The 258,159-nt window shown below is 44.9% G+C and overlaps 5 protein-coding genes across 9 annotated transcripts in view; 2 read left to right on the forward strand and 3 right to left on the reverse strand.

Moving 5' to 3' along the window:
- Nucleotides 1–21,380, forward strand: part of SNRNP200 (small nuclear ribonucleoprotein U5 subunit 200) — a 71,949-nt gene extending 50,569 nt beyond the window's left edge. The window contains exons 19-45 of the mRNA XM_068128914.2: nt 1–40; nt 153–341; nt 1,114–1,311; nt 1,429–1,581; nt 1,676–1,756; nt 2,045–2,128; nt 2,230–2,336; nt 7,834–7,952; nt 11,205–11,359; nt 11,496–11,685; nt 11,967–12,140; nt 12,307–12,467; nt 12,578–12,805; nt 13,499–13,690; nt 13,822–14,000; nt 14,147–14,298; nt 14,417–14,525; nt 14,653–14,761; nt 14,883–15,072; nt 15,897–16,061; nt 16,220–16,341; nt 16,485–16,628; nt 16,745–16,921; nt 17,091–17,251; nt 19,623–19,704; nt 20,456–20,548; nt 20,691–21,380. The exon at nt 1–40 is cut by the window's left edge and continues 92 nt beyond it. Of these exons, the coding sequence (XP_067985015.2) occupies nt 1–40; nt 153–341; nt 1,114–1,311; nt 1,429–1,581; nt 1,676–1,756; nt 2,045–2,128; nt 2,230–2,336; nt 7,834–7,952; nt 11,205–11,359; nt 11,496–11,685; nt 11,967–12,140; nt 12,307–12,467; nt 12,578–12,805; nt 13,499–13,690; nt 13,822–14,000; nt 14,147–14,298; nt 14,417–14,525; nt 14,653–14,761; nt 14,883–15,072; nt 15,897–16,061; nt 16,220–16,341; nt 16,485–16,628; nt 16,745–16,921; nt 17,091–17,251; nt 19,623–19,704; nt 20,456–20,548; nt 20,691–20,846 (3,910 nt within the window). The 3' untranslated portion in view covers nt 20,847–21,380. The remainder of the gene's footprint in view (nt 41–152; nt 342–1,113; nt 1,312–1,428; nt 1,582–1,675; nt 1,757–2,044; nt 2,129–2,229; nt 2,337–7,833; nt 7,953–11,204; nt 11,360–11,495; nt 11,686–11,966; nt 12,141–12,306; nt 12,468–12,577; nt 12,806–13,498; nt 13,691–13,821; nt 14,001–14,146; nt 14,299–14,416; nt 14,526–14,652; nt 14,762–14,882; nt 15,073–15,896; nt 16,062–16,219; nt 16,342–16,484; nt 16,629–16,744; nt 16,922–17,090; nt 17,252–19,622; nt 19,705–20,455; nt 20,549–20,690) is intronic.
- Nucleotides 21,381–25,663: 4,283 nt separating this feature from the next.
- Nucleotides 25,664–51,101, reverse strand: SERPINH1 (serpin family H member 1). 3 transcript variants are annotated; one of them, XM_078784489.1, is made up of 7 exons: nt 50,961–51,101; nt 36,745–36,908; nt 35,915–36,112; nt 34,754–34,988; nt 33,360–33,458; nt 28,781–29,013; nt 25,664–28,449 (listed from the first exon to the last, which is right to left on the reverse strand). In XM_078784489.1, the coding sequence occupies exons 1-7, from the start codon at nt 50,977–50,979 to the stop codon at nt 28,147–28,149; spliced, it is 1,251 nt and encodes a 416-aa protein (XP_078640615.1). In that variant the 5' UTR covers nt 50,980–51,101; the 3' UTR covers nt 25,664–28,146. The 3 variants fall into 3 exon arrangements, with proteins under 3 accessions (XP_078640615.1, XP_067985014.2, XP_067985013.2); XM_068128913.2 differs by lacking the exon at nt 50,961–51,101 and adding an exon at nt 46,313–46,428; XM_068128912.2 differs by lacking the exon at nt 50,961–51,101 and adding an exon at nt 41,725–41,785.
- A 15,480-nt stretch (nt 51,102–66,581) lies between these two features.
- ADCK5 (aarF domain containing kinase 5) lies at nt 66,582–146,705 on the reverse strand. Of its 3 annotated transcripts, none has more exons than XM_068128909.2 (15): nt 146,478–146,705; nt 130,296–130,393; nt 113,742–113,894; nt 113,393–113,468; nt 112,952–113,152; nt 100,054–100,194; nt 99,648–99,761; nt 99,093–99,224; nt 96,410–96,493; nt 89,222–89,303; nt 89,039–89,117; nt 78,983–79,074; nt 72,750–73,008; nt 70,428–70,544; nt 66,582–67,705 (listed from the first exon to the last, which is right to left on the reverse strand). In XM_068128909.2, exons 1-15 carry the CDS (start codon nt 146,487–146,489, stop codon nt 67,600–67,602), a joined length of 1,746 nt encoding a protein of 581 aa, XP_067985010.2. In that variant the 5' UTR covers nt 146,490–146,705; the 3' UTR covers nt 66,582–67,599. The 3 variants fall into 3 exon arrangements, with proteins under 3 accessions (XP_067985010.2, XP_067985011.2, XP_067985012.1); XM_068128910.2 differs by lacking the exon at nt 146,478–146,705 and adding an exon at nt 146,222–146,335; XM_068128911.2 differs by lacking the exon at nt 130,296–130,393 and having other exon boundaries at nt 146,478–146,638.
- A 467-nt stretch (nt 146,706–147,172) lies between these two features.
- Nucleotides 147,173–221,930, forward strand: WDR59 (WD repeat domain 59). Its single transcript, XM_068128906.2, is given in 28 exon segments — nt 147,173–147,241; nt 147,811–147,874; nt 151,127–151,176; nt 160,502–160,637; nt 161,188–161,273; nt 161,367–161,447; nt 164,614–164,651; nt 166,345–166,433; nt 167,111–167,227; nt 167,346–167,423; nt 167,549–167,708; nt 169,684–169,763; nt 181,483–181,663; nt 181,830–181,957; nt 182,082–182,246; nt 182,747–182,842; nt 183,312–183,477; nt 183,595–183,664; nt 187,629–187,779; nt 196,612–196,659; nt 196,661–196,746; nt 197,007–197,088; nt 208,478–208,590; nt 210,558–210,684; nt 214,182–214,236; nt 214,330–214,444; nt 220,061–220,203; nt 221,558–221,930. Coding segments are annotated over 27 exon segments (2,931 nt in total). The 5' UTR covers nt 147,173–147,241; nt 147,811–147,820; the 3' UTR covers nt 221,794–221,930.
- Nucleotides 221,931–225,917: 3,987 nt separating this feature from the next.
- On the reverse strand, nt 225,918–228,343 carry C9H8orf82 (chromosome 9 C8orf82 homolog). Its single transcript, XM_068128903.2, has 3 exons — nt 228,176–228,343; nt 226,509–226,557; nt 225,918–226,414 (listed from the first exon to the last, which is right to left on the reverse strand). Exons 1-3 carry the CDS (start codon nt 228,293–228,295, stop codon nt 225,945–225,947), a joined length of 639 nt encoding a protein of 212 aa, XP_067985004.2. The 5' UTR covers nt 228,296–228,343; the 3' UTR covers nt 225,918–225,944.
- Between the last annotated feature and the right edge of the window lie 29,816 nt (nt 228,344–258,159).

Raw genomic sequence — 258,159 nt, forward strand, 5'->3', positions numbered from 1 at the left:
GGGACGTTGGACGGAGCTGGGTGCACTTGACGTTCTGCAGGTACATTTCGGGAATATCGCAGTGACCTCTAAATGCTTGGATATTAGGGATAACAATAAAAAAACCGAAATAGGTGCAGCATTGGAGAGAGAGATAACTGCACTGTCTGCAGATGTTGGGCAGAGCTGGACGCCCGCAGTATGACACCAAGGGCGAGGGCGTGCTCATTACTTCCCATGGAGAGCTCCAGTACTACTTGTCTCTACTCAACCAGCAACTGCCCATCGAGAGCCAGTTGGTCAGCCGCCTGCCAGATGTCCTCAACGCAGAAATAGTTTTGGGAAATGTTACAAACACTAAGGTAACTCTTGTATCTGTGGCAGTATTTACTGTTAGCAATCAGCTGGAGTTGACGTTTTCTTGTTCTACGTGCGACGCCTTTGCTAATCAGTCTCGCAATTGACAAAGTTGACACAAAAGCAAAGCCACACTTATTGTCACACTCTGTTTTTCTTTGTCTGTCTATACATTCCTGTGTATCTTGGGAGTTGAGGGATGGCAATTGAGGGGAGGTGGAATGGGAGTAGGTAAGGGGAATCTTTGTCGCAGTTTGAGTGAGTGGTCACAACCATCTCCAGCATCCATAAAGGGAAACAATGTGGAGTAAGTAGTGTGGAGGAGGGGTTCTCCATATTGGGGTCCAGCTATTCACATCAGTGTTACCACACATGGCTTTGTGTGGATTCTTGATTTGTGGTGGATGTGGCCCATAAGGGATTTAAGGTGAAACAAATCAGCTATTAGCTTTGTAGATTTTTTTTTAATTTAGGGGGGATTTTGAATATGGAGGAGAGGAGATTTCTATAATGACTTGATTTATTGCCACCAAACTTGGGAGGGATAGTGTAGGCCCAATGGGGGAGGGGGTTAGGGTGGGTAGGGAGTTAGTTGTGATTGTAGTCTTGAGACTGTGTGGGCGTAGCACGTGTACCCATCTAGGGCTTTGCACTCACTTGGTCTAAATGTTTTTTCATTTCAAATTGTTTGCTTGTTTTTTCTTTATTTTTGGTATTTATTTATTTGATTAATTAATTTGTTTGTGTTTTTATTGCTTTGCTTATTTTTGCCTGCAGGAGGCCGTGAGCTGGTTAGGGTACACGTACCTCTACGTACGGATGCTCCGAGCACCCACTTTGTACGGTGTCTTGTCCGATGACCTGCGCACAGATCCCTTACTAGAGCGCCGACGCTTGGACCTGATTCACTCGGCTGCGTTGGTTTTGGAGCGGAGTAGTTTGATCAAGTACAACCGCAAAACAGGTTCTTTTCAGGTACTGCATCACCAGTTGTTAAAATGACCAAAACAGTCTCTGTCGACCTCATGTGAGAATATAGTTAGTTTCAATATTCAGGTCTCTCAACAAGTCTCTCTGGTACCCTCTCCTCAGGTAACTGAGCTCGGACGCATAGCTTCCCAGTATTATTGTACACACCAAACAATGGCCACATACAATCAACTACTGAAGCCAACACTCAGTGAGATTGAGCTCTTCCGCGTCTTCTCGCTATCCTCTGAGTTCAGGAACATCATGGTCCGTGAGGTAAAAGTGTGGTTCCCTCGCTGTTTGCCTGACCTCGTTTAAGATTATGGCCTGTTGTGCAATGGAGACTTGATTTTCTTAATTTATTTATTAGGAGGAGAAGCTGGAGCTGCAGAAGCTGTTGGAGCGGGTCCCCATCCCCATTAAAGAGAGCATTGAGGAGCCAAGTGCAAAGGTGAAATGTTTGACCACAGGGATAACAGAATTAAATGAATAAACTTGTGCAAGTTATCTCTCATGCAATTAGAGTGAATGAGCAGGAAAAGAGGAGAGGGGGGAGGGAACAGTATAATAACCAGCAAACCTGCATGGCATTTAGTACTGGTGCAGCAGAGATGTGCTTGATTTTATTTATTTGTTGCAAAAAATTTTTTTATTGCTCAACATTCTACTTTCTTCTCATTGATATGGGAAACCAAAGCACTATTTAAGGCGGTAACTTATGTTATGCACTCTTGTTCAGGTAAACGTGCTGCTCCAATCGTATATCTCCCAGCTGAAGCTCGAGGGATTTGCCCTTATGGCGGATATGGTCTACATCACGCAGGTATCCTGAGTGTCTTCTTACCCTACCCACCTGCCTACTTACTCTCATTTCATTACTGAGCAAGGCAGCCTTCCTGACATTTCCTTCCTTTGTCTGTGTAGTCTGCAGGACGACTCATGCACTGCATCTTTGAGATCGTATTGAACCGTGGCTGGGCACAACTTACTGACCGTGCGCTCACTCTTTGCAAAATGATTGACAAGAGAATGTATGTACCGTGTTCTATGGGGGTACATACAGACTTGGCATTTAATATGGAATATTTTTTTTGTGGGGGTGAACTTACTTTTCAAGATGTCTTAGAACCAAAAGTTCATTGGAATTATGTTGAAATTGTTCCAGATTTTGTTAATGTGACCTTTAAAAGAAACAAAAACCACATTTGACATTTCGAAACAAATAAATTGATCCTTGAAAGTGATGTAAACTGATATCGATCTCAATTCACAGACAGTACTGTGTTAAACTTCTGTACGTTTTCCAGAAGTATCTCTTTATTTTGCACATTAGCCAAAATTTTTTTTTACAAAAACAAAAGTTAAATTACGACTGGGATTACGGACAGTAAAATTACAGTTCAGTACTTCGTGTAACCCTCACGAGCATTCAGCAGAGCACGTACATGTCGAGGCATGCTGTTCACGAGATTTGCCAAGGTTTGGACAGGAATCGCTTGCCATGCAGTGACAATAGCCTGCTGCAATTCACGCACAGAGGTCGGCTGCTGGTCCAAGTGGTCGATTTGACGCGTTAATTCTGCCCACAAGTTGTCTATCGGATTCATATCCGGGGACATGGCAGGCCACTCCATATGCTCTACACCACGGTCAGCAAGAAAGTGTTGGATCATGCGAGCACGATGAGGCCGTGCATTGTCATCTTGGAAGACAAAGTTTTCTCGAAAGGCTGCACGAGCAAATGGAAGCAATGTTTCTTCCAGAATGGCCCTGTACTTGAACTGGTTCAGGTTTCCATTCAGAACAACCAGGTCAGTTTTGCCCCCTGCATGAAAAGCAGCCCAAACGGTCACCCCACCACCTCCAGCTTGGACTCTTGGCACTATACAATCTTTGTTGTAGGCTTCATGCACTTGTCTGCGCACTCGGACGCGGCCATCTTGACGATAGACCAGAAATCTAGACTCGTCACTGAAGATCACGTGATTCCAGTGTCCTGGCTGCCATTGGCGGTGCTCTCTGGCCCACTGCAATCAGTGCTGGCGGTGTTGTCTGGTCAGGCGTGGCTTTCTCAGGGGACGCCTGGCACGATAGCCTGCTTGAACCAGTCGTTGGTTGACTAGCCTTCTGGATACAGGCCCATTTGTCAGTTGCTGGCACTCAGCCCTAAGCCGATTAGCTGACTTGGTACGACCATTGCGGACTTACCGGTGCAGCTGGCGATCATCCCTCCTTGTGGTTCTGCGGGGACGTCCTGGCCTCGGTATTGGAGTAGGGACACCCCTCTGAGCATTTCGTTTCAGGATGTTTGACACCTGACCTTGAGTGATGCCATACTGCCGAGCAATAGCACGCTGTTTCATGCAGTAATTTCGTAAAGCCACCACTCCATGACAAACAGCATTGTCGAGTTGACGGACCATCTCCAGAGGAAGCGGCAATAACTTTTGGAGACGTGCAGCAGTTGTTTTCCACTAATAGAGAACGCAGCAACCCTTGTATACCCGACTGTGAAGCCAATCATCAAATGCACCTGTCCGTACATTTTGCCACGCCACCTGTGATATAATCCTGTTGTTGACTTCTTGCTGCGACAGACAATCAGTGACATGGTTCTTTAAACAAATAAATCACCAAAGTGTAAAAGAAACTCACCAGATTGATATACTGAGTTAAGAAAGTAAACCCAAGTCAAGAAAAAAAAAATATTCCATATTAAATGCCAAGTCTGTAGTTAGTTATTCATCTTTCAGCAATGTCTGCAGTCACCTTCCGCTCCCTACTTTCTCCACCCATCCACCCTCGCTCTCCTCCACCACTTTTGTTAGTGCCAAATATTTATTTTCAGGGAGTCAAATGAGCAGCAGTGTCATCGACCATGCCTATAGACCTGCCTGTTGCTTTTTATCTCTGCCATCTGGTTATGTTTTCACCCATAGCTGTTTGGCTGGGAGCAGGATATCTCAGAAGGTTGTGGACAGATTTGGCCAAAACTTGGTGGACAGGTTGGGTGTTTGAAAAGGACAAATTTATTTGGTTCTTGGCGAAAATCTGGATCTGGATACGAGACATTTTAAAAGTGATTCTTCACCATTGACAGATGTGGTCAAAACGATATACAACACGATATGTCAAAAAGTTGTGGACGAGTTTTGAAAAAACTTGTTGGATTAGTTGGGTAGGTGGCAAGAACAAGCCGATTAGATTTTGGTTCAGGTTCGGATCCAGATCCGGCCTATGAGAGGGATACAAAACGTAAACTGGGACATGACAAAAAGCGACTAACATAGCAAACGAAGTGACTAACATGACAAAAATAAACCTGATAAAGCGACTCACTGGGACTGACATAATCTGTCAATTTCCCGACCCGGATCTCAGTCAATGGAGTATCCTCTCTTCTAGACTTGGTTATGACAAACTTCCCTGCAAATGTCTGCTGCTCTTCTTCTGCTCCAATCGGCTCATCTGATCATGTGCTTGTTAAAGTGGACATCTCTCTGGCCATTCTCAGAGAGCCTCCTCAGCATCGACGAGTCTGGCATTTCACTCAGGCTGACTGGCACGGGCTGCAAGCAGCCATCAATCACCTGGACTGGTCTCCCATCTCTACTGCCTCTGACATCAACTCTTCCTGGGAATTCTTCCAAAGTAAATTTCTCTCCCTCATGCACCGATTTATTCCATCTCATCTTCAGTTGTCATACCCTTTCTCCCATCCATGGTACACTGAAGCTTGTGTTGAGGCAGTTGCCATGAAGCAACTTGCCTTCACCTCATGGAAGGCTAATCCAACTGAAGAAAATCTCGGTTACTTTCACAAAGCTCGAAAAAAGTGTGTGTCTACCCTCAGGAGAGACAGGAAGCAATATCTCTCTACTCTCAAGACTGAACTCTCAAACCTGTCTCCCTCCTCCAAATCCTGGTGGCGTCTGGTCAAATCTGTTTCTGGTTTTTGTTCCCCCTTTATCCCCTCCCTTAACTCAAATGGCTACACAGCTGACTCCGCACGTGACAAAGCCGAATGCCTCAACTCAGTTTGCCTCAAATTCTTGTGTCCCGAACCCATCTCTCTCTGTACCCACCTTACCCAGTCGAACCCAGCTGCTCATGGACTCTGTGTCCTCCTCTCCTGACAATTAGCCTCGATTCAGTATACAAAAAAAAAAAAAAAGGTAGAGAGGTTTTTGTCAAACCTCGACTCAGATTCTGCAACTGGACCAGACGGCATCAGCCCACGGGTCCTAAAATCCTGCTCTGCCGCTCTATCTCACCCTCTCTCTGTTCTCTTCACCCTCTCTTTTGATCAAGGTCATCTGCCATCTGCTTGGAAATCGGCCAACATTACCGCTTTACACGAAAAAGGTGCAAAAACAGATCCTTGCAACTACAGACCAATCAGCCTGCTCCCAATAATCAGCAAGGTCATGGAAACCATCATCGCTTCTGACATCAAATCCTTCCTCTTCTCTAATGGCTTGATCTTGGATCATCAATTTGGATTCAGACCAGGCCATTCTACTCTGGACATGCTGCTTCTGCCGTCTCAACAATGGATGGAGGTCCTCAATGCCAAACAGGAAATCAGAGCTGTCTCCCTTGACATATCACGTGCCTTCGATACGGTCTGGCACCCAGCTCTGCTCACCAAACTCTCCTCCTCTGGTATCCATGGAAATCTCCATGCATGGCTTGCGGACTTCCTCTCTGGTCATAGTCAACGTGTGGCCCTGAATGGGTTTCTTTCATCTCCTCTTCCTGTTCAGGCTGGAGTTCCCCAAGGCAGTGTTCTGGGCCCTGTGCTTTTTCTGGTCTTCATCAATGATCTCTCCGACTCTCTGGAAAATCCTCTCTATCTCTTTGCTGATGACTCGACTCTCTGCCGCTCCATTCCTCATCCCTCAGATTGGCAGTCTGCAGCCTCCTCACTCTGCAGACCTGGACAAAATCACACCCTGGTCAAACAAGTGGAACATGTCTTTCAATCCTGACAAATCTCACACTCTTACGATGTCTCTCTGAAAAGACCGACTGGACAACCCTCCCATCTACTTGCTGAACAATCCTCTCCAAGAAGTTCTGTCACTCAAGCCTTTGTGTCTCGCTATCTGCCATGATCTTTCCTGCGAAAACCACACATCCAAGCTGGCCTCCAAAGCCAGTCGCCGACTGGGCATCCTCCGTCGTGTGAAGTCCTTCCTTGGCACACCGGAGCTCCTCACTGTTGTAAAAAATACGCTGTAGCAATACCATCTAATTATGCACAACATTACACACAATAAATGTCACAGGAATGATCGTAGCGCTGTCTGTCTGAGTTCTTATAACCTCCGCGCAGTGGACAGAAGCCGCATGACACCTGGGTTCAAACTTAGGCACAATTTCACTACACTCACCACGTACAAGGCTTTCATCCGCAGCTCAATGGAATACTGTTCTCTCCTCTGGGCTGGTGCACCTGCCTCACACCTGGCTTGGCTTCACGCTGTTGAAACCAAAGCTTTCAGAATCATTGGAATCTCCCGTGATTAAGCTAACTCCGAGGGCCTTTCACTCAGTCACCACAGGGACCACAGGGTGGACTTTCTGTCTTTTACCGAATCCTCTCCGGCCTAGCTCCCCCAGCTCTGTCTGTGCTCTGTCCCCAAAATATTCCTCCAGGTCGCACAGGATTTGCCTGCAACCCTCTTATGGTTAAACTGCCAAAATCAAGACTCTCTATTCACCTTCACTCTTTCATTCCTCTTTTCTCCCGCCTCTGGAACAAACTCGCTCACTCTCTTCAATCCCACTCCTCCCTCCAGGTCTTTAAAACAGCTGTTCACCACCATTTCTTCTCTTACCCCATCGAAAACCTTGATCTTTTTTACTCCTGTTAATTCACCCCAGATCCACCTTTTTGAAATACCGACTTCTTTACTGGAAGTCCTAGCAGTGTCCATGTGTTTTATACCTCTCGCATCCCTCCCCACCCCCTTCCCATGCCCTCGTCCCCAAGCCCTCTCCCTCCCACAGATCTTTTTTTTTTTGTATACTGAATCGAGGCTTATGAAAGAGCTGACAACCGCGAGGGAAAGACAGCACAGGGGGACCACGAGGGGAAGACAGTACAGGGGGGCCACGAGGGAAAGACAGCACAGGGGGACCACGAGGGAAAGACAGCACAGGGGGACCACGAGGGAAAGACAGCACAGGGAAAGACACGAGGGAAAGACAGTACAGGGGGACCGCGAGGGAAAGACAGTACAGATCTCCCGATGTCCCTGCTCTCAAATGTTGTACTTGTGTGCTTCCCTCTCTCTCCCCATCTTGTCTCCCACTCCCTTCATCATGTGTTTTATGTGTCATTTTGTCTTTTTGTGATTTATGTTGGCTCTTACACGAGCCTCAATTTTGTATATCAAAAAAAAAACTGTTAAGCCTCGCGGAGGTATGTGCTCGACTGAGTTCCATGCTATTCTATATTTGGTTATTTGTGAAAATATTGTTTGGAGCTCCATTATTCACAAGTATGTTGGGCATGGACAGGTGGCAATCGATGACTCCATTACGGCAGTTTAAGAAAATCCCTGATGAAGTGATAAAGAAGATTGAGAAGAAGAACTTCCCATGGGAGCGTTTCTACGATCTCAATCACAATGAAATCAGTAAGTTGGGGAGTTAGTGTGTGGGTGTATGCCTTTGGTTGTTATCTCCATATGTGGGTTGAGACCAAAATCACTGGGTCCTGACATGTTAATTATAAATGCCTTCTTTTCCTTTTTGTATTTGAGTACTTTGTCTGCTTGCAGTGCTTTGTTTTCTATGTCCACACTCTGGGATCGTCAGGTCATATGTGAGCGTTAATTCATTGTTTTCAAAGATCGATTTTGGTTTGTGTTTCCATGAGATTGCTCAGAATGGGATATTGAAATTTTTGCAAATGTACCAGTGGATTGCTCTATATCATGCTTTGTTGTGCCTTTGGGTGTGCAGCTGTTCTGTCATGAGTGTTTTTACATCCTGATAGGAGGTGGCTCGTACTTTCTGTTTCTACCTTGCAGAATCTCCATGTCCGATTGACTCGGTCCGGCATTTTCTTAAAGCTATTGGTGTCGTGTCCTTAGTTTTGGCCATTTATTATGATTCGTTCTCCGTCGCAGTTGAGCTGACCTCTTATTAGTAATTCCAATAAGCCTTCTTTGTCTATGCCCAATCTGTCCAACTCTTTTTTTTTTTTTTTTTTTTTTCTTTTTCTTCTTCACTTTTTCTACCTTCCTGTTCTTTTATCATTTTTCCCTGTTGTTGGTGTGCTTCTGTTGATATTTTGCTTTATATTTTTATTTTACCTCTGCCACCCAGATGGAGGATGCTGTATTCACCCTTGTTTGTTTGTGAGCAGAATGTGTCAAAAATTAATTAACTGATTTGGACTAAACTTGGTGGATAGGTTGAGTGTATGACCAGGACCAATTGAGATTTTGGTGAAGATCTGGATCCCGATCCGCATATGAGAATTGTTTCAGCGATTCTTCACCATGAAGAGATGGGGCCAAAAATGATATATATGGCACAATGTCTCAAATAGATATGGTCGGACTTGGTGGATTAGTTGAATAAGTGACAAGAACAAGCTGATTGGATTTTGTTTGAGGTCCGGATCCAGATACAGCCCATCAGTGGGATACAAAACATGAACTCTTCAGCCTAGCGGAGGTATGCGCTCTACCGAGTGCCATTGTAGTTTCTTTTTTGCTATAGCTGGGACTGTACTCGTTGCTGTTTCAGTTTCACCCGTGACATTTATCCCCACCAGTCTGGAAATTTTTTGCAAGGTGGGTTGGGGATACCTATTCCTTCTTGCTGTCTTCGTGTTTACATATAAATTGGATTCGGTAGTCTGTTGAACTTTTCACATCCTCAGCCAATACTACTATTGTCGCTCTGTGCATTTGTTTGAGCTCCATCAGGCCGCTACCTCCTTCTCGTTTTGGCAGGTACATTCTCAAGATTCTTTTTTTTTTTTTTGTAGAACATTTTGTGGATAGTGCGGATTGTCCTCGTTTTGATATTGAGCTTATTCATTTCCGATTATGGCCAGTTTACTATTCTGCAGCTGTGTTGGCACATTGGTACACAAGTTGGTTAATGGCCTTGATTTTATTCTTGGAGAGAGAGATGTGTTTTCAATATCGGCCTCGTTCTATGCAAGTTTTCTTTGGTAATTGGTTTGCGCATTTTTCTGACATATTTGGTGTCCCTTTGCTACTTAGAGGTATTTGTATGATGCTTCGTTTTCTAGTTCCTGTATTGTTGTATTTGCGTCGATTTTTATGTTGTCCATTTTTGTTGGTACACCTTGTACGAATGTGCACTTGGCCCACTTATCGAGGCCAAATTACATTTGAATGTCATCGGAGTACCACTTCACTAATTTCAGTTGTCCCAATTTTTCATTGTTTGGTGCAAAGAGCTCAATCATCCTTGTACAGTAGATGTCACTTTTCCTGTTTCTTTGGACATTCTCTTATTCGTTATCTTATTTGGTTGTTAGGGTGTACATATCCGTGTCCTTGCTCATTAATGAGGTTGCCCAGTTGGTCCAGAGACGGGCAGCCAGGAGAGGTGAAAGGCTATCACCCTGGAAGATATCTTCACCCCTTGTATTTCAAAATTTCCTTCTGGGTGCTGTAATGTCAATGTGGTGTTCCAGTGTTGTATTGCTTTCTCAATAAGTTTGATTATTTGGGGTTGGGTTTGTACAATTGCATACAGTTTATCATCCATGAATGTGGGACACTATCAAAAGCTTTTTTGTCGTCTATCTCGGCTTTGGATGAATTGGTTATTGTCGTTTTACAGTTTTTGAGTATGACCTTGTTTAGTAGTTGGTGGTCTATCGTTCTGAAGCATCCTATTGCATCCATCCCTTCTGTTCTGCCTCTAGACCTCCTTGTTGTGTTAAATGGTGGTACATCTTTTCTGTGTTGATTCCTGTTAGAAGTTTGTATGTTGTTGGTAGACATGTTATGGTTCATATTTGTGAGGTAGTTGGGTTTCTTCAGATTATGGGATGAGGAAGTTACTTTCTGTGAGTCACTCACTCATCCATTACCTTTTATTACCTCCACCACCGAAGGTGGATGGAGATTGTGTTTTCACCCCTGTCTGTCTGTCTTTGTTTATCGATCTGTCTGTGAGCAGGATATCTCAAAAGGTCGTGGACGGTTTCGGACAAAATTTGGCAAAGAGGTAGAGTGTGTGACAAGGACGAAATGATTAGATTTTGGTGAAGATCCGGATTCGGATCCGGCTACTAGAATTTTTTGAGTGATTCTTCACCATTGGGAGATGGGGCCAAAAACGATACATAGCAGGATATCTCAAAACGTTATGGACGGATTTGGACGAAACCTGGTGGACAGGTTGGGTGTGTGACAAGGACGAATTGATTCGATTTTGGTGAAGACCTGAATATGGATTCGGATACGAGAATTATTTAATTCTCAAGTGATTCTTCACCATTGAGAGTTCGGGCGAAAAGCGATATATAACATATTTTTAAAACGTTATGGACGAGTTATGACTAAACTAGGTGGATGAGTTGGTTCGATGACGAGAACAAGCTGATGAGATTATGGTTCAGGTCCGAATCCAGTTCCGGCCTACGAGTGGGATACAAAACAAATTGTTCAGCTTGGCAGGGGTATGCACCCTACGGAGTGCTGTTCTCGGTGTGTGTGTGTGTGTGTGTGTGTGTGTGTGTGTGTGTGTGTGTGTGTGTGTGTGTGTGTGTGTGTGTGTGTGTGTGTGTGTGTGAGATTGTGTGTGTGTGTGATTGTGTGTGTGTATGATTGTGTTTGTCTTTTTGTGCGCGTAATTGTTTGTGTGTACATGATTGTGTTTGTGTGTATGTACAGGTGAGCTGATACGTATGCCGAAAATGGGCAAGACGATCCACAAGTTTGTTCACCAGTTTCCTAAGCTGGAGCTTTCCACTCACATCCAGCCAATCACACGCTCCACGCTGAGGGTGGAACTCACCATCACACCAGACTTCCAGTGGGATGACAAGGTGCAAATGACAAGTAGTTTATGACCATGATTTCAATATTTACTGTTACAATCTTCTATTTTTTGCCATTGCTTATGACAAATCCGGCTCTGGAATATAGGATAATGAAACGTGAGATCTGTTTGCTCGATGACAGGTACACAGCCAGTCAGAAGGCTTCTGGGTCCTGGTGGAGGATGTTGATGGAGAGGTGGTTCTTCACCATGAGTTCTTCCTATTGAAAGCAAAGTTTGGACAGGAGGATCACCTACTCTCTTTTTTTGTTCCTGTGTTTGAGCCACTGCCACCACAGTACTTTATCCGCATATTATCCAGCCATTGGCTTGGTGAGAGATCTTTGTCCTGCTATGCTTAAGGGTTAAGGAAATGAATTTATTTAAGCAGGGCAGGATGGGGCCCACGGTGGTGGGTCAGCTGCGCTTGTTTGATTGTCAAATTTCTCGAACCAGACTCTCTCCCTGCCTCCTCCCCTCTATTTTCCCCAAAGCTGTTCAGAGCAAAAAAAAACTTTTTTGGCCATCTATAATATTGTAAATGTAACTATCGTCTTGTGTATTTTAATCGTTTTCTACGGCTATTGACTGCTGCTTGCTTTGCGGTGCCACAGGAGCAGAAACTCAGCTGCCTGTATCTTTCCGGCACCTGATACTTCCTGAAAAATACCCACCACCTACAGAACTACTGGATTTGCAGCCCCTACCAGTAACTGCTCTCCGCCATGCACCTTTCGAAGCTCTCTATCAGCCGTTATTCCCATATTTCAACCCCATCCAGACTCAGGGTACATGCTGCATTAAAGCTACTTATTTGCTTTTATGTTTTTGGATGTTTGTTTTTCATGCATTCACTGAACAGCTCAGGTTTAAGTCATCTGTTTTCTCATGTTTTATGGATATAATAGTAAATTATTCTCCCTCAAATATAGCAACTCCGACCTTACCCTGCAGTGTTCAATACTGTGTACAACAGTGATGACAGTGTCTTTGTGGGCGCACCTGCGGGCAGCGGGAAGACTATATGTGCAGAATTTGCTATCCTTCGTCTGCTGATGCAAAACCCAGATGGTCGCTGTGTCTACGTCACACCGCTGGAGGCTCTTGCAGAGCTGGTTCGTTTGGGTCCTGGGCCACCGGCAGTGCATGTGTCGTATTCTAGCGTAGCTGCAACCAGTGTGATGTTCTTTCTGGATTCGTTTAAAATCAAGTCTTAATGTATCAGGTGTACGCAGACTGGCAGCAGAAGTTTGGCCAGGCACTAGGACGGCGGGTAGTGCTGCTGACGGGCGAAACTAGTGCTGACCTCAAGCTGCTGTCACGGGGCCATGTGGTTGTGAGCACGCCAGAGAGGTGGGATGTGCTTTCACGGCGGTGGAGGCAGCGGAAGAATGTGCACAACATCCAGCTCTTCATTGTGGATGAAGCACATCTTGTCGGTGGTGATAAGGGGGTGAGTGTACACATGGTAAGGGGGAAATGGTTGATTGGCATTTGAGGTTTTATTGCATTTACGACTGGTCTATCGCTCCCTCTCCTGCCCTCCCCCTCCCTCTCCATCCTTCCACTCTTTCCCTCTCACTCCTTCTTTTTCCCTCTCACCCCTTCTTTCCTCCTCTCTCCCTCCTTCTTTCCTTCCTCCTCTCTCTCTCTCTCCTTTCCCCCTATCTCTCTCCTTCTTTCCCCCTCTGTCCCTCCTTCTTTCCCCCTCTGCCCCTCCTTCTTTCCCCCTCTGTCCCTCCTTCTTTCCTTCCCCCTCTCTCTCCTTCTTTCCCCCTATCTCTCTCCTTCTTTCCCCCTCTCTCCCTCCTTCTTTCCCCCTCTCTCCCTCCTTCTTTCCCCCTCTCTCCCTTTCCCCTTCCTCCTTGTCTTTCCCTTTCCCCCTCCCCCCATCTCTCCCTTTCCCTTCCCTCTCTTTCCCTCCCCATCCCTCCCTCTGTTTCCTTTTCTGCCTCCCTCCCTATTTCCCTTTCTGTCTGCCTCTCTGTCTTTCCCCTTCCCCCCTCTCTTCCTCTTGTTCCCCTTCCCTCCTCCCTTCCTCTTGTTCCCCTTCGCCTCTCCCTTCCTCTTGTTCCCCTTTCCCCCTCCCTTCCTCTATTTCCCCTTCCCTCCCTCTTTTGCCTCCCACTCCTTTCTCTCTCTGCAGCCTGTTCTTGAGGTCGTCTGCTCCCGTATGCGGTACATCGCCTCGCAGGTGGAGCAGTCAATACGTATCGTGGCATTGGGCGCAAGCCTCTCAAATGCACGTGATGTGGCACAGTGGTTAGGTGCACCGCCAACTGCCACCTTCAATTTCCACCCCAATGTGAGGCCGTTGCCTCTTGAGCTGCACATTCAGGTGGAGTAAATTCATTACGTGATTAAAATGTTACTTTTTTGTATTCACTCTTCTCACCACCCCTCACCCAACTTTCATGCTGATTGGGTGTTTTTTATTTGTTTTTGTTTCATTTTTGTGGACTTCCTCAGGGCTTCAACATTAGCCATGCACAGACGCGGCTGCTGGCAATGGGTCGCCCCGTGTACCACGCCATTGTTCGGCATTCTCCACGAAAGCCGGCCATAGTGTTTGTCCCATCTCGCAAGCAGGCCCGCCTCACTGCCATCGACATCCTTACTTGCTGTGCTGCAGAAGTGCAGCCGCACAGGTGTTTTGGATTGGCATAACATCATGCGCTCACATTGGAAATGTGTACAATGATCGTCATTAGCTCTTTTCTTGCATAGCATTTGTTGTATGACTTGTGCCTTTTTCTCACCTTTAAATCACTTCCCTGCCTTCCTAACCCTTGAGGTTCTTGCACTGCCCTGAAGAAGAACTGGCCCCTCTGCTTGCCTCTTTGGGCGATGGAACCCTAAGAGAGACTTTGGGCTCAGGTGTTGGCTACTTGCACGAAGGTCTGGGTGATGGAGAGCTGCAGCTCACACAGGAGCTCTTTGCTTCAGGTAGGAGGAATGAGCGAACTCGCAGGGTTGCTGGAGCATTTAGCTTTTAGGGATGGTGGTTATTGTTGTGGTTTGCTTAATAATGTGTTTAAAAGTGGTTGTTGTTTTGTTGCTCTAGGGGCTGTGCAGGTTCTGGTAGTTTCACGCACTCTCTGCTGGGGACTGAGCGTTTCTGCACATCTCGTTGTTGTCATGGACACGCAATTCTACAATGGTCGCATCCATGCGTAAGTGTTTGGCTGCCAACAACACCACCATTTTAATAGTCTTCCCGATGCTTCTTCCCTTTTCATCTGATTTGACGGCCTCCTCGGTTCTTTCTCACTGTGCACACCCATTCATTCATCCTTTCAGTTATGTGGACTACCCCATATATGACGTCCTGCAGATGGTTGGTCGTGCAAACCGACCAAGCTACGATGCAGAGGGTCGTTGTGTCATCCTGTGCCAGGCTTCCAAGAAGGTGACGTTTCACGTGACATATGTGAACACAGTGCCGCACGTCCTTCACTTTCACATTTTTATTTTGTCAATTAACTTTCATTCCTCTCCCTCCATTTTTATACCCGCGTGCCATCTCTCAGGACCTTTATAAGAAGTTCCTTTATGAGCCTCTACCAATAGAATCCCACTTGGACCACGCACTGCACGACCACTTCAACGCAGAGGTCGTTACCAAGACCATAGAGAACAAGCAGGATGCAGTGGATTACCTCACGTGGACGTTTCTGTATCGGCGCATGACTCAGAACCCCAACTACTACAACCTGCAAGGTTATACTATGATATTGTGACCTCGTGATAGCTGATTGTACATCTTCGTTTCATGGACCTCTTCCTTTTTGCGTGAATAACCTCAACATTTTGCTTTTAGGATGAGACAAATTGTAAAGCACCTTGCTTGTTACCAAGGTGGATGGAGGTCATGTTTTCACCCCTGTCTGTCTGTCTGTTTGTCTGTCTGTCTGTGAACAGGATATCTCAAAAGGTTGTGGACGGATTCGGACGAAATTTGGCGGAGAGGTTGTGTGTGTGACGAGGAGGAAATTATTAGATTTTGGTGAAGATCCGGATTCGGATCCGGCTACTAGAATTTTTTAGCGATTCTTCGTCATTGGGAGATCGGGCCAAGAACGATATATAGCAGGATATCTCAAAAATGTTGTTGACGGATTTGGACGAAACTTGATGGACTGGTTGGGTGTCTGACAAGGAAGAATCGATTCGATTTTGGTTGAGATCTGAATATGGATTCGGACACGATAATTATTTAATTTTTAAGTGATTCTTCACCATTGAGAGATCGGGCCAAAAACGATACATGGCAGGATATCTCAAAAAGTTATGGATGAGTTATGACTAAACTTGGTGGGTGAGTTGCTTAGGTGACGAGAACAAGCCGATTCGATTTTGGTTCAGATCTGAATCTAGATCCGGCCTATCATTGGGATACAAAACATAAACTGTTCAGCCTGGCGGAGGTTTGCTCTCTACCGAGTGCCGTTCTAGTTTTTGTTTTACTTGCATGGCTCGTAGCAATTTCTGTAACATCGAGTGAAGCAGCCGTTTTAGTCTGGTACACTTTTGACCCAACACAGGCGTCTCTCACCGGCACCTGTCTGACCACCTCTCTGAGCTGGTGGAGAGTACATTGAGTGACCTGGAGGCTTCTCGCTGCATCAATATAGAGGATGAGACTGATGTAACACCACTCAACCTGGGCATGATTGCAGCTTACTACTACATCAACTACACCACCATTGGTACTGGGATATGCTCTCACGACATTTCTAGTGTTTCTGTGATGGTCGTTCTTATGCATCATGTGTTAAATAATTTGACAGCTGCCAAACGTTTATGGTGATCCATTTCAGTTTGTTGTTGGCGACAGACTTTGTCAATTGACTTGTTGTTTTGGCAGAGCTTTTCAGCATGTCGCTGAACGCAAAGACCAAGGTGCGAGGCCTATTGGAGATAGTGTCAAATGCGGCAGAATATGCGAGCGTGCCGATTCGGCACCACGAAGATGCATTGTTGCGCCAGGTATGGAGCAGGTTGTGAGATTTGAAGGTTTCAAACCTGTTGTTGATGCATGAAAAGAAGTGTAAAGTGAAGGTTAACTATTGGTCTATCTTCAAGTCGTAGGGCCCATTACTAACATGCACAGTGACTTGTGGATATTGCAGCTCTTGGCAAAGGTGCCAAACAAACCTACCAATCCCAAGTTCAATGATCCTCATTTGAAAGCAAACCTACTGCTGCAAGCGCACCTCTCACGGACGCAGCTCACTGCAGAATTGCAATCGGACACGGAAGAGATACTGACAAAGGTACAGCCGCTAATTACTACTATCAGGCCGAATGGTTGGACAGGGCCGGTGTGCCTCGGTTTGCACGGTTTGGTATACATATGTCTCCTAAAGGCTCTGTGCCTTCCTGTTTTCAGGCAGTGCGGTTGGTCCAGGCCTGTGTGGACGTGCTCTCGTCAAATGGCTGGCTTGGCCCTGCACTTGCTGCAATGGAGCTGGCTCAAATGATCACTCAGGCCATGTGGTCACGTGATTCATACCTGAAGCAGCTACCTCATTTCACACCGGAGCTCATCAAGCGCTGTGCGGATAAGGTGTGTGATCAAATGTATGTGCAGATAAGATGCAGATGGTGGTGTTTAAAAAAAAACTTGTATCAGATGGTTTCAACCAGGTGTGGGATCTTTGATGATAAGTCAGGAACTGTTTTATATCTTTCTCTGTGTATCTTGACCTTCCTTCTTCCACTCTTCTGGCTCATAGGGGGTGGAGAGCATCTTTGATATCCTGGAGATGGAGGATGGAGAGCGCTCTGCTCTCCTCCAGCTTGGGGATGAGCATATGGCCGACGTAGCACGTTTTTGCAATCATTACCCCAACATCGAGCTGTCGTATGAAGTGCAGGACAAAGAAAATACGAGGAGGTAAAACGTTTTACCTGATCTGCAACCATCAAGGCCCAAAACCCAAAGTTAGCTGCACAAAATTCCACTCTAAAGAGAGTTTGAAAGCTGATACATGTTCTAAAGTCTCTTTTGATTGATTTTGGTTTAAATTTAGTTATTTGGGGTTCGTTTTGGTGTGGTGTGTACAATAACAACAACAACAACAGGCATTTTAAGGCCATTTTCCCTGCTAGAGCGGGGGTTAGCCTTGCGGGCCCCATGACAATCTTCTCCATCTTGCCCTATTTTCTGCATCTCCCCTTGTTAACCCGCTTGCCCACATTTCTTCTTCCACCACCTTTAGCCAAGTCTTTCTTGGTCTTCCCCGTCCTCTACTTTCTTCTACATTCATTTCCATCACTCTTCTCAACCAGTCACTTTCATCCTTCCTCAACACATGACCAAACCATCTCAACCTGTTCCTCCTCACAGCATCAATCACAGGCTCTATTCCCATCATCTTTCGCAATTCATCATTTGTCTTCCTCTCCCTCTCTCAAGGATACTCCGCACATCCACCCGAATCATTCGCATTTCCACCCTTTCCAGCCTTCGTTGCTGCTCTACATTCATGACGCATGTCTTGCTCCCATAAATCATAACACTTCTCACACATGCAGCATACACCTTTCCCTTCCGCTTCAAAGACACTCCCCTCCTTGTCAGCACGCCACTCAGTTCCCGAAACTTCTTCCATGCACATCTCACTCGAGCAACTGTTGCCGAGTCTGATCCACCTTCTCCATTCAGCATGTCTCCTAGGTAGCAAAATGTTTTCACACCTTCCAGCTTCACGCCGTCTCCAAGATCCAACGCAACATTTCCTCCATCTGCAGCTCCCTCTGTGCACACCTTACATTTGAATGTAGCTGCCACACTGGTTAATGACCCTCTCAGACCACTACATTTTTGATGAACCCACTCAGTGCACATTGTACATTGAATGGAGTTCACTCCGACACCCTTCCTACACACAGCACAGGGCCACTTCCCAGTTCTTTCCACCTCACCACATGTTTGACCACTTGCCATCACCTTCGTTTTTCCGATATTCACCTTCAGACCTTTTGTCTCTGTACATTCCTTCCACTTGTTCATCTTCTCCTTCAGTCCATCCATGTTCTCCCCAATCAACACCAGATCATCTGCATTCAACAACTCCCATGGTAAACCCTCCTTTACGTTCCGAGCCAGCACCTCCATCACAGCTACAAATAGTAGTGGACTTAGTACCGACCCCTGATGCACTCCCACTTTCAACTCAAACTCACCACTGTTCCCATCCTTCGTCCTTACAGCTGTGCGCGCTCTTTCGTACATTGCCATCACTACTCTGATCAACCATTCTTCCACTCCTAGCTTCCTCAATGCCCATGTCACTACTTCGCGTGGAACCCTATCGAATGCTTTCTCCAGATCGCGTGGAACCCTATCGAATGCTTTCTCTAGATCAACAAACCCAAGAAACAACTTCTTCCTCTTCTACATGTACTTCTCCTGCAACTGCCTCACAATAAAAAGCGCGTCTGTCGTTCCTCTTCCTGGCATAAATCCAAACTGCATTTCGTCAATCTTCACTTTCTTCCTTATCCTCCTCTCCAACACCCTTTCCAATACCTTCATTCCATGCTCCAATAACTTTATCGCTCGGTATGAGCCACAGTCCAGAGGGTCACCTTTCCCCTTGTATAGAGGGACGAGGGTACTCAGTTCCCAATCCACTGGAATATGGCCTTCTTTTACCACCAGATTACAGATCTCTGTCATTCTCTTCACACCCCAACTTCCTGCTGCCTTCAACATATCTCCCACAACTCCCGTCGGCCCTCCCGCTTTTCTACTCTTCTTTGCTTTTGTCGTTTCCTCAACTTCCTTCTCAGTTATCTTCTCTGCCGGTCCTAAAAACTGGGTTACTCTCGATGTTTCCGTCCCATTCATTCTCTGTATTCGACAGCATTTCCATATATCTCTTCCATCTTCCTTTAATTCCATCTGGGTCCACAACAATTTGTCCCACTTCATCCTTCAAGCAACTCACCCCCATCACATCCCACCTCTCTTTCGCTATCTGCTTTGCAATCCTGAATACCGCTCTCTGAACCTCTTCCGAATCCAAGCGTTCTCCGAACATTTTCCTCTGTAATGTATGTAATTTGTAATTGATTGATGTGTAATGTATGTAATTGATTTATTTGTGTAATGAGTGGTATGTAATGTATGTAATTCGTTCTTTGTGTAATGAGTGGTATGTAATGTATGTAATTCATTCTTTGTATAATGAGTGGTATGTAATGTATGTAATTCATTGTGTAATGAGTGGTATGTAATGTATGTAATTCATTCTTTGCAGCGGTTCAGCAGTGGTCGTGATGGTGCAGTTGGAACGGGAGGATGAAGTTACCGGGCCTGTCATTGCACCGTTTTTCCCACAGGTATCCCACACGTGGTTCACACGTGGTTGTACATTATGAGCGTTTTAGTTTTACGGTTGCACGGGATGACCAGGCGGCATATTTCATAACTATGCGAGGTATCATTTCCTTACAACTGTGGAAACTTTTGATTTAGGCCAACTGAGATGTGTAAGCCATATAATGAAGAATTAGTCATGTTCATGAAGACTCGGGTTGATCTGCGTTGGCGGACAGGTAGAACAATGGATGAAAATAAACAGGACGTTGAGGTTTGCTAACTGCCACGGGAAACAGAGAAGCCGACGTTTTCAGCATTAACCCTTCATTGGAGCAAAAGAGGGGCAATGCCAAGAGGGTTAATAGGGTACCAAACCGTGCCCGTTAGAGCAAAACAAGGGTCAACACTATTTTGCTCCAACAAAGGGTTAATTCCCGAAATCCGAAACGTTACCTTATTGCTTCTCATGGCGGTTAGCATGCGTCAGTCAACGTTTTTTCAATTCTCATCATAAATCCCTAATCCTATCCCTGTTGATTTCAACCATTGTCTAATTCATAGTGTAATGTAGCCAGCCTAGTTTCTTCCATCGTTTATCTTGTGTGCTGTTCACTGGCTTTTAAAAAGAGTAAATTCGTTTTGCAGACACTAAAGTAACGGCATCTCAAGGAGTTGTCGCCGGTAAACTAATCTGGAAAAATCATATTGGGCCATGTGGTCCACTGCCACTGCTCGGAAAAGGAACCTCTCTTCCTTGCTCATGTTTTGCAGAAACGAGAGGAAGGTTGGTGGGTGGTGATTGGTGACCCGAAAACGAACAGTCTTATCTCCATCAAGAGGCTCAGCTTGCAGCAAAAGGCAAAGGTGAGGCTGGCTTGCTACAGAGGCCGGATATTCACCCATGACCACGTGTGCACGCTGCCCAGACGTAAAACTTGCACATCAACATCTCCCGTCTCTCATCAACTTCCTATCCCTCCCGTACGTCTTTATCTGCTCCATGTAGGTGAAGCTGGATTTTATAGCTCCAGCGCCCGGAATGCACTCGTACACGCTGTACTTCATGAGCGACGCCTATATGGGCTGCGATCAGGAGTACGGGTTCACCCTGCACGTGTATGAAGGCGCTGGAAGTGACATCGGTGGCAGCGACTCCGAATGAATCTTTGCTGGCGGGTTTGTAGTCTGATGCCATCTATAGGTGTTACTTCACACCTTCAAACACGAGAAAACTTTTGCGCGTATGTAGTCGACAGTTATGCAGGTGTTAATAACCTGTATCGATAACTTTTGTACTGTTTTTGCTCTTTTTTCATTATTTTGTTCCATTCTATTTTGTCATGGCTCTTATGATGTAGTTGTGATTTGTGTCATTTTGAAAAGAATGGATAATTTTATCATTGAAATTTCCAGGTTGCTTCTGGAATGTGAGTTGTGTGGATTCGATTTCATGTACGAGAAATGTGGGTGTAGTTCCGGAATAAAAGTCTGGAGATTTATTTTCCAGACTGACTTTTAATTGTTGTATATTTTTGTGCAAGCTTGCTGAACAGACCGTGGACGTTACCTTTTAGTCATATTTGATTCGGGAACCTCCAACGATGTTATTCATTTTGTTTTCCCTACCTTTTCTGCTGCTGTTTCCCTTACCTTTTCCTTTCCTTGTTTGAATTAAAATGGATACTTGATAGACAAACATCCATCCATCCTATTTAATTGGTGCAAGCAAATGTTTAAATAATCAATTGGATCGATCCAGACTGTTCACTACTCCCAATTGATTTCAGAGACACTTTAATGTTCTGTTTCCGGGAAACATTTTTGGGTTTAAAAGGCTTACCTTTTCCTGTGTCGTCTCGGTTCAATGCTTGCGTTTTAAGCTTCGCTTCCCTTCCCGTTCTCCAAATGTTTATAACGGAACGGTTCGATGGATTGCCTTGCCAACGTGCATGAATCTCTGCATGGAAATTCCCTCCAAAGATAATAGTATATTAGTTGATTCTGCACATATGTGAACTGAACTGGTTCCAAAAATCATAATTGTGATTTTGTGACAATTGGAACCAGTGTGTGTTTGAAAACTGCTTCCAATGTCCAGTTCTGTTGGGAAGGGAAAATTGATTTGTCTTGTGCTCATTTGGAGGAGGGGTCGGAGGGGATGAGGTAATCTGTCTTTCCTGAAGTTGAATGTCTCACAAGTCCATAGTTCTGAATTGCTGAATTGTCTCTAGAATGGGACGTTAAACTGGGCATCTCATCTGTTATGTATTGCATGGGATTAAACCGGAAGGTGGATATAAAAGAGGCGGGGCATACGGCTTGGCAGAGGAAGCTGGGCCTACACTGGGGGCTTGTGGTTTTCCCGGCTGCGCAATAAATGACCGATGGTGCACTCAAACTGTCTTCCCAGCCTGATGCATTACATGGCGACGAGGATCGGATTCTGGTGAGCGCATGCAAAGCAAGCTGAGCTATTGCAGTTAGCTGTTGGCCTACCAACTCGTTATTTCACAGCATACGCTACTTGAGCACCATGTCCTACGGCTGGATTGACGAGTTCAACCCGCGCGAAGGAAGCTGGGAGGCGTACATTGAGCCTCTACAGTATTACTACCAAGCTAACGGCATCGAGGATGATGCCAGGAAGAAAGCAATCCTGATGTCGGTATGCAGCAGCGAGACGTTTACTATTCTGAAGAATCTCGCCATGCCCAGGACCACGATGGATTTAACACACGCCGAGCTTGTGGCAGCAATGAAGGAGCACTGCGAACCTACACCCTCAGTCATTGTGAGTCGATTCAATTTTTAAATGTCGCCAAACCTCAACGCAGTCCATTTCGGCATTCATAGCTCACCTGAAACACCTTGCCCAGCATTGCCAGTTTGGTGCTACATTCGACGACATGCTAAGGGACTTGCTCGTAGTGAGAGTGGAGCAAGATCGGATTCACCGGCGCCTACTTGCTGAACGGACTCTGACATTTTGCAGTGCAAAGGACATTGCTATTGCAATGGAGTGTGCAGACAAAAATGCTGCAGATATTGCAGGCTCCATCACTTACCAGCCTAGAGCTGACATGTCATCTGTCAACCGGGTGGGACAACATCCGACCAGAAAATCCAACGCCAAAACACCTGGAAACTGCTTGGCAGCTGGTGCTGAGAAATGTTTCCGCTGCAACGGGGAGCATTCTGCCACTACGTGCCGTTTCAAGAATGCTGCTTGCAACTACTGCCACAAGGTGGGTCATATCGCCTCTGCGTGCTTGTCTCGAAAACGGAGGGCAAGGAGAGAGGAATGCAAAACCCACCTCCTTGACTCAGAGCCTAACCAAGAAGATGTGACTGATGGAGACAGCCCTAGCCACAGAGTTCAGTCGTATGACCTTCTCCACACAAAGTCTGGCAGACAGTCTACTCCAATACTGGTCATAGTAGATATAGACGGACGGAACGTGGAAATGGAGATAGACACGGGGGCTGCCGTCTCACTCATGAGCGAAGCAGCTTTCCGTAACCTGTGGGGGAATTGTGAACATCCCAGCCTCCATTGGTCCCCAATCCAACTCACCACATATACTGGTGAGTCAATACAAGCCCACCGGTCGTGTGATGTCACAGTAACCTATGGAAACGACACTCACCAATTACAACTCTTGGTCGTACCTGGGGATGGACCCACACTTCTCGGGCGAAACTGGCTCGATGTTGTCAAACTCAATTGGGAACACATCCACCAACTACAGGCTTCCAAGCCAGCAACTGTACTGCAGCACCTCCTCGTGAGATACCCGGACATCTTCAAGGATGAACTCGGGACATTGAAGGGCTTCACTGCCAAGCTCAACGTTGAGAAAGATGTGAAGCCAATTTTCTGCAAAGCACGCCCAGTCCCTCTCGCATTGCAAGAAAAGGTTGACGCAGAATTAGCCAGACTAGAAAAGTTAGGTATCATTGAGTCAGTTCAGTACTCAAATTGGGCTGCTCCAGTTGTTCCTGTTGTGAAGGCAGACAGATCGATACGCCTTTGCGGGGATTACAAAATGTCGATCAACAAATGTTCCACCTTGGACAAATATCTCATACCAAGGATCGATGACTTATACGCAAAACTGAGCGGAGGACAGTCCTTCACCAAGCTCGACATGAGATCGGCCTACCGACGAGTCGTTCTGGATGAGGATTCCAAAGAATATCTCGCCATCAACACGCATCGGGGGCTCTACAGATACAACCGCTTGAGTTTTGGTGTCAAATCGGCGCCAGGAATCTACCAACGTTGTATGGATAGCCTGTTTGCTGCTGAACCACACGTTGTTGTTTACCAAGACGACATCCTAGTCACTGGCCGCTCAGAGCTTCATCATCTGGACAACCTCAAACGTGTGCTACGTATTATTTCCGACTCTTGACTACGCATGCGGAGAGACAAGTGCGAGTTCATGGTTCCGTCGGTGACCTATTTGGGCCATCGTATCGACGCCGAAGGCTTACATCCCACAGAAGAGAAGATCAGAGCAATCAAAGACGCCCCTGCTCCGACCAACATCACTGAACTCAAGGCTTACATTGGCATGCTGCAGTACTACAGCAGGTATATCCCAAACATTGCTGCCATGCTTGGCCCACTGTATTGCCTGTTAAAAAAAGGCATCTGCTGGAAATGGGACATTCCGGAGTCAGCAGCCTTCCAGAAGTCAAAAGACATGCTGCGGTCTTCAAATGTGCTAGTTCACTACAACCCAGATAAAGACATGGTCCTGTCGTGTGATGCGAGTCAGTACAGGGTTGGTGCTGTTCTGTCACACATCATGCCAGATCGCACAGAGACCAATAGCATTCGCATCTCATACACTGTCTCCTGCTGAGAAGAACTACAGTCAGCTGGATAAAGAAGAACTCGGCATTGTATTCGGAGTTAAGAAATTTCACCAGTACGTTTTCGGTTCTGCATTTCACGATTTACACGGACCACAAGCCACTGATTAGTTTGTTTGGTCCATCAAAGGCTACCTCAGAGGTCTTACCGCCTTGGATCATACGCTGGTCACTTTCACTCTCGGCTTATGATTACGATATTACGTACAGACCTGGCTCCACAATTTCAAATGCAGACGCCATGAGTCGCCTACCACTTCCGGACACAGTGTTTGACCCCCCTGTACCTGGCAGCGTGATATCTCTGATGGACTTTTTGAATGACAACCCAATTGATGCCAACCAGATACGGACCTGGATTTTATAGGCTTTTATAGGATTTTATAGGATACAAGATGTCTCATAACTCATCATCTGTCGGCATTAGTTGGTGGAAGTTGAAGATCCCACGGTGTATTTTGCGAAGTGTTGGCGAGTTATCGCCGTCCCCCAGAACAAATTATTAATTCCTGCCACCTTGTCAAATGTCAGGGCTGGTCACTAGTTGGTGAAACACTTGGGACTAAAAACATTCTCTGATCGATGTATGAAGTGGGAATAATTATTATATTACCACTGAAGTAGCCTGGTGTTGGCTTAGCGGTTAGGGTGCCAGCTTGGGATCCTAGGATCCTGGGTTCGAATCCCGGGCGATCGCTGAATTAATGCCAGGCGGGGGTTGACTCAACCTGTCATCCTTCCGAGGTCGGCAAATTGAGTACCAGCTCACTGGTAATACCCTGTGTGTCGCAAGAGGTGACTAACAGGGCTGGTGGCAGGAAGGCCATCCCGCCATAAAACATTGCTTCAAAAAAAGGGGACCATTGTGCCCGAAAAAGGCCAACCCCCGCTCTGCAGGGAAAAATGGCCTCCAAAGGTGTTGTTTTTTTTTTACCACTGAAGTAGTCATAGCAGATGCACCCAACAGGCCTAAGTTTGGAGACTTTCATTTTTGTCTATCAGTAAAAAATATCAAAAACAGTGGAAATAAAGTACAACTAAAAGTAAAGTATACAAAACTTGTTCCCACTGTTTTGAGTTTCAAACAACTACTTGTACTATTAATTATAAATTTTTATTTTTTTCCATGACTTCAACAGAATGATGCCAAAGAGTGAAGTTCGTAGGGAAGGGCTTAGATGAAACATTGCTGGTATAAGACAGAAATGTTGATTCAGGATGTTTGGTCAGTAACACTACAAAAATATCATATACAGACTTGGCATTTAATATGGAATATTTTTTTTTCTTGACTTGGGTTTACTTTCTTTCCTCAGTATATCAATCTGGTGAGTTTCTTTTACACTTTGGTGATTTATTTGTTAAAAGAACCATGTCACTGATTGTCTGCCACAGCAAGAAGTCAACAACAGGATTATATCACAGGTGGCGTGGCAAAATGTACGGACAGGTACATTTGACGATTGACTTCACAATTGGGTATATAAGGGTTGTTGCGTTCTGTATTAGTGGAAAACAACTGCTGCACGTCTACAAAAGTTATTGCCGCTTCCTCTGGAGATGGTCCGTCAACTCGACAATGCTGTTTGTCATGGAGTGGTGGCTTTACGAAATTACGGCATGAAACAGCGTGCTATTGCTCGGCAGTATGGCATCACTCAAGGTCAGGTGTCAAAGATCCTGAAACGAAATGCTCAGAGGGGTGTCCCTACTCCAATACCGAGGCCAGGACGTCCCCGCAGAACCACAAGGAGGGATGATCGCCAGCTGCACCGGTTAGTCCGCAATGGCCATACTAAGACAACTAATCGGCTTAGGGCTGAGTGGCAGCAACTGACAAATGTGCCTGTATCCAGAAGGCTAGTCAAGCAACGACTGGTTCAAGCAGGCTATCGTGCCAGGTATCCCCTGAGAAAGCCATGCCTGACCAGACAACACTGCCAGCGCCGATTGCAGTGGGCCAGAGAGCACCGTCAATGGCAGCCAGGACACTGGAATCACGTGATCTTCAGTGACGAGTCTAGATTTCTGGTCTAGCGTCAAGATGGCCGCATCCGAGTGCGCAGCCAAGTGCATGAAGCCTACAACAAAGATTGTATAGTGCCAAGAGTCCAAACTGGAGGTGGTGGGGTGACCGTTTGGGCTGCTTTTCATGCAGGGGGCAAAACTGACCTGGTTGTTCTGAATGGAAACCTGAACCAGTTCAAGTACAGGGCCATTCTGGAAGAAACATTGCTACCATTTTCTTGTACAGCCTTTCGAGGAAACTTTGTCTTCCAAGATGACAATGCACGGCCTCATCGTGCTCGCATGATCCAACACTTTCTTGCTGACCGTGGTGCAGAGTATATGGAGTGGCCTGCCATGTCCCCGGATATTAATCCGATAGAAAACTTGTGGCAAGAATTAACGCGTCAAATCGACAACTTGGACCAGCAGCCGCCCTCTGTGCATGAATTGCAGCAGGCTATTGTCACTGCATGGCAAGCGATTCCTGTCCAAACCTTGGAAAATCTCGTGAACAGCATGCCTCAACATGTACATGCTCTCCTGAATGCTGGTGGAGGTTACACGAAGTACTGAACTGTAATTTTACTGTCCGTAATCCCAGTCGTAATTTAACTTTTGTTTTTGTTCAAAAAAATTTTGGCTAATGTGCAAAATAAAGACATACTTCTGGAAAACGTACAGAAGTTTAACACAGTACTGTCCACGAATTGAGTTTGATATCAGTTTACATCACTTTCAAGGATCAATTTATTTGTTTTGAAATGTCAAATGTGGTTTTTGTTTCTTTTAAAGGTCACATTAACAAAATCTAGAATAATTTCAACATAATTCCAATGAACTTTTGGTTCTAAGACATCTTGAAAAGTAAGTTCACACCCACAAAAAAAATGTTCCATATTAAATGCCAAGTCTGTATATATATATAATGCAGGTTTCAATAATGACACAAAGAAATACGTCATGTTGATTTCCACACGTGTTTTCAAGCATTCCACATTTTGGTTGAACCTGTTGTGATTTCAAGCTATAGAAACACCAAGTACAAGGGTGGCCCATAATATTAACAAATATTCACAATTGGAAAGTTTGGAGCAATAGTGGATATTCTTTGGAGGTTTATCGTGAAGATGTTGAATGTCAAGAAGTCTCTCAACAAGGGGAGTTGTATCATTCTACAGAAACCGATGTGCCCACATCTCAGCTGTGCATCCGCAAACGTTAAGAAATCGTTTTAAAACATGGAAAAATCCTGGGCAAAATGACCTGTCTCTGTTTATATGTGGGCTTTAGGTGTTGTGTCTGTGTAGTTGTTTTTTCATCGGGTTCTCTTGATACAAGATGTTATGTACAGCGTGAATAATCACCACTTGTCAGGTTTACTTGTAGAACGTTATCATTTTGGACCACCCTGTGTTCACAATATCAGATGACTTCCTGGTACCAATGTGGAGAAGTATTCCTTAAGAGCTTTTCATTTGGCCTTTACCCAACAGCACTAACCACTCTGACATCTCGGCAGCCACATTTGGAATGATAAACCCTCAAGTAGGCCCCCTTTGGAGGATACGATCTCATAACTCATCATGCCGGCCCGAGCCTTTGGGCTTCGCAAATCTGCCAATTAAGAGTGGAAACGCAGATTCAGAATCGATAATGACAAAGGCAAATGGCTGGTCGGCATAAAACAAGGTAGCTGAGCGCATCTCTTTTCTTGAGTAGAGATCTGAAGGGTGAGGGTCCCCTTCTGGCCCAAACTCGAATGCTGCTCCATGAGAGACTCTGCTCACATGGAGACCTTTCGCCGAGGCAATGCCAGAGAGGTCGGATCTGGCCTTGTCTGTCGCACGTGACAAGCCGAGTTTTGTAATGGTGTCCTGAAATGGAAAAAAACGAGCAATGCAAAATTAGAGGACAAAAACAGTTGTTTATTGCAACTCATATTTGATCTACAGCAAGTCCTGCAATTACATATTTAACTTGGTAACAAAAATAAAACAACAGCCGAGCCAGTGGAAATGAGAGCGAGGGTGGGAGAGGTCAAATAATTTTAGACGTGCTCCCATACAATTTAAAGTTGATTATTTGTATTAAAACCAACCATATACACTCATGTCACTGAGAAAATATATAATACGGTTTATATTGAGCAATTTTGAGACAAGTGGAGATCTGTTAATTGGCAGAAATCTCACGTCGGTAACATACCTGAAGGTCCAAAAGGTCCTCTATAGAGACCCGAGGGAGTGATACTGCGACTGCCTTCAACGCCATTGCAGAACGCCACGTCTGAAGTTGCTCTACCGTAAGGATCTCCTCGATCTTGTGGAGACCTTCTATTTGTCGTGGTAGCAGTATCACAACGCTTGCCAACTCTTTGGCCAATGGCATCTCAACCACTTGCAGCTTCTTTTCCTCGTCATCATAGAGCTTGTAGAAGCCTGGAAGAGGGAGGTTAGATCAGAGGTTGAAATAGATGAACACCATATTTGAGACACTTTTGAATGTATAAGGTCATTCAACCCCTTTTTAATTTTTCCTTCACGTTTGAAACTTTTATGTGAACTTACACATGTATTAAATAGAGCAATTGGAGATTGCACACCCTCGCCAGGACTTGTTTTGTGTAGCAAATAAATGGAAGCATGTACGAAATGTAAGGTTGTTGGTCAAATGGTCTGAAGGGTGTTATAGGTCTTACGGATGTTTGGGTTCTGGAGGATCTTCGGGAGTCATAAGGGTGTTGAGGTTCTGAAGGGCCTTCGGGTTTTAATGTAATTCATCCACATACTCACGTTCTGTACACAAATAAATGGACCCAAGTGCAATAGCCTCTCCTCTGGCGAGGGTAAATATATCGAAGAATAAAAGTAAAAATGGATGTCGTGTGTGGGATTTGACTCTTGGGGCAGCCTGCTTGACATATCATTTGAACACACATCTCACGGTGAATTAGAGTTTGTAATCACATGCAGTGTTAATTTGTCCATTGTGTACATCCTCCAATCTTTGATGCGAGAGCCCGACCTGGCCGCACTGTACTTCCGGACAGTCAAATCGTGCTCTCGTCCACGCGTTCTACCTTTACATTATCACGTTCACTTTCTTTCAGTCATCGCTAGACATAACGAGGATTATCCTCAGCTTAGAACAACGTATGCAAGTGTTGAAGAAGCTTGACTGACCAAGTATGTGAAAAAGAGGAAGACTCTGTACGAAGATCTGAACCTTGTCAATCAAATATATGCCTCTAAGGCAGTTATTGAGGTGAAAAGTTGAAACTGGTCTTCAGGATTCTGCCCTAAGGGCAAAGATGCATTGAAAAACTAAAAGCCCCTTTTTAAAATAGAGCCACTTGTTTTTATATTCATTTACAAATACTTTCATGCACAACATGTTTATACATCAAGCGAATTTTATACTCATTTATGAAGGCTTTGGGTGTATACATAAAATTACTGCCATGTGGGGACACTTGCTTTGGATACGGGGATGTTTTTAAATACGGTCGACTGGAATACATCTGCAGGCTCTTCCATAATTTTTCATTAAATAAACCTTTGCCATCCCTTTCCCTATCCTACACTCTTCCCTGAAGCTCTGGGAAAGATGACTTGGTTGCAGCCTTAACCCCATACATCCAGCACACACAAGGGATACCTCTGCCTTTTCTTCCCTCAACCATACCCAGCATGGTTGATGTCTCCAGATGGTTTCATTTTCTGCACCCACGGTGTGTCCAAAGATTGACGGTTTCTGTTTTAGCATCAGCACTTCTAATGTACATGGTGGTCTAATTTCTTCAAGCACTGATTTGTTTGTTCTTCTTGCAATCCATGGAATTTTTTAATATTCATCTCCAACTCCACCATTTCAAAACTGTCAATCTTCTTCCTTTCTTCACTGTCCATGGCTCACATCCATACATTGCCACTGGGAATACCAGAGCATTCACCAGCCTCCTTCCTCTTGGTTCGTTTTGTTACATCTTGGTCTTTCCAGACATTGCTGCTCTTTGTACCAAAAATTAACCGTCTAATAATTTCTTAACTCACTTCAATTTTAGAACACAGGTCTAATATCTCTTTGTCTTTCCTAACTTGTCGTTGGAAGTCGGCATTTAGCCTTTTAATGTCCGCTCTTGATGTGCCTTTGGTTTTCATGTCTCTTTTTCTATCTGCAATATTTGTTGCCTCTCCTGGCAACCATTTAGTTTTTCTTTTCTGTTTGATTTTGGGATGTTGTTTTTTGGCATCTTTACCTCCACCACTGAAGGTGAACACAGGTTATGTTTTCCCCCTTGTCTGTGAGCAGGATATGTCAAAAAGTTATGGACGGATTTAAAGAAACTTGGTGGACGGTTGGGTGTGTGACGATGGCAAATTGATTAGATGTTGGTGAATTTCCAGATCTGGATCCGGATACTGTTTGTGATCTGTTCCACACAATTGAGAGATCGGGCCAAAAACGAGATACATATCACGATATCTCAAAAAGTTGTGGATGAGTTGGGTAGGTCACAAGAACAAGCCAATTAGATTTTGGTCCAGGTCCGGATGCAGATGCAGCCTTTCAGTGGGGGCACAAAACATACTGTTCAGCCTGGTGGAGGTATGCGCTCTACTGAGTTTATGCTCTACTCTACTTTTATAAATTTTTGCCACAATTAGTCTGCCATTCTTTCACCAAAGTCCAGCTCTGCAAAACGCTTTTTTATTTCATATTGTTTGGATATGTTTTCAAGGTCAGATCCGGTTGGAGCTTTTGATTTTTTTTTTTCACAGTTCTAAGTTTGACTCGTAGTTTTGGCACAAAAAGTTCATGATCTGTCCCACAGTCTGTGCCTGGCAGAGTGTTGGCAGATTGCTCAGCACTTCTCCATCTTCTATTAGAATGTAGGCTATCTGATTTCTATGTTGCCCATCAGGTGGTGTCCATGTGTACAGTCTATGCTTGGGTTGTTTGAACCATGTGTTTGCAATTATGAGCTCATTCTCCACACCCAACTCCAGCATTCGCTCCCCTCACTCATTTTGGATACCAAGTCCATGCTTTCCTGCAATCACTGGTACTCCTGCTTCTCCAATGTTCACATTCAGTCTCATAATAATTAAAACATCTCCTTTAGGTACCTGTTCTACCAGTTCCTGCAACTTTGTATAAAACTCCTCCACATTTTCTTAATCTGTTATGGAAGTTGAAGCACATATCAGAATCAGGGTGGTGTTTATTGGATGTCCTTTCAACCTCACTGATATTAACCAATTATTGACTGGTTTGTAGCCCAGGACTGACTTTGCCGTCTTATTGGAAAATCACTACTACTCCATTTCTTTTGCAGGTTTCGTGATCAGAAAAAGAACACTTTGTAATGGTCAGATTGAAACTGCCCTAAATCAGTCCATCCAAGTTCACATATCTCCAAATTTCAGTTCTTGCCCTCTCTATATCTCTCTTTGCAACATCTAACTTTCCCTCATTCATTGACCTTGCATTCCCTGTCCCAATTTTGTGAATGTTTGATAAGCGCAGAATTCGACTTTCAGGTTTGGCGACCTCAGTGACTGGATTTCGGATTTGATCCAGTGCCGTCATAACGGGCAGTCCTCTTCATCAAAACGCTTCCCTCTTCCCTAGTAGCCAGTGGGTGCTTTCAAACCTGAGGGCTCATCCTCTGGCACCAAAGCTTTGTCTCTTGAATTTCTGATCACTATTGTGTTCTTGGCAATGTACGGAAGTGATATACCATTTCGTTTTTCCGGGCAGTGTTTGTATTAGACGGGTGATTCTAGCCATTGTTCTCCTTAAGAGAATCCTCTGCTGAGCATCAACACCATGCAGCCATTACTGGCAATGTACGCAAGATTCCTACATCGCCATCCACCACCTGCTCCCATGAATTCACACAACCCTGATCGGGAGGTTAAAATAGGGTAGTACACCTTGTCCAAGGGTGGCCCACGGCTTAACAAATGCGAAGGCCACCTCCTTTGCTGCCTTTACCCTGTTAAACTCTGAGCCTTTGGTGGCCAAACCTGAACCGCAAGGCAGCGGCGGATTTGGATTCAGAGTTTCCTTCTCAGACTATCAGGAAAATAATAGCTCTCATATAAATAAATAAAATATTAAGGTGGGGATAATGTGGGGGACTTTGCCGTAGGGTGCTGCCTTGACTTTTTTTCTGTGATCAGTTGTTTCAGAATTCTATAATGCATTATCTTGACATCGTGACACAGTGCCAATGACGGTGCAGGTAATTGTAATTTTTGTTGAGCTCATTTATTCAAATAAAGTGGCACGGAACATAAACTATTAAATGTGCTCTGTGGGAAAATATTTTAAACCTTGGGAGAGATGATGAAAAGCTCACTGTACCTCAAAGAACCTTAGCGGCAGGAAGGGATCTCCAACTGCTCAGGTGTTTAAGTGTTTGCGTGTCACGAGAAATGGACAGCCGAGGCAGCATGCTCAGGGCTCAGACAATTAATCTCCCATATTACCCGAGCCCAAGACTCAAAAATAGTCATGATGGGAAAAAAAAATCCAACAAACATTTCGCAGGAAAAAAAAACATCCCCACTCTTCCACGAGCCTCCATCTTGTATAGAAAAAAAGAGAAAAGTTGAAATTGCAATGTTTCATTATAAATGCTTCATGTTTCCTTAATATGATGGATGACTTTCAAATTATCATGTTACGTCACAAAATTCCTATTGTGCATGTTGAACAGTGAGATTTTCCCACTTGAAATGCGCATGTGTAATTTGCTGGGGCAGGGCTATATTACCTGTGCGGTGCATAAAATGAACGGGACGGGTGAGTGTGCGTGCCACCAGGAAGCCCCGTGGGTCCGACATGTTGGGATGAAAGCCTTCATGCCAGTGCCCTGCAGGACAAACACGTCCACACCGAGCACATACAATCCGGTATTAGGAATGCTACGTCGACACCGCAATGTGGTGCCAAGCCAAGAGGTGTAGCCTCTTGAACGGTGCCAAACAGCCAGACTCTCTTTTTGCACCCAGCATAGGTGGTCTTGTATGTGTCTATGTAGCCCGTTTGCATGTACAAGTCATTCTTTGATGCCCAGGAAAAGGCATTTGATTTGCCTGCTCTTTTGGTTTTGACCTTGGAGCTAATAATGGTGTGGGGGGAACACTTTAATGCAGCAATGAGGAGAGGGAGAGGAGAAATGCTGGAAGATGTTGAAATTTTTGTGTTTGCCTTTTCATTCTTGGGTTCTTCAGAAAAGTTACACCTGCGAGCTTTCCTCTGTCCAAAACGCTGGCAACTAATCTATCTCAAGATTACTCCAAACATGTTAGGAAAATGGCCTCGGGGAAAGGTAATTTCATCAGACATGTTAGCTATCTCGCAGTGACCTAGTGTGTGTGTGTGTTTAGATTAGCTGCCCCATCAATTCCCCCAATTTGAAATGCTTCCAGAGAGAACCAGAGATCGCACAACCTTATCCTTCAATCCCTCTGTGTTCCACTAATGAATGTGCGATCTTTTCTTCGAAATACCCCCCCCCCCACCCCCTCCCCCTCCTTTTTAAACTTCGGTTTTTAATTGTGTTTCAACAGTCATTGCACTTGATGCTCTGTGCTGGATGCCACATGTCTGGTGGTGCATTTTGGCCAATTGCATTTGAACTTCGAGGTGTCCAATCCAAATTGTCCAAAGAATTGGTTTCAAATTTGTGAAATTTGTGAAAATCCAAATTGGTGGAATTTGTCCAAAGAGGCAAATCCAATGACCACTGATTCTGTGGTGCAGTCATTAATTACTCAACCACCTGTACGAGTCACTCGGCCAATGGTGCCCTTGCTTGATGCCCAGCATTTCAAAAGGACAGAGCATGGACAAGCAGCAATAGGTTGGCAACCAGTGTGTGTGTGTGTGTGTGTGTGTGTGTGTGTGTGTGTGTGTTTGTGTGATGGGGGGGGAGGGGGTCAGGGGAAATATTACACAAGCAGTCATGAACCAGAGATGGCAGTCCACTACTCACTTCCCCTTAACTAGAAACATTCTACGTATTTTCTGATTCATGGTACGAGTTGTATTTTCTCATGTGTTACTACATAAGGATGAGGGTGAAATCACTAATGATCAGATTTGGTATATTTGAGTTTTTGAAAGTCGTGTAAAGTTCACTTTCGGAATTGTTCAACACTGTACCTTTGAAGTAGCATGCGCTGGCCAGTAGTAGCCCTTCCTTTAGGTCTGCTGCCTTGCCAACTATATTGACCCGTCCCTCTGTGTGATCGCTAACCCATTTTGAAAGACCTTCTTCAACGTTCTTCCACTTCCCTGCTCCGCTTGTTTCAGCGTTTGTCCCGTACATCTCTCTACTCCGGTGGACAAAGTCCTCGCGCAACGTCGTTCCACTCGGGCCCAGGATGAGAGTGCCCATCTGAGAGAGATGAAGGCAAGGCATGGCGCATTCAAATAATGCAACGTTAAGAAATTAATAAGATAAGATTCAGATAAAGAATTTTATTGACAATAGCAAAAAAAAAAAGCCAGAACATGTGAGTTCATAGAACACAATACCCCACGCAGCGTTACTTCAATTTTGATAAGATACTTTTTACGATCGCTAAAAAAATCCTAATGTTTAGTGCTTTTGAAGTAGGCAAGGGTAGAAGTAGGGTGGTCCCTAATACCCCCCCCCCCCCCCCATTGAACATTTATTTAAATGAAAGTACTGCAAAACTGGAGGTTCTTGGAAGTATTATGAAGGCAATTTGTGTTCTACAATCTTCAGGTATATAATTAAATTTAAACAAAAATAAAGATTGTAAAAGTCGTATAAATAAATTACTTCTGGGTTTTACCACCATTTTACCCAGTGCCTATTACATCACCCAATCTAACGCATTATATTAGTTATTCATGCCTGTTGTTTGTGTCCTTTATGACGTCCTTGAAAACAAACTTTCCTGTTTGGAATGATTTACAATTTTGTTTGACTGCCAGGTCGGTGGACAAAGTACAAAATATTATCTCGCTCCTCTCTGTATGCGATCGGGATGAATTTCGAGCCAATGTCCGGTAAAATGGCAAACTTGTCTTCCGATTCATATTCCGATTCGTGTTCAGAATATAACATTTGATGTAAAAAAAAAAACAACTGGTTTTCAATCAAACTGACGATCACAAACTGATGAGACGGAAAGGTGGGCGGAAGGATATGAACCAATTGCTTAACCCCGCTTTTCGCTTCGCGTGTGCAGGGTAATAACTAAGAAAACGATGGGAAAAAAAGGCAAAATGACTGAGTTTTTAAACTAGTATTAATATCTGGAGTTGATAGAGCTAAAAAGTATCTAAGATGACCTTAAGTGTGTGATTTCTTTTTGTGACATTCTTGAAATCTTTGAGAGCAGTGGACAAAGCCGAGTGTAGTGCATCTTCAGACAACTTTTGTGCATGGAGCAAAGTCCGTAACTCCTCAGAAGTTCCAGATTCGGCGCCGAGAACTGCAGAGGCCACCGACACTGCAATGGCAAGTGGGGACAGGAGAATGTTTTCTCCCTGGGGGGTGAGGAAGGTGGAATGTAAGTTTTGAATACACAAAAGAGGTATTATAGATAGATAATACCCCCCCCCCCTCCCCTTCCCACGCCTCCTGCCCCCAAGCCCTCTCCCTCCCACACTTCTCCCTGCTCTCAAATGTTGTGGTTGTGTGCTTCCCCTTCTCTCCCCATCTTGTCTTCCGCTCCCTCTTTTTGTATATTTTGTTTGTCTGGTTGATTTGTTTGTGAAATAAATGTTAGCTCTTTCACGAGCCTCGATTAAGTATACAAAAAAAAAAAAAAAAAAAAAAATAAGCAGAGGATGAAAGGACATGAACAGCAAAAAAAACTGAAATGTAGAAGAGGTAAGATCAATGATGAGATCCGGTCATATAATATTGTAATATTGCAAAGAGCAAAGTAAACAGTAGGAAACCCAAGCTGCATTTTAAGGAATAAATTGTTGCGGAAACATATCAAAATGTACTTTACCATAAGCAATTAGTCTTTGGCATTGGTTGTACTACAATTAGTTTGGTAAAAAATAACGTGTGCAATAAACTGTACCCACTTTGTGTCGAATGGGAGGTCGAGTGGAAGACGAAAACCCAAATAAGCATTGAGCTGATGTTTGTCCTTTCAGATGCTCACCTGCTGTGCCGATGCCACAGCTCGATACACGTCGAGGCCAAACGAGAGGCCAAATTTTGCCAGTGGCACCGAGTCAGAGCCCTGGCCGAGGTCGCCTGCCGGGCCTCTTGCTGCCATAGCGCAGTGAGCAACAGCGAGCCAGAGCAACAAGGAAGGTGCCATGGCTGGGAATGAAGGAAATCAGGGAAAATCTCATCACCAGAGAGAAGGCAATGTCCATCGTAGCAGAAGGTGCGGAGAAATTAAATTGAGCAGTGGAAAGAGCGAAAGAAGAAGATGAAACACAAGACAGAGTACGAGGGAACTACTTTTACTGTGCCATACCACCAAGTGTGGTGCTCCTCGCTCATGATTGTAACAACTTTCTACCAACAAGTTCTCCCATTACCCCCCCCCCCCCCTCCCCCCCAAGATAAACAGATAATCAACAGGTGGATGACTGTTTTACATGGTTTGAGGCCCTCTGACAATTATATTATTGTGCTTTCCAATTGAGCTTTCACATACATCATGTTTTTATTTCGAAGGCAGCCTGTGGCTCCTTGGCTGCATCATTTTCTGGGTGTGGCTGAGCCGCTGATGCAGTGCCCCCTGTTTCCAGCTAGCTTTGACTTATTTTTTTCCGACGGCAGAAGGATGAGAGGCTGAGTCAACCCACCTGGTGTTATTTATAGGCATGACAGGGGCTCAAACTCACGACCCGAAGACCTTAAGCCAGCTACCTTACCCGTTAAGGCCAATACCATGCTTAAAGTGCCTTCAGAAAGTATTCACACCTCTTGACTTTTTCACATTTTGTTGTGTTAAAGCCTGAATTTAAAATGGTATGAATTGAGATTTTTTTGGTCATCGATGTACACATAATAAAAGGGTTGGCGTCAGGAAGGGCATCCGGCCATAAAAACATTGCCTCAAAAAGAGAACCATGACAATTAGAACTACATATGGGCAGGGTACAGCCTCAAGTGGAGATCAGTTTCTGAGGTTTGGGACATGGAATGTAGGGACAATGACAGGGAGATCAGGAGAAGTGGTGGAAGTATTGGTCAGAAGAAGAGTGGACATATGTTGTGTGCAAGAGACGAGATGGAAGGGAAGTGGTGTGAGAATGGTGAAGGGTAGGCAGGGACAGAAATACAAGTTTGTGTGGCAAGGGTGCCTGGAGGGCGTGAATGGTGTTGGTGTCCTGTTTTCTGAGGAGTTTGTAGACAGTGTGGTGAGTGTGACTAGAGTGAGTGATAGGTTGATGATGGTGAAAATAATGATTGGAAAGCTCTTGGTGAACGTCATCTCGGGATATGCTCCGCAGGTTGGTCGGAGCGATGAAGACGACAAGTTTTGGTGTGCGATAGAGAAGCTGATGGAAAACGTGAAAGATGAGGAAGTTGTTGTGGTAGGAGGAGACCTAAATGGACATGTGGGAAGGAGTATGGATGGTTTTGAGGGAGTTCATGGGGGTTATGGATATGGTGTGAGAAATGGAGAAGGAGAAAGGATTTTGGAGTTTGCTGATGGAGCTGATTTGTTGATTTGTAATACTCAGTTCCAGAAAGAAGATAATAAGCTTGTTACATACACGTCAGGTGGGTCGACGACAACCGTTGACTACCTGCTGGTGCGTAGGCGAGATCGGGGGCACCTCCCGGACACAAAGGTGATCCCGGGGGAGGAGGCTGTTTCACAACACCACTTGGTTGTCTGCGACATAAGGGTGAAAGGTGCGAGGAGAGCTAGGCGCGTGAAGTACCAACCGAGAATGAAGGTGTGGAGGTTGACAGAGGTGACGGTGAGGGAGGCATTAAAAGAGAGGCTGAGTATGGTGGGATGATGAAGTTGGAAAGAAGATTGACGAGAAGAGGTAGAAGCTCAAGGAGTGGCAGAATGCGAAGGGTACGGGGGCAGAAAAAGCAGAGCATGAAAGTTATAAGGCAGCCAGGAAGGCTGCAAAGAAAGAGGTAGCAAAGGTGCAGGAGGCATGTAGGAAAATGTTCGGAGAATGCTTGGATTTGGAAGAGGGTCAGAGAGCGGTATTCAGGATTGCAAAGCAGATAGCGAAAGAGAGGTGTGATGTGATGGGGGTGAGTTGCTTGAAGGATGAAGTGGGACAAATCGTTGTGGACCGAGATGGAATTAAAAGAAGATGGAAGAGATATATGGAAATACTGTTGAATGCAGAGAATGAATGGGATGGCAACATAGAGAGTAACCCAGTTTTAGGACCGGCAGAGAAGATAACCGAGAAGGAAGTTGAGGAAGCGATAAAAGCAATAAATAAAAAAAACATATAACCACCTTTAGAGGCCATTTTTCCCCGCAAAGCGGGGGTTGGACTTTTTCGGGAACCGTGGTTGTTGTTGTTTTTCGGTCCCCTATTTGAAGCAATGTTTTACGGCCGGATGCCCTTCCTGACGCCAACCCTTTTTGCCGCCTTTAACGACAAACAGGGAATTACCAGTGAACTGGTACTCAATTAGCCGACCTCGGAAGGATGACATGCTGAGTCAACCCCTCTGGCGTTAATTCAGCGATCGACCGGGATTCGAACCCAGGATCCTTGGATCCTAAGCCGGCACCCTAGCCGCTAGCCCAACACCAGGGATAAAAGCAATGAAGAGTAGAAAAGTGGGAGGGCCGACGGGAGTTGTGGGAGATATGTTGAAGGCAGCGGGAAATTGGGGTGTGAAGAGAATGACAGAGATCTGTAATCTGGTGGTGAAAGAAGGCCGCATTCCAGTGGATTGGGAACTGAGTACCCTCGTCCCTCTATAAAAGGGGAAAGGTGACCCTCTGGACTGTGGCTCGTATCGAGCGACAAAGTTATTGGAGCATGGAATGAAGGTATTGGAAAGGGTGTTGGAGAGGAGGATAAGGAAGAAAGTGAAGATCGACGAAATGCAGTTTGGATTTATGCCAGGAAGAGGAACGACAGACGCGCTTTTCATTGTGAGGCAGTTGCAGGAGAAGTACATGGAGAAGAGGAAGAAGTTGTTTCTTGGGTTTGTTGATCTGGAGAAAGCATTCGATAGGGTTCCACGTGAAGTAGTGACATGGGCATTGAGGAAGTTAGGAGTGGAGGAATGGTTGATCAGAGTAGTGATGGCAATGTACGAAAGAGCGCGCACAGCTGTAAGGACGAAGGACGGGAACAGTGGTGAGTTTGAGGTGAAGGTGGGAGTGCATCAGGGGTCGGTACTAAGTCCACTACTATTTGTAGCTGTGATGGAGGTACTGGCTCAGAACGTAACGGAGGGTTTACCGTGGGAGTTGTTGAATGCAGATGATCTGGTGTTGATTGCAGAAAGTTTGGATGGACTGAAGGAGAATATGAACAAGTGGAAGGAATGTATGGAGACAAAAGGTCTGAAGGTGAATATCGGAAAAACGAAGGTGATGGCAAGTGGTAAAGCATGTGGTGAGGTGGAAAGAACTGGGAAGTGGCCGTGTGCTGTGTGCTGTGTGCTGTGTGCAGGAAGGGTGTCGGAGTGAACTCCATTCAATGTACAATGTGTGTTGAGTGGGTTCATCAAAAATGTAGTGGTTTGAGAGGGTCATTAACCAGAGTGGCAGCTACATTCAAATGTAAGGTGTGCACAGAGGGAGCTGCAGATGGAGGAAATGTTGAGTTGGATCTTGGAGACGGCATGAAGCTGGAAGGTGTGAAAACATTTTGTTACCTAGGAGACATGCTGAATGGAGAAGGTGGATCAGACTCGGCAACGGTTGCTCGAGTGAGATGTGCATGGAAGAAGTTTCGGGAACTGAGTGGCGTGCTGACGAGGAGGGGAGTGTCGTTGAAGCTGAAGTGAAAGGTGTATGCTGCATGTTTGAGAAGTGTTATGATTTATGGGAGCGAGACATGGGTAATGAACGTAGAGCAGCAACGAAGGCTGGAAAGGGTGGAAATGCGAATGGTTCGGTGGATGTGTGGAGTATCGTTGAGAGAGAGGAAGACAAATGATGAATTGCGAAAGATGATGGGAATAGAGCCTGTGATTGATGCTGTGAAGAGGAACAGGTTGAGATTGTTTGGTCATGTGTTGAGGAAGGATGAAAGTGACTGGTTGAGAAGAGTGATGGAAATGAATGTAGAAGGAAGTGGAGGACGGGGAAGATCGAGAAAGACTTGGCTAAAGATGGTTGAAGAAGAAATGCGAGCAAGGGGGTTAACAAGGGGAGTTGCAGAAAATAGGGCAAAATGGAGAAGATTGTCATGGGGACCACAAGGCTAACCCCCGCTCTTTCAGGGAAAATGGCCTTAAAATGCCTGTTGTTGTTTGTTGATGTGCACATAATAACCCATAATGTCGAAGTCGATTTTTTTTTTTTTAGTCTTAAAAAATAATTAAAAATGAAAATCTGAAATGTCTTGAGTCAATAAGTATTCAACCCCTTTCCTTTGACACTCCAAATTGAGTTCATGTGTATCCAATTTCCATTGATCATCCTTGAGATGTCTCTACAAGGTGAATCACTTAAAAAATTATCGTAGCTGAATCCGGATCTTCACAAAATCTAATCATTTCGTCTTTGTCACATACGCTACATCTCAGCCAAATTTCGTCCGAATCCATCCACAACTTTTTGAGATATTTTGTTCACAGACAAACGGACAGACAAGCAGACAGGGGTGAAAACATAACCTCCATCCACCTTTGGTATTCACACCTCTTGACAGGTGGCGGAGGTGTGCACTCTGCCGAGTGTATTTGCAATATGTCATGCTAACATGGCAAAAGATACTTCTGTATTTCATTTTCTAAAGTTGTAAAAAAATTCAAAAGCATGTTTTCACTTTGTCATTATGGAGTATTTTGTGTCAATCGGTGACAAAAAAAATGTCAATTTAATCTATTTTCAATTCAGCCTGTAACACAAGAAAATGTGAAAAAAGCCAAAGGGTGTGAATACTTTCTTAAGGCACTATATGTATATACATCACATGTGAAAGAAAAGGTCGTACGCATTGCAGGAATTACTTACTTGAAAGACAATAGTAGACAATGAACGAATCAATGGACCAATGGTATACCATGTATGGAAATTGCAGCTGCAGTCCACTCTTTCTTTGAAAGGCAGTGATATATATATATATATATATATATATATATATATATATATATATATATATATATATATATATATATATATATATGCCTGGATTCATAAAACAATCAAGCTTGGCCATGTGTTGATAAGTGGAACCATATGATGTTGGCAAAGAAAAAGACAAAACCAACGGGTGATGCAACATGGTGTTGGTCTTGCAGCACTCTGTTAAGATGAAATCTAAGTTTATGCTTCCCTGAGAATTGTTCCAAAGTGAATCAAACAGGAGTCTCTCGCTACCTGGAGCTCATGGAAGAGCTTGTGCACTCATTACATGTTCGCAGGACAAGAGAAATCAGTCTATTTTACATTAATTAATTACAATGACGAGCATGGATAATCAACAACCACAAATGCTTTATGGGATTTGATACTGGGTTTTCCGCATGATAAGCCAGAGATTCAGTTGGAATGTTTGCTTGTGTAAGTTAACTTAACAAAAGAATCCTGAACATTTCTGTTTGATTTCATTTTTACCTCCGTCACAGTCTCTTTGTTTGTCTGTTTGTGAACATGATATCTCAAAAAGACAAATTTGACAATTTGGTGGACAGGTTGGGTGTGTCAAGGAAGAGTTGATTCAATTTTGGTGAAGATTCGAATGCGGATCAGAGAATTTTTTTTGTGATTCTTCACCATTGAGAGATCGCGCTAAAACCGACAAATAGCATGATATCTCAAACGGTTAGGGACGGATTTGGACAAAACTTGGTGTGGACATGTTGGGTGTGTGACTGTGTGACAAGGACAAATTGATTAGATTTTGGTAAAGATTCGAATACGGATCCAGATACGACAATTTTTATTTTTTATTTTTGGTATTCTTCACCATTGAGTGAACTAAAACTGATGTGTCTATATATATATATATATATATATATATATATATATATATATATATATATATATACATACAGTCACGTGAAAAAGTAAGCACACCCCATGTAAAGTTTTGACTTTTTCAACATATTTCAACATACAGCTATTTGATCTTCATTTCAACAATATTGATAGATAAAGGTGATATAACATAACAAATATCATGAAACATTTACATTTTGTAGTCCATTGTATAATTTAAATAAACATAAATGCAAATTTTGCATGTGGAAAAAGTAAGTACACCCATGGCTCTAATAGGTGGTATTGCCCCCATTGGCAGAAACACCCTCAAGTAGGCGTTTCTTATAACCGTCTACCAATCTCTGACATCGACTGGGAGAAATTTTTGCCCACTCCTCCATGCAGAATTCTTTCAGTTTTGCGATGTTTGAGGGGTTTCTTGCATGCACAGCTCGTTTCAAATCCCCCCACAATATCTCGATTGGATTTATATCCAGGCTTTGACTTGGCCATTCAAGAACCCTCCATTTCTTTCTTTTCAGCCATTCCTTGGTGGATTTACTGGTACTAGGGCATGCCCGTACTATATATAAGCTAGGACGTGCCCGTACGTGGGTGCCCGTTCCTTGCCAAAAAAAAAAAAAAAAAAAAATTTGTGTAGGGGTGTGTGTGTGTAAACATCCTAGGGCGTGCCCGTACGTGGGTGCAAAAAAACATGCGTGCAAACAACAACAACAAAAAAAAACTTTGAAACCACGTGGCAGTAACGACCACAGAACCCCCCCCCCCTCTATTTACATGAATGGTTTGGTCCATTCGCAACGACCACAGAACCCCCCCCCCTCTATTTACATGCAATGGTTTGGTCCATTCGCAACGCCAAAGCGAACGGCGAACGGCTAAATCGCCATAGTACTTGTAAGTACTTGTCCGATTAATATGAAACCTTGAAAAGGCACATCCTCGGGTCCCCAGCAATATACCTGGCAAGTTTAAAGTATATCGGACCCGTGGTTGTCGAGAAACAGCGGTCACAGACAAACAAACAAACGTACAAACGTACAAACAAACACACAGAGATTACTGGAATTATAGATAGATGTTTAGGGTCAATGTCATGTTGCAAGGTCTACGTTCGGTTAAGCTTCAACTTTCCGACAGATGGCCTCACATTATCCTCAAGCACCCTCTGGTACAATGAAGAATTCATAGTGGATTCTATGATGGTGAGCTGCCCAGGCCCTGATGCAGCAAAGCTGCCCCAAACCATAATATTTCCACCACCATGGTTTATAGTTGGTATCAGGTTCTTGTGGTCAAATGCTGTCTTTGATTTTCGCCAAACATGTCTTCTGGTACTGTGGCCAAATAGCTCTACCTTTGACTCATCTGTCCAGAGCACATTCCAGAAATGCTGGTTTTTGCCTTGGTGTTCATTGGCAAACTTTAGTCTTGCCCTGATGTTCTTTCTGGACAGCAAAGGTTTCCTCCTGGCACACCTCCCATGTAGACCAAATTTGTGCAGCCTCTTTCTAATGGTAGACTCGTGCACTTTGACATCAACAGTGAAAATAGCTACCTGTAGGTCCTGTAATGACATTCTGGGGTTCTTAGAGACTTCTTTCAGCATCTTGCGGTCTGCTCTTGTGTTGAACTTGCTGGGGTGGCCTGGCCTGAACAAGTTGGCAGTTGTTTGGAATCTTCTCCACTTGTAGATGATCTTCCGGACAGTCGAATGATTGATTTCAAATTGTTTGGAGATCTTTTTAAATCCCTTCCCAGACTCGTAGGCATCTATAACCTTCTTTCTGAAGGCCTCAGAGAGCTCTTTTGATCTCGGCATGGTGACGCCGCACACTTTAACAACAAAGAGCAAACCAAACTAAATGTCTGAGGTTTAAATAAGACAGGTTCCTCCAAGATCCTCTCCAACGATGTTCTAATCGTTTGCACCTGAGCTGGTGCACCTGATTCTAATTTTATGTATTTGAAGTCATGATAAATGTAGGGGTGTACTTACTTTTTCCACATGTGAAATTTGCATTTATGTTTATTTAAATTATACAATGGACTACAAAATGTAAATGTTTCATGATATTTGTTATATTATATCACCTTATATTATATCATGTTATATTATATCACCTTTTTCTATCAATATTGTTGAAATGAAGATCAATAGCTGTATGTTGAAATATGTTGAAGAAGTCAAAACTTTACATGGGGTGTACTTACTTTTTCACTTGACTGTATATATCTCGATATCTCAAGAAGTTATGGACGGATTTGGATGAAATTTGGTGTGGACTTGTTGGGTGTGTGACAAAGACAAATTGATTCGATTTTGGTGAAGATACGAATATGTATCTGCATACGACAATTTTAAAAAAACAATTTGTGATTCTTCACCATTGAGTGATAGGGCCAAAAACATTATATAGCATATTTTAAAAAGTTCTGGACGAGTTATGAGAAAACTTGGTGGATGAGTTGGTTAGATGACAAGAACAAACCGATTAGCATTTCTGCACGCAGGACCTGGGGGAGGTGCTGCATTTCGGAACATGGCATCCTCCGAAAGGCAGGAATTAAGCCGGACATCCAATCTGTATTGAGCTTGGGGACTTTATACATGCCAGGACATTTCGAAAAGAGAAGGCCGATGTGTGCCTGTGCCCTTGCCAAAAATTACCAACCGACAAATTATAACGGGTCGTGAAAGTTAATTACATCGAGATGGAGGTTTTAACTATAAATGGTAATAATTGGCATTCCAGAGTTTACAGTGACGTCACATCGATGCCACCGATGCTGCACTCAACCTACACACATGGGGTATATATGGGATGCGCATCAGAATAACAAAGGAAAATAAAGAAACGTTTAAAATCGATCCATTCAGATTGCCTTTCGTGATTTTCTTTTGAAAAGTACGATTTTAACATCCTCATCATCCTCCCTACTTCCACCAAACTCAATCCCCATTTTTGTCCCCCGTCGCACCGCGGAGCGAAAGAGGGACCATGGTTTTCTCCTCCGTCCGTGCGTGCATGCGTGCGTGTGTACATGCACTGCAATATCTTTATAAAAGTAAGCGGAGGACCGAATTCTAATTTGGTGTGTGGGTGCAACTAGGCATATGGAAGAACTCTATTGAAAATTAGGTCGCCACGTCAAAATCCAAGATGGCTGTCACCATATCTAAACCTTGTGAGCGCGATATCTTGAAAAGTAAATGTCTGAACCTTGTGAGCGGAATATCTTGAAAAATAAATGAACAACTAACTTCTAATCCGGTGTGTGGGTGTATCTAGGCATAAGGAAGAACGCTATTGAAAATTGGGTCGCCACGTCAAAATCCAAGATGGCCGCCACCATATATGTCTGAACCTTGTGAGCGGAATATCTTGAAAAATAAACCAACTACTAACTTCTAATCTGGTGTGTGGGTGTCTCCAACCCACTCGCAAATATTATCGACTCTTCCATGTTTTCTGCGTCTTCCACTTTGTCAACTCGCATCACTTCACCGACGGGGGACCTAGGCGTAATTTTTCTGGATTCTTCCCCTAACATCAACCAGTATCACATACACGAACCCCACACACACATTTCTTACCAGCACGATCAAGAAGCATCTATCAGCACACACAACTCCCACTCGAGCCTTATAAAGGAAGGTTCTCAGAAGTTTCCAGAATCAGCTCCAAGTTGCCCCTTCCAGCCAGGCTTGCGCAGACTCCGTCTGTTTCAAATTGCCAAGGAATGCTCCTCACCCCTACTCCGCACTAATGCCAGGCCCACACTGGCTGACCCTTCTCCTCTTCTTCTCTTCCCAGTCGCATTATTCATTCGCCCCGCCACCAAAGGTGGGTGTAGCTTAAGTATTCACTATTGTCTGTCTCAAAGGAATCTCAAAAAGTTATGGACGGATTTTTTTTTTTTGTATACAAGATTGAGGCTCGTGTAAGAGCTAACATTAATCACAAAAAAAAACGGACACACAAAACATACAACAAGAAGACGTCATGCGGAGCACGATACTTGCAAAATCCAAACCCCCCTCCCAAGAAAAAAAATTCCATTAATACAGCAAATTGTCCATTTCATCAAGATTAAAATTGACAATCTTGATCAAAGCTCGGGTCAATAGGAAGAAAAGTGACGATTTTTCAGATGAAAAATGATGATTTTGGAAGGGTGACCTTGAGTTTACCTTTGACCTTTTGACCACAAAAATAGTTGGTTTCCCTATTTAGTGACAATGTGCAAATGCTGTTCAATTTTCAAGTCAATCGGTTGAGAATTGACGGCTTTTTCTATGAAAATTGATGATTTTAAAAATTTGGACGGACCTTTTGACCTCAAAAATAGTATATTTCCCAATTTAGTGACTCGATATGCAAACGCTGTTCAATTTTCAAGTCAATCGGTTGAGAATTGACGGCTTTTTAGATGAAAATTGATGATTTAAAAATTTGACCTTGAGTTGACCTTTGACATTTTGACCTCAAAAATAGTAAGTTTCCCAATTTAGTGACTCGATATGCAAATGCTGTTCAATTTTCAAGTCAATCGGTTGAGAATTGACGGCTTTTTAGATGAAAATTGATGATTTTTAAAATTTGACCTTGAGTTGACCTTTGACCTTTTGACCTCAAAACTAGTATGTTTCCCAATTTAGTGACTCGATATGCAAATGCTGTTCAATTTTCAAGTCAATTGGATGAAAATTGAGGATTTTAAAAACTCGGCCTATGTTGACCTCAAAAATAGTTGGTGGTTGAATTCAGTGACCATATATGCCAGTCTTCAAATTTCAAATCAATCGGATGAAAATTGAGGATTTTAGAAATTTGGCCTATGTTGACCTTTTGGCCTGTTTACCTAAAATATAATACGTGGTTGAATTCAGTGACCAGATATGCCAGTCCTCTTCAAATTTCAAATCAATCGGATGAAAATTGAGGATTTTATAAATTTGGCCTATGTTGACCTCAAAAATACTTGGTGGTTGAATTCAGTGACCAGATATGCAAGTCTTCTTCAAATTTCAATTCAATCGGATGAAAATTGAGGATTTTAGAAATTTGGCCTATGTTGACATTTTGGCCTATGTTGACCTCAAAAATACTTGGTGGTTGAATTCAGTGACCAGATATGCAAGTCTTCTTCAAATTTCAATTCAAGCGGATGAAAATTGAGGATTTTAGAAATTTAGCAAAGTTTGTGACCTTTGGCCTATGTTGACCTCAAAAATACTTGGTGGTTGAATTCAGTGACCAGATATGCAAGTCTTCTTCAAATTTCAATTCAATCGGATGAAAATTGAGGATTTTAGAAATTTAGCAAAGTTTGTGACCTTTTGCCTATGTTGCCCTTTTGACCTATTGACCCCAACAACAATAGGCTTCTTGCTTTTAACCAACTCTACCATTTGGTGAAGTTTCCTGAAGATCGTTGAAAATTGTGACCTGTAGGCCGGTGACAAACAGACAGACAGACAAACAAGAAGACGTCATGCGGAGCAAGAGACTTGCAAAATACGCCCCCCCCCCCCCTCCTCCCCAAGGAAAAAAATTCTATTGATACAGCAAATTGTCCATTTCATCAAGATTAAAATTGGCAATCTTGATCAAAGCTCGGGTCAGTAGGAAGAAAAGTGACGATTTTTCAGATTAAAATGATGATTTTGGAAGGTTGACCTTGAGTTGATTTTGGAAGGTTGACCTTTGACCTTTTGACCTCAAACAATAGTTGGTTTCCATATTTTGTGACTCAATGTGCAAATGCTGTTCAATTTTCAAGTTAATCGGATGAAAATTGACGGTTTTTTTCAGATAAAAGTGATGATTTTGGGAGTTTGACCTTGAGTTGACCTTTGACGTTTTGGCCTAAAAATAGTACGTTTCCCAATTTAGTGACAATATGCAAATGCTGTTCAATTTTCAAGTCAATCGGTTGAGAATTGACTACTTTTTGGATGAAAATTGATTTTAAAAATTTGACCTTGAATTGACCTTTGACCTTTTCACCTCAAAAATAGTATGTTTCCCAATTTAGTGACTCAATATGCAAATGCTGTTCAATTTTCAAGTCAATCGGTTGAGAATTGACAGCTTTTTAGATGAAAATTGATTTTTAAAATTTGACCTTAAGTTGACCTTTGACCTTTTGACCTCAAAAATAGTATGTTTCTCAATTTAGTGACTCAATATACAAATGCTGTTCAATTTTCAAGTCAATCGGATTTAAAATGGCGATTTTAGGAATTTGACCACCAGATGACCTTTGCCCTTTGACCTCAAAATCAATAGGCTTCTCAATTGGGTCGACTTATACAGCTTGGTGAAGTTTCGTGACGATCGGTTTAGAATTGTGACCTGTAGGCCGGTGACAAACAGACAGACAGACAGACAACCACAAACGGAACCGACCAATATACTTGAAAAATCTTCGATTTTGCAAGTAATAAAGGGAGCGGGAGACAAGATGGGGAGAGAGAGGGAATCTCACAAGTACAACAGCAGATAACAGGGACATCGGGAGATCTGTGGGAGGGAGAGGGCTTGGGGAGAGGAGGCATGGGAAGGTGGGGTGGGGTGCGGGGGGGAAGATGGAGAGGTATAAAACACATGGACACTGCTTGGACTTCCAGGAAAGAAAGAAGTCGGGATTTCAAAAAAGTGGTTCTGGGGGTTCAGACTAAACTTGGTGGATGAGTCGGTTCGATGAAAAGAAGAAGCCGATTAGATTTTGGTTGAGGTCCGAATCCAGATCCGGCCTATCGGTGGGATACAAAACGTAAACTGTTCACCTGGCGGAGGTGTGCTCCCTACCGAGTGTAGTTGCAATATGTCATGCCAACGTGGCAAAAGGGGCGGATATGCAGCTCGTATGGATGCCATTAAATCCTCTCCTCCTTGTGGTCACAAGTAAGATTTTCATTCTACTTTATAGAAAGTAAAATAAAGAATTAAAAAAACACAAAACTGCTTTTGCAAAAAGCTGCTGCAGGGTTTATATTGACTTTGTTGTTGTTGTTACTGAAATAGTTACTTTCCAGTGCTGGCAGGGATGGCCCAGAGGTTCGCACACTCCCTTCTAAGCTGTCTAACCTGGGTTCGAATCCCGACCCAGCTATAAACTGTCATCCTGGTGTTACACAGGCAAGGTGTGTGCCATATCCCTCCAATGGATGTTAAACTGGGCATCCAGTCTGCCGGCATTAGTCGGTGCACGTTAAAGAACCCAGGTGTCCTAAGCAAATAGCAGGCGAGCTATCTCCGACACCCTGGAACAAATTACAAACGCCTACGCTGAATGGCTGCTGGGAAGGCAATGTCAACCCACCTGGGAAGGATGAACAGGTCGAGTCAACCCACCTGGGGCTCGAACTCAAGACCCTGAGATCTCAAATGAGCCACCTTAACCGTTAAGCCAACAACAGCCTTACTCACGTCATGATTTGGCCACACCTCTCAATGCACGACCTCACAGGTTTGGCAGGTGCACCTCTCAATGCACGACCTCACAGGTTTGGCAGGTGCACATTGACCAAGTCTTCATCTGGGATCTTGAGTCGGAGACCTTCATGGGCGTTTTCGGCTTCGGGCGGCAGGTTAGCCCTGTCGTTGGCACACTTACCTGTGCCGTCTCGTTTGAGTTACCTCCACCCAGAATTTGCTCCCTGTATGACGTGGAATAAAATGTCACACAAAGGTGCATTTCTGCGCGCAACACCTGCGGGAGGTGTTGCATTTCGGAACATGGCAGCCTCCCAAAGGCAGGAATTAAGCCGGCCATCCAGTCTGTATTTAGCTTGGGGACTTTATACATGCCAGGGCATTTCGAAAAGAGAAGGCCGATGTGTGCCTGTGGCCTTGCCAAAAATTACCAACCGACGAATTATAACGGGTCGTGCAAGTTAATTACATCGAGATGGAGGTTTTAGCTATTAATGGTAATAATTGGCATTCCAGAGTTTACAGTGACGTCACACCGATGCCACCGATGCTGCACTCAACCTACACACGTGGGGTATATATAGGATGCGCATCGGCATGACAAAGAAAATAAAGAAACGTTTAAAATCGATCCATTCAGATTGCGTTTCGTGATTTTCTTTTGAAAAGTTCGATTTGAACATCCTCATCATCCTCCCTACTCCCACCAAACTCAATCCCCATTTCTTTCTGGATTCTTCCCCAAACATCAACCAGTATCACATACGCACCGCACGAACCCCACACGCACACATTTCTTACCAGCACGATCAAGAAGCATCTATCAGCACACACAACTCCCAGTCGAGCCTTATAAAGGAAGGTTCTCAGAAGTTTCCAGAATGAGCTGCAAGTCGCCCCTCCCAGCCAGGCTTGCGCACTTGCGGAGACTCCGTCTGTTTCAAATTGCCAAGGAATGCTCCTCACCCCTACTCCGCCCTAACGCCGGGCCCACACTCGCTGACCCTTCTCCTCTTCCCAGTCGCATTATTCATTCGCCCCGCCACCAAGGTGGGCGGAGCTTAAGTATTCACTATTGTCTGTCAGTCTGGTTGTGAGGAGGATATCTCAAAAAGTTATGGACGGATTTTTTTTTTGTATACAAGATCGAGGCTCGTGTAAGAGCTAACATCAATGACAAAAAAAAACGGACACATAAAACATATAATAAAGGGAGTGAGAGATAATATGGGGGGGAGAGGGAAGCACACAAGTACAACAGCAGAGAACAGGGACATCGGGAGATCTGTGGGAGGGAGAGGGCTTGGGGGGAGGAGGTGTTGTGGGGGAGGGGGTGGGTGGGGGATTCAGACTAAACATGGTGGCTGAATTGGGTCGGTGACGAGAACAGACACATTGGATTTTGTTTCTGGTCCGAATCCAGATCCAGCCTATCCGTGGGGTACAAAACGTAAACTGTTAAGCTTGGCGGAGGTGTGCGCTCTACCGAGTGCCCTTGTGACACTTGCGTTGACTGCCTTGCATTGTGACTTGCCTTGTGACACTTGCGTTGACTGCCTTGCATTGTGACTTGCCTTGTGACACTTGCGTTGACTGCCTTGCATTGTGACTTGCCTTGTGACACTTGCGTTGACTGCCTTGCATTGTGACTTGCCTTGTGACACTTGCGTTGACTGCCTTGCATTGTGACTTGCCTTGTGACACTTGCGTTGACTGCCTTGCCTTGTGACACTTGCGTTGACTGCCTTGCCTTGTGACTTGCCTTGTGACACTTGCGTTGACTGCCTTGCATTGTGACTTGCCTTGTGACACTTGCGTTGACTGCCTTGCCTTGTGACTTGCCTTGTGACACTTGCGTTGACTGCCTTGCATTGTGACTTGCCTTGTGACACTTGCGTTGACTGCCTTGCCTTGTGACTTGCCTTGTGACACTTGCGTTGACTGCCTTGCCTTGTGACTTGCCTTGTGACACTTGCGTTGACTGCCTTGCCTTGTGACTTGCCTTGTGACACTTGCGTTGACTGCTTTGCCTTGTGACACTTGCGTTGACTGCCTTGCCTTGTGACTTGCCTTGTGACACTTGCGTTGACTGCTTTGCCTTGTGACACTTGCGTTGACTGCTTTGCCTTGTGACACTTGCGTTGACTGCCTTGCCTTGTGACACTTGCGTTGACTGCCTTGCCTTGTGACTTGCCTTGTGACACTTGCGTTGACTGCCTTGCCTTGTGACACTTGCGTTGACTGCCTTGCATTGTGACTTGCCTTGTGACACTTGCGTTGACTGCCTTGCCTTGTGACTTGCCTTGTGACACTTGCGTTGACTGCCTTGCATTGTGACTTGCCTTGTGACACTTGCGTTGACTGCCTTGCCTTGTGACACTTGCGTTGACTGCCTTGCCTTGTGACTTGCCTTGTGACACTTGCGTTGACTGCCTTGCATTGTGACTTGCCTTGTGACACTTGCGTTGACTGCCTTGCCTTGTGACACTTGCGTTGACTGCCTTGCCTTGTGACACTTGCGTTGACTGCCTTGCCTTGTGACTTGCCTTGTGACACTTGCGTTGACTGCCTTGCCTTGTGACACTTGCGTTGACTGCCTTGCCTTGTGACTTGCCTTGTGACACTTGCGTTGACTGCCTTGTGACTGACACTTGCGCGAAAATCGAAGATTTCAAAAGTATATTGCTTGGTCTTGTGCGTTATTCTGTCTGTTTCTTTGTCTGCTTGTCTGTCAATCGCCTACGAAACAATTTTAAACTGGTCTTCATGAGACCACCAAATGGTAGAGTTAGTTATAAGGAAGAAGCCGATTGATTTTGAGATGAAAAGGTCAAACATAGGCCAAAGGTGAACAACTGTCAATTATTTTTTTTTAATCCTCAATTTTCATCCAATTGACTTGGAATTTGAAGAGTATTTGCATATTACGCACTGAATTAAACTACCAATTGTGAGGTCAACATAGGCCAAAGGTCAACAACTCAGGTGCAATTTCTAAAATCCTCAATTTTCATCCGATTGACTTGAAATGTGATGAGAATTTGCATATCCGGTCACTTAATTCAACCACTAATTATTTTTGAGGTCAACATTGCCAAAGGTCAAAAACGTATTTTAGGGATTTCACAAGTACGTATGCTATGCATGACGTATTTCTTGTTACTTGCAAAATCGAAGATTTTTCAAGTATATTGGTGGGTTGTGTTTGTGGTTCTGTCTGTCTGTTTGTTTGTTTGTCTGTTTGTCACCGGCCTACAGGTCACAATTTTCAACCGATCTTCACGAAACTTCACCAAATGGAAGAGTTGGTCAAAAGCAATAAGTTATTGTTTTTGGGGTGAATAGGTCAAAAGGTCAATATAGGCCAAAGGTCACCAACTTTGCTAAATTTCTAAAATCCTCAATTTTCATCCGATTGACTTGAAATTTGAAGACCACCTGCATATCTGGTCAGTGAATTCAACCACCAAGAATATTTGAGGTCAACATAGGCCAAAATGTCAACATAGGCCAAATTTCTAAAATCCTCAATTTTCATCCGATTGACTTGAAATTTGAAGAGGACTTGCATATCTGGTCAGTGAATTCAACCACCAAGAATATTTGAGGTCAACATAGGCCAAAAGCTCAACATAGGCCAAATTACTAAAATCCTCAATTTTCATCCAATTGACTTGAAATTTGAAGAGGACTTGCATATCTGGTCACTGAATTCAACCACCAAGTATTTTTGAGGTCAACATAGGCCAAAAGGTCAACATAGGCCAAATTTCTAAAATCCTCAATTTTCATCCAATTGACTTGAAAATTGAACAGCATTTGCACATTGAGTCACTAAATAGGAAAACTAACTATTTTTGAGGTCAAAGGTCAACTCAAGGTCAACCTTCCAAAATCATTTTTCATCTGAAAAATCATCACTTTTCTTCCTATTGACCCGAGCTTTGATCAAGATCGAACAGATCTTTTCGAAGCTGTTCCATGCGCTCACGCTTACGAAGCTGTGATATTTCTCAATTGTGTTTTTGTCGAGACTGTATCTATCTTTCGGTGTATGTACCTATAGCGTATCTTTTTGGAAAATTTTCGGTGCTAATTTTTCGTACATGTATACACAATCGTCGGTTAATGCGTATCGAGTATTCTGCGGCCTAGTACTCGTAGGCTTGGCTACCGTACCGTCTCCGACCTTGTGGTTTTGTTTTTCTCTCAGCGATTCGTCGAATGCGCTGAAATTATTTTCGTTCTCTGTTTCATCCCAGTCGTTCACCCCATACCTCCTTGTTTAATATCTCTACTCACAAAAAAAAAAAAAACCCCAAAAAATATTTCCTTCCCAGGTCTTATTCGTTTATTTGTTGTTCTTTTTGTTCGTTCGTTCTTCGTTCGCGATCACGCGATCACGTGGTTAGAAATGTATAATCTCTCCCCTGAACAACTATTTTCTCTCATATATTATAACACCTTTTTCTTCTTTTCCTACAAAAGGATGCTTTCGTCTTGCTCACCAAATCTATTCATTCCAAAAACTATATATAATACCATCTCTTACAGTTCTTCCTTTCTACATTCCAGAACTATCCAGAACTCCACCCCTCCTCCAGTGTCCTCAAACGTATTTTTGACTCGAAGGTCTCAAACTCATTTTGCAAAAAATGTTCGTTTCCCATGAATCGTACACTTTTCAAAATCCAATCTCACCCCTCCCCTCCAAATCCTCCCCATCACCCATCCCTTTCAAATCTCCCCCCTTGCCCCTTCCCTCCCCTCCCTCCTAAACTCCCCCCACACCCCTCCCCTCCGAGACTCTCCCTCGCTCCTCCCCTCCTAGACTCCCCTCTCACCCCTCCTCCTCAAAGCATCCTCCCTGCTTCTTCCCCCTTCCAACTTTCACCTTCATCTCCCCCAACCTTCTGCCTCGCTCTTCCCCCTCCTCAAATAACACCTCACTGTGCCTCACCCAATCTCCATCAAACCTTTTGTCCGCCCCATTCTTCCCTTTCTCCAAGCTATTCTGAAATCTCTGACACACCTTCAACAGCTCTCCCTACCTCTTCCTCCTCTTCCACATCTTACCCTACCCCTCCCCGCCTGTTCTGGACCCGATGCTCCCCCTTCCTCTTCATTAACGGTATGGACCTCAAACATCCGGGGCCTTCGCTCAAACTTGACTGACCTCTCCATACAGGTTGCTTCTGACAAACCAGATGTGATCTGCTTAACAGAAACTTTCCTCCTTCATGATGTCTCTGATGCCTTGGTATCTCTCCCAGGTTACTCCCTCCTCCGGTATGATAGACCTGAGCCTCGTCCTGGAGGTGGGGTTGCTATCTTTATAAAAAACTCTCTTCCTCACTCGCCCTCCACTGCCCTCTCTCCACCTCACCCCCAGGAATACCTTTGGCTACGGCTTCCCCTTCGCTCCCACCTTTTGTTCATATGTGTGTTGTACCGTCCACCAAACAGCGATGACTCCATCTACATCTCACTGTGTGATAATATGGACCAACTTCTATCTACCCATCCCAACTCTCTCTTCCTCATATGTGGTGATTTCAATTGTCACCATGCCAGTTGGCTGGGTGTGGGTACCTCTCTCACCAGCCATGGCTCTTCAGCAAAGGACTTCTGCGACTCACTGGGACTGACACAATCTGTCAATTTCCCGACCCGGATCTCAGTCAACGGAGCATCTTCTCTTCTGGATTTGGTTATGACAAACTTCCCTGAAAATGTCTGCTGCTCTTCTTCTGCTCCAATCGGCTCATCTGATCATGTGCTTGTCAAAGTGGACATCTCTCTGACCATTCTCAGAGAGCCTCCTCAGCGTCGGCGAGTCTGGCATTTCACTCAGGCCAACTGGCACGGTCTTCAAGCAGCCATCAATCATCTGGACTGGTCTCCCATCTCTACCGCCTCTGACATCAACTCATCCTGGGAATTCTTTCAAAGTAAATTGCTCTCTCTCATGCACAGATTTATCCCATCTCGTCTTCAGTTGTCATACCCTTCCTCCCGTCCATGGTACACGGAATCTTGTGGTGAGGCTGTTGCCCTGAAACAACTTGCTTTCGTCTCCTGGAAAGCAAATCCAACGGAAGGAAATCTCATTTCCTTTCACAAAGCCCGAAACAAGTGTGTGTCCACCCTCAGGAGAGCCAGGAAACAATATCTCACCGTTCTCAAGACCGAACTCTCTTATCTGTCTCCCTCTTCCAAATCCTGGTGGCGTCTGGTCAAATCTGTTTCTGGTGTTTGTTCCCCCTCCATCCCCTCCCTCACCTCAAACGGCTTAACGGCTGACTCCGCACGTGAAAAAGCTGAATGTCTCAACTCTGTGTTTGCCTCTAAATCTTGTGTCCCAAACCCATCCCTCTCTGTACCCACCGTACCCAGTCGTACCCAGCTGCTCCTGGACTCTGTGTCCTTTCCTCCTGACAAGGTGGAAAAGTTTCTGTCAACCCTCGACTCTGATTCTGCAACTGGTCCTGACGGCATCAGCCCACGGGTCCTAAAATCATGTTCTTCTGCTCTTTCACTCCCTCTTTCTGTTCTCTTCACCCTCTCTTTTGCTCAAGGTCATCTGCCATCTGCTTGGAAATCAGCCAACATCACCGCTTTGCACAAAAAAGGTGCACAAACAGATCCCAGCAACTACAGACCAATCAGCCTTCTCCCAATTATCAGCAAAGTCATGGAATCCATCATTGCTTCAGATATGAAATCTTTCCTCTTCTCCAATGGCTTGATCTCTGATCATCAATTTGGTTTCAGACCTGGTCACTCTACTCTGGACATGCTGCTTCTGCTTTCTCAACAATGGATGGAGGTCCTCAACACCAAACAGGAAATTATAGCTGTCTCCCTTGACATTTCACGTGCCTTCGATACGGTCTGGCACCCTGCTCTGCTCACCAAACTCTCCTCCTTTGGTATCCATGGAAATCTCCACGCATGGCTGGCGGACTTCCTCTCTGGTCGTAGTCAACGTGTGGCCCTGAATGAGTTTCTCTCATCTCCTCTTCCTCTTCAGGCTGGAGTTCCCCAAGGTAGTGTTCTGGGCCCTGTGCTTTTTCTGGTCTTCATCAATGATCTCTCTGACTCTCTTGAAAATCCTCTCTATCTCTTTGCTGACGACTCTACTCTCTGTCGCTCCATTCCTCATCCCTCAGATCGGCAGTCTGCAGCCTCCTCACTCTCTGCAGACCTGGACAAAATCACAGACTGGGCAAACAAATGGAACATGTCTTTCAATCCTGATAAATCACACACTCTTACGATGTCTCTCCGAAAAGACCGACTGGAAAACCCTCCCATCCACTTTCTGAATAATCCTCTCCAAGAAGTTCTGTCACTCAAGCTTTTGGGTCTCACTATTTGCCATGATCTTTCCTGGGAAAACCACATATCAAATCTGGCCTCCAAAGCCAGTCGCCGACTGGGCATCCTCCGTCGTGCGAAGTCCTTCCTTGGCACACCTGAGCTCCTCACCACATACAAGGCTTTCATCCGCAGCTCTATGGAATACTGCTCTCCCCTCTGGTCTGGTGCTCCTGCCTCACACCTAGCCCGTCTTCACGCTGTTGAAACCAAAGCGTTCAGAATCATTGGAATCTCCCGCGATGAAGCTAACTCCAAGGGCCTTTCATTCACTCACCGCAGGCAGGTTGGTGGTCTTTCCGTCTTCTACCGACTCCTCTCTGGCCTTGCCCCCCCAGCCCTCTCTGGGCTCTGTCCCCCAAATATTCCTACAGGTCGCACAAGATCTGCCTGCAACCCTCTTATGGTTAAACTGCCAAAATCAAGACTTTCTGCTCACCTTCACTCCTTCATTCCTCTTTTCTCCCGCCTCTGGAACAAACTCCCTCACTCTCTTCAATCCCACTGCACCCTCCAGGTCTTTAAAACAGCTCTTCACCACCATCTCTTATCCTCCCCCATCCAAAACCTTGATCTTTTCTACCCCCGCTAATTTCGGTCCCCTTGTGTTTTATACCTCTCGCCCCCGCCCTCCGCCTCCCACACCTCCTGCCCCCAAGCCCTCTCTCACACTTCTCCCTGCTCTGAAATGTTGTGGTTGTGTGCTTCCCCTTCTCTCCCCATCTTGTCTTCCGCTCCCTCTTTTTGTGTGTTTTGTTTGTCTGGTTGATTTGTTTGTGAAATAAATGTTAGCTCTTTCACGAGCCTCGATTCAGTATACAACAAAAAAAAAAAGAAAAAAAAAAAAGATTGTCAATTTTAATCTTGATGGTAGGGCAGCTTAGCACCGAATTTCAAAGGGATGGGGACATGCCGGATACAACAACAACAACAACAACATGAATTTTAAGGCCATGTTCCCTGCTAGAGCGGGGGATAGCCTTGCGGTCCCCATGACAATCTTCTCCATTTTGCCCTATTTTCTGCATCTCTCCTTGTTAACCCCCTTGCCCGCATTTCTTCTTCCACCATCTTTAGCCAAGTCTTTCTCGGTCTTCCCCGTCCTCTACTTCCTTCTACATTAACTTCCATCACTCTTCTCAACCAGTCACTTTCATCCTTCCTCAATACATGACCAAACCATCTCAACCTGTTCCTCTTCACAGCATCAATCACAGGCAATATTCCCATCATCTTTCGCAATTCATCATTTGTCTTCCTCTCTCTCAACGATACTCCGCACATCCATCGAACCATTCGCATTTCCACCCTTTCCAGCCTTTGTTGCTGCTCTACGTTCATTACCCATGTCTCGCTCCCATAAATCATAACACTTCTCACACATGCAGCATACACCTTTCCCTTCAGCTTCAGCGACACTCTCCTCCTCATCAGCACGCCACTCAGTTCCCGAAACTTCTTCCATGCACATCTCACTCGAGCAACCGTTGCCGAGTCTGATCCACCTTCTCCATTCAGCATGTCTCCGAGGTAGCAAAATGTTTTCACACCTTCCAGCTTCACGCCGTCTCCAAGATCCAACTCAACATTTCCTCCATCTGCAGCTCCCTCTGTGCACACCTTACATTTGAATGTAGCTGCCACACTGGTTAATGACCCTCTCAGACCACTAGATTTTTGATGAACCCACTCAGCACACATTGTACATTGAATGGAGTTAGCTCCGACACCCTTCCTGCACACAGCACACGGCCACTTCCCAGTTCTTTCCACCTCACCACATGCTTTACCACTTGCCATCACCTTTGTCTTTCCGATATTCACCTTCAGACCTTTTGTCTCCATACATTCCTTCCACTTGTTCATCTTTTCCTTCAGTCCATCCATACTTTCCCCAATCAACACCAGATCATCTGCATACAACAACTCCCACGGTAAACCCTCCTTTACGGTCTGAGCCAGCACCTCCATCACAGCTACAAATAGTAGTGGACTTAGTACCGACCCCTGATGCACTCCCACCTTCACCTCAAACTCACCACTGTTCCCGTCCTTCGTCCTTACAGCTGTGCGTGCTCTTTTGTACATTGCCATCACTACTCTGATCAACCATTCCTCCACTCCTAACTTCCTCAATGCCCATGTCAATACTTTGCGTGGAACCCTATCGAATCCTTTCTCCAGATCAACAAACCCAAAAAACAACTTCTTCCTCTTATCCATGTACTTCTCCTACAACTGCCTCACAATGAAAAGCGCATCTGTCGTTCCTCTTCCTGGCATAAATCCAAACTGCATTTCGTCGATCTTCACTTTCTTCCTTATCCTCCTCTCCAACACCCTTTCCAATACCTTCATTCCATGCTCCAATAACTTTATCGCTCGGTACGAGCCACACTCCAGAGGGTCACCTTTCCCCTTGTATAGAGGGACGAGGGTACTCAGTTCCCAAACCACTGGAATGCGGCCTTCTTTCACCACCAGATTACAGATCTCTGTCATTCTCTTCACACCCCAACTTCCTGCTGCCTTCAACATATCTCCCACAACTCCCGTCGACCCTCCCGCTTTTCCACTCTTCATTGCTTTTATCGCTTCCTCAACTTCCTTCTCAGTTATCTTCTCTGCCGGTCCTAAAACTGGGTTACTCTCTATGTTGCCATCCCATTCATTCTCTGTATTCAACAGCATTTCCATATATCTTTTCCATCTTCCTTTAATTCCATCTGGGTCGACAACGATTTGTCCCACTTCATCCTTCAAGCAACTCACCCCCATCACATCACACCTCTCTTTCGCTATGTGCTTTGCAATCCTGAATACTGCTCTCTGACCCTCTTCCGAATCCAAGCGTTCTCCGAACATTTTCCTACATGCCTCCTGCGCCTTTGCTACCTCTTTCTTTGCAGCCTTCCTGGCTGCCTTATAACTTTCATGCTCTGCTGTTTCTGCTCCCGTACCCTTCGCCTTCTGCCACTCTTTGAACTTCTTCCTCTTCTCGTCAATCCTCTTTCCAACCTCAACATCCCACCACCATGTTTCCGAGTGCCTCGGTGGTCCTTTTGTCCATCCACATACCTCACCAACGGCTCCCAACAGACTAGCTTTCATTGACATCCAACCACTTTCAAGCTCAACCACATCATCCTCTACCCTACTCAGCCTCTCTTTTAATGCCTCCCTTACTGTCACCTCTTTCAACCTCCACACCTTCATTCTCATTCACCTAAGCCGGAAAGGGGCAACGGAACGTGCGGAACTTGCACAGGTCTTCATGGTCCTCTATGTCGGTGACCAGAAGCTTCATTTCACAGCCTGAGGAAGCATAACTGCACAGATAGCGCAGAGATCCCACCAATCTTTCTGTGGCCAAGGACACCTGGCCATTGTGCTCCCCTTCAGGCAGGTTGTCCAGCTCTTTGTCGATAAGAGCCGCCAAGATGATTTTAAGGCCAATCTGTGTTTGAGCCGACATAAACGCACCGTCGGACCATACCTGGCCATTCTGCACACCTGCACAGAGGTATAGGTGTTAGCTCGATAAACCGGATATACCGGATAAAAGCACCAAAATTTTATGAGGCAATCTTCAGGGTCCCAGCTATGATTCTATAACCGGCGCCAAACGATACGACCACTCTTATTTTAAATTTTTTTTTATTTGTGAAATTTTCTTTTGAAAATTTTGGAAAAAATTTTGTTTTTGGTTTTTGGAAAAGAAATGTTTTTATTGCAGAAATGAGAATCTTTTCCGAACATTTTGGTGTAATTGTTTTTAAAATCGAACATCTAGAAGTATTTTAAAACAATATTTGAAAATTAGGTGTCTCGGGTGCATTTCCTCAATTTGGAAAATTTCTTGGAAAATTCTTGGAAATTTCTTGGAATTTTTTTGGGGGGGTATTTGGAAAAGAAATGTTTTTATTGCAGAAATGAATCTTTTCCGAACATTTTGGTGTAATTGTTTTTAAAATCGAACATCTAGAAGTATTTTAAAACAATATTTGAAAATTAGGTGTCTCAGGTGCATTTCCTCAGCGTCTAAGCTTCAATTCTAGAACCGGCACCAAACGATCCGAACAGCAAGATGCATGCACAATAGACATTTATATATTTTTTATTTAATTACATGCATATTATATTAAATCTGCTATATGTTGAAATTATATCTGCTATATGTTGCTATATGTTGCATGGCAAAAGAAGAGGTGGTCAAGGGAGATTGTATAGCCTGGTCTGCCTACCATGCCTCGTTTCAAAACAGTCCTGCTCAAGAGGTAGAAGCTGCCATCACTCAACTTCTGCCTCTCTTCAATGAGAAGGCAGCCACACCTGTAATGATCAAGCATGGAATGGATGTCATCCGTGAATCTACACAGTTCCTGAACCCTGGACAGATTCCAATAATAGCAATGGATGCTCCGCTGTATGCGCTTGCCAAGTTCATTCAGTGGCACTGGCCTACCACACACGGTGAAGACCAGTATGTTGTCATGTTCGGCGGACTCCACCTGGAGATGGCGGTGTGGAAGACACTTGGAGACTACCTAGACGGATCTGGATGGGCGACAGCAATAAACCAAGCAGGCACAGCCTCTGCTGGCACAGCTGAATCCTTCCTGAAGGCATCACACCTGACGAGAACCAGGCATGCCCACCAAGTCAGTGCTCTGGCACTCTCCAAGCTGCAAAATGATGCCTACCTGAAGGGAGCTGCTGGTGCAGCAACTGAAGATAGGACAGAAGAGGACTGGAAACAAAGCATGATCACGAAGAGTCCAACCTTTCAGTACTGGGACACCATCCTGAGGATTGAGCTCCTGGGACTCACCTTCGTTCGCGCTCACAGAGAAAGAGACTTTCCCCTGTATGTCGAGTCTCTGAAAGCCCTGGCACCATGGTTCTTCGCACTTGACCACCATAATTATGCCAGATGGGTCCCGATCCACATCCGCGACATGAAGAGCCTCCCTCCAACAATCGAAGAGGAGTTTATTATCAGAGGCAACTGGGTTGTTCAGAAGACAGCCAGAAGGTTCTCCAGCATTCCGATCGACCAAGCCCATGAACAAAATGATGAGCTTGTGAAGGGCCCTGGAGGAGCAGTCGGCCTGACTGAAAACCCACCAGCCTTCAAGAAGTGGATGATCGCCGGACCTGAGCAGGCACGCATTCTCACTGAGTTTGAGCGGGAGTACACTGCCATCTCAGAAGATGAACGCCAGCACCACGAAGAAGGTCTGTCTGCGCAGAAGACATTTCACGAGCAAACACTGGGCCTTATTCAAGTTATCAACGAGATGAGCAACCCGTTCCTAGATGAAGGAAGCGAGCTGATTGCACTCGACACGCATGTGATTGACACGCACGCATGTGATTGAAGAATCTGTGGCCAACACTGTGCATACCATAGAAGAAGTGGGAAAGGCTCAGTACGACAGCTACAACAAGGCTATCATCACTGAACGAAGGCAGTCCATCCATGAGCCTGTGAAGAGGAACTCATTGCCTCTCTTCAGGTCACCATCCAAGGGGAAGAGGAAGCAGTCAGAGGATGTTTCCCTGTTGAAAGATGATGTGTCCCTCTTCTCTCGTCTGTACATAGTTGCTCAGAACAGGGATACAGATATGGGAACCTTCTTCCAGCATGAAAATCATCCGCACCCCCCTTCTCTATCTGAAAGAGGAAAACTGCGCCAAGGAAAGAAGTCAGACCTCATTGGTATCCTTGTGCAAGAACCACAAAACTCTGCAAGAACCATTTCCAAATTGAGGAAATGCACCCGAGACACCTAATTTTCAAATATTGTTTTAAAATACTTCTAGATGTTCCATTTTAAAAACAATTACACCAAAATGTTCGGAAAAGATTCTCATTTCTGCAATAAAAACATTTCTTTTCTAAAAACCCCCCAAAAAAAAATTCCCAAGAATTTTCCAAGAAATTTTCCAAATTGAGGAAATGCACCCGAGACGCCTAATTTTCAAATATTGTTTTAAAATACTTCTAGACGTTCGATTTTAAAAACAATTACACCAAAATGTTCGGAAAAGATTCTCATTTCTGCAATAAAAACATTTCCTTTCCAAAAACCCCCAAAAAAAATTTCCCCCAAAATTTTCAAAAGAAAATTTCACAAATAATTAAAAAATTCAAATAAGAGTGGTCGTATCGCTTGGCGCCGGTTATAGAATCATAGCTGGGACCCTGAAGATTGCCTCATAAAATTTTGGTGCTTTTATCCGGCATGTCCCCATCCACTACCTAAGCTGCCCCACTATGATGAAATGAACCATTTGCTGTATCAATGGAATTTTTTTTCTTGGGGAGGGGTTGGGGGGTGGATTTTGCAAGTATCGTGCTCCGCATGACGTCTTCTTGCTTATTTGTCTGTGAGCAGGATATTTCAAAAGGTTATGGACAGATTCGGACAAAACGTGTTGGACAGAATGGATGTGTGACAAGGACGAATTGATTAGATTTTGGTGAAGATCGGGATCCAATAATTTTTTAATTTTCTTCAGTGATTCTTCACTATTAAGAGATGGGGCCAAAGCAATATATAGAGCATGTTATCTCAAAAGGTTTTGGACGACTTGTGACAAAACTAGGCAAATCAAACGGTATCATTTGAACACGAATCGGAACATGAATAAGAAGACAATTTTGCCGTTTTATTGCACTTTGTTTTTGAATTTTACCTGATTGTGCATGTGCAGAGAGGAGTGAGATATCATTTTTTAAACTCAGTCTCTCTGTCTGGCAGACAAACAAAATTGAAAATCATTCCAGACATCACACTTACCGTTTTTAAGGATGTTATAAAGGACACAAACAACAGAAACGAAAAACGAATGTAATGTGTTAGATAGAGTGATGTAATAGACACCGGGTAAAACGGTCGTAAAACCTGGAATGAATTTATTTATCCACGTTTAAACCTCTTTAAACCTATATTTAAATTGAATTTATGAAAGTAAAATTGAACACTGTGGGGAAATGTGTTCTATGAACTCTATTGTTTGGTTTGTTCAATCCCTCGCTTGTTGCATTTATCTGTGGTCCAGTGTTGTCTTTTTGCCATCTGTCACCTCACTCTTCCATGGGGCTCGCTTTTATGTGTGAAAAAATATTTGAAAAAGCATGAACAGATTCGTTTGAGTGTTTTTATTCTTTAAGTGATAAAAAAAATAAATTCGTTGCTTATTGTTGCCAAAATCATTTAAACTTCAAGTCCGCGTGACAATGCCCTATTGCAATCAAGATAACTACCTCCTGTCCTTATGGGCCATGGCGGATCACGGCAAAGCCCTGACACCATCCGTAGACCAGGAGCCCAGTCCATTTATTCTTGTGAAAGACGGCAAAAGGTTTGGCCTCATGGACGCATGGGGAGAACCCCCGAAGTATATTATATGCATTGCTGCCGGGTCGGAAGTGCGGCTTTAACCCCCAAATGGACCATATAAGGGGTCAGAAAAATGACATTTATTTATGTGAAATACGGCAAGCGTAAAATCACATAAATCTTCCATTAGGGTCTCCCAAATAAAGAATGACCAATGACAGGAATTTTGGGAGTGACCTTGACCCTCTCCTGCACCTTGACAGCAATCCCCAAAGGTGACATCATCCACCCTCAATGTACAAAAGTTCCACTTTGACAGTCGTTTTATTCAGAAACTAAGCCATGTAGAGCATAATAATTTATTATCAACCAATATTAAACGGTACCTAAAGTTTACAGAGAAACTATTTTCAAGATCGTCAGTGACCATGTGTTAACGTAATGGCCGAAAGTGACCCATTATTCACCTCGATAGTACAAAAGCATGACATTAATGGTCGATCTACATAGAAACTAAGCCAGTTAGAGCATGCTATTGTATTACCGACTAATATGAAACGGTACCTAAACTTTACAGAGAAACTATTTTCAAGGTGGTCCGTGCCAATGTGGACTGATCCCCATCTCAGACATTGAGCTTTGCAGATCTTTCAAAGTCATTGTTGGATTTACAGTGACATCCCAAAGCAGTTTCATGCTTACTCAGGTGCTGCGTTTGGCTGGGTGACCTGATCTGGGTGGAGTCTGTGTGGTATGATACGTCTTCCACTTCTTAATGATGGATTTCACCGCACTCAAAGGGATAATGAGTGACTTTGAAATCTTCTTATAACCCTCTCCTGAATGGTGTTTCTCCACCACTTTATGTCTGACTTCTTTGGAAAGCTCCTTGGTCTTCATGTTTACCTTATTGGTTGACCAAGCATCTTAAAACTCCCAAGATAAGAAGCGGAGCTCAATTTTTAAGTTAAACCACTGATTACATGCAGGTGAAACCTATTACACGTATTTTGTAACCTTTCAAACAAATAATTTGCTCCTGAAGTGATTTGGGGTTAATTAGGCAAATGGTTTGAATACTTATACAACTTAGAATCATTTGATTTTCTCTGTTAATCTCACTTATTCACATTTTATCGGAAATTTGTTGCTTTATCACTTTGGAGTAGTTTGTGAAGAATCCATATATAAAGTTTGATTTGAAAGCATCATGAAATAAGCTCAGGTGGCATCAAAATGTGAAAACTTTGGAGGGGGGAGGGAAGGAGTGAATACTTTTGCAGGCCACAGCACATCATGTCACCCCCATATCTACTGCCTAAAATGACCCCATACCCAAGCACTCCTTTTTCCAAGTTATGGTGATTTCCCCTAACATCTGATAAGATGGCCTCACCTCTTTTTATTGGTTAGTTGTCAGTTTTTTTTTTTTCCTTTTCCGTTTTATCCCTACCTCCACCTTCCTCTTCTTGCTGTGTTTCATTCAGCTTGTTCACCCCCTTCCCCCCCCCCCCCATGTGTCATTCTCCCCCCTCCCCTTTATCTCCCTCCCACTTCTACTCTGCTGTTGGTGTTTCCTCCTTTCCATTTTGTTCCCTCCCATTCTGCTCTAGCTCTTCCACAAGCCTCGATCAGGTACACCAAAAATAGGAACTGCCATAATGCTGTGGATAACATGTCAGATTGGGCAATCTTGTACATCAGTCATTTTTATTTCTTCAACTAAGACACGACAAGATGCGAAAATAAAGCCATTTCCAGATAAAAGTCATATCGACCTCAAAAAGAAAAATTCCAACAAAACGTACATAACGTAGATACTGTACCAACAAAATGTTAATACTAAACTCTATGAGAGTTTGTGAGATAAAAAAAAAAAAAAAGCAGGTTTAAATAGTTCCAATACTTTTCCTGATCCTGACATCACCTCAACCATCGTCATTACAAAATGTGCAAAAGCAATGGTTGACAATTCAACTAATGAAGATTCTGCATGTACGACAAATAGATAATCATAATTTAATTACACCACAAACTCAGGTGAAAATGGTATCTAGAAAAGAAAAATGTGCTCCTCAATTTTATTTGTTTTTGAATACAAAATACACAATTGATGGAGAATATGAAACAAAAACAACTGTTGAAAATACTGAATCATCTACATATGTACATGTTACATATGTGAATAAATGAGTGAGAATTGGGAGGGGGGGGGGGGCGAGGGGTAGATGGTGCTGGGAGGGGGAGATTAAGGCAAAAAAAATGAGAAAAGGAGGAAAATAAGGAATAAAATAGAAGATACAAGAGTTTGGGAAATCCTACTCTTGGAATTATTTTTTTTATAAAATACAAAATCTTGTATAGAAGAATAAAAAAGAGGAAGAAGAAAAGAAAAGAAATTTGGTAGGCGATTGCATTGGGATGAGCGAAGGTTAAAAATATTATCTTCAAGTATGTAGTAGATAGATGGTTTCTGATCACCTTAGTGTTTTACAGGCAATGTCTTTATAATTACAAGTCTAAAACTTTCATTATGATGTAATGAGAAGGCATCTGTAACTTTCAAGTCGATGTGCTATTCCATATCAAACATTGTGACGTTTAAACCAGCTTTTGTTCATTAGGTTCCAAGTGCGGATGGGTTTGTCCTTCTACCCCAGAGGCATCAAAGAACACGTCCCACTTCCACTTACATGGACTCTTCAATGAGATCACAACTCCAGATACTCACCGAATGAGGTCCCTTCTGGTATAAAGCCAAGGCCAAGAAGTACAAGCATAATTTTGCTTGTCAACCACATAGTCCAGCTTTGAGACCTGCCAGTGAAATACGGCAAGTGTAAAATAAAAATACACTGGACAAATTACATTATCTCTTTGTTACAGTCCCCACCCCACCCCATATTTTGATTGTATTAAATATTTTGCAATTATTTTTTCAACAAAGGCAATTATTTACTAACCATGCAAGGAATGGGTAGAGGGATCTTGGAACACACTCCATCCAGGGAATGGTGGTTAAGAGAGGGGGGAGGGGGGGGGGGGGTCAAAATTCTAACCAGGTAACAGGAAACAACCTGATGGCTCCTGAGCAACTTTCAGTGGTGCTGCCTAATTACTCTGTTTCCATGAAAACAAGAAGGGCCAAATTTACGAAAATCGTTTAACGAGCCCCTTGTTAACACACGCCTAACTCTTAAACGCTGCCAAAAACATCATTGTATGCGCACAGCAAAACACACGTCTAAACAGCAATTTACGAAGGGGGATAAACAGCTGTTTAGTTGTGGCATCTAAACAGCCGATTAGCCTGTGAAACACTGCACGTATCTCCAACATCCAATTGAAATGATACACTTGCATAGAATCAAAGGACCACTGACAATTGTTGGAAAGGATTCAGCAGATTGCTCCTCATCATAGGTTGATCCACATCATCTTACACTAGATTCGGCAGCCAACAAAATTATTCCTTTGAGAGATCCATCCCTCTTTCGAGATTATGCATCCCTACTTCCATTCATCCATCCCTCCTCCTGCTCATCCATCCCTCCTCCTCCTCTTCCATCCATCCATCCCTCCAATCATTGATTACGGAAAGACAATCTGTGAATGTGTACAATCTCTGTGTCCAAGCTATCGTTCCCACATGTATGCCACTCTGAGTAATCTGGATTGAAGTGATCAATGATGGTTATTGAAACATCGATGAGGTTTTATGTTTGGAAGACCCAAAAACATAATGCCTTTATCAGCGAAGCATAAAAAAAATAATCACAGAAAAATGTTGCGTCTTAAACCTCGAGGCCTCACCGTCAGCCATGACATCTCCGGGGCTACCATTATAGCAAAGCTGACATTCAAAGACAGCCACAGACTACGTATTTTCTGTTGATCCAAGTCCTTCTTTGAAAAAAAAAATCTGAACCACAGTCTTTAAGGCTTTTGTCCATAGTTTAATGGAGTATTGCTCTCATCGATGAACTGGCACCCCAGAATCACATTTCTCACTCCTGGAATCTGTGGAATCAAAACTTCTCACCATTATCGGAGTTTCCCATGATGACGCTGAAGCACATGGTCTGCTGCTTTAACGTTGCAGGCAGGTCAGTGGCCTCTCCTTCATTTCAACCGCCTCTACTCTAGTTTAGCTTTGCTCTCTCTCAGACATCTGACCTGCTTAAACTTCTCACACCTGCTCACACCTGCTTAAACTTCTTTTAAAAATCCAGGTTGATTGCATGCACGCCTCCACTCTTTTATTCTTCGCTTCGCCCATATGTGGAACCGCCTTCCAGGTCATGCTATCCCACTCTTCCCTCAAAGACCGCAAGCAGGTGGTCCACCATCATCTCATGTCACCCCCATCTTTGCCCACAATCTTTATTAACCCCCTTAAGCTTCCTCTTGCTTGCAAGTTGCAGTGTTTCCTTCCCAGCCCTCTCTCTTTTCCTGTTCATACACTCCCAATTACTTATTGTGTCCAATAGCTGCCCCGCTGCTCTACTGTCATTTCAGATCCTCCACTGTCACCTTGCTCTTCCATGAGCATCTTAAACCTTGAAGGAAAAAATAAAAAATCAAGAAAACAGCAGAAAGGAATGAGATGAGTGAGAATTTTAGGGGAGAAAAAACCAAGCCGATTCATGCAAGTACATGCAAGTAGCTAGTTAACAATAGAGTGATTTATAGAAATCATGTCACTTCAGCTAGTGAGCAAAAAAGTGACAATTGCATCGAAAGTTGGTCGAAAAAGCGAGAAAAATAAAACTGATCATAGCTTCGTTACTCATGCTATTGCCTGCATTCAATTTAATGGTTTCATAACACAGGTTGTTTCAAAATTAGCAGTGCACTGAACGAAAAATGTATGTCTCATGTGTTTGTTAATCTTAAAATTTCGAACGGTACATAAATTATATTCTCCAGCAGTTTTTCAATGAACTAACTGAAGGGAAGAAATGAGATCGATGGTTCCAGCAGGACGGTGCGACTGCACACACAGCACATGCAAACATGCATGCAGTCGGTACAGCTTTTGAAGATCGCATGATGTCTCGTGGTTTAACTCAACCTCTCCAAACTTTTATCTGTGGGAAAAGCTCAAAAACACGGTCTCTGCCAACAATCCCCATAAGATGGAAAAGCTGAAGGTGAAGATTTCAGTGGCTATCCATCGCATCCAGGCCGAAGAGCTGTCACGAGTGTTTCAAAACATGGGTAGACACATCAAACTTTGCCATCAAATGAATGGGTCACATTTTCCAGCAATTGCTATAAATTTGCTGCAAATGTTCAATAATTTTCAAAATCAAATCTTCTGTTGCCCCTGATTTGTCTTTGTTGTATTTGACAATAAATATGTACTTTTCTCTGAAAGATGTCTTTTTGCACTAGTGGGGTAAAATTTCTACTGCACTGCTTCTTTTGAAACACCCTGTACATACACTTATCGATTTGCATAAACAGAAGAAAAGTGTACTAACTGCCCTTTAAATTAATCAAATATTGAAAATAACTACCGAGGAACAAAACCTACCTGAGTAGAAGCTCAAACTTGAGTTTTTTCCATGCATTGACAATGTAGGAAGTGAGATGCTCCCGTAATGTCAACGGCTTGTTGCAGGATTTCAAACATGCATGGCCGTTCAGAGCGCTGTAAAGTTAAATAAAAACAAATAGATTGCCCATCTTCATGAACAGCCAAACATCAATTATTCCCAAAAATATTTACTGTTTCTAGTTGCACAAGTTGAACTGCCCAAACGAAAGAATCAAAATAATAAACAAAACATTTCGTTTTGAATCATGTGACATGATGAAATGCACAGTTGCAATCGACTTTATATATATATATATATCTATATATATATACAGTCATACCCCGTTTTACGCCATTTCGACCTACGTCAAATCCGACTTTACGCCACTCTTCTAGAGTAAATTTCAGTTCAGCGAACATCATTATGTGCGACTTTACGTCACTCCTACATCATCATCTCCTTTATCTCGAAGGAGGAGAAGACCATGCCAGGCTACAAAGTCGCGAAGGAGCGGCTAACGCTAATGCTTGGGGGGTAATTGCACCGGCGACTTCAAGCTGAAGCCGCTCTTGGTGTATCTTGGTGTATCATGTGTGTGAGTATGAGGATGAGCTTTAGGTGCAAATGAGGAATTGAATGAAATTGTTTGTGGATGAATTTGCGCAAATGAGGCATTGGTCGAGAATGGTTGTGTGTGTGAGAATCTGGTTATCGTTGAACTTGGTGAAATGAGGCAATGGTCTGGGATGACCGGAGAAAGTGTATGAGTGGTGTATTGAGGACATGTGTAATGGTATTGAGTGATTGACTTGCATGGGGTGCAAGTGGATAAATGGAGAGAATACTTGGTGTGTGGGAATGAATGGTGTGTGGAGTGAGTAGTGTGGATTGAGTGGTGTGGAGTGCATGGTGTGAAGGAGTGGATGGGGGAGGATGGACCCCTTCACAAATACCTGGGGAGGGTAGTTTAAAGTTAGGTAGAGGGAGTAGGTAAATTGTTTGGAAATTGACATCTGTGGTGCAGGGAGTAGCAAGTTGTTGTTGATGCATATCCTTGTAAAGAACCGATCGACGTGTGCATGTGCACATGTGCATGGATTTGCAAATGCCTGCCTGTACGTCGTCGTTTCTGCTTATATCGCATCGTCCAAAAATAAAGAAGCAAGCAACTTCAGCCGCTCGAGGAAAGACGGGGCACGCCTACAACTCGGAGGCGAGCGTCGATCCCCGGAGCGGCCGGGTTCACGGAACCCTGAGCTCGTTCGTTCGTCACAGACGACACGACCACTGGTGAAACTGCTTGGACACGTTGGGTAAAGCGCGTCGTGGTGAAGCGGGCCGCGGAGCCACTCGGCACACAAGCCAGCTCACGGTCGACACGTCCGTGCCGGTCACCCCGTTCGAAGAGAAGACCCGACCGATAGAAAACAACGGAGGGACTCCCGACGGGGAGCGGCAAAGATTCAGGGCGAAGCCGCAGCCTCCTCCAGTTATTTACTCTAGTTTTCCGAATTACGGTGTTTGTCTTCATTTAAAGGCATTTTTAAGACATTTCGCCCGGTTTACGTCAAAAACCGAGTTACGTCACGGCTTATGGAACCAATTAATGACGTAGGCCGGGGTATTACTGTATTTAGAGTTGGTACCATTGGAACTCACCCCTTGTAAAAGGGACGGAGAAGAAGGTCTAAGGCTTGTAGCGGGGCTGATGCGTGCGCCTGCGCGCACGCGCGCACACACACACACACACACACACACACACACACACACACACACACACACACACACACACACACACACACACACACACACACACACACACACACACACACACACACACACAAAGAGACAAACATAACCGCTGAGCTTTTGGGGAAACGCCGTCACTTCCTGGAGCACTCTGGGTATCAGCGCAACCACAACAATGGCACCAACTTTCTCACCACATTCAGGAATTTCCTCCTCCCCATGAATGCCAACCTAAGGTTATTTTGCCATGCTCTTTTTAATCCATTTAATTGCTGAACGTCAAGCAAGGAAGCAGCATGTAACATTTAAAAAGTCTTTGGTATGACCTGGCGGCGGTTTGAATCGCTGACCTCCCAGACTCGGAGCGGAAGCTGGAACCATTACGCCACAATCTCGTTAGACGACCATTCATCAGGTACATTGTTAAATTGTTGTTGTTTAAAAAAATCATTAGAACAGAAAGAGAAAAAGTAAGCCGGTATTATTTTTCGATGCAAATTATTGATTTTTCTTTTTTTAAGGTGCAAGACTAAAATGCAAAAGCAAATGAAATGCATGATCAGGGTTACCAGTAAGCCATGAGGGTATAGCGGTCCACAGGGGATCCCAGGGCAATGTTGATGCCACGGACGGTGTTGATGTTTCGGAAGACAAGCAGCATGGGCCGGGGAAGCTCTTTCAGAACTTTCATTATCCTGTCAAAATGGTTAGTCGCCATTTCTTGCATGTAGGCCCTCTCTTTCCACGTGAGTGCTCGTGCCAGTTGCAGCGCACTCAGCCCCATGGTCAGTGGTCGTTGCATCAGGATCTCACTGAACAAAAAGTAATCTACAAAGGGCACAGAGCAATGCGGATTGACAGAGCATCCATAAAGATACCAAAAATAAGATGAGTTTGAATGCTTTATGTAAAATAAATTTTAAAAGCACATACACAAGAACCTGCCAAAGTATTTGATTGTCATGCAAACCAAGTGTCAGATAACAAGTCATGTGATTACATGGCATTCAATGCAGCATAATGTTGAATTACATATTCCTGCATTTTGCGATTTCTTTTTGGGAATTATATTCCCAAACTGCAATGCACTTCCATACATTGGCGAGAACAATGGATTGGCACCGTCATGGTTATTCATCTAATCCACTGAAACATTACTAGTTTTTTCAAAGTTTTGTGATGGAAACTTAGTGTTTGGAAATAAGACAAAGGGAAAAAATGGTTTGTCACAAATTAATCATATTTCGAGATTAACAGCTATATTATCTGAAGCCCAAATCCAATTACAAGGTAACAAAGAAGGAAAGGCCATTTGGACCATCACATCTGTATGAAATCCACATCCAAATATTTCCACCTCATGCAGGTCATGCTGATTTTACAACTAACACGATGCAGGAAACGTGGCCAGAGTATCAGTACACAATCAAACGACCATTACCTAAATTGTTGACAAACAAGTTGTGGACGGATTCAGACAAAATTTCGTGGAGAGGTTGGATATGTGACAAGGACAAAAGCATTATATTTTGGTGACGATCCAGATCTGGCTACTAGAATTTTTAGTGACTCTTCATCATTAGGAGATCGGCCCAAAAACGATATATAGCATGATGTCTCAAAAGGTTGCAGACAGATTCAGATGAAACTTGGTGGACACGTTGGGTGTGTGACAAGGACAAAATGATTAGATTTTGGTGAAGATACAGATACTGTTGGACCCGCTATTTGCGGTTGATAAAATGCGACCTGTTTCTCTATTTGCAGTAAAGTGTCCCACAAATGTGTTTTTTTTTTCTAATTGCGGCCGCGTTCCGCCAAATTGCGGGTTTTTTCCCCTATTCGCAGCTGCGTTCCGCGAATTCGCGGTTTTTCAGGGGCATTGAAACAATGCCACGGCATACATTCACGGGATTTTCATCGACCTTCGCCGATTATCAACATTCATGGGATTTGCCTCACCATTTCCAGGACTTTCATTGACCTTTGCGGATTATCGTCGACATTCTCTGGATTTTCCACACCATTCGCGGATTTTGCCTCGTCATTCGCAGTTTGGTCATTTCGATTCGTGGATTTTCGCGACTCAAGGACCCTTGATGAATAATGGGGTCCGAGGGTACTATATTTTTTAAGTGATTCTTCACTATTGAGAGATAGGACCAAACATAGGGGCAATACCCCTGGCCATCACCTGGTATAATAAACAGTATACTGCACTTACTAAAGCTATTTCAAACCAATTTCAATGTTTTCTAGAAGACAGGGCAGCATGTAGAATCATACTCCTCGTAGTCCTCCTCTGGGGTAGATTTTTTTTAATGCCGTGAACAAACTCTGGTACATCACAGGTGGGGAAGGTTGGGGTGAAGTTTCATCGAAATCGTGTGTGTAGTTTTAGAGAAGAAAGCAAATTCCTATTTTGGGGGGGTCAAACCTGGATCCACTATGACCCCCGGTAGACCCCCTTAGACTCCGATTTTTATATTTATCCCGTGAACAAACTTTAGTCACAACACAACAAATAGAATTTGTGCCAAATTTGGTCGCAAACCCATCAGCGGTTTTGGAGAAGAAGTTTCAAGTGTTTACGGACTGACGGACGGACGACGCGCCATCGCATAAGCTCCCCTGAACTTCGTTCCAGGTGAGCTGAAAACGATTTATAGCAATATAGCATGGTATTTCTAAAAGTTGGGGAAGAGTTATGACAAAACTAGGTGGATGAGTTAAATAGGTGACAAGAACAAGCCGATTCGATTTTGTTTCAGGTCTGGATCCAGATGCGGCCTATCAGTGGAATACAAAATGTAAACAGTTCAGCCTGGCGGAGGTATGCGCTCTACCGAGTGGTGCCTGCTCTTCTTATCTAAATGACAAACATTAGATATGCTCGAGCCACTTTCAGTTGCAGATATTTCTCCAGACATTTGGAATGATTCAGGTAATCCAGATTGTTTACAATTTGCATGACCTCCAAAATGGCGGACCAACAGGTGGTGACATCACCAGCTTACATTTTTTTTTTTTTTTTTTTTTGTATACAAGATCGAGGCTCGTGAAAGAGCTAACATTAATCACACAAAAAGACAAACCGACACACAAAACACAAAAAACAAGGGGAGCGGTAGACAAGATGGGGAGAGAGGGGGAAGGACACAAAAGAGAGGGGGAAGGACACAAACACAACATTTGAGAGCAGGGACATCGGGAGGACTTGGGGGGAGGTGGGAGAGGATTAAAACATATGAACACTGCAAGGACTCTGGGGTGAAATCCCGGGGGTAGAAAAGATCAAGGTTTTCGATGGGGGAAGATAAGAGATGGTGGTGAACAGCTGTTTTAAAGACCTGGAGGGAGGAGTGGGATTGAAGGGAGTGGGGGAGTTTGTTCCAGAGGCGGGAGAAAAGGGGAATGAAAGAGTGAAGGTGAGCAGAGAGCCTAGACTTTGGCAGTTTAACCAGAAGAGGGTTGCAGGCAGATCTTGTGCGACCTGAAGGAATATTGGGGGGACAGAGCACAGAGAGAGCTGGGGGAGCTAGGCCGGAGAGGAGTCGGTAGAAGACAGAAAGACCACCAACCTGCCTGCGGTGAGTGAGTGAAAGGCCCTCGGCGTTGACTACATCGCAGGAGATTCCAATGATTCTGAAAGCTTTGGCCTCAACAGTGTGAAGCCGAGCAAGGTGTGAGGCAGGAGCACCAGCCCAGAGGGGGGAACAGTATTCCATTGAGCTGCGGATGAAAGCCTTGTATGTGGTGAGGAGCTCAGGCGTGCCAAGGAAGGGCTTCGCACGACGGAGGATGCCCAGTCGGCGACTGGCTTTGGAGGCCAGCTTGGAAATGTGGTTTTCCCAAGAAAGATCATGGCAGATAGTGAGACCCAAAAGCTTGAGCGACAGAACTTCTTGGAGAGGATTGTTGAGAAAGTAGATGGGAGGGTTGTCCAGTCGGTCCTTTCGGAGAGACATTGTAAGAGTGTGAGATTTGTCAGGATTGAAAGACATGTTCCACTTGTTTGACCAGTCTGTGATTTTGTCCAGGTCTGCAGAGAGTGAGGAGGCTGCAGACTGCCGATCTGAGGGATGAGGAATGGAGCGACAGAGAGTAGAGTCGTCAGCAAAGAGATAGAGAGGATTTTCAAGAGAGTCAGAGAGATCATTGATGAAGACCAGAAAAAGCACAGGGCCCAGAACACTACCTTGGGGAACTCCAGGCTGAACAGGAAGAGGAGATGAGAGAAACCCATTCAGGGCCACACGTTGACTACGACCAGAGAGGAAGTCCGCCAGCCAAGCGTGGAGATTTCCATGGATACCAAAGGAGGAGAGTTTGGAGAGCAGAGCAGGGTGCCAGACCGTATCGAAGGCACGTGAAATGTCAAGGGAGACAGCTCTAATTTCCTGTTTAGCGTTGAGGACCTCCATCCATTGTTGAGAAAGCAGAAGCAGCATGTCCAGAGTAGAGTGACCAGGTCTGAAACCAAATTGATGATCAGAGATCAAGCCATTGGAGAAGAGCAAAGATTTAATATCTGAAGCAATGATGGATTCCATGACTTTGCTGATAATTGGGAGAAGGCTGATTGGTCTGTAGTTGCTGGGATCTGTTTTTGCACCTTTTTTGTGCAAAGCGGTGATGTTGTCTGATTTCCAAGCAGATGGCAGTATTCCATTGAGCTGCGGATGAAAGGGGAATGAGTGAGACATCTACATCAGTGAGAAACCTCTATGAAGGATGAAAAATGAATGAATGAATGATCGTTTTAAGGCCATTTTCCCCGCTAGAGCAGGGGGTTAGCCTTGCGGGCCCCATGACAATCATGGTTCCCTGTTTGAGGCAATGTTTTTATGGCCGGATGCCCTTCCTGATGCCAACCCTTGGTCGCCTCTTACGATGCGCAGGGATACGGTGTACCTATTCTAAACCGGGGTACACACCGGGATCATTCATCCCAGCAAGCTGGTACTCAATTTGCCGACCACGGAAGAATGACAGGCGGAGTCAACTCCCCTGGTGTTAATTTAGCGATCGACCGGTATTCAAACCCAGTATCCTAGGATCCCAAGCCCTCCACCCTAACCGCTAAGCCAACACCAGGCTCTCTTATATAATATAGATTAGGATATTTGTCGACCATGTTTGTGCACATTTATACGAAACTAGCAGAAGTACCTGGCGTTTCCGGGCGGGGGAGGGAGGGTAAGGGGGGGCTTAAGGGGGGGGGAGGAAAGGGAAGGAGGAAGAGGGAGGGGGGAAGGGGAGGGGAGGGGGAGGAGGGAGGGGGAATGAGGGGTGAGGGGAGGGGGTAGGGGAGGAGGAGGTTGAGGGAGGGGAGGAGGAATTCTCTCATGTAGAGATTGTCGTTTGAACTTTGGCAAAGGTCATTATTTACTTTTAATGATGTTTACATACGAATCAAGAAGATAATCGGTTTTGGGTCGTTCTTTCCACATATCTCGTGGGATTGTGAGTTGGAGAGACGACCGTGATGGCAGGGTTGGCATTCTCTCAAACAAGGATTCAACCCATGTCCTTATCAAAGGTCTTTGTCCGAGGTCACCGAGTCCGATCGGTGCAGCCGTGCAGCGATCGGTGCAGCCAAGCAGCGATTGGTGCAGCCGATCGGTGCAGCCATTTGTGCGGCACCCGGGAAAATAACGTGCGGGAGTCCAAACCTGTCGAGGTCGATCAGAACACCAAGCCATGGCATGCTCAAAAATAAATAAATGGTGGCATCTGCTCGAGATGCACCAGTCATACAGTTTTTGATCACGTCTGACTCCATCGATTAGTGAGCATGCCAATAATTGAGCTCAATGAAGAATTCAATGTTATAAAGTAGTACAGGTTATCAATCTGTGCATATCATTTTTGTCCAATTAAAGCAATTAATCGTACTATATAAGTTTAAGATTAGGGCAGCAAATAATCCAGTTTTTGAGTAGTACTGGATCATGAGAAAATATTTATGTTAACATGAACAATATTTTTGCACTTAGCAATAAAAATATCAATTTGGAAAAATAAAGAAAGAACTGATATCCAGCAGAAAGTTCATACTGTAGCGACCCATGGGTCCCCCAAGCAAGACCAGCATCAGAATCTCCTTGCTCCAGCCGGTGACGTCACCGGCGGGGATCACGTCGGGGTCACCAGCGAAGGAGTCCGGGCTCCAGCATGATACGGACAAAAGGATGGCAAGGCACAAACTCGTCCGAGAAGATATTTATTCGTAAAACCAACTCGGGAACACTCCAAAAGCCCGTTTATCGGGCTGCCTTATAAAGCACAACCAGAAACCGAAACCGATACCGAACCGAAACCGAAAGCACCGATTGTGCTTTATAATGCAGCCCGATAAACGAGTGTGACAGTGTTCCCGAGTTGATTTTACGAATAAATATCTTCTCGGACGAGTTTGTGCCTTGCCATCCTTTTGTCCGTATCATGCTGGAGCCCGGACTCCTTCAATACAAGGATAAGCATATTTGGGAAAAGGCCATTCTGCCCATCTAATCCGCACAGATTGGAATTGTATGTCCACCCCAACATATTCAGCAACACAATGACAACTCTTTCTAACCCTATTAAGAGATGATCAAGCACATGCATATGCAGTCTGCGAACATTGATGTTGTTTTAAAATTACTATTACTTATCGCTTTCATATATAATTATAGGGATGGGGGATTGGTAGAGGAGTGACGCACAAAAAAGTTAGGAGCACGTGAATTTAAAGAGGCAAAACATAGAGAAGGAGCACAGAGATCAGCACACGATGTACACGTGGTCCCCACATCACCATTAACGCCAAGGTTCAGAGAGTGCTTCCTCATTTCGGAGTAGTTACGAAGCACAATCGCATGCCACAGCTGGCACAGTGAGAGCCGATCCCTGCAGGTTAGAACACACAGCAACAAGTACACACTGTGGGGAAATTCCACACAATCAGACTTCAAATTCATGAAGTCACAAAAAAATTGAAAAATCCCACCTTGTAACCCGACTTCAAACAAACGTATCGACGTGACTGCACTCGCAGCTTATATTAGTCCATTTTCCATTTGATAACAACTACGATATATTCTAATTAGCAATGGCACTTGGTAGTTCCACAAGTACTTCCATAAGACTGTTACACAACAATTGGCAGTTCCACAAGTACTTCCATAAGACTGTTACACAACAATTGGCAGTTCCACAAGAACGTTTCAAGTGATAATACAATACGAATTCTGTATTAAAGTTAGAGTTAGAATAAAGAATATAAATATCATCAATATACTTCAAATAATCATGTTCTGGTATCACAAAATTAATTTTGTAGATTGAAAAAGGAAAATGTGGGAGATCTTACAACACCTTTCAAAGTTTGTCAGTACTTATACCCATCCATGGCATGAACAAGTAAAGCAAAGAGAGGATAACGGACAAGAATGAAGAACGTGGACAATTACAGATGCTGATATAGTCTACAGACAAGGGGTATTATTACCCTCGCCACTGAAGGTGGACGAAGGTTATGTTAGTCTGGGATCCGAGACCTCAAAATTTGATTTTGAAGTGACACCCCTGCTATAAAATGTTTGACCCCTAGATCATGTCTGTGGGGGTGTTAGCCACCAGAAAAGTGACTTTAGCAAGGGAGTTTGGATTGCGCGAATTCTGTAGGGACATTTTTTAACTTGGTGCGTGAACTGTAAAAAAGCAAGAAATTTAGGGGTAGGGGAAATTCAATTGACCATATATCCCATAATACAGGGGTGAGTGCAACAAATTACCACTCATTCTTTTTGTTATAAAGTTGGCTTTTATATGAAACATGATTCAACGTGATTGGACCATCCATGAGGTCAGCAGAGCTCAAAAGGTCACGGAAAGTGGGTTAAGCTAAAAGTTTAGCTCCTTTAGTAAATAAAATCACATTTTTCCTACTTCAAGCTCAATATAGCCAAACTTTTACACCCAAAATATGTTGTTTGTACCCCTCTGATGTTTTTGGGAAAGAAATGCCCCGACTGAACTTAACTTACTGGCATGTATGTCACTTTAGATTTGCATAACTTTAAAAAAATCACCAAAATCGGGCATTCACACTATCTATTTGCACGGTACTCTTCAACATGTTTTAAAACGACAAGTCATACCACATACTGTCTGGAAAAGTGTCATTACCTCTATTTACTCATCATCATCACCGTCATCAGTCAGAAGCCGTCCACATTTTTCTCTGTCGCCATTGCAGGCACATGCAATGATGCATGGTACTCCAGCTTTCGCACAAGGGCAATTCTTCAAGCAGTTCGGTTTCTTCTCATATTTGCAGTACTTCAACTTCGCAGCAGGCTTTGATGGCTTGCTCTTCATGACAGGAATTAACCTGTCACCATCCACACTCCTGCCATACTCTTCAGGTGGAAGAAGCACTGGATTGCTGAGTGAAGCTTGCTTGTATAAGCTGATCTGACAAAGGCTCCTGAGAACGTGGAAGTGAAAAGCATCTTCTGTTGGAGGAAGGGAGCGCAGATCTAGTTTGCTAGATGCAAACAAGTGGGCGCGGAGCTTATCCAGGGATGAATACCCTGGCTTGCCGTAGAGATCACAAAAGAAGCTTTGTGCTTCAGTTATCACCTGATCATGTGCAGAAGGTCCGGATTCATGTCGGATGAAATTGGACAACGCTGGCTGTTTGTGAACATGCTGGAGTGCGACTTTCACTGCTCTCTTCTTACCCCGTTTGAAAGGATAGCTCACCGAATCACAACCTGACAGAATGTAGGAGATGAGCAGTGTGTCTGTGAGTGCCAATACGTCCTTTCCAACTGCTTTGGCCAACTCATTCACCAAGTCATGGATGGGGAGGAACAGATCATCCTTTTCCACCCATAACTCAACAACGTTTGTCAACCGAGGGAAATGATACATTGACAAGACGATGATATCTGTATCTGTAGCCTGAATGACAACTACGCTGTTGTCACAGCTAGCAATGTGAGCAAAGATTCTGGTGTCCGCCTCCTCGTGGTTAGGGCAGTACAGCTCATCAACATTGGTATGTTCCGTCTGCGTCACACGAGTTGCCTGGGCGTTGACCCCAAGGACCAGGCAGAAGCCATCAGGCCAGGATGACTCCTGGGACCAACGTGAAGCAAGATACGACAGCAGATTGGTCTTGTTACAAGGGTTTGACAGGAATGTGTTCCAATCAGGGATTTTCATGATGTCCGCTGGAACAAACTCTGGCAAGTTGGTATTTGACTCCCGTCTCTGGCGTTCATCCCCTTTTAGACTCTTCAACCCAAAATCATATTGATCGCCCACGAAATGCACTTCAGTGCAATGTCTGGGTTTCATGTTCAAGAGTTTGTTCCTGTACCTTTCCTGAAGTTGGTCAAATGTACTCGAACCAAGTGTGTTGAACCGCTGGATGAATGCCATTGCATTGACTACATAAACTGCATCAGATGCAGAAGGAGGCAACTCTTTTAACGGTTCCCATGACTCGGCAACCTCTGCCTGTAGAGTGGATAGATAGTTGGATTTGCAACCTTTGCGCATGGAAAATCCATTCTTCTCTGGCTCAAACAACGAGGGAGGGTACTCAAGCCATTCGTAACTAAATGCCTCAGTCCGTGCCTCATCACTCAGGTCCTGTGCGAAACAAAGTGCCCTCGTCACTGCACTCTCCTCTCTGATGACTTCTTTCACAGTGTCCATCTTTTTCTTACTTTTCTTCAGATGCGTGGCGAATGTTTCTATCTTCGGTTGGACAATCTTGTCTGCATTCGTTGTCGTGGCAGCATCCATTGCCTCCAAGCCTAGACGGTTGGCATCTACCAGGGTAGTTGCTGCAAGAATCTGACCTGTGGATATGTTCATTAGTTTATCTGTTGCAAGTGAAGGATCGAATGGGTTTTGCATCTTCTCTTCCACGGTCCGTTTGATCTGCAACACGGCTTCCATGTCGTCTTTCCTCAGCTTCTCGTGGTGGTCAGATTGCGGCGAGGCCATGTGTGCCATCTGTTTTACACTTTCAGAGACAGAGGTCATGAACGGTAGAGCCTTGATGTACTTTTCTCGTGCTGATTCAGACTGTGTTATACCCTTAAAGAGGCTTGTTTTGCCTTCCCTATTGTAGGTCTGTTCAAGGGCAAGGTCTGTCCACACACCATTAAAGTCTCCTGCAGTCTGGTGAACTGTGAATTTGCCAGCTGCAAACTCCTCGTGCACTTCTGGTGCTGTTTCTGGAAGCTTTTGCATCTCACTGAGATAGATCGGAAGGCAGGACATGTACTTACTATGGCCGGAAGCAAAGGTATAGGGTAGCATATTCTGTACCTCTTGTAAGTGCTGTTGCCACAGCCCAGCTCTCTCAGCATGGATGTAACGCCTTAGGATAAGCAGCATGTCTATGTACATGCTCCAAAGATGGGCTGTCACTCCTAATCCCTTCTCAAAATCTCCCCAGAGTGACTCCAGTGACTCTAGGCATTTCATGACTTCCTTCATGAGTGCAGCAAATTCGTCCTTCTCTTTCCTGTCAAAGGCATTTCTAAGACTTTCAAGCAGAGACGAAAGCAAAGAAAGTGTCTCCTCAGTCTTCTCGAACAACAGCCATTTCTCAAATGCCTCCCACTTCAGCATGAACAATGCCTCACTCAACCATGAATGATAACGGACCATCTTATAATAATCTTTTCCTGCCATGACTTTATTGGCTGTACCTCGACCACAGATTTCACTAGAAACCAGAATGTCCTCTATGCCACTCTCCATTATGAAAAATCCAATAGATCCCAAGAAGTTCTGGGCAATATGGAATCCTCCAAGTCGAACAATAACATCTTTGTACTTTTCCGATTCCTTCCTAAACAACCCCTTTACTATGTCATATATCGCCTGGTCACAAGTCACCACCGTCTTAGCCTGACCCATCTTAAGACTCAAGGAGACAAAGTAGTCCAATGAGGTCTGGACTACATCTGCGTTGGTTGGGTTTTGTGGAAGCAATGGTCCATAACCAATCTTTGTTTTCTCTGTATGTATGTTTGTATGTTTGTTACGTAAATAATAATTGACAAGAAGGAAGCTTGCTCCAGCTAGGGAGGCTGAAGATCGATAGTAATCATAAAGATCAGCAAGAGTGAAGCAAGTTGCTGAAACAAATGTAGCATAATAATCACTAGCACCACTCAAAAGATGAAAAGCATCAACCACCACAGTAAACCATCACTATTACGATCAATATAGGCCAGAAACAGTAGAGGGATGCAAAGAACATATTGTGACATATACATATGTGAATTATTTGATAAAGGAGCTAAATTTTCAGCTTAACCCACTTTCCGTGACCTTTTGACCTCTGCTGACCTCATGGATGGTCCAATCACGTTGAATCATATTTCATATAAAAGCCAACTTTATAACAAAAAGAATGAGTGGTAATTTGTTGCACTCACCCCTGTATTATGGGATATATGGTCAATTGAACTTCCCCTACCCCTAAATTTCTTACTTTTTTACAGTTGACGCCCCAAGTTAAAAAATGTCCCTACAGAATTCGCGCAATCCAAACTCCCTTGCTAAAGTCACTTTTCTGGTGGCTAACACCCCCACAGACATGATCTAGGGGTCAAACATTTTATAGCAGGGGTGTCACTTCAAAATCACTTTTTTACACATTTCCAGGCCTCGGATCCCAGACTATGTTTTCACCTCTGTCTGTCTGTCTGTCTGTTTGTTTGTGAGCCTATTTGTGTGTTTGTGTGTGAACATGATATCTCATTACCCTCCGCTCGCAAAGCGAAAAGTGGGATTAAGCGATCGGATGCGTACATACATATTTCGTACGTGTTTGCATTTGAAAAATTCACTTTCTCAGCAACCGTTGGTTCGATAAACTCGAAACTTTCACCATAGTATGCGTCTACTCATGTATAATTTTTAGTGATAATTATGACATCATACGTCACGTAATATGGGCACCATCTTGTTTAAATTCATTTTCTCGGCAGCCGTTGGGGCGATTGACACGGGATTTTCACCATAGTATACATCTACTCCTGTAGAAGTTTTATTGATAATTATGACGTCATTCATCACATGGTACGGGCACCATCTTGGAAAAAAACAAAAAACTTTGGAGCTCTATATCTCCAAAACCGCTCCGTGGAAAAAAAAATGGAACGTGGCTCATTGTAAAAAAAACTCCACATGGAGAATAAGTGCTGTTAACGATGACATCATTGATGCCTTTATTATGACGTCATAACTTGGCAAGTACAGCGCTTAGTTCAATCAATCAGTTTGAAATTTATTGAGCGTGATCTACGCAATTACATTGCAGAATGGAAATTTATGATGTCATCGGTGGCGTGGTCTGATGAATGAATTGCGAAAGATGATGGGAATAGAGCCTGTGATGGATGCTGTGAAGAGAAACAGTGTGAGATGGTTTGGTCATGTGTTGAGGAAGGATGAAAGTGACTGGTTGAGAAGAGTGATGGAAATGAATGTGGACGGAAGTAGAGGAGGGGGAAGACCGAGAAAGACTTGGCTAAAGATGGTCGAAGAAGAAATGCGGGCAAGAGGGTTAACAAGGAGAGATGCAGAAAATAGGGCAAAATGGAGAAGATTGTCATGGGGACCGCAAGGCTAACCCCCGCTCTTGCAGGGAAAATGGCCTTTTAAAATGCCTGTTGTTGTTGTTGTTGTTTGTATCGGTGGCGTGGTCTGGCAGCCATATTGGATCAAAGGAAAAAAAACCCTTAAAAACAGAAGAGTTGGCTCGCACCAAGTCGACTGCACGGGGTAAGTATTCTATGAATACCATCTAGTCACTTCTGTTGTTGATAGATACTGCAGTTGAGATTTTAAAGGAGATAAGAAAGAGATTGGTTGGGAGTGATTATAGCAAGAGAAGAATAAATCAAGGTAAGTGATGGACATTACATTTTCAGTAAAAGTGAAGAATAAAAACTACAACAGCTAGTTAAGTTGAGGAAGTACACCCAGAGGAAACAATGACAAATAGAGTATTATGGAAATATAAAGAAAGAAGCAAAAGGAATAAGTTTACTACCAGGGGGTAAAACATGACTACACCTGCTTTGGTTAAAAAGTATGACTAAAAGTGGGAATATGAACCAAGAAGAGAGGAAGTACAGCTGATGGTCGGTATAACTTTGACCACTATAGAGTTCATAGAACACATTACCCAATAGTGTTTATGTATATAATTCAATTGAAATAAAATAATGATTTTAAATGTCGTATAAAAAAAATCTGGAAGTTTAGCACCATTGATGCAGTCTTATACACCACTTTATTTAACATGTCCAAGTACTGCTAAACTGGAGCTTTCTGAAGCAGTAATAAGGCGATTTGTGTTTTACAGCGTTCAATTATACCATTAAGTTTTTTTAAAAAGCATTGCAAAGGTCGTATATAAAAAATGTAATTCAGGAGGTTTCCCGCCGTTGACGCAGTGTCTTTTACACCACCTTATTTAACATGTTACATTAATTAGTTTGTCATTTCTGTTATTTGTGTCCTTTATGATGTCCCAAAAAACAGTAATTTCCTGTTTGGAATGATTTCCAATTTTGTTTGACTGCCAGGCAGCTCGATATATCAAAAATATTATCTCATTCATCTCTGTGCATTTGCGATCAAGACAAATCCAGAGCCAAAGCACTGTTAAACTACAGGTTCATGTTCCGATTTGTGTTCAAAATATAATATTCAATTGAAATCAAGTTGTTCCTCGATCATGAACTAATGTTTGTGGATGGACGGATGGACGAACGGAGGGACAGACAGAAGTGAGACAATTGCTTAACCCTGCTTTTCGCTTCACGTGCCCGGGGTAAAAATCAAGAGTAACTATGACCTATGGAGGGAATAAGCATGGTTAACAGCAACAGTATGATGTGAGAGTAACTCTGAATAACAAGGGAGTCGTTAGGAGATGCTGCCGAAACAACTACATCCATCTGCAGGATTATATATGATCAACAGTGACGTGACTATTATCAACAGGAGTAACAATAACTACATAAAATAAGTAAGCTTGACTCTAGTGACATCACATGATTGCCTAAAACTTTTAAATGACCAGGATGATGTGGGGAGTATGAGTTTTTGGAGGCAGTGCAAGATTAACTAAGACTCTTGAATGCAGGATTGACTGTGACTCCTTGCCTTAGATGCTTGAATACAATCCCTCCCACATTATATTATTTTGCTTCTTATTACTTGCAAAATTGAAGATTTTTCAAGTGTATTGGTTGGTCTTGTGCGTTTTTCTGTCTGTTTGTCCATCTGTCAATCACCTACAGGTCACAATTTTAAAGAGATGATAGAGTTGGTCACAAGGGAAAACCCATTGATTTTGAGGTTAAAGGTCATCTTGAGGTCGAATTTCTAAAAGTCAGTTTTCATCCGATTGACTTGAAAATTGAACAGCATTTGCATATTGAGTCACTAAATTGGGAAACCAACTATTTTTAAGGTCAAAAGGTCAAGGGTAAACTCAAGGTCAAACGTCTAAATCATCAATTTTCTTATGAAAAATTATCACTTGACTTGAAAATCATATTATTCATGTCATGTGACTTGAAATATGAAAATCCTAGAATCCTATCCTATTAACTTGAAATTTAAACAGCAATTACATAGTGCATCACTCAAATGGGAACCCAACTATTTAAATGTCAAAAGGTCAAAGGTCAACTGAAGGTGAAACTTCTAATATCATTTGGTCAAAGGGTTAGGAATGACCGGGATGGTGGTGGAGAACTGAGCAACTCCTCATCCATAAAATATCCCATATGGTCTGCATCTCAGATAGCCTCTCCTAATCAAACTCCTACGGCATGGCTTCTCGTGCCGACCCATTTTTTTAAACTAAATGCGGAGGTGTGAAAGTCTGGTGTCTGGCGCCTTAAAACCAGGCTTGCTCCGGGTAGGTGGAACTCGTTAGCCTTGGACGGCAGTCTGCCTGGGAGAAGGACAACTCTGATTTAAACCCGGGTGGGTTGGGCTCGTTAGTCTTGGTCGGCAGTCTACCAAAAATGTGGGTAGAGACACTGTTGTCTCGAAGCAGACGAGTTCACCCCTCCCAACCCTTTTTGTTCTGTGAAGAGACAGCTTTTTACATTTGTCTTGTTTAAATCCATGGGGCTGGTTATTATGCTTTTGTTTTCTTTGTGTAGCCCCCACCTCGAGTGGCCTTCTGGCTTTGTGGCGGGCAATATCCCATAAAAAATAATAAAAAATCATTTTTCATCTGAAAAATCATCAATTTTAATCCGATTGACGCAGGCTTTGATCAAGATCTTCAATTTTAATCTTAATGAAATGGACAATTCGATGTATGCATGGCAACTTTTTGGGGGTGGGGGGGAGTGGATTTTGCAAGTATCGTGCTCTGCATGACGTCTTCTTATTAAAATATTGGATCTTTTGTTCAGGATGAAAGCATAAAAGAAATGCCGGTAATTTAACAGGCTTGGTAATACATGCTAAAGTCGTTCTGTGAGCAGAGAATGTCCAATGAGCAGAGAATGACAACTTAAATACGTGCAGGTTATTTTTAGAAATCGAGACCAGACTACCTTACATTAGACTTTAGAGTATAAGCCTCGCTATGTTACCACATTAGCAACACATCTCAAGGGCATACTGATAAGGTGCTCAAGGGAAGATGATGAAGTCGTTTTATCCCTCTTTTGTATTCCTCATGCAATATAAAGTCTATGATAGTGTTTGTAAGAGTGGCCTTTGTGCTACGACTGATAAATGTTCAGATGTCAGACAAGTAAAGCAATGGGTTGACTACCGTAAAATGGGGTGAATAGGGACAGCAAGGTGAATAGGGACACAAACTGAAAAAAAGTTCGGAAACTTTTTTCGCTGAAAATTGATAACCATACTGATTTGTTGATATTTGGGTTGAAAGAGTTCTCTTGTTTTTTTAAAAAGCAACTTATAGTCCCTATTAACCCCATATATGGGTTAAATAGGAATAAATAGGATTTTTATGGCTGTCCCAATTCACCCCGTTTTACGGGTGAATAGGGACAGTCATTAATACAAAAAAAAATAATCAATAAACAATCCTGAGTTTCCAACTTATTGCTAAATTGATAGCTCAGATGGATGCACATAATATGCACCCATAATATAAACCACGGTGCCAATGAAAAAAAATATGGGATAAAAAGTTTCTCCAAATTGTCCCTATTTCTTGATTATTTTTTTTTGGTATTAGTGACTGTCCCTATTCACCCGTAAAACGGGGTGAATACGGACAGCCATAAAAATCCTATTTATTCCTATTTAACCCATATATGGGGTTAATAGGGACTGAATGAATCAATGAATGATCGTTTTAAGGCCATTTTCCCCGCTAGAGCGGGGGTTAGCCTTGTGGGCCCCATGACAATCATGGTTCCCTGTTTGAGGCAATGTTTTTATGGCCGGATGCCCTTCCTGGCGCCAACCCTTAGTCGCCCCTGACGATGTGCAGGGATACAGTGTACCTATTCTAAACCGGGGTACACACCGGGATCATTCATCCCAGCAAGCTGGTACTCAATATATAATAGGTTAATAGGTTAATGGGGTTAATAGGGACTATAAGTTGCTTTAAAAAAACAAGAGAACACTTTCAACCCAAATATCAACAAATCAGTATGGTTATCAATTTTCAGCGAAAAAAGTTTCCGAACTTTTTTTCAGTTTGTGTCCCTATTCACCTTGCTGTCCCTATTCACCCCCATTTCACGGTATCAAGTTCATGTCATACTGACAGAAGGAAGCGAATGAATTACAGTATTACATACTATTAGCATACCTTTCTGAAAGGCATTCATACAATCCATGATCAAGAAGAATCAGTTCAGCTTTTCCATCGCTCCCCTTTCTCACCAGCACTGCAGTGGCACAGGAAGATTGTTTCACAGCACTGAAACACGGCATAAAACAGACATACAAGACAGACAAAGAAGAGACAGGAAATATCCTTCCAAAAGTTTACCATTTCCAGGGTGAGGATCTGCATGAATAAATCCTGTCGTGAAGATTTGTTCGGCAAATGCCCGAATTAGCTTGTCTGCCACCTGTAAAGTACAGAGAGTTAGCAAGCTATGTGGCAATCCTTCAAAGTTTATGGCTAATCATCCAGTGTTCAATTGCTGTAATCATCAGCTCAAACACAAGAAGAAACTAGAACGGCATTCGGTAGAATTCATACCTCCATCAGCCTGAATATTTACTCCCCCCCCCCCCCCCCCAGGGAGTAATGCATTCGATCGTGTCCGTCCGTGTGTGTGTTCGTGTGTTTGTGAACGAGATATCTGGAAAAGTTCTGAACGGATTTGGATGAAAGTTGGTGGGATGATTGCCCTTGGGATAAGGAAGAATTGATTAGTTTTTGGTGAAGCTCAGGATATTATTCCCGATCCAGGAATTTTTTGAAGGATTTTTTACCATTGGAAGATAGGGCTCAGCAGCGGCCACCCACGGCGGGAGTATGCGCTCTACTGAGTGGCGTTCTAGTTTATGTTTTATGTCCCAAGGATAGGCCAGATCTGCATCTAGACTTTAACCAAAATCTAATCAGCTTGTTCTTGTCACCTACCCAGCTCGTCCACCAAGTTTTGTCATAATCCGTCCAGAAGTTTTTGAAACATCATGCTATATATAATTTATGGCCACATCACTCAATGGTGAAGAATCACTTTAAAAATTATCACGTCCGGATTTTCACCAAAATCGAATCAATTCATCCTCGTCACACACTCAACCTGTTCACGACGTATTGTCCGAATCCGTCCTTAACTTTTGAGATATGCTACTCACAGATAGACAGACAAACAGGGGTGAAAATACAACCTTCGTCCACCTTTGGTAGCAGGAGTAACAATGTTATTATACACAGGTGGAAACAATGTTATTACAATAAAGGCAGGAAAAGAACGATAATGGCAGATTAACATCCTCAGGTTCATTGTAAGTCCAACGTGCTCTTTAGATATTACAAATGCAAAAGTGGTGGCCATCTAACAACAACAACAACAACAACATGCATTTTAAGGCCATTTTCCCTGCTAGAGCGGGGGTTAGCCTTGCGGTCCCCATGACAATCTTTTCCATTTTGCCCTATTTTCTGCATCTCTCCTTGTTAACCCCCTTGCCCGCATTTCTTCTTCCACAATCTTTAGCCAAGTCTTTCTCGGTCTTCCCCGTCCTCTACTTCCTTCTACATTAACTTCCATCACTCTGCTCAACCAGTCACTTTCATCCTTCCTCAACACATGACCAAACCATCTCAACCTGTTCCTCTTCACAGCATCAATCACAGGCTCTAGTCCCATCATCCTTCGCAATTCATCATTTGTCTTCCTCTCTCTCAACGATACTCCGCACATCCACCGAACCATTCGCATTTCCACCCTTCATTGCTGCTCTACATTCATGACCCATGTCTCGCTCCCATAAATCATAACACTTCTCACACATGCAGCATACACCTTTCCCTTCAGCGTCAACGACACTCCCCTCCTCATCAGCACGCCACTCAGTTCCCGAAACTTCTTCCATGCACATCTCACTCGAGCAACCATTGCCGAGTCTGATCCACCTTCTCCATTCAGCATGTCTCCGAGGTAGCAAAATGTTTTCACACCGTCCAGCTTCACTCCGTCTCCAAGATCCAACTCAACATTTCCTCCATCTGCAGCTCCCTCTGTGCACACCTTACATTTGAATGTAGTTGCCACACTGGTAAATGACCCTCTCAGACCACTACATTTTTGATGAACCCACTCAGCACACATTGTACATTGAATGGAGTTCACTCCGACACCCTTCCTGCACACAGCACACGGCCACTTCCCAGTTCTTTCCACCTCAGCACATGCTTTACCACTTGCCATCACCTTTGTCTTTCCGATATTCACCTTCAGACCTTTTGTCTCCATACATTCCTTCCACTTGTTCATCTTTTCCTTCAGTCCATCCATACTTTCCGCAATCAACACCAGATCATCTGCATACAACAACTTCCACGGTAAACCCTCCTTTACGTTCTGAGCCAGCACCTCCATCACAGCTACAAATGGTAGTGGACTTAGTACCGACCCCTGATGCACTCCCACCTTCACCTCAAACTCACCACTGTTCCCGTCCTTCGTCCTTACAGCTGTGCACGCTCTTTTGTACATTGCCATCACTACTCTGATCAACCATTCCTCCACTCCTAACTTCCTCAATGCCCATGTCAATACTTTGCGTGGAACCCTATCGAATGCTTTCTCCAGATCAACAAACCCAAAAAACAACTTCTTCCTCTTATCCATGTACTTCTCCTGCAACTGCATCACAATGAAAAGCGCATCTGTCGTTCCTCTTCCTGGCATAAATCCAAACTGCATTTCGTCGATCTTCACTTTCTTCCTTATCCTCCTCTCCAACACCCTTTCCAATACCTTCATTCCATGCTCCAATAACTTTATCGCTCGGTACGAGCCACACTCCAGAGGGTCACCTTTCCCCTTGTATAGAGGGACGAGGGTACTCAGTTCCCAATCCACTGGAATGCGGCCTTCTTTCACCACCAGATTACAGATCTCTGTCATTCTCTTCACACCCCAACTTCCTGCTGCCTTCAACATATCTCCCACAACTCCCGTCGGCCCTCCCGCTTTTCCACTCTTCATTGCTTTTATCGCTTCCTCAACTTCCTTCTCAGTTATCTTCTCTGCCGGTCCTAAAACTGGGTTACTCTCTATGTTGCCATCCCATTCATTCTCTGTATTCAACAGCATTTCCATATATCTTTTTCATCTTCCTTTAATTCCATCTGGGTCGACAACGATTTGTCCCACTTCATCCTTCAAGCAACTCACCCCCATCACATCACACCTCTCTTTCGCTATGTGCTTTGCAATCCTGAATACTGCTTTCTGACCCTCTTCTGAATCCAAGCGTTCTCCGAACATTTTCCTACATGCCTCCTGCGCCTTTGCTACCTCTTTCTTTGCAGCCTTCCTGGCTGCCTTATAACTTTCATGCTCTGCTGTTTCTGCTCCCGTACCCTTCGCCTTCTGCCACTCTTTGAACTTCTTCCTCTTCTCGTCAATCCTCTTTCCAACTTCAACATCCCACCACCATGTTTCCGAGTGCCTCGGTGGTCCTTTTGTCCATCCACACATACCTCACCAACGGCTCCCAACAGACTAGCTTTCATTGACATCCAACCACTTTCAAGCTCAACCACATCATCCTCTACCCTACTCAGCCTCTCTTTTAATGCCTCCCTTACTGTCACCTCTTTCAACCTCCACACCTTCATTCTCGGTTGGTACTTCACCCGCCGAGCTCTCCTCGCACTTTTCACCCTTATGTCGCAGACAACCAAGTGGTGCTGTGAAACAGCCTCCTCCCCCGGGATCACCTTTGTGTCCCGGAGGTGCCCCCTATCTCGCCTACGCACCATAGGGTAGTCAACGGTTGTCGTCGACCCACCTGACGTGTATGTAACAAGCTTATTGTCCTCTTTCTGGAACTGAGTATTACAAATCAACAAATCAGCTCCATCAGCAAACTCCAAAATCCTTTCACCTTCTCCATTTCTCACACCATATCCGTAACCCCCATGAACTCCCTCAAAACCATCCATACTCCTTCCCACATGTCCATTCAGGTCTCCTCCCACCACAACAACTTCCTCATCTTTCACGTTTTCCATCAGCTTCTCTATCGCACACCAGAACTTGTCCTTCTCTTCATCGCTTCGACCAACCTGCGGAACATATCCCGAGATGACGTTCACCAAGAGCTTTCCAATCATCATTTTCACCATCATCAACCTATCACTCACTCTCGTCACACTCACCACACTGTCTACAAACTCCTCAGAAAACAGGACACCAACACCATTCACGCCCTCCGGGCACCCTTGCCACACAAACTTGTATTTCTGTCCCTGCCTACCCTTCACCATTCTCACACCACTTCCCTTCCATCTCGTCTCTTGCACACAACATATGTCCACTCTTCTTCTGATCAATACTTCCACCACTTCTCCTGATCTCCCTGTCATTGTCCCTACATTCCATGTCCCAAACCTCAGAAACCGATCTCCACTTCGGGCTGCACCCTGCCCATATGTAGTTGTAATTGTCATGGTTCTCTTTTTGAGGCAATGTTTTTATGGCCGGATGCCCTTCCTGACGCCAACCCTCTTAGTCGTCTCTTACGACACGCAGGGATACGGTGTACCTATTCTGACCAGGGTACACACTGGGAAACGTTTAAAACATGGAAATTCGGGGGGGGGGGGGGGGGGGGAGGGAGGGGGCGTCAGCATCACGGCTGCGGATTAAACATATTCCAACAATATCCAAACAGAACCATGAAAACCATGAAAAACAATCCGGGAAAAGTCTCCAAGCGAGAACGTGGATTTGAGAAAGAAGGAGCAGAGGCGTCAGAAAACGAGATACAGGGGGCGGGGCACAAGCCGAGACGAGGAGGAGAGCGAACAAGCACGTGTCCGGGAGGAGAGAAAGAATCAATATTGAATTCTTTGTCTCGGGAGGTGAGGTGAGGGGGAGAAAACAAAATAAAAGAAACAAGCAATACAGCGAAGGAAATAACCCAAACCGACAAAACACCGACGGGGGGAGGGAAGCCCCAAGTCACCAGGCCGCGCACGAGGTACGACCCAGAAAACGATTAACTACACACAAGTTTGTACGAACCACAAACCAACACCAACTAGAAACACACAATAACACGTACACAGCAAAATAACCAGTGGAAATTTGACAAAGACAAGAATGGGAAAACACTCAAACTTCGATGCCGTGGAGAGCTCAAAGCACGCCTGTGATATTCAGAGTGGTGGCCATCTAAGTGGTGGATAAATGGAGACCTAACCAACAGACTCACACCTGTAATTGCTGTAAAAGGTGCGTCCAAGTATTAACTCAGTGGGGTGGACACTTATTCAACCAAGATAATCTAGTTTTTTATTTTTAATTAATTTTCTGAAATTTGTTGAAATTGTTTTTCACTTAGAAGTTGTGCGTTATGATGTGTAAATAAAGGTGGAAAAAGTCATATTTAATGCAATTTAATTCCAGGCAATAAAAGATGAAAAATATTGAAAGGGTGTGTAGACTTTCTATATGCACAAAATATGGACAGACAAACGCTGTCCCAGACAGCATTGCTCTACGCCATAAAAAAAACCGTAAATGGGCTATTACCTCCGCCACCAAAGGTGGATGGAGGTTATGTTTTCACCTCTGTCTGTCTGTCTGTCCGTTTGTGAACAAAATATCTCAAAAAGTTGTGACGGATCGGCCGAAATTTGGCAGAGATATAGTGTGTGTGACACCGACGAAATGGTTAGATTTTGGCGAAGATCCGGATTCATATCCGGCTACTAGAATTTTTTAAGCGATTCTTCACCATTGGGAGATAGGGCCAAAAACGATACTTATCAGTATATCTCAAAAAGTTATGGACGGATTTGGACGAAACTTGGTGGACCGGTTGGGTGTCTGACAAGGAAGAATCGATTCTGGTGAAGATATGAATATGGATTCGGATATGAGAATTATTTGTGACTGACTCTGACAAAAGCAGACACTTGGGGGCAAAAATCAAAATTGAGATTTTGATATCATCTCTTCCCCATGCTTTTCGCTTTCATTTGATATATACATTATGTTAATTGGATGAAAATTAACGAAGTTATGGTATTTTAATGACAATTATATTTTCGTTTAAACAATGGAGTTAATTAGGTTCAAAGTTCACAATACAGTTCACACGCACAAAGAATGTGCACACGTAGAGCTTTTCATTCATACCAAACATGTATGTCAGGGATCTCCTTCGAATTACGATGTATGGCTCGTAGTAAAACATCGAAATTTCGCGATTTCGTGACTTTCTGAGCACATTTTGAGAATGACATTTTAGATTCTTCGTCGAATTTCACAACTTTTCTGTTGTTTCTTGGAAAAATGTTTTGGTGCATAATAATCTAGAGAAGTTACTCTTTACATCCATATAAATATCTCAATTTTGTCCCTGTGATCATATTTTGACTCCTTTGGCTTTTTCTCGCAAAGAGAAATGCCCCCAAGTGTCTGCTTTTGCCAGAGCCAGTCACATTTATTTTTTAAGTGATTCTTCATCATTGGGAGATAGAAGAAACAGAAACATCAGGAACGTGAACCAAACATTTCTTGAAAGTTTATGAAACGGTATTTTCTATCACTGATTGCTATTGCAGTAAGTCACTGCTAGAGTTAGTGAGAGCCCAAGGTCTGAAATTGGCATTTACGCAAAATCCTTGTAATTGATGTTCTCGATGTGTGCCCCTCCATGGTTCAGACAGGCATTGATTCTGACTCCAAAGTTATGTCCAACTTTCCTGTAGGTCTCCGGTGGTTCTGCCCCCCAGAAAATGTTGTTGTGGTTGTTGATGGCAACGTTCAAGTGGAAATGGGCTTCATCACTGAACCACATCAGGTTGATCCCGTTTGGGTACTGCTCCATCCTGTCACTGAGCCAAATGCACATATCAAGTCTCCTTCTCATGTCATGCTGACTCAGTTTATGCCAAAATAGAGATGATGTATGGGAAAAGCTTAAGTTCCTTAGTAAGGATACGCCAGACTGATGTTGATTTGATGTCCAGATCCTGGGAGCGCCGGCGGTGGGACTTCTTGGGACTGTCCACTGCAGAATCCCGTACGGCGTCGATGTTGGCTTGGCTCTTGGTTACTGATGCTGGCCTGCCACTGTTGCCCTTGCTCTGGTTGTGCACTGTACACTGTACCCTTGTGCTCAAAATGTTTCACAATATGTTGAATGGCATAATTTGTGGGTCCATCACATGTTCTGAGGTCGTATTCCCGGCAGAAACTCCGGCGGGTGTCTAGATATGATTTAGTCTTATACCACAGAGCCACCACTTTTGTCTTCTGCTCCACTGGCAATGGCATAGTAGAGCTTCGGAGCTAGAAATCCCAGGGAACAAATACCACGATAACACCACCAAACCCTGAAAAGGAAACCGGTATAGGTCAAAAAACAAAGAAATGGCAGGAAGTGAAAGTTGTATCAATCTTTTTGAAACACCCTGTATGTATATCCTCTGATCAGTACATTAATTGTCTGCATACAAACTTTGTTCACTTACATCTTGTAGACTGAGTCCTTGCTTGGAAATATCAGCAATATTTGTGACTTTGCATCCATCACAATAATCTGCTGTCAGTACGCGCTGCATTCCAGGCACAGACAATACACAGCACTCTCAATATGATTCGGATATTTTTAGACAAATATGTCATTTTCTTAATTTCTTGCAAGCCTTATGGATTCCTAGAATGAGGGGAATTTCACCTCTTCACTAGCCGAAGGGAAATTGGTTCCTTCATACCTCTTTCACACTGAAAATAAGTTATGAGCCAAGGGGCTCTTCCCCTCGCCCCCCCCTCCCCTTCGCAACCCCATTCCCTCAACCAGCCCCCCATTCAACCACCTCACAGGACACATGCCCAGTGTGTTTGCACCTAGCTCGTACTGTGGAGGGGAAGGGGACTCCATGTGAGATGGAGAGGTTTAATGAATAATGTCCGTTGCAGTTACGTCACTTTCCTGAGGAGTCCAAATGGATAAATGACGTGTTCATTCTTTTATGAAGCTGCCAAGCTCAATATTTCTTTTTCCTAAATGCTTCGATAGTTTCCAAACACTGCCTTCCGTTTCCATTAACCCTTTCTCCCAAGTTTGTCTGCAATTACATCAAAAAAATTTTACCTACAAAAATTACCTGCATAAAACCATCGACCTCACCTTTTCACTTCATTGATTTCTTCTAATACCAAGTTAAAGCTCAACATGATGCAAGCATGCAAAACAGCACATAACTAGATGGTATTCATAGAATTCTTACCCTGCACAGTCAACTTGTTGCGAGCCAACTCTTCTGTTTTTGAACATTTTTTTTTCTTTGATCCAATATGGCTACCAGACCACGTGAGCGATGACATCATAAATTTATATTCTCTAATATAATTGTTGCATAGATCACACTCGATACATTTCAAACTGATCAGACCAAGCGTTGTCCCTGTCGAATTATGACGTCATAACTATGGCACCAATGACGTCATGGTTAAGAACACCTATTCCCCATAAGGAGTTCTTTACAATGAGGCATGTTTCAATTTTTTTCCATGCAGTGGTTTTGGAGATGTAGAGGTGCAACATTTTTCGGTTTTTCCAAGGTAGTGTCTGTACCACATGACCTATGACATCATGATTATCATTAAAATATTCTAAAGCAGGAGGTGCTCCTATGGTGAAAATTTCGTGTCCATCAGACCAACAGTTGCTGAAATTTTTAAAATAATGATTGGATGGATAAGTGTTGTATTTGTCGAATTATGACATCATAACGAAGACACCGATGATATCATCATTAACATATCTTATTCCCTATGGGGAGCAGTTGACAATGAGCCAGGTCTCAATTTTTTCCATGGAGTGGTTTCAGAGATATAGAAGTGCGAAGTTTTTCCAAGATGGCGCCTGTACCACGTGACCTATGACATCATAATGAGCATTAACATATTCTAGAGGAGGAGGCCCTCCTATGGTGAAAATTTCATGTCAATCGGACCAATGGTTGCCAAGAAAATGAATTTTTAAAATGCAAACACGGCACACGGCACATGTACGCACCTGAATGCTTAACCCCGCTTTTCGCTTCGCGAGCGCAGGGGAACAAGATCAATCAGAGAGTTGATTTGCATGGTGTTTGTGTGCTGATGTGCTTGTGCGATGTGTAGACGATGCATTGACGATGTAAAGTTATGTTCATACAGCGGACAAACAGACGTTTTCAGTTTTATCGTAGAGATTCAAGTTGCAATTGTATGCATTTTATAGACATACTCACGTTAGGTAGTTTATAGACACTAGTGAGGTACCCGTGCTAAGCACGGGTGGGAGGCCAGAAGCAAACAGACAATGCAGAAACGGCGAAGGCTGTAGCATGAAACCAATAAATTCCACATTCCTGAAGCACCTTCAGTCGCACGTCAGACATGGACAGCAAGTTCGTAAAGGACTTCCATGAAAAACGTACCCGTTCGCAAACAAACGGGTACAGTTGTTCTATACCCAGTCAATGGCGAATCTGCATATGGCGATCTGCGAATTCACCTTTAGAAAGTAGAAACCGTCACGGCATTTCGTCATTCACTTGAACTCGATATCTCTTTTTTCATTCCAAACAGCACAACTCCAATCACAAATTAAATAGCATTAATATAAAAAATAAACTTTTAACAACATTCATGACATAAACAAATATTTAAATCCTGATGTGAAGTTCCGTACGGTTGGGTGAATACAATTGCGAATTCAAAATCGTAATTGTATTCACTCAATTCCAATCATCAATTGATACTTTTTTTGCGGTACCTTCGAACGGACGGACGGACGGACAGACGGACATTTGGTGAATTACAGTAAGATATGCATGTTCTAATAGTACGTACTTAATAGATGCACTCATGTTCTTGATACACGTACTCCCATTCATAATAGTACATACTTTATGGACATACCGACATTCTAATTGTAATACTTGGAGGTACTCGGTTGAAAAAAAGATAACATGTAATACTGGCTACCACCAGGTGGCGTTGGTGGCCCACGTCAGCACATTATGTGCTGACAGACAAACAGACAAAGGAACTAACAAACGGACCCAAATGCACCACCCTCTGATGGGGGTAAAAACCTAAATAAATGTTTGACATTCACTGAAAAACCTATCTTTACCTTAAATTGCAAAGTTGTATTGTTACCTTGGTTGTCTTTTTCCAGTGCACCTTTGGCACCACGACAAACTTGAGATGTTTTAATTCTACACAACAGCGCTCTGCATTCCTGCCTTCATGCTCAAAATCCAATTCCTGTGCCAACGTTTCCTTTAAATCCTGTGAGGTTACATTGCAGGAGATATTAAGGTAGGTCGATCAAGAACATTTCTTTTTTGACAAATATTTATTGGGGAAAAAAGGTTTTAATTAGCCAAGCAATACTTTTTATTCAGGATTTGAATCCAAATAATAACGGCATATGTGCTTCCTACATTAAATGATCCAGTTAATTGTGGTCCTCCACACATCATCCACCCTCATCACTTTCGTCACATGTGATGCATTCCCATTCACTGGTATTTCTCAACAAGACGGGTACTTATGTGGGATTCGGCTTATCAAAATTAGTCTATTGGAGAACTAATTATACTTCAGGGGGGTAGGGCTAAAACATGTTACCAAGGGGGTAAGGGGTAAGGCCAAGTTCATGATTAGATCTTAAGAAGCAGCAAAGGCATGAACTGGTGAGTTTGATCTTACTCTGAGTACCCAGCGAAACCCAAAGCTGGGGTGCATGAACGCAATGAGATCCAGTAGGACTTCCAATGTCCTTAAGTCACCATCAAAGCGATCTCTCAAATCAATGTACTGCACCTGCAAGTCCACACACCTGAGCACCTTCAGTGAACACGACAGAGTTTCTGTAAAATTGCTGAAACATTCATCGAACTTGCCTCAGTTGTAAATGCAATACATGTCTAATGGAAGAACAAACATCAATAGCTGCATCAGCAGAACTATTGGATAGAAGAACATTGGATTTTAAGGCTTTGGTTTGGCATTTTCAGCCAAAATTAAAGGAACACGATCAAACCTGGAATGCGATGAAAACATTGCTGCAGGTTTCAAAGAAAGTAAATCCACACGTTCCATGTTTTTAATTTACCTTTACAGCAACTGGGGTTCCATCCTCAAGTTTGGCCTTGTGAACCTGAGCAAGGCTGGCAGCAGCAAAAGGTTTGTACTGAAACTCTTGGAAGAGTTCTTGAGGGCTCATCTGGAAATCCTCGAGGAACAAGGCTTCAACCTGGAGTCAAACATGGGCACTGTAAGTGACGGGATAAACTAGAACGGCACTCGGTAGAGAACATACCTCCACCAGGCCGAACGGTTTATGTTTTGTATCCCACTGATAGGCCGGATCTGGATTCGGGTCTGAACCAAAATCGATTCTGCTTGTTCTTGTCATCTAACCAACTGGCTTTCCAAACTTGGACTTAAATCTGTGAGCTGCAAGATGTCATATGCAAGACGATTGGTTAATTTTCTTTTTAGTTTTGCTAAGTTTTCCAATTGTGATGGTTAATCTGATGGAGCTTATTTTTGGATTCTCCATCTTCTGTGGTGTTTTGCTCCTAGATATTTGAAAGTATTTATGCTTCCCGACTCCTCTCCACCTATTTTGATATCAGGTATAGGAGCGTCTTCCTTTCCCCTGTAATCATTACATTGCTCTGTGTGGCAATTATCCCACACCACATGTTGCAGGTGCGTAGCCGCTACTCTTGATGTTAGAGCTTTCCATTTTTCCCTTAGGCTGGCAGGATAGAATAATGTGTAGCCGAGTTTGAATCTTGGCCCAGCCTACTCTGCAAATCTTTGAATCTTGGATTCCAATCTATAAATTCCAATCCTTGTGTTCTACCATGCACAGCGAGGCATCAGTGTGTGTGCCGTCCCTCCAAGAGACATCGATCTGGATGTCCCAAATGCTGGCTTTAATTGTTGGATGTTAAATATCCCAGTCATCACTATTATATCCCAAAGGAGAGTTAGCATTGGAACCCAGAACAAATAACACATTCCTGCCCAAATGTATAGGGGACTGCATTGGGGGAATAGCCACAATTTAGTAATGATGCAACCAGTGAGATTAATTCAGGATCAAATTCCAGTTCAATGTATTGTTGCGAATATGGAATTTGGCCTCCATATCCGCTTGTAAATATTCCCCTATTTTCTCCAATACTCCCCAACTTTCCCCGATCCCCCATTCCCTAGTCCCATTGCATGTAAATAACAATCAGTAGAGCCGACCTTCCCCTTATTCCCCCATTAAATGTCGTGCCCAGGTCCACCGCACCACACGTAGACAACTTTCGGACATCTTCCTAGTTATTCTTATTCTATGTCAGTTAAGGCCTCGTCTCCATTAATTATGACTCTTCGTTGCACCAGAATGTGATTATATGGCATCAGTAGTGAGTTTAGGACCTTTCCCATACCTCCTTCCATCTTATTCCCCAACAATTACAACAACAACAGAGGAGATGGCGGCGGAGCGGGGGAGGATGCGTCCTCACACCGGCTCGATTAGCGCCATAGACCATGCGCTCCACGGGGTTACCACGAAGGGGCTCCTTGTCAGCTCCTCGTCAAGGGCGGAGCCTGGTAAACCCCCCGCACGCACCCAATGAGAAGCAACGTGCCGATTCCACGAGGCGGAGCTAACGAGCCGAGGGCGTGTCACTCCCCGCCGGATATACGCGGCCCCGCGCCGGATGTGACGTCAGATGCGCCTCAGCTTGGAGAGAGAAGCCACCGCCACCCCCAGCGCGACGATACCTCCCCGCATCTTTGGACCGGACCGGACCGTACTGGACCCTGCTTTGAGCCAAGAGTGCACCTTGAGCCATCGATACCCGCTGTCCTTTTCATCAACCCCCGTGTGAGTCAGCCTTGTCCCGTTTGTCTGTCGTCTGTCCGGGGTTAATATAAGAGTGTGTCTAAGTGCCTGTCTTTCTGTGATTATAACTCTAGCCCCTGTAATCTGACCTTTCCGTACGAATATAATCTCCTCCGGAGGTCTTGAGAACTGAACCCTTGGTGTCGTATTGTGTTATTGTAATCCAGCCGGGTGTCTTCTTTTTCTTATTGAGCCAGCATCGCGCGACTAAACGTTCGGGCACAATCGGGTAACTTGTGCAGACGTGGTCATACCATAAAACCGCTCGGTAAATAACATCCAAGCCACGTCTGTAACAATTGGTGTCGAGGAGTGGAATTCGAACCCGGGACTAAATTTATTAGGCCCAAATTGGTAACAAGTAGAATCGATTCGGAGCGCGTTTCCCGCGCGAAATTATAACGGCGAAATTTGAATTTGTTTTACGAAAATAAAATAAAAAACCGAATTTTGAAAGTCGCGCTATGGCGGGTCAAGACAGCTGGGGTCCGGTAAAGGAGAGTGAGGTAGGGTCGATCCAGGACCAAATTGAGGGACAAGAGGAGAGCGAAGCAGTGAGGGCGGCAGGTTCGCAAAATAGCGCCGTCACGCACGAAGTAGCGGGCGCGCAAAAAGGCGCCTCGCACGAGCGTGCGGTAGCCGAGCCGGCTGTATCAGCGGGCTTTAACATGCAGCCGATTGACATGCAGGCCCTCATTGCGCAGTTACAGGCAGCTGTACAGATGAGTATGGGGAGCCAAATTGAGCGATTGGGTGAGCGGTTGGGGAACCGGATGGATGCTCAGAGTGAGCAAATGGGGGTAATGAGGGACGAAGCGAGGGGTACCAGTGAGGGGTTAGACAATAATTTTGAGGAGTTAGACAAGAAATTTGGGAAGTTAGACAATAATTTTGAGGGGTTAGACAACGGGATAAAAGAAGTGAAAAATGGGTTAATGGGGGTAGAAAATAGAATGGCTGCCCAGGAGAATCAGATAGAGGGAGTGAAAAATGGGTTAGAGGGGTTAGAAAACAGTATGGAAGGCAAATTGAGGGACATGAGGGACCAAGCGGAAAGGGAAGTTAAACAAATGGAGCAGCAGATAGAGGGGGTCAGAATGGGGGTAGAAACCAAACTGGATGCTCACAGGGAGGAAATGGAGCAGATGAGGGTGGCATCTGGGCAGGAGATGCAAGTGATGGGAGAGGAGATCAGAGGAGGAGTGAGTGAGGAGGTCGGAGGAGTGCGCGAGGAGGTGAGGCACTGTAAGGAGCACATGGAAAAGGAGGTGAGAAAGGGGACTGTAAAGTTACAAGGGGGCATAGAGGTCCTGACGCAGGAGGTGGAACAGCTGACGGAGGGACAAAAAGAAGTAAAGGAGCAGGTTCAAAGGAACACTGCGGTATTAGGAGGATTAAAAGCGACACAAAACGACATAAAAAACGACTTGATAGCGACAAAGAGGGAATGTCAGATGGTACGTGAGGGACTGACAACGAGGTTGGACGAGGTGATAGAGGTAATGGAGACGAAGGACCGGCAGGTGAGGACGCACCTGGAAACGGTCAAGGTAGCCTTAGAGGATGAGCTTGAGGAGACGTACCGGGGAATAAAAGAGGTGAAGCACAAATTAGAAGAAGTGGAAGAAGGGGTGAGCGAAATTAAGAAGCGACGGAGAGGGGATAAGAAAGAGATAAAAGAGGAGATAAAAGAATTGGTCCAAAGTCTGTGTTTGGATCGTGATGATGTGCTCATTAACCGGATGAGGGATTCGCAGGTGATGGAGGAGAAGCGAAGAGGAAGAGGACCCGGTGTAAGTGGTGACCAATATGGTCGTGCGTATGATGCGCCAGGGGATTTAAGGAGCTTGGGGGTCGAGATGGACCCGGGTGTTCGTGAGAGGCCGTTGGTGAAGTGTGCGACAGGTCTGGTGTGCGAAAGAGGAGGTGTGCGAGAAAGTCCGACTCTGGGGTGTGTGAGGAAAAAGTGCGTGCCAAGGAGTGAGTGTGCTGGCAAGAGTGAGTCGGTCGTAGCGCATGTGCGAGGGGGCACATGGAAGCGCGGTGTGGTGAGTGTTACAGAGGGTGTAACGGGAGAGTGTGCGCGAGAAAGGTGTGTAACGGACAGGTGCATGGGGAAAGAGTGCGCTGTCAAGAGTAAGGGTGAGTGCGCTGTCAGGAATGGAGGTGAAAGTAGTGAGAGTGACATGGAGCGTGAGTTAGTTGTGACAGGTGAGAGAGGATGTACACCTGGGATGGAAGGATGCACACCTGGAATGGTAGAGCGTGAGTGGGAATGCACGCTGGAGTTGGTGGTGAGGCACGTGGTTGGGTGTGTGAATGAGGGCACACCTGTGATTGTCACAGAGGAGGTGACCGCGGAGGGGGCGCGAAGCGGTGTATTGGTGAGGTGTGCGAGCAACGAATGTGTGCCAAAGTGTTCGGTGGTCAGGTGTGTGACCAAGGCTGTGAATGGAATGGGTGTACCTGGGTGTGTAAGGAAAGGTACGAGGAGCATGGGCACGGCTGGATGTGTGAGCAAGGAACGGGCTGCGGGGTGTAAGCATGCAGGTGAAGCATCGACATTAAACGGGTTAGAGGTTAGGTCGACTTTTAGCCGAATCGGGCCCTCGGTGCGTGCTGGGCCTCGCTTTGAACGGCCGCGTCCTTGCTCCACTAGGCGGAGCGGGCGGCCCGATAGAAAGGGTCGTCATGGCGACCACTTTTTGGTGAGACGTGCCGGCAGGTCTAGATCGGGGCATTGGATGGCTCCACGCCGAGGTGGTGTGTGGGATCTCGGCACGGGTAAGCCCCCGTCCCTGCACCGAGTGCCGGACGTATCCAGCCGCTGGCACAAAACAACCAGCATCCATTGCTTGGCTTTACGAAGCCGGGCTTTGGACAGGGATTGGCGCACCGAGAGGTATTAGTGAGTAGACTGGGAGATGAGGTTAGTGTTTTGGACCCAAAATTAGAGAAAAACAAAATTTGATGATTGGCAAGGGATTGGCAGTAGTGATTGGCAGATGATGGGCAGTGATTGGCAAATTTTTAATTTGTTGAAATTTGATGTGCAAAATTGGTAGTGAGAGACCCCCGATGTGGTGGGATGGCATCCCTGCCACCCTTCCCATGTGGGGGGCAAAGGAGCACTAGATTATGGGGTGTATGGCAGTGAAAACTAGCCCGGGTGGGTTAGGATATTGTGTGTAGGGATCTAGAGAAGATGACCTTAGGTAACGTTAAGGTTAAGGTTAGTTAGTGACTGATACCTGTAGTGGGGACGCAGGTAGATTAGTGTGGATTATAATGACGAGGGAGCGCAATAGTTAAAGGGACGACTGGGAAGCGCAAGTTTCAGAAGGGAGTAGTTAGCTGAGATGATGCTGTGTGTGTGAGGATTGAACAAGTGTGATTGCACAGGTGTGCAACTGGACAGGTGTGTGGAGCAGTGTATGAGTAGTGAGTGTTGTGGATCAGCGCGAATGCGCTTGGGGAGAGAAGGGTGCAGGTGGCACCAGGTGTGAGAGCACAGGTGTGCAGGTACAGTTGTGTGGAGAGAGTGGAGTAAGTGGTACGGAGTGGTGTGCATGGTGCGAAGGTGTGGATGGGGGAAGAGTGGACCCCTTTCACGAGTACCCGGGGCGGGTAGTGTAAGTGTTAGGTAGAGGCTACAGGTAAATTGTGGTTGGATATTGGCATCTGTGGTGCGGTTGCAGAATGGTGTTGTGAATGGGTGCATTAGTGTTGTGGAAATGGCTGGGCGTGTAGCCTGTTAGTGTGTGTAGTTGGTTGAGCACTCCACCACTGTGAGGATGTCGGCCAGGTGAGGCCGCAGGTGGGCTCTGGGAGCCGGTAGAGTTGTGGATGGGGCCCGAGGATCCGGAGGATGGACCCGGGTAGCCCAGTGCCAGAGAGGGCACCGAGTGGGGAGAGTGCCAGAGGGCCTTCCCCAGGTAGTTAGGTTAGGGTAAGGAGCAGGTAAGCTCGGAGGCAACTGCAGTGGTGGAGGTGTGCAGGTGGGTAGACCCACTGGGAGAGGTACACGCCGCAGCCCAGAAATTGTGCGAGGGCACCGGGAGATGAATCGGGGGAGTGAGACCCCAAATTGAAGCGCACCACAGTTTGGCCAATGGGAATTGGTTTTTAGAACCCATAGTGTAAGAGGGCCAATGGTTTGGCCGGAGAAAGACCCCGGGTAGTGTAAAGTTGTTAAAGTCATTTAGGAAATAGTTAGGATTGATGAACCTGTCGCACCATACGCAGCCACTTACCTGTGGTGATGATGATGACTCCACACCTGTGTTTTCTTTGTTTTGTTGCAGGAAATGAGATTGCTGTGGATTTGTGAGACGCATCACGACGTGGATGAGACATTGGGGTGATTCCATCTCTCCCTCCCTAGGAGGGACTGATGATGAATTGGTAATGGCAAATTTTGATGTGCAGTTGAAAATGGCAAATTTTGATGAGAGTTGAAAATGGCAAATTTGATTGGTTAGGAGGGAGAGAAGACGAATTTGGTATATGGGAGGAACGGGGAAGACAGTAGGGATGTTTGTTGATTTGTAAAGTAGATGTTTATGGGTAGTGTTGTGTTGTGTGGATACAGTAAGGGGTAAGGGAGGGGCCATGTAGGTTACCTGGTGGGGGGGGGGGGCATACGGTAGGAACGTACCTGTCTCACCTGGTTCCCATGTGCCCCCAGTGTGCATCACCTTACATTGCGTGCACTTTTGCGCCCTTACCACCTTACTCACTTGTTTCTTCTTTTGTCTCCCACCTCCGAGGATCTGGCTTTGGGGTAGAGAGAGAGGAGAGAGAGGTGCTGGCTGCGCAGTTGTGGGCCTGCACTTTCGCTGTTTGCTGCCGGGATCGATACACCATATGGACCGCAATGTTTGTGGCCACCCACAATGGACCGCAGTTCGTTTGCGGCCAAGCACCACCCGGGGATGGACCTATGGATCAACGTGGCACCTATGCCATACAGGTGAACCACTAATAGTTAACACCACCAAGTGCACCACAAGAAGAGCAAGAGACACCTGCAGGGTTAGGGGTTGTCGAATTTATTTTTATTCCAATGAACAATGGTGACTGCACCGATTGGTGGTGGGGTGGTGCTGTTGATGCTCGGGAAGGGTGCTCTGCACGTTATTAAAGGCCGTCGGCCACAGAGCACTCGTGGGTTGGTGTATCGATGTTGGCAAGCGCGCTCTCTCTATGCATAACATCTGCATGTGTTCCTCCAAAAACAGGTCCTGGATCGTAGTGTAGATATCAGCGTAATCTTGTAAATAATGCTCCCTACCGGCTGTATGTTTAGTTTGAGAATTCTTTCCGGATTCGGTTATCCTGTGGGTGTGTTTCTGTGAGGAGAAGGGTGCAACGTCGCAGGGGGACATATTTACTCATTTGTGAATATCTGTAAAACTGTCGCACTCAGGGTAGAGTTAATAGTAGAGGGAACTACATTGCGTGCCACACTAAAGTAGGTAAAAATTTATCGGGTCGGGACGCCCCGAGGGTAGAGAAGGGTGCAATGTTGCGAATATGGAATTTGGCCTCCATATCCGCTTGTAAATATTCCCCTATTTTCTCCAATACTCCCCAACTTTCCCCGATCCCCCATTCCCTAGTCCCATTGCATGTAAATAACAATCAGTAGAGCCGACCTTCCCCTTATTCCCCCATTAAATGTCGTGCCCAGGTCCACCGCACCACACGTAGACAACTTTCGGACATCTTCCTAGTTATTCTTATTCTATGTCAGTTAAGGCCTCGTCTCCATTAATTATGACTCTTCGTTGCACCAGAATGTGATTATATGGCATCAGTAGTGAGTTTAGGACCTTTCCCATACCTCCTTCCATCTTATTCCCCAACAATTACAACAACAACAGAGGAGATGGCGGCGGAGCGGGGGAGGATGCGTCCTCACACCGGCTCGATTAGCGCCATAGACCATGCGCTCCACGGGGTTACCACGAAGGGGCTCCTTGTCAGCTCCTCGTCAAGGGCGGAGCCTGGTAAACCCCCCGCACGCACCCAATGAGAAGCAACGTGCCGATTCCACGAGGCGGAGCTAACGAGCCGAGGGCGTGTCACTCCCCGCCGGATATACGCGGCCCCGCGCCGGATGTGACGTCAGATGCGCCTCAGCTTGGAGAGAGAAGCCACCGCCACCCCCAGCGCGACGATACCTCCCCGCATCTTTGGACCGGACCGGACCGTACTGGACCCTGCTTTGAGCCAAGAGTGCACCTTGAGCCATCGATACCCGCTGTCCTTTTCATCAACCCCCGTGTGAGTCAGCCTTGTCCCGTTTGTCTGTCGTCTGTCCGGGGTTAATATAAGAGTGTGTCTAAGTGCCTGTCTTTCTGTGATTATAACTCTAGCCCCTGTAATCTGACCTTTCCGTACGAATATAATCTCCTCCGGAGGTCTTGAGAACTGAACCCTTGGTGTCGTATTGTGTTATTGTAATCCAGCCGGGTGTCTTCTTTTTCTTATTGAGCCAGCATCGCGCGACTAAACGTTCGGGCACAATCGGGTAACTTGTGCAGACGTGGTCATACCATAAAACCGCTCGGTAAATAACATCCAAGCCACGTCTGTAACAGTATATTCCCCAACAACATTCCCCTCTTTATTGTCAAAGGTGGCATAAAGGTCTCCTTATTATCAAAGGTATTACAGACTCTCCTCGAGTTACGACGGGGTTACGTTCCAACAAGCAGGTCGTAAGTCAAATCACCCCTCATGGACTTATTATATATTACTTATTAAATATTTCCAAGTCCGTATTCCACCATAGCATCATTTGTTAAAAGTCATACAGCCTAAATCCCATAATCCAATCCAATCCATACACTGTACAATAAGTAAAATAAATAAAAGGGTTGAAATAAAAGACTTTATGACATTACAATGCGTTTTACTGCACAAAAAAAGCTTACCAAAATCCAGGTACATAACGAGGTACACAAATAATGTGGAACTGCAATAAGAAGTGATAAAGTACCCCATAACATAAACACATATAAACACACAAATCATTCCTTCGAACAAGATGGCTGGTCATCCATCAGTGGTGAGGCAGAGGACAGAGAAGGTGCATACCAGAATCGCCTTCCTCTTCACTCGTCAATAAGCCGAGATATTGTATAAACCGCGAGCATACAGGTTAGGTTTAAGAACAATTATGGGGGAAAAAGCACCTTCTTTATGAGTTTCACGATGGAGATGCTTGCTCAACAACAACAACATGCATTTTAAGGCCATTTTCCCTGCTAGAGCGGGGGTTAGCCTTGCGGTCCCCATGACAATCTTCTCCATTTTGCCCTATTTTCTGCATCTCTCCTTGTTAACCCCCTTGCCCGCATTTCTTCTTCCACAATCTTTAGCCAAGTCTTTCTCGGTCTTCCCCGTCCTCTACTTCCTTCTACATTCATTTCCATCACTCTGCTCAACCAGTCACTTTCATCCTTCCTCAACACATGACCAAACCATCTCAACCTGTTCCTCTTCACAGCATCAATCACAGGCTCTAGTCCCATCATCCTTCGCAATTCATCATTTGTCTTCCTCTCTCTCAACAATACTCCGCACATCCACCGAACCATTCGCATTTCCACCCTTCATTGCTGCTCTACATTCATGACCCATGTCTCGCTCCCATAAATCATAACACTTCTCACACATGCAGCATACACCTTTCCCTTCAGCGTCAACGACACTCCCCTCCTCATCAGCACGCCACTCAGTTCCCGAAACTTCTTCCATGCACATCTCACTCGAGCAACCATTGCCGAGTCTGATCCACCTTCTCCATTCAGCATGTCTCCGAGGTAGCAAAATGTTTTCACACCGTCCAGCTTCACGCCGTCTCCAAGATCCAACTCAACATTTCCTCCATTTGCAGCTCCCTCTGTGCACACCTTACATTTGAATGTAGCTGCCACACTGGTTAATGACCCTCTCAGACCACTACATTTTTGATGAACCCACTCAGCGCACATTGTACATTGAATGGAGTTCACTCCGACACCCTTCCTGCACACAGCATACGGCCACTTCCCAGTTCTTTCCACCTCACCACATGCTTTACCACTTGCTATCACCTTCGTCCTTCCTATGTTCACCTTCAGACCTTTTGTCTCCATACATTCCTTCCACTTGTTCATCTTTTCCTTCAGTCCATCCATACCTTCCGCAATCAACACCAGATCATCTGCATACAACAACTCCCACGGTAAACCCTCCTTTACGTTCTGAGCCAGCACCTCCATCACAGCTACAAATAGTAGTGGACTTAGTACCGACCCCTGATGCACTCCCACCTTCACCTCAAACTCACCATTGTTCCCGTCCTTCGTCCTTACAGCTGTGCACGCTCTTTTGTACATTGCCATCACTACTCTGATCAACCATTCCTCCACTTCTAACTTCCTCAATGCCCATGTCAATACTTCATGTGGAACCCTATCGAATGCTTTCTCCAGATCAACAAACCAAAGAAACAACTTCTTCCGCTTCTCCATGTACTTCTCCTGCAACTGCCTCACAATAAAGAGCGCGTCTGTCGTTCCTCTTCCTGGCATAAATCCAAACTGCATTTCGTCAATCTTCACCTTCTTCCTTATCCTCCTCTCCAACACCCTTCCCAATACCTTCATTCCATGCTCCAATAACTTTATCGCTCGGTACGAGCCACACTCCAGAGGGTCACCTTCCGCTTGTATAGAAGGACGAGGGTACTCAGTTCACAATCCACTGGAATGCGGCCTTCTTTCACCTCCAGATTACAGATCTCTGTCACTCTCTTCACACCCCAACTTCCTGCTGCCTTCAACATATCTCCCACAACTCCAGTCGGCCCTCCCGCTTTTCTACTCTTCATTGCTTTTATCACTTCCTCAACTTCCTTCTCAGTTATCTTCTCTGCTGGTCCTAAAACTGGGTTACTCTCTATGTTGCTATCCCATTCATTCTCTGTATTCAACAGCATTTCCATATATCTTTTCCATCTTCCTTTAATTCCATCTGGGTCCACAACGATTTGTCTCACTTCATCCTTCAAGCAACTCACCCCCATCACATCACACCTCTCTTTCGCTATCTGCTTTGCAATCCTGAATACCGCTCTCTGACCCTCTTCCGAATCCAAGCATTCTCCGAACATTTTCCTCCATGCCTCCTGCGCCTTTGCTACCTCTTTCTTTGCAGCCTTCATGGCTGCCTTATAACTTTCATGCTCTGCTTTTTCTGCTCCCGTACCCTTCGCCTTCTGCCACTCCTTGAATTTCTTCCTCTTCTCGTCAATCCTCTTTCCAACTTCATCATCCCACCACCATGTTTCCGAGTGCCTCGGTGTTCCTTTTGTCCATCCACATACCTCACCAACGGCTCCCAACAGACTATCTTTCATTGACATCCAACCATGTTCAAGCTCAACCACATCATCCTCTACCATACTCAGCCTCTGTTTTAATGCCTCCCTTACTGTCACCTCTTTCAACCTCCACACCTTCATTCTCGGTTGGTACATCACCCGCCGAGCTCTCCTCGCACCTTTCACCCTTATGTCGCAGACAACCAAGTGATGCTGTGAAACAGCCTCCTCCCCTGGATCACCTTTGTGTCCCGGAGGTTCCCCCTATCTCGCCTACGCACCATCAGGTTGTCAACGGTTGTCGTCGACCCACCTGACGTGTATGTAACAAGCTTAGTATCCCCTTTCTGGAACTGAGTTTTACAAATCAACAAATCAGCTCCATCAGCAAACTCCAAAATCCTTTCACCTTCTCCATTTCTCACACCATATCCGTAACCCCCATGAACTCCCTCAAAACCGTCCATACTCCTTCCCACATGTCCATTTAGGTCTCCTCCTACCGCAACAACTTCCTCATCTTTCACGTTTTCCCATGATGGAGATGGAGATGCTTGCTCGACGGAGGTTAAACCATTGGTTGATGTTGGAGAAACGTTACCCTCAATGTCGTTCACCAAAGTTCTATCAGTAATCCAGTTATCCCTACCTTCACTATTTGAGCATGATAGAGATGTATGCTTACAGTAAAATACGATGTGAGTCACATTTGAAAATAAATCACAGGCCTACTTGCGTGACATGAAAATTCTTCGCATAATCTACACTTTCGACCCGAGTGCTCTGGCCCTGGCGTAGAAAAGCATACGCTGATGGTTCTCTGTGCAACTGCCTAAGTCACGTGAGATGGCGGCCACACTTTTACCGTTCTCGTGCTGCATGATTATTTTCATCTTTAACTCCAGGTCGATCGCCTTCCTCTTCTTTTTCTCCGATCCATCAGTGGATGCACTCCTCCTCTTGCTAGACATGATGATGGCAGTACGGTACACACACACTTATAGGTGATGGAGCTTAAGGGATGTTGTCAGTGCGAGGTACAAGGAGCAACTGAGATTTTTGCGACGGTCGTAAGTGCGAGTCATCGTAAGTCGCCTACATCGTAACTCGAGGATGGTCTGTATTATTGTTGGTTTTTTTTGGTGTGGGGTTGTGGTTTATTGAAAAAAAAAATTGGGAAGTGGCGGTTCGATCCAAGTGAAACTGCTACGTACTACTTCTTCTTCTTCTTCTTCTTCAACTATTCCAATTATTCCCACCTTCTTTTGGGGTTGGCTAGGGTGGGCGGGAGGTGGTACCAATTCTTTAATGAACCAGTTTCCCAGGTCTGATGGTCGACTGAAGGTGCAGCAATTCGTAATTTGTTCAGGGTACTGGCGATAACTCGCCTAATCTTCGTGAAAAACACAGGGATGTTTAATGTCCACAAACTAATGCTGGCACAGATGGGTTCCCAGCTCCACCTGCACCTGAGGGACGGCACACTTTGAGATGCAATGTCGTGCCTGAGAAGTACCAGTCCGAGTTTATGGTTGGGCCGAGAATCAAATCCAGACCATAAAGTTCAAATGTAAGTACGCTACCTCTGCACCATCGGTCGGTAAATTCAGTACTTCTATTTTAGACTTTATATACTTCATTTTTGCTACATTGCAGGTAATCCCACATGCACACACAATTCCATTCATACAGTACACCTTGAGCACAAGTACACCATCGTACCTCATTATTCCTGCATTGCATGGCTCGGTCTTCAAGCACCCTCAACGTATCGATGAACTCGACAGGCAGTAAGTGGTTAAATGCACACAGGCCCTGCCCAAGTTTTATATAAACACCGCCATTCCTTATCGCTCCATCCACGATGCCCTGGGCTGCTCGTCTGTGACAAGCTGACATTTTCTGGATGCTCTCTGCACTGTCCTGAAACAAGAAATCTTATGTTAAACCTCCTATGTGGACAAATGGAAAAAGTATTTTGGTCAAGGAAATGTGACTTATAGTAGAGAGCAACAATATTTATGGTGCCCCCACAAACTTTATGTTAAACACACACACACACACACACACACACACACACACACACACACACACACACACACACACACACACACACACACACACACACACACACACCTCGTTGCGATTAAGAAATCTGCATACCTCTGCTTCATCACGAAGTATGACATTAATTGTCCACCAGTAGTCAAATGAGATCTTCAATCCAACATTCACAGACCTGCAACAACAAAAAATTCCAATACCACAAAGTCTTTAATAAATTAATAAACTTGTTGCAGTGCAGTGATGCAAAAAAACTTGTGGTCTTAGATTGTTTTCCCAAGTGCTTTAAAAACTCTATCCGCTATCTCCTGATCCACAACATTCATAGCCATAGAACTTAAATAGTTTTGACAACTCTTGTGCTCCACACATGGTTCCATCCATACTAGGTGTTGATTGCATGACTGTGCTTACAAATTTATAAATAATAATAATTTGAAGAACACACCGGCAGAAACGGCCTGCACCCTCAAACAACAGCCTCATTCTTCGTCTTTCTCGTGGCTCCGATGCTACATAAACTGCCGTGGCAGAAAGTGGTAAGACGATGGATGTGCCAAACAAAATGTTCCTCAGATATCTTCGGCCATGTGCCCATTGTCTAAGGGGGGGGGGGGGGGGGGGAAGAAAGAAAGATAGAGATAGAGATAGAGATAGAGATAGAGATAGAGATAGAGATAGAGAGAGAGAGAGAGAGAGAGAGAGAGAGAGAGAGAGAGAGAGAGAGAGAGAGAGAAAGAAAGAGACTTTTGTATCTTTTTATTATAAAAATAGAAAAAGAAAACCCCCAAATAGGGGTCACATTGTCATTTCAAGCAGAGAAACAAACAAAAAATATTAATACAGTAAAATACAGTAAAAATTATGCACAAAACATTTCACAAAACAATAAACGTTTCTCCAGGATTTTACAAATGACTTCTTTCACGCACCATTTGGTCTCAAACTGTGGCAGCCTTCCTGTTATGGAGAAAAAGGCAAAGTCTAACTTTACACGGCTCGTCACAAGATTTTTAAACAAGAATAAGGCATTTTCCTCATTAGCTCCGAGATCATCAACTTTTCTTTTTCTTGATTTATACACTGCCATTTTTGCCTGTGCAAGCAGGAAATTACCTAACACATCATTCATATTCTTGTGTGAGATGTCTAAGCCATAAATGAAAACACAAGTGTTGAAAACCAAGCCAATCCTGCCAAAACAATTCTTAAGAAAGATAAATAAAGGAGCCAACCGTTGACATTCAACATAAATATGAAAGAGGTTTTCAGGTCTTTTACAAAAGGGACATTCATCTGCTAGGAGACTTGAGAAGCGGTGCAGCAAGTGGTTAGAGGGGAGGATCCAGTGTGCAAGTCTCCATTGGAGGTCACCATGTCGTGGCGGCACAGGAGGATGATAGAATCCTTTCCAATTAGGAAAATATGGGGGGGAACAAGGTAAGAGGTCTCTCCATCGAACCCTCCGCTGTGTCATTTGCCCTTGCAAAAGGAAACTTACGCAACCCAAATAGAGGTCTTTTTGTTTAGGAAACCCATTGAATCCTATGCTAAAGGGGGTACACGGAGGAGAGTTGGCAAGAGAAAACTTGCAAATAAGTTCAGGAAAGGTAGCAGGAGAGGCACCTTGTTCGTTGTCTGCTTGGACTTGCTCCCAGTTAGGTGCAAGCTGTACATAGGTATGAAGCACACAGCGTAGCATACGTGCCACAACTCTGGAGGATCGCACGCCAACCAGGCTTGCCAATGCATCAGCTCCAATCCAACTGCCACTTGGGCTTAAAAGATCGGCGACCGATTTTATGTTCTTCGCGACAAAGCGTTGAACGAGGCACCTATCAGCAGGCATATCATGGAAAATTGAATTGTAAAACAAAGGTTCCATCAAGAACATTTGCTTTGTGTACGAATGCGTAGCTCTTGTTGTCGTTAGAGTTCGCCATGCGTTTAGTACACTTTGATAAAACCTGGAGAGGGGAGACATATCAAGATGCGAGAGATCCATCAAGAATATAGCGTGGTCATAGCCTAGTCTCCCCGCCTGCTGCAAAAGGCGACGAGCGACGCCGACCCAAGGTGGAGAGGGGTGCATGTACAGCATGCGTAGAGCAACCGAAAGTCGAAAGGCCATTAACCGGCTCTTTATGTCAACCAGGCCTTGGCCTCCATCGGTCAGTGGCAAGCTGAGGACCTCGGGTCGCAACCAGTGCTTTCCATCCCAGAAGAAAGACACAAAGCACTTCTGGAGCTGTTGAAGCAACACTACCGGAGGGTGCAGCACAAAGAACCTGTGCCATAGGGTAGAGGCCACCAAACTGTTGATCACCAAGACCCTTCCACGATAAGACAGTTGTGTTATCAGATTTCTCCATTTTTGCAGTTTCCCTTCAACAAGATCCAACAGACCAGCCCAATTCTTTGCTACTATGGCGTCATTACCCAAGAACACTCCAAGGTATTTCACGCCATCAGTGGCCCATGCAAGAGGAGCAGGAAGTTTGGGTGCCGAGTGACATGACGGACCAAGCCAAATGGCGCTCGTTTTCTCCCAATTCACTTTGGCTGAAGAAGCCTTTTCAAACACGGATAGACAATAACGGACAACGTTAATGTCATTGAGGTTCCGCACAAAAACACACACATCATCAGCATATGCCAGCACCTTAATGGGCCGTTCAAGATGAGAAAACCCAACCCCGGTTAGTCTAGCACGCAAATAACCCAGTAAGGGTTCGATGGAGAGAGCATAGAGCAAGCCAGAGAGGGGGCAACCTTGTCGAATTCCCCTGTTGACAGGCAAGGGTGTAACAAGTCCATTGTTTATCTTAAGCACACTAGAGATATTGTTATACAGTATCTTAATGTAAGAAATGAAGGTCGGACCAAGTCCAAACCGTTCAAGCACTTTGAAGAGGTACCGATGATCGACGCGGTCAAAGGCCTTCTCCTGATCAAGGAGAAGGAGTCCCAAATCTGTGGGGTTTTCTTTGCACAGTTCAATCATGTCTCTTACGAGGGAGATGTTGTCATAGATGGAGCGCTTGGGTACACAATAACATTGGTCTTCTTTCAACAATGAGGAGAGATGAGGAGTAAGTCGCAATGCCAGGGCTTTTGAGAATACTTTATAGTCTGTGCATAGCAAAGAGATTGGGCGCCAGTTTTTAATATAGAGCAGGTCTCCTTTCTTTGGAATGAGGGTGAGAATAGCCCGTCGGCAACTCTGAGGGAGCTCTCCAAGCTGGCAGCTTGCGTTCAAGGTGTTGAGGAGTTCGGGACCCAGTAGATGCCAGAATTTATTATAAAATTCAGTTGTGAGTCCGTCCAATCCGGGCGCTTTCCCAACAGCAAGGCTGTGCAGAGCGGCGCCAAGTTCGTCCAAGGTAATGGGCCCCTCCAGGTAGGAACGTCCACCCTCACACAACACTGGCAGCCCTACGGAGATAGAGGCGACACTGACGGGATTTATTTGCTCCATCGAGTATATTTTCGAGAAATATTCCTTTGTGACAAGTTTAATAACTGATTGGTTGAAAGTGATGGATGAGTCTGCCAAACGCAGTTGAGAGAGCTGTTTGTTCGGGAGGCGTTTCTCTAAGGAAAAAAAATACTTTGTTGGTATGTCTGTCTCGTTAAGGTGCTGCACCCTCATCCGAACTAGGGCACCACGTGCATTCCTCTCAGTTATTTCTTTCAATAAAGACTGTTTTTCGGTTAAGGCTCTTTGCACATTATTATTTTGTCCTGTGACCCTCTGAAGATGTAAAATCTCTAATTGCAATAATTTCCTTGCTTCATAATCAGCCCTTTTTGAGAAGCTCTGGTATTGTTGGCAGAAGCCTTTGATTTGGGTTTTTACTAGATCCCACCACACCAGTGGGTTAACAGAACAGCTTAGCTTCCGTTCCAAGAGATCTGTCCAGAAAGATTCAAAAGCCTGAATAAAGTTGAAGTCTTCTATTAAGCTATTGTTGAACTTCCAGTGAGAACTCCCTGGACACGGTTTCGAGAGTTGAACGAATGCTCGAGCTAGGAAGTGATCGGAGAAACCGGAAGGCACGATGTCAGATTTGCAAACTCCATGTAACAGGTGAGAATTTACATAAATGCGATCAAGCCTCGCAAGTGAGATGTGGTTGTTGGAACAACGACACCATGTGTAGGATTGTTCGGAAGGGTGTTGCAAGCGCCAGACATCATGGAGATTATATTTTGCGATGATATTTGCAAAGAGTTTTGCGGTACATGGTTGAGGTTCCGGCCCGTTTCGGTCGCATGAGGCATTAACAGTACAGTTAAAATCGCCACCAATAATTAGACAAGTCTGCAGATCCAGTGTTTGGAGGAACTTTCTCAGTTCAGCAAAGAAGGAGATCCGCTCACCATTTTTGCTTGGAGCATACACATTAAGGATTGTAAACTTGGCCTGATTGAGGTAGAAGGTCACAGAGGCAAGATGGCCATCAATGATATTCGCAAATTGAAGCGAGGATGGTTGGAAATGTTTCCCTAAGACAAACATGATTCCTGCCTTAGACGAGGAGCTGTTACTAAAGAAACACTCCTTATCCATAATGAGCCGCCACTGGGCCTGAACAGATCTGACAGCGTGGGTCTCCTGCAACAACGCTATGTCGAGACCGTTTGCGTTTATCAGCTGCTTGATCTGGATCTGGCGGAGTGAACTTCCACCACCATTGACATTTACTGTTCCAATCTTGAAACTCACCATGAATTAACTTAGAGTCTTTTTCGTCTTGGCGATCAATTTTCTTAAACGGTGACAATGTGTCTGAGGAAAGTTGAATAAGTCAGGCCTGCGTATAATAGCCTGAGCACACTCAAGGAAGGACGGTAAATCGGGAAAGTATTCTGTTAGGTTTATACTGCGTTTCCTGTACGTATTTTGCAAGAAAAGTCGTATTTGTTCAGGGGAAGTAGGACCTAGACTGGTAGGTTTCTCCATTGCTTCCACCTGGCTGTTTGCTTCCTCCAGGTCAGATTCGTCGGAGTCAGTTTTAATTTCCGAATCACACAAGCTTGTATAATCCTGCATGTCGCTGCTGTCATCAATATTGGCACACGGACCTGCACTAGTTGTAACATCTGTGTGCTCTCCCACCGTGGGAACATTGCTTTGAGGAATAACAGCAATAATCTGTGGATTTTGTGAAACAGAAACAGCATCAGCAGATGCAGCGATGTTGCTTCCCCCGACTGCAACAACCTCCGATGGTGTGGCGGTATCTAGCAGAATAGGAGTCTCTTGCAAGATATTGATTCCTGCGATTCCAGCTTCACCCGGTGATGAAGTGAGAGCAGTAACTGAGACAGTTTCGCTATTTTCTGCTGGCGGGAATTCAGCATCATCATGCTCAGGATTAACATTTTCCAAAGTGACAGCAAGTTCATCACCAGTGGCCTCGGCAGGTTCATCACCAATGGTCTCAGCAGGTTCATCACCAGTGGTCTCGGCAGGTTCATCACCAGTGGTCTCGGCAGGTTCATCACCAATGGTCTCAGCAGGTTCATCATCCATGGTCTCGACAGGTTCATCACCAGTGGTCTCAGCAGGTTCATCACCAGTGGTCTCAGCAAAATCATCAGAGGACTTTCCAATAGCCGAGTCCGTAACAGGTGAGACGATTCCATTTGATTTGTTAACAGGTAAACCAGTCCCTGCATGTGGAACGTCTATGTCCTCACATGAAAGGGGGCCGAACTTGTTGGCTGTAGGTACAGGGTTTGTCCCAGGTAAGCCTTGTAGAGTGGCATCGGTCACGACTGGGGGGGTGTTACCGACAGGTTGCTTATTGTTAAATGCTGCCTTTTTCTGAGTTAAATGACCGTCGGGAAGGGTCTTTCTCTTTCTTGACGGAACAATGGTGAAACCATCCCCGACGTTCGTTGTGCTGTTTGGATCATCGGGATGGGAAGGCTGAGCGTTATTGCCGGACATGGAAGATGTTCCCTTCACAGCCGAAGCAAAAGATGAAGAAGAAGAATCCTTGTTGTTTACGTGGTTTGTCCCATCGTTCGACGAAGCCGTTTTTGGGCAAGAGCGTTTCAGGTGTCCGAATTTACCACATTCAAAACATTTCAAGGTGTCAGTGGTTACGTATAATTGGTAATCATGATTATCAATTTTGAATTTCAAAACAATGTTCAGCGTTCTTTCGACGTTAGAAGGAGGAAGTACAAGATAAGCTTGTCTCCTGAAAGACATCACATGTTTAGCCCGGTCGTCCTGGCAACGTAAAGGTAACATCGTGACATGCGAAACCACAGTACCATAACGAGATAGTTCGGAGACCAGTCTCTCGTTCTTCAGGAATGGAGGACAGTTCGAGATGATGACCTTAACGGCTGGAGTGTCGAGAGGGGACACGAGTACGAAATGTCCGTCATCTGTCGATAATCCTGCACATACAATCTCGTGAACCAGTTCAGCCTCGGATACGAAAATAACGACACGTTTGTTCATTCGTGAGGCCGCGCGAACTTTATCAATACCGATTATGTTGCCCACAGCAATAACGAGGTCTTCGACGCTGACCTCGTTCGGTGGGACGCAAACAACGCCATGTCTACGAGTTAACGCTTCATATGCCGCGTAACGCGAAAACGAAGTCATGATTTACAAGGGACGAGGGGGGGGGGGGGGGGACAAGGGACGAGGGGGGGGGGACAAGGGACGAGGGGGGGGACAAGGGACGAGGGGGGGGGGACAAGGGACGAGGGGGGGGACAAGGGACGAGGGTGGGGGTGGGACGGGGGATGAGGGACGGGGGACGAGGGAGGAGGGAGGAGGAACGGGGGACGGGGGACGGGGGAGGAGGGACGGGGGACGGGGGACGAGGGAGGAGGGAGGAGGGACGGGGGACAAGGGACGGGGGACGAGGGACGGGGGACGAGGGACGGGGGACGAGGGACGAGGGACGAGGGACGGGGGGGAGTGGACGAGGACCGGGGGGGGGGGGGACGAGGACCGGGGGGGGGGGGGGGGGACGAGGACGGGAGAGTGAATATCGCTCTCGAACAGTGATTAATTAATTACGAGCCGAGACAGATTTTCAAAGGCGAAAACAAACACAGCTGGTGGAGAAAAAAGCGATCAGCCGCAGGACGGGATGGGCCGCCGATTAATGCAAAAGTTATCCACAAACAGCTGCGGGCTCTCTTTCTCTCTCTCAGAAAAAGGAAAAGGAAACAAAGGACACGGAGTGAATATAAATACAAACGAGATAAGAAAAAGGGAATCGAGGAGGGAAAAGGGAGGCAGAGGGGGATGGGGGAGGCCGAAGCCCCGAAGTGTTGGGTCTGATCAAAGGGGAGGGGTTGGGGCACAAATGCAGAGTAAGGATGTAAAGATAAACGAACAGGGGGAAGGAAAAGGTGAGATACGACGTGGAAAGGGGCAAAAGAGTAGAACAGCAGAGCAGCTCGTACCTCACCACACATGCACAGCCACCATCTTGCCGCGCCCAAACACACCGACAGCCAGCAGAGGGCGCGCGAGAGAGAGAGAGAAAGAAAGTAAGAAAGTTGAGGGAGTATTTAGAATTATTTTCTCTTGTGATACACTCATCTCATACCAAAACAGACTTCTACCCTCGTAGCACACTCAAAATACATCTATCTTATATACTTGCAAAACACTTTAACAAACACGTCTCGTCAGCCTGGGTCATCAATCGAGGTCCTTTAGAGGAAAAGAGACCGAGACGTAAGAAATGGAGAATCTAAATTCCTTCAATCTATGCTACACTTTGACACTTTCAGAAATAAATTCACACAACCACTCATACAACCAGGACCATCCAAACAGGAATCACCCTCTTTTTTTCTACACTGAGTCGAGGATCGTAGAAGAACTAACATGTAGAAACATATAATACAGGGAGCAGGAGACAAGAGGAGGAGAGAAAGGAAGCACAACAACAGTAGGGAACAGAGACATCAGGAGATCTTCGCACGACGGAGGATGCCCAGTCCGCAACTGGCTTTGGAAGGCCAGCGTGGAAATGTGGTTTTCCCAGGAAAGATCATGGCAGATAGTGAGACCCAAAAGCTTGAGTGACTGAACTTCTTGGAGAGGATTGTTGAAAAAGTATATGGGAGGGTTTTCTAGACAGTCTTTTCCGAGAGACATCGTGAAAGTGTGAGATTTATCAGGATTGAAAGACATGCTCCACTTGTTTGATCAGCTTGTAATTTTATCCAGGTCTGCAGAGTGACAATACCCTTTCTTTAGATGTGCATACAGTACATTTCTACCAATATTTAGCAAATACAATGAAAACTAGAAAGAGCAATCAGAGATTGCAGACCCTTGCCAGGATGTTTTCGGTGGTTTACTTTCCTTTTCTTTTTCGGTGGTTTACTTTTCTGTTAAAACAAATATGGCGACCGAACCCCGTGACCGATGGTGTCATCATTATTTTTTTTCTCCCCACCAATTTATCCCTAGATGATTCTCAAGAAATTTCATCTCGATCGGATGAAGTTTTGTACTTGTCCAATTACGACGTCATAATGGAGGCACCTATGACATCATCATTAACATATGTTATTCCACATGGAGTGTTCTTTACATGAGCCATATCTCAATTTTTTCTAAACAGTGCTTTCGGAGATATAGAGGTGCAAAGTTTTTCGGTTTTTCCAAGATGGCGTCCATACGACGTGACATATGACGTCATAATTACCATTTAAAAATTCTACAGGTCGAGTTGCACCTGTTGTGAAAATTTCCTGTCAATCGGATCAACGGTTGCAGAGAAAATCATATTTATTCTGTGCAGACAAACAAACAGCCAGACAAACAAACAAACAAACAAACACGAATGCAATACCCTCTCCTCAGGTGAGGGTAACTAGAAGAGCACTTGCTAGAGCTCATACCCCTGCCAGGCCGAACAGTTTACGTTTTGTATCTCTTTCATAGGCCGGATCTGGATCAGGACCTGAACCAAAATCTAATCGGCTTGTTCTCGTCATCTACCCAACTCATCCATCTAGTTTTGTCATAACTCGTCCATAACATTTTGAGATATGTTGCTATATAATCGTTTTTGCCTCATGGTGAAGAATCAGTTAAAAATTCTAGCATCCGCATCCGGATCTTCACCAAAATCTAATCCATTCGTCCTTGTCACACACCCAACCTGTCCACCAATATTCGTCCAAATCCATCGATATATTTTTCAGGCATCCTGCTCACAGACAAACAAAAAGACAGACAGACAAACAGATCAGGGTGAAAACATAAAATCCGTCCACCTTCGGAGGTTGAAGTAACAATCGATTTGTCCACTAACTGATTCAGTGGCCCTTATGATCATGAGCTCGGCATTGTTAATCATCGAGGTTTCGACTTTTTAATCGCAGAACCACTCTTTGAGTGGCGGATGGATGATCTGCCACATTGTTTCTTGCGTGTTAGAAGACTCGTGCAGAGGCTTGTCCGAGGGAAGTTGGAAAAACTTATTGGAACGAGATATTCACAATAGTCCAAGAAACAACAATGTTGCGTTACTTTTCAATATACAGTACAAGTAAAAATAAGTTAGGATATGTTTTTCTTACTGACTGCAGATACTTATACAATTTAAAAACTAGAGCAATATGACTGTCGCAAATATGCCTCCGCATATTCCCACAATGGGTAGATGCCCTCGTTCACTGTGCTAAAAATTAACAAGTTTGATTTAAATTCCTTCAGCTGTTTTCAAGTATCACATTTTCACCAGCCATGACAGGTTTCACATCGATCGGTGGAGTGGTTTCAGAGAAGGAATTTTTAAAATTATCGGCATTCAAGCTAATATGGCTACCACGCCACATGACATATGACCTTAACAATGTACACTCTGCATATGTATAGGTAGGGGATCACGTTTGTGAAGTTTTGTGTTGATCGGTTAAGGTTCATTTTTCTATCCAAGATGGCTGCCAAATACATGTGACAAATGACGTTTTCGTGGTCACCCTTTAAATCACCATGCCTAGTCAATGACACACGTAAAGTTTCGAGTCAATCGATTTGGTGGTTTGGGGAGAAGATTTTAAAAAGTTTTTAGGTTAAATCCAATATGGCTGCCAAACTATGTGACCGATGGTCATAAATTTAATATTTCAATACAAATGGGTCATAGATCATGTGCATGCAATTTCAGATTTTTAGGATAAGGAATTTGATTAAAACATTTTTGGCGAGTATACCACTTCAGCTATGATGTCATCATTATCATGCTGTTGTTCCCCATTGGGAGTACGTGACAATGTGCCAAGTTTCAAATTTTTCCATTCAGCTGTTTCCGAGACCTTGCTGTTGTTGTTGTAGCGGTTTCCGAGAAATGTTTTTTGAATTATGTGTTTAATCCAAAATGAATGCCATACCATGTGACCTATGACATCACAATTATCATAAAAACATTCTGCGTGGGTGTCACTCCTACCCTGAAAGTTTCGTCTCAATCTGACATGTGGTTGCTGAGAAAAACGAGGTTTAGCCCGTATGGACGGACGGACGGTCGGACAACCCGAAAACATAATGCCTGCGGCCACCTTTGGGGGCGGAGGCATAAAAAATAAATTTTAGGATTTCTCCTCCCATTGTATCTCGGGCCAATACATTTTTGAGCACCCCCTCGTACATGAGTCATAAATATAGCAAGACATTATGAGACATCAATATACAGTCACGTGAAAAAGTAAGTACACCCCATGTAAAGTTTTGACTTTTTCAACATATTTCAGCATACAGCTATTTGATCTTCATTTCAACAATATTGATAGATTAAGGTGATATAATATAACAAATATCATGAAACATTTACATTTTGTAGTCCATTGTATAATTTAAATAAACATGAATGCAAATTTCGTATGTGGAAAAAGTAAGTACACCCCTACATTTATCACGACTTCAAATACATAAAATTAGAATCAGGTGCACCAGCTCAGGTGCAAATGATTAGAACATCGTTAGAGAGGATCTTTGAGGAAACTGTCTTATTTAAACCTCAGACATTTAGTTTGGTTTGCTCTTTGTTGTTGAAGTGTGTGACGTCACCATGCCTCGATCAAAAGAGCTCTCTGAGGCCTTCAGAAAGAAGGTTATAGATGCCTACGAGTCTGGGAAGGGATTTAAAAAGATCTCCAAACAATTTGAAATCAATAATTCGACTGTCTGGAAGATCATCTACAAGTGGAGAAGATTCCAAACAACTGCCAACTTGTTCAGGCCAGGCTGCCCCAGCAAGTTCAGCCCGAGAGCAGACCGCAAGATGCTGAAAGAAGTCTCCAAGAACCCCAGAATGTCATCACGGGACCTACAGGTAGCTCTTGCCACTGTTGATGTCAAAGTGCACAAGTCTACCATTAGAAAGAGGCTGCACAAATTTGATCTACATGGGAGGTGTGCCAGGAGGAAACCTTTGCTGTCCAGAAAGAACATCAGGGCAAGACTAAAGTTTGCCAATGAACACCTCAGCAAAGACCAGCACTGTGGAACAATGTGCTCTGGACAGATGAGTCAAAGGTAGAGCTATTTGGCAACAGTACCAGAAGACATGTTTGGCGAAAACCAAAGATAGCATTTGACCACAAGAACCTGATACCAACTGTAAAGCATGGTGGTGGAAATATACTCAAAGGCAAAAGTTATTGTGACACACAAACAACAAACAGAATCAGTGTTAAACTTTTACTGCCGCGAATGAAATGTTATTACATGGAAAGACAAATGTTTCAAGGTATGGTAACGATCAACAATCCATAAGAACAGCACACCTGGCATATGCAAATGAGCCACAACACAAGAGGGGGTTCACAAGCAAGTTCACACGGTCAGTAGCGAGTGTGTCCACCTTGTGCATTGATGCAGGCCTGGCACCTCCACCTCATTGAGGCCACTAAACGTCGATGAAAGTCCTGGGGAAGATCATTCCATATCCGAGGAAGGATTTGGCGGAGTTCCTGCAGCGTTGTTGGAGGATACGGATGACGTCGTAAACGTCGCTCCATTTCATCCCAGACATGTTCAATGGGTGACAAATCAGGGGATCTTGCGGGCCAGGGTAACACATTAACATTGTTCTGATTAAGATACAGCTGTACAACTCGAGCAACGTGTGGTCTGCTCCACTGGAGACGTCAACGTCGATGTTCTGGCGTTAGAATTGGCCGTCGGGCTGGGTGCCTTGCACGGATGCCGTAGACGCGTGGACGTCGTCGAACTGTTCTCGCAGATACACCTCTGTTGCCAGGTATGGTACGGGCTGTAAGGGTTGCTGGCTGGAACCTGTGTCGGAGGTGCGTGGTTCGAATGCATCGGTCTTGACATGGGGTCGTTACTGGTGGGCGGCCACTACGGGGACGGTCTATAACTTGATTGTTTTGCTGAAAACGTCGCCATAAGTGCCAAATGGTGTTTCTATGGACGTTGAATCGACGAGCAACGTCACGCTGCGAGGTACCAGACTGAAGCATACCTATAGCTCTCCATCAGTCATTTTCCCCGAGGCGTGGCATGTCGAACTTGTTCCAGAATGATGAATAGAGGTGTTTTTCTGACTTCTGCACTTCTTAAGACTGCATTGAGTGGAAATGATAAGCGTCTGGTTGTCTGGCCTTTTGAAGTGAACATTGCTGGCCATTTTTCTCGAATATGTCATGCTTCTTGCAGATTTCGTGCAATTCGAACAACAATTGCTTGGTTGCGTTTCTTCGACCATTTTAACAAACTCTTTCTCTGGTTCAAATCCAAAAATTCATTCACAAGATTACCAATGAAAAAATTCCATGTCACAATAACTTTTGCCTCTGAGTATATTATGGTTTGGGGCAGCTTTGCTGCATCAGGGCCTGGGCAGCTCACCATCATAGAATCCACTATGAATTCTTCATTGTACTAGAGAGTTCTTGAGGATAATGTGAGGCCATCTGTCGGAAAGTTGAAGCTCAACTGAAGGTGGACCTTGCAACATGACAATGACCCTAAACATACCAGTAAATCCACCAAGGAATGGCTGAAAAGAAAGAAATGGAGGGTTCTGGAATGGCCAAGCCAAAGCCTGGATCTAAATTCCATCGAGATGTTGTTGGGGGATTTGAAACGAGCTGTGCATGCAAGAAACCCCTCAAACATCGCACAGCTGAAAGAATTCTGCATGGAGGAGTGGGCAAAAATTTCTCCCAGTCGATGTCAGAGACTGGTAGACAATTATAAGAAACGCCTACTTGAGGTTGTTTTGCCAAAGGGGGCAATACCACCTATTGGAGCCAAGGGTGTACTTACTTTTTCCACATGCGAAATTTGCATTTATCTTTATTTAAATTATACAATGGACTACAAAATGTAAATACAACAACAACAACATGCATTTTAAAAGGCCATTTTCCCTGCTAGAGCGGGGGTTAGCCTTGCGGTCCCCATGACAATCTTCTCCATTTTGCCCTATTTTCTGCATCTCTCCTTGTTAACCCCCTTGCCCACATTTCTTCTTCCACCATCTTTAGCCAAGTCTTTCTCGGTCTTCCCCGTCTTCTACTTCCTTCTACATTCATTTCCATCACTCTTCTCAACCAGTCACTTTCATCCTTCCTCAACACATGACCAAACCATCTCAACCTGTTCCTCTTCACAGCATCAATCACAGGCTCTATTCCCATCATCTTTCGCAATTCATCATTTGTCTTCCTCTCTCTCAACGATACTCCGCACATCCGTCGAACCATTCGCATTTCCACCCTTTCCAACCTTCGTTGCTGCTCTACGTTCATTACCCATGTCTCGCTCCCATAAATCATAACACTTCACACATGCAGCATACACCTTTCCCTTCAGCTTCAGCGACACTCCCCTCATCATCAGCACGCCACTCAATTCCCGAAACTTCTTCCATGCACATCTCACTCGAGCAACCGTTGCCGAGTCTGATCCACCTTCTCCATTCAGCATGTCTCCGAGGAAGCAAAATGTTTTCACACCTTCCAGCTTCACGCCGTCTCCAAGATCCAACTCAACATTTCCTCCATCTGCAGCTCCCTCTGTGCACACCTTACATTTGAATGTAGCTGCCACACTGGTTAATGACCCTCTCAGACCACTACATTTTTGATGAACCCACTCATCACACATTGTACACTGAATGGAGTTCACTCCGACACCCTTCCTACACACAGCACAGGGCCAATTCCCAGTTCTTTCCACCGAACCACATGCTTTACCACTTGCCATCACCTTCGTCTTTACGATATTCACCTTCAGACCTTTTATCTCCATACATTCTTTCCACGTGTTCATCTTTTCTTTCAGTCCATCCATACTTTCCGCAATCAACACCAGATCTGCATACAACAACTCCCACGGTAAACCCTCCTTTACATCTGAGCCAGCACCTCCATCACAGCTACAAATTGTAGTGGACTTAGTACCGACCCCTGATGCACTCCCACCTTCACCTCAAACTCACCACTGTTCCCGTCCTTCGTCCTTACAGCTGTGCGCGCTCTTTTGTACATTGCCATCACTACTCTGATCAACCATTCCTCCACTCCTAACTTCCTCAATGCCCATGTCAATACTTTGCGTGGAACCCGATTGAATGCTTTCTCCAGATCAACAAACCCAAGAAACAACTTCTTCCTCTTCTCCATGTACTTCTCCTGCAACTGCCTCACAATGAAAAGCGCGTCTGTCGTTCCTCTTCCTGGCATTAATCCAAACTGCATTTCGTCGATCTTCACTTTTTTTCCTTATCCTCCTCTCCAACACGCTTTCCAATACCTTCATTCCATGCTCCAATAACTTTATCGCTCAGTACGAGCCACACTCCAGAGGGTCACCTTTCCCCTTGAATAGAGGGACGAGGGTACTCAGTTCCCAATCCACTGGAATGCGGCCTTCTTTCACCACCAGATTACAGATCTCTGTCATTCTCTTCACACCCCAACTTCCTGCTGCCTTCAACATATCTCCCACAACTCCCGTCGGCCCTCCTGCTTTTCTACCCTTCATTGCTTTTATCGCTTCCTCAACTTCCTTCTCAGTTATCTTCTCTGCCGGTCCTAAAACTGGGTTACTCTCTATGTTGCCATCCCATTCATTCTCTGTATTCAACAGCATTTCCATATATCTTTTCCATCTTCCTTTAATTCCATCTGGGTCGACAACGATTTGTCCCACTTCATCCTTCAAGCAACTCACCCCCATCACATCACACCTCTCTTTCGCTATCTGCTTTGCAATCCTGAATACTGCTTTCTGACCCTCTTCCGAATCCAAGCGTTCTCCGAACATTTTCCTACATGCCTCCTGCGCCTTTGCTACCTCTTTCTTTGCAGCCTTCCTGGCTGCCTTATAACTTTCATGCTCTGCTGTTTCTGCTCCCGTACCCTTCGCCTTCTGCCACTCCTTGAACTTCTTCCTCTTCTCGTCAATCCTCTTTCCAACTTCATCATCCCACCACCATGTTTCCGAGTGCTTCGGTGGTCCTTTTGTCCATCCACATACCTCACCAACGGCTCCCAACAGACTAGCTTTCATTGACATCCAACCACTTTCAAGCTCAACCACATCATCCTCGACCCTACTCAGCCTCTCTTTTAATGCCTCCCTTACTGTCACCTCTTTCAACCTCCACACCTTCATTCTCGGTTGGTACTTCACCCGCTGAGCTCTCCTCGCACCTTCCACCCTTACGTCGCAGAGAACCAAGTGGTGCTGTGAAACAGCCTCCTCCCCCGGGATCACCTTTGTGTCCCGGAGGTGCCCCCTATCTCGCCTACGCACCATCAGGTAGTCAACGGTTGTCGTCGACCCACCTGACGTGTATGTAACAAGCTTATTATCCTCTTTCTGGAACTGAGTATTACAAATCAACAAATCAGCTCCATCAGCAAACTCCAAAATCCTTTCACCTTCTCCATTTCTCACACCATATCCGTAACACCCATGAACTCCGTCAAAACCATCCATACTCCTTCCCACATGTCCATTTAGGTCTCCTCCTACCACAACAACTTCCTCATCTTTCACGTTTTCCATCAGCTTCTCTATCGCACACCAGAACTTGTCCTTCTCTTCATCGCTTCGACCAACCTGCGGAGCATATCCCGAGATGACGTTCACCAAGAGCTTTCCAATCATCATTTTCACCACCATCAACCTATCACTCACTCTAGTCACACTCACCACACTGTCTACAAACTCCTCAGAAAACAGGACACCAACACCATTCACGCCCTCCAGGCACCCTTGCCACACAAACTTGTATTTCTGTCCCTGCCTACCCTTCACCATTCTCACACCACTTCCCTTCCATCTCGTCTCTTGCACACAACATATGTCCACTCTTCTTCTGACCAATACTTCCACCACTTCTCCTGATCTCCCTGTCATTGTCCCTACATTCCATGTCCCAAACCTCAGAAACCGATCTCCACTTCGGGCTGTACCCTGCCCACATGTAGTTGTAATTGTCATGGTTCTCTTTTTGAGGCAATGTTTTTATGCCGGATGCCCTTCCTGACGCCAACCCTCTTAGTCGCCTCTTACGACACGCAGGGATACGGCGTACCTATTCTTATCCAGGGTACACACTGGACTACAAAATGTAAATGTTTCATGATATTTGTTATATTATATCACCTTTATCTATCAATATTGTTGAAATGAAGATCAAATAGCTGTATGTTGAAATATGTTGAAAAAGTCAAAACTTTACATGGGGTGTACTTCCTTTTTCACGTGACTGTATACTTCAACAGGAATGGCACGTTCCTTCAACAGGAACACTAGCAGACTTTGGACAAATCAACACAGTATATGGGATTTTAACCTGGTATTGCAGCATCATGCATGAACTTCTCAAAAAAAACAGGCCAGCACACTGTTGAACATGCAGCATGCTTCCCAAAACATTGTGCATGCACAGAGTACAAAATAATCTTCTGAAGGATTGTAAGAGGTTAAAAGGTACAAGACAAGATGTACCGTGTGGGCACTTGCTTGACGTCACTGTTTAAATGGAAAATCCTTGGCAACTGCTGCTTGACAGAGAACATTGTGAGTTGATATCGACACGAGGACATCTGCCATGAGACATGGAGGTGAGAACTTGCTGTGATGAAAAATATAAAGTATGAGAACAATGTATTACAGTTCACATGGATCTCAATGTCACAACATGTGCCAGCTAAACCACTGGAGTCTTCTCTTATCTACAATAACAAATTCTGGGTTAGTACAGAGCCTTCCCTCCACTCCATTTATCCTGGCTCAACAAAACAATCTCATCTTATGTTCTGTTTGTGTGGCCATGAAATGCTGTAATTTTAATGGTTCATGTAAAATGGTGAACAAGAGTGTAAGGCGGGAAAATATTGGAAAAAGGAATAATCACACCAGTGTCCGAAGGAAGCAGTTCAGTTTGGCATTTTTAATATGAAATAGGCAAAGCCGAGAAACGAACGAAACACTTCACAATCCATTATAATTATGCTTTAGAATTATTAAACAAGGTGGGTTATAAAGGTGGTTCTTTTTAAGTTTTGATGGACAGAAAAACATAGCCAAATATTGAAGAGGCTTCACCGCTGAAAAACGACAAAAGGAAGAGGATTAAGCACAAGGGCGAGCATGGAGAGGATGAGGAAAAGGGAACGGTTGGGAGTAGATAAAAGAAAGGGAGTGGATGGGGCATTGTTAAACTTTCTGCATATGTAATATGTACAGGGCGCCTTGGGTGTGTGTGCGTTTATGTGTGTGTGTGTATATATACGGAAGCCAAATAGTTCAATCTTGGTTTCATCAGACCACAGAATCTTGTTTCTCACAGTCTGAGAGTCCTTTCGGTGCTTTTTTGCAAACTCCAAGTGGGCTTTCACGTGTCTTTCACTGAGGAGAGGCTTCCGTCTGGCCACTCTGCCATAAAGCCCAGATCGGTGGAGTGTTGCAGTGATGGTTCTCCTTCTGGAAGTTTCTCCCATCTCCACACAGGATCTCTGGAGCTCAGCCATAGGTCACCATCGGGTTCTTGGTCACCTCTGTTACCAAGGCCCTTCTCCCCCGATTGCTCAGTTTGGCCGGACGGCCAGCTCCAGGAAGAGTCCTGGTTGTTCCAAACTTCTTCCATTTAAGAATTACTAGGGCGTGCCCGTACGTGGGTGCAAAAAAACATGCGTGCAAACAACAACAACAAAAAAAAACTTTGAAACCACGTGGCAGTAACGACCACAGAACCCCCCCCCTCTATTTACATGAAATGGTTTGGTCCATTCGCAAAGCCAAAGCGAACGGCTTGCGAGTACGGTAGAACCCCCCCCCCCCTCTATTTACATGAAATGGTTTGGTCCATTCGCAAAGCCAAAGCGAACGGTTGGTAAATAAATCGCCATAGCTCGGTAACTACTTCTCCGATTAATATGAAACCTTGAAAAGGCACATCCTCAGGTCCCCAGCAATATACCTGGCAAGTTTCAAGTATATCGGACCCGTGGTTGTCGAGAAACAGCGGTCACAGACAAACAAACACACAGACACACACACAGAGATTACTGGAATTATAGATAGATGGAGGCCACTGTGCTCTTGGGAACCTTCAATGCAGCAGAATTTTTTTTTGTAGGCTTCCCCAGATCTGTTCCTCGACACAATCCTGTCTCTGAGCTCTGCAGGCAGTTCCTTCGACCTCATGGCTTGGTTTTTACTCTGATATGCATTGCCAGCTGTGAGACCTTATATAGACAGGTGTGTGCCTTTCCAAATCATGTCCAATCAATTGAATTTACCACAGGTCGACTCCAATCAAGGTGCAGAAACATCTCAAAGATGATCAAGAGAAATGGGTGGCACCTGAGCTAAATTTCAAGTGTCGTAGCAAAGGGTATGAATACTTATGTAAATGTGATATTTAATTTTTTTCTTTTTAATAAATTTGCAAAACTTTCGAAAATCCTGTTTTCTCTTTGTCATTATGGGGTATTGAGTGTAGATTGATGAGGGAAAAAATGAATTTAAACAATTTCAGCATAAGGCTACAACATAACAAAATGTAAAAAAAGTGAAGGGGTCTGAATACTTCCTGAATGCACTCCATATATATATATATATATATATGTATGTATGTATGTGTATGCAATACCAGGTATATATATATTGTTGCGGATCTCAACGTCGGCCCTTTTTCCCTTACCAAGGGGGGATTAATCCCCTTGTCTATGACTGACCGACGTGAGTCCTGAAGCTGCCCAGCTCCCTCCGGAGAGGCAGGTGAGCAACCTCGTTCGAGACCGTGGACAAGATGTTATTTGCCGAGCGGATGGCAGCCCGCGGCTCGAACCGTTAACAAAACTAGACCCGATTCTTAGTCGTTGGCCAAATCGTGCCACAGGTATTCAATGAGGGAAAAGACAAGGACGAATGGATGTGAAGGAAAGATGGCAAGGTAGGAAGAACAAATATAATTTATTACTAATATTTACAGGACCAAAGAAACCAAGGAAGAGGGAAAAATACGAAAAGAATTTACAGAAGAAGAAGACAGTGCAATACTAGCTTACCTACACAAGCTTACTTATACCCCCAGGACAAGACACACAAAACAGACGACAATCAGACTTACACAAATGGGGAATGAAGGCAGGAACGAATGGCTGGAAGGGGAGGAAGGTTCAGCTGGAGCTTGCTCCCGCACGGGACGTCGGGCTCGACCTCGATGGCCACCGATGCCACAGCAATCTGGTTTCCGCGTAGCAGCGGGTCAAAGCTGCGTGTCACAGGGGGGCTGGACTACGGTGGTCTCAAAGCTGTGGTTGGTTCAGCTGCGGTGGACTCAAAGCTGCGGTTGGTTCAGCTGCGGTGGACGGCTCACTCATCTCTTCCTCTCCTGGGTGGGGGCGTCGCGTGACGGGTTATATAGCGCCACACCCTGGAACGCTCGCGAAACTGCCCGATCGTTCTCTCTCCGCCCTCTCAAGCCAAACCCCTCATCCTTGGTTGGTTGATCGGGGCTGGTTCACTCCTCCCTCTGATGACGAGGTGGAGACACGCCTTTCTTCCCCGAGTTGACCGCGTGTTCAATGGAGGGCGAATGCAGTTGGCAATGCGAATTGCAATGGTGATGCCAATAACCCCATCCAAAGTTACTGGCATTTTGAAGATGCCATGGGGGCGTCGGAGGGATCCTATCTTATTTGATTCGGTGCAATGCAGGGTCAACTAGTGGGAAACACAGCCTTAAACTAATACACATAATAAGGAAATAACTATTTAGAAGGGTATATGATTTTCTACGTGGTTGTACATGGACTAGCTACGGTGCACTCATTTCAATTAACAGCCAATTAAAGGGGAAATGTACACTGTACATAGGAAATTTTAATACTAAATTTACAAAGTGAAGGTTCTAAGAACCGTAACACAGCACCCTCATTCCTCACGGCACGTCTCGGGCCGACAAAACTTTAACTTAGTGTGGCACGTAGGTGTAGTTCCCTCTACAATTAACCTGACCCTGAGTGTGACAGTTTTAAAACACAAATAAGTATGTCCCTCTGCTGCATTGCACCCTACCTATCAGATTCACGCCCACAGGATAACCGAATTGCGGAATGGTTCTCAAACTAAACATGAACGGTGGGGAGCATTATTTACAAGTGACGCTGATTGTATTTACAAAACGCAACCCAGGACCTGTGATTGTTCTTTTGGGGGGGGGGGGGGGGGGGAAGACAGCCTGCTCTGCATCGACGCACCAGCACCAATAAAGAGCACCATAAAGCACCAAAACGCACCGGAGTGCACAATCACCACAATTCAAATAAAAACCAAAACCCTGGTGCTGGTCTTCCTCTTCGGCTCCCTCTGCTGGCTGTTGTCGTTCTTGATGTTGTCATTCTCATCTTCTTGGCTGCGGCCTATTTGGTGGAAATAAAAGTGCACAACCGTGTCCATTTTTTATTTATGGCCCACAGGGGCCGACTATGGGTGGTTCACCTGTGGGCTTGGTGCCACCTCACCGGGTCCGCAAGCAAGATCTTGGGCCATCGTGGCCGGTTCCAGCAGAGGGGCCATGCGCCAACCCGTGGGGTCCATGAGTGGTGCTCAGCCACAGACATGTGGTCCATAAGTGGTGCATCAATGCAGGCAGCTGGTTGCGGGGGTTCGGGCACACAATGGCGGACTCCCGCACGTTCCCCTCAGTGCCCCAAAGAGCACGATCCATGGGTTGGGGAAGGAAGACAGAGAGGGCAGGTTAGCGAGGGGTAAGGGCGCAAGGGTACACATCAATAAAGGCAATGCAAGGTGAGGTGCGCCTGGAGACCGAGCGGAGAAAAGCTCGTCCCTACCGTACGTCACCCCCCCTGTTACCTACTCTACCCTTGCCCTTACCCTAGATGTACAAAAATCTACACATTTACAAATCCGTCACTACGTCTCGTCCTCCCCATATTTCCCCTATACCAAATTCGTCACAATCCCACGAATCCAAAATTTGCCATCCTCAATTCATCATCAACCCTCATAAGGAGGGAGAGATGGAACATCAACACAATGTCACACCCACGTCATGATGCGTCTCACAATCCAAACATTTGCACCAAAATAATAAAAACAACAAACCATGGCACGGTGTGGAGTTTTGTCACCTCAGGTGAGTGGATGTAGATGGTGTGAGGAGATTCTTAATCCTAACTATCCTCTCTTTAATACACTCTAAATGACTTTAATACACTTTACACTACCCGGGGTCTTTCCCTGCCAATCCATTGGCAATCTTACTCCATGCGGTTTTAAGAACCAATTCCCATTGACCAAACTGTGGTGCTTCATCAATTTTGGGTTTCACTCCCCCGATTCAACTCCCTGTGCCTTTGCACAATTTCAGGACTGGGTCGTGTGGCTCTCCCAGCAGGTCTACCCACTTGCACACCTCCACCACTGCAGTTGCCTCCGAGCTTACCTGCTCCTTACCCTAACCTATCTACCTGGGAAAGGCCCTCTGGCGCTCTCCCCTCTCGGTGCCCTCTCTGGCACTGGGCTACCCGGGTCTGTCCTCCGGATCCTCGGGCCCCATCCACAACTCTACCGGCTCCCAGAGCCCACCTGCGGCCTCACCTGGCCGACATCCTAACAGTGGCGGAGTGCCCATTTAACTACACACACTAACAGGCCACACGCCCAGCCATTTCCACGACACTAATGCACCCATCCAAACACCATTCTTCCACCACGCACCACAGATGCCAATATCCAACCACAATTTACCTACTCCCTCTACCTAACTCTTAAACTACCCTCCCCGGGTATTCGTGATAGGGGTCCACTTTTCCCCCATTCACACCTTCGCACCATCCACTCCACTCCACAGTTTCCACCATACTCGCTCCACACCATCCATTCCGTACTCCATATATTCCATACTCCATGTATTCCACACAACCATTCTCCATACACCTGTATTTGCACACCTGTGCCATCACACCTGGTGCTTCCTGCACCCTCCTTCCTCCCAGGCTTCTTCATTCAATACAATACACTCACCCCCACTTTTCACAATACGCTACTGAATACACTTTTACACACACACAGCATCATCTGATTTAACTACTCCCCTCTGAAACTTGCGCTTCCCAGTCGCCCCTTATACTATTGCGCTCCCTCGTTATTATCATCCATTCTAATCTACCTACGTCCCCACTACAGGTGGAATGTCGCTACTTACCTCTACCGTTACCTATGGTCATCTTCTCTAGATCCCTATCATTTTATCCTAACCCTCCCTCGGCGAGCTTACGTTGCCATAAACCCCATAAAACTATAGCTCATGTGCCCCGTATGATGTGAGGGATGGCAGAGTTGCCATCCCATGACATCGGGCATCTTCCACTATCACCCCCCCCCCCCCCAGTCCTCTGACACTACGAGCCCCCGTCGCAAGAGGTACTGGGTCCTGCCTCGGCATCTAGAGCCGAGGCGATCCACGAGGGCGCCTGCTCGCCGGCATAAGGTCTTATCCGGTCGGCATGGACGATCCGAGGGAGGGCCCGTGGCCCCATTTTGATCTTAACGACCACGTCACAGACTTGCGACAGGACGACTCCCGGGCCTTGCCAAGGGGAGGTGAGCTTTGGGCACCTACCCTTCCGCCTCCGGGGATTAAAGAACCATATCTTCATCCCCGGAGCATACTGACTCCCCTGGCTCCGGTGGTCATACCTGCGCTTCATCTTGACCCCCGCCAGATGGAGCTGGCGGCGGACGAAGGCATGGACCCGCTCCATGCCTTCCTCCAGGTGACGTGCATAACCCTTCCTCGGCGGTGTATCTGTGGTGTCTGGCACGGGACCGCATAGCAAGTCGGCGGGAGCCCGCAACTCCCGCCCATACATGAGCAACGCTGGACTGCATGCGGTGGCCCCGTGCTGGCTGGTTCGGTAGGCCATTAACAAGTACGGGAGATGTTCGTCCCAGTCATCCTGACGGGTGGTGGTGAACAATGCCAGTTGTTGGATCAATGTTCGATTGAATCTTTCCACCATCCCGTCAGATTGTGGCCGCAAGGGCGTGGTCCGTGTTTTCCGAATTGACAGGAGTCTGCACACATCTTTTAGCAATTGACTTTCAAAATTTCGACCCTGGCCGGTGTGCAGCTCCTGTGGAATTCCGTGCCGACATACAAATCCTTCCACGAAGGCCTGCGCTACAACCCCGGCTTCCTGGTTGGGGAGGGCGTAGGCCTCCGGCCACTTGGTGAAATAGTCCATTACAACAAGGATGTACTTATTACCTTGGTGGGTGCGGGGCAGTGGTCCTAGAATATCCATAGCCACCCGCTCAAGGGGGGCCCCCGCCTGGTGTAATTGAAGGGGGGCCCTCATCCTCCATGCTGGTCCCTTTTTGACAGAACAGGCGTCGCATCTCCGACACCAGTCCTGTATGTTGCGCCCCATATTAACCCAATAGAACCTCCGGCGGACCCGAGATGTAGTCTTTGTCCTGCCCAAATGGCCGCCGGAGCGGGTACCATGCACCTGTTGTAATATGACGTTCTTAAATTTGTCAGGGACTATCACCAGCCAGGACGTTCTCTCAGAGGGAACCTCCACCCTCTAGCGACACAAGATGTTGTCTTTCAATTCCAGGGTCTGCCACTGAGCCCAATACGCCTTGGTTTGCGCCCCGAGGGGGGTGACCTCTTCCCCCTTTGGTCTTTGCCACAATTTGACCCATTTGAACACCGGTCCCAGGACGGAATCCTCCTGCTGGGCCGTGCTCCACGCCAAAGTTCCGAATTCTTCGTCTGCGGTTCGTGGCAAAATTGGCCCTCTCACCCGGGTTGCCCGGACGACGAGAATCGGGGCAGAATCGCCCAATTGCTCCCTCTCCTCGTGTCTCGCACAAAATTTGCAGTTTTCTCCCAGACAAGGACGCCGAGAGAGTGCGTCAGCATTACCATGGGCCTTCCCGGCCCTATGGGTCACATTAAAATCGTACTGCTGCAACTTTTCCAACCACCTTGCAATTTGGCCCTCCGGTTCCTTGAACCGAAGGAGCCATTGCAAGGAGGAATGGTCAGTTCGAACCGAAAATTTCCGCCCGTACAGGTACGGGTGGAAATGGTTCATGGCAGCCAGCATAGCCAATAATTCCTTGCGGGTTACGCAATAATTTCGTTCGGGCCTACTTAAGGCCCGACTATAATAACCAATCACTCTCTCCACGCCCTCCTGTGTCTGAGACAAAACTGCGCCCAATCCTTCCTGGCTCGCATCCGTGTCCAGGGTAAATGTCCCGTCGCTAGTGGGGTAAGCTAGAAGGGGTGCAGATGTCAAACACCCCTTCAATTTTAGGAAGGCCTCTTGGCACTCCCTTGTCCAATTAAATCGCGTCCCCTTCTCCGTAAGCCGGTGGAGGGGACGGGCCAACTCCGCAAATTTCACCACAAAGCGCCGGTAGTAGGAGCAGAGTCCCAAAAATCCCCGTACCTCTTTGATGGGACGTGATGCGGGCCACTCCTCTACCGCTGCAATTTTGCCTGGGTCCGTTTTTACCCCCTCACGGCCGATCACATGACCTAGATAGGCCACCTCTCTTGCAAACAAGGTGCACTTACTCGGGCTCAGCTTCAACCCTGCCTGTCTGAGGCACCCGAACACCTGGTCCAAATTAGCTATAGCCTGGGGGAATGTTTTGGCATGTACTAGGACGTCATCCAGGTATGCCAGGCATGATTGCCATGGCATGCCGCCAAGTACATGTTCCATTAATCGCTCAAAGGTGGCGGGGACGTTACACAAACCAAACGGCATCACAGTGAACTGATACAGCCCCTTACCTGTGGAAAATGCCGTTTTCTCCTTCCCTGTCCTATCCATCTCCACCTGCCAATACCCACTCTTGAGGTCCAAAGTTGAGAACCAATTTGAGCCCACAACGGCATCGAGGGTGTCATCAATTCTTGGCAGGGGATATGAGTCCTTGAGTGTCACGTTGTTTAGCTGGCGATAGTCCACGCAGAAACGCGTGGTTCCATCTTTCTTTTTAACCAGCACAACAGGTGACATCCAGGGAGTTCCCAAGGGCTCGATGACGCCTGCATCGAGCATCTTTTCAACCTGCTTGCCAGCTTCCGCCCTCTTGCTCCAAGGGAGCCGTCGGGCGGGCTGACGAATAGGCCGGGCCTCACCGGTGTGGATCTGATGTTTCACCAGGCCCGTACGTCCAATATCCTCGGTGGACAAGGAGAAGAGATCCAAATGGGATCCAACCAGTTTGTGTAAGGCCTCCCTCTGGGTACCTCCCAACTCTACACTACTACGATTTACCATCTCACAAATGGGATCGGGCCAATTCCTACTATCTATTGAAGGCTCCCCCTGGGGCCGGCTCGGCTGGACGTTCTCGCCCCTCACTGACGCGACTTCTCTAACTGGGGTGCAGCCAGCTACCTTCGTGCCCCTCACTATAGTGCGTGGTTCTGTACTAATATTAATTACCCGGACGGCCACCACCGGCCCGTCTGTTTTTACAAGGGTGCGGCCCACGATTAAACCAGGTATGGATCGCGCTGCCACCGGTTCGACCAGGCCGCAGGACTCCTGCCATGTCGGGCGAGCTGACCATCGGGCCGGCACTATGGCCTCGGCCCCCGGAGGGATGGTCACGGCCTCAGGAGCCTCCAGCTCCACCCTCTCGGCCGTGCTCACCCCCTCCAATGGTAGCTCTTCCACTCCCACTTGCAGGATCCCCCGGCTCAAGTCGATTTTACAACCGCTGGCAGTCAACAAATCCAACCCTATTAAGCATGGGTCGCACACCTCCGCCACCCAAACCTCTATCTCCTTCTTTACCGATCCCAACTTGAGGGTCACAAAACCACGCCCTATGATCGGAGCCGTTGCCCCGGTAGCCAACTGCAAACTATGATTTTCCAGATGCTGGATTTTACCCCAGCCGTCTGCACTCGAATTAAGGATCACGGGGCTGATGATCGTGGCGCTGGCTCCCGTATCCACAACGGCGTCTACCCCCACGCCGGCAATTTTGCATCGAATTGTTAAACTACCTGTTCCGATTTGGCCACAATGAATGACCTGTCACGTCAATGAGGGCTCCTCTCCATCCCCTACTGCCGAACACCGCCCTGCATGCCCGGCACGTTCTAGTTTCCCGGGCCCTGGCGGGGGGGTGTCTGAGGTCGGCTAGGCCGATCGATACGGGGCGGAGTTGAGGGCATCGGCTGGCGGGGACCGTCCCGGCGTGGAGCTCGACACTCCCACGCACGGTGACCCAGCCGAGCACAATTATAGCACCTCACCTGGTGTTCCGGTATTCCAAATTCCCCCCCCCCCCCCCCTGAATGTCCGAATTGGTGTACTTTGCCGTGGACTACCGGGTGCCACCGCCGGGGCCGCCTGCCATGGTCCAGGTACCGCCAGGCACCGATCCACCAGCCTCCGGACCATGCTCTCCAGGTCAGGGCCCCCTAGGGGTGCCGCCACCCATCACGGGCCCTACCTGACGCACCGCCACTGCGTGGCGCTCGCCTCCTCAGGCCAGTGGCCTCGCTGCTTCCCAACGGGTTGCAGCGTCGGCCGCCTGACTCATGGTCTGCGGGCGCCACATGGCGAGCTGTTGTCGGAGCTCCAGATCCGGAAGGGCCTGGATAAAGTGATCCAGCGCCAGGCTTTCCTGGGAACTCGCTGCCATGTCTGCATGTGCGATTCCGACTGCGCGGCGAATGTCATGGGCAAGTTCCCCGATGGTCTCCTGGGGCTTGCGTTTTCACTGAGCAAGCTGAGCTTTAACAAGCTCGCTTTGCTGTTCAATGCCGAAACGATTAATTAAGGCCGCGCGGGGAGCTGGCAGGGTGAGAGCACCCGGTGGTAAAGCTGTCAGCACCTCCGCCGCCGCACCGCGCAGTGCTCCCACAAGGTGTACTCCACCTTCGTCCGGATTCCAACCGTTGCCTCTACACACGTATTCAAACTGCGCCAGGTACGCCCTCAGATCACTCTTGCCGTCATACGGCGCGAGTGGGACCTTGTGGGCGCCCGAAGGCCGGACGCCAAACTGTTCGGGCCCCCACAGTACACTATTCCTGGGGGGCTCCCGTGCATCCCCCGTCCCTCCAAACACTACCCCTCTTGGTGTCGATGCCTGGGTCGCCCTTCCGCAACCCGCTACCCACTCCATACCCGCACACCCTTGCTCACCAATACCCCTCTCACTCCCCATAGTCGGACCTCCTTGCACACCTCCTCTTTCCATACACTCTGGACCAGTCATACACCTCACCATTGGTCCCTCACGAACACCCGGGTCTAAACCAACACCCAAGCTGACTGAATCTCCCCTCACACCATATACATTTCCAAGTATATCGCCACTCACCTCGGCACCTCGTCTTCGCTCCTCCTCCGCCACCTGCAAACTCTTTATTTGGTTAGTAAGCACATCATCACGATTTGAGCACAGACCTTGCACATATTCCATCACTTCCTCCTTTGTCTCTCTCTTAGTTTCCCTCCGTCTCTTCTCAATTTCACTCACCCCCTCTTCCACATCCTCTAATTTTTGCTTCACCTCTTTCATTTCCCGGTGCGCCCCCTCAATTTCTTCCTCTAAGGCCACCTTGATCGTTTCTTTGTGCGTCCTCACCTCCCGTTCTTTCGTCTCCATTGCCTCTGTCACCTCGTCCAACCTCTTTGTCAACCCCTCATGTACCATCTGACATTCCCTCTTCGTCGCTACGAGTTCCTTTTTTATCTCTTTCTGTGTCGCCTTCAACCCCACGATTACCGCATGTGTTCTTCTCCACTTGCTCCCCTAACTCCTTTTGTCCCACCGTCAGCTGCTCTACTCCCCTCGTCAGATCCTCGATTCCCCCCTGTAACCTAGCCGTACTATTTCTCACCTCTTTCTCCATACTCACCTCGCTTTACCTCCTCGCGTACCCCCGCGACCTCCTCGCCCACACCTCGTCTGATCTCCTCCCCCATTTCTCCCATCTCTTTGGTAGATGCTGCCCTCATCTGTTCCAAATCATTCCTCTGGGCATCCAATTTGGTTTCTAACCCGATTTTCACCTCCTCTATCTGATCTCCCATCTGTTTAATTTCCCGGGCGGATTGCTCCCCTATTTCCCTCAATTTTCCTTCCATGGTGTTTTCTAACCCCGTTAACCCATTCTTCACCTCTTTCATCCCGTAGTCTAACCCCTCAAATTTGTTGTCTAAACCCTCAAATTTATTGTCTAAAGTCTAAACCCTCAAATTTAGCTTCTAGCCCCCCGATTTGATTTCCCATATTACTTAACCCGTCTCTCAATTGCTCACTGGTACCCCTCGCTTCGTCCCTCATTGCTCCCATTTGGCCTCCCAATTGCTCACTATCAGCCCTCAATCCCACAAGTTGGTTTCCCAATTGCTCACTATCAGCCCTCGATCCCACAAGTTGGTTTCCCAATTGCTCACTATTCCTTTCCATCATTTGTGCCATTTCTCTGCTGGACTTTTCAGCCATTTTTGCCATATACCATCATCTGCGCCATGAAGAGGTCCAATTTCACCAGTGCCGTGGGCTCGGCTGCCGCAGCGCCGCCATTTTGTGCCTCGGCAACCACGTGTGCGAGGGCGCCATCTTGTGCACCTGATACCCCCACAACCACATCCTCATTGCTCTCCTCTTCCACTATTCCCACTTCTTCCCTGGGGTCCTGGGTCGATTCTACCCTCCCTTCTAACACACCCACCGGCATCCGATCGCCTTGACTATCCATGGCACGATTTTTAATTTGGAATATAAAATAAAATTTTGGGCCACTCATAATTTGAGTGCGCTAAGCGCACTTCAGGTCCAAATCTCGCTCCCGACACCAATTGTTGCGGATCTCAACGTCGGCCCTTTTTCCCTTACCAAGGGGGGATTAATCCCCTTGTCTATGACTGACCGACGTGAGTCCTGAAGCTGCCCAGCTCCCTCCGGAGAGGCAAGTGAGCAACCTCGTTCGAGACCGTGGACAAGATGTTATTTGCCGAGCGGATGGCAGCCCGCGGCTCGAACCGTTAACAGAACTAGACCCGATTCTTAGTCGTTGGCCAAATCGTGCCACAGATATTCAATGAGGGAAAAGACAAGGACGAACGGATGTGAAGGAAAGAAGGCAAGGTAGGAAGAACAAATATAATTTATTACTAATATTTACAGGACCAAAGAAACCAAGGAAGAGGGAAAAATACGAAAAGAATTTACAGAAGAAGAAGACACAGTGCAATACTAGCTTACCTACACAAGCTTACTTATACCCCAGGACAAGACACACAAAACAGACGACAATCAGACTTACACGAATGGGGAATGAAGGCAGGAACGAATGGCTGGAAGGGGAGGAAGGTTTAGCTGGAGCTTGCTCCCGCACGGGACGTTGGGCTCGACCTCGACGGCCACCGATGCCACAGCAATCTGGTTTCCGCGTAGCAGCGGGTCGAAGCTGCGTGTCACAGGGGGGCCAGACTACGGTGGTCTCAAAGCTGCGGTTGGTTCAGCTGTGGTGGACTCAAAGCTGCGGTTGGTTCAGCTGCGGTGGACGGCTCACTCATCTCTTCCTCTCCTGGGTGGGAGCGTCGCGTGACGGGTTATGTAGCGCCACACCCTGGAACGCTCGCGAAACTGCCCGATCGTTCTCTCTCCGCCCTCTCAAGCCAAACCCCTCATCCTTGGTTGGTTGATCGGGGCTGGTTCACTCCTCCCTCTGATGACGAGGTGGAGACACGCCTTTCTTCCCCGAGTTGACCGCGTGTTCAATGGAGGGCGAATGCAGTTGGCAATGCGAATCGCGATGGTGATGCCAATAACCCCATCCAAAGTTACTGGCATTTTGAAGATGCCATGGGGGCGTCGGTGGGATCCTATATTATTTGATTCGGTGCAATGCAGGGTCAACTAGTGGGAAACACAGCCTTAAACTAATACACATAATAAGGAAATAACTATTTAGAAGGGTATATGATTTTCTACGTGCTTGTACATCGACTAGCTATGGTGCACTCATTTCAAAAAGGGGAAATGTACATAGGAAATTTTAATACTAAATTTACAAAGTGAAGGTTCTAAGAACCGTAACAATATATATATATAATTATATATATATACAGACTTGGCATTTAATATGGAATTTTTTTTTCTTCTTGACTTGGGTTTACTTTCTTAACTCAGTATAACAATCTGGTGTGTTTCTTTTACACTTTGGTGATTTATTTGTTAAAAGAACCATGTCGCTGATTGTCTGTCGCAGCAAGAAGTCAACAACAGGATTATATCACAGATGGCGTGGCAAAATGTACAGGCAGGTGCATTTGATGATTGGCTTCACAGTTGGGTATACAAGGGTTGTTGCGTTCTCTATTAGTGGAAAACAACTGCTGCACATCTACAAAAGTTATTGCCGCTTCCTCTGGAGATGGTCCGTCAACTCGACAATGCTGTTTGTCATGGAGTGGTGGCTTTACGAAATTACGGCATGAAACAGTGTGCTGTTGCTCGGCAGTATGGCATCACTCAAGGTCAGGTGTCAAAGATCCTGAAACAAAATGCTCAGAGGGGTGTCCCTACTCCAATACCGAGGCCAGGACGTCCCCGCAGAACTACAAGGAGGGATGATCGCCAGCTGCACCGGTTAGTCTGCAATGGCCGTACCAAGTCAGCTAATCGGCTTAGGGCTGAGTGGCAGCAACTGACAAATGTGCCTGTATCCAGAAGGCTAGTCAACCAACGACTGGTTCAAGCAGGCTATCGTGCCAGGCATTCCCCGAGAAAGCCACGCCTGACCAGACAACACCGCCAGCGCCGATTGCAGTGGGCCAGAGAGCACCGTCAATGGCAGCCAGGACACTGGAATCACGTGATCTTCAGTGACGAGTCTAGATTTCTGGTCTATCGTCAAGATGGCCGCGTCCAAGTGCGCAGACAAGTGCATGAAGCCTCCAACAAAGATTGTATAGTGCCAAGAGTCCAAGCTGGAGGTGGTGGGGTGACCGTTTGGGCTGCTTTTCATGCAGGGGGCAAAACTGACCTGGTTGTTCTCAATGGAAACCTGAACCAGTTCAAGTACAGGGCCATTCTGGAAGAAACATTGCTTCCATTTGCTTGTGCAGCCTTTCGAGGAAGCTTTGTCTTCCAAGATGACAATGCACGGCCTCATCGTGCTCGCATGATCCAACACTTTCTTGCTGACCGTGGTGTAGAGCATATGGAGTGGCCTGCCATGTCCCCGGATATGAATCCGATAGAGAACTTGTGGGCAGAATTAACGCGTCAAATCGACCACTTGGACCAGCAGCCGACCTCTGTGCGTGAATTGCAACAGGCTATTGTCACTGCATGGCAAGCGATTCCTGTCCAAACCTTGGCAAATCTCGTGAACAGCATGCCTCAACGTGTACGTGCTCTCCTGAATGCTCGTGGGGGTTACACGAAGTACTGAACTGTAATTTTACTGTCCGTAATCCCAGTCGTAATTTAACTTTTGTTTTTGTTAAAAAAAAATTTGGCTGATGTGCAAAATAAAGAGATACTTCTGGAAAACGTACAGAAGTTTAACACAGTACTGTCTATGAATTGAGTTCGATATCAGTTTACATCACTTTCAAGGATCAATTTATTTGCTTCGAAATGTCAAATGTGGTTTTTGTTTCTTTTGAAGGTCACATAAACAAAATCAAGAATAATTTCAACATAATTCCAATGAACTTTTGGTTCGAAGTCATCTTGAAAAGTAAGTTCACCCCCACAAAAAAAATATTCCATATTAAATGCCAAGTCTGTATATATATATCAGGAGCGTGAGTGGCTGAGCCGGCAGCAGAAGGAGCTCGAGCGTGAGCAGCACACACAGCACGTATCACACCATGTCACCATCACCCCATTGTATCTCAGTGATACATCATGTGTCACCATCACACACATCACACATCAAACACATCTCACCATCATAAACTTGTCTCATCAAACACATCTGACATCACAAACATATCCCATCACACACATCTTACTTGTCTCATCAAACACATCTCACATTACACACATCACAAACACATCTCACATCACACACGTGTCACATCACACACGTGTCACATCACACACCACACACATGTCTCATCAAACATGTCACACCACACACATGTCAGATCACACATTACACACATGACACATCTCACATCACATACATCTCACCATCACTGTGTTTCACCCAAGTTATCCTGAACCGAAATCATCTCATCAGCTCACACTTACCCATCTAAACGCACCTCAACACACCGCATTTCATCGTCACCCTCGCGGAACATGTCAGGATCACGTCAAGCTCAACGGCCGTTGCGTTGTGTTTACAACATCCCATCCGTGCAATGCGATCTTACCATGGCATTCCCAGCCCGATGCAGGTCTCACGAGTATCACGACATTCCCAAGTGGGAGCATCTGGGTGCTCATGGTCATGGGTATGACCGATGGACCCACGTTATATCATTCCAGCAACTCACGATAATCAAAGTGTGTGAATGAAAAAGAAAAGGATCCGAATGTCCCAAACAAGTGATCTCGTCTTCCATACATGACTCGACCATCGCCAAGAAAACAAGTTATCATTAGGCTACCAGGAGTGTGTTCACTTACCAAGTGGCGCATAATTCCCCGAATCTTACTCTCGCTGCATTCAGCACATCATACACTCTTCCTCTTCACTCTTCCGCTGATAAATGTCACCCGTTCCACATGACCAAACAGAGTACACCGTGATCGGCACATCGTACCACGTGACCATCGCGCGCTACCTCGCCAAGGACACAAACCGTCCCACTTTGATCCAGTGATATCGCAAGTGTTAATAAAGTAATTGTTTTCAAAAGAGCGGCGCTCTAGTTCCTGTATAGTTATTCGCAATGTCAATCAATATATCGCGTTTTACATATCGACTTTTAATTAAACTTTAATGTTCAATATAAACATGGACAATTAATGTACTAATACCGTACCGTACATTTTTTTCGGCTTAATCAGTCGGCAGCCAGTGCTTGATACGGTTCACTTTGATTACTTTAATAAACATTCTTCAACGTTTGTCTTTACTTTGGTTTTTTTCATTAATTTGGTACGTTGGGTTAAAGATAACAAAAGGTTCTGAATCTAATAAAAAGGACGTCTTTGGGAGCGGTGTATAAGGAAATTGCACTGTTTAGTCTTGCATGTTTATTATAACCAAATTTCGAAAATATAATATTCTGCATCATTAACATAGAAGGTAAATGCAGTACTATATATTTACTGATCATTGTCATCATGTTCAGACACATTATAAGGTGTGATATAGATAATCGACGAGGCGTGCACAGGACAAAAATATTAAACATCCTTTGGCCTAGTTGCTTCAGCCCTCGAAGGTCTTTATGATTTTTATTATATTTATCATTCATTCTGTTTTTTAATTTTACTTTTACGTAGAACAATAATTGCGTATTTTTGACGAATTCCTTTGAGGTGTTCTCTGCTACACAGTATTTAGCGATACTATAGTTTTTCGCTTCATACAAAAAATTTTGTTTACAAATCTAAACCAATAACCTCATTAATACCTGGTGTTAGAAATCGATACTCGACTTAAAACGATAGATACATAGATGTGAAATATGATTGTTGTTAATAAATCCAGGTGTGTGTTCACTGTTTGGTTACCAATTTCTTGGAGAGCGCTAAAGCACTCCATTGTAAATCGTTAATACGGAACGGCTTGCTTGGCAAGCGCTAGGTAGCTGCTTGGTAACTGTGCAGATCCCTGGCTAGAGCGATTAACTTGCGTCCGTGTCGCTCATAATCATAATATGCTGTAAAGTAACCATTGTTTGGATATATTTAACGTAGACCTCAAATTGTTCAATAAACGTATTAAAGACTTCCAAAGGTTTAAATTCTCACAATAATAATCTCAATCTGTCAACATCACTGATCACAGGACATCAGAAATGGCGGCGCGCTGGAGCAGTGAGAATGTCGTGGCGGAATATCGTGACGCAAAGGTAATATGCCACAAGTTTCCTGTTTGGGGTTATTTGTGTTAAAATGAAGAACCATCATGGGGGTATGCAGACCTTAAAATGCGAGTACATAATGTAATGACGTAACGTCAATGTTAATGTATGGGGAATGCCAATGCAGTTTGTCCACCACAGGCTCTCGCCCAGTGTAGTACTAGTAGTAGCGCTCGGGGCTCTCGCCCGGTAGAGCTTAAGGGGCTCCATTCCAGTGGCGGTCGGGGGCTCCAGTCCGGTGGCGGTCAGGGGGGCTCCTGTCCGGTGGAGGTCAGGGGGGCTCCTGTCCGGTAGAGGTCAGGGGGGCTCCTGTCCGGTAGAGGTCAGGGGGGCTCCTGTCCGGTAGAGGTCAGGGGGGCTCCTGTCCGGTGGCGGTCAGGGAGGTTCCTGTCCGGTGGCGGTCAGGGAGGTTCCTGTCCGGTAGAGGTCAGGGGGGCTCCTGTCCGGTAGAGGTCAGGGGGGTTCCTGTCCGGTAGCGGTCAGGGGGGCTCCTGTCCGGTAGAGGTCAGGGGGGCTCCTGTCCGGTAGAGGTCAGGGGGGCTCCTGTCCGGCAGAGGTCAAGGCGGCTCCTGTCCGGCGGAGGTCAGGGGGGCTCCTGTCCGGCGGAGGTCAGGGGGGCTCCTGTCCGGTAGAGGTCAGGGGGGCTCCTGTCCGGTAGAGGTCAGGGGGGCTCCTGTCCGGTAGAGGTCAGGGGGTCTCCTGTCCGGTAGAGGTCAGGGGGGCTCCTGTCCGGTAGAGGTCAGGGGGGCTCCTGTCCGGTAGAGGTCAGGGGGGCTCCTGTCCGGTAGAGGTCAGGGGGGCTCCTGTCCCGTAGAGGTCAGGGGGGCTCCTGTCCGGTAGAGGTCAGGGGGGCTCCTGTCCCGTAGAGGTCAGGGGGGCTCCTGTCCGGTAGAGGTCAGGGGGGCTCCTGTCCGGTAGAGGTCAGGGGGGCTCCTGTCTGGTGGCGGTCAGGGAGGTTCCTGTCCGGTAGAGGTCAGGGGGGCTCCTGTCCGGTGGCGGTCAGGGAGGTTCCTGTCCGGTAGAGGTCAGGGGGGCTCCTGTCCAGTGGCGGTCAGGGAGGTTCCTGTCCGGTAGAGGTCAGGGGGGCTCCTGTCCGGTAGAGGTCAGGGGGGCTCCTGTCCGGTAGAGGTCAGGGGGGCTCCTGTCCGGTGGAGGTCAGGGGGGCTCCTGTCCGGTGGAGGTCAGGGGGGCTCCTGTCCGGCGGAGGTCAGGGGGGCTCCTGTCCGGCGGAGGTCAGGGGGGCTCCTGTCCGGCGGAGGTCAAGGCGGCTCCTGTCCGGCGGAGGTCAGGGGGGCTCCTGTCCGGCAGACGTCAGGGGGCTCCTGTCCGGCAGAGGTCAGGGGGGCTCCTGTCCGGTAGAGGTCAGGGGGGCTCCTGTCCGGTGGAGGTCAGGGGGGCTCCTGTCCGGTGGAGTTCAGGGGGGCTCCTGTCCGGTGGAGGTCAGGGGGGCTCCTGTCCGGTGGAGGTCAGGGGGGCTCCTGTCCGGTGGCGGTCAGGGAGGTTCCTGTCCGGTAGAGGTCAGGGGGGCTCCTGTCCGGTAGAGGTCAGGGGGGCTCCTGTCCGGTAGAGGTCAGGGGGGCTCCTGTCCGGTAGAGGTCAGGGGGGCTCCTGTCCGGTGGCGGTCAGGGGGGCTCCTGTCCGGTGGCGGTCAGGGGGGCTCCTGTCCGGTGGCGGTCAGGGAGGTTCCTGTCCGGTAGAGGTCAGGGGGGCTCCTGTCCGGTGGCGGTCAGGGAGGTTCCTGTCCGGTAGAGGTCAGGGGGGCTCCTGTCCGGTGGCGGTCAGGGAGGTTCCTGTCCGGTAGAGGTCAGGGGGGCTCCTGTCCGGTGGCGGTCAGGGAGGTTCCTGTCCGGTAGAGGTCAGGGAGGTTCCTGTCCGGTGGCGGTCAGGGAGGTTCCTGTCCGGTAGAGGTCAGGGGGGCTCCTGTCCGGTAGAGGTCAGGGGGGCTCCTGTCCGGTAGAGGTCAGGGGGGCTCCTGTCCGGTAGAGGTCAGGGGGGCTCCTGTCCGGTAGAGGTCAGGGGGGCTCCTGTCCGGTAGAGGTCAGGGGGGCTCCTGTCCGGTAGAGGTCAGGGGGGCTCCTGTCCGGTAGAGGTCAGGGGGGCTCCTGTCCGGCAGAGGTCAGGGGGCTCCTGTCCGGTAGAGGTCAGGGGGGCTCCTGTCCGGTAGAGGTCAGGGGGGCTCCTGTCCCATAGAGGTCAGGGGGGCTCCTGTCCCATAGAGGTCAGGGGGGCTCCTGTCCCGTAGAGGTCAGGGGGGCTCCTGTCCCGTAGAGGTCAGGGGGGCTCCTGTCCCGTAGAGGTCAGGGGGGCTCCTGTCCCGTAGAGGTCAGGGGGGCTCCTGTCCCGTAGAGGTCAGGGGGGCTCCTGTCCCGTAGAGGTCAGGGGGGCTCCTGTCCGGTAGAGGTCAGGGGGGCTCCTGTCCGGTAGAGGTCAGGGGGGCTCCTGTCCGGCAGAGGTCAAGGCGGCTCCTGTCCGGCAGAGGTCAGGGGGCTCCTGTCCGGTAGAGGTCAGGGGGGCTCCTGTCCGGTAGAGGTCAGGGGGGCTCCTGTCCCATAGAGGTCAGGGGGGCTCCTGTCCCATAGAGGTCAGGGGGGCTCCTGTCCCGTAGAGGTCAGGGGGGCTCCTGTCCCGTAGAGGTCAGGGGGGCTCCTGTCCCGTAGAGGTCAGGGGGGCTCCTGTCCCGTAGAGGTCAGGGGGGCTCCTGTCCCGTAGAGGTCAGGGGGGCTCCTGTCCCGTAGAGGTCAGGGGGGCTCCTGTCCCGTAGAGGTCAGGGGAGCTCCTGTCCGGTAGAGATCAGGGGGGTGCTACTGGTAGTGGTCGGGGGCTCTAGTGCGGTAGAGGTCGGGGGCTCTTGTCCGTCGGCGGTCTGGGGCTGTGATCTGTTGGAGGTTAGGGGCTCTCACCTGGTGTAACTGCAGGTATAACTTGTGCCCTTGTAAGTTAGTTGCAGGTTTTATTTTCTATTTACTGAGACCAAAGAGGTCTTCATTTCGTGGATCGATTACCAGGTCCTTCCAACACAAACTCTATACAGGTTCTGTTCATGATACATGTTAAATCCCAGTGGGTATGAATGGGTTTCAGTTTTTGTATGACATTTTAAAATTAGGTGTGTGCTTCTGTAACAACAGCAATTTTTAATTCGATGATATTTCTTCATTGTGATGTAAAACTTGTATGTTTCTGTCCCTGTAATGTCGTAAGTTGTAAGTGCAGTATTCAATGTGATGTTTCTATTCTTAGGCAACTGCGATGTCCATTGACTTTGCAGGCCAGACTGCAGTTTTGTCTGGGTAAGTCGAGGAAACCAGTTTGTTGCATTGGAAACAAAATACATTGGTACATTGTCAGTGGAGGACTTTTTAATCACAAGGGTGAAAAATAATGCTTCATAGTTTGTATCCAAATCCAACCTCTGCGGCCTGTTTTTTGTCATTGCCACAAGGGTATAATGGGTATTTTTTTTTTTCTTCGGCTGACGAAGTCGCTGGCGGCATTATGTTTTCAGGTTGTCCGTTGTCCGTCGTCCGTCGATTCCCACTATAACTTAAGAACAGCTGAAGGGATCTAAGTCAAACTTGGTACAAGTGGTATAATGATGCAAAGATGAACTGATTAGATTATGGGGTCAAGAGGTCAAAGGTCAGAGGTCCCATATGGTAAAAATTATGTTGCTGCACCAACTTCATAACCAGTAATGGGATTTTGACCAAACTTGGTATAAGTATATATTATGATGAAAAGATTAACTGATTAGATTTCAGCAACAAAGGTCAGAGGTCATGTCAAGTAAAAATGTGATAATTAAGAACAGCTCAAGGGATTTAAGTCAACATAATAAACTTGGTACAAGTACAGTGCCTTCAGAAAGTATTCACACTCCTTGACTTTTTTCACATTTTGTTGTTGCAGCCTGGATTTAAAATGGAATACATTAAAATTTCTCACTGGTCTACAAAAAGTACCCCATAATGTCAGTGAAATTAAAAAAAAATTACATGGAAGCCACTCCTGAGAAAAAGGCACATGACAGCATGCCTGGAGTTTGCAAAAATGCATGTGAAAGACTGAGAGCACGACACAAAATATTATGTGGTTTGATGAGATGGAAATTGAACTCTTCGGCCTGAATGCAAGGTGCTAAGTCTGGTGGAAACCGAGCACATCTGATCACCCATCTAACGCCATCCCTACCGTGAAGCATGGTGATGGCAGCATCATTCTTTGGGGATGCTTTTTAGTGGCAGGGACTGGGAGACTTTAAAGGATTGAGACAAAAATGAATGGAACCAAATACAGGCAAATCCTTGAGGAGAACCTGCTTCAGAGTGCAAAAGACCTTAAACTGTGGTGAAAATTTACATTCCAACAGGACAACAACCCCAAGCATACAGCCACAGCAACACTGGAATGGCTTCAGAACAAGAACATGAAAATTCTTGGGTGGCCTAGCTAAAGGCCAGACTTGAATCCGATTGATAATCCATGGAAAGACCTGATGATTGCTGTTCACTGACGCTCCCCATCCAACATGACAGAGCTTGAGCAAATCTGCAAGGAAGAATGGGAGAAACTCTCCAAATTGAGACGTGCAAAGCTTATACAGACATACGCAAGAAGTCTCGAAGCTGTAGTCACTGCCAAAGGCGCTTCTACGAAGTATTGACGCACGGGGTTGAATTATTATGTAAATTAGATATTTATGTATTTCATTTTTAATTGTTTTGTAAAAATTTCGAAAAAGTAAAAGAATCTACTTTGACATTACTTTGACATTATGTGTAGATCAGAGAAAAAAACAAATCTCAATTTATTCCATTTTAAATTCAGGCTGCAACACAACAAAATGTGAAAACAGTCAAGGGGTGTGAATACTTTCTGAAGGCATTGTATGTATATTGATATAATAACGTGGGCGAAGGTATATCGTTTGACATTGAAGAGTTCCCTGCTTGTTCCCTGCTTATTCCCTGCTTGTCGTTAAAGGCGGCAAAAAGGGTTGGCGTCAGGAAGGGCATCCGGCCGTAAAACATTGCTTCAAAAAGGGGACCGAAAAACAACAACAACCATGGTTCCCGAAAAAGGCCAACCCCCGCTTTGCGGGGAAAAATGGCCTCTAAAGGTGGTTATTGAAGAGTGACGTTCTAGTTTTTTAGCTCACCTGGAACGAAGTTCGGGGGAGCTTATGCGATGGCGCGTCGTCCGTCTGTCCATCCGTAAACACTTGAAACTTCTTCTCCGAAACCGCTGATGGGATTGCGACCAAATTTTGTACAAATTATATTTGTTGTGTTGTGACTAAAGTTTGTTCATGGCATTAAAAGAGTCAGGGTCTAAGGGGGTCTCCTGGGGGTCAAAGTGGATCCAGGTTTGACCCCCCCCTAACCCCCCCCCCCCAAAAATAGGAATTTGCTTTTTCATCTGGAACTACACACACGATCTTGATGAAATTTCACCACAGCCTTCATCACCCGTGATGTACCAAAGTTTGTTCACGGCATTAATTATATCTGCCCCTTTGGGGGGGGGGGGTCTAAGGTGGGTCAAAGTGGGTCCAGGTTTGACCCCCCCCCCCCCCCCAACCCCAAAAAATAGATATTTGCTTTCTTCGCTGAAACTACACACATGATTTTGATGAAATTTCACCACAACCTTCATCACCCGTGATGTACCAAAGTTTTTTCACGGCATTAAATTTTTTTAGGGGTCTAAGGTGGGCCAAAGTGGGTCCAGGTTTAACCCCTCGCCCCCCCCCCACCCCCCCCCCCACCCCCAAAATAGATATTTGCTTTCTTCTCTGAGTGTTGGCCTAGCGGTTAGGGTGCCGGCTTGGGATCCTGGGATCCTGGGTTCGAATCCGGGTTGATCGCTGAATTAACGCCAGGTGGGTTGACTCAGCCTGTCATCCTTCTGAGGTCGGCAAAGTGAGTACCAGTTCACTGGTAATTCCCTGTGTGTAGCAAAAGGTGACTAACATGGTTGGTGGCAGGAAGGGCATCCGGCCATAAAACATTGCTTCAAAAAGGGGACCACAGTGCCCAAAAAAGGCCAACCCCTGCTCTGCGGGGAAAAATGGCCTCTAAAGGTTGTCTCTCTCTCTCTCTCTCTCTCTCTCTCTGAAACTACTCACAAAATTTCGATGAAAGTTCACCACAACCTTCACCACCCGTGATGTACCAAAGTTTTTTCATGGCATTAAAAAAAAGTCTGGCCCTTTGGGGTCTATGGTGGGGTTGCCCCCCAAAATCATTGTTTGCTTTCTTCTCAGAAACTATACATGCAATTCTGATTAAACTTGACCACAACCTTAATCACCCGTGTTGTACCGAAGTTTGTTCCTGGCATTAAAAAAATTGGGGTCTAAGGTGGTCTATTTGGGGGCTTGCCCCCCAAAATAGGTATTTGCTTTTTTCTCAGAACTGACACACACGTTTGATGAAACTTCACCACAACCTTCATCTTCCGTGATGTACCAAAGTTTCTTCACGGCATTAACAAAATCTGCCCCTTTAGGGGTCTAAGGTCTTTGTCTTTCCGGTCGCTGTCTTTCCCTCGCGGTCCCCCTGTACTGTCTTTCCCTCGCGGTCCCCCTGTACTGTCTTTCCCTCACGGTCCCCCTGTACTGTCTTTCCCTCGCGGTCCCCCTGTACTGTCTTTCCCTCGCGGTCCCCCTGTACTGTCTTTCCCTCGCGGTCCCCCTGTGCTGTCTTTCCCTCGCGGTCCCCCTGTGCTGTCCTTCCCTCGCGGTCCCCCTGTGCTGTCATTCCCTCGCGGTCCCCCTGTACTGTCTTTCCCTCGCGGTCCCCCTGTGCTGTCTTTCCCTCGTGGTCCCCCTGTACTGTCCTTCCCTCGTGGTCCCCCTGTGCTGTCTTTCCCTCGGGGTCCCCCTGTACTGTCTTTCCCTCGGGGTCCCCCTGTACTGTCTTTCCCTCGGGGTCCCCCTGTACTGTCTTTCCCTCGCGTCCCCCTGTACTGTGTTTCCCTCGGGGTCCCCCTGTACTGTCTTTCCCTCGGGGTCCCCCTGTACTGTCTTTCCCTCACGGTCCCCCTGTACTGTCTTTCCCTCGCGGTCCCCCTGTACTGTCTTTCCCTCGCGGTCCCCCTGTACTGTCTTTCCCTTGCGGTACCCCTGTGCTGTCTTTCCCTCGCGGTACCCCTGTGCTGTCTTTCCCTCGTGGTCCCCCTGTGCTGTCTTTCCCTCGTGGTCCCCCTGTGCTGTCTTTCCCTCGTGGTCCCCCTGTGCTGTCCTTCCCTCGCGGTCCCCCTGTGCTGTCTTTCCCTCGCGGTCCCCCTGTGCTGTCTTTCCCTCGCGGTCCCCCTGTGCTGTCTTTCCCTCGCGGTCCCCCTGTGCTGTCTTTCCCTCGCGGTCCCCCTGTGCTGTCTTTCCCTCGCGGTCCCCCTGTACTGTCCTTCCCTCGTGGTCCCCCTGTACTGTCTTTCCCTCGTGGTCCCCCTGTGCTGTCTTTCCCTCGCGTTCCCCCTGTACTGTCTTTCCCTCGCGGTCCCCCTGTACTGTCTTTCCCTCGCGGTCCCCCTGTGCTGTCTTTCCCTCGTGGTCCCCCTGTGCTGTCCTTCCCTCGCAGTCCCCCTGTGCTGTCTTTCCCTCGCGGTTGTCAGCTCTTTCACGAGGCTCGATTCAGTATACAAAAAAAAGGTGGGTCAAAGTGGGTCCAGGTTTGACCCGCCCCCAAATAGATATTTGCTTTCTTCTCTGAAACTACACACACAATTTCGATAAAACTTCACCACAACCTTCACCACCCGTTATGTACCAAAGTTTGTTCATGGCATTAAAAAAATGTCTGCCCCTTTGGGGGTCTATGGTGGGCTTGCCCCCCAAAATAGGTATTTGCTTTTTTCTCAGAACCTACACACATGTTTGATGAAACTTCACTACAACCGTCATCATCCGTGATGTACCTATGTTTTTTCACAGCATTTAAAAAAAATCTGGCACCTTTCGTAGCTATCAATGGCACCCTTCGTACAAATAGTGAATTCTGTCCTAACTCTCAGGGGAAACTGCACCAGCAGCACAGCCGCACCCGTCAGCCAATGATGCCACCCCACAGCCTTCCATCCAGCCACTCATCTCCACACCTGTCTCGGGTCGACGCCCCACAGGTGTCCCCATCCCGTCTGTCGCGGGACTCAACCCAAATTTACGTAAATGTATTTAACTTCATTACAATTTTGTCGCACTCGTCACATTGCAAAGTCGATGATAGCTAGCTCTGTCCCATGCAGTCTGAAATGCAAGATGTCATGCTTTGAAACGATACCCCACAAAGTACTTCGGTACGTACGTTCCTGCAGCCCATCTACGTATTACGTATGCTCGCCGTTGAACGATGGCTCCTAGGGCGACTCGCCCTACACGTCTCTCCCAATTGCCACGTTCCTATTTTTGTATTCAACGTGAGGCCAAAGCCGATCGCACATTTATTAACTCGCATCCCACGTGACCAACCCCAGCGGCCGCCACATCAACAGCACACCTGTAACGTGTGCATCACGCATGGTTCCCCATTGATAGTCCATGGTCTGCCAATCATACTGTAGCATCTAATGCTCATTACAATTTTTAGTGCGCGGGAGATTAATTGAAAACATAACTCCATGCACGGGCCAGGGCAAGTGACCATCCTGCTTCTGGCCCGAATACACAGCAAATAAAATGCGCATTCATTTTTTCTCGTGATTCCCCGCTGGGTTGTGGCTCGTTGCCATGGGAACCAGACTGTTCACGTGATCACCTGCTGATCCGTGCGAGGGAGGAAGGTGGAGGCCAAAAACACCTCCCACCCGACAGCCGCTCGTTCTATTGCTTAGCGTGAGACCATTGCAAGTCCAGCGCGAATGCTCACGTGCTCCTGACCACCGCGCACTGTTTGCAGTGGAGTCGTGTGATCCAATCACGACCATTCAATCCCAAAATGCAGCCAACCTTAACCCGACGTACGGCCAACCTTAATGCGACGCTCTGCATATCCGGACTTGTAGTTAACCAGCGCACGAGGATATGTTTATATGCGACTAAAAACGTCTTCTTCTTCTTCAAATAAAATCAACACCGATTAATTACATTCTGACTGCTGAGACTCCTCAGACCTTAGACGATCCTTCATATCCCGAAGACCCAAAACACACCATCTCACAGATCCATTTTATTGGTAGCTAACCTAAACAATTGCTAATACTGTATTCGCGAATCCATACATTTAAGCTCACATTCATTAGAGAACGAGCTGGGTTCGGCTAACTTGGGTAGCAAGACACTTAGCTTTACATGAATCACCTGAATGCATGAATCAATGTGCCGTACCTTGTTCCCAGACTTGGAGAGGCCTCCTCTGACTTCATGCTTCTTGTCTTCGCTTATGACTACTCACCCATGGCCAAGTGCTGTTCACATGGAAACCCTTCTCCACCTCGACCTTCAAAGTCTCTCTTTTAATTTGAGTGCCCGATCCGACTGAATCCCCTGCTATAAATACGTATCGTGCTGCCTGCAGCATCTTTTACACTTCTCTTATGATCGATCCCCTCGACGGAGAAATCTCTCAGCCCACCAGCCGAATGGCTCCCAGTGTACCTTCGATTTGGTGATCATTTTTCTTCTCCTTTCACCAGATTTTCCTTGTCCATTACATATCTTACTGGTATTTCCTCCCTTACTCCGCAACCCGTTAGGTTATGGGGGGTGCTCCTTATGTGTCCCTCACCCACTGACTGGTGCACGGCAATACCCGTAGAGTGTTGCCGTCATTCAGGTCTTCAAGGCAGAGTGTAACAAGCATCCAAGTGTACAGGTACCACCTGTCCCTTAAAGAGACACTCGCATCGCATCCAATTGTGACACTCCCTCCAGACCTCCACGCATGCAAGTGTCCAGACCTGCTTTCAAGGATGCCTCTTTGAAACACTCACAGTGCGTCTTGAGTGTCCAGGCTATTCAAGCCCCCTGGAAACGCTCACAAGTGCTCAGGCCCCAAGCCACTTGTACCCACCCTTATCCTTCACAAATCTCTGCACCCTGTCCGTTCCCCTTTAACTGTTATTCGGATCCGTGCCGGAGATAAAGCCAAGACGGGATCCTTTACTCAATGGTGGCAATTTCATCGTACTACCGAGACGAGAAAGTTCTCACCTTTTAGTGGGTTCCCAGACACCTTGCCACCACAGAGCCACGACACCATCTCTCCCACCCCCCCCCCCTCCACACCCCCTCCGGGCTGGATCCCATCCTTGTCGCCATCTGTCGTGGGTTTTATAAGCACCTCGTCTCAAACTCGGACAGTGTACAAGAGATTTATTAATTATAAAAATAATACATGCATGGGAGATGCTGAAGTGGCGTGTAAGATAGTAACACCACTATGGATGACATCACAGTCATTACAATCATGCACAGCCCACACCAACATCTCAGCGAGCAACAACCCATAGTTGGCTTAATATACTTTCCTCTCGGACAAAGGAACTCAAAGACACAGACTGCCGCCTCGGAGAGAAATTGTACGAAGTTGGCAAGTCAAAGCCTCATAGGGAAAGAATGTTTTGCAAGGTCAAACATGCATATAATATTATGATAACAGATCCTCCAAAGTCAGACAGTTAGTCGCCAGGACTGGAAATGGGTCACAGTGTGTCACTGCTGCCACCATCAGGATAGGGAATTCAATGAAATCCCCCACACATGCAAGGCCAACCTGATCTGGGGAAAATATTTCATTTCATGGGGTTCAGAAGACGACTACTTTTGAGCATCGTATTTGCACAGTCATTGAAACCATACGTGTTAGGCCTGGCGGGATAACCAAGATCAGATATGTGCACTCAAATCAAATCTCGACCCAGATATAAACTGTCAACCTGATGTTTCACATGCAGGGCAATGTATCATTGTATGTGCTGTCCCTCATGAATGTTAAACAAGGCGGCCCATTTCCTAGCACTGGTCGTTGGTGAGTGTTAAAGATTCCATCACCTTGAACAAATTACAAATTCCTACCTTAATCGGCTTCAGTTGAATGTCAGGTCTTGCTAGTCGGTTAATGAAAGACTTGGGCAAAATAGCTTACCCAGTCTACTGCACAATAATGTGGGAAGGGCCCAAGAAATAAGCAATTGCAGTTGATTTAGTAATTTTAGTAATTACTAAAATCTGCCTTTCTGCACTTAAAGTTGAGGTTTCAATGTTCTAAACATTAAAGATCACATATTTTCCTTTTAGAATTTGAGTCATTGTGTATTGCTACTTTTTACAAATTTTCTGCTTGGTGGTTTGTTGTATAATTCCTTTGTTGTATATGTTCTAAGTGGGAATTGTGCAGCATGAATATGGTGCTTTGCATAGTTGGACCAAATGACCTTCACCTGCACTTTAATAACCTTGTGATTTACTTCATGACTGAATAATGATGGGTTATATTATTTTACTAGCAGGGTCTATCCGGCAGCACGACTGGGTGAGATTTTCCCAGCAGTGATTTTGGAACGTATTGGACATTGAAAAGCTCTGGAGTTATTGCCCTCATGGTGGTTACCTTTTGCCTGCAGGCTGGCGGCGGCACTGCCTGACCCCACATTCTAATGTACACTTTATAGTGACCTTTGGTGTCCTCAAAACAGACGTCAAGGCCAACCTGTGGTTTCTTAAAACCATGCCCAGATTCTGAAGTATCCATACCCAAAATGTGAGGCCTCTCGATGATACAGTTCGGTCGTGAAAGATTAACGTACAAACTCACGAACCCTTGAAAATATTTACACATTAGCTCGCATTGCTTAAACTAGGGCATGCCCGTACTATATATATATCTAAAATTATATCCCCCCCCTCTATTTACATGAAATGGTTTGGTCCAAAGCGAACGGCTTGCGAGTGGTGACAATCCCCCCCTCTATTTACATGAAATGGTTTGGTCCAAAGCGAACGGCTTCCGGAGTTTGGTAAAGCAATCGCCATCGCGTGCACAAACGCGCAGGAAAGCGAATGAATCGCAAATTCGTTTTTATTAGTTTTAAAACTTTATTAAAACATAGTTTAACGCCAACATAGTTTGCAAACGTGAAATAAATGAATACGCTCTCAAATGTGCCATCCGAGGCAGAGTGTGCCCGCCACGTTCGGCACACGCGATCGTTCGCTGCTCTCTGATTGGTTGAATCGTTTTTTGGACATAGCTCGGTAAGTAATTGTCCGATTAATATGAAACCTTGAAAAGGCACATCCTCGGGTCCCCAGCAATATACCTGGCAAGTTAAAAGTATATCGGACCCGTGGTTGTCGAGAAACAGCGGTCACAGACAAACGTACAGACGTACAGACAGACAGACAGAGATTACTGGAATTATAGATAGATGCATTACTTCCAGTTAATATAACTATGCAGATGAGCAGTCACTCAAGATTTCCAAGTTACGTTGGTCTTGTGATGGGGATAAAGATTTGTGATGGTGTTGTAGATGAGGCCCAGTAAGTTGATAGTATGCTGTTGGCCAGTGATTGGTGCATTCAAATTGGAATAGGGGTGTGAGCGTCATTGGAGGGTGATGACATTACTGGCATAAACATGTGATTTGAGAGTGAGTGCAAGGTGTGCTTATATGCAGTTTCCGGTTCCTGTATTTGATCAACTTGGACACACCAGCAGAGAATGTGAAGAAGATTCCACGGCAAAGCAAGTGGGACGTGGGTGCAGTTCAGTGGAACCGCCATAGTTGCTACAGCCATCTCTTTGCTGCCACTGTGGGTGTCTTTGCTACCAAATACATACCATCCTTGTTTATTTAATGGGGGGCACCTTTTTTGGTAGCAATTGCTAATAAAAATAGTTAAATAGCTTCAGAAGACCTTGCTTATGATGTGCTATCATTCTGCTCTAATGAATACAAGGAATATTAGTCTTGCTAACAACTACTGACAGATTGTCTGTGGACAAGACAGCAATGGAATTTTCCAAACTTATTTTTTTAAAAATTTGTATTTGTACCTTCTTTTTTGGTCATTGTTGTTCACTTGCTCTTTCGGTCATTATTGTTCAATTGCATTCTCCATATTGTATGCTAATACAGTGAGGTTTAAAAATGCAAGATCATTGGGAAGTTTTACTGCAACATTTGTAAGTAAGGATTGTATATGAAATGTTCACCAAGTCAATCAATAGCACCCTTGGCTTTAACCTCTTGTGCCAGTTCAATGACGCACAAGTTTTTTTGAAGTGAGAAACTGACTTGATTTGCTGAGAGAAACAGGACTGATTTGGTGATTGTTGTGTGCAATCCACTTTATCAACCAGTGCAATCAGCAGGTGGATCTGTATAAGTGGTCCGCCGATGTTGGTGAGATACAGACATCTCTGCGTGGACACACTCGTGTTATCAGGTCATTGCAATATTTTTCTCAATCTCTATATCACATTCCGTTCTCTCAGTAATTATTTTGTAAAACCCACCTTAATTTTTTTTTTTTCTGCAGTGATCTCGACTGGTCGTGGTATGAGGCTGAATATTTGGTTACCTGCTCTGTTGACACCTACATCTACATTTGGGATATCAAGTAAGGGTTTCACCTTTAGTTTCAATATCTTGTCTTAAATCGACATGCACTTAATGTGGAATGTACGTCATCTTGTAATCGTCTATAATTTTTTTGTTTGTAGATTTTTATTTTGAGGTTATCCTAAACTACTGATGGGCAACCCGTCGGCCACTTGCAACCCACAACGCATCTACCGATGGCCTCCCTGGCTTTTCACTTTACATTGTGTGTGGTCAATTTAAATGTTTTATACAACAATATAGCCGGTCACCCAGAAGTTGCATTTAGTACTGTATTTACGACAATAAATCGTTTTTTACAATTTTTGTTTAGACTGATGTGTTCAATCATACATCGAGAATGTCATGTTTATGTGATGTACTCAGAATATATTCAGACAACTCTTGGTTTGAGAACGAGTTGCGTTCCTGGACCCTGTTCTTGATGCCAAATTGTTCTCAAACCGGAACACACGAGAATTTAATTGAAACCAACACATGTAACACTGTTATTTATAGGTAAAACAATGTAAATAGTCATTAAGGAGAATTTAAAACCACAGTGTAGTAAAGTTATTATTAAAGCAAGTACAGCACAATAGCACATACATATGGACATAACAGTACAAAGGCACTTAAATAAATCAAAATGTACATCAATCAGCCAGTCATGCAGACGGAAGTGACGTTCGCTGTCGTGGACATTTCCAAACCGAGAGTTGTCTGTATAGATGTTTTACATTCAAAGTATCATTTTTGCCTTGTATTCCAGTAAATTTGAGGTCCAGAGCTGTGGCCTTCTCAAGTTGCCCACAACTGTGCGAAACTCAATGGCACCTATTTTGTCTCTAATTATACACTGCTCCTTTCCTATTCCATCGCCAGGCACTGAAGGTGGCCCGGCGGTGACGCGTGCTGAAAGAGAGTCCTCGGTTTTCATTCGGCTTTCTTTCTTGTTTGTTTTCTTTGTTTTTTTGTTTATTTATTTGTTCTGGCGATATCTCAGCCATCCTTTGAGCTAGGAAGCTGTAATTTGGACAAATAGTGAGCACGTGCTTTGGCAAAAACAGCATTTTCTAATTTTTTTTATTAATTGATTAATTACTCAATTATTATCGATTAATTAAGTCTCTAATTCCCCGCTTTGCGGGGAAAAATGGCCTCTAAAGGTGGTTATTTTATTATAATTAAGTCTCTAATTAAGACCTCCTTGGTACAATAATGGCCTTAAAACGATCATTCATTCATTCATTCATTCAATTAAGTAATTATTTATTTCCTTTATCTTCTGGGCATTATCTCAGGAATCTTTTGAGCTAGGAAGCTGATATTTGGACATGACAATGACCAAGTGATTTGTCTGTAAAGGGTATGTTTGATTTATTGATGAATCAATTAATCGATTAATTATTTAATTATTCGATTAACTGCATAATTTTCAAAAAGTTGCAGATGCGGATGAAACGGTGGTGTTTTAGGCCAATTGATTATTTTAAATTAGACCAGCGGTGTACTTTGAATGTTGCTCTACTTGTTTATTTTATCTTGAATATTATTTACACCTTGTTTGAAGGAGTGTATATGCATTTATTGATTTATTTATTTTACTTAGAGTTGCTATAATGTTTAAACATCTAACAGCACGAAATGATTGTTGAAGCCATCCTTGTATTACGTAAGCAAATTTGGGAGAAAAGGAGACCACAATGTGCATGCTCAAAGATATGAGAAAATAAAGGGATTTTGGGCATCTCGTCTCTCGGTCAAGTTATTTTTGCTGTTTATTTACACAAGTCAATACTCCCACCCTCTGGGAGCATTTGTGACATAATACGGAGGAGGTATGTGGATTAAATTCCCATCACCTATGTTGTCATGACTGGAGGATGACATGCAGTATAATTCCCTGTACATGGGATTACACATAAGTTATGATTTACATACATGTTTTTCCAACCACTTGTATGTGTATACAAATATTGGTACATGTGTCATTTACCTGCTAATTCAAAAGTCAAAGTATGAATGGTACACGTAGAAATGGCAATTTGTTGCTCTCAATTAGAAAAAGCATTGTTTCCCACCCACAATATCCCCTCCTGCTGGTAGACAATATCCCCTCCCGCTGGTAGGGATCAGCATTTGCACAATTCTACGTGTACATGAGAAAATCGCAATTCTCTACACACATGCTTGGGAGAGGGGGGGAGGTAGTGGGAGAGGAGACTTATTTAATACCCATGAGCTGACTCAAGTTGCCCCAAGCATGAATGCAAGATTTAGTGGTAGTCCGCTAAGCCATTTTCCATTCCATAATGAACGGAATACAGATCCACAGACATTACACATTTCACTTTTTAGTTCGATTATGTGTGCTGTCGAGTTTGATAAAAAAGACAACATATACTTCACAAACATATTGCATAGACATGTGGTTTTGTCCATTAGGATGTAAAAAAAATTTAAATAATTTTGTAACATGCAGTTGTCGTGGCTGTGGTTGTTCCTATTGTTTGCATGCTTCTTCCATTCAATGTACTTTTATATATTTTGACTTTGCTTTGCGAAGTGTTACTATCTGTATATAATTACGGTACCTCTGCCACTGAAGGTGGATGGAGGTTATGTTTTCACCCCTGTCTGTTTGCCTCTCTGTCTGTGAACAAGATATCTCAAAAAGTTTTGGACGAAATTTGGCGGAGAGGTAGTGTATGTGACAAGGATGAAATGATTAGATTTTGGTGAAGATCCGGATTCGGATCCGGCTACTATAATTTTTTAAGTGATTCTTCACCATTGAGAGATCGGGCTAAAACTGACATATAACATCATATTTAAAAAAGTTATGGACTAGTTGTGACTAAACTTGGTGGATGAGTTGGTTAGGTGACAACAACAAACCGTTTAGATTTTGGTTCAGGTCCGAATCCAGATCCGGCCTATCAGTGGGATACAAAACAGAAATTGTTCCGCCTGGTGGAGGTCTGCGCTCTACCGACTGCCATTCTAGTTTTGTATGTTTATCACGTCATGTCCTTCAAAAGAGTTCCTGCTGTCCTAGAAGAATAAATGTTACCGTTGGAACCACTGCATTAAAGCTGCCATTTCTGCGTCTTCTTCCTCGATCCCGGAAAGAGGGGCTTTTAAATTGTTCTGAATTGATTGTCAACCCTTTGTTCCATTAGAGACACGAGGAAACCTGCAGTGTCACTCTCCACGGTAGGTAAGTTTCTGAATGTCCTCATCAATCCTGGAAGTATAATTACCTTTCGACTCGATCGATCATCATCTGTTTTGATTGAAGTGACTTGATCCTTCACTATTTAGACTAAAATTAGAAACATGCTTGATCTCATGTTTTATGTGCATTTTATTCCACTCTGCTATTTTTAAAAACAACTCTTATTCCCAATATTTGAGGAATACCATTTTCTCTCTTCAGACTAAAATGTACTATCACTGTTTACAAACTAGTACATAATCTAGTTGGCATGTGGTCAAGTTTTAAAAAGTCTTACTGGAGTGTCGGTCAGCAATGGTAGATTGATAATATTGAAGTGCCAGGGCTCCTTCAGTTGATGGATTTTTTTGCATTCTGATTGGTTGATGGCAGTTTGGGACTATTTTATATCCAAATTTGCTGATTATATGAATAGTCGTTTGAAAAACTAACTTTTTGTGCATGGACAATTATCTAAACATTTTCTTTACACTTTCAAAACTTTCTGTGGCATGTCTGAATATAGCGTCTTCTTAAAAATAACAAATGCATTATATGTTCATTGGTCAGATTTATATAAATATCAAATTTATTATACGTGACATTCGCTCACAAGTACGTACGATGATTATGATATTTGTGATTTTCGAACGGCATGCAGAAGAGGCTTACACATATATATTTTCTTTATCAATATTAATGGCTGTGGATTCATTATTGAGCTTTGTCTAAAAAGTAATAATTTGGTTGGCCTGTTCAGTATTCTTCGCTGAATTTATTGCTCATGAGTCATAATGCTTGGGGCCCAGGTACAAATCGCATGCACGAATACTTCACTATACACTCGGGATGCACTCCTGAATAACTGGGCATATCGAAAATAAGAATGTTCCACAACAGGTTTTCCCATAAGAATTCTTAGTGTTGATTAGTGTTGAATAGTGTTGAAATGCATTCCTGAAGGATGCCAAAAAACAGGATTTGCCCCCCCCCCCCCTCCCCAAAATCATTGTTCAAAAGCATAAATTTGTGATTATTAATGAATTTCCTGTCCAATCAGTCATGATGATTAATAAAAAATATATAAAGTAAGTCGAAAATGAACAAGCATGGCCTTGTCCACTCTTAAAGCATTTTAAAATGTCTTAATTTTATGGGAAAAGTTTTGTTATCGTTTTCTTGGATTTCGACATTTCAAACTCTTCAGCACAAATTAAATGGCAATGAAAAATGTTGTCACCTCGGTGAGCCAACTGTAACTTACTCGAGGTGACCTTGGACACTCTGGGCTGGATGTGGATTTGAGGTAAACGTTGTCACGTGAGTCCCCACTTGGTGTATTTCACGTTTGGATGACGTTTTGTTGGAGCGTATGTCCAAAGCGGATTAGGAGTTAGTCATCATGTATAGACCAAATAAACCAAAACCAGCATGTTGAGAAAGTGTATGGCGAGGTATTACTGTGTACAAGTATCTATGAATTTGTCCTCGTATTGTTGGTATATATCCATTTTGTGCTAATGTCCATGTAATATGTGTGAAAGTACACCGACATCTACTAATGTTTTTGGCCTACCTGTGATTTATGTACAATATCCTCGATGCGCCTTAATGTAAATACAAAAAATGCAATTGCATTATCATCATTTTTATGTTTGCCGTGCCAAAGTTCTCTTCTTCTTCCTTCTCCCTCTAGCTGGGGCTTCGCAAGTGAAATGGAATAAACAAAACCAGGATATCTTTGCAACAAGCCATGATGGAGACGTCAGAATTTGGGATAAAAGGGTAATGATCAAATCACTTTTTAATGTTATCAGGCTTGAGTTGGAACAAGACAAACTCGTCAAGATGCACATTGTCAGTCTAAAACAAACATTGCTTGTCATTTTATTACTTATTTTTCTACAGAGGTCAAAGCTTGACCTCTGCAAAGACTTTTGTAAATAAAGCTTGAGGAGAGGAATGTTTGAGTCTGTAATTAAAAAGATCAGGTTTTTACACAAGCTGGCAAAATATGTTCTAAACATGACAACAACATTACCTGCTGCACATGAGGCACTGCACTAGCATGCTGTAGACATTAGCCAGGGGATGAGACACGAGTGAGCCTGGAACAGCACTGTCAGTAAGTTTTACATAGGCGCAGTATATCCAGCGATGATGTCACGATTTGGCAAGAGAGTTTTGAATGAGCTCTTCGGATGTTAGAAGTCCAGGTGTGGTTTTGCCAGTTTTGAGAAAACACCATAAAAACTTTCCTTTTCAATCAGTGTAGAAATGGCAGTTTAAAACAAATTCTGTTCAGCTTTACTTTCTTCAGATTGGCTGCTCATTATTATTTATGTGAAAATTTACTGATAAGCAGTCTTTGTCACTCTTATCTTAGTGCATCTTAGCTTCTTGTGTTACAGAAGTTGTACCTGCAATGATATTTGACTGTAAACCGGCTGTGCTTTATACAGAGAGCCAACTTTCCGGTGGAGTACATGGCTGCACACCTCTCACGCATTCATGGCCTGGATTGGCACCCAGATCTTGAGTTTGCTTTAGTCACTTGCAGCCAAGACAACTCTGCAAAGGTATGTCACAGGACAGCTCGATGGAGATGTTTCTGTTGGAGCGCCACAGTGACAAATGAATGGGTAATGTAGATGCAAATATTGACTTTCATTTTAACCTATTACATGTATGTGCCAGTTTTGGGACATCAGAAATCCAAGGAAACACCTGGATATTCTCTCGTGCCACGTACCAGTGTGGAAGGCCAGGTACACGGTAAGGCATATTTTGTTTGGATGCTGATCACAACAGGCTTTTATTTGAAATGTTGGTTCACTTGAGATACGCTTTAGCTCGTCTTTGTCAAACACGATCTTGTTTCCTCGGCCTAACCTAACCAGCCCTTCAGCAGTGGCCTCATCACTGTCATGGTGCCTCAGCTACGCCGTGGGGAAAACAGTCTGCTACTGTGGAACCTGAATGATCTTGAAGCACCTGTGCACACTTTTATGGGTCACAATGACGTGGTGCTCGAGTTTCAGTGGAGGAGGCAGAGGGACGGTGAGTGAAATTGTTAAGGATAACTGGGATTTGTAGTGTAACAATAATTTTTCAAATGAAAATGATCAAGTTTTCCACTTGCTTGTAACAGTAAAATAGACAGTATTCTGCACATTGCATTTAATATGCATCTAGTTGTCTCATTATTGCCCTGCGCTCGCAAAGCGAAAAGCGGAGTTAAGCATCCAGTTACGTAGTACGTGTGCCGTGTCTGCATTTTAAAAATTCATATTCTTGGCAACCGTTGGTCCGATTGACATGAAATTTTCACCATAGGAGGGCCTCCTGTAGAATATTTTAATGAATATTATGACGCCATAGGTCACGTGGGACAGGCGCCATCTTGGAAAAACGTTACACCTCTATATCTCCCAAACCGCTCAATGGAAAAAATTGAAACATGGCTCATTGTCATGTAGTCACCATGGGGAATAAGATATGTTGATGATGATGTCAACGGTGCCTTAATTATGACATAATTCGACAAGTACAACGCTTGATCTGATCAGTATGAAAAAAAAAATTCCTCTGCAACTCTTTGTCCAATTGCCACAAAATTTTCAGAATATGAGCGGCTCCTCCTGTGGAATTTTAAAAATGATAATTATGACGTCATAGGTCACGTGGTACAGGCGCCGTCTTGGAAAAATCGAAAAAAGGGTGCACCTCTATATCTCAAACCCCTCCATGGAAAAACCTGAAACATGGCTCATTGTCAAGTACTCCATTTGGGGAATAAGATATGTTAATGATGATGTCATCGGTACTTTAATTATGACGTCATAATTCGACAAGTACAACGCTTGATTCGATCAGTATGAATTTTTTTCTCTGCAATTCTTGGTCCGATTGACACGAAATTTTCACCATAGGAGGGCCTCCTCCTGTAGAATATTTTAATAATTATTATGACATCATAGGTCACGTGGTACAGGCGCCATCCTGGAAAAAACTTCGCACCTCTATCTCTGAAACCACTCCATGGAAAAAATTGAGACCTGGCTCATTGTCACCGACTCCCCATGGGGAATAAGATATGTTAATGATGATGTCATCGGTGCCTTCGTTGTGATGTCATCATTCGACAAATACAACACATCCATCCGATCATTATTTTAAAATTTTCAGCAACTGTTGGTCTGATGGACACGAAATTTTCACCATAGGAGCGCCTCCTCCTTTAGAATATTTTAATGATAATCATGACGTCATAGGTCATGTGTTACAGGCGCCATCTTGGAAAAACCAAAAAACGTTGCACCTCTATATCTCCAAAACCGCTCTATGGAAAAAATTGAAACGTAGCTCATTGTAAATAACTCCATATGGGGAATAGGTGTTGTTAACGATGATGTCATTGGTGCCATAATTATGACATCATAATTCAACAGGGACAACACTTAGTCACTTAGACAACACTTAGATCAGTTTGAAATGTATTGAGCATGATCTATGCAACAGTTATTTGGAGAATATAAATTTATGATGTCATCGCTCACGTGGTCTGGCAGCCATATTGGATCAAAAAAAAAAAAGAAACGTTCAAAAACAGAAGAGTTGGCTCACACCAAGTTGACTACGCAGGGTAAGTATTCTATGAATACTATCTAGGTCCATTTGCATATGTCTTGCTAAATTCCTAGCTTGCATGACATCACGAAAGGTTTTGTTTTATCTAGGTTCTCGTAGGCCGGCTCTATGTTTTGAGCATGAAACAATAATGCACCATCTTCTGGATTTGTATAAAATGTGTAATAAGTATAACTCTCTGCTTGAACTCCCCCTTACCTCACCCCTCCCCCCAATCACCTGGCCCAAGTTAAAGTGACCAAACCATGTAGGTGCTTATCCAATTTTAACTTTGACCCACATTGAAATGAGCTCCAGTGCAATGAGCTATATGTTTTGTATGACAATGTCTTTTTAGGCAGGGGACAGAATGCTGTTATAATATAGTATTTGCCTATTGTTACAGGCCAGAAATATTACCTGTTGGTTACCTGGTCACGTGATCAAAGTTTAAGGATCTGGAGAATTGACAGCCAACTTCAGCGTGTGAGTTTAACATTAGTCTTCAAACTTTTATGCTTAAAAGCACCATCGTGTTTGTTTGGAAACCTCCTTGAATGTTTGTGATCGATTTGTGTGTCGTGTACAACTTGGTTATTGTACAATTATTCATTCATATTCATTCATTGTACAACTTGGTTGTCAAACGAATTTTCAAGCACACGCCTTTGCTGACTCTCCATGCGAACCTCCAAAAGCAAATTTGGTGATCAAGGGCATTTTCTCAGTTAACTGCTTGATAATTCCCAACCACTGATGTTTCCCAGAAAACATATCAATTAGCTTGCACTCATCGATTCATATGTATGAAAGAAGGCCAAGTTAATGAACTCTTTTTCCACCATTTCCATAAATACTATTTAAATGGTACACACTATTATGGTGTAAGACTTGCATAGGTGCAGTGAAACCTCAATTTTGTACTCGTACTTATGGGATAAATGTGTGGGCATATGACAGGTGATATATATATATATATCTCACCAAGATGAAGCGAACACTAACTGGGTCACTTTGACAGTCTCGGGGAAAACAAGATGAGCTCCAATATAAAATGAATATGAATGATCGTTTTAAGGCCATTTTCCCCGCAACAGCGGGGGTTAGCCTTGCGGGCCCCATGACAATCATGGTTCCCTGTTTGAGGCAATGTTTTTACGGCCGGATGTCCTTCCTGGCGCCAACCCTGAGTCGCCTCTTACGATACGCAGGGATACGGTGTACCTATTCTAAACCGGGGTACACACTGGGATCATTCATCCCAGCAAGCTGGTACTCAATTTGCCGACCTCGGAAGGATGACAGGCTGAGTCAACCCCCTGGTGTTAATTCGACGATCGACCGGGATTCAAACCCAGGATCCTAGGATCCCAAGCCGGCATCCTAACCGCTAAGCCAACACCAGGCTTAAATGCCGGCATCCTAACCAGCTCCAATGTTGTTGTGAATAAAATATGGTTTAACCAACTTTGGCTGCTTCTGATTGGACAAGAAATTGAGGAAGATTTGATGTGGTTGTGTGCATATGTGTTCATTTTTCAACATTCATAAATTAATGCAGTTGCAGTTGGGTACTTTTGCAGCTTGGTATTCTACCAGCAATTTGGGCAAAGGATTCCACCATTCACTAAAACGTTCCTAAACCTGTCTTGTCTTGGGAATTAAACCTTGAATGATTTGATTTGTAGGAGATGGAATTGAAAGGACTTGGTGGTTCTAGTTCCTCTGAGCAAGGATTTGTGAATTTTCAAATGGGCCCGATTGGTCAAGGCTAGTCATAGAACAATTATTGACTTGAACATGACAACCCTATAACTTGTCTTGTTGGGTTTGTTTTTTTTAGCAATATCTGGAAGTAAAGTAAACCCCTACATATTATGGGTTTGAATATCGTAGTTTTGACCAATCGTGGGCAACCTCTTTGTGGACCTATTTAGTTATCGTGGGGCTTACTTTCAACCAATTGCAGTTTTTCAGCTGAGTTTTGATGCATATCTTGTACTACGAGCCTTTTGTTATTTCTTGCGCACCGTTAATAATGGTGCTGAAGCGTAAAGCGATGGATATAAGTGATTTTATTCTATTTATTCAGTAGTTTACGGAGCTGTAGAACCATTTATAAAAGAAACAAATTGACAGATTACAAAGGTCAACTATTTAAGAAATTAATAGGGGAGGAATGGTGTGGTGTTTAGACAAATTATAGAAGGGAAGGGACACATTTAATCCAATTCAATTCAATTCAATAAACTTTATTGTCATCCCATCCATATACAATACAGTATAAAATGGAATGAAATGATGTTCCTCCTGGACCTCGGTGCAATATAAACATTCAAGCAAGACTACACATCGTGCAATTGGACATGACAAGTGTAGCGCAGTACGATAAATACACAGAACAATACTATAAATACACAGGATAGTATATAGTAAATACACAATAAATATCCATAGCAATATGAGTATATTCAAGACAACATAAAATAAAATTTTTAACAAAAATGTATAGAGTTGAACAGTTGACTGTAGGTTACATCTGATAAGTAAACCATTTATGTAGCAACATATTATGTTTCGCAGCATATGATATATGTAATGCAAGTTGGGGGGGGGGGGTGTGAGGGCGTTTAGACCCTGTTAGTTACATTAAAGCGGGTGGTGGAAGGTAACAGGGTGTTGAGGAGCCTGACAGCCTGGGGGATGAAGCTGTTACAGAGTCTGGCAGATCCGGCCCGGATGCTGCGGTACCTTTTCCCAGATGGCAGGAGGGCAAAAAGTCCATAGAATGAAATGAATGAATGATCGTTTTAAGGCCATTTTCCCCGCTAGAGCGGGGGTTAGCCTTGCGGGCCCCATGACAATCATGGTTCCCTGTTTGAGGCAATGTTTTTTTACGGCCGGATGCCCTTCCTGACGCCAACCCTTGGTCACACTCACCTTTGGTCATGCAAAAAGTCCATAGGATGGGTGGAAACGGTCGTCAGCTATGCTGGCGGCCTTGCATGTACAGCGTTTGTAATATATATCCTGCATGGAGGGGAGAGAGACCCCAATGATGTTTTCAGCTGTCTTCACTATCCGCTGCGGAGTCTAGCGGTCCAAGACATTGCAATTCCCGTACCAGACAGTTATGCAGCTGGTCAGGACGCTCTCAATGGGGTACCCCTGTAGAATAAGGTGAGGATGGAGGGGGGAAGGCTTGCCTTCCTCAGGGGGGAAGTAGCTTAAAAAATTAAAAAAAACTAAATTTTTATTTTTGAAAGTCGTACCCCCTTAATCTGTTCCATATAATATAGAAACACTGTATAAAAAGTTTGAGCACTAAATTATTATGTTTAGGGGTAGCTCAAGGGCCTCAAAGATTATGAAAATTATAAAAATTCAACGAATTACGAGTATATCAGACTATATCTTAATTTATTTTAAACAACACACTTGAACACAGTATTTATTTTTGAACACGTTAATAGTGAATTCTTTGTTCAGTTTCTGACAGAGTTCATAGTATCAGTCTGACAATGTCCAGCAAATCCCAAATTTATTAATTTCATGGCATCCCGTATGTTTAACAGTGTATGTTAAAGTTTAACAGTTAACAGTTTAACAGTTTAACAGTTAAACAGTGTATGTTTTCTGCTATCAGGGTACATTCTGCGATGGTCCTCGACAACTTGCAGCAGGAATTGCAGCTGAGTTTCATCGCGGGTTATCAACCCACTGTACTCCTGAATGAGTGCCACTCCACGTTCAGCGTAGTCATTGACAACTTTTAGAGAGTTGACTGTTTCTGCAGCCTGCTTGTAGTCGTCTCTGTCATCCCACAAGTCCAGATCAACCGCGAGAAATCCATCTGGAAGTTCCATCATTCGCAGAAGTTTCATTGACCTTGCTGTGACGAAATCTTCCAAGTTCTTGTCCTTGAATGAATCAAGAGCAACAGTGATTCGCTTGGAATCATCCTGATCTTGGTCTTCTTCATTCTTCATGGCACTCACCATCAGTCTCTTGGTTGACGAACTGACCCGACTGTCGAAGAAAGCCTAGCTAACAAGTTCCTGTGACAAGTACCACACGTGATTGGAAAACTTGCGTGATGTTGACTTTGAGATGGCTGGATGGATTGATGAGTATTCAAGCAGTGACTTCAGCAGCAGCAGGTCAATGTAAGGAGCACCTGATGCTTGAGGTGCAGAGATCCAGGCTGTCAGGTAGACACGTACTGTGAATACACACACATCACGTAATCCTCTCTTTTCTGCAGGAGTCAGTTTGAATTGAGCCTTGAACATCCAGATCTTGAGACAGTATATTACTTTGGACATCCAGCGGGCGTGGTGCATTGCTCTGGGTGACATGAATCGCACTCCTCTGGCAGGAGCAGCACCGAGAAAGACAATCACAAGTTCCAAGAATTCTTTATAATCATCTCTCGGCTGACTCTGTTCAAGATGCTTGTTGGCATAATCGATAGTGCCTTGCTTTATGTCTTCCACTAGACTTGCCATGTCATCAGCTGCAATCCCTGGTTCATACTTGGCCGTGTCTATGAATCCCCAGTATTCCTGGAAGCGTTTGAAGAGTGGAACCTCGGGAGAAGATTTGGCTCCCAATCCCATACACACTTGGAACACTGCACCAATTTATCAATTCCATAATGTGATGCCTGCAAGCTAGTGACAAGAGCTCCTTCTCAAGCTTCTGCTCTAGGAGGACACAGGCACCAGCGATCCGACCAGTGTTTGAGCTGGTCGTGTCAAAACACATAGCTCGGATGCTGTCGGCTATGCCCCAGTCTTCAATGGCTCCAAAGACAGCAGCAGCCTGAGCTGAGCCTCGCCTGTTCCAGATGGAAGCTTGGCAACTGTGAGTAGCTGAGAAACTCCTTTCCCTGAAACCAATACTGGCAGGCGATCAACCTTCTCTTTTCCAATTAGATCAAGGATCAGTTTGCCGTCCCAGTGAACAACAAAGGGAACGTTACCCTGAAACTCCGCCTTTATATTTGCAGATCTCTGGACTCGGTGTTGTACTCTTTGTCGGCGAATTGAGTCTCTGTTTAGAGCAAGTTCATCAATGTTCTGTCCAAAGCTTTTGGCAGTTTCTGCTATAACAAAAACGGCTTTGCGGTCTGACACTTTTGTGCGATCTAGAGCGGCTGCGAGTTCTTCAGTAACGACAGTTTTTCGCCCCCTCTTTCTTTTTTGTGTCTGAAATGTGATGCCTCCAGCAGCTCCCTCACTTGCATTGTCCCCAGTTTCCATCTTTTCACTATCCTCTGCTGAGCTGTTTTCAGATTCAGAACCAGATGAAATCAGTTCAGCTGTAGAAGCTGCTAACTGTTTCATTTGCTCCATTCACTGTCACCTGGCAAGCATTTCCTCCTCTCTTTTGGACGCCGTTTTCTCCGCAGCAAGCTTTACATCTACTCCAGCCAGCGACCCCCTTCTTCCCTTTTCTCACTGGGCTAACAAGAAATCCTTGTCTTCTTGTAATACTGACGTATTGGTCAGAGCATCAGCATGAGCGACATCAAAAAGGTCTTCAAGCCTGGAAACAAAAGCCGACTCTCTCACGAGTTGAGTTGGTGACGTTCGCGCTTTGATCTTTTTCAGAAGACGCCATTCTTCAAATGTCTGCTCAAGCTTGGTTTGGCAGTTTTGATGAGCTCTCATCGGGATTCTAGCTTTCTTCCAAAAGTTAGTTATTTCCGTGATGGTAACATCCGACGATTGTCTTACGGTCTCCTTCAGATCGAGATGGTGATGCAGGAAGAATCCAAGAGCCATACGCAATGATGGCAACTTGCTGCCACTTAATTCAGTCACAGAGTCGCCAAGGAGATACAACTTGGTTTGAGATCTTGTTGCTTTTTCCACAGATGACATTTTCAATCAGATATGAATCTGAAAGAAGTAGAACATAGCATTAAGAAATTAAGAATCAAGAAAATTCAAACAGTTCTATTAATAACTGAGCAGTGAGCACAATGCCTCAAGCAATTACACAAACATACTGCTGCAACAGTGTTGCAGCTGTTGCTTAGTCAGCATAGTCAGTCCATTGAGTCCAAACAGTAAACAAGTCTGAACATGTCTGGAATATAAATTCATGGAAAATTTGCATTATCAATTTATCAGCAAAACAATGGGATTTGGATGATTGGTTGGATAATAGATATGAACCAGTTGAACCACAATGATTATGCTTCTATAATCTGTGATTATATTATACCATGTTTATACACCCATTGTGTCTGTGATTCTCTGCAAAGCCTGTGATAACTTCGTTTTTATTTTCAAATAGTGTTCTGTGATGCACCTATGTACAGTGTTTACTTTTAGATACTATGGTGATAAGCGTTCCCAGGTCAGCGCTACATCTCATTTTAGCATTTATTGTCTAGCAGACTCTAGCTCAACGAACATTTTACTCTTTTATTATAACAGATATTGTGTATGTACAATGTACATATTACTACTGTAATTATTTATTTAATGGAGCACAGAGTTTTATAATTTAAAGGTTTTATCTGTGTTCCCAGCAATTAATTTTACCACAATGATTGCATGTTGTGTGTATGATGATAGGAGAGAGTGTCAATTTACTTAGTAGTTAAAATTGGGTTCTTAATTTATCAACAGAATTAATCTATTATCAGTAGTATGCGAAATAAAAGGGCGGCCGCAGCTTTGGGGTATCAGAAACTTTACCATCATTGAGCTGCCCCTAAATATTGTTCAATTGTGCTCATATTTTGCCTGAATTGTTATTTCATATATAGGAACAAATTGAGAGGGTAAGAAGATCATATTGCAAAAGTTCAAAAATAAGCTCCACCCTGTTCCTCATGCGTCACAGGAAATGGAGACGCTGCTAGGGAAGTGGTGTTGAAGGACCATTTGAGGTCATTTGTAATGTGCACACTGCACACCAAGAAATTTGGTGCTCCTAAATGTCTCCACGGTGGATCCGTTGATGTACAGTGGGGAGTGGTCAGCGCGGGCCTTCCTGAAATCCACAGTCATCTCTTTTGTTTTATCCACATAAAGAGACAGATTATTGTTACTACACCAGACTGCTAGCCATGCCACTTCCTCACTGTATGCTGACTCATCATTGTTGCTGATGAGACCCACCACTGTCGTGTCATCAGCAAACTTAATGATGTGATTTGAACTGTCCTTGGCAGAACAGTCACGAGTCAGCAATGTGAACAGCAGTGGACTGAGCACACAGCTCCGAGGGGCTGTGTGTGTGGTGTGGTGATGTGTTTTGTGTGTGGTGTGTGTGTGTGTGTGTGGTGTGGTGCACACAGCTCAGTGTGGTGATGCTGGCCATGTTATTTCCGATCCGGACTGTCTGAGGTCTCTCGGTCAGGAAGTCCAGGATCCAATTACAGAGGGAGGTGTTCAAGCCCAACAGGCCCAACTTCCCTATAAACTTCTGGGGGATAATTGTATTAAATGCTGTACTGAAATCAATAAACAGCATTCTTACACACAGTCATGTGAAAAAGTAAGTACACCCCATGTAAAGTTTTGACTTTTTCAACATACGTAGTGTGTTCAAAAAGTATCCGACCTTTGTTCATAAAAGATACTCGCATCCAGATAATTTTTTTTTTATAATAATCTCGTTCAAAGTAGTCCCCTTGGGCTGCCACACACTTCTCCCAACGGTTCTGCCACTGTCGGAAGCAGCGCTGGAACGCCTCTTTTTGGATGGCGCGCAGCTGGTCCGTCGCATTCCGCATGATGTCTTCTCTGGAGTCGAAGAAGACGGTCAGCATGACTTTGACATTGCTGCGGACCTGCCTTGCTTTTTTTGGCCTCGGGGATGTTGGATGCTTCCATTGTGATGACTGCAACTTGGTTTCTGGGTCGTACCCATAAACCCAGGACTCATCGCCAGTGATCACTGTGTTGAGGAAGCTGGGATCGCTGTTCACAGTCTCCAGCATGTCCTGTGCGATCTCCAAACGGAGTTGCTTCTGCTCAATCGTTAGCAGCTTTGGTACGAACTTCGCTGAGATTCTCCTGAAGCCCAAATCCTCCTTCATAATGGAATGAACGGTGTTGAATCTTGCGGATCGTTTCCACTTGGGAATCGCCAAGCTTTACACAAAATTTGATGCAGTAGCGTTGTTCAAGTTTTGCCGTCATTTTGTCAAAAACGAAAATCCGACTGCGCTCACTTACATGTCCTCACTCATCGGCGGTCTGCCGTCGAATGACAGCTTCTGCAGGTGGGAAAAAATTCACGCGTGCACATTAGGATCGCCTACATACGTGCACCAATCAACGCCTCCCTAGCTTCTTTTTTTTTACGCACGAAAAATAAAGGTCGGATACTTTTTGAACACAGTAGTATTTCAACATACAGCGATTTGATCTTCATTTCAACAATATTGATAGATAAAGGTGATATAATATAACAAATATCATGAAACATTTACATTTTGTAGTCCACTGTATAATTTAAATAAACATAAATGCAAATTTCGCATGTGGAAAAAGTAAGTACACCCCTACATTTATCACTACTTCAAATACCTAAAATTAGAATCAGTTGCACCAGCTCAGGTGCAAATGATTAGAACATCGTTAGAGAGGATCTTGGAGGAACCTGTCTTATTTGAACCTCAGACATTTCGTTTGGTTTGCTCTTTGTTGTTGAAGTGTGCGGCGTCACCATGCCGAGATCAAAAGAGCTCTCTGAGGCCTTCAGAAAGAAGGTTATAGATGCCTACGAGTCTGGGAAGGGATTTTAAAAAGATCTCCAAACAATTTGAAATCAATCATTCGACTGTCTGGAAGATCATCTACGAGTGGAGAAGATTCCAAACAACTGCCAACTTGTTCAGGCCAGGCCGCCCCAGCAAGTTCAGCCCGAGAGCAGACCGCAATATGCTGAAATAAGTCTCTAAGGACCCCAGAATGTCATCACGGGACCTACAGGTAGCTCTTGCCACGGTTGATGTCAAAGTGCACGAGTCTACCATTAGAAAGAGGCTGCACAAATTTGATCTACATGGGAGGTGTGCCAGGAGGAAACCTTTGCTGTCCAGAAAGAACATCAGGGCAAGACTAAAGTTTGCCAATGAACACCTAGGCAAAGACCAGCACTTCTGTAACAATGTGCTCTGGACAGATGAGTCAAAGGTAGAGCTAGAGCTATTTGGCCACAGTACCAGAAGACATGTTTGGCGAAAACCAAAGACAGCATTTCACCACAAGAACCTGATACCAACTGTAAAGCATGGTGGTGGAAATATTATGGTTTGGGGCAGCTTTGCTGCATCAGGGCCTGGGCAGCTCACCATCATAGAATCCACTATGAATTCTTCATTGTACCAGAGGGTGCTTGAGGATAATGGGAGGCCATCTGTCGGAAAGTTGAAGCTCAACCGAAGGTGGACCTTGCAACATGACAATGACCCTAAACATACCAGTAAATCCACCAAGGAATGGCTGAAAAGAAAGAAATGGAGGGTTCTGGAATGGCCAAGTCAAAGCCCAGATATAAATCCCATCGAGATGTTGTGGGGGGATTTGAAATGGGCTGTGCATGCAAGAAACCCCTCAAACATCGCACAGCTGAAAGAATTCTGCATAGAGGAGTCGGCAAAAATTTCTCCCAGTCGATGTCAGAGACTGGTAGACAGTTATAAGAAACGCCTACTTGAGGTTGTTTCTGCCAAAGGGGGCAATACCACCTATTCGAGCCAAGGGTGTACTTACTTTTTCCACATGCGAAATTTGCATTGATGTTTATTTAAATTATAGAATGGACTACAAAATGTAAATGTTTCATGATATTTGTTATATTATATCACCTTTATCTATCAATATTGTTGAAATTAAGATCAAATAGCTGGATGTTGAAATATGTTGAAAGAGTCAAAACTTTACATGGGGTGTACTTACTTTTTCACTTGACTGTAAGTGTTTTTGTTTTCCAGGTGAGACAGGGCCAGATGAAAGGCAGAGGATTATGGCATCCTCAGCAGACCGGTTAGGACGATATGCAAACTGGAGGGGGTCTAGTGAGTTGGGGAGTCTGGTTTTCAGGTGGCTCATGACTAGCCTCTCGAGGCACTTTATAATAATTGATGTGAGTGCCACAGGGAAATAGTCATTAAGGCAGGACACTGTTGACTTCTTTGGCACTGGTATGATTGTGGTGGCCTTAAAGCATGCTGGGACAACCACCTGGCTCGGAGATGTTGAAGATGTCTGTGAGGACGTCTGCTAGCTGGTCTGCACATTCCCTGAGCACACGACCAGGTATACTGTCGGGTCCACCAGCCTTGCGTGGGTTGACTCTAGATAGGGTTCTCCTAACGTCGGCTGTGGACAGACAGAGTACCTGATCATCGGGAGGAGGGGTGGTCTTCCTTGCGGGCATGTCATTCAGCGCATAAAACCGTGCCTCGAAGTCATTCATCACCTCTGAACATTTAATCTGCTTCAACTGCACCAGGAGACTTTATCTCAAAACCGATTTATATTTATTTTACATGTTTATTTCAATTGTGATGTGTTTATTTATGGCTGCTGCCAACCTTCCTTTATAGTTTCTCGAAGCTCAGGAGCCAAACCCCCTTTTTCCCCATAGGCCCTTGGTTTTAACTATCGGGGTTTTGAGTATTTTCCAGGAAAATGACTCCCGCGATATATAACGGTTTACTGTGTATGATTTTATTTTTATTTTTTTTGTAGAGGAATTTTACCAAGATTATCTTGCGTCTCTGCCACACAACTATGTATAGTATGCCATCAATGGTTTCACAAAAGCTTTGCAAATTGCATCGGTTGGCATAGTCGTCCAGGTCATCTCATACAAGCTTGGCGAGTCGTCTCGATATGACCGTAGTGGTCAACTGAATTCAAAGACCACCCCCTTTCCCCCTCCCACCCCCAACCAGATCACTTGTCCAACAGTCACGATACCATACTGATTGGGGCACTAAATTGGCCAAGTGCTATGTTAAATATGTACCACGTTAATTATGTACCACACGCCTCTTCCAAATTAGGTCGAGCGAGCCTTAGGTGAGTGGCACTATTTTTATATCCAGCTTTAATTTCCGCCCATTATCCCTCGACGGGCTTTCCGTACCAATGGAGAGACCACAATGGCCTGAATTCACCCTGAGGTCAGGTATATTTATTAAAGCAATAAACAATGGTCATGAAGAAGGGAGCACAAGAAGTTGTAATAATAATGATGTGGCAGTAAACCTTACTCACCACCATGCTTCACTTCTCTTCATATAGAACTAAAATATTCAAAATAAAATGAAAAAGAGGGAAGGGGAGGGGAAAGAAGCAGCATCAGCTCTCTCATTTTTTTCACATACATCATTTTCACAGAGGGGGGAGGGCAGCACAGGTGTGTTCTTGCAGCTGACTGGCCTGTAAGGACAGTGCTGTAAGGATGATGCCACATCACATGCACACAGAGACATGCACACACATACACACATACACACATACACACATACACACATACTGACACACTGACGCATACACTGACACATACACTGACACATACACTGACACATACACTGACACATACACTGACACATACACTGACACATACACTGACACATACACTGACACATACACTGACACATACACTGACACATACACTGACACATACACTGACACATACACTGACACATACACTGACACATACACTGACACATACACTGACACATACACTGACACATACACTGACACATACACTGACACATACACTGACACATACACTGACACATACACTGACACATACACTGACACATACACTGACACATACACTGACACATACACTGACACATACACTGACACATACACTGACACATACACTGACACATACACTGACACATACACTGACACATACACTGACACATACACTGACACATACACTGACACATACACTGACACATACACTGACACATACACTGACACATACACTGACACATACACTGACACATACACTGACACATACACTGACACATACACTGACACATACACTGAGACACACACACTGACACATACACACACACACACTTATTATTATCGATGTAGCTGAACTATACTAAGCAATGTTGACCTCTAGGAGTCATTTCCACAATAAATGGTTTACAAAAGCTTTGCTGCAAATTGCATCAGTCGTACTTTTGGCATACCGAATGCAGCTCTGCTCAAGAAGTAGCCTGGATGGAACCGAAGACCTTGACGAGGTGACCGCCTCAGATGTTGACAGAGCCTTCCCATTATTGGAGCCTGATGCAAGTTCTGTGCAACCTCCTGGATTTGTGGATGCCCATAGCCCTCTGCAACCTGCAGTCTCAACGAAATCCACAATGGAGGAAGATGGTAAATATAGCTTCCTATGTTTTGTGGGAACCAAGTGGCGAGAAGGTGACTATCCATCACTCTGGCGAGGGATGGGGTGTAGGGGGTGGGGAGGGGAGAGTGGGGAGGTGTGGCTTGAGGGCGATATTTTTTGTGTTAATTTCTTTTTAATTTGATGAATCTCCAGTTTTGTCTACGAAAAATGCATCATCTCCAGAGGTTCGAAGGAGGGGAGAGTCACAAGGTCAGCCACAGACTCTCCAGCAGGAATTCTCCTTGCTCAACCTCCACATTCCAAACATTACTGTGGATGAGGTACTTTTTTGCTCCACATCACTCCTTAGTCATGTCTGCTCGGTGTCTGACAGCACAGCTATTGTAATGGAGCAAAAGAGCAACTTGCATAAATTTTGAGTATTTTCATGCTTGTAACTTGCAGATGGATGCCGAAAGCAGGAGTTGTGCAGTGTCGATGCTTTGTGGAAACCATATAGTGAAAATGGTGGTCACTTTCCCTGTAAACTATCCCAGCAACGCTCTTCCCTCCTTCAAGTTCATCACTCCAACCTCTGTTTGTGCTCCTTTGAAGAGCAAACTGATGAAGGTTTGAATCTTCTCTTTTACCTTTTATTTTTAGGCTGAGGTCGAGGCCCAGCAAAGAGCTAAACAGCAGAAGTGAGAGTCGAACAAATCAATAATGGAGCAGATGAGGACGGGAAGACGAGGGAATGGAATTGAGGAATTGAGCAAGGAACAAATTACACATAAATATGGTGGAATTTTTTTATCCCTTCTTCCCCACCCTTTCCCCACTATACTCCACACTTTCCTCTTCCCTTGCTTGCCTTCCTTACTTGGCTCCTCCCAAATCGCTTTCACTTATTTAACAACTTCTCCCACACTCCACGACCCTTCTTTCTTTCTCTCTTCTCCCCTTCTCTTCCTTTCCTCATTAATTTTTTTTTCTCATTTTGACGTGTCCTGGAAGGGATGTGTGACATTAAACAGATGATGATGCCCTGCCGTATTGCAACCCCTAATTACGTCATATTCCTGTTGATGTTTCTTATGCTGGTTCTCGAGCAAAGGTAGTTGTGTTTTCAGATCCTTAGGGATACGTCCCTGCAGAAGGTGAAGCGGAACCAGAATTGTCTGGAGCCTTGTTTACGACGGCTTGTTGCTGCACTGGACAGCCTGGTGGTGGGTGACTTAAACACGCCGCCACAATATACCGGTAGTGATGGTCAAGCCAGACGTTGCATTGGTGCATTGTGTAGCCATAAAGTAGTCAAGGCAGTAATTTTTGAGATGTTAAGATGGGTGAAATATTCAGCATTTAAAAAGTGTTTCCAGCTGGATAAACTTTTCAGAGGTAGTTTTCATCTCGAGCGCATTTTGTTTTGCAACCAAACTGTCACAAATTGCATTGTTTCCAAAACTTAGTGTTGTATTTGCAACAAGTACTGCAACATATATGCTTGTGCAACAAACAAAACTCGTGGTGAAGTTAAGTGCATGTTATGTTGCATGAAATTAATTGCGTGATGGTGTGGGCTGGGGAGGACAGGTACGTAGAGGGTGGTTGTTTACTTGCTAATTCTACATTAACATTCTTGATTTGCAGAACTCTGTATAGCCACATGTTAATTAGTATTTATTTGTTACACAGACTCAGGAGGGTGGTGTGGGTCCCAATCAGACGGTGACTTTTGGCCTTACCAGCACCACGGTCTCTTCACCTCTTCCTTTCCATCGTGTCATCAATTCCTACGGCTCGTATCAGGATTCCAACGTGCCGTTCCCTCGAACCTCAGGCGCTCGCTTTTGTGGAGCAGGTGGGTTGACTGTGCTGGTCTGATTTGGGAATTTGCGAGGTGTGACGGAGGTTCGGGGTTAAACAGATGGCCCCAAATGTGCTATTTAATGTTTCACTTTGTGGGTCCCACCTGCAGGGTACCTTGTTTACTTCATGAGACCGATCACCATGAACCGTTCACTTTCTCCAGCTGAGCTCACGCCAAGGTTTGTCAGGAGGCATTGTGTTTTTGGGTTTTTCTTACGTCTGTGCGTCCGTGATACGTTTTCGTTACCGAGATAACCGAAGAACAGCTGAATGGATCAAAGTCAAACTTGGTCCTTGGAAGTATGTGTAATGATTTAAAGATGAACCGATTCGATTATGGAATCAATAGGTCAAAGGTCAGAGGTTATGTTGGTTAAAATCCTGTCACCGCGATAACTTGTTAAGCAGTGATGGGATGTTGACTAAACTTGATACAAGTATGTATTAGGATGCAAAGATTAACTGATTAGATTTTAGCATCAAAAGGTCAGAGGTCATGGCAGGTATAAATGTTATTGAGGTAGCGATTTGAATTAAACTAAATTAATGTACCATGATAAATATATATGGATTAGATATTGAGGTCAAATGGTCTTGAGGTTTTTGGTCAAAGTTGGGGTGAGCAAAGACTTGATGTGGGCGGAGGCATATCGGTCGACATGGTAACGTCAAATTATGTCTCGTTTTCTATTTCTTCGAGAAGTGTATTACTGTGCAAAAAAAAAAAGTACTGTATGCACTGTACTGTATATAATTTTGTGTGCTCCTTCCGTGTCCGAAAGGGTTCCTGCTGTAGTATAATAATAGATGTTACTGCTGGAATCGCTTCATCAAACTCACATTCCCGCTTCTTCTTCTTCAACCCTGGATAGATGAGCTTTTAAAACGGGTGACTTTGCGATTAAACATTAAACGGACACAAATTTTTGGTTTGAGTAAATCTATTAGCTATCCAACGGTACAATATTTATTATCATACGACAGCAAGAACCCTTCAGAATGAACCAATGACGGACACCAATAGACAGACGCTTCTCCTTTTAGTAATGGACGAATGTATATATTCCTGCTGGGATGTTTACATGAGTAAATATTAATTCAGGTCATTAAGCATTTAACATGCTTCTGAACATCTTATTATAATAGAGCAAACGTATATGGTTATGTCGCTATGTTTGTCGCTATGTTTATATGCGACGAAAACGTCTTCTTCTTCTTCAAATAAAATTACCACCCTCTTAATTAACCCTCTTGATTACGTTAAGACTGCTGAGACCCCTCAGACCTTTGACGACCCTTTAATTCCCCCAAGACGCTTCAGACCACCAAGACCCCCTGAAGACCCAAAATACCCTGAAGACCCAAAACACCCCGAATACCCAAACCACCCCGAATACCCAAAACACCCCGAAGACCCAAAACACCCAGAGGATCCAAAACACCCCAAAGACCGAAAACACCCAGAAGACCCAAAAATACCCAAAAAGGCCCTTCAAGACCAAGAAGAACCAAAAGACCCTTAAGACCCAAAAGCCTCTGAAAACACCAAAGACCCAAAAGACTCTGAAGACACAAAACACCTCAAAGACCCAAAATACCCTTTAAGGTCCAGAGGATCCAAAAGATCCTGAAGACACCGAAATGGTCAAAGATGCCTACCCCTCTGAAACGACATGTGGTGAGGCACGCGGATCGCGCCGAGTCACGCTAGTTTAATTAATAGTCCTTAAATATCCATTTTATTATCAATGGCTGATGGAACAGCTTGTACATGCATATCGTATGCATAATAAGGTGCCATCAACATATTTTTACATGAATTACAAGGGCAATCGTAGACAATGGTCAAATCGACATTGATTATGGATTTGAACCGACGATATCACTTTCATCACTCTTTCATCAAGTGCTCAGATGAGAACAAACAGGTTATGCACTTTTACAACCCTGTTACCTCCTCTACTGAAGGTGGATGGAGGTTATGTTTTGACCCCTGCCTGTCTGTTTGTTTTGTCCGTCTGAACCTAGATTTATTTTTTTTATTAAAAAAAGAAGCCAATGATAGGTGGTCTTCTTAAATACTGCTGGGTATCGGTTTGGTGTGCTTGGTTTGGTCTGGCATTTACGCATTGTATGATGATCAAGATGTGTCTCACGAAGGTCTTTGTGATTCAGTTGAATGCCATAAATAGATTACTGAGTGGCACGTCCAGTCGAGTGTTGTCGATGAATTCAATAAAATGAAACTACGAACGAGATCACAAAAACAATCAAATTCCATGTTGTTGTTTTTCTGAAAAGGATAATGAAATAGGATATCCATGATGAAATCATGGAGGTAACAAAATTGCAGCACTGTGATGGTTGAGCAGATTGTCATTGTAAGCATAGATGAAACGAAGAAGGCAGCGTTTATAAACGTGCTACGTTACCGTCCTGAGCGATCATCTGCATCCCATAATGCATCATTTCCTCCTCACTGGGAGAGGTGTCTTTCAGGACGACCATGCAGAATGTCCCCAGTTCACGTATTGTCAACCGGTGGTCTACAGACGGACAGACAGACAAACAATTAAACCCAAAGGCATACTCCTCTGACGAGGGTAATATGTGCTTTCCCTGCAGCTCCTCAACATGTGTGTATACATGTTGGCTCACCGTTGTGCCTTCTTGTCTGTGCTTCCTTGTGTTCATTATCAAAGGGATGGCGGAATATTAAAATGAGGATTACCCACTCTGAAGGACTCTTCGTTATCTTGAACACAATGCATTCCTCCTCAAGAAAACCTGAATTTCTGGTGCTTTAATGCATGTTTGCAAAAGAGTATTGTAATACAAGATTAAAATTGGGTGAGAATATCATTGTTGGATGTTGCTTTCGGCGGTTGTTTTCAGGAAAATTGACCATGTTCATTTCCAGTGATTATAAAAACCAAACCCTTTCCTCATGACTAATGTGTTTTCTTCATTTTTAAAACGGGGATTTGTACACACGCTGTCAAATGCCCATCAAAAGTTTTCAAAGCTTTGGTTGTCGGATGTATTTTTAATAAAAACCAAACCTTGATCCACTTAGATCCCCGGTCGACCCCCACTTTTTTTTTCCTTTTTTCTTTAAAAAAAAAAAAATGCCATGAGCAAACTTGAGTTGCAACATACCAAATATCATTTTAGCCAGGTTTGGTCACAATCCCATCAGCACTTTTGGAAAAGAAGTTGCATTTGTTTTACGGACTGACGGACGAACGAAGCACCATCCCATAAGCTCCCCGGAACTATGTTCCAGGTGAACTAACTAGAACTGCACTCGGTAGAGCATATACCACCTCCACCAGGCAGAACAGTTTACGTTTTGTATCCCACTGCCGAATCTGCATCCGGACCTGAACCAAAATTTAATCTGTTTGTTTCTCGTCGTGTAGCCAATTCATCCACCTAGTTATGTCATAACTTGGCCTGTCCACAACTTTGTGAAATATCATGTTACATATCGTCATATTACCATCTTTTAATGGTGAAGAATCACCTTTTTAAAAATCATCATTTCTGGATCTTCACCAAAATCTAATCAATTTGTCCTTGTCACATCGTCAACCTGCCCACTAAATTTGGTCCGAATCCGTCCATAACTTTTTGAGATATCCTGCTCACAGGCAGACAGACACAGACAGGTGTGAAAACATAACCTAAATCCACCTTCAGTACTAATGGTTGGATGAAGGAAGAGATTCCCACAGGGTATTGCCATGGACCAGTTTGGACCACTGTGGATGATTGTTTTACTAGCCTGGTATTTTTTAAGCTTCAGTGTCTTGCATCATCTTTTTCAGGGAAATTCTGGTCTATACACCCGACAATAGCTATGCAATGTAGTGGATATAAACTCTTAAGTTTCCGGATCCATGCATGGCAACTAGAGAGCAACAATGAAAAATCAAATAGTCATTCTTTTCAAGCACCATTTAAACAATTAATTTTGGGGAGATTGACATGTTTTTATAATTCAAACTTGTGCGTGCTTGCACACATTATAATGTGTGAACCAACAAGCGTTATACTACATGTAACCTGTTTTACAGCGTTGTTGGTAAAATACGGTATTTCTTGTTAATGCATCGTTTGTTTTTTGTTTTGTTTTTCCAGATCCCTGTCAGCTCTATCAGGATACCACAGCAGCGTGATGGCGCCCATGAAGATGCGCTCAGAGTCGCAGAGTGGTATGCGGCTGTACAGCAGCAGTCCTACACGCAATGATAAGGAAGTCTCCATCAGCTCCTTCTATTACAAGGAGAGGGTGAGGAGCAGCAGGGAAAGTGCTTGAACATACTGTTGCGGATCTCTCCGTCGGCCCTTTTCCCCTTAAGAAGGGTGGATTAATCCCCTTTGTTTTTGACTGACCGATGTGAGTCCTGAAGTTGCACAGCTTCCTCCGGAGAGGCAGGGGTGCAACCTCGTTCGCGACCGCGGACAGATGTTAATTGCTGAGCGGTTTAGCAACCGCGGCATGAACCATTAGCAGAGACTAAACCCGATCCTGAAACGTTGGCCAAAATCGCGCCACCGGTGTCCAATGGAGAAATCACAAAGGCGAACGGATGTGAAGAAGAAGAAGGCAAAAGTAGGAAGGACAAATATGATTTATTACTCACTATCTCACGTCTTTGTGAACCAAGGAGAAGGAAAGATAAGAAAATAAAGACAGAAAGGATGGAAGGACCAGAAGACACAGTGCAAGTTCTAGCTTATACAGACTTACTTAAACCCCAGGACAACACAGAAGACGGACGACAATCAGACTTACGGGAATGGGGAATGAAGGCAGGAACGAATGACTGGAAGGAGAGGAAGGTTCGGGTGGAGGTGGATGGCTAGACTGACGAGGAGGTGGTGTCACGAGGCGGGAAGGATGCGGGTCCGGTTGGTGTGTGCTCGAGGTGAGCAGCCGCCGACCCTCCTCGAGCGGCTTCGCACGGCGGCGTTGCTTCGCGGCCGTGGGTCGAACCGCCGTTAAAGCTCAAAGCTGCGGTGGTTCAAGCTGCGGTGGTTCAAAGTTCAAAGTTCATCTCCCGTCTCTGCCGCATCTGACGCATCTCTCCTTTCACTCATCTCTCGTGGGGGCGTCGCGCTGCGGGTTATATCACACGCCCTACCAAGCCATACCCACTGAGTCCTGGTTGGGCGCGAGGGCTTCCTGGCTCTACCTCCTGGTGACGAGGGGCGGGCCATGCCCATGATTTGGCGGCTCCTCCCCCCTTCTTCTCCGAGACGGAGCACATGGCCAATGGCGTCTTGCGGGATAGAAAACCACTCGCACCGCTGGGATAGAAAACCACTCGCACCACTGGGATGAGAAAACCACTCGCACCGCCGGGATGAGAAACGAAAGGGGACCTATCTTATTTGAATTCGGTGCAATGCAGAGTCAATTAATGGGAAACACAACCTTAAACTAATACACATAATAAGGAAATAACTATTTAGAAGGATATATGATTTGCTACGTGCATGTATATGGATTAACTAGGAGGACGACCTTTGACCTTTACACTACGGAGGGTGATATTTACAACAAGATTCATTACACTACACAGGGTGATATTTACAACAATTCTAAAAATCCACAACACTGCACCCTCATCCTCTAGGCATGTCCTCGGGCCTATAAAACTTTAACTTTAGTGTGGCACGTAGGTGTAGTTCCCTCTACCTTTAACCTGACCCTGAGTGTGACCGTTTTAAAACACAAATAAGTATGTCCCCCTGCTGCATTGCACCCTACCTAACAGATTTACGCCCACAGCTAACCGAATTGCGGAATTGTCTTCAAACTAACTACACATGAACGGTGGGGAGCTTTATTTACAATTGACGCTAATGGTATTTACAAAACTAACCCAGGACCTGTGATTGTTCTTTTTGGGGGGGAGACAGCCTGCGCTGCATCGACGCACCAGCACCATCATCAATGCACCATAATGCACCAAAACGCACCGGAGTGCACAGTCACCACAGTTAATAATAAAGAAAACAACCCTTGGTGCTCTTGCTCTTCGGCTCCCTCTGCTGGCCAATGTTCTTCCAGATGTTGTCTTTCTTCATGTTCTTCTTGCTGGCGGCCTATTTGGACATAATAAAATGAAAAATGCACAAAACGTGTCCATCTTTATTTATGGCCCACAGGGGCCGACTAGGGGTGGTTCACCTGTATGGCATAGGTGCCACGTTACCGAGGTCCGCCAGCAAGATCTCGGGCCATCATGGCCGGTTCCAGCAGAGGGGCCATGCCCCAACCCGTGGGGTCCATAAGTGGTACTCAGCCACAGACATGTGGTCCATAAGTGGTGCATCGATGCAGACAGCTGGTTGCGGGGGTTCTGGCACACAATGGCAGACTCCCGCACGCTCCCCTCGGTGCCCAGAGAGCACGATCCATGGGTCGGGGAAGGAAGACAGAGAAGACAGGTGAGTGAGGGGTAAGGTCACAAGGGTACACATCAATAAAGGCAATGCAAGGTGAGGTGCGCCTGGAGACTGAGCGGAGAAAAGCTCGTCCCTACCGTACGTCACCCCCCCTGTTACCTACTCTACCCTTGCCCTTACCCCATATTTACAACAATTTACAATTCGTCTCTACCGTCACGTCTTCCCCATATTTCCCCTATACCAGATTCGTCACAATCCCACTAATCCAAAATTTGCCATCACCAATTCATCATCAATCCTCATGAGGAGGGAGAGATGGAACAACAAAGCACAGTCACACCCACGTCATGATGCATCTCACAATCCAAAACATTTGCACAAAAATAATAAAACCAACAAACCATGGCATGGTGTGGAGCTTTGTCACCTCAGGTGAGTGGATGCAGATGGTGCAAGGAGATTTCAATCCTAACTATCCTCTTAAATGACATTAACACACTTTACACTACCCGCGGTCTTTCCCTGCCAATCCATTGGCAATCTTACTCTATGTGGTTTTAAGAACCAAATTCCCATTGACCAAACTGTGGTGCTTCCTCAATTTGGGGTCTCACTCCCCCGGTTCAACTCGCTGTGCCTTTGCACAATTTCAGGACTGGGTCGTGTGGCTCTCCCAGCAGGTCTACCCACCTGCACACCTCCACCACTGTAGTTGCCTCCGAGCTTACCTGCTCCTTAACCTAACCTATCTACCTGGGGAAGGCCCTCCTTGGCGCGCTCCCCACTCAGTGCCCTCTCTGGCACTGGGCTACTCGGGTCCATCCTCCGGATCCTCGGGCCCCATCCACAACTCTAACGGCTCCCAGAGCCCACCTGCGGCCTCACCTGGCCGACATCCTCACAGTGGTGGAGTGCCCATTTAACTACACACACTAACAGGCCACACGCCCAGCCATTTCCACGACACGAATGCACCCATCCAAACACCATTCTTCCACCACGCACCACAGATGCCAATATCCAACCACAATTTACCTACTCCCTCGACCTAACTCGTAAACTACCCTCCCCGGGTATTCGTGATGGGGGTCCACTTTTCCCCCATTCACACCTTCGCACCATCCACTCCACTCCACAGTTTCCACCATACTCACTCCACACCATCCATTCCATACTCCATATATTCCAGACCATTTATTCCATACAACCATGCTCACCTGTATTTGCACACCTGTGCCATCACACCTGGTGCTTCCTGCACCCTCCTTCCTCCAGGACCATTTGCTCAACACAGCACACAATCACCATTACTCACTCATACACTGCTCCATACACCTGTTCACTTGCACACCTGTGCAATCACACACCTGGTGGCACTTGCACCCTCCTTCCTTCCAGACTCCTTCAATCACTCAATACAATGCACAACCACAACTGTTCCTCATACGCTGCTTCATACACTTTCGATTCTCACACGGCATCATTCACGAGCATTGCCTCATTTGCTCAACATGCTCACCCGCAAAAACTTCCATACCAATTCCTCATCCCATAAACCACAAACACATGGCATCATCTAAGCTGACTACTCCCTTCTGAAACTCGCGCTTCCCAGTCGCCCCTTACATTATTGCGCTCCCTCGTTGTTATAATCCAAATACCCTCTCTATGTCCCCACTACCTGTCCAATGTCGCTACTTAAATCTTCAGTTACCTATGGTCAATCTCTAGGTCCCTATACATTATCCTAACCCTCCCTCGGCGAGCTTACGCTGCCAAACCCCATAGCTAGTGCTCATGTGCCCCATGTGAGGGATGGCAGAGTTGCCATCCCACCACATCGGGCATCTCCCACTATCAATTTGGCTCATCCAATTCCAACCAATCAAAATTTTCCAATCACAAATTCCCTATCCCTACCAAATGTCCTTTAACACGAGCCTCGGTGCGTCGTTACCTCATTAAAACTCGGCTTCGCAAAGCCGAGCAATGAATTCGGGTGGTTTGGTCGCCTGCAGGTTGAATCCGTCCGGCTTTTGGTTCAAGGGAGGCGGCGGCTTGGTCGGGCCGAGATTCCACGCACCATCTCCGCGCGGCACCTTGCGGTCCCCGGCCCGATGGCCCAAGCTCGCCCGGTCGGAACCCCCCTCCCCGCCACCAGGGGGCACCGTTCCGCTTCCTCCTAGCTGCCCCTGAACCGGACCGGTCGCCTTGCCCGACAAGGCCCGGACTCGACCGTGCGGGGCCTAGCATCCAACAAAGCGCACCGCGCCCCGAGTGCTCGCATCGGCTATCAGTCGCCCTAAACGCTGCCCTGGTCAATGTAGACGCCTTACTCGCATACGCGACCCTTTCCACACTCACAAAACTCGGCGCCTCCAGTTCATCCCACACACTCCGTCCATTCCAGCACCGCACTCCCTGTTACACACCACACCTCTCGCGCACACTCGCCGTCCGCACACTTCGTTCCACCCTCCGTAACACTCACCATGGGCGTGCACTCTTGCATCCACCCACTCACGCGCTCCGATGTGCCCTTTCGCACACGCGCCACCACTAACTCAGGTGTACACTCTCGCACACGTTCGACCATTCCAGGTGTGCATTCTCGCACTCGCTCCACCACCAACTCACTCTCCGTGTCACTCTCACCCTCGCACGTACACTCCGTATCGCTCTCACTCTCGGTGTCACACTCCGTACCCTTTATAACACACTCACTCTTTGACGCACACTTTTTCCTCACACGCGTGCCATTCGCTTTAACACAACACACAAAGGACCTTCCACGAACGCCCGGGTGCTTTCGCGATCCCAAGCGCGCGACAATTCTTTCTGCGCTAAACATCCTTTTACAAAATCTCCCCGCACAACATAAAGCACGACTCACCTTTGGGGTTCTTCTTCCTCCCTGCACCAACACCTGCAAATCTTTATAAGGATTAAGCACGGCATCAAGGTGTGAGCACGGACTTTGCACATATTCTATTTCTCCCTTCAATTGTTGCTCTTCTAAGTCTGTTGTCTCTACAATTTCAACTATACCCACTACTTTTTCTTTACTCACCTCAACGACCGCTGGCTGTATTAAAATTCCCTCTTCTACCTCAGCGGTCGCCGGCTGCCCCATACCCCGGGTCGCGATGTCTACCCCGGTCCAGTTTACCTATGCCTTTCTCCGACTCGCCCAACCAGCGCTTCTCGACCCGCTTTACCTCCTCGCGTACCCCCGCGACCTCCTTCGCCCACACCTCGTCTGATCTCCTCCCCCTTTTTTTAAATTCGGTCACCCATTCTATCTGTTATTGCTTCAATTTGGCTTCCCAGCACCCTGTTCTCTTCCATCCTCTCATCCGCCTTGGCCATGAAGGCCTGCATTTGCAGCATGAATAGGCCCCAGTCCATTGGCGGCGCTGCTACGGTCACGGCGACATTTGGTGCTGCTGCAGCCTCGTGCGCGAGGGCGCCATTTTGTGCGCCTGAAACCTCTGCAACCACATCCTCACTGCTCTCCTCCTCCATTTCTCCCACATACACTTCCCTGGGGCCTGGGTCGACTCTAAACCATCTAACTCCACTCCCACCGGCATCCGATCGCCTTGAGCATCCATGGCACGATTTTAAATTTAGGATGTTAAATAAAATAAAATCTTGGGCCACTCGTAATTTGAGCGCGCTACGCGCGCTTCAGGTCCGAATGTCACTCCTGACACCAATTGTTGCGGATCTCTCCGTCGGCCCTTTTCCCCTTAAGAAGGGGGGATTAATCCCCTTTGTTTTTGACTGACCGATGTGAGTCCTGAAGTTGCACAGCTCCCTCCGGAGAGGCAGGGGTGCAACCTCGTTCGCGACCGCGGACAGATGTTAATTGCCGAGCGGTTTAGCAACCGCGGCACGAACCATTAGCAGAGACTAAACCCGATCCTGAAACGTTGGCCAAAATCGCGCCACCGGTGTCCAATGGAGAAATCACAAAGCCGAACGGATGTGAAGAAGAAGAAGGGCTCACTTTCACTCACCTTCACTCCTTCTCACCTTCACTCCTTCATTCCTCTTTTCTCCCACCTCTGGAACAAACTCCCTCACTCTCTTCAATCCCACTCCACCCTCCAGGTCTTTAAAACAGCTGTTCACCACCATCTCTTATCCTCCCCCATCCAAAACTTTGATCTTTTCTACCCCCGCTAATTTCGGTCCCCTTGTGTTTTATACCTCTTCCCCCCCCCCCCCCCCCCCCCTCGCCCTCCCACGCCTCCTGCCCCCAAGCCCTCTCCCTCCCACACTTCTCCCTGCTCTCAAATGTTGTGGTTGTGTGCTTCCCCTTCTCTCCCCATCTTGTCTTCCGCTCCCTCTTTTTGTATATTTTGTTTGTCTGGTTGATTTGTTTGTGAAATAAATGTTAGCTCTTTCACGAGCCTCGATTCAGTATACAAAAAAAAAAAAAGGGAAAAGTTGGAAGGACAAATATGATTTATTCCTCACTATTATTTACACAATCAAAAGAACCAAGGAGAAGGAAAGATAAGAAAAGAAAGACAAAGGATGGAAGGACCAGAAGACACAGTGCAAGTTCTAGCTTATACAGACTTACTTAAACCCCAGGACAACACAGAAGACGGACGACAATCAGACTTACGCGAATGGGGAATGAAGGCAGGAACGAATGACTGGAAGGAGAGGAAGGTTCTGGTGGAGGTGGATGGCTGGACTGACGAGGGGGTGGTGTCACGAGGCGGGAAGGATGCGGGTCCGGTTGGTGTGTGCTCGCGGTGAGCAGCCGCCGACCCTCCTCGAGCGGCTTCGCACGGCGGCGTTGCTTCGCGGCCGCGGGTCGAACCGCCGTTAAAGCTCAAAGCTGCGGTGGTTCAAGCTGCGGTGGTTCAAAGTTCATCTCCCGTCTCTGCCGCATCTGACGCATCTCTCCTTTCACTCATCCTCGTGGGGGCGTCGCGCTGCGGGTTATATCACACGGCCCTACCAAGCCATACCCACTGAGTCCTGGTTGGGCGCGAGGGCTTCCTGGCTCCACTCCTGGTGACGAGGGGCGGGCCACGCCGTGATTTGGCGGCTCCTCCCCCCTTCTTCTCCGAGACAGAGCACATGGCCAATGGCGTCTTGCGGGATAGAAAACCACTCGCACCGCTGGGATAGAAAACCACACCCACCGCTTTGATGAGAAAACCACTCGCACTGCTGGGATGAGAAAACCACTCGCACCGCTGGGATGAGAAAACCACTCGCACCGCTGGGATGAGAAAACCACTCGCACCGCTGGGATGAGAAAACCACTCGCACCGCTGGGATGAGAAAACCACTCGCACCGCTGGGATGAGAAAACTACTCGCACCGCTGGGATGAGAAAACCACTCGCACCGCTGGGATGAGAAAACCACTCGCACCACTGGGATGAGAAAACCACTCGCACCGCTGGGATGAGAAACGAAAGGGGACCTATCTTATTTGAATTCGGTGCAATGCAGAGTCAATTAATGGGAAACACAACCTTAAACTAATACACATAATAAGGAAATAACTATTTAGAAGGATATATGATTTGCTACGTGCATGTATATGGATTAACTAGGAGGACGACCTTTGACCTTTACACTTCGGAGGGTGATATTTACAACAAGATTCATTACACTACAACAGGGTGATATTTACAACAATTCTCAAATCCACAATAATACTTTGTAATGTTGGTTTTCCTTCATTTCTGTTTAGAAGTGCAATATCCCGAAGGTAAAAGCCTTCCTTTTGCTTTCTTCCCAATGAGAATTGCCTCATCTTTAATACATGTATCTCGGGCCATATCTATCACTATGCCCTGCATGGGGGGTCAAGTGCGTTTCTTGCTCGTTGTTTTGGCAAATATTTGTTTCCTCATCTCAACATGTTATATCAGGTCATCACGACCTCCAGCACAGCCAGAAGCAAAAGAGAAAACACTTATAAAAGATGTACCGATTGCCATTCGGTACATCTTGCAGAACTGTTTTGTATGTGATGCCTTTGCATGCCCAATGGTACTCCGTTGCCGACACTTAGCTTTGTGGTGAAAGTATTTTTTTTTTCTTGAAATAATATTCTGAGCCATGACTGACTCTCGTTCCGAACACGCTCCAGCGTTTTGAGAGAATAGCATTGAGCTTGATTGATAGACTTCTGTATCATGAAATCTGAATGAGATCTCACCAGGTCCTAGCAAACTTCAACGATCGGTGAGTTAATTTCGATAATTTATAATTGCCGCTAAACATGTTGCATCAAACCTGTAACCAACACTGATTAGGTCATGTTCAGGTAATTACAAAAAATGTTTGCTTTTAATTTATTTCCTTGTCTTTAGTGTCCTTGTGAAAAAAAAATTATTTATTTATTGCTTTTCAAAGTTGATCGAACCATTCTGCATAAATAAAGCAAAGTAAACGAGGCTGTGTAGCAACAGCATCCAAATCGTGAATGCCTTGATTCCACATTATAACATGCTCTGAATTGTTTTATTTCCTATAATATTCTTTAATTCTTTACATTATATTTGACAAAGAGGAAAAAAAGGTTCAGGCAGTTTGGTTGTTTTGCTGGATGACCAAGTTCAACGTAAATTTTCTAGCCAAATTGCCTAGTGGCCTAGGACTGCCAAGTACATAGTTGCCTTGTGGACTTGTTTGCTCACAACACCGTCATGCACATGTTTCAGAAAATGCGCCGGAGCAAGGTGCGGCGGGAAGCAGGTGATGTGGGAACCCCGCTGTATGAAGGCTGCCGGGAAGGTGGTCGTACAGGACATATCTTGCCTGCTGCCCATCCACCGACAATTGGCTGAGCTATACATGTAAGAACTTGTCACCCAGCCCCCTTGAGCTCTAAAGTTATCTTTTACATCAGAGTAGGTTTCCCACTGATGTGGAAGATACAAATCGAACAATAAATCCTTAACTGATACAGGTCCTTGATCCGAATACTCATACAGGCCAGCATCATGGACCACCACTCGCTAGCTTATTCTGTAGCCTTAAAAGAATACAAATACCATCTTGGAATGTACCACAGACACTGTAGCTGCCATGTTACATGATGCTGAGCGTCTTTCAGTCTGGATGTGAACCATGTGCAGGAGATGTGCCTTGCCAATACAGCGGCTGCTGCTTCCGTGGGACGCAGGGATCTTGTGCAGGTCAGTGGCATGCTTAAACGGAGGAAATGCATCCCTCCAACCCCCCCCCCCCCCAACCCCCACCATAATCCCCTTTTCCCCAACTTTTCTTTTTGCTATTGGCATATTTTAAAGATGTCACCATGTATGGAAACTCACCAAGTTCACTCCAGTCTGCTATCTGTTAACTTCAGAAACTAAGTTGTACAAACTGGAATTTTGTATAAACAATCCCCCCCCCCCCCCTCCCCTTTTTGAACATGATCTGTAAACCTCACAATCAGTTACAAGGAAATGTTAAAATTGCTGTGCACTTATCTCTGCAATGCAAGGTCACAGCTGAATTTTGTGGATGTACTTTATGAAGGCATTTTTCTCTAAATCTTATGTTTTGAAGTTGGTTGTTGGATTTCTGACGCAAGGAGTGCAAAAACAAAATTTACAAACCTTGTTTTCATTTCACTTATTTTTACCCCACACGTATGAAGCGAAAAATGAGGTTAAGCAATTGGGCACGTCTGTCCGTCTTTTCAGTTTATGATCGAGTTTATGACAGCTTATTTAAATCGAATGTTAATATTTAATTTAATATAATACCCTATTTCGCGCTGTCCGGGGGGGTGGGGGGGGGGGGCGTCATAGGTCCCGGGTCCCACCAGGCCAGTCAAAGTCAAGGGGACTAATCCCCCCTTGGTAAGGCGGTAGATCCGCAACAATATATATATATATATATATATATATATATATATATATATATATATATATATATATATATATATATATATATATATATATATATATATATATATATATATATATATATATATATATATATATATATATCTATATATATATATATACATTATATATATATATATATATATAATATATATATATATATATATATATATATATTATATATATATATATACATACAGTCACGTGAAAAAGTAAGTACACCCCATGTAAAGTTTTGACTTTTTCAACATATTTCAACATACAGCTATTTGATCTTCATTTCAACAATATTGACAGATAAAGGTGATTAGGTGATATAATATTACAAATATCATGAAACATTTACATTTTATAGTCCATTGTATAATTTAAATAAACACAAATGCAAATTTCGCATGTGGAAAAAGTAAGTACACCCTTGGCTCTAATGGGTGGTATTGCCCCCTTTGGCAGAAACAACCTCAAGTAGGCGTTTCTTATAACCGTCCACCAATCTCTGACATCAACTGGGAGAAATATTTGCCCACTCCTCCATGCAGAATTCTTTCAGCTGTGCCATGTTTGAGGGGTTTCTTGCATGCACAGCTCGTTTCAAATATCTCCACAAACATATCGATGGGATTTAGATCCGGGCTTTGGCTTGGCCATTCTAGAACCCTCCATTTCTTTCTTTTCAGCCATTCCTTGGTGGATTTACTGGTATGTTTAGGGTCATTGTCATGTTGCAAGGTCCACCTTCGGTTGAGCTTCAACTTTCCGACAGATGGCCTCACATTATCCTCAAGCACCTTCTGGTACAATGAAGAATTCATCGTGGATTATATGATGGTGAGCTGTCCAGGCCCTGATGCAGCAAAGCTGCCCCAAACCATAATATTTCCACAACCATGCTTTGCAGTTGGTATCAGGTTCTTGTGGTCAAATGCTGTCTTTGGTTTTCGCCAAACATGTCTTCTGGTACTGTGGCCAAATAGCTCTACCTTTGCCTCATCTGTCCAGAGCACATTGTTCCAGAAGTGCTGGTCTTTGCCTAGGTGTTCATTGGCAAACTTTAGTCTTGCCCTGATGTTCTTTCTGGACAGCAACGGTTTCCTCCTGGCACACCTCCGATGTAGATCAAATTTGTGCAGCCTCTTTCTAATGGTAGACTCGTGCACTTTGACATCAACAGTCGCAAGAGCTACCTGTAGGTCCCGTGATGACATTCTGGGGTTCTTCGAGACTTCTTTCAGCATCTTGCGATCTGCTCTCAGGCTGAACTTGCTGGGGCGGCCTGGCCTGAACAAGTTGGCAGTTGTTTGGAATCTTCTCCACTTGTAGATGATCTTCCGGACAGTCGAATGATTGATTTCAAATTGTTTGGAGATCTTTTTAAATCCCTTCCAGACTCGTAGGCATCTATAACCTTCTTTCTGAAGGCCTCAGAGAGCTCTTTTGATCTAGGCATGGTGACGCCACACACTTCAACAACAAAGAGCAAACCAAACCAAACGAAATGTCTGAGGTTTAAATAAGACATGTTCCTCCAAGATCCTCTCTGACGATGTTCTAATCATTTGCACCTGAGCTGGTGCACCTGATTCTAATTTTAGGTATTTGAAGTAGTGATAAATGTTGGGGTGTACTTACTTTTTCCACATGCGAAATTTGCAATTATGTTTATTTAAATTATACAATGGACTACAAAATGTAAATTTCATGATATTTGTTATATTATATCACCTTTATCTCTCAATATTGTTGAAATGAAGATCAAATAGCTGTATGTTGAAATATGTTGAAAAAGTCAAAACTTTACATGTGGTGTACTTACTTTTTCACGCGACTGTATATTTAGTTCTTTTTAGAGTCTATATAAATATATAAATCTATATGTATAGATTTATATATTTATTTATAAATTTACATAAATTATTTATATATATATATATATATATATATATATATATATATATATATATATATATATATATATATATATATATATATATATATATATATATATATGCTTTTAACCATGTTTAAACTTTAATTTAAACTGTGTAACGCAAATCGCTTTCATAATACAGTACCTCCAAGAACCATGCAATATATCGATATATAGCTTTAGAGGGCGTGACATGTGAGATAGTACAGTATTGGGTGGTGACGAAGAAGCTTTCATTTGGCTATGCACATTTTTGGTGATCAATAAAGCCTCCATCTCCTAAACTGTAACTCAACATCGTCTTATTACAGTGTATAAAGTGATGCATAAGACTTCTTCAGTAGTGCTAAACTTCTGTATTTTTAAACTATCTTTAACACGTTAACTGCCAACTCTTAATTATAGTATACTGAACCCTACTCCCAATTGCAAGTCAAGTATGCATATGTACTTTATTTTCAGATAATGTTCAGACTTTATAACATGTATATATACGTTATTTTCAGATTTTGCTCTTCTATGAGCAAATCTAAGTTAATTTCTTGGCCATTGCTGGGAAAACCCCACATTATTAGAAAACTCATTGCAGTCAGTGGTACAATCTATCTATAATTCCACTAATCTCTGTGTGTATGTTTGTTTGTATGTTTGTCTGTGACCGCTGTTTCTCGACAACTACCGGTCCGATATACTTGAAACTTGCCAGGTATATTGCTGGGGACCCGAGGATGTGCCTTTTCAAGGTTTTAAATTAATCGCAGAAGTAGTTACCGAGCTATGTCCAAAAAACGATTCAACCAATCAGAGAGCAGCGAGCTATCACGTGTGCCGAACGTGGCGAACAGACTCTGCCTCGGATGGCACATTTGAGAGCGTATTCATTTATTTCCCGTCGGCAAACTATGTTGCCGTTAAACTATGTTTTAAAACTAATTAAAACTAATTTGCGATTCATCGTAACTGCGATTCGTAACTGCCGTTCGCTTTGGCTTTGCGAATGGACCAAACCATTTCATGTAAATAGAGGGGGGGGATTGTCACCGTACTCGCAAGCCGTTCGCTTTGGACCAAACCATTTCATGTAAATAGAGGGGGGGGATATAATTTTAGATATAGATATAGTACGGGCATGCCCTAGTATTTTAAATTCCGTATACCAGGTACAGGCTGTCCTGCAGGACTATTTTGCACTGAATCGACGTTGGTATTATGTCATTGCTAATGGTCGATCATGTGATGAGTACCACATGTTTTTTTTCGTTTTTGTTACTTGGCATTACCCTTCAAAATGGCACGTATAAATTCAAATGAAGTGGCAAAACTTCTCATGTAGACTAATAACGATGATTATTACATACATAGATTTAAGTTGACCGAACTACCAGCAGATTGTTTGTTGCGTTGTCTGGCACAGGAGCATATTCTGTTTACAAAACAATACCTTAATAATTTCTGTGAGAAAACTCAGTGGCAATATCTGGTACACCCAGCACTGCGAGTATACTCGGTAGTCGGCAATCAACGTGGTTTGAAAGATAGGGCCAAAATTATATGTCGTATGATATCTCAAAAAGTTATGGACAGATTCAGGCGAACCTTTATGGACAGGATGGGTGTGTGACGAGGAAGAATTGATTTTATTTTGGTGAAGATTTGAATTTGGACCTAAATACGAGAATTTTTAAATGTCAGTGATTCTTCACCATTGAGAGATGGGGGGAAAAAACGATATATGTACGGTGTAAACGCAAGCCAAAGTTGTTTTATGCTTCTTTTTTAAAAAATTTCCATTGAAACAACATGAAACGAATACATAAGAATCTTTGTATTATGTAGAATAAAGTAACACACAAAAATGAAACGAGTGATTTCAGAAAACAGTTCATAAAACATGTTCTAAATGGCTACTCTGCTATAGCAAGCAGAAATGGATCCTCCTGGTGAAGTTGTCGATAACTCTGCTGCATTCCTGAATCGGAATAGCTTTTATGTTGGTGGCAATTGTATTTTTGAGGTCATCAATAGTCTGAGATCTCCCTGGGTACACTCTATTCTTCAGGTAACCCCAAATGTAGCAGTCAGGAGGCTTGAGATCAAGAGAATGGGGCACACATTCAACATCTGTCCTAGAGATGATTCGATCACCGAATTTCTGTTGTAGCCACTATCGATCTGTTGGAAGTGTGAGGGGTGGCCCCATCTTGCTGAAACCATTGCACAGCCCCGTCAGTGTAGCGCTTCCCCGCTAATGCAACACAGAACTTCTTGATAACTTTCAAATACCGTTTAGTGGTTACGGTTACCGATTTCCCTTCTTCATCTTGAAACCAGAAAGGCCCAATGATGCCAGATTTGAAATGGCAATCCATGCAGTGCATTTCTGGCTGTGCAACAGCCTTTCAATAACTTAATCAGGGGAACAAGAACCCCAAAACACGTTGTTTTTAGAGTTAACCTGACCATTAAAAAGTAAGTGGGCCTCGTCAGAAAACCCGACATTACTCAGAAAATTTGGATGCCTATGCATTTTTTTCCTCAAACCATTTACACATTGCCACACAGTTATTAGTCCCCTACTGGTGTACACCGGAGGGGACTATAGGTTTGCACTCCGTCCCTCCGTCTGTCCGTATGTCAGTCTGTCAGTCCATCACGCAAAGAACACTTTTCCAGACTTTTTTGCTGAACTCTTAATGCTAATGATTTCAAACTTGGTACATGGTTTCCTCATGATAAGTTACAGACTAAGTTCGAACTTCACGACGTTTCGATCATTTTTGACAAAGTTATGGCACCTTGAACTTTGGTAATTTCCCCAACAGTTTTCCGGACTATAATTTGGAGTACGGTAAGTCAAAGCTGTTAATATTCCTTGTTTTAACTCCAATTTACATTCTGTTTCCACTTTTAGTGAGAAGTAGGGGTCTGTGCAACCATTCATAAACTTTATTTGGTGCAAATTGGATAATTCTTTGCCGAGTTACCTCAGACCGTGAGTTGGTAATTATATAATTCGCACATAGTGCAATATGTGCAGGCTGCTCCACGGAGCGACCTTGTGGGCTTATTTTCTAAACTTTTAATGCTAATGATTTCAAACTTGGTACATGGTTTCCTCATGATAAGTTACAGATCAAGTTCGAACTTCACGACGTTTCGATCATTTTTGACAACGTTATGGCACTTTGAACTTTGGTAATTTCCCCAACAGTTTTCCGAATGACAGACTGCCGGTAGGGGACATGTATTGCAGCGCAATACCCAGAATGCTTGTTTATCATTGTCTGTTCGTTTTTGCTTCACTTGTATGCAATACAGGTACATTTTTAATTCCTCCTTCCGAATTATTTGTGCACTTCATCAAGAAAAGTTCAATTCTTGAAATCGCCGAAGCAGTGATTTCCTGGGGCTCCTCAAAACTTCATGGACCGCTTCAATGTTTTCTCATGATCTTGCAGTCCTTCGGCGACCAGACTTTGAGCAATCAAGATTTTGTACTGGCCTGTGGGACTAGAACCTCTATCAATTGAAAAATAGCAGACCTATCTGGGGCTAATATTTTTGAGGATTTCAAGGATCTATAAAAAGGAAGAAACTTTTCCAGAGCATCATGGTGGTCGTTCATGTCGATGAGGAATAACATTGGGTCCAAGTCATTGCCTTTGGGATATTACATGGCATTTAAACCTGGGAATGTAGAGAACACATGCTTTGAATCTCAAAACATTTTATCCATTTAATCTGACAGGCACTACATGACCAAACGTATGTGGACACCCCTTATAATTAGTGGATTCGGCTGTTTCAGCCACACCCATTGCTGACAGGTATATATAATCAAGCACACAGCTATGCAATCTCCATAGCCAAACATTAGCAGTAGGATGGGCCGTACTGAAGAGCTCGGTGACTTTCAATGTGGCACCGTCATAGGATGCCACATTTACGTCAGTTCGTCAAATTTCTGCCCTGCTAGAGCTGCCCCGGTCAACTGTAAGTGCAGTTTTTTTTGTTTTTTTTTGTATACTTAATCAAGACTTGTGAAAGAGCTAACATTTATTTCACAAACAAATCAACCAGACAAACAAAATATACAAAAAGAGGGAGCGGAAGACAAGATGGGGAGAGAAGGGGAAATGTGAAGTGAAGTGGAAACGTCTACGAGCAACAACAGCAAAGCCGTGAAGTGGTGGACCACACAAGCTCACAAAACGGGACCGCCGAGTGCTGAAGCGCGTAGCGTGTAAAAATCGTCTGTACTCGGCTGCAACACTCACTACCAAGTTCCAAACTGCCTCTGGAAGCAACGTCAGCACAACAACAGTTCGTCGGTAGCTTCATGAAATGGGTTTCCATGGCCGAGCAGCCGCACACAAGCCTAATATCACCATGCGCAATGCCAAGCGTCAGCTGGAGTGGTGTAAATCTCGCCACCATTGAACAGTGGAAACGCGTTTTCTGGAGTGATGAATCACGCTTCACCATCTGGCAGTTCGACGGACGAATCCGGGTTTGGCGGATGCCAGGAGAACGCTACCTGCCCGAATGCATAGGGCCAATTGAAAGTTTGGTGGAGGAGGAATAATGGTCTGGGCCGTTTTTCATGGTTCGGGCTAGGCCCCTTAGTTCCAGTGAAGGGATATCTTAACTCTACAGCATACAATGACATTTTAGACGATTGTGTGCTTCCAACTTTGTGGCATCAGTTTTGGGAAGGCCGTTTCCTGTTTCAGCATGACAATGCCCCCGTGCACAAAGCGAGGTCCATACAGAAATGGTTTGTCGAGATCGTTGTGGAAGAACTTGACTGGCCTGCACAGAGCCCTGACCTCGACCCCATCAAACACCTTTGGGATGAATTGGAACGCTGACTGCAAGCCAGGCCTAATCTCCCAACATGCTTGTGGCCCAACCTCACTAATGCTCTTGTGGCTGAATGGATGCAAATCCCCACAGCAATGTTCCAACATCTAGTCATTCTAGTGGAAAGCCTTCCCGACTCCATATTAATGCTCATGATTTTGGAATGAGATGTTTGATGTTCGGTATCCACATACTTTAGTCATGTAGTGTACATTCGTGCACACACTGCATTTCTTATCATCAATGCTATATGCAACATGGTGGAGAATTTAAAAAAAGGCCTACTATTCAGTCAAGGAAGGCTGGTAGGATAGTTCAGTGTTTGCAAACACACATACAAGCCATTGCCACCCTGTCGGCTCTCAGGAAGAGTATTACATGAATGAGTGTACGACCGTCCTTCGGATGGATGTTAAACTGAGTGTCCTATCTGCGGGCATTAGTCGGTGGATGTTAAAGATCACATGGTGTCTTTTGACAAAGTATGTGAGTCATCCCCGGCAGATGACCAAATTCCTGGCTTAACTACACTTGCGGTTGAAGAATGCACTAATATTCCAACAGCGGCCCTTCTTTGCCCCATGATGTTGGATGAAAAGTTGCTACACACACACACACACACACACACACACACACACACACACACACACACACACACACACACACACACACACACACACACACACACACACACACACACACACACACACTGGTGGCAGTGAGGAAAGGTGGTGTGCTTGTCAGTCGTGCCGTCTCCTTCTCGACTGGGACAGAGTACCAGGAGCTGTGTCCAATAAATCAGTTTCGAAGGAAGTAAAGACTGACATGAGAGCAGCTTTGATGGGACGAGATAGTGGTTGGTGTCACGTTGTTCTATGTGCGTTTGGGCGGCCTGGGTCTGGAGCTTGGTCGTACTTTGTGGGCCCTGTGCTGCCGTGTGGGAAGGCCCGGGCTTTGATGGACATTCTTTTGCAGAGCTCCATCCGTTGAGGATGTGAGAGAATGAGGTGAGATCGAGAATTCGTGCCGTGTGTGGCGGCTTCGGGGTGCACGACAACTTTGGTGGGGTGGAGGGCCATGCACGTGGAACCCGAGGTCGCTTGGATCATCTGGGACGTAGCCTGGCGTGGTGGCTTGCTGGGTTTCTCCAACCTAGTCATGCTGGCAGTGAGGGCCTGGGATTTGGCGACGCCCTTTGTGCCTTGTTATGCCTGCAGGGAACCGAGCTCTGTGAGATCCAGTAATGTACCGAATACAAAAGCTTCATGGGCGGCTTGGGGAGAGGGATGTGCCCGTGGCTTGATGGGTTTTGCCGACTCCAACATGTTGAGGCCTGGAGGACACGCACACTGGACGGGTGGCCTGAGATTTAGCGGTCCCGAGTGGGAAGGGGGGGTAGGGGGGGGGGCCTGAGATTTTGGCGGACGAGAGTGGAAGGGTGGCCTGAGATTTGGTGGACCCAAGTGGAAGGGGGGGCCTGATATTTGGTGGACCCAAGTGGAAGGGGGGCCTGATATTGGGTGGACCCGAGTGGAAGGAGGGGGGCCCTGAGAAAGATGAGGACCAGTGGTGGTGACACACACATGCACGAGCATACACGCACACACTTACACACACATATACACACACCTGAATGGGTCGTGATTTGCATGTGCACATACGCTATTATGGTTTAAACACCTGTTTTTCTTTTGATTTTGCTTTGGCATGTTTTGTTTTGCATAACATCATATGCGGTGTATTGTATACACACGTTATTTTTAGGCCAATGCGTTATATACACACATATCATGCACATGCTGTATTGTGTATGCACACGTTATGCGTGGCATGTTGTACAGTGGTATGTTGTGTACACGCGTCTTGTGCATGACATATTGCGCACATTTGGTGTGCACACAGACACACACGCATGTATGCACTCACACATGTACATGCGTGCACATTCACACAGACACACGCATATATGTGCACACTCTCACACACACACACACACACACACACACACACACACACACACACACACACACACACACACACACACACACACACACACACACACACACATACTGACGAGACAAACACTTAAAACAGCCAATGAGCTTGGGGGAAGTGCCGTCACTTCCCGGGATACTCTGGGTACCAGCGACGGCATAACAATGGCGCCACTTTTCTCACCGTAATCAGCGGGGCATTTCCTCAAGAGCGATTTCCTCCTCCCCATGGATGCCAACCGATGGGGATTGTCCGTGCTTTTTCCTTTTCAAGCTTTTTCCTTTTTTTCCTTTTTCCTTTTCAACCACTTTTGAAGTCTTTGGTATGTCTTGAACTGGTCCAAACTGGATGGGTGCTTTTTAGGATGGCCGTTGGCTCCCCACGGGAGCCCATCCACCCTTTGCGAGGTGTTGTTTTTGGTCCTGGCAGGGTGTCACTGTCACCCTCCCCACTAGCAAAGCCAGTGAGGGGTGTCAGTTTAGTCTCCAACTACCAGACCATGCGGCAGGTAACAGTGGGTTACATGTTACCAGTGGCAGTCCCAAAAGACTGACCTGACCAAATCTAGTGGAGATTACGAGACATGGGCGGACTCAGTTCCATCAGTTGGAACCCACATATGGAGAGAACAACCCAATGACACACACACAACGCATAGCTCTTATTTATTACTTGCAAAATCGAAGATTTTTCAAGTATATTGGTCGGTTGTGTTTGTGATTCTGTCTCTGTCTGTCTGTCTGTCTGTCTGTCTGCTTGTTTGTTTGTCACCGGCCTACAGGTCACAATTTTCAACCGATCTTCACCAAACTTCACCAAGTGGTAGAGTTGGTCAAAAGCAAGAAGCCTATTGTTTTTGGGGTCAATAGGTCAAAAGGTCAACATAGGCCAAAGGTCACCAAATTTGCTAAATTTCTAAAATCCCCAATTTTCATCCGATTGACTTGAAATTTGAAGACCACTTGCATATCTGGTCACCGAATTCAACCACCAAGTATTTTTGAGGTCAACATAGGCCAAATGGTCAACATAGGCCAAATTTCTAAAATCCTCAATTTTCATCCAATTGACTTGAAATTTGAAGAGGACTTGCATATCTGGTCACTGAATTCAACCACCAAGTATCTTTGAGGTCAACGTAGGCCAAAAGGTCAACATAGGCCAAATTTCTAAAATCCTCAATTTTCATCCAATTGACTTGGAATTTGAGGAGGACTTGCATATCTGGTCACTGAATTCAACCACAAATTATATTTTAGGTGAACATAGGCCAAAAGGTCAACATAGGCCAAAAGGTCAACATAGGCCAAATTTCTAAAATCCTCAATTTTCATCCAATTGACTTGGAATTTGAGGAGGACTTGCATATCTGGTCACTAAATTCAACCACCAAGTATTCTTGAGGTCAACATAGGCCAAATGGTCAACATAGGCCAAATTTCTAAAATCCTCAATTTTCATCCGATTGACTTGAAATTTGAAGAGGACTTGCATATCTCGTCACTGAATTCAACCACCAAGTATATTTGAGGTCAACATCGGCCAAAAGGTCAACATAGGCCACATTTCAAAAATCCAAATTTTCATCTCATTGATGTGAAATTTGAAGAGGACTTGCATATCTGGTTACTGAATTCAACCACCAAGTATTTTTGAGGTCACCATAGACCAAAAGGTCAACATAGGCCATCATGTATCATTGGAAAACTTTTGGGGGAGGGCGGATTTTGCAAGTATCGTGCTACGCATGACGTCCTCTTGTTTATTTATTCATGGCTTTTTTTTTATTGCTTTTTTTTTTGTGGAACAGACATTAATAGGTTTTGTTCACAGAAATAGGAAAATGGAGATGCAAGTCTAATGTTTAGTTTGCATGTCGATCCACAGGTGTGGTCTCTTGCTGCAGCCTCGACCAGCTCTTTCCTGGCACCTAGTAGCAACCCGGATGTTGAAACCCCCTGGGCAGCACACCCTTTCGGCCGTGGTCTGCTTAAATCCTTGTACGTAAGGCTGATCTGATAATGGGAATATTGTGTTGTGATTGTAACGTATTTCTCCAATGATAAAATGTACGGTAAGCTCTTTTTATTGAGAAGTGAGGGAAAGACCTGAGTAGCCACAAGACTGTTTTATTTGCAGATTTTCCTTTGATGCACGTGAGATGCATTCTCGACTATTTTTATGTCACTGGAGGCGTTATGTTTTTAGGTTGGCTGTCCGTCCGGCCGTCCGTCCGTCCGTGATAGGTTTTCGTTATCACGATAAGTCAAACTCGGTGCAGGTATGTATAATGAGGTAAAGATGAACTGATTAGATTTTGGGGCCACGAGGTCCAAGGTCATGTTAGGTAAAAATCCTGTTACCGTGATAACTTGTGAACCAGTGATGGGATTCTGACAAAATTTGGTACAATTATGCAGAATTATGTAAAAATGAACTGATTAGATTTTGGGGTCAAAAGGTAAAAGTCTGTAATATGTCTATAACTTGAGAACGGCTGAAGTGATATAATTCAAACTCGGTACAGGTATGTGTAATGATGTAAATATTAACTGATTAGAATTTGGGTTCCGAGGTCAAAGACCAAAGGTCAGAGGTCATGTCAGGTAAAAATGTGATAACTTGAGAACAGCTGAATGGATTTAAAGCAAACTTAGTGCAAGTATTATAATGATGTAATAATGTGGGCGGAGGCATATCGGTCGACATCGTGATGTCGAAGAGAGTCGTTCTCGTTTGATGATGGGATATAAATCAATGAAGTTGTATTGCCATTAAATACATGTCTGTGATCACGATGTCGACCGATATGCCTCCGCCCACATTATTACATCATTATAATACTTGTACCAAGTTTGATTTAAATCCATTCAGCTGTTCTCAAGTTATCACTTAAAATAAATCCACCACAGATACACAGATCTGTAAAATCTACCTCACCTCTCCGTCTCCCATCCCCATGAGCCTGTGCTGGTACCTTTGTGTTCGATAAAGTGCCTGATTTTTCTCGATCCCATGATTCTCACCGTTTATTCGATTGGATAAATCTCATGCTACATTTGAGTGCAATTTCAGGATAGCTTTTGAGCAAGATTCACAAATTCTATCATTAGCCACATTGTTACTAATATCCCACCAAAATCTGTCAGGAAAAGGCAATATTTTGGCATAAAACAGAGCATCCTGCTGCAACAAATTATTCTGAGCAAAACGCTGATAAGGGATATAGGAAGAAGGAAGGACGTATTTTGTGTATGGCCCGTCACCACAACAATAACATGCAGTATCATTGTTCTTGAAGAGCTGGCTTCCTTTTTGTTACCTAGTTTGGGTTCCATTCATCAGCCAACTCTAAATCTTCATCCAGGTCCTTTCACAGCAGGGTGTTACTTCAATGAGTCTTTTGAGGGGATAAGTCTGCTTGCATTCACCTGTGGATGTTAGGTCCCATGATACCTTTCAAAAAAATAGCTGGTCATTGTGTGCTGGCACACAGGTGGAATCCTAAATTCCTGTCACTTTTTTTTGGGGGGGTGTCAATGTGAGGTGGGGGTGGGAGCACCCGAAGATGCAAAGGGGTACCCCGCCTCCCCCCCTCCCCCATAAATGATGCAAACCAACAGCCAGGTGCTTAACGTGCATGAATTGTTTTTGGAAGAAAAAAAATCACCAATCAATAAGATCAAGAGTTTAAACATTTAAAACTGCCAACCCTAGAATATGGAATTGCAGTGCAAGGTAATGATGTCCCTTGTATTTTATTCAATCAAATAATTACACTGTCATGGAACATTGAACGTGTCTTTCCTAATTACAAACCCTAGTTGTTCCTCCCCCTACTGTTAAAACTGCTGCCGATCTTTCTGGGGCTTCCTTTGGCCTTTGTAAGCTTATAATGGGCTTCCATCGGGATTTGTATTATTAATACGACTGTCATACTTTTCACCGGCTGTTGCCCTACTCTCAGACTTGCCCACTACAGCTGCATGCATGATGTGCAGACACTTGCACTGCTTTGCTGCACATTCGATGCTCAGCAGAAGCTGCACGACCAGCCTAAAGACCAGTCGTTGAGTTCCCACCTTGCTGTTCCAGTAAGTTGCTCATAGTGTTTTCTGATATCTGTGAGATAAATTTCTCTTTTTGATAACTTTTTTTTTAAAATCCATTTAAAAAGCATCTTTATAACCATTACCAAGCAGTGTCAAATGTCCATCTCTTTATTAAGTACACAAAACAGAATTTGGGCAGAGAGTGGGGGGGGGGGGGGGAGGGAGGGGGAGAGGAGGGGAGAGGAGGGGAGACTTGCGAGTAGGAGCAAGATAAAAGGGAAAGAGATAAGGGATGGGATTGATGAAAGGACCATTTTGTGTGTATAATACTGTACATGTGGATGGCCGCTTGTATCATAGACAGTTTTATCGGGTTGCATCAGTGATTGGAATTTAGACATAATCACCTATTTATTTATTTAAATTGCTTTTGGTTAACACTGAAATCGAAAGGTGAGAAATTAAATATCTGAGTGTGTTTAACTTCCTATGGCATCCTTATTAGTCCCCTACCGGTGTACACCGGAGGGGACTATAGGTTTGCACTCCGTCCCTCCGTCTGTCAGTCTGTCCGTCACGCAAAGAACAGTTTTCCGGACTTTTTTTCTAAACTCTTAAGGGTGTAGTACTGGTGAAAAATTGAGAAAACTACATAGGTACCTTTGAGAGGCCTTTACACAAAAACAAAGTCAAGTTAATAGCTAATTTTCAGTTTTTCTTGAAAGATATAATCTTGGCTTTAACTCAGACCAGTTTCAACGCTTCTTTGTCATATTACATGCATATAATTTGCATAAATTAGACCGTCAATAAAAAACAAGGAAAAACAAAGAACACATTTCTACTTCTATCTTCTATGTCACCTATCATTCTTTTCACACAAAACTTGGTACATGTATTATACATGTGTTACTCTACTACCCGATGAGAGGATTTTGTGAAATTATGTCAAATGTTCACTAATTAGCTAATTATGCCAATTACCAGATAAAACTTGGTTGTCCTTCAATAAATCCACAATGGCTACTCCTATAAACAAAAGCCTTCGTCATTTTAAAGGAAGTGATATTCTGAATATCCTGTCCAAATTTCAGCCCAAAAGAATGATGCAAATTAAAGTTATAACAAATTTCATGCAAAATATTATATTTCTTGTAAATTGCGTGTAAAGATAACATTAGATATTTTAAAGGAAATACTGAATGAGTTTATACAATACGTATGAATCTAAACCGTAAAAACATAGTTTTTTTAAAAAGAGGCATATTGGAAAGTTCACCAGTACTACACCCTTAATGCTAATGATTTCAAACTTGGTACATGGTTTCCTCATGATAAGTTACAGATCAGGTTCGAACTTCACGACGTTTCGATCATTTTTGACAAAGTTATGGCACTTTGAACTTTGGTAATTTCCCCAACAGTTTTCCGGACGACAGACTGCCGGTAGGGGACATGTATTACAGCGCAATACTCAGAATGTTTGTTTTCTAAAGGATTTTTCTAAAAAGGGCTTTTTATATTAACTTTTTTTGAAATATAATTTTGAAATAATCCATATCATAAAGCCAACCCCTGTTCTGTGGGGGAAAATGGCCTCTAAAGGTGGCTCCATATCATAAAGCAGAAAGTGGCTAACTTTCGTTTTTTTGCTGGTTTCAATCAAATTTGGAAAGAGTGTCAGCATCCCCCCTTTCCCTCCTCTCCAACATTGTTTTACAATTACACATGTGTACCATGCTCCAAGCCTTAAGCGACATGCAGGGAGGAAGCCATTACCTCTGATCTAACTAAGCTGTTGTAGTTTCATCCACACCATCATTCAAATTAGGTGGAAATTGTTTTATTGGCTCTAAAGATCACAGTTGTATTGATAATATGATCTTAAGTGCTCACAAATGTTGGATGATGTCCAGATGTTTCATCACCACGAGTTGTCTGTCCTATGGCAGTTCCAAGTGCCTTCCCCAGAGGAGGGTAATGTCTGCAAAGTGGCCTCTTTGGCAAATAAATGCATTCAGTGGTTGTTTTGCCATTGTATTCCCGGTTTGGGGGGCAAGGGAGTGGAGGGGGGACTGGATTTGAACCTTCAATCATTAGATTACAATATTATAGCTTAGCCTGTTTAGCCAACCCAAAGCCCTCTGTCACGATGTTTACTGTTGGATTTGGGATTGTTAATACCGTACTGTACCACCATATGAGTATATGTAATGCCAGATTTTGCAGATGGTCAAATTGACATTTGCAGAAGTGTAATGAAGGCTAAAGAAGAAGAAGAGGAGCTGCAGAAAGAGAGGAGTTATTAAAACTAGGGCATTGCCCGTACTATATCTATATCTAAAATTATATCCCCCCCCTCTATTTACATGAAATGGTTTGGTCCAAAGCGAACGGCTTGCGAGTGGTGACAATCCCCCCCCTCTATTTACATGCAATGGTTCGGTCCAAAGCGAACGGCTTCCGGAGTTTGGTAAAGAAATCGCCATCGCGTGCACAAACGCGCAGGAAAGCGAATGAATCGCAAATTCGTTTTTATTAGTTGTAAAACATAGTTTAACGCCAACATAGTTTGCAAACGTGAAATAAATGAATACGCTCTCAAATGTGCCATCCGAGGCAGAGTGTGCCCGCCACGTTCGGCACACGCGATCGTTCGCTGCTCTCTGATTGGTTGAATCGTTTTTTGGACATAGCTCGGTAAGTAATTGTCCGATTAATATGAAACCTTGAAAAGGCACATCCTCGGGTCCCCAGCAATATACCTGGCAAGTTAAAAGTATATCGGACCCGTGGTTGTCGAGAAACAGCGGTCACAGACAGACAAACGTACAAACGTACAGAGATTACTGGAATTATAGATAGATGAAGTTCTTTGTTTGCTAATTATAGCTCTTGCAGCACATGAAGACGAGACTAGGTTGCTTGAGTAAGACCGGTACGGTACATTGGGCATGTAGTACTGGGATAGTGGTGTTGTTGATGCACTCTATACTCACCATAGCTAAGTAGGGCAACATCATACTATTGTCACAATAATACTTCTGTTACTTCTGTTACACAATTATACAATATTACTTCTGTACATGATGTGGAAGTTGTATGGTAGAGTTTTGTACCTGATTGTTGTCCTGCATTATCCATGTTGGAGTTAATCTGATTCAAAATGTAAATTCCTTACACCCGGTCCCTGACCCCCACACCTCGACATACGGAGTGTGGAAGAGGCCGTCATACAATACTTCCCATTACTTGCCACTCCCCATAACGCTTTACCAACTTAATCCCACCCAGAGAACAGACTTGTTTTTGGGCAGGTTGGGCTAGACAACCATTTCTGGGAAGAAACCTAAAAAGCATAAATGAAGTGAAGTAAATATTAAATAGTTTGAGAAAATAAACAATGGTGATTGGAGAAATTAATTTGGACCTCAAAAGCCAAATGATACATTCGTCGGCTTGAAATACTCCACCTGTCGATGATTGTCGTTTTGTGAGATTTGCTCTTCAATGTAATGTTTATCCTACTTCTTTTGCAGAGTATTGTCACATCAGGCTCATTCTCCAACACTTCAGATAGTGGATGGAATCCTGGTATGAAGCTTTCTGTACTGGTTTGACGTATTTTGCATATGACAAATTGTTCGGTTGAAATAATCAATCAGTTGTTACCTCTTTCACCCCTAGGTCGTGAGCAGGACCAGGGGACTTGGTGCGAGTCCACAGAGGATTCACGCTGTGCAGAACAAAGGCCCATTATCACGCATGACCGTGAGCGTGAACTCCACGATAAGAACAAGTGGTACTTTATTTTATCATACGTTCATTAAGAAATGCTTCCTAAGTCTATGTTTGTGTTGTTCCCCGTTCCAACAAGGTCAGAGACTGATGACATTAAAATGCGATCCGTCCGACCATCTGTCCATGTACTTTTGTGCATGCAAAAAAAAAAAGTTGAACATTTAGCTTTCTTATTACAGATATCTATTCCTTATGACATCATCTCAATTTGATTGGCTGAATTATGTGGCCATGGCAACCATCTCAGTAACTTGGCTTGTGTATGCAATATTTTTAAAAACATTCAAGATTTAGCTTTCATATTGCAGATATCTTTTCCTCGTACCACCCAAAACACAGGGGACCTAGACTATCAATCAGCTCCTTGTTCATCACCATTATCCTATGAGGTTTTTTAGTCTCTCGCACTGTTTTCTGATAATTATAAAGAGTATAACTTTATACTGTGTAGCCTCGTATTTATAAACTGACGATAAATAAGAAAACGTGATTCGCCGTGTATTAGGGAAATGAGGTTTGGTTAACCTATGTTTGACACAAATGGGTGAGAATGGGTGAGAATGGGGTAGGGATGGGAGAGTTTTTAAAACATTTGAGAAAAGAAAGTGGAGAGGAAAGATTGAGAAAGGGAAAGCACCTTGGGAGAAGTGGTGGAGTAAAGAGAAGAAAGGTGGAACCACAGGCCGTCACCATGGATTACTATCCAAAGGTCATGGGGCGCAATGGTCGAGACCTTTCCACATGTCGTTGCTGCGAAAAACAAGGTTTAGCCCGTAGGGAAGGACGGACGGACGGACAACCCAAAAACAAAATGCCTCCGGCCACCTTTGGGGGCGGGGGCATAAAAATTTCCCACCCATCCACGGACTTGGTCGATTATATCCCTTTTCACCTATGGGTAGGGATCTCCGGTTAATATGTTAGTATTTTCTGTTTAAGGAAAAAGCCTGGTTCACATAGATGATTGAAAACTCTCCGTACAGGGAGGAGAGGGAAAGGGAAGAAGATTATAGATGGGATATGATGTGGAGTGGGGTTGCTTGGTTTCTTACAAAATTATATTATGATTTACTGCATTTTTGATTGGGAACCGTAAGTACAGACTTGGCATTTAATATGGATTATTTTTTTTTTCTTGACTTGGGTTTACTTTCTGAACTCAGTATATCAATCTGGTGAGTTTCTTTTACCCTTCGGTGATGTCTTTGTTGAAAGAACCATGTCACTGATTGTCTTTCGCAGCAAGAAGTCAACAACAGGATTATATCACAGGTGGCGTGACAAAATGTAAGGACAGGTACATTTGACGATTGGCTTCACAATCGGGTATATAAGGGTTGTTGCATTCTGTATTAGTGGAAAACAACTGCTGCACGTCTACAAAAGTTATTGCCGCTTCCTCTGGAGATGGTCCGTCAACTTGACAATGCTGTTTGTCATGGAGTGGTGGCTTTACGAAATTCTGGCATGAAACAGCATGCTATTGCTCGGCAGTTTGGCATCACTCAAGGTCAGGTGTCAAAAATCCTGAAACGAAATGCTCAGAGGGGTGTCCCTACTCCAATACCGAGGCCAGGACGTCCACGCAGAACCACAAGGAGATGATTGCCAGCTGCACCGGTTAGTCTGCAATGGCCGTACCAAGTCAGCTAATCGGCTTAGGGCTGAGTGGCAGCAACTGACAAATGTGCCTGTATCCAGAAGGCTAGTCAACCAACGACTGGTTCAAGCAGGCTATCGTGCCAGGCGTCCCCCGAGAAAGCCACGCCTGACCAGACAACACAGCCAGTGCCGATTGGAGTGGGCCAGTGAGCACCGTCAATGGCAGCCAGGACACTGGAATCATGTGACCTTCAGTGACGAGTCTAGATTTCTGGTCTATCGTCAAGATGGCCGCGTCCGAGTGCGCAGACAAGTGCATGAAGCCCACAACGAAGATTGTATAGTGCCAAGGGTCCAAGCTGGAGGTGGTGGGGTGACCGTTTGGGCTGCTTTTCATGCAGGGGGCAAAACTGACCTGGTTGTTCTGAATGGAAACCTGAACCAGTTCAAGTACAGGGTCATTCTGGAAGAAACATTGCTTCCATTTGCTCGTGCAGCCTTTCGAGGAAACTTTGTCTTCCAAGATGACGATGCACGGCCTCATCGTGCTTGCATGATCCAACACTTTCTTGCTGACCGTGGTGTAGAGCATATGGAGTGGCCTGCCATGTCCCCGGATATGAATCCGATAGAGAACTTGTGGGCAAAATTAATGCGTCAAATCGACAACTTGGACCAGCAGCCTACCTCTGTGCGTGAATTGCAGCAGTCTATTGTCACTGCATGGCAAGCGATTCCTGTCCAAACCTTGGCAAATCTCGTGAACAGCATGCCTCGACGTGTACGTGCTCTCCTGAATGCTCGTGGTGGTTACACGAAGTACTGCACTGTAATTTTACTGTCCGTAATCCCAGTCGTAATTTAACTTTTGTTTTTGTTGAAATTTTTTTTTGTCAAATGTGCAAAATAAACAGATACTTCTGGAAAACGTACAGAAGTTTAACACAGTATTGTCCGTGAATTGAGTTTGATATCAGTTTACATCACTTTCAAGGATCAATTTATTTGCTTCGAAATGTCAAATGTTGTTTTTGTTTCTTTTAAAGGTCACATTAACAAAATCTAGAATAATTTCAACATAATTCCAATGAACTTTTGGTTCTAAGTCATCTTGAAAAGTAAGTTCACCCCCACAAAAAAAATATTCCATATTAAATGCCAAGTCTGTACAACAACACACAACATGCATTTTAAGGCCATTTCCCCTGCTTTAGTGGGGGTTAGCCTTGCGGTCCCCATGACGATCTTCTCCATTTTGCCCTATTTTCTGCATCTCTCCTTGTTATAACCCCCTTGCCCGCATTTCCTCTTCCACCATCTTTAGCCGAGTCTTTCTCGGTCTTCCCCGTCCTCTACTGCCTTCTACATTCATTTCCATCACTCTTCTCAACCAGTCACTTTCATCCTTCCTCAACACATGACCAAACCATCTCAACCTGTTCCTCTTCACAGCATCAATCACAGGCTCTATTCTCATGAATATTGGGAACAGTGAGTGATTATTTAGATATATATATACAGTCACGTGAATAAGTAAGTACACCCCATGTAAAGTTTTGACTTTTTCAACATATTTCAACATACAGCTATTTGATCTTCATTTCAACAATATTGTTAGATAAAGGTGATATAATATAACAAATATCACGAAACATTTACATTTTGTAGTCCATTGTATAATTTAAATCAACATAAATGCAAATTTCGCATGTGGAAAAAGTAAGTACACCCTTGGCTCTCATATGTGGTATTGCCCCCTTTGGCAGAAACACCCTCAAGTAGGCGTTTCTTATAACTGTCTACCAGTCACTGACATCGACTGGGAGAAATTGTCGCGCACTCCTCCATGCAGAATTCTTTCAGCTGTGCGATATTTGAGGGGTTTCTTCCATGCACAGCTCGTTTCAAATCCCCCCACAACATCTCGATGGGATTTAGATCCGGGGTTTAACTTGGCCATTCCAGAACCCTCCATTTCTTTCTTTTCAGCCATTTCTTGGTGGATTTATTGGTATGTTGAGGGTCATTGTCATGTTGCAAGGTCCAGCTTCGGTTGAGCTTCAACACTCCGACAGATGGCCTCACATTATCCTCAAGCACCCTCTGGTACAATGAAGAATTCATGGTGGATTATATGATGGTGAGCTGCCCAGGCCCTGATGCAGCAAAGCTGCCCCAAACCATAATATTTCCACTACCATGCTTTACAGTTGGTATCAGGTTCTTGTGGTCAAATGCTGTCTTTGGTTTTTGCCGAACATGTCTTCTGGTACTGTGGCCAAATAGCTCTACCTTTGACTCATCTGTCCAGAGCACATTGTTCCAGAAGTGCTGGTCTTTGCCGAGGTGTTCATTGGCAAACTTTAGTCTTGCCCTGATGTTCTTTCTGGACAGCAAAGGTTTCCTCCTGGCACACCTCCCATGTAGATCAAATTTGTGCAGCCTCTTTCTAATGGTAGACTCGTGCACTTTGACATCAACAGTGGCAAGAACTACCTGTAGGTCCCGTGATGACATTCTGGGGTTCTTAGAGACTTCTTTCAGCATCTTGCGGTCTGCTCTCGGACTGAACTTGCTGGGGCGGCCTGGCCTGAACAAGTTGGCAGTTGTTTGGAATCTTCTCCACTTGGAGATGATCTTCCAGACAGTCGAATGATTGATTTCAAATTGTTTGGAGATCTTTTTAAAATCCCTTCCCAGACTCATAGGCATCTATAACCTTCTTTCTGAAGGCCTCAGAGAGCTCTTTTGATCTAGGCATGGTGACGCCGCACACTTCAACGACAAAGAGCAAACCAAACTAAATGTCTGAGGTTTAAATAAGGCAGGTTCCTCCAAGATCCTCTCTAACGATGTCCTAATCATTTAGACCTGAGCTGGTGCGCCTGATTCTAATTTTAGGTATTTGAAGTAGCGATAAATGTAGGGGTGCACTTACTTTTTTCACATGTGAAATTTGCATTTATGTTTATTTAAATTATACAATGGACTACAAAATGTAAATGTTTCATGATATTTGTTATATTATATCACCTTTATCTGTCAATATTGTTGAAATGAAGATCGAATAGCTGTATGTTGAAATATGTTGTAAAAGTCAAAACTTTACACGGGGTGTACTTACTTTTTCACGTGACTGTATATCAGTTATTATGCGATTTCATACCATCAGTGGTGAACCGCCATTAAGGTATCCCATCCAGCTATGCTGTACCTTAATGGGAGCGATAAGTACCGTCTGCCACACGGCACATTATCTCTGGTATCCACTCATTATATGGAATCGCTTGGATGCAGTCAAGGACAAAGAAGGACAAAGTGATACTATGGGTCTTTTCTGGATTAGACATCTAGGTAGGTAGTGTGGTTGCTCATTTTCTCAAGAATGATTGAAGGAGATACTACTGTAGCCTTTCTGGCAGATGGGGTGAGCAATACTCCTGCATATGGTGTACTCACCTGTAAAACTGCATATGGTGTAGTCACCTGTAAAATACAATGGATTTTCTAGTGATGGGGAGACCATAGACCAAGACAATGATTAGTCGCAGAAGGCTACCTTGAGGCATGCCGGCCTTTAGAGTTTAGAAGTAGAGCATCCCAATGCTTTCTTGTGAACACGGAGATCTGATAAGCCAGTTCTGGAGGGGATCATGGATATCGGGGTCTTATTAATTATTTGCAGAGCAAAGTCCCAGACAGATATCCAGTGAAATGATCCCAAGCCCTGTATTCCAAACTTACTTCGGCCTTTGGTTCAGGTGCTTTCCATTACTAGGTCTTTGGTACTTGTGCATCAACAAAAGCGGTTTGGGTAGAGGATTTTTGGGGTACAACTACATGCATGCTCCTTGGAGACTTACCTGTGCTTGGTTCAGCCTTTGTTGTCCTGGTATTTCTTTTTTTGTACTCGTGCAATCGCACCTCTTGCTACCTTTCTGAGCCAATATGATCATAATGACATTTACGCTGAAACAACCCAAAAACAGTCTCATTTGGATTACATGTTGAGCAGGTTGCTGGATCCAGACGACATACTCCAACGCAGCGAGTTCAAAAAGTGCTACGGAGAAATTTTGTATCGCTGGGGCCTCAAGGAGAAGAGGGCTGAGGTGCTGAAGTTTGTGCGCTGCCCCTTGGATCACCACAAAGGAGTCGGTAAGAGAAGATAACTGATGTTTGAAGTCTCACGCGTCATCCTTTTTGGATATTTGTTGTGAGGTCTCTATATGCGGGGGTTGTTACTGAAAATGGCTGCATATGTCAAATACTTGTGAACCGCAGATCGACGTGAACCAAATGTTACCCACATATATAGAATTTTGGTGAACTTTTAGGGTTACGCAAAGAACATCTGACTGCTTCTTGGCACCTCTTATTGTTAAGTTCTGTTGCACAGTATACAGGTTCCTTACCAAGCTCTGAATCTGAGACATCATAACATTTTCACACTATTCACTGCCTATTAAAATGGCGGAAAAACATTGCTCTTTGCGTATGTTGCACAATCGTCCGCTCTGCACAGCAATATTAAAATGGTAAGCTAACCAGCCATCATGAGCCATCCTTTGAAGGCCAAAAACAACTGAAGTCCAGCTAAACTATTTCCCCCCCCTGGCCGTTCTGAACGTGACATCAGCTCTTCTGGTGAATCCAGATTTATACCGATACCACATTAACCACGGCCCAGTTTTTTCTTTGCTTTGATGTATTGTTGGCACACATTAAGATGGAAAAAAATGTGCAAAAATATGTTTCCAAAAGTCTTTCTTTTGAAGCAAAATGTTTGACAACATGCTTCCAAATGTACATAAAAGGGCCTCAGGCCCTATGTGTAATAAATGGGTTCCACCTAGACCAAGCGAATCCAGGTTTTGGCTGTCCGTTTCGTCTGCTCTTCCAATCGTCACCAGCTACCCCATTCGTAATTTGGTACAGCTTGACCCTGGTCCAGTATGCTTAAAAAGTGCGTCCGTGCATCACTTGGCTCCCCGCGATGGGATTGTCTGCATTTAAAGGGCTGAGGTACTCCTGGCCTTGTGCCCCCAATGTGACTTCCAACGTGTCCTGAGGTTCGAAGTTTGAAGGATTTAGTAGAATTTGAAGACAGTTCGTGGTTAGTATGGGATGGGGTGCATGCGCGCGGGCAAGTGAGGCAATTCCTCGGGAAAGGATTCCCTCAGTCAGACGGAGTCACAGCCATTCTGGGCTGTTATGTTAGTCCGTGTCATGTGCAGGGCCAGGCCCCTCAAATTGCCGAAAGTTACTTGGGGGTTTTGGCTGAGTGGTCGACAGTGGTTTGGGTTATCAGGGGCAGGTTGGATTGTGGGAGAGAAAGGGTGAGTGTGTGTGGCAGATGAGTGGGCTCTTTTTACTCGGGAAGTGTGGCCTTATGTCACATTCTCAGACTATTCTGACTAAGCGCCTGTTGGCATCTGTTTTTGGGCACGTTCTTGTGTGCCTTGTTTTTTTTGCCCAGAGGTATTTTAACTTTTGGTTTTCTTGCATGCAGACCTGGTGACCTGCTGCCAGCAGTGCGGTAGCAAGACCCGTGGGGTGCAGTGTTCAATGTGCAGAAGTTACAGTTTTCGTTGCGCCATCTGCCACGTAGCGGTGCGAGGCGCGTCAAACTTCTGCCTTACGTGTGGTCATGGCGGACACTCGACGCACGTGCTCGAATGGTTCCTTCGCCACAATGTGTGTCCCACAGGCTGTGGTTGCCACTGCCAACAGCAAAATGTGGCATAAGTCGTTATGTGCAACTACCTCAGCCGACTTGTGACTACTGACATTTATCAAGTGGTCTGCACTGAATGTTTACAACCTCTTTGTGGACTAACGTTTTATAATCAAGAACTAATAAAGTGCACTGTCATTTGGCTGAAGTAACCTCTATTTTGTGTTTTTTTTTATTTGGATCAATGAAAATAAAAAAGATGTGATGATGAAAAAGCACAGTTTGGCCCAGATTCAAAAAATCCCCATGTTATGACTTGGAAGTGTGGAGGAAGTAAGAACAGCGACCCATCTTTCGTACTGGTCTGCCAACTTTTCATTGTTCAAGCAAAAGACTATTACGTACCGTCAAGAATTGTTTTCCTTTTTTTACATTGCAATAGTAATATTTTAATGCAACTTCCTCAGCTTTAATGCAACTGAAACGCTGGGCAGATCTGGCTTAAATTTGGCAGCAAGTTCTGCCCCTGACTGGTAACGGGGCTTGCAAAGCTAGTTCCGGTCACGTGACCGGAAGTGTTTCAAAATGGCAGATTTAGTAAATGCCTTCAAAAATCTTTTTCTCCAGACGCACCAGTCAGGTTCAGTGTTTGTAATAGACTTAAAGCAGCTATTTCCCTCCATATTATTCAGCCACAACATAGAAGGTTCACCGAGTCAACGGAGTTTGTTTTATATTAACGACACTTTGTGGCGTGTTTGTTTTGAATTATTTGATAGTTTAAAAAAAGATTGCAAATGGTTTCAGTGAAATCATTGTTCATTCATAACCGATTTATTTGTTCAAGAGCAAACACTCAGTTGTGGAGACCAGAATCTATCAAACTAGCCATTGCCACATGAATTCTGACAATAGGCAGCACCTGGCACATGCAAACCTGGTTCGGGCCCACTACAGTTTGAGGGCAGGTGAGCCAATTACAGAATTACTTATCTGCCTTAGACCAAGCAAGGATTGCTTGCTGCTGCCTATATATATATATATATATATATATATATATATATATATATATATATATATATATACACAGGGTGAGTCAAAAGTAGCGCCCGATTTCTGTTTATATATATATATATATATATATATATATATATATTTCTGTCAGTTGATTGTTTGTTTGCCATTTGTATTAATGTACAAGAAGGTAGAAATAAATGAATGACATGTTTATCTAACCATTTATTCGGGGGAAAATTATTACGGAACTGCACCAAGCTGTTTTACTTGCAATTTTTGCCGTTTTCGGACGACCGGACTTCTTTGCAGTGGCTACCGACCTTGTTGCTTCAAATTTCTCGACAATCAATCGTATGTTTCTTCCCTGGGGTGGGTTAATATCGAATTCCTGTACCAAACGGCGTGCCGCCATCGTTGGTTGTTCATTACATTTGTAGTAATGTTTCACGGCCGCAATGCGTTGATTCATTGAAAGGCAATTCATGGTTCAATTTGGTGCAAATTCAGTAACTTTCCAAACTCTAAGCAATAACCTGCAAAACAAAAACAAATACATTAAGAAAATTAATAATCTGCAAGACAATTATTAACAACATGACATCCCAGAAAGAATCTGACAGCCGAAAAAACAGAAATCGGGCACGGGCGCTACTTTTGAATCACCCTGTATATAATGTTTGTTTCCTTTCAAAAAAAAAAAAACGTATGCAGAACGGACCCATTCTTTCGTGTACAGCACAAGGCTGTGGGGTAGCATCATTGGCTGAGGGTGCAGCTGTGCTGCTGATGCAGTGCCCTCTAGGTTATGGCAGGAATTTGGAGTTTGGCCAGCATGCTCACAATAGCTCACCGACTCTCCACAAAGGACGCCGTGGGATCTTTTAAGTCCACCAACGAATGATGGAAGATGGGCCACCAGTTTAACGGCCATCTGAGGGACAATGCACACATTGATGGATCATCCTTCCTGTGAAACGCCAGGACGACAGTTTATAGCTGGGTCGAGATTCAAACCCATGCACGACATAGCTTCGAGGTGTGTGTGCATATCTCTCGCTAGGCCATCCTGCCAGCCTTGTTGGCACATCAAGTCTGCACAATACTTGCACACCTATAGTAGTTTGGTTAAGCAAGGAAGCAGCATGTATCTTTTTTTTCTTTTTTTAAGTCTGGCGGTCTTTGTCTGGGGTCGGGGCAATCCACCCACTAGGCCTTCATTTGCAGCTTTGAGTTTCTGCTCTCTCCTTTGGGTTGGTGCCCCTGCCTCACACATTGTTTAGCTTAATGCCATGGAAACTAAGGCCTTCAATGTTATTGGAATCTCGCCTGATGAAGCTGAGTCTGTGGGCCTATCACATTCCCATCACAGACAGGTCAGTGGTCTCTGTCTTCTACCGCCTCCTTTTTGGTATTGCACCCCTTTAACTTTCCTTGATCCTTCTGGTGAAACTCCAAAAATTCAGACTCGCTGCTCACCTCCACTGATTCGTTCCCCTCCCCCACCCCCCTCAGCTTGGAACCAACTTCCACATACTCTTCAATCTCTCTTCCCTCTAGGTTTTCAACATCTGCTCCCCACTATCTCGGATAAAATCCCCATCCAAAATCATTCTTTTCTGCCACCGTTAATTCTCCCCAAACCCATCTCTATACAACTTTCGTGGTTTTCCTTCCGAGAGTTTGCTTCTGCATCCATCTTGTTCACCCCCATGTTCTCCCCTTCTCCTCATTCTTACTCTCATTGCTTATAGGGCTGCAGATTGAGCATGAAAATGAGGGTGGAGTGGCAACGAGCTTCCTACCAGCTAATTTTGATATTTTTATAAAGTATGCGCCCTGACTTCTTCACACACCAAAAATACCCAGAATCCCCTTGGGGGAACATGTTCAAGTGACATCAAGATGGCCTCCATTTTTATTAAGTTTTTGTATTTTATTTTTACATTGAGGGTCCCTGTGTCCTGATCTGTAATAAAATGATACTAGCATCTGATTTAAATATTCTATTTAATAATATTATTTTAAAATAATATTATTAATTATATTTTAAATAATATTTAAATTAAACACAGCTGATGCATGAAGATCAATTTCTTGGGTATTGGTTGTAATTTTTGTATGTCTCTGCGAATAATACGAACTGCGCGGTGAAGTACTTGTGAATCATTTTTGTAATCGGAACCATTGTTGAAAGCACAATCTCACGAACTTCTGCTGGCTTCATATTCGCTGCTGTAAGTTTTATTCCTTTCTTTATTCTCTGGTTCTCCACAAATGAAACAGTGTTCATCCCAGGAAAAGGCTGATGTTTTTTCTCTTGACAGTAAAACTACTATATAAACGGTTAGGTACTACGTCAGCACCTGTACACAATGCCAAACTTTACAATTTTGGCAGCCATTTTGATGACGTCATTTAAGCACGTTCCCCCAGAGGTATTCTGGGTATTTTTGGTTTGTGAACTTGTCAAGGCCCCTACTTTATAAAAAATACCAAAAGTAGCTGGTAGGAAGCTAGATGCCAGCTCCGCCATTTTTAAGGCACTTTTTGACAATAATCTGCAGCCCTATTATCTTTGAAGTCTCTCTTGTCCCTCCACCCTGCTGTTTTGTGTTTCCTCCCCCACCCCATCTCCTTCTGCCGTTTGTTTTGTTCCGTTGTGTCCTGATCCGTTCTGTGTTCTAGTCTAGTTCCTCCACGAGCCTTGGCACTGTGTATATGTATTTATATAAATAAATAAAAACTGCCCATCAAATTAAGCTCAGCTTGCTTGGAAAACATATCCTCCACAACTACTACTATGAGCCCAATTAATCCCCCTTTGTGGGATTGGCTGAGGGGGAAGTTTTGATACACTTCATAAACTGGCTCGTCCGGCCTAACATTCGCGTGGTGCCAATTTGAGCAGGTATTTGTAATTTGTGTGGGGTGTTGGTAATAACTCACCCACTCTTGATGGACACAATCATTAACACCCACCAACCAATGCTAACAGACGGGCCAGCCAGCTTATTGCCCCCTCTGGAGGACGGCACGCTTTGATGGAGCACCAGGAGTTTCGTCGGGTTGGGAATCAAACCACAAAGGTAAGCTTTTGGAGGGGTTTTTTTTTCCATTAATAATCATCCTGTCTGTGGAAGCATCAGATGATATCGATAATACGGAATCTCGACCCTCCTTGATTTGCAATATTTAATAAAACTGGTCACACATCAACTTCAGATTTGGTATTCTCAGTGGGACTTTCATTCAACAATTTCCACAGTCTCTGAGTAAGCCGATACTGAGTTTCCTTCCACACAAAATGTGACGGATGCCCACCCTCATCCCCTTGGTCATACAGGAATTGAGGACTCAGCTGGATGGCCAAGCTCGACTTGATCAATCCCACACCACCGGCTCGAGCGGGTGCGGGATGGTACACGCGCCCACTTCTGGGTAACATGCACATCTCTGCGGGTTGAAACGGCTCCCACGTGCCGTCACCAGCTCCACCATACAACAGTCGGGTATCGCCATCATGCTCCAGTGTTTCTGTAAAGACTACGGGACGGTCTTCGCTCCGCAGGAAATTCCGTTCGCGCCCACAAAGGGAGACGTAGGGAAAGTCGCGTGCGTAACGTCCCGTATGGTTTCTTTTCAACTGCCGAAAGAAGAACGCGAGGAACTTCCTGTCTGTTCATATGGGACGAGATAAACAGAGTTTGAGGAAATAAAGGTTCATATGAAAAAAAAAATGGAGCAATGCTAGCATTTTAATAGTGCTTACCTTTATAACAAGTGATGAAGTTTTTCACTTTTGTATCATCGAGAAAAAGCTGAGGACAAACAATGTTTGCAAATTAATCATCGACATGAAAACAATTATATCAAAGGCTCCATTGTAATATATTGTTGTGGTAGCAGGTTATACTAGTTATTTATACTAGTTATTTCATTAATAAATTGCTAGCATAATTGTGTGGTTTCTGGTGTAGAACGATGGGACATGTCAGTGTGTTCAGAATCTAAATAAACATGGCCGCTCCCTTCTGTAATGTGTCATGTCCTCCCACCATTCCTCCCCTATTAATATTTTAAATTGTTTCCCTTTGTAATCTGTGTGTTTTAATCGATAACTTCCTACCCTGGGAATGGCAATTTCATGGACTCAGCCAAAACCGCAGAAGCAGCTAGAAGCTGAGCGGCAGACCAATGAGCAAGTGGCTACGCAAGGTGATAAAGGCCGAGGGGTGGATAATGGACAGTCAGTCGGAATGACCGAGTCGGAGACGGTCAGTCGGGATGACCGAGTCGGAGACGGTCAGTCGGGATGACCGCGTCGGAGACGGTCAGTCGGAATGACCGAGTCGGACACGGTCAGTCGGAATGACCGAGTCGGACACGGTCAGTCGGGATGACCGAGTCGGACACGGTCAGTCGGGATGACCGAGTCGGACACGGTCAGTCGGGATGACCGCGTCGGAGACGGTCAGTCGGAATGACCGAGTCGGACACGGTCAGTCGGGATGACCGCGTCGGAGACGGTCAGTCGGAATGACCGCGTCAGAGACGGTCAGTCGGGATGACCGAGTCGGACACGGTCAGTTGGGATGACCGAGTCGGACACGGTCAGTCGGGATGACCGCGTCGGAGACGGTCAGTCGGAATGACCGAGTCGGACACGGTCAGTCGGGATGACCGCGTCGGAGACGGTCAGTCGGGATGACCGAGTCGGACACGGTCAGTCGGGATGACCGAGTCGGACACGGTCAGTCGGGATGACCGCGTCGGAGACGGTCAGTCGGGATGACCGCGTCGGAGACGGTCAGTCGGAATGACCGAGTCGGACACGGTCAGTCGGAATGACCGAGTCGGACACGGTCAGTCGGAATGACCGAGTCGGACACGGTCAGTCGGAATGACCGAGTCGGACACGGTCAGTCGGAATGACCGAGTCGGACACGGTCAGTCGGAATGACCGAGTCGGACACGGTCAGTCGGAATGACCGAGTCGGACACGGTCAGTCGGAGTGACCGAGTCGGACACGGTCAGTCGGAGTGACCGAGTCGGACACGGTCAGTCGGAATGACCGAGTCGGACACGGTCAGTCGGAGTCGGAGCTGAATGCAACCAGAACGACGCAGGGAGCGGTGGAAAGCAATCGGGGAAAAAAGATGGCGGAGGAAAAAATCACCGTTGAATTAACACCAGGTGGGTTGACTCAGCCTGTCATCCTTCCTTGGTTGGCAAAATCCAAAATGAGTACCAGCTGGCGGGTAAGGGGGCACTGCATCAGCGACACAGGCACGGCCACGCTCCCAGCAATGATGCAACCAGCAGGCACAGTTATTACTTGAATCGATGATACTGCGCGGGGGGGGTATCGTGTTCTCTGAACTCTCCAGGTGGAAAATGTTTGTTTCTCAACACAACCGGAAATCACCGAACTTCACCTGTCCTTGATGGTCCACGTAGTAGAAATACTCTCGCAGGCCGCGACCCAGAGCTTGGCCTTGCTGGTACACGGCACGGGCTACGGAAGCCGCTCCTCGACCGGTCATGCCTCCGGTCATGCCTCTGGGCACCTGATCCGCGAAGCCTCTCACGCAACCCCTGAAAACCTGCATTCGATCACACAATGTTATTATTATTGTTTATTGAATTCGGTCCTTCCTTGGAGACTACATAATTAACAAGACAAAAAAAAACTTATTTTATTTTATACCACATACATTGGAAATAGACAACATGAAAATCGGGCTATTAAATAAATGTAGAAAACTATTGCTAACTATACCGACATGGCCATAATGTGTAGTTTAAAAATACAATAATTGAAATCACGCTCCCTCTGCAGTAACTGTTGTGAAATGTACTCTATTAATTTAAACCACACCTTTAGTCAAATAATACAGATTCACCTCGTCCAACATATTACATCAAATCATCTTTAAAACTATAACTATATACCCACAATCCACATTCGGTGCGGTACCACATATCACGTGACGTACCACATGCCGAGCCTCAAGATCAAGATCTTTTGGCCAGGAACATGACCTCCGGCTTAGGATATTCGTGTCTCGTTATGAACCCAAAATTGAGGATTCACAGCCGACTACACCGCCCTGATTTCCAGTAAGCATTCAAACGCCATTAGAGGAATTAAACAACGAATAGCTGGAAAATATTGGGGAGAAATTAAAAAAAATTGCTTATCAGTGAAATGACTGTCGAAGTCGATCATTGTGACTCTTCGTCCAGTGACGACCTTACTTTATGGACGAGAAGACCCCTCTGGCTCTACCCTACCGTCCACGTACAACCACAACGCGGGTAACTGTCCGTGTGAGGCATGTCGGGTCTTTTATTTTATTTCATTTTTACACCTTTTGGCGCCTTTTCGAATTCCTTTAAAATATTCCAAATGTACGTTTTTACCTCCAGCACCGAAGGTGGATGGAGATTACTGGTTCGGCTATGTTTTCACCCCTGCCCTGTCTGTTTTTCTGTCCGTTTTACCCAGGGGGCAAAATGCGTTAAGCAGACACTCACTACAAGTACAAGAGGTGTTGGAGCTGTTGTTCAGCTGAATGTTCAACAGTCGTTTGATTGCAGGTCCCTGACATATGACGCACTTGGGTAGTCTGTAAGCGTGTCTTCGCGCCTTATCTTCGGCCGTGCCAGAGACTCGGCTCCTTCCAGGACCCGTTTTCCTGTGTGGCTATAGTCATCTTCCGTCAGATACCTGCAACCAGAGCCTCCGCTGGGTATGTGGGGGGCCCTGAAAACCTCATGTGAGGCCCCTGAAAACCTCATGTGAGGACCCTGAAAACCTCATGTGAGGGCCCTGAAAACCTCATGTGAGGCCCCTGAAAACCTCATGTGAGGCCCCTGAAAACCTCATGTGAGGCCCCAGAAAACCTCATGTGAGGACCCTGAAAACCTCATGTGAGGACCCTTTCTATTGGTGGGCTAATAATATGGTGACAGATCTTCAAACGAAAAATCCATTCATACCTCGGTTCCGGAGGGCTTAGCGAAGTATTAGAATGACCAGCTCTGTCTGTCTGTCTGTATCTGCTTTTCTTCCTTCCGCAAGATGGAGGAAATGACGTAAAATTGAGTAAATGATTCAAAGTAAATTTCAATCGATTTTCTTTGAGGTCGTTGGAAAGCTATTTAACAAGTAATAAAAACTTCTTTTTTTTTTTAATGAAAAAGGATGTTGGGATGTTATTGTGAAAAAGTATGGAAACAAGAAGAAATTAAAACTGCGAGTAGTGATGCCCCGTGGACCAAAACAACCCATTCTGATTGGACAAGTGCGCACAGTGGCAGCCAGGACCCAATTATGCAAAGTTTGAACTGAATCGATCCGAAAAATGGAGGAGGTGCATTTTCGAGGTTTTTCATGAAATCCAATATAGCCGCCTGGTCATGACATGACTGATGACATCAACTTTGATCAATTTTGTTTTCTTTTTCATTGCCAGACAATGTGACTGATCAATTTTTTTTGAATATTCAAGTTCTTATTGATGAAGAGATGCCACAAAAAATGTTTTGTGTTAATCGGATATAATTTTTTTTACCTCAACGTACCTGCCAAACAGCTTCACCAACAACAACAACAACACAACAGGCATTTTAAGGCCATTTTCCCTGCTAGAGTGGGGATTAGCCTTGTGGGCCCCATGACAATCTTCTCCATTTTGCCCTATTTTCTGCATCGCTCCTTGTTAGGCCGAAAAAATATATTGCTGGTCTCTGGTCAGACCAAAGCTCCAGAATTGATGCGGTGATGCGGTTTTTTTTTTTTTTTTTTTGGAAAAGCATGGATTGCACATATAAAGGTGTTTTTTGTGTCCTCATGCCTTGCGGTCCTCCTCATCTGCCGTGGCGCCGTCCAGAGAGAAATTAAAGACAGCCAATGGGACTGGTAGGCCTTTTTGTAAATAATGAACCCAAGCTTAAGTTATTTTAAAATGTATTTATTCTGAAAATTATTAAGTTATTCAAGCATATTATAGACTGCCATTTCGTTCTCGATATCGCCTCGCCGTACCGTCAAACATTCCAATGCGTCGATCGCGTCAACACTGCGCATGCGCAAGTGGTCTAACAGGCCGATGGTCTCCCACGATCTCTTCTCCCAGTCCACCAGATTATCACAGACACCTACAAATTCATGACAAACGAGATAGGATCCAGGCCTAACTAACGAGACCACCCGCAGCTCTCCTGGCCTTCTGGTTGCTTCACACGAACCCGACAAAGAACGTCTTCGTTTCAATACATTACAATATCCAGCCGATTGGATTCATGACGTCACGACACACAAAACTACTCATATCTTTGGAACGGCTGGTTGGATTTGGACAAACTAAATGAAGGTTTGTCGAGCAGAACCGTGCGCGAACGTCGATACCAATGGCGACCCTCACAGACCCGTATTTCCCGAGATAGCGCGCCGGCCCGGCAACAACAGGCGCGCGCTGTTGTAGGTACCGTTGGAAATTTGAAAAAAAAAAATTGTTGACGCGCAGGGTCAAATCGATGCGCGCGCTGACCAGAGACCGGAAATATATTTTTCTCTGCCTTAACCCCCCTGCCGCATTTCTTCTTCCACCACCTTTAGCCAAGTCTCTCTCGGTCTTCCCCGTCCTCTACTTCCTTCTACATCCATTTCCATCACTCTTCTCAACCAGTCACTTTCATCCTTCCTCAACACATGACCAAACCATCTCAACCTGTTTCTCTTCACAGCATCAATCACAGGCTCTATTCCCATCATCTTTCACAATTCATCATTTGTCTTCCTCTCTCTCAACGATACTCCGCACATCCACCGAACCATTCACATTTCCACCCTTTCCAGCCTTTGTTGCTGCTCTACATTCATTACCCATGTCTCGCTCCCATAAATCATAACACTTCTCACACGTGCAGCGTACACCTTTCCCTTCAGCTTCAACGACACTCCCCTCCTCGTCAGCACGCCACTCAGTTCCCGAAACTTCTTCCATGCACATCTCACTCCAGCAACCGTTGACGAGTCTGATCCACCTTCTCCATTCAGCATGTCTCCGAGGTAGCAAAATGTTTTCACACCTTCCAGCTTCACGCCGTCTCCAAGATCCAACTCTACATTTCCTCCATGTGCAGCTCCCTCGGTGCACACCTTGCACTTGAATGTAGCTGCCACACTGGATAATGATCCTTGCAGACCACTACATTTTTGATGAACCCACTCAGCGCACATTGTACATTGAATGGAATTCACTCCGACACCCTTCCTGCACACAGCACAGGGCCACTTCCCAGTTCTTTCCACCTCACCACATGCTTTACCACTTGCCATCACCTTCGTCTTTCCGATATTCACCTTCAGACCTTTTGTCTCCATACATTCCTTCCACTTGTTCATCTTCTCCTTCAGTCCATCCACACTTTCTGCAATCAATACCAGATCATCTGCAAACAACAACTCCCATGGTAAACCCTCCTTTACATTCCGAGCCAGCACCTCCATCACAGCTACAAATAGTAGTGAACTTAGATGCACCTCCCACCTCTGGACCCCTGATGCACTCCCACCTTCACCTCAAACTCACCACTGTTCCCGTCCTTCGTCCTTACAGCTTTGCTCGCTCTCTCGCACATTGCCATCACTACTCTGATCAACCATTCCTCCACGCTTAACTTCCTCAATGCCCATGTCACTACTTCGCATGGAACCCTATCGAATGCTTTCTCCAGATCAACAAACCCAAGAAACAACTTCCTCCTCTTCTCCATGTACTTCTCCTGCAATTGCCTCACAATAAAAAGCGTGTCTATCGTTCCTCTTCCTGGCATAAATCCAAACTGCATTTCGTCGATCTTCACTTTCTTCCTAATCCTCCACTCCAACACCCTTTCCAATACCTTCATTCCATGCTCCAATAACTTTATCGCTCGATATGAGCCACAGTCCAGAGGGTCACCTTTCCCCTTGTATAGAGTGACGAGGGTACTTAGTTCCCAATCCACTGGAATGCGGCCTTCTTTCACCACAAGATTACAGATCTCTGTCATTCTCTTCACACCCCAACTCCCCGTTGCCTTCAACATATCTCCCACAACTCCCGTCGGCCCTCCCGCTTTTCTACTCTTCATTGCTTTTATCGCTTCCTCAACTTCCTTCTCAGTTATCTTCTCTGCCAGTCCTAAAACTGGGTTACTCTCTATGTTGCCATCCCATTCATTCTCTGCATTCAACAGCATTTCCATATATCTCTTCCATCTTCCTTTAATTCCATCTGGGTCCACAACAATTTGTCCCACTTCATCCTTCAAGCAACTCACCCCCATCACATCACACCTCTCTTTTGCTATCTGCTTTCCAATCCTGAATACCTCTCTGACCCTCTTCTGAATCCAAGCATTCTCCGAACATTTTCCTACATGCCTCTTGTGCCTTTGCTACCTCTTTCTTTGCAGCCTTCCTGGCTGCCTTATAACTTTCATGCTCTGCCTTTTCTGCCCCCATACCCTTCACCTTGTGCCACTCCTTGAACTTCTTCCTCTTCTCGTCAATCCTCTTTCCAACTTCATCATCCCTCCACCATGTTTCCGAGTGCCTCGGTGGTCCTTTAGTCCATCCACATACCTCATCAACGGCTCCCAACAGACTATCTTTCATTGACATCCAACCACTTTCAAGCTCAACCACATCATCCTCTACCCTACTCAGCCTCTCTTTTAATGCCTCCCTTACTGTCACCTCTTTCACCCGCCACACCTTCATTCTCGGTTGGTACTTCACCCGCCGAGCTCTCCTCGCACCTTTCACCCTTATGTTGCAGACATCCAAGTGGTGCTGTGAAACAGCCTCCTCCCCCAGGATCACCTTTGTGTCCTGGAGGTGCCCCCTATCTCACCTACGCACCATCAGGTAGTCAACGGTTGTCGTCGACCCACCTGACGTGTATGTAACAAGCTTATTATCCTCTTTCTGGAATTGAGTATTACAAATCAACAAATCAGCTCCATCAGCAAACTCCAAAATCCTTTCACCTTCTCCATTTCTCACACCATATCCATAAACCCCATGAACTCCCTCAAAACCGTCCATACTCCTTCCCACATGTCCATTTAGGTCTCCTCCTACCACAACAACTTCCTTATCTTTCATGTTTTCTATCAGCTTCTCTATCGCACACCAGAACTTGTCCTTCTCTTCATCGCTCCAACCAACCTGCGGAGCATATCCCGAGATGACGTTCACCAAGAGCTTGCCAATCATCATTTTCACCATCATCAACCTTTCACTCACTCTCGTCACACTCACCACACTGTCTCCAAACTCCTCAGAAAACAGGACACCAACACCATGCACGCCTTCCGGGGCCCCTTGCCACACAAACTTGTATTTCTGTCCCTGCCTGCCCTTCACCACTCACACCACTTCCCTTCCATCTCGTCTCTTGCACACAACATATGTCCACTCTTCTTCTGACCAATACTTCCACCACTTCTCCTGATCTCCCTGTCATTGTCCCTACATTCCATGTCCCAAACCTCAGAAACCGATCTCCACGTGGGGCATCAGACGTTTTGTCGTCATAAATGGAGTGATTTCCACCCTTGCTTCGATCGGGTTCCCCACCTTGAGTTTTGACAAGAGGGAGTGGGGTCCCCCACGGGGTACTTCGGGCTGTACCCTGCCCATATGTCATTGTAATTGTTATGGTTCTCTTTTTGAGGCAATGTTTTATGGCCGGATGCCCTTCCTGACGCCAACCCTATTAGTCGCCTCTTACGACACGCAGGGATACGGTGTACCTATTCTAAACTGGGGTACACACCGGTAAACAGCTTCACCAATGACTTCATGTCATACAACTTTTTTGCACCATGGGTAGCCGATAATAACATGACAAGAATCAAATCGATAGCATTTGCGGTTTCAGAGAAGAAGATTTTAAAAGTTTTTGCTTAAATATAAGCTAGTTGCCACGGTGATTGCAAAATCAAAATTCGGGGGAAAAAGGCATCAATTTCCATTTGGCCCTAACATTCCTGGAAAGTTTCAACTTGATCGTTGATCGGAGCAACAGTGCCGACACCACAGCTTCCACAAAATTTGGCGGAAATGAATGAATGAATGAATGAATGATCGTTTTCAGGCCATTTTCCCCGCTTGAGCGGGGGTTAGCCAATCTAATAAGAATAATTATAATAGCCGTAGATGATTCTGTCTGTCTGTCTGTCTGTTGGGCGTCTGTCCGGGGTGTGGCTTACTCGGTTTGCAGAGTAGCTCCACCCATAGCTCCACCCATTCTGGGAGTGGCTACATATAATTATAAACAAATATCCACCATTTTATTAACTCGCATAGCTTTTAGGCCTGTTTTGTAGGCCCGTGGTGTCTTGCTCTCTCTCCCAGTTTTATTTCAAATCAAATTCGATATATCATTTCATTTTTCACAGTCGCTAACATAGTTTTAGACTCGGTTGAAAAAAAACGGGAAGAAAATCCAATGAAAGTTGCCCTTTATAGAACGAAATGAATTCTCAAACGCCTGTAACTTCAAGGCCATTGAGTCTCTCTCACGCCTTTATCTCCAATCTAACTCACCATATGATTTCATTTTTATCGATGGTTTTAGACTCGGTGTCAGCAATAATTGAGAACATTCCACACACGCGGGAAAATGCAGAGATATATTTTTTAAAATCGCGTCATGGTGTATCATACACCGCCCAACATGACACCGACGGCAACGTGTCGATACATATTAAAAATTCGATATATCATTTCATTTTTCACAGTCGCTAACATAGTTTTAGACTCGGTTGAAAAAAAACGGGAAGAAAGCGATTGGAGAGGCGAGTGAGGAGCGATTGGAGAGGCGAGTGAGGAGCGATTGGAGAGGCGAGTGAGGAGCGATTGGAGAGGCGAGTGAGGAGCGATTGGAGAGGCGAGTGAGGAGCGATTGGAGAGGCGAGTGAGGAGCGATTGGAGAGGCGAGTGAGGAGCGATTGGAGAGGAGAGTGAGGAGTGATTGGAGGGGAGTGTGAGGCGCGATTGGAGAGGAGTGTGAGGCGTGATTGGAGAGGAGTGTTAGGCACGATTGGAGAGGAGTGTGAGGCGCGATTGGAGAGGTGTGTGAGGCACGATTGGAGAGGAGTGTGAGGCGCGATTGGAGAGGAGTGTGAGGCGCGATTGGAGAGGAGTGTGAGGAGTGATTGGAGAGGAGTGTGAGGCGCGATTGGAGAGGAGTGTGAGGCGCGATTGGAGAGGAGTGATTGGAGGGGAGTGTGAGGCACGATTGGAGAGGAATGTGAGGTGCGATTGGAGAGGAGTGTGAGGCGCGATTGGAGAGGAGTGTGAGGCGCGATTGGAGAGGAGTGTGAGGCGTGATTGGAGAGGCGTGTGAGGGATTGGAGAGGAGAGGAGTGTGAGGGATTGGAGAGGTGAGGGATTGGAAAGGAGAGGAATGTGAGGGATTGGAGAGGAGAGGAGTGCTAGGTGGAGAGAGGAGAGTGTCAGGTGGAGACAGGAGAGTGTCAGGTGGAGAGGAGTGAGGGGTCACATATTATGTGAAATAAATAAATTGTGTTCATCACACCATTTCTGGATCTGATGACTTGCCAGTAACCATTTTGTAAAAATGAATGTGCAGCATCTAACTCAATATGTCGAAATGTCACACACATCCATGCCCGTGGGATTCCCACGGGTGACCCCGCTAGTAAGAATAATAATAATTCGGGAAAGAATAATATTAATAAGTCCAATAACAAAAGGAGACCAAGTCTCTTATAGACTTGGTCCCCCAATGATCGATTATACTTGGAAAAAAAATCAATGTGTGTTTAAACATAAAGATACAGGTTTCTATTTTAAAAGTCCGTCTATCTTTCTGAATTGGACGCACAATTTAGTCCCACAATGGGTAGATGCCATCACCCTGCATATGTATGGGTAGGGGATCACGTTTGTGAAGTTTCGTGTTGATTGGATAAGGTTCGTTTTTCTATCCAAGATGGCTGCCAAACCACGTGACCTATGACATCATCATTTTCAAACTATATGCAACAGTGCTGTCAGATGATATTTGTAAAGTTTCGCATCGATAGGCTGAGCGGTTTCAGAGATATAATTATTTAATATTTTCCTTCAATCCAAAATGGCTGCCAAACCATGTGACCTATGATGTCATAAATTTAATATTTCAATACAAATGGGTCATATATCATGTGCATGCAATTTCAAACTTTTAGGATAAGGAATTCGAATAAAATATTTTTGGCTGGTATACCACTTCACCTATGATGTCATCATTATCATGCTGTTGTTCCCCATTAGGAGTACTTGACAATGTGCCAAGTTTCAAATTTTTGCATTCAGCGGTTTCTGAGAAATAATTTTTATTATTATTTGTTTTTAATCCAAGATGGCTGCCAAACCACGTGACCTATGACGTCACAATTATCTTAAAAACATTCTGCATGGGTGTCACCACTACCCTGAAAGTTTCGTCTCAATCAGACATGTGGTTGCTGAGAAAAAACGAGGTTTAGCCCGGACGGACGGAAGGATGGATGGACAGACAACCCTAAAACCTAATGCCTCCGGCGACTTTGTTGGCGGAAGCATAAAAATGCCATATACCCAGGGGTCCAAATGGGTTTAACAGACACGGTGTGCTGTAAAAGGTTTTTAAAAATTAACATAAATATATGGTTTTCGGAACACTATTTAATGACTGGCCCAATATTATGGCTTGCAAGGGAACTGCAGTTGGTACAGGCTGTCATAATTACTTAGTTATGATCTATTTGGGTTGTTAGAACTAACTTTTCCATTCGTGGGACAGAGATAAACCATAAAGGCTGATCTCTGCTAAAGGTGCCGTGTTGGTGTATAGGGTCATGTTGTTTAGAGGCTTCCTGCAGATTTCCAGTAGCCTGTTGGCAAGGTTGTCCACATAGATTTCGTTCCTAGAGATAATATACAGATATGATTTTTGGCAGCCAACCTTTTGCAGCACGCCGTGTCTGTTCTTTCAAAAAAACTGGTTTGGCCCCCTGGGTGGGTATTTATCCGTTTGTCCGTTTGTAAACAAAATATCTCAAAACGTTGTGGACGGATTCGGACGAAATTTGGCAGAGATGTAGCGTATGTGACACCGACGAAATTATTAGTAATAATATCCCCCTTCAATAATAGAAATATTATAATATATAATTATATATATAATATAATTAATATATAATAAGTAATAATATATACTATCCCCCCCCCCCCCCCCTTCCCACGCCTCCTGCCCCCAAGCCCTCTCCCTCCCACACTTCTCCCCGCTCTCAAATGTTGTGGTTGTGTGCTTCCCCTTCTCTCCCCATCTTATCTTCCGCTCCCTCTTTTTGCATATTTTGTTTGTCTGGTTGATTTGTTTGTGAAATAAATGTTAGCTCTTTCACGAGCCTCGATTCAGTATACAAAAAAAAAAAAAAAAAAAAAAAAAAAAAAAAATTAGATTTGGGTGAAGATCCGGATTCGGCTAGTATAATTTTTAAAGTGATTCTTCACCATTGGGAGATCGGGCCAAAAACTATACATAGCGGGATATCTCAAAAAATTGTGGACGGATTTGGATTAAACTTGGTGGACCGGTTGGGTGTCTGACAAGGACAAAGAGATTCGATTTTGGTGAAGATCTGAGTATGGATTCGCATACAAGCATTATTTAATTTTTAAGTGATGCTTCACCATTGAGAGATCGGGTGAAAAGCGATATATAACATGATATTTAAAAAAGTTATGGATGAGTTATGACTAAACTTGGTGGGTGAGTTGCTTAGGTGACAAGAACAAGCCGATTCGATTTTGGTTCAGGTCCGAATCCAGATCTGGCCTCTCAGTGGGATACAAAACGTAAACTGTTCACCTGGCGGAAGGTATGCTGTGCACTGAGTGCCGTTCTGGAATGCGTCGCTATTTTTCTCATGAAGAGCCGATCCCAAACGGATTTTCGTCAAACTTTCAGAGGTTCATCAATGAGTACCGAGGAGTATTTTCGGCAAAAATAAATTATAAAAAGTTTGATTTAAAAATAAAATATACTAGCAGGAGTACCCGGCATTGCTGAGGGGGGGGGGGCGAGGGAGGAAAGGGAAGGGCGAGGAAGGGAGTGGGGGAGGGGACGGTGAGGGGAGAGGGAGGGGAAAGATATACTACTTATACATCTTTTGGGGGGGGGGGGGCTTTGACAGGCCTCTCCGTTTCGGGGGAGGAGGGCAAAGGAAGCAGGACAAATTAACCCGTGCAAAGAGTGCTTTAACCTCAATGTTGCCCAGGTAAAAAAGGCAATTGTAATAGCCTCTATCACCATCACCAGGTGGCGCTACACGGTACACATTTACATGGAAAATTTACGCCCCAACCTCCGCATGAGGCTGCGGCCCCATAGCCTATGTTACCCCCAGACAAAGTTGTATTTGTATTTTTATCCCGAGTAAAGTAGATAAGCGTTTATACCTGGAGTACCCGGCGTTGCTGGAGCGAAAAGGAACATGAACATATTTGAAATGAGGGCAAATATAATGGAAAAGCAATTACATCCAAATCGGAATCCATCACAAATGTCAAATCATCATTTTACCCTTTTCGTTCACTATATGCTGGTGAATGTGCCACAGGTCTCATTTCTGAGTGAAGTTTGATGACGTTCAGGAAGAAGAAGAAGCAGTAGAAGCCTTCCCACCAACTTCGACTGCTTTTTTTTTCCTTTTATTTTTGTGTACAAGATCGAGGCTCGTGTAAGAGCTAACATTAATCACATAAAAACAAACTGACACATAAAACATAAGATAAAGTGAGCGGGAGACGAGTTGGGGAGAGAGAGGGAAGCACACAAGTACAACAGCAGAGAACAGGGACAACGGCATATCTGTGGGAGGGAGAGGGCTTGGGGGGAGAGGGCATGGGAAAGGGCGGGGGGTAGGAAAGGTAAAGAAACACATGGACACTGCCAGGACTTCCAGGAAAGAAGTCGATATATCAAAAAAAGTGGATCTTATTCAAAAAAGAGGAGTGGGATTGAAGAGAGTGGGGGAGTTTGTTCCAGAGGCGGGAGAAAAGGGGAATGAAAGAGTGAAGGTGAGCAGAGAGCCTAGATTTTCGCAGTTTAACCATAAGAGGGTTGCTGGCAGATCTTGTTCGACTTGTAGGAATATTTGGGAGACAGAGCACAGACAGGGCTGGGGGGGGGGGGGGGGAGCTAGGCCAGAGAGGAGTCGCTGGAAGACAGAAAGTAACTGGCGCACCAGAACCCACCCATCCAACCTGCCTGCGGTGAGTGAGTGAAAGGCTCTCACAATCAGCTTCATCGCAGGAGATTCCAATGATTCTGAAAGCTTTGGTTTCAACAGCGTGAAGCCGAGCCAGGTGTGAGGCAGGAGCACCAGCCCAGAGGGGAGAGCAGTATTCCATTGAGCTGCGGATGAAAGCCTTGTATGTGGTGAGGAGCTCAGGTGTGCCAAGGAAGGACTTCGCATGACGGAGGATGCCCAGTCGGCGACTGGCTTTGGAGGCCAGATTTGAAATGTGGTTTTCCCAGGAAAGATCATGGCAGATAGTGAGACCCAAAAGCTTGAGTGACAGAACTTCTTGGAGAGGATTGTTGATAAAGTGGATGGGAGGGTTGTCCAGTCGGTCTTTTCGGAGTGACTTAGTGAGAGTTGTTAGGATTGAAAGACATGTTCCACTTGTTTGAGCAGTCTGTGATTTTGTCCAGGTCTGCAGAGAGTGAGGAGGCTGCAGACTGCCAATCTGAGGGATGAGGTATGGAGTGGCAGAGAGTGGAGGAATCCAGAATTGTTTGATTAGTTGTGTTCAAATGTCTGGTAACTATTTTGTATTTATTTATGTGAATGTGTACTTGTATATAACTTTCATTAATCAATAAGGCTTAAGCACTACAGAGCGATTTTTTTTTAAAATAAGAAAACAAACTTTTTCTTTTTTGCCTAAGACACACCCAGGCACTCACTGACGAACCTCTGAATGTTTGATGAAGATCCATTTAGCCATCTCTGAGAAAAATGGTGACACAGACCAACGGCTCTCTTATATCGCAGATATATATATATATTTATTCACTCTATATTCCCTAAGCCATTTGTAGCTATGTGAAAGGTAATATTATATGATCCCCGACCCTATTCTCTGGTGGGGGTAGGGAAGTGTTTTAGGCCCACACAAAAAATAGAAAACAATCAAAATTTGATTTCTTCAAAATGCCAACAGGATTAGATCAGCAACGGGCAATGCTGGGTACTGTACCCCAGCAGGTACTATATGAAGGCTTACTTCATTCTATATTAGCTTTTCAGCATATAAGTTTGTGCACATTTGATGGGGCGGCCATTTTTCCCCCATTTTCCTTCATGTGGAGTACTACCATACTCCATGCTAATGTCCATTTTGTCATCGTAGGTTGTATCTTTCAGTTTTAGGAATAGGACCCACATTTCAAATCTGGCCTCCAAAGCCAGTCGCCGACTGGGCAACCTCCGTCGTGCGAAGTCCTTCCTTGGCACACCTGAGCTCCTCACCACATACAATTAGGCTTTCATCCGCAGCTCAATGGAATACTGCTCTCCCCTCTGGGCTGGTGCTCCTGCCTCACACCTAGCTCGTCTTCACGCTGTTGAAACCAAAGCATTCAGAATCATTGGAATCTCCCGCGATGAAGCTAACTCCAAGGGCCTCTCACTCACTCACCGCAGGCAGGTTAGTGGTCTTTCCGTCTTCTACCGACTCCTCTCTGGCCTTGCACCCCCAGCTCTCTCTGGGCTCTGTCCCCCAAATATTCCTACAGGTCGCACAAGATCTGCCTGCAACCCTCTTATGGTTAAACTGCCAAAATCAAGACTCTTTGCTCACTTCACTCCTTCATTCCTCTTTTCTCCCGCCTCTGGAACAAACTCCCTCACTCTCTTCAATCCCACTCCACCCTCCAGGTCTTTAAAACAGCTGTTCACCACCATCTCTTATCTTCCCCCATCCAAAACCCTCATCTTTTCTACCCCCGCTAATTTCACCCCAAATCCACTTTTTTGAAATACCAACTTCTGTCCTGGAAGTCCTTGGTGTCCTTGTTTTATAGTTCTCCCACCCCCCCCCCCCCCTTCCCACGCGTCCTCCCCCCAAGCCCTCTCCCTCCCACACATCTCCCTGCTCTTAAATGTTGTGTGCTCTCAAGTGTTTGTGTGCTTCCCCTTCTCTTGTCTTCCGCTCCCTCTTTTTATATATTTTGTTTGTCTGGTTGATTTGTTTGTGAAGTAAATGTCAGCTCTTTCACGAGCCTCGATTGAGTATACAAAAAAGAAAAAGAAAAAAAAAAACGTCATCATCGTTTGTATGGCTGCGGATTATGGAAGCTGGCTAAGTCCCAAGCGCCAGTGTGTGTGGGAGGAGTGTTACCTGCAAGTCCCAGGCAACCTGCATTGCGGGGTGGCCGCCATCTTGCTCCGCACCGTGAAAGTGTGGCGTTAGTTGAACACTAGCCGAAACCCGTGGAACATCCACGGAAGGGAGGATGTGGTGTATGGATAAAGTGTACCATTATGGATGGCATTGGGGATTTACTTGTCCGAGTAAGAGTTAGGAAGAAAGATGAGAATGAAGAGTGCATATATGAACAACGATCGCCGACACCGGCACAAATGCATGCTCTGGATTGTCCACTCAGTGGACGGCTTGCTTTCGCCTTCGCCTGTCCAATCAGCGGACCGCTTGCTTCGCCTTCGCCCAGCAGACGCCAATACGATGGCGTCGTAAGATGGCGTCGTATCGGCAGTTAATCGGATGCTTTTGGGCCCCAACGTCGGCTAATTCAGATTTTTCGTGTATGTCTGTACGTGACAAACAAAGAGCGCGGTTCGTAGATCGTAAATCCATTAGTGCCGTGGGCATCGGGTCACCGGGTGCGGCGTAAAAGGGATAACAAAGTCGAGTCCTTATGCTATTATTATATAGATGCTGTATGGGGGCATAATCCAATGCTTGAGCAAGACATCACACTCAGAAACATGCAAGAAGTCTATCGCTGCACCTTTATGAATGGATTCACCATTTAGCGGAAAACGAGTCGGACCACTTGGTATTTGGTATCTAAAAAGCCGCTAAGGCCAAGAAGGGATCTATAGCGGCGGACAAGGCAGCGGCGAACTCGGCTGGAGCTAAACTGCCTCAAAAAATTATCAGGACAAGAAAGCACTTCTGCCTGGTCCCGACACAGAGGTGGAGCCGCTGAATCAGCCTGCACCTGTAGGGCTTAGGAGGGAATGCTAGCAGCATGTTTGCCGGACGTATGGCCTGCATATATCTGGCACTTCATCACAGACTCTCTGGGCCGAACAATGGGTCCGACCCGAGCGCATCTTCTATGAGGGTTGCCTGGGGCTGCGATCTGGCACTTGTCCCAACGTGTTTATTTGGCCGGCCGGCCAGATTAATGAGTTTTTGGACCCAATCCTGATTTTCAGACCTTCAAGCGTCCAAATGAAGACCAGAGTGAAGGGTCAACTTTGGGAGGTCTCATGTGGGTTGTGGTGGCTCCCATTGTGAGCAGGCACATGACAGGTGGTCAGCCAAGCAGATGGATTTGGCATTTGTGGAGGGCTAAGTTCAGGTGAGAGTATGGATTGGCCAGGGAACAGGTGAGGAGGGAGTGGATCTCACACAGGGGGCTCCTTGAGGAATGACTTTGGAGAGATGGATCACTCAAATGTATCTACTAAAGGCCTTTGTACACTGGACCACATCTCGAGGATGGCCCCGGGGTGACTCGGGGGTGAACATACTTGAGCTTTTCCACTTGCTGTTTTTGCCCCTGGACCATCCCTGAGATTGGTCTCATTCTCCCTGGGGAGCTGCCAGCGGTAATGGTGAGTCATCCATAATTAATGTAACATGATTCGGCCTCCAAAGGTCAACATGAAATGAAAGCACTGCTCTCTGTGGCTTTTAATTCTGCATTGTTCCCTTTTCACTTTTGCATCCATGACTTTGTGGCTCCACTTGTCTGTCATCAATAAAATATTTTTATCCTCACCAGAGGAGAGAGTATTGCATTTGTGTCCATTTGTTTGTCTGTTTATCTACAAATAATGTGAGCATGTCTATTAATTACATACTGTTACGGTCGCGAATCCGTTCCGGTTACCCGGTTCGAGTCCGGCAAGTTGCATCAAAGCAATCACAGCACTCAGATGAGTCCACAGTCCCTGGTCAGATCACGGCCTTTCCACTCCCGCCTGTGGGACCGCCAAGCCACCTAAGTGCTTCACTGATAGATGCCTGTGATGTATCTAATTCGGCAGAGCAAGCATTGGTCATGAGTGTGGTCTGAGGCCGGTTTGAACTGGCCTTCTAAACCTCAACATGCTATCACCCTAAAGCACCAAAGGAGATAGTCAGAACAAGTGGAATCCACCCCAAAACCAGGTATATATAATAAGAAGCAAATGCTCTGGGGAATGACTACATTAAGCAAAAGTAGTGCATATGTGTATATAAGAAATAAACAACAATAAAATTGCCCCTTACCCTACTCAATATATGTGCCCTCAAAACGAACCCAGCGAATGGTTGATTCCTTAACTAATCTAATGTGAGGGAATTTTATGAGACAGGAAGAGATCTGGTCAGCAAATCAAATAATGAGCCTGGCAAAAAGTCCTCTCCACCTCCTCCCCTTCCCAAACCACCCCCTCAAACCCCCCAGCGCCACCCACCTCCAGGCTCTCTGCATTATCAGACTCGATGTCCTTTCCTCTCCATTACTTCTAACACAACTGAACCACACCACTCCCAACTTCATACTTCATAATTAAATTTTGACACTTTTCCCAGACTTGTGCACTTACTTCTCACAAATGTCAGGTTTGGCCATGACCAAGTCCAAACAGATATTGAATTGCTTTAAGTAAATCCCGATGACAACTTTGGTCTGTGTCATCCAGTGTTCATGCTCGAGGCCACCACCTCCTCACTATGTTCCATTCACATCCTCGAACACAGTGACATTCACACTCGAGGATACAGTACATGTTACCATTCAAACATTCGTGCATTTCCCTACGAATCCTATGCTGCCCTTATACCCCCACGACTCCCTCTGCCATGACTACCTGATCTCGCTCCCATATCTGCCTACCATATCAAATGTCATTACTGCTTTCTCTCCTGCTGCTGGATGAGCTATGGGGCTGTTATCATCACCTATAGTGGCCCTCACCTTTCCTTTTCCATTTTCAGAGCTGATGCACTTGTCCACACCGACTCCCACCTATCCTCCTCGGCTCTCGGAGCCAAAGCGGTAGCTCATGCCAATACCCACCTTTCCTCCAAGGCCAATAGGCCCTGTACAGCCATCTGCGAACCCTACTCTCCTACCCAAACATTCCGTACAATGACGCAGCCAAATTGGGCCAGGAATGCCTCCAAACTACCTGTCCCATCATACGTGGTTAGTAGCTCACATTTGTCTTTTGGCCTCCTAATTACCGCAACTCGGCCCACTGCAAAATCACCTCTTCCTAACTCCAGTAAACCGCCATCTAATCCTGAGGTCTCGGGCAACCAGTCGTCCCCAATCCTAACAAATCTGCTGTTCCCCACGTATTTGGTTTTTCTCTGGCATGGCCGTTTCGCTCATACAACTCACCTTGACCGTCAACACCTGTCGCACACTCGGATCTCTCGTGCATATGCACAGGTTAGTCGGTGAGCCCCCATGGATGCTCTTACTGTGTTCTAACACTCCTTCAAATCATATAGGTGCTTTTGCACGTACCTCCTTCCCTCTTTGCATCTACCTTCTCTCCCTCCAACCGACCACGCCTCTCCATCAGTTCATTGCACTTCTCCTCCACCTGTTCATCTTGTTCCTTTCGTAACTCATCCACATGACACTGTATTATTTTCACCTCCTCATTCTCTTCACCTTTAAATTCTTGCATTTCCTTATTCAATTACCAATTCACATTTCCTATGACCCCCTCCATCTTCTTTATCACTTCCTTATTCCTCTCTACTAACACCGGACATCTCTCCTCTTACTTCCCTCCGCTGTCCATTTTCGACATTCTGACCTCCGCTGTCCATTCTGCATTTCCTCCGGTTTAGTTATTTTTTTTCTTTACATCTCGTGCACTTTCTGTTTTCATTCCCTCTGCTCTATTTTCATTTCCCTTGCATCACCTGCCATCTGTTCTGTTCACATTTTGCTTTTATATTCCCATGGTCATTTATAATTTGACTCACTTCTACCTGTATCTCAGCCATTTGCTTCTGATTCGCTTCAATTTTATTTCCAAAATCAATTCCCATCCTTGTCATTCCTTCAGTAAGTTTAGTCTATTTTCTATCCATTTCAATCTGACTCTCAACTAGCTTTTTATTTTGTCGTTCTTCCATCTCCCTCATCTGTTCTTTTATTCCTCCCATCTGCTTTTATCTATTCTTTTTCTCCCATCTGTTCGTTCTGCTGTTTCATCTGCTTGTTCATACTTTCCATCATCTGCAATAATCACTTCTTCATCACCTCTCCATGCTCTGCTCCCTCCAACGGTATTGTTCCACTTTGCTCACTCAATTCAGAAAATGTTACCTCTTCACTCTCTAGCAGTTATTCCACCGGTATGTCGCTCGGTGAAGATGCCATTTTGCCCGTGTGCCCGCTCCGCATGCCTGCTGGTGGTGCCGCAGTATGCAACAAATGGCCATCTCACCTGGGTCACGATCCCCATTCATGACACTTGAACCTGGTGTCGCCGGAGTTCACACTCTGCAAGATCATCTGAACATGGAGGCTTTAAATTACAGAGTGCTCCAACTGGTGGCTTGGAAAACCTTATGATTCTCAATTTGGTTGCACATGCCGAAAACGCAACTCACGCACACCCACTGGTAATTTGTTCGTGCACAGAGAAGCAAATTATCACAACTACAGGAATAGTAGGTATAAAAAATACGGTTCAATAAAATGTGTAAAATAAACCAGGGTAGGAAGCGCATTAAAAAAAAACAACTGTTACAGAAATAAATGTGAAGAAGGAGACCGATCGGAAAATAAAGCATGCTAAAAAAAAACTATAAAGATCTCGGTCTAGTCTAACATACCCTACCATTATTGACACAGACTCTCTCAAAAAGGTAGTCAGGCACAGAGTAAGTAAAAGGGTTAGAAGATGTGTGGGGTAAATAATTTGGTGGTTCAGGCCTGATCAAGCCAAGTGAGGCGCTCTCGCTTATATTCGATGGGAAGAACAGGCAACAACTTTGCACGGTGTGTTGTGAGGTCGGTCTCCAGCCGGTCCAGGCAAACTCAGTGTTGCATCCCCAGGATCACTGGACTGGTTCCTCCTTTTACTGGAGCGAGATGGGGTCTTTAAAGTAGTCTAGTAATGTTCTGGTGAGGACTTCTATGGAGAGGCTGGAAAAATCGTACATGCTCCTCACCCATCGGATTCTCGGCTCTAACTGTCGTTTCTCCCCCAAAACCCGTTCAAAACCGTCCATCGTGCACACCGCTGTAATTGGCCAAATTCAAAATAAAATGGATAGCTTTCAGCTCGTGCGCCTTTCGTTGTGAGGCCGGTGAGGAGAAAGGATAAACTGTATTAATCAAATAAATGAATGAGAAAACAGCACATTTAGCAGTGAAATATAGAGGGACGGAGGAGGTGGCAAGGCCCTGCTAAACACTATCTTGGCAGATATAAATTGGCATTTTAAATATATTTATTCCAAACATGCAAATTAGGATAAAACTGATCAACTAATTCACTCCTTAATCCACATGAGTCTATATTCGTTGCAGTACTATTTCAGATTTCAGTAATTTAACCAGCGTTGCTGGATGAGCATGATTTATATCAAAACTAGCAAATGTGTGCATTTGGCACACACACAAACACACACACACACACACACACACACACCGAGACCAAGTAAACTGGCACTGTCAGAGATGTTTAAATCTCCAAACATCAGTTAATTCTGTTTTTCTAAAGGTTTGGACGACTTTGGATGCGGCTCCGCACTTTTCCTATCCAAAACAAGAGTGGTGCTGCAATTAACATCATCACTCATTAAACTAGAACGGCACTCTTTGACGTCACGATGTCGACTTGTATGCCTCCACCCACATTATTACATCATTATAATACTTGTATCAAGTTTGATTTAAATCCATTCAGCTGTGCCCAAGTTAGCACATTTTTAACTGACATGACCTCTGACCTTTGACCCATTGAACCCCAAAATGTAATCAGTTCATGTTTACATAATTATACATACCTGTACCAAGTTTGAATTAGATCCCTTTAGCCATTCTCAAGTTATAGACCTATTACAGACTTTCACATTTAACCTTTGACCTCTTGAACCCAAAATGTAATCAGTTCATGTTTACATAATTATACATACCTGTACCAAGTTTGAATTAGATCACTTCAGCCATTCTCAGGTTATAGACCTATTACAGGCTTTGACCTTTGACCTGTTGACCCCAAATTCTAATCATTTAATCTTTACATCATTATACCTTCCCGTACCAAATTTGAATCGGATCACTTCAGCCATTCTCAAGTTATAGACATATTACAGACTTTGTCCTTTGACCTATGACCCCAAAATCTAATCACTTATTCTTTACAACATTATACAAACCTGTACCAAGTTTGAATTAGATCACTTCAGCCGTTCTCAAGTTATAGACCTATTACAGATTTGACCTTTGACCCCAAAATCTAATAAGTTAATCTTTACATCATTATACATACCTGTACTAAGTTTGAATTGGATCACTTCAGCCATTCTCAAGTTATATACCTATTACAGATTTGACCTTTGACCCCAAAATCTAATAAGTTAATCTTTACATCATTATACATACCTCAACTAAGTTTGAATTGGATCACTTCAGCCATTCTCAAGTTATAGACCTATTACAGATTTTGACCTTTGACCTATGACCCCAATACATAATCACTTGATCTTTACAACATTGTACATACCTGTACCAAATTTGAATTGGATCACTTCAGACTGTTCTCAAGTTATGGACCTATTATAGATTTGACCTTTGACCCCAAAATTTTAGCCCTTAATCTTGACTTTCCTCATTTTACATGCCTGTACTAAGTTTTAATTAGATCACTTGAGCAGTTCTCAAGTTATGGACCTATTATAGTCTTTGACCTTTGACCTCTTGACCCAAAAATCGAATCAGTTCATATTTACATCATTCTACATAATTATACCAAATTTGGTCAGAATACCATCACTGGTTCACAAGTTATTGTGGTAACAGTATTTCTTTTACCTAACATGACCTCTAACCTTTGCCCTTTGACCTCATGACCTCAAAATCGAAACGGTTAATCTTTACCTCATTATACATACCTGTGCCAAGTTTGATTAAGATCCCTTTAGCCGTTCTCAAGTTATCGCGGTAACGAAACCCTATCACGGACGTACGGACGGACAACCTGAAAACATAATGCCTCGGGCGACGGGAACAGTTGAAATCAATAATGGATAGAAAGTTATCATGGATGTTTAGAAAGAAAAAATATTGATTATTCATAACAAATTTGAAGCAAGCCAAACGTCCAGGAAACCTTCTTTGTATCGAACCTGAGGGAGAGCGAGCAAACAGACACAAGGAATCTCCAACAGTGATGAGCTCATCATTGAAGAACCATTGCCCGTTAATTAATCTTGTCCAATGAGCCTGAGAATGTCTCTTGTGATATCACAATGTCCAAATGTAAACATCTTGGAAATATCTAATTTGAGCCTTGCATTGAAGGCTGGAAAAAAGTCCTGGAGCTCATCAACTGAACGGGTATTTACAGAACCAAGGGTCTGAGAGGAGCACTCAACTTGATCCTCACTTTGGGACCCTTGAGGCAGGGAATCGATGTGTACTTGAACTTTGCTTTGACCGTCATAACACAGTTGCTCCATATCAAAAAGAGAGCCCTCTTCAGGAATCTTTCCAGCAGTTCGATTGGGGGATCTTCCCAAATGCGCATGGGGAAACCTGAACCTTCCCGTGGGGTGACTGTACTACCTTGTTCCAGAATATCATCTTTCTCTTGTAAATTTAGGTCACCCTCCCCTATCTTATCAACGTCCTCGTTTGCCTTCGCCACTACCTCTTAAGCTACCTCATTAGAGAGAAGCTATGAGCATTCCCACCTCCTCTGTGGTTGAGAAGGGGAAGGGCATCTGCCCAGTTTTTTTTTTGTTGTTTGTTTGTCTTTTTTTTGTATACAAGATCGAGGCTCGTGTAACATCAATCACAAAAAAAAAAAGACGAACACACAAAACACAATAAAGGGGGAGGCTTAGGGGGAGGAGGCATATGGGAAGGCGGGGGGGGGGGGAGGGGAGGGGGTGAAGGTATAAAACACATGAACACTGCTAGAACTTCCACGAAAGAAAGAAGAGGTCGGTATTTCAAAAAAAGTGGATCTGGGGTGAATTACCGGGGGTAGAAGAGATCAAGGTTTTGGATGGGGGAAGATAAGAGATGGTGGTGAACAGCTGTTTTAAAGACCTGGAGGGAGGAGTGGGATCGAAGAGAGTGAGGGAGTTTGTTCCAGAGGCGGGAGAAAAGAGCAATGAAGGAGTGAAGGTGAGAAGAGAGCCGAGATTTCGGCAGTTTAACCATCAGAGGGTTGCTGGCAGATCTTGTGCGACCTGTAGGAATATTTGGGGGACAGAGCACAGATAGAGCTGGGGGAGCAAGGCCGGAGAGGAGTCGGTAGAAGACGGAAAGACCACCAACCTGCCTGCGGCCTCTTTAAACCTCTTTTTTCAAAACAACGCCTTTTTTCAAAGACCTCCGCATTGTCCTCCTCCTGCAGCAAAGCAAAAGTGTTATCACAGGAAAAATCAGGACCAATTGAGCTCTCATTCATTGGTCTTTTTCTCGAGGGTGGAAAACGTTTCTTCCAGCAGATTTACGTTTTTTACTCTTTCGAAAGGGTAACAACCCCCTCATTTGTACCGTCCATCCACTCATTAGAGACACTTCTATTTACCCATTCAACTGGTTTATCCTGTTTGTTTGCCAAAACGATAACATTAGATTGAGGATCATTATCAGCATCACTGGGGGAAGCTGATTCTGGTACTCTTTCAAATGGCCACCCTCTCCACAAATGAAACATCTCAGTGCGTCAGTGGTAACATACGGTTACGGTAGATGCCTTAAGATCTCAGGGTCTGCTATGTTTGACCTCCTGTCGTGCCGTTCAAATAACACCAGGTGGGTAGACTCGGCTTGTCATCCTTTCGGGGTCGGCAAAATGAGTGCTGCTAATGCTGCTAACCAGCGGCACAGACGCACTTCCAGAGACGATGCAACCAGCAGCCACAGGCTGCATACGGAACAACCAGTGGTAACATCGATTTGATAGTTATGGCAATTTAAGTTGAGCTTTAGAATAACATTTAGCGAAGGATATTCCATTTTAAAAAAGGAGGAACATCCGAGATTATGACTTTTTGTAGCTAGTAGATAGGCCATGATAAAATGTCCATGAGTAACGACAAAACATGTTGAGCAATTTGAGGAACCTGCGCCTCGTCGGGCACAAAAAATGTTTTTCTTGCTTGTTCATACGTGACGCAGCATGTTCCTTTTCGATGCCGATTATGTTTGCACCAGAACACCTTCCAGCAGGGACCACATTAAGCCATGCTTGTGTGATAATTGTTCAAACGCAGCGTATTGCTGCGAACGAGCGCTCGCCAGAAAACAAATACATCCTGACCTCGGGAAGAGGAGGTTAACATTATTATCTAACGAAAGGAAAGGATACAGAAATAAAAGTCAATGTCTTTAAATCAGGATTAGCATCGAATTTAGAGAGATCACGGTAAACGTTCCACGTCACAAAAAGGACGAGCAGGTTAGTTTATAGCTCGGCTCGTAGCTGTGTGGATCTCAACGGAATCCTTACATCTCTTCCGGGCAAAGCTTGAGTGCCCCAATGCAGTTTCTGGGCCCAGTCCTATTCCTGATCTTCATGAAAGATCTCTCAGCCTCTCTGGGAAATCCCTTTTATCTATTTGCTGATGACTCCATCCTCTGCCGTGACAGCCCTCGTCCTTCAGACCTTGAAAAAAACCACAAGCTGATCAAACACTTGGAATACGTCTTTCAATCCTGACAAATCTCACTCTCGCTATCTCTCTTCAAAAGTACAGGCTCGTAAACCTTCTAATTTACTTTCTTAACAATCCTCTTGAAGAAGTTCAGTCACTCAAACTCTTGGGTCTCACTCTCAGCCATGATCTTTTTGGGGCAAGCCACATTTCAAAGTTAGCTTCCAAAGCCAGCCACCGACTGGGCATCCTGCGTCACACAAACACCTTTCTTGGCACAAATAAACTCCTTATCCACCGACAAGGCCTTCATCTGCAGCTTCATGGAGTATTGCTCTCTCCTTTGGGCTGGAACACCTGCCTCACGCCTTGCTCAGATTGACGCCATGTAAACCAAGACCTTCAAGTGTATTGAAATCTCCCACTTCGAAGCTGAGTACATGGGCCTTTCACTTTCCCATCGCAGACAGGTCGGTGGTCTCTGTCTTCTACAACCTCCTTTCTGGTCTGGCAACCTCTGCGCTCTCCATGCTTTGTCCCCCCCCCTGTCCCCTTCAGGTATCTGCAGGGCACATGCCATCCACCCTCAACCCCCTTCTGGTGATTCTCCCAAAATCCAGGATCACTACTCACTTACACTCTTTGTTTCACTTTTTGTCTGACTGTGAAACCAACTTCCACATTCTCTTCAATCTCGTTCTTCCCTCCAAGTCTTCAGGACAGCTGTTCACCACCATCTCAGATCATCCCCAATCCAAAACAATAACCGTTACTCTCTACACTTCATTTTGTTCTGATGCGCTGTGATCCGTTCTCAATCTTTGTTCTAGCTCTTCCACGAGCCTCGACTCTGAATACAGAAAAACATGTCATCTCTGTCTCTATCTACACAAGAACAAGTGGAACGGCACTCGGTAGAACGCATACCACCACCAGGCTGAAGAGTTTATGTTTTGTATCCCACTAATAGGCCGGATCTGGATTCGGACCTGAACCGAAATTGAATGGGCTTTTTCTTGTCACCTACCCAACTCGAATCTGTCCACATCTTTTGAGATAATCTGCTCACAGACAGACAGACATGGGTGAAAACATAATATCCGTCCAACTTCGGTAGCGGAGGTAACTAGAACGATACTTGGTAGATAGGGCACGTACCTCCACCAGGCTGAACAGTTTATGTCTCAAAAAGTTGTGGACAACTTATGACAAAACGAGGTGGTTGAGTTTGTTAGATGACAAGAACAAGCCAATTCGATTTTGGTTCAGATATGGCCTATCAGTGGAACCACCTTTAGAGGCCATTTTTCCCCGCAGAGCAGGGGTTGGCCTTTTTTGGACACCGTTTTGGACACCTTTGGACACCCTACCCTAGCCCTAACCCTGTCCCCTCCCCTTTTTGAAGCAATGTTTTACGGCCGGATGCCCTTCCTGCCGCCAACCCTCTTGCGACACACAGGGAATTACCAGTGAGCTGGTACTCAATTTGCCGACCTCGGAAGGATGCCAGGCTGAGTCAACCCCCCTGATATTAATTCAGTGATCGACCGGGATTTGAGCCCCGGATCCGAAGATCCCAAGCCAGCACCCTAACTGCTACGCCAACACCAGGCTTATGGCCTATCAATGGGATACAAAAAAAAACAAAAAAAACTTTAAACATAGGAGCGACTCCCCCATGGAGAATATTTTATTGCTAACTCTGATGTCATAGGTCACATGGTATGGCAGACATATTGGAATTAAGGGAAAAAAATTGTCATCATTTTCTCCAAAACTGCTAAAGTAAAAAATTGAAACGGCATGTCATCAACTCCCCATGAGATATACACGGTGATAACGATGACATAATCGGTGAAGTGGTATTCCAGCCATAATTGGTTCAATTGAAATCTTCATCCGAAAAATTTGAAACTTCATGTATCTATCTGATCTATGAGCGAATGTGAGTGAAGAATTAAATTGACGTTCATAACCCATGTCAAAAAACGATGTGACATAACAGGGTGCATGGACGACACGGGTATACAGGTGAGACAATCCGGTCTACCAATGTCAATCTAGTTGGTTATGTAATAGTCGATGACCCAAAGAAATTCCACCTATTAAATCTCTGCTCCACTTCTACCCCCCAACCACCTGTTCTAACGATGCGTGATTAAATGTGACACACCACACTAGTGGCACCTGGAAAATAGCAGCTCATAGTTGGATCACATTTCTTGTGTAATCGAATGCAGACCAGGAATCTCGGAGGAATGCAATGAAATATTCGCCAAAATTTGAAACTACGAGCCAAGAAAACTGTGATGATGGCCCATTACCTCTCCCATTGATCTTGACATCCCTCCCTTCTCGATTCCATCAGCCACGTCAACCGCACAAAGCCCAACCTTCCGCACACAGCTCCCAAAAAAGGACGATTCCTTTTCATTTTCAGGAAACCGTGTTATTTGCGATGGATCATTTCATCCCATACATTCAAATGAGGTAAAATGAGCCAAATGCTGGAAAAATAGCTTTTACCATTTCCATGCTTTTCTGTTGCCAAACGACACCGCAAATTACTGTACCTCGTACATTGAAAATTATATTTATTACTGTCTCCAAGGGCTCCGATCCGTGCTGTGCACAAATTGTCGGTGAATGTGTATTCTCTATACGAGGAATCATTAAATGGATCCCATACATAACGTGTTCATTTGTCAACCCACATACTAGCATAATGTGTCCGACAGAATTCTTTTTTTTTTTGTATACTAAGTCGAGGCTCGTGTAAGAGCTAACACATATATAAACATATAATAAAGGGAGCGGGAGACAAGATGGGGAGAGAGAGGAAAGCACAACAACAGTAGGGAACAGGCACATCGGGAGATCTGTGGAAGGGAGAGGGTTGGGACGGGGTACACGGGATAAACAAGATGGACACTACTAGGACTTTCAGAAAAGAAAACAGCGAATTTGAAGGAGGTGGATTTGGGGTGGATTAACGGGGGGTAGAAAAGATCATGGTTTTGGATGGGGGAAGATAAGAGATGGTGGTGAACAGCTGTTTTGAAGATCTCGAGGGAGGAGTGGGCATCCAGCAGGAATATTGGGAGACAGAGCACAGGCAGAGCTGGGGGTGCTAGGCCGGAGAGGAGTCGGTAGAAGACAGAAAGACCACCAACCTGCCTGTGGTGAGTGAGTGAAAGGCCCTCGGAGATAGCTTCATCGTGGGAGATTCCAATGATTCTGAAAGCTTTGGTTTCAACAGCGTGGAGCCGAGCTAGGTGTGAGGCAGGAGCACCGGCCCAGAGGGGGAGAGCAGTGTTCCATTGAGCTGCGGATGAAAGCCTTGTATGTGGTGAGGAGCTCAGGTGTGCCGAGGAAGGACTTCGCACGACGGAGGATGCCCAGTCAGCGACTGGCTTTGGAGGCCGGCTTGGAAATGTGGTTTTCCCAGGAAAGATCATGGCAGATAGTGAGACCCAAAAGCTTGAGTGACAGAACTTCTTCGAGAGGACTGTTCAGAAAGTGGATGGGAGGGTTGTCCAGTCGGTCTTTTCAGAGGGACAGAGTGAGAGTGTGAGATTTGTCAGGATTGAAAGGCATGTTCCACTTGTTTCACCAGATTGTGATTTCATCCAGGTCTGCAGAGAGTGAGGAGCCTGCCGATCTGAGGGATGAGAGATGGAACGGCAGAGAGTGGAGTCGTCAGCAAAAAAAGAGGAGATTCAGAGAGCCAGAGAGATCATTGATGAAGATTAGAAAAAGCACAGCGGGGCCCAGAACTCTGCCTTGAAGAACTCCAGCATGGACAGGAAGAGGAAATGAGAGAATTCATAGAATGGTGCAAAGGTAGTGAGTGCACTTACCTCTGAGTTGGCTAGCTTAAGTTTGATTCCCAACCCGACTGTAAACTGTCTCATCAGTGCTTCTCAGGCAGACGATGCAACACATTGCTGGGTGTCCCATCTGCTAGCATTAGTTTCTGGATGTTAAAGATCCCAATGTGTCTTTCACAAAGAGTGAGTGAGTTATCGCCAGGACAATGAACAAATTGCAAGCCCCAAAATCACGCTCAGCCGAACTTCAGGCCTGGCCAACTGGTTCTGTAATACTCGTCCCAAAAACTTTCCCCAGACAATCCCACATGAAGGTGGAACTGATAAAAAGTAGTAGTACAGTTAATAACATAATGATTTCGCTGCAGCATGAAACACCAAGACATACATACCCAAGAAGCCTTCTCTTTTTCTAAAAGTTTAACTGAATTATTTTTGACTAAATTTCTCAGTATTTTGTGTAACAAGTTCTTTCCCACTTTTAATAAAAGTTCATGCTAACCCTAACCCTAACCCTAACCCTAACCCTAACCCTAACCCTAACCCTAACCCTAACCCTAACCCTAACCCGAACAGCTCGGTTGGAGGAAAAATGGAATAAAAGAGGTGGTTGGCAGCTGCACTCTCATGCATGGCACATCTAACTGGTTGGTGATGCAGACCGTTTGTAATCCAATCATTGCTCAGTGATTGTTTTCATCTCTTTGAGTAATCTTTGAGTAAATTTTAGTTTTGCCTATTTTGGTGTTCCCATCTGAGTACTTGTCTCAAAATGCTGTGAAACCAGGTTTGAATCTCATGTACGAAATCCAAATATTCATGTGTATGTAGTGTATGAACACTTTTGTCATCATGCTATTGTACCACATGTATCATATTGTGTGAAAAATGTCCATGAGCTTCTCAGACAAAGAAAAATCCTTTTATTTCACTCCTTGGGCATTGTATATTCGGGCGGGGGATGTGAGACCAATGCAGATTGGAGGAGAAACATTATTCTCCAACTCATAATGTATTTCCTCGTGTGAAATATCTTCATATATGGCATTGTGGGAAATAACGTGCAAATCTGCTGATATATAGTGCCTTCAGAAAGTATTCACACCCCTTGACTTTTTCACGTTTTGTTGTGTGATCGCCTGAATTTAAAATGGATTAAATTGAGATTTTTTGTCACTGATCTACACATAATACTGATCTACACACATTTTTATGTCAAAGTGGAATTAAATTATTTATTTATTTTACAAATTAATTGAAAATGAAAAGCTGAAATGTCTTGAGTCAATAAGTATTCAACCCCTTTGCTATGACACTCCAAATTGAGCATCTTTGATGAGGTGCATCCAATTTCCTTTGATCATCCTGAGATGACTCTACTACTTAATTGGAGTCCTCCACCTGTGACCAATTCAATTCATTGGACATGATTTAGAAAGAAACCTTTCTATATAAGCTTCACATTTGACTGCATGTCAGAGCAGAAACTACCATGAAGTCCAAGGAACTGTCGGTAGAATTCCGAGATAGAATTGTAAGGAGGCATACTGTAGATCTGGGGAAGGGTATAAAACAATTTCTAGAGTGTTAAAAGTTCTGTTGGCCACAATGGCATGAATGGAAAGGCCTTTGTTCCAAAGATTGAAAGAGTTGCAAAGAGACATCAACTCCGCCTGTCTAGCCCTACAAGCAGGGCTGTATGGCTCTCTTTTACCATGGGTCTTATTGTAATGGCGACAACAATAAGACCCATGACATAAAAGAGAGCCATACAGCCCTGCTTCTTGTTGTGTGCCTGTCCGCCACTCTCAATGAATATGACCAAATTCCGACCAAAATTTCTACTTTTAAAAAGAAAAACACAGAGTACTCACCTGTGAAAACTAACATCCTTCTTCTGGTTGCTACGATTTGTGCACCTGTCGCAGGCACAACTTTTCGGCATCTTGCCACCAGAAAATATTCGTGACACAACGAGGTCATATGCATGTACATGTACTTTGTCAACAAATGTTGCCCCCCAAAAACATGGCTGCCGGTCGTCCTTGTCGGCACGGGGCCATGTGGCGAGTTCGCCCTCTGGTCTATAATATAACTCTGTGTTGCTGCCACAGAAACGCCATTGTAACTATAAGCTGTTTGTGGCGGTTACCTTATGTGCAGGTAACCGCATGTGGCGGTTACCTTATGTGATTACCTTATTTGGGCATAATACACGTGCACGGGCCTGTTGGACTTGTGGTTGTGCGGACGTGACGCACGCGCGGTTGCCGGAGCCACGCCCTCCGAAGAGGGCTTTTGGCTTTATATAAGCATGCCGACTTCCGTTCGAGTTTAGTGTGCTGGATCTTGCTGTTACAATAAACCATCTTCGAACCCTACGAATGGCCTCGTTCTCTCGCCTTCCGCGACTCCTAAA

This window comes from Myxine glutinosa, chromosome 9, assembly GCF_964187855.1.
Source record: "Myxine glutinosa chromosome 9, kmMyxGlut1.1, whole genome shotgun sequence".
Taxonomy (NCBI): domain Eukaryota; kingdom Metazoa; phylum Chordata; class Myxini; order Myxiniformes; family Myxinidae; genus Myxine; species Myxine glutinosa.

Excerpts from the sequence above, each read along its gene's own strand:
- SERPINH1 (XM_068128912.2), bottom strand. The coding sequence starts at position 41,776 with ATGGTATACCATTGGTCCATTGATTCGTTCATTGTCTACTATTGTCTT. Across the intron at positions 29,014-33,359 it reads TCATTTTATGCACCGCACAG|GCTTCTACAAGCTCTATGAT; the intron begins GTAATATAGCCC and ends TCCCTCTTCCAG. Across the intron at positions 28,450-28,780 it reads AGGACCTTTTGGACCTTCAG|GACACCATTACAAAACTCGG; the intron begins GTATGTTACCGA and ends TTTCCATTTCAG.
- ADCK5 (XM_068128909.2), bottom strand. Across the intron at positions 113,895-130,295 it reads GTCAAGCAAGTGCCCACACG|ACAATGGGCACATGGCCGAA; the intron begins GTACATCTTGTC and ends CCCCCCCCTTAG. Across the intron at positions 113,469-113,741 it reads GGTGCAGGCCGTTTCTGCCG|GTCTGTGAATGTTGGATTGA; the intron begins GTGTGTTCTTCA and ends TTGTTGTTGCAG.
- C9H8orf82 (XM_068128903.2), bottom strand. The coding sequence starts at position 228,295 with ATGACCGGAGGCATGACCGGTCGAGGAGCGGCTTCCGTAGCCCGTGCC. Across the intron at positions 226,558-228,175 it reads ACGTGGACCATCAAGGACAG|CTTTTTCTCGATGATACAAA; the intron begins GTGAAGTTCGGT and ends GTTTGTCCTCAG. Across the intron at positions 226,415-226,508 it reads CTTCATCACTTGTTATAAAG|ACAGGAAGTTCCTCGCGTTC; the intron begins GTAAGCACTATT and ends CCATATGAACAG.